Source organism: Hemitrygon akajei, unplaced genomic scaffold (genome assembly GCF_048418815.1).
Source record: "Hemitrygon akajei unplaced genomic scaffold, sHemAka1.3 Scf000217, whole genome shotgun sequence".
NCBI lineage: Eukaryota > Metazoa > Chordata > Chondrichthyes > Myliobatiformes > Dasyatidae > Hemitrygon > Hemitrygon akajei.
This window is the reverse complement of record NW_027332101.1, coordinates 106,632-365,009: the sequence shown is the minus strand read 5'-3', so window position 1 is coordinate 365,009 and position 258,378 is coordinate 106,632. Positions and strand designations below refer to the sequence as shown.

The following is a 258,378-nucleotide window of genomic DNA, read 5'->3' as shown; positions in this document are numbered from 1 at the left end:
AAACCAGGACAGAGGCAAACTCCTGGATCAGGAAAGTTGACAGCCAAGTCCTTCAACTTTGGTGACTCCTCATTACCTGAGGGTTGGAAAAGGGTACTGACAGAGAAGATGTTAAAGCTTGAAGATTCTTTTCTACAGATGAGTTTGATGTGAGTTATTCCAAGAGTACTCAGCACTTGCCGGTAGTGATAGATGATACCCCTTTCAGAGAAAGGTCTCAATAGTTATCACCAGCAGAGGTGGTAAACATTTGACATCACCTGCTGAAGCCGAAGGAAGCTGGGATCATCACTGAGTCATAGAGTCCCTATACATCACCCATAGTGGTGGTGAGGAAGAAGAATGGGAAGGTATGAACGTGCATTGACTATCGGACACTAAACTGACACACAGTCCCCGACCAGAATACTGTTCCACTGATGGAAGACGCACTGGCCGGCCTGAGTGGAGTGAAATGGTTCAGTGTGCTGGACCTGAGGAGTGGATATTATCAGATACCCATGAGTGAGGCCAACAAAGAGAAGACAGATAGAGGTGGTGACCACGTGGCCGAGGCCCAAGAGTGCGAGTGCTCTCTGCTCGTTCCTTGGGTTCTGTGGTACTACCAGAGGTTCATGAAGGACTACTCCAAAGTGAATCACCCTTTGAATCAGCGTCTGTGCTGCCACCCTCTCTTGGAGAAGAAAGGGAGGAGGACTAAAGGAGAGGAGGGGAAAGTGTATCTTAGCCCTTCAGAACCTTCCAGAGCAAGCTGGGATACAAAATGTGAAAAGACCTTCCAGTCACTGAAGGGGCTGCTGATAAAAGCACCTGAATTGCAAACCCCCAGTTGCCATATGTACTGCACACTAACACCAGCTGAGAGGGTTTCGGGGGCATTCTATGTCAGGATCAGGGCACAGGGTTGAGACCTGCTGCGTTTGTCAGCTGGAGTTTGTCACTCTCTGAGCGAAACTACCCCTCGCACAAATTGGAGTTTCTGGCATTGAAATGAGTTGTGGTGGATCAAGTGTAAATGAGATAAGGGAGCGACCCTCGTAAGCAGGCTCTTCCACTGTATACATCAATGGCATGATTTACGGTACTCTTTGACCTCTCGCTTTATTCGGGGCCAGTAGAACTGATCTGGTACCAATGCAGAGGTCTTGTCAAACCCCAGATGACCTAAATCATCCTGAAGTGACTTCACACAGAAGTGTGGACAGACTCCGTGGAGGGCAGGCTAGTTTCTTTCATGAGCTGAGCTGTGTACACAACTCTCTACAGTTTCTTCTAGTCAGGGGCAGAGCAATTGCCATACCAAGCTGTGATAGGATGCTTTCTGTGCTGCATTGATACAATTTGGTGAGAGTCAATGGGAATATGCCACATTTCTTTAGCCTCCTGAGAAAGTAGGGGCACTAGTGAACTTTTTTGGCCATGTGTCTACATGGATGGATCAGGACAGCTATGCCTGCTACGTAGAACAGTCCAGGTTCCAAGCCTACACTGGGAGCCGCCCCTCGCTTTTCCTGTGGTACATCAACGACCGCATTGGTGCTGCTTCCTGCACCCAAGCGGAGTTGGTTATCCACTTTGCCTCCAACCTCTGTCTCTATCTCAGGAGACAGCTTATCTACTGACGACTATTATAAACCCATGGACTCTCACAGCTACTTAGACTACACCTCTTCCCACCCTGTTACTTGCAAAAACACCATCCCCTTCACTCAATGCCTCGGGTGAGGTGCCCCTTCAGCTGTGAGTCTATTGGGGTCATATACAGTGCTTGGTGCTTGCAGTGCAGTCTCCTGTATATTGCTGAGACCTGACGTAGATGTGGAGACTGCTTCATCAAGCACCAAGCCCACCAGAAAAAGTGGGATCTCCCAGTGGCCACCCATTTGAATAGCACTTCCCGCTCTGACGTGTCTATCCACAACTTCCGCTACTGTTGCAATGAGGCCACACTCAGGTTGGAGGAACAAACAGGCAGACAGACATACTTTATTGATCCCGAGGGAAATTGGGTTTCGTTACAGTCGCACCAACCAAGAATAGTGAAGAAATATAGCAATATAAAACCATAAATAATTAAATAATAATAAGTAAATAATGCCAAGTGGAAATAAGTCCAGGACCAGCCTATTGGCTCAGGGTGTCTGACACTCCAAGGGAGGAGTTGTAAAGTTTGATGGCCACAGGCAGGAATGACTTCCTATGACGCTCAGTGTTGCATCTCAGTGGAATGAGTCTCTGGCTGAATGTACTCCTGTGCCTAACCAGTACATTATGGAGTGGATGGGAGACATTGTCCAAGATGGCATGCAACTTGGACAGCATCCTCTTTTCAGACACCACCGTCAAGAGAGTCCAGTTCCACCCCCACAACATCACTGGCCTTACAAATGAGTTTGTTGATTCTGTTGGTGACTGCTACCCTCAGCCTGCTGCCCCAGCACACAACAGCAAACATGATAGCACTGGCCACCACAGACTGACAGAACATCCTCAGCATCGTCCGGCAGATGTTAAAGGACCTCAGTCTCCTCAGGAAATAGAGACGGCTCTGACCCTTCTTGTAGACAGCCTCAGCGTTCTTTGACCAGTCCAGTTTATTGTCAATTCGTATCCCCAGGTATTTGTAATCCTCCACCATGTCCACACTGACCCTTGGATGGAAACAGGGATCACCGGTGCCTTAGCCCTCCTCAGGTCCACCACCAGCTCCTTAGTCTTACACCTATATTCTGTCTGCGTAGCCTCAAACTTGATGGCATGAACATTGATTTCTCAAACTTCCAGTAATGCCCCCCCTCACTATTCCCTATCCCCTTTTCCCTCTGTCATCTTACCTCCTTGCCCCCCCCCATCGCCTCCCTCTGGTGCTCCTCCCCTTTTTCTTTCTTCCATGGCCTTCAGTCTTCTCCTGTTAGATTCCACCTTCTCCACCCGGTATCTCTGTCGCCAATCAACTTCCGAGCTCTTTACTTCAGCTCTTCCCTTCCGTTTTCACCTGTCACCAGGTGTTTCTCTCTCCCCATCCCCCACCTTTTAAACCTGCTCCTCAGCATCCTGATGAAGGGTTTTGGTCCAAAACGTCAACCGTACTCTTTTCCATCACTGCTGCCTGGCCTACTGAGTTCCTCCAGCATTTTGTGAGTTCCTAGATCGGAGATGTTAACTGTTTTTCACTCTGCACAGATGCTGCCCGACGTGTTCAGTGGTTCCAGCAGTTTTGTGTTTTTTCTTTTTTCCCTTCCTGCTTGGCTGTGACAGGAAGTCACTTCACTGATCGTGACTGTGGGCTGATCGTGACTGTGGGCTGTGGGCTGATCGTGACTGTGGGCTGTGGGCTGATCGTGACTGTGGGCTGATCGTGACTGTGGGCTGTGGGCTGATCGTGACTGTGGACTGTGGGCTGATCGTGACTGTGGACTGTGGGCTGATCGTGACTGTGGACTGTGGGCTGATCGTGACTGTGGGCTGTGGGCTGATCGTGACTGTGGACTGATCGTGACTGTGGGCTGATCGTGACTGTGGGCTGTGGGCTGATCGTGACTGTGGGCTGATCGTGACTGTGGACTGTGGGCTGATCGTGACTGTGGACTGTGGGCTGATCGTGACTGTGGGCTGATCATGACTGTGGGCTGATCGTGACTGTGGACTGTGGGCTGATCGTGACTGTGGGCTGTGGGCTGATCGTGACTGTGGGCTGATCATGACTGTGGGCTGATCGTGACTGTGGACTGTGGGCTGATCGTGACTGTGGGCTGTGGGCTGATCGTGACTGTGGGCTGATCGTGACTGTGGACTGTGGGCTGATCGTGACTGTGGACTGTGGGCTGATCGTGACTGTGGGCTGATTGTGACTGTGGACTGTGGGCTGATTGTGACTGTGGGCTGTGGGCTGATCGTGACTGTGGGCTGATCATGACTGTGGGCTGATCGTGACTGTGGACTGTGGGCTGATCGTGACTGTGGACTGTGGGCTGATCGTGACGGTGGACTGTGGGCTGATCGTGACTGTGGGCTGATCATGACTGTGGGCTGATCGTGACTGTGGACTGTGGGCTGATCGTGACTGTGGACTGTGGGCTGATCGTGACTGTGGGCTGATCGTGACTGTGGACTGTGGGTTGATCGTGACTGTGGGCTGTGGGCTGATAGTGACTGTGGACTGTGGGCTGATCGTGACTGTGGGCTGTGGGCTGATCGTGACTGTGGGCTGATCGTGACTGTGGGCTGATCGTGTCTGTGGACTGTGGGCTGATCGTGACTGTGGGCTGATCGTGACTGTGGGTTGATCGTGACTGTGGGCTGTGGGCTGATCGTGACTGTGAACTGTGGGCTGATCGTGACTGTGGGCTGATCGTGACTGTGGGCTGTGGACTGATCGTGACTGTGGGCTGATCGTGACTGTGGGCTGTGGGCTGATCGTGACTGTGGACTGTGGGCTGATCGTGACTGTGGGCTGATCGTGACTGGGCTGATCATGACTGTGGACTGTGGGCTGATCATGACTGTGGGCTGATCGTGACTGTGGGCTGATCGTGACTGTGGACTGTGGGCTGATCGTGACTGTGGGCTGTGGGTTGATCGTGACTGTGGGCTGTGGGCTGATTGTGACTGTGGACTGTGGGCTGATCGTGACTGTGGGCTGATCGTGACTGTGGGCTGTGGGTTGATCGTGACTGTGGGCTGTGGGCTGATTGTGACTGTGGACTGATCGTGACTGTGGGCTGTGGGTTGATCGTGACTGTGGGCTGATCGTGACTGTGGGCTGTGGGTTGATCGTGACTGTGGACTGATCGTGACTGTGAGCTGTGGGCTGATCGTGACTGTGGGCTGTGGGCTGATCGTGACTGTGGGCTGATTGTGACTGTGAGCTGTGGGCTGATCGTGACTGTGGGCTGTGGGCTGATCGTGACTGTGGGCTGATTGTGACTGTGGGCTGTGGGCTGATAGTGACTGTGGACTGTGGGCTGATCGTGACTGTGGGCTGTGGGCTGATCGTGACTGTGGGCTGATCGTGACTGTGGACTGTGGGCTGATCGTGACTGGGCTGATCGTGACTGTGGGCTGTGGGCTGATCGTGACTGTGGGCTGATCGTGACTGTGGGCTGTGGGCTGATCGTGACTGTGGGCTGATCGTGACTGTGGGCTGATCGTGACTGTGGACTGTGGGCTGATCGTGACTGTGGGCTGTGGGTTGATCGTGACTGTGGGCTGATCGTCACTGTGGGCTGTGGGCTGATCGTGACTGTGGGCTGATCGTGACTGTGGGCTGTGGGCTGATCGTAACTGTGAGCTGATCGTGACTGGGCTGTGGGCTGATCGTGTCTGTGGGCTGTGGGCTGATCGTGACTGTGGACTGATCGTGACTGTGGGCTGATCGTGACTGTGGGCTGTGGGCTGATCGTGACTGTGGGCTGTGGGCTGATCGTGACTGTGGACTGATCGTGACTGTGGGCTGATCGTGACTGTGGGCTGTGGGCTGATCGTGACTGTGGGCTGATCGTGACTGTGGGCTGTGGGCTGATCGTGACTGTGGGCTGATCGTGACTGTGGGCTGATCGTGACTGTGGGCTGTGGGCTGATCGTGACTGTGGGCTGATCGTGACTGTGGGCTGTGGGTTGATCGTGACTGTGGGCTGATCGTGACTGTGGGCTGTGGGCTGATCGTGACTGTGGGCTGTGGGCTGATCGTGACTGTGGGCTGATTGTGACTGTGGGCTGTGGGTTGATCGTGACTGTGGACTGTGGGCTGATCGTGACTGTGGGTTGATCGTGACTGTGGGCTGTGGGTTGATCGTGACTGTGGACTGTGGGCTGATCGTGACTGTGGGCTGATCGTGACTGTGGGCTGTGGGCTGATCGTGACTGTGGGCTGATCGTGACTGTGGGCTGTGGGCTGATCATGACTGTGGGCTGTGGGCTGATCGTGACTGTGGACTGTGGGCTGATCGTGACTGTAGGCTGTGGGCTGATCGTGACTGTGGGCTGATCGTGACTGTGGGCAGTGGGCTGATCGTGACTGTGGACTGTGGGCTGATCGTGACTGTGGGCTGTGGGCTGATCGTGACTGTGGGCTGATCGTGACTGTGGGCTGATCGTGACTGTGGGCTGTGGGATGATCGTGACTGTGGGCTGTGGGCTGATCGTGACTGTGGGCTGATCGTGACTGTGGGCTGTGGGCTGATCGTGACTGTGAGCTGTGGGCTGATCATGACTGTGGACTGTGGGCTGATCGTGACTGTGGACTGTGGACTGATCGTGACTGTGGGCTGTGGGCTGATCGTAACTGTGGGCTGATCGTGACTGTGGGCTGATCGTGACTGTGGGCTGTGGGCTGATCGTGACTGTGGGCTGTGGGCTGATCGTGACTGTGGACTGATCGTGACTGTGGGCTGATCGTGACTGTGGGCTGATCGTGACTGTGGACTGTGGGCTGATCGTGACTGTGGGCTGTGGGATGATCGTGACTGTGGGCTGATCGTGACTGTGGACTGTGGGCTGATCGTGACTGTGGGCTGTGGGCTGATCGTGACTGTGGGCTGATCGTGACTGTGGGCTGTGGGCTGATCGTGACTGTGGGCTGATCGTGACTGTGGGCTGATCGTGACTGTGGGCTGTGGGCTGATCGTGAGTGTGAGCTGTGGGTTGATCGTGACTGTGGGCTGTGGGCTGATCGTGACTGTGGGCTGATCGTGACTGTGGACTGTGGGCTGATCGTGACTGTGGGCTGATCGTGACTGTGGACTGTGGGCTGATCGTGACTGTGGGCTGATCGTGACTGTGGGCTGTGGGCTGATCGTGACTGTGGACTGTGGGCTGATCGTGACTGTGGACTGATCGTGACTGTGGGCTGTGGGTTGGTCGTGACTGTGGGCTGATCGTGACTGTGGGCTGTGGGCTGATAGTGACTGTGGGCTGATCGTGACTGTGGGCTGTGGGCTGATCGTGACTGTGGGCTGATCGTGACTGTGGGCTGTGGGCTGATCGTGACTGTGGACTGATCGTGACTGTGGGCTGATCGTGACTGTGGACTGTGGGCTGATCGTGACTGGGCTGATTGTGACTGTGGGCTGTGGGCTGATCGTGACTGTGGACTGTGGGCTGATCGTGACTGTGGGCTGTGGGCTGATCGTGACTGTGGGCTGATCGTGACTGTGGGCTGTGGGCTGATCGTGACTGTGGACTGTGGGCTGATCGTGACTGGGCTGATTGTGACTGTGGGCTGTGGGCTGATCGTGACTGTGGACTGTGGGCTGATCATGACTGTGGACTGTGGGCTGATCGTGACTGTGGGCTGTGGGCTGATCGTGACTGTGGGCTGTGGGCTGATCGTGACTGTGGGCTGATCGTGACTGTGGACTGTGGGCTGATCCTGACTGTGGGCTGTGGGTTGATCGTGACTGTGGGCTGTGGGCTGATCGTGACTGTGGGCTGTGGGCTGATCGTAACTGTGGGCTGATCGTGACTGTGGGCTGTGGGCTGATCGTGTCTGTGGGCTGTGGGCTGATCGTGACTGTGGACTGATCGTGACTGTGGGCTGATCGTGACTGTGGGCTGTGGGCTGATCGTGACTGTGGGCTGTGGGCTGATCGTGACTGTGGGCTGATCGTGACTGTGGACTGTGGGCTGATCGTGACTGTGGGCTGTGGGCTGATCGTGACTGTGGACTGTGGGCTGATTGTGACTGTGGACTGTGGACTGATCGTGACTGTGGGCTGATCGTGACTGTGGACTGTGGACTGATCGTGACTGTGGGCTGATTGTGACTGTGGACTGTGGACTGATTGTGACTGTGGGCTGATCGTGACTGTGGGCTGTGGGCTGATCGTGACTGTGGACTGTGGACTGATCGTGACTGTGGGCTGATCGTGACTGTGGGCTGTGGGCTGATCGTGACTGTGGGCTGATCGTGACTGTGGGCTGTGGGTTGATCATGACTGTGGGCTGATCGTGACTGTGGGCTGTGGGTTGATCATGACTGTGGGCTGATCGTGACTGTGGGCTGTGGGTTGATCATGACTGTGGGCTGATCGTGACTGTGGGCTGTGGGTTGATCATGACTGTGGGCTGATCGTGACTGTGGGCTGTGGGTTGATCATGACTGTGGGCTGATCGTGACTGTGGGCTGTGGGTTGATCATGACTGTGGGCTGATCGTGACTGTGGGCTGTGGGTTGATCATGACTGTGGGCTGATCGTGACTGTGGGCTGTGGACTGATCGTGACTGTGGGCTGATCGTGACTGTGGGCTGTGGGTTGATCATGACTGTGGGCTGATCGTGACTGTGGGCTGTGGGTTGATCATGACTGTGGGCTGATCGTGACTGTGGGCTGTGGGTTGATCATGACTGTGGGCTGATCGTGACTGTGGGCTGTGGGCTGATCGTGACTGTGGACTGTGGACTGATCGTGACTGTGGGCTGATCGTGACTGTGGACTGTGGGCTGATCGTGACTGTGGACTGATCGTGACTGTGGGCTGATCGTGACTGTGGGCTGTGGGCTGATCGTGACTGTGGGCTGTGGGTTGATCATGACTGTGGGCTGATCGTGACTGTGGGCTGTGGGTTGATCGTGACTGTGGGCTGTGGGTTGATCGTGACTGTGGGCTGTGGGCTGATCGTGACTGTGGGCTGTGGGTTGATCGTGACTGTGGGCTGATCGTGACTGTGGGCTGATCGTGACTGTGGGTTGATCATGACTGTGGGCTGTGGGCTGATCGTGACTGTGGGCTGATCGTGACTGTGGGCTGATCGTGACTGTGGGTTGATCATGACTGTGGGCTGTGGGCTGATCGTGACTGTGGGCTGATCGTGACTGTGGGCTGATCGTGACTGTGGGTTGATCATGACTGTGGGCTGTGGGCTGATCGTGACTGTGGGCTGATCGTGACTGTGGGCTGTGGGCTGATCGTGACTGTGGACTGTGGGCTGATCGTGACTGTGGACTGTGGGCTGATTGTGACTGTGGACTGTGGACTGATCGTGACTGTGGGCTGATCGTGACTGTGGACTGTGGACTGATCGTGACTGTGGGCTGATTGTGACTGTGGACTGTGGACTGATTGTGACTGTGGGCTGATCGTGACTGTGGGCTGTGGGCTGATCGTGACTGTGGGCTGATCGTGACTGTGGACTGTGGGCTGATCGTGACTGTGGGCTGTGGGCTGATCGTGACTGTGGACTGATCGTGACTGTGGGCTGTGGGCTGATCGTGACTGTGAGCTGTGGGTTGATCGTGACTGTGGGCTGTGGGCTGATCGTGACTGTGGGCTGTGGGCTGATCGTGACTGTGGGCTGATCGTGACTGTGGGCTGTGGGTTGATCGTGACTGTGGGCTGTGGGCTGATCGTGACTGTGGGCTGTGGGCTGATCGTGACTGTGGGCTGATCGTGACTGTGGGCTGTGGGCTGATCGTGACTGTGGGCTGTGGGCTGATCGTGACTGTGGGCTGTGGGCTGATCGTGACTGTGGGCTGTGGGCTGATCGTGACTGTGGGCTGTGGGCTGATCGTGACTGTGGGCTGTGGGCTGATCGTGACTGTGGGCTGATCGTGACTGTGGGCTGTGGGCTGATCGTGACTGTGGGCTGTGGGCTGATCGTGACTGTGGGCTGATCGTGACTGTGGGCTGTGGGCTGATCGTGACTGTGGGCTGATCGTGACTGTGGGCTGTGGGCTGATCGTGACTGTGGGCTGATCGTGACTGTGGGCTGATCGTGACTGTGGACTGTGGGCTGATCGTGACTGTGGGCTGTGGGCTGATCGTGACTGTGGGCTGATCGTGACTGTGGACTGTGGGCTGATCGTGACTGTGGGCTGATTGTGACTGTGGACTGTGGGCTGATTGTGACTGTGGGCTGTGGGCTGATCGTGACTGTGGGCTGATCATGACTGTGGGCTGATCGTGACTGTGGACTGTGGGCTGATCGTGACGGTGGACTGTGGGCTGATCGTGACTGTGGGCTTATCATGACTGTGGGCTGATCGTGACTGTGGACTGTGGGCTGATCGTGACTGTGGGCTGATCGTGACTGTGGGCTGTGGGCTGATCGTGACTGTGGGCTGTGGGCTGATCGTGACTGTGGACTGATCGTGACTGTGGGCTGATCGTGACTGTGGGCTGATCGTGACTGTGAGCTGTGGGCTGATCGTGACTGTGGGCTGTGGGCTGATCGTGACTGTGGGCTGTGGGTTGATCGTGACTGTGGGCTGATCGTGACTGTGGGCTGATCGTGACTGTGGACTGTGGGCTGATCGTGACTGTGGGCTGATCGTGACTGTAGACTGTGGGCTGATCGTGACTGTGGGCTGATCGTGACTGTGGGCTGTGGGCTGATCGTGACTGTGGGCTGTGGGCTGATCGTGACTGTGGACTGTGGGCTGATCGTGACTGTGGGCTGTGGGCTGATCGTGACTGTGGGCTGTGGGCTGATCGTGACTGTGGACTGTGGGCTGATCGTGACTGTGGACTGATCGTGACTGTGGGCTGTGGGTTGGTCGTGACTGTGGGCTGATCGTGACTGTGGGCTGTGGGCTGATCGTGACTGTGGGCTGATCGTGACTGTGGGCTGTGGGCTGATCGTGACTGTGGACTGATCGTGACTGTGGGCTGATCGTGACTGTGGACTGTGGGCTGATCGTGACTGGGCTGATTGTGACTGTGGGCTGTGGGCTGATCGTGACTGTGGACTGTGGGCTGATCGTGACTGTGGGCTGATCGTGACTGTGGACTGTGGGCTGATCGTGACTGTGGGCTGATCGTGACTGTGGGCTGTGGGCTGATCGTGACTGTGGGCTGATCGTGACTGTGGACTGATCGTGACTGTGGGCTGATCGTAACTGTGGGCTGATCGTGACTGTGGACTGATCGTGACTGTGGGCTGTGGGCTGATCGTGACTGTGGACTGATCGTGACTGTGGACTGTGGGCTGATCGTGACTGTGGGCTGTGGGATGATCGTGACTGTGGGCTGATCGTGACTGTGGGCTGTGGGCTGATCGTGACTGTGGGCTGATCGTGACTGTGGACTGTGGGCTGATCGTGACTGTGGGCTGTGGGCTGATCGTGACTGTGGACTGTGGGCTGATCGTGACAGTGGGCTGTGGGCTGATCGTGACTGTGGGCTGATCGTGACTGTGGGCTGTGGGCTGATCGTGACTGTGGGCTGTGGGTTGATCGTGACTGTGGGCTGATCGTGACTGTGGGCTGTGGGCTGATCGTGACTGTGGGCTGATCGTGACTGTGGGCTGTGGGCTGATCGTGACTGTGGGCTGTGGGCTGATCGTGACTGTGGACTGTGGGCTGATCGTGACTGTGGGCTGTGGGCTGATCGTGACTGTGGGCTGATCGTGACTGTGGGCTGTGGGCTGATCGTGACTGTGGGCTGTGGGTTGATCGTGACTGTGGGCTGATCGTGACTGTGGGCTGTGGGCTGATCGTGACTGTGGGCTGATCGTGACTGTGGGCTGTGGGCTGATCGTGACTGTGGGCTGATCGTGACTGTGGGCTGTGGGTTGATCGTGACTGTGGGCTGTGGGCTGATCGTGACTGTGGACTGTGGGCTGATCGTGACTGTGGGCTGATAGTGACTGTGGACTGTGGACTGATCGTGACTGTGGACTGTGGGCTGATCGTGACTGTGGGCTGTGGGTTGATCGTGACTGTGGGCTGATCGTGACTGTGGGCTGTGGGCTGATAGTGACTGTGGGCTGATCGTGACTGTGGGCTGTGGGCTGATCGTGACTGTGGGCTGATCGTGACTGTGGGCTGTGGGCTGATCGTGACTGTGGACTGATCGTGACTGTGGGCTGATCGTGACTGTGGACTGTGGGCTGATCGTGACTGGGCTGATCGTGACTGTGGGCTGATCGTGACTGTGGGCTGATCGTGACTGTGGGCTGTGGGCTGATCGTGACTGTGGGCTGATCGTGACTGTGGACTGTGGGCTGATCGTGACTGTGGGCTGTGAGTTGATCGTGACTGTGGGCTGTGGGCTGATCGTGACTGTGGGCTGATCGTGACTGTGGGCTGTGGGCTGATCGTGACTGTGGGCTGATCGTGACTGTGGGCTGATCGTGACTGTGGGCTGTGGGCTGATCGTGACTGTGGACTGATCGTGACTGTGGGCTGATCGTGACTGTGGGCTGTGGGCTGATCTTGACTGTGGACTGTGGGCTGATCGTGACTGTGGGCTGTGGGCTGATCGTGACTGTGGGCTGATCGTGACTGTGGGCTGTGGGCTGATCGTGACTGTGGGCTGATCGTGACTGTGGACTGTGGGCTGATCGTGACTGTGGGCTGTGAGTTGATCGTGACTGTGGGCTGATCGTGACTGTGGGCTGTGGGCTGATCGTGACTGTGGGCTGATCGTGACTGTGGGCTGTGGGCTGATCGTAACTGTGAGCTGATCGTGACTGGGCTGTGGGCTGATCGTGTCTGTGGGCTGTGGGCTGATCGTGACTGTGGACTGATCGTGACTGTGGGCTGATTGTGACTGTGGGCTGTGGGCTGATCGTGACTGTGGGCTGATCATGACTGTGGGCTGATCGTGACTGTGGGCTGATCGTGACTGTGGACTGTGGGCTGATCGTGACTGTGGGCTGATCATGACTGTGGGCTGATCGTGACTGTGGGCTGATCGTGACTGTGGACTGTGGGCTGATCGTGACTGTGGGCTGTGGGCTGATCGTGACTGTGGGCTGATCGTGACTGTGGGCTGATCGTGACTGTGGACTGTGGGCTGATCGTGACTGTGGGCTGTGGGCTGATCGTGACTGTGGACTGTGGGCTGATCGTGACTGTGGACTGTGGGCTGATCGTGACTGTGGGCTGTGGGCTGATCGTGACTGTGGGCTGATCGTGACTGTGGGCTGATCGTGACTGTGGACTGTGGGCTGATTGTGACTGTGGACTGTGGACTGATCGTGACTGTGGGCTGATCGTGACTGTGGACTGATCGTGACTGTGGGCTGATCGTGACTGTGGGCTGTGGGCTGATCGTGACTGTGGACTGTGGGCTGATTGTGACTGTGGACTGTGGACTGATCGTGACTGTGGGCTGTGGGCTGATCGTGACTGTGGGCTGTGGGCTGATCGTGACTGTGGACTGATCGTGACTGTGGGCTGATCGTGACTGTGGGCTGTGGGCTGATCGTGACTGTGGGCTGATCGTGACTGTGGGCTGTGGGCTGATCGTGACTGTGGACTGATCGTGACTGTGGACTGTGGACTGATCGTGACTGTGGGCTGATCGTGACTGTGGGCTGTGGGCTGATCGTGACTGTGGGCTGATCGTGACTGTGGGCTGTGGGCTGATCGTGACTGTGGACTGTGGGCTGATCGTGACTGTGGGCTGATCGTGACTGTGGGCTGTGGGCTGATCGTGACTGTGGGCTGATCGTGACTGTGGGCTGTGGGCTGATCGTGACTGTGGGCTGTGGGCTGATCGTGACTGTGGACTGATCGTGACTGTGGGCTGATCTGACTGTGGGCTGTGGGCTGATCGTGACTGTGGGCTGTGGGCTGATCGTGACTGTGGACTGATCGTGACTGTGGGCTGTGGGCTGATCGTGACTGTGGGCTGTGGACTGATCGTGACTGTGGGCTGTGGGCTGATCGTGACTGTGGGCTGATCGTGACTGGGCTGTGGGCTGATCGTGACTGTGGGCTGATCGTGACTGTGGACTGTGGGCTGATCGTGACTGTGGGCTGTGGGCTGATCGTGACTGTGGGCTGATCGTGACTGTGGGCTGTGGGCTGATCGTGACTGTGGACTGTGGGCTGATCGTGACTGTGTGCTGTGGGCTGATCGTGACTGTGGGCTGTGGGCTGATCGTGACTGTGGACTGATCGTGACTGTGGGCTGTGGGCTGATCGTGACTGTGGGCTGTGGGCTGATCGTGACTGTGGGCTGATCGTGACTGTGGACTGTGGGCTGATCGTGACTGTAGACTAATCGTGACTGTGGGCTGTGGGTTGATCGTGACAGTGGGCTGATCGTGACTGTGGGCTGTGGGCTGATAGTGACTGTGGGCTGATCGTGACTGTGGGCTGTGGGCTGATCGTGACTGTGGGCTGATCGTGACTGTGGGCTGATCGTGACTGTGGGCTGTGGGCTGATCGTGACTGTGGGCTGATCGTGACTGTGGACTGTGGGCTGATCGTGACTGTGGGCTGATCGTGACTGTGGGCTGTGGGCTGATCGTGACTGTGGACTGATCGTGACTGTGGGCTGATCGTGACTGTGGACTGTGGGCTGATCGTGACTGGGCTGATCGTGACTGTGGGCTGTGGGCTGATCGTGACTGTGGGCTGTGGGCTGATCGTGACTGTGGGCTGATCGTGACTGTGGGCTGTGGGCTGATCATGACTGTGGGCTGATCGTGACTGTGGACTGATCGTGACTGTGGACTGTGGGCTGATCGTGACTGTGGACTGTGGGCTGATCGTGACTGTGGGCTGATCGTGACTGTGGACTGTGGGCTGATCGTGACTGTGGGCTGTGGGTTGATCGTGACTGTGGGCTGTGGGTTGATCGTGACTGTGGGCTGTGGGTTGATCGTGACTGTGGGCTGATCGTGACTGTGGGCTGTGGGCTGATCGTGACTGTGGGCTGATCGTGACTGTGGGCTGTGGGCTGATCGTGTCTGTGGGCTGTGGGCTGATCGTGACTGTGGGCTGTGGGCTGATCGTGACTGTGGGCTGATCGTGACTGTGGGCTGTGGGTTGATCGTGACTGTGGGCTGATCGTGACTGTGGGCTGTGGGCTGATCGTGACTGTGGGCTGATCGTGACTGTGGGCTGTGGGCTGATCGTGACTGTGGGCTGATCGTGACTGTGGGCTGTGGGTTGATCGTGACTGTGGGCTGATCGTGACTGTGGGCTGTGGGCTGATCGTGACTGTGAGCTGATCGTGACTGGGCTGTGGGCTGATCGTGTCTGTGGGCTGATGGCTGATCGTGACTGTGGACTGATCGTGACTGTGGGCTGATCGTGACTGTGGGCTGATCATGACTGTGGACTGATCGTGACTGTGGGCTGATCGTGACTGTGGGCTGTGGGCTGATCGTGACAGTGGGCTGTGGGCTGATCGTGACTGTGGGCTGTGGGCTGATCGTGACTGTGGGCTGATCGTGACTGTGGACTGTGGGCTGATCGTGACTGTGGGCTGATCGTGACTGTGGGCTGTGGGCTGATCGTGACAGTGGGCTGTGGGCTGATCGTGACTGTGGGCTGATCGTGACTGTGGGCTGATCGTGACTGTGGGCTGTGGGCTGATCGTGACTGTGGGCTGTGGGCTGATCGTGACTGTGGACTGTGGGCTGATTGTGACTGTGGACTGTGGACTGATCGTGACTGTGGGCTGATCGTGACTGTGGGCTGTGGGCTGATCGTGACTGTGGGCTGTGGGCTGATCGTGACTGTGGACTGATCGTGACTGTGGGCTGATCGTGACTGTGGGCTGTGGGCTGATCGTGACTGTGGGCTGATCGTGACTGTGGGCTGATCGTGACTGTGGACTGATTGTGACTGTGGGCTGTGGGCTGATCGTGACTGTGGACTGATCGTGACTGTGGACTGATCGTGACTGTGGGCTGATCGTGACTGTGGGCTGATCGTGACTGTGGACTGTGGGCTGATCGTGACTGTGGGCTGTGGGCTGATCGTGACTGTGGGCTGATCGTGACTGTGGGCTGTGGGCTGATCGTGACTGTGGGCTGTGGGCTGATCGTGACTGTGGACTGATCGTGACTGTGGGCTGATCGTGACTGTGGGCTGTGGGCTGATCGTGACTATGGGCTGTGGGCTGATCGTGACTGTGGGCTGATCGTGACTGTGGACTGTGGGCTGATCGTGACTGTGGACTGTGGGCTGATCGTGACTGTGGGCTGTGGGCTGATCGTGACTGTGGGCTGATCGTGACTGTGGACTGTGGGCTGATCGTGACTGTGGACTGATCGTGACTGTGGGCTGTGGGTTGATCGTGACTGTGGGCTGATCGTGACTGTGGACTGTGGGCTGATCGTGACTGTGGGCTGATCGTGACTGTGGGCTGTGGGCTGATCGTGACTGTGGGCTGATCGTGACTGTGGGCTGTGGGCTGATCGTGACTGTGGGCTGTGGGCTGTGGGCTGATCGTGACTGTGGGCTGTGGGCTGATCGTGACTGTGGGCTGATCGTGACTGTGGGCTGTGGGCTGATCGTGACTGTGGGCTGTGGGATGATCGTGACTGTGGGCTGATCATGACTGTGGGATGTGGGCTGATCGTGACTGTGGGCTGTGGGCTGATCGTGACTGTGGACTGATCGTGACTGTGGGCTGATCTGACTGTGGGCTGTGGGCTGATCGTGACTGTGGGCTGTGGGCTGATCGTGACTGTGGGCTGATCGTGACTGTGGGCTGTGGGCTGATCGTGACTGTGGGCTGATCGTGACTGTGGGCTGTGGGCTGATCGTGACTGTGGGCTGATCGTGTCTGTGGGGTGTGGGCTGATCGTGACTGTGGGCTGTGGGCTGATCGTTACTGTGGACTGTGGGCTGATCGTGATTGTGGACTGATCAGGTTAGGCTTGTTCTGCCTCTCCCTTGTCCTTAACATGTGAGTAGCTTCCATCCCAGGGCACACAATCCAGTACAATCTCAGCCCAGCAAGGGTGCCGGGGCCAGATGGAATCTCTGCTGAGGGAGATACTTCCCCATTCCCCCTCCTCTGGGAAAAGGGCAATGTACCAGTGGCCCATCTTCTTGATACGAGCTACCTTGATCCTAGTAATTACAGATGGGGGAGGGTCATCACCAGGGTCCTCACCTACCACCTCCATGCATGAAAAAAGGACCTTCCGCAGGGTCCCAGTGCACACTTTATGTCAGGAGATCCAATGGGTATGCTCTTCACCACAAGAATCAATTCAAGGAGCTGCCCCAAACAGCTGTGGGAAGTTATGGAGCACCTTTCTCAGCTTTGGCAGCCATCAAATATACTTTCTCAGACGGCATTATCCACAGAATGGATGCAGGGACGGACATGATTCTAGCAAGGACCTAATCGCACTGCATCCTGTGGTGGCGGGGTATAGGCAGCGCTCTCACAGACTACCCTCTGAATCATCACTGAGGTGTGCACGATGAGCTTTATGCTATCCATTCGAAAGACGAGATCCTCCACCAACCTCCCTCACTGAACAACAGTACTACCCTTCCCCAACCACGGGACCATGAGGGTCTGGAGTCTGGAGCCACACACAAAAGCTGAGGGTGGAATGAGGTTAACATCTCGGAAAATGACCCAGGCAGCAGCTTCGGACAGCTGCTTGTACCTCTCCCTGGACCAGGATCCAGACCACTTTCACTGACCTCAGTACCTGTGAGGGGCTCTCTCCAGTCCCCAACGTGATTGTTCTTCAGCTTCGACTGCTTCTGTCTACCTGCTGTCCAGTCCCGGTGAAGAGATTGAGCAGAAACGTCGGCTGTCCACTCCCTCCACCTGATCCACTGAACTGAAGTCATTGGCAGGTCCATGGCCCATGATGACCATCTAAGCTTGTCCCAGCTGTCCACGTTTGACCCATATCCCTCTAAACCTGTCCGATTCATAGGAACCCCCTAACTGTACCTGCTCAACCACTTTCTCCAGGTGAAAAAGTTGCCCCTCAGGTTCCCATTAAATATCTCCCCTCTCACCTTAAACGTATGTCCTCTAGTTCCCCAACCCCGGGGGAAAGACTACACATTCACCCTACTTGTGATCGTCTACATCTCGATAAGATCACGCTCATTCCCCTCTGCTCCGATGAAAAAGGTCCCGACCTGCTCAACTCCTGTCCACTCCCATCTTGTAATCCCCTCTGCACTCTTCCCAGTTTAATGGCACCGTTCCTAGAGCCCGGAGTCTGAAACTGAATATAATATCCCAAATCAACGCGCACAAAATGCAGGAGGAGCTTAGCCGGTCAGGCAAGCATCAATGGAAATGAATAAACTTTGGACGTTTCGAGTTGAGACCTTTGTTCAAATCCTGTCTCACTAACACCTTCTATACTCACTGATGAAGGTCAGTGTGCCACTCCGCCTGTCGCTGCTTTTCTGTGCCAGAATTCGGAGTCTCCCTGTTCTACAGTACTCCCCGTTCACCGTGAAAGTCCCACAAAGCGGCATGTCTCAATCACCATTGCTCGGCCTGCCTGCTGATTCTGCAATCCCTAATTACCATTCCAGCTCTTTCAGAGTCTTGCCAGATTGGATTACTGATGTGTCTTCGAGAGGAGGTCGCGGCAGAAACCCCCAGCCCCGACGCGAGGTAGTGCGCCCAGCCGCCCGCAGCTCGGAAGCGGGTTCTCCGGCACATTTCAGACCAGGAAGCCCCGGGACGTGGCGACCCCTGCAGCCCGGCCGGCGAACTGCGGCGGCGAAGCGGGGCAATAAAAGGGCTGAGCTCGGACGCAGGTAGACAGCAGTTCCAAGCGGGCTCCAGGCGCACACGGCACGGCATGGCCGAGAGACAGCTGCCGCCTTACCTGAACCTGGCCGAGCTCACCGCCTCCCAGTTCCTGGAAGTCTGGAAACATTACGATGCAGACGGTGAGGCTGTTTTTGGATATGTTTTAAATCTTTTAAAGACTAAATGTATTATTTTGCAACATTTAATGTATGAAATCAAGCATTAATGCGCGTGTTTCTCAAGAAGGGATGTCCATTCACGTTTGATAGGGTTCGGAGCGGCCGCGGGGACGCAGCCACCCTGCTGAAGGTCAGCTGCGTCCCGGTTTGGCGCAGCGAACTTGTCCGCCGGAGTCCGGGCGGCCGGCACCGACTTCTCGCCCTGTGCGAAAAGGTCGTTCGCAGACAGGCACTTCTCTTGTCCACTTTTCAGACAAATTGCTAATATTTAATTAAAATAAGATTATGAAAAGTAGGGCGGATTAGGGTGAGGAGGTGCTGCGCCTGGGAGGGGGTCCCCCCGCGCTATAACTTCATGGTTCAGTGGCTGCTCTCTCCGCCGACTGGTTCTCGCCGTACCGTCCTGCTCCTTACTTTCTGCCCCAACGTCCCCCAGCCCCGCCCGGGAGGGAAGGGGTCCCCAGCCCCGCCCGCGCGTCTCCGTGTCTCGGACTGGTTGTAACGGCGGCTTTTCTCCCGTTGTGTGCACAGGCAACGGTTATATCGAAGGCAAGGAGCTGGAGAATTTCATCAGGGAGTTACAGCGAGTGAGGAAAGGGGCGTGCGTGGTGAGTCCGTAACCCGGGGAGTGGTCTGACGAGGGGGGGGGTCCGTAACCCGGGGAGTGGTCTGGCGGGGGGGGGGGGGGGAGGTCTGTAACCCGGGGAGTGGTCTGGTGGGGGGGGGGGGGGGGAGGTCCGTAACCCGGGGAGTGGTCTGGTGGGGGGAGGGGTAGTCCATAACCCGGGGAGTGGTCTGGCGGGGGGGGGGAGGTCCGTAACCCGGGGAGTGGTCTGACGAGGGGGGGGGGGGGGTCCGTAACCCGGGGAGTGGTCTGGCGGGGGGGAGGTCCGTAACCCGGGGAGTGGTCTGGTGGGGGGGAGAGGTCCGTAACCCGGGGAGTGGTCTGACGGGGGGGGGGGGGGGGGGAGGTCCGTAACCCGGGGAGTGGTCTGGCGGGGGGGGGGGGGGGGGAGGTCTGTAACCCGGGGAGTGGTCTGGTGGGGGGAGGGGTAGTCCATAACCCGGGGAGTGGTCTGGCGGGGGGGAGGTCAGTAACCCGGGGCGTGGTCTGACGGGGGGGGGGGGGGGCTCAGTACCTGGGGACTGGGACTGTCCGTACCTCGGCATCTGGCGCGCTAAATATTCCAGAGGCCATCGTGCTCCGTGCCCGGGGTCCGGACCGCGGGTGTGAAGTCCTGAGGCGGATGTTGGCAGGATTTTCTCGGCTGGGAAGCTGCTGGAATATAAAGCGGCTGACTGATGCAGCGGTTCAGGGACGGGAACTGTCCCGGGGTGATGGGACGGACAGGAGAGGGGAGGGGAACTGTCCCGGGGTGATGGGACGGACAGGAGAGGGGAGGGGAACTGTCCCAGGGTGATGGGACGGACCGCTGTGCACCTCTCCACCGGGTGGCACGGGAAGGGAACATGGGTGAGCCCGGGATAGAAAAAAAACAGTGGGAATGGATGGAAAAATCACAGGGGGGGTGGGGAGGCATAAAGAGGATGGAGGCAAATGAAATTATTTCAGGGGGAGGGCTGGGAGAAGAATTGGCGGTAGGGATGATGGCGAGAGGGTGAGAGAGTGAGGCAGAGAGTGGGTGGAGGAAGGTAAAGAGAACTCAAGCTTGGAGATGTGAGACACAGATCAGATGGGAGGGGGAGAGACTGAACAGGGGAGTGGGGATGGAGGGGGAGAGACTGGACAGGGGAGTGGGGATGGAGGGGGAGTGACTGGACAGGGGAGTGGGGATGGAGGGGGAGGGGGAGTGACTGAACAGGGGAGTGGGGATGGAGGGGGAGTGACTGGACAGGGGAGTGGGGATGGAGGGGGAGAGACTGGATAGGGGAGTGGGGATGGAGGGGGAGAAACTGGATAGGGGAGTGGGGATGGAGGGGGAGAGACTGGACAGGGGAGTGGGGATGGAGGGGGAGTGACTGGACAGGGGAGTGGGGATGGAGGGGGAGAAACTGGATAGGGGAGTGGGGATGGAGGGGGAGAGACTGGACAGGGGAGTGGGGATGGAGGGGGAGTGACTGGACAGGGGAGTGGGGATGGAGGGGGAGAGACTGGACAGGGGAGTGGGGATGGAGGGGGAGTGACTGGACAGGGGAGTGGGGATGGAGGGGGAGAGACTGGACAGGGGAGTGGGGATGGAGGGGGAGTGACTGGACAGGGGAGTGTGGATGGAGGGGGAGAAACTGGATACGGGAGTGGGGATGGAGGGGGAGAGACTGGACAGGGGAGTGGGGATGGAGGGGGAGAAACTGGATAGGGGAGTGGGGATGGAGGGGGAGAGACTGGACAGGGGAGTGGGGATGGAGGGGGAGAGATTGGATAGGGGAGTGGGGATGGAGGGGGAGTGACTGGACAGGGGAGTGGGGATGGAGGGGGAGGGGGAGTGACTGGACAGGGGAGTGGGGATGGAGGGGGAGGGGGAGTGACGACAGGGGAGTGGGGATGGAGGGGGAGAGACTGGACAGGGGAGTGGGGATGGAGGGGGAGTGACTGGACAGGGGAGTGGGGATGGAGGGGGAGAGACTGGACAGGGGAGTGGGGATGGAGGGGGAGGGGGAGTGACTGGATAGGGGAGTGGGGATGGAGGGGGAGGGGGAGTGACTGGACAGGGGAGTGGGGATGGAGGGGGAGAGACTGGACAGGGGAGTGGGGATGGAGGGGGAGGGGGAGGGGGAGTGACTGGACAGGGGAGTGGGAGATGGAGGGGGAGGGGGAGAGACAGAGACCAGACTGTCCGCTCTCCTGAGCCAGTGCACTCTCTCTGACTGCCTTGGGAACACTCCCAAGCTGCTAGCTGCCTCATCACAAAGAGCCCCACCATGGGGAGAGGAAGAGAGGTCCCAAGGGAGGGCCCTTCCGAATCGGGAAGTGTGGGGACAGGGCAGGTCTCCAGACGGAGCATTAGTGAGAGTGGAGAGACAGTGATGAAGAAGGGCAGCCCGGGGCAGCTGTGGGCGTCAGGCGACGGGCAGCCCCCTCTCTCTCTGCGTTGGCTCATATGTGTCTTTCAGACCTTCGCCCTCACGTTTCGTCTCTCACATTAAACGCGTGTCCTCTAGTGTTTGTCTTTCCCACCCTGGGGAGAAGGTTCTACCCTGTCTAAGCCTCTGATAATGCTATAGTTTATGAACGTGGGGCACGATAGTAGTGGATGTGAAGTGTTCGTGGGTGGCGGAGCAAGGTACTGGTGACAGTTGAAGAGTCCTCTGTGTTCTCTGCCTCAGGTCAACCAGCATCTAGGAGATGGTTTGGACCAGAAGAATCTGCAGGAATGAAATCTGGTGCCAGACCATGTTTGTGTGTGTCTGCCCGAGGGGGTCTCATGTAGTCTTGTGTGGAATGCTCCAGTGGCCTGCCTGTGTCTGTTCCCCAGGGTGGGGAGAGGAGAGAGGGGAGGGGGAAGCAAGGTCTCTCTTTCCCTCACTACGTACGGATTGCTCTGATCTAGGAGGGGTGTGAGCTGACAGATGCTGGTGGTGGGGGTGAGGCTCCCTTTGCTCCTGGCAGTGTTGTCTCCCTTATCCGTGAGCGTGCCTCAAGGTGAGACAGCCCCCTCCTCACTGAGCTGTGGGACTTGCTGCCAGTATCCGTGCCCTGTGCATTGGTGGGTTTACGGTCGGGGAGCTGATTTATCTGAGGGTAAGTGTTTGCGGGTTGCGTCTGGCTCGGCTACACACGGTTGGCAGAGGTGATGCACTGACCTTGCAGGAAGCAGAGTGCAGATTGTCACTGTGGCTCGCAGCCTTCAATCACAAGCAGAGAATGACTGAAGCCCACTGCACTGCAGTCAGCAGCGAGTGGCGGGCCAGAAATTAATTTGAAAACCTATTTGTCTTTTAGCCTGCCGGGGTGCTAATGTGGGTCATTTTTCCTGCATAATATCTCCACGTCACTTAGCAAGATCAATGGCATTGAGAGGAGATCTATCTTCATCTGGGGGAGGTGAACCTGTCACATCTGATGACTCAGTTACTGAGCACGCTCAGGCCAGGTGTCCACAGATCTGCAGATATTAAAGGAATCGAGGGAAGTGGGGTCAGGGCCAAAATGCACAGTCCCTGTGATTTCTTCTCCCATCCTGACTTAATGTGCTGCCTTGTTGTGACTTTGTTCCTCTGGTCCCAATGGAGACAGTGACGCTCTAGTTCCGATTCTCATCTATCCTTCCTTCCTTCCTTCCTCACCCCCATACCTCAGTAATGTCACTTCCTATAGCCAAATAATACCCAGCTCCACCAGCAAACCCACACCGTTTACGGTAGCCCTCTCAACCTCTCTGGTATGAAGTCAAAAAGTCAAGGTTAAGCCAAAACTCAAGTAAATTGGAAAACCAAAACCAGTACTTCTGGCCTTTGTCAAATTCCTTGATTCACCCACCGTCCGTCCTGAATGTTCAATCTGTCTGAACTCTCTTGTGCAGGTTAGCTTTACCCTGGATCAAAATCAAAGCTGAGTTTACTGTCGTGTGCACAGGTGCAGTGAAAATCTGTCTTGCAGCATCAGCACCGGCACACAGTATCTGATAAACAACTTCCACAAAAATCAAAATATACTCAATGTTTACAATAATGAGAACAGATCTACTGTAGTGCAATGTGATTCTAGTATTGTTATACAGAGGTAGTGATGAGGGCATTCTTGAACCTGCTGATGTGGGACTTTCGGCTTCTGTACAGTACCTGCTAGTTGATGGTAGATGTGAGAAGGGGGCATGCTCTGGATAGTGGGGATCGTTGATGGTAGATGTGAGAAGAGGGCATACTCTGGATAGTGGGGATCGTTGATGGTAGATGTGAGAAGAGGGCATACTCTGGATAGTGGGGATCGTTGATGGTAGATGTGAGAAGAGGGCATGCTCTGGACAGTGGGGATCGTTGATGGTAGATGTGAGAAGAGGGCATACTCTGGATAGTGGGGATCGTTGATGGTAGATGTGAGAAGAGGGCATACTCTGGATAGTGGGGATCGTTGATGGTAGATGTGAGAAGAGGGCATGCTCTGGATAGTGGGGATCGTTGATGGTAGATGTGAGAAGAGGGCATGCTCTGGATAGTGGGGATTGTTGATGGTAGATGTGAGAAGAGGGCATGCTCTGGACAGTGGGGATCGTTGATGGTAGATGTGAGAAGAGGGCATGCTCTGGATAGTGGGGATCGTTGATGGTAGATGTGAGAAGGGGGCATGCTCTGGATAGTGGGGATCGTTGATGGTAGATGTGAGAAGAGGGCATGCTCTGGATAGTGGGGATCGTTGATGGTAGATGTGAGAAGGGGGCATGCTCTGGACAGTGGGGATCGTTGATGGTAGATGTGAGAAGAGGGCATGCTCTGGACAGTGGGGATCATTGATGGTAGATGTGAGAAGAGGGCATGCTCTGGACAGTGGGGATCGTTGATGGTAGATGTGAGAAGAGGGCATGCTCTGGACAGTGGGGATCGTTGATGGTAGATGTGAGAAGAGGGCATGCTCTGGACAGTGGGGATCGTTGATGGTAGATGTGAGAAGAGGGCATGCTCTGGATAGTGGGGATCGTTGATGGTAGATGTGAGAAGAGGGCATGCTCTGGACAGTGGGGATCGTTGATGGTAGATGTGAGAAGAGGGCATGCTCTGGACAGTGGGGATCGTTGATGGTAGATGTGAGAAGAGGGCATGCTCTGGATAGTGGGGATCGTTGATGGTAGATGTGAGAAGAGGGCATGCTCTGGACAGTGGGGATCGTTGATGGTAGATGTGAGAAGGGGGCATGCTCTGGATAGTGGGGATCGTTGATGGTAGATGTGAGAAGGGGGCATGCTCTGGACAGTGGGGATCGTTGATGGTAGATGTGAGAAGGGGGCATGCTCTGGACAGTGGGGGTCGTTGATGGTAGATGTGAGAAGAGGGCATGCTCTGGACAGTGGGGATCGTTGATGGTAGATGTGAGAAGAGGGCATGCTCTGGACAGTGGGGATCGTTGATGGTAGATGTGAGAAGAGGGCATGCTCTGGACAGTGGGGATCGTTGATGGTAGATGTGAGAAGAGGGCATGCTCTGGATAGTGGGGATCGTTGATGGTAGATGTGAGAAGAGGGCATGCTCTGGACAGTGGGGATTGTTGATGGTAGATGTGAGAAGAGGGCATGCTCTGGATAGTGGGGATTGTTGATGGTAGATGTGCCCTTCTTGAGGCAGTGCCTTGTGTAGTTGCTACTGATGGTGAGGAGAGGTTTGAACTGGCTGAGACTATAACCCTCTGCAGCAGCACCTCCACGCCCGGCGATGATGCAGTCAGTCAACACGTCCTTCTCCGTTCATCAACAAGAGTCTTCGGTAACACACCAGATCTCCTCAAACTCCTCATCTGAATCTGGTTTATCATCTCTGAAGTAAGTTGTTTTCTGGCGGCAGTCCTGTGCAAGACAAAAATTTACGGTGAGGTACGATGAAAAGAGTTAGCGAGAATCTGAATCAGAATCTGGGTTATCATTACCGACATCTGTCGTGCAATTGGTTGTTGTGCGGCTGCAGTACAGAGCAGTGCACAAAGTCATGAGTTACAGTAAGAAATACAGGATGAAATAAATGATGCAAAAAGGGAGCAAAATCACAAAATGTGAGGGCGAAGGGAAGCTGTTCCTGAAATGTCTTCAGGCTCTTGCACCTCGTCCCTGATGGTAGTAATGAGAAGGGGGCATTCCCTGAGAGTGAGATTCCTTAAAGATAGATGCCGCCTTCTTGAGGCAGTGTCTCTTGAAGATGTCCTCGATAGTGGGGAGAGACATGGCTGCGATGGAGCAGGCTGAGTCTACAGCAGTCTGCAACCTCTTACAATCCTGTGCATCAGAGCTGCCATACGTCAGAATGCTCTCCACCGGACATCTGTAGAAAGTTGCTTGGTCTCCTCAAGCTCCTGCTGATGTGTGTTGCATCAACGCGTTGAGCGCAGGGTAGATCCGCTGAGACAGTGACTCCCAGGAACTTGAATCTGCTCAGCCTGATACCTTAATGAGGACTTCTAACTCCCTGTGCTGGTCCATAGCCAATTCTGTGTTGACACCACTCAACCAGCTGAACTATCTCTGTCCTGTTCGCCTCCTCATCACCGTCTGAGGTTTTGCCAACAACAGTCATGCGAACAGCAAATTCATGAATGTCATTTGAGCTGTGCCTCGCCATGCAGTTATAGATACAGAGAGAGAGTAGAGCAGTGGGCCAAGCACAGATCCCTGTGGTGTGCCTGTGTTGATTGTCATCGAAGTGATGTTATTTTCAACTCACACAGACCGTGGTCTCCCAATGATGCAGTCAAGAATCCATTTGCAGAGGGAGATGGAGAATCACCATCATGGCTATTAAACTACGAAGCAGTCACTAAAGTCGCTAACTCACCTTCTTCATGAGTATCTTTTCAAATGGGTCCTCCCATCAGTAGGACTGAAAGGCTGAAGGCACGAGTAACGTACCCCACTGATTATTCATCAGCCGTTCACCCTTTCTCTCCACCCTCCTGTACGAACTGCGCACCCACCTCGATGGTGAGACCAGTGACCTTGCCCGGCCAGCAACCCTCCACCAGAGATGTGGGCCAACTGACCCTCCCTGGGAGCAATACCAACAACCTCTGTATCCCATGAATCGTATGTACAGGCAGTCCCCGAGTTACGAGCGTCCGACTTACGGACAACTCGTACTTACGAACCAAGGAAGGAGAACGCTGTCTGCCATTCTAAGTTGGATTGCGACGCCATCCACCATTTTAAGTTGCCGTTGTCACTGTGTTGAGTGTTTAACTTTGTATTTGGCTTAAATTTTTCTTAGTAAGATTCCCAAACGCAGCACAGCCACCACTTGTCCCATTTAACCTGTCTCAGTGCTGGGGTGCAGTTTAGCACCCGGGGAATTCAGTGCTGTGGTCCTTAGGACCCAGCAGACCTCGGGAGCCGGCGGAGGTCAGGACCCGCTGCCCGCAGTGTTTCTCTTCCATTGACGGCAAGCGATCGCAATTGAAAATAAAGTGGAAATAATAAAGCGTTTGGAACGAGGTGAAATGCCATCGGTCATTGGAAAAGCGTTAGGCTACAGTCGGTCAACGATCAGAACAATTTTAAAGGATAACGGATAAAGTGAGAATAGTGGAGCATGTGAAACGCCCTGCCCCGATGAAAACTACAATTATTACTAAGCAACGCAGAGGTTTAATTATTGGAATACATACGTTTTTAAGTGTTTTATATGCATAGAAAGGTAAAATATATACTATATACTAAGACAAATGTTTGACTAACTGTTGCTAGATAATACCAGATGTACTTGTTCCGACTTAAGTACAAATCTGACTTAAAGATGGAGTCAGGAACAGAACTTGTACGTAACCCGGGGACTGCCTGTACTGAGAGCACTCTCTCCCTGAGACCACGGTGCGCTGGGCTCCTTCCACCACCCAGAGACATATGGGTCTGTAGGTTAATTGTCCTTTATGACCTGTCCCTTGTGTGTAGGTGAGGGGTAAAATCGAGGGGAAGTTCGAACATAGAACAGTAAGGCCCATCAGCCCACAATGTTGTATTCACCTTTTAATCTACAGTAAGATCAACATTCCCTCCACATTGCACTCCATATTTCTGTCATCCATGAGCCTATCTAACATGTCCCCAATGTATCTGACACTACAACACCCCAGGCAAGATGTTCTGCACACTAACCACTCACTGTATAAAAAGACTTGCCTCTGTCATCCCCCCTATACTTACTCCAATCAACTTAAAATTATGTCCACTTATTAACTATTTCCACCCTGGGGAAAAGTCTCAGGCTGTCCACTCGATCTATCCCTCTTACCTTGTACATGGTGGAGCATGGACCGAGTGGCAGGGAGGAGTATGTGGGTGATATCCAGCTGGAGAGGGCAGAGGAGATGGGGACTAGATAGATCAGGAGGGGAAAGAGAAGGGATGGAGGGAGCAGTTACCAGGCAGTCTATAGTGTAGCGTTTATTCACCAGGTTGTAAACTACCCAGCCGGAATAGGAAGTGCAGTTTCTCCAGTCTGCATTTAGCCTCAAGTTGGCAGTAGAAAAGACCAATTGTGCCACCCCTTTATACTGACTGTCTCCTGCCTATCCTTCAGGTGAGGGGCCCGACCCGAAACATCAGCTGTCCATTTCACTCCACAGACGCTGCCTGGCCTGCTGAGTTCCTCCAGCATTCTGTGTGAGGCTCCGGGTTCCAGCTCCTGTGCCTCCAAGGCGCAGAGGGTTCTGGCTCAAGATGTTGACAAGCAGAAACCCTGGAAGCATAGAGAAAGCACCAGAAAAAAGCAAAGAGGACTACAGGGAAATAAATTCAGGAGATTCAAAGATGCTAGGGAAATGGAAAAAGAGCATGAGGTTCACGAGAATGATTCTGGGAATGAAAGGCTTATTATACAAGGAGCATTTGATGGCTCTGGGCCTGTACTCGCTGGATTTTAGAAGAATGAGGGGGGTAGATCTCATTGGAGTGTAACAAATATTGAAAGCTCTAGTTAGAGTGGACGTAGAGAGGATGGTTCCTATATTAGGAGAGTCTAGGATCAGAGGGCACCTCAGATTAGAGGGACATCCATTTCGAAGGGAGATGAGGAGGGACTTTAGCGAGAGGGTGGTGAATCTATGGGGTTCGTTGCCATGGGCAGCTGTAAAGGCCAAGCTATCAGGTGTACTTAAGGTGAAGGCTGATAGATTTGTGATAACTCAGGGCATGAAAAGGCAGGAGAAAAAGGTTGAGAGGAGTGGAATGGATAGGCCTGATGGCCTAATTGTATCTTGGGGTCCTGTGGTAATTAATGAAAGAGTGAGGCAATTGAGCTTCAAAAGGAAACGTGGTGGGGGGGGGGGGGGGGTAATAAATAAGCTCACTGGGACTTCCATCTTCACAAAAGAGGATTATGGTGCTGATACTGTGTGAATATTGAATGGTTCAAATGTAGTAAAGGAAGAATTATTGAGGGGCTCATCATATTAAAAAGTGGACAAATGGCAGTCCCTGATGAAGTCTTCCCCAGGCTGTTAGAATCAACAAGGGAGGAGTCTGCACAGACTTGGACTTCGCTAAAACCAGGCGGCTACAGGACAATTTGTTCAGCTTTGGCTGCGGACAGTTTATCTGAATCTTTTCTAAAGGAGAGTGAGCTTTCATTTAGAAGGACACAGAGCAATCAAAAATGGTCAGTCTGGTAAGGGAGGGTCATCTCTAACCATCAAAGATGGTAAAATGTTTTGAGGAGTGATATTGGGAGCAATGCTCCTGAGGCAGTCTATGTAGATGTTAACGGAAATGTCCAAATGACAGACCGGTTGAAAAGTAAGATCCATTGGGTAGAAGTTGAGAACTTAGCTGGGATCATAAAGCTGACCTCCCTGCAGTCAGCATAAGTAAGCTATGGAGAGGGTGATGGAAGTGTAATAGGTTAGTAGTAATAGAATTCAACCCCACCCACAATATTAACTGGGATTGTGTTTGTTTGAAAGGTGCAGAGTGGGTGGAATTTATAAAGTGCCTTCAGGAGATCTTCTCGAGTATTTCTGACATTGAGTTAGTACAAAGGAACTAAAAGAGTGCGGGATATACAGTAGTATTGCCATTGCAAGGGCCACAGTGAGGTAGGCTGGGAGATCTGGAGTTCAGTCAGCAGGGCTTTGTCTCGAGGAGATCGGCCAGGTCAAGTTTCAATACACTCTTCAAAGAGGTAAAAATGTGTATTAATGAGGGCTGTGTCACGGACTCCAGTAAGGCCTTTGACAAGGTTTCACATGGGAGACTGCTCTAAAACGTCCAAGTCTGTGAGATTGAAGCCAAGTTGACCAATTGGATCCTGAGCTCAGTGGCAGAAGATGGAGGCTTGTGTTGGTGTCTGTAGATCTGTGACGACCGCAGGGACTCGTACTGTTTGCGGACTTGGATGTGAACTTGTATAGGTGGACTTGCACAACGGAGCGTATCCCGACTTGACCCAGGAATGGAAAGTGCAGTCTATCGCAGACACAGCACACGGCACACAGTTTACAAGGGCTGCTGTCACAGAGAGCAGCCGCACCATCCACTCCACGTTCTCCTCTCACTGCCGCCATTGGGCAGGCGGTACGGGAGCCTCCCGAACCAGCGTGGGTAACTCCACTCCCCTCCCCTCAAGCTGTGCTCACCTCACAACCTACAGACTCCATCTCAGTGACCTGCAATTCACGGTCTCAGTGTTAATCATTTACTTTTTGTTCAGTATCGGCTCAATTTGTCTTCTTTTGCACATCGGTGTCAGTCTTCATTATTTATAGCTTTTCATAAATTCTGTTCCTTCATTTTCCTGTAAATGCCTGTGAGAAAATGAATCTCGGGGTTGTATATGGTGACATGTATGTAGTTTGAATTTGAATAAAATACTTTGAATGGGGGAGGAAAATGAGCAAGTGGCACGAGGCAATGGTGTTCATCGTGAGGAGGGTGGGCTTGGCTCTAGAATGATGTTGATTGGTGTGTAAGATGGGGCAGAGCAGTGCCAAATGAAATTTAATTCTGGTAAGTGTGACTAACAAGAATAGAATATGCTTGATAAGTTGGACTAGGAGGTACTAAGGAACAGAGGAGGAGTCTTGGTGTACGAGGGTGTTGGTGTCTAGACATCTACATGTCTAGACATCTACATGCAAGACTAACAAGAATAGAGTATGCTTGATAAGTTGGACTAGGAGGTACTGAGGAACAGAGTCTTGTACGAGGGTGTTGCCAGGACTTGCGATACAAGGAAAAATTGAGTAGGTTAGGACTTTATACATAGAAAACCTACAGCACAATACAGGCCCTTCGGCCCACAAAGCTGTGCCGAACATGTACCTTGGAGCACAGAAGAACGACAGGAGATCTTATAGAGGTATACTAAATAATGAGTGGTGTAGAGAGGCTGAGTACATGCTGCCTTTTCTCCCCTGGTGAACAAGAGGTCATGTGTGTTCGGGGTGAAAGGTGAAACACTCGGGAAATCTGAGGGGAAGTTTCTTCACGTGGAGGGTAGTGTGAATATGTAACAGGCTGCCGGTGGAAGTGGGTTCAATGATAACGTTAAAGAGCAGTTTGGGTAGTTCCATGGATGGAAGGGTATAGGGAACTACGGCCCAAGTGCAGGTTAATGAGACGAGGTAGGCCGAGGGCCTTTCCTCTCCACAGCTCTACATGGTGCTCCCGGTACAGCCTCACCAAGGCCTTTCCTCTCCGCAGCTGTACACGGTGCTCCCGGCCTTTCCTCTCCACAGCTGTACATGGTGCTCCCGGTACAACCTCACCAAGGCACTATAAACTCCGATAAAACTGACATACTGTCCATTTTCTAACCAAATAGATGCCACAGCCTAGAAAGTCACCATTGCTTCTGCTTCCTCGGGAAGCTAAAGAAATCTGTAGCGTCTCTGTCGATTCACGCCAGTGTGTATCGATGTACAGAGCATGCATCCTATCTGGATTCACAATGGCGTCTGCTCTGCGCCTGACCACAAGAAACTCAGGGAGTTATGGACGCAGATCACACTTCTTGAAAAGCAGCCTCCCCTCCATGGACTTGTCTACAGCCAGCATAATCAAAACCCCACCCACCCCAGCATGCTCTCTTCTTCCCCTCTCCCATCGGGCAGAAGAAACAAAACCTTGAAAACAGGTCCCACCAGGTTGAAGGCCAGCTTCTGTCTCCCTGTTGTAAAACTATTGAACAGTCGCCTAGTATGGCAAGATGGAATTTTGATCTGACGGTTTGTCTCATTATGGCTGTGCACCTTATTGTCTGTCTGTAGCAGACAATCCTCTGTAATGGTGACACTTTTTCTGCATTCTGTCCTACCTTGTACGACCTCCATCAACTGACGTAATGAGAGGGTCTGTATGGAGGCCATGCACTGTACCTCGGTACAGGTGACGATAGTAAGCCAATTGCCCAGTTGTTCCAGTAATCAAACGTCCCCTAACAATGCCATTAGCCTTCCTCCTCACCAGCTCTCCCTGTCCCGGTGCCGTGGCCTCACATTACCTTGTGCACAATGACACAAACTTTCCAGTTTAGAATGGTACTGGTTAAGCACAGCAAAGGCTTACTGGAAGCAAACCAAATTATAAATTACTGTATTAAAAACTCTTTCTCTAATCGATCACTGCAATCAATAGCCTGTAAATTCCATTTTGGAGCTGAGCTTTTGAACTGAACGTACGACTCGGCATTTTTGTGGTGTGAAGTCTCAAAAGTGCAGGTTGCAGCATGGTGGGTATGGGCCGAGTTGAGGCAGTGGGGCCCGGGCAGGCCCGAGAGCAGGAATGAGCCAATCTTTGGCCGTTGCTGGAGTAGACGTGGAGGTGATTGGATACAACAGAACAGGGGTGAGGCAGCAGGGTCCAAGGGCAAAGAACGACCCGAGGTTTGCCAATCTAGGTACGGGGCCACATTGGAAAGGTCAGGGTGTGGGGGCTGGAGACCAGGGGCAGGCCAGTGGTCAGCGTGCTGCTTCACGTGTTCACTCGCCTCTGCCCTGAACTGAGGCTGTGCCCTACAAGTAACGATACCACACTCATGGCCTGTTTCGTGGCTGTGCTCTTGCTTTCGTGAACTTTAGTTCTGAATGTTATTTGCTTGCTTTTGTTGTTTGCTCAATTTTTTTTCTTCTGCACTTTGTGTATTTGCTGGTCTTTTTTAATGGGTTCTATTGGGTTTCTTTGTTTTAAGACCATAAGACGTAGGAGCAGAATTAGGCCATTCAGCCCATCCAGTCTGCTCTGCCATTCCATCATGGCTGATCCCGGATCCACTCAACCCCAAACACTCGCATTCTTGGCATATCCTTTGATGTCCTGACAGAACAAGTAACTGTCAACTTCTGCCTTAAATATACCCACGGACTGGGCCTCCACCGCAGTCTGTGGCAGAGAATTCCACAGATCCACTACACTCTGGCTAAAAATTTCCGCCTTACCTCTGTTCTAAAAGGTCGCCCTTCAGTTTTGAGGCTGTGCCCTCTAGTTCTAGATAGCCCCACCATAGGAAACACCCTCTCCACATCCACCCTATCTGGTCCTTTCAATCTTCAGTAGGTTTCAGTGAGATCCCCCCGCATTCTTCTAAATTCCAGTGAGTACAGGCCCAAAGCTGCCAAACACGCCTCACACATTAACCCCTTCATTCCTGGAATCATCCTCGTGAACCTTCTCTGGACTCTCTCCAATGACAACACTTTCTTTCTGAGATATAGGGCCCAAAACTGTTGACAACACTCTGTGTGGCCTGTCTATAAAGACTCAGCATTATCTCTTTGCATTTGTATTCTTTTCCCCTTGAAATAAATTCCAACATTGCATTTGCCTTCACAGACTCAACCTGTAAATTAACCTTCTGGGAGTCTTGCACAAAGACTCCCAAGTCCCTCTGCACCTCTGATGTTTGAACCTTCTCCCCATTTAGATAATAGTCCGCACTATTGTTCCTTTTACCAAAATGCATTATCATACATTTCCCAACACTATTCCATCTGCCACTTTTTTGCTTATTCTTCTAATTTGTCCAAGTCCTGCTGCAATCACATTGCTTCCTCAGCACTACCTGCCCCTCCACCTATCTTTGTATCATCCACAAACTTTGTCACAAAGTCATCAATCCCATTATCCCAATCACTGACAAACAATGTGAAAAGTAGTGGTCCCACTACACCACTAGTCTCTGACAGTCAACCAGCAAAGGCCCCCTTTATTCCCACTCGCTGCCTCCTGCCTGTCGGCCATTCCTCTGTCCATGCCAGTATCTTTCCTGTAATGCCGTAGGGTTGTATCTTGTTAAGCACCCTTGTGCGTGGCACTTTATTAAACATTATAATCCAAGTAAATTACATCCACTGCCTATCTTTTGTCCACCCAGCCTGATAATCCCTCGAAGAACTCTAACAGATTTGTCAGGCAAGATTTCCCTTGAGAGAAACCATGCTGACTTTGACTTATTGTATCATTAGTCTCCAACTAACCTGAAACCTCATCCTTAACAATAGATTCCAACGTTTTCCCAACCACTGAGGTCAGGCTAACTGGCCTATAGTTTCCTTTCTTTTGCCATCCTCCCTTCTTAAAGAGTGGAATGACATTTGCAATTTTCCCGTCTTCTGGGACCATGCCAGAATCAAGTGATTCTTGACAGGTCATGATCAATGCATCCGTTATCTCTTCAGCAACCTCCCTCAGGACTCTGGGATGTAGTCTATCTGCTCTAGGTGACTTATCCATCTTAAGACTTTTGAGTTTTTACCACTTTTTCCTTCGTGATAGCAATGCACTCACTACTGCTCCAACACTCTCGGACATCTGAAGCATTGCTCGTGTCTTCCACATATGCAAAGTACCCGTTAACTTCACCTGCCATTTGTTTGACCCCATTACTACCTCGCCAGCATCGATTTCCAGCGGTCCAATATCAACGCTCACCTCCCTTTTATTCTTTATGTAACTGAAAAATCTTTTGGTATCCTGCTTTATATTATTGGCTAGTTTGCCCTCATATTTCATCTTTTCCCTTATTATAGCTTTTTAGATGCCTTTTGCTGGATTTTAAAAGCTTCCCAATTGTCCAACTTCCCACTCACTTTTGCTACTTTATATGCCCTTTCCTTGGCTTTTATGCAGTCCTTAACATCCCTTGTCAGCCATGGTTTCCTACCCCTTCCATTTGAGAATCTCTCCTATCCTATCCTGTGCCTATTGTCCTATTGCCAGAAACTTCAGCCATCTCTCTTCTGCAGTCATTCCTGCCAGTATCCTCCTCCAGTCCACCTGGGTAAGCTCCTCTCTCGTGCCTCTGTAATTCCCTTTATTCCACTGCGATACTGATAATGTGACTTGTGCTTCTCCCTCTCAAACTGCAGTTTGAATTCAATCATATTATGATCACTGCCTCCTAAGGGTTCTTTACATTAAGCTCCCTAATAACATCTGGGTTATTACACAACACCCAATCTAAGATACTTTTCCCTGAGCAGGCTCAGCACAAGCTGCTCTAAAAAGCCATCTCGTAGGCATTCAACAAATTTCCTCTCTGGTGATCCGACACCAACCTGATTTTCCCAATCCCCTTGCATATTGAAGTCCCCCGTTACAATTGCATCATTACCCTTATTACAGGCCTTTTCCAGCTCTCTTTGCAATCTCAACCCTACATCTTGGCTGCTATTTGGAGGCCTATGTATGATTTGTATAATGGTTTTTTACTCTTGCAGTTTCTTAACTCCACTCACAAAGATTCAACACTCTCTGACCCTATGTCACCTCTTTCTAAAGATGTAGTTCCAGCTCTTACTGACAGAGCCACACCACTACCTATCCCTTCCTGCCTGTCCTTTCAATACAAAGTACATCCTTCGATGTTAAGCTCCCAACTTGGCGTTCTTTCCGCCACGACTCAGAGATGCCCACAAGGTCACACCGCCCAATCTCTAAATGCACCACAAGTCCATCGATCTTATTCCGAATACTACACATATTTAAATGCAGCACCTTTATCCTTCGCCCTTTTGAATTTTGCCTCTGTGGTACAATTTAACTGTTTGCTCTGCATTTCTACCCAATCATTGGCTTGTCCTTCCTTCCTTTCATGTTACATCCATAATCTACTTGTAAACCTCTTGGCTCATCCTCAGCTCTATCGTTGGTCCCCCTTGGATTCAAGTGCAACCAGTCCCTTTTGTACAGGTCCCACCTGCCCCAGAAGTGGTCCCAATGATCTAGAAATCTGAATCCCTGCCCTCACTCCAATTCTTTAGCCACACACTTATCTGCCACCTCATTCTATTCTTATCCTCACTGTCGCGTGGCACAGGCAGCAATCCTGAGATTACTACCCTTGAGGTCCTTTTTCTCAGCTTCCTTTCTAACCCCTGTATTCTTTTTTCAATAACTCCTCCCTTTTTCTTCCTATGTCATTGGTACCAATATGTACCATGACCTCTGGCTGCTCACCCTCCCTTTTCAGGATATCATGGTCATATTCAGAAACATCCCGGACCCTGACACCTGGGAGCCAAACTACCATCCATGTTTCCTTTTTGGCTCCACAGAATCACCCATCTGTCCCCTGTCACAGCTGCCAACCTCTTCAGTTCCGTGTCCTTCTGAGCTACAGGGCCAGAGGCACGGCTGCCTGTAAGGAGATAAATCTCAAGTTTGCATACAGTATACATATTTTGATAATAAATGTACTTTGAAGTATTGTGTTCAGTTCTGGTCACCTCATTATAGGAAGGATGTGGAAGCTTTAGAGACAGTGCAGAGGAGATTTGTCAGGATCGAGACACAACTGCGCAAATGCATGGACGTCAGCCTGTTAGAACAGCGAGGAGAGTTTAAAAGGAGACAGCTTTATGGAGCAGGCGCCCGATGAGCAGGTGATGGAGTAAAGGGAGACAGTGTAAGAGGGCTTTGGCTCAATGGGGTTTCGGCGATAAGGGGTCGAGGCAAAGTAGGTTCCCTGTGTAGAATACAGACAGGAGTATGTCTGTGATGCCGATGTTCTGTGATGTGGGATGTCCAGGAGACTCCCAGCCTCCACATCTGTACCAGGTGCACCGAGCTGCAGCTCCTAAGGGATCCGGAGTTGCAGCTCGATGACCTTCGCCTGGTCAGGGAGAGTGAGGAGGTGATAGAGAGGGGTTATAGGCAAGTAGGCACACCGGGTCCTCAGGAGACAGACAAGTGGGTCACAGTCAAGGGAGGGAAGGGGAAGAGTCAGGTACCAGAGAGTACCCCTGTGGCTGTCCCCCTTGACAATAAGTACTCCAGTTTGAGTACTGTTGGGGGGATGGAATGGCCTACCTGGGGGAAGCAACAGTGGCCGTGCCTCTGGCACAGAGTCTGACCCTGTGGCTCAGAAGAGTAGGGAAAGGAAGAGGAAGGCAGTAGTGATAGGGGACTCTATAGTCAGGGGTTCAGACAGGTGATTCTGTGGATGCAGGAAAGAAACATAGATGGTAGATTGCCTCCCAGATGCCAGGGTCCGGGATGTTTCTGATTATGCCCACAATATCCTGCAGTGGGAGGGAGAACAGCCAGAGGTCGTGGTACATATTGTTACCAATGTCATAGGTAGGAAAAGGGAGGAGGTCCTCAAAACAGACTACAGGGAGTTAGGAAGGAAGTTGAGAAGCAGGACCTCAAAGGTAGTAATCTCGTGATTACTGCCTGTGTCACGTGACAGTGAGAATAGGAATAGAATGAGATGGAGGATAAATGCGTGGCTGAGGGACTGGAGCAGGGGGCAGGGATTCAGATTTCTGGATCATTGGGACCTCTTTTGGGGCAGGTGTGACCTGTACAATAAGGACGGGTTGCATTTGAATCCCGGGGGACCAATATCCTGGCTGGGAGGTTTGCTAAGGCTACTGGGGAGAGTTTAAAATCGAATTGCTGGGGGGTGGGAACTGAACTGAAGAGACTGAGGAAGAGGCAGCTGGCTCACAAATAGAGAAAGCTTGGAGACAGTGTGTGAGGGAGGATAAGCAGGTGATAGAGAAGGGATGCGCTCAGACCAACAGTTTGAGATGTGTCTATTTCAATGTATCATGAACAAAGCGGATGAGTTTAGAGCATGGATCAGTACTTGGAGATATGATGTGGTGGCCATTACAGAGACTCGGATGACTCAGGGACAGGAACGGTTACTTCAAGTGCTGGGTTTTAGATGTTTCAGAAAGGCAAAATAAGGGAGGTTGTTCCCTTATTCAAGAAAGGGAGTAGAGATAGCCCAGGAAATTAAAGACCAGGGAGCCTTATTGTGCTGTAGGCTTTCTATGTTTCTAAAGAGATGGGGGTGTGGCACTGTTGATCAGAGATAGTGTCATGGCCGTAGAAAAGGAAGAAGATATGGAGCAATTGTCTACTGAGTCTCTGTGGGTGGAGGTTAAGAACAGGAAGGGGTCAATAACTCTACTGGGTATTTTTTATAGACCACCCAATAGTAACAGGGATATTGAAGAGCAGATAGGGAGACAGATTCTGGAAAGGTGTAATAATAACAGGGTTATCATGGTGGGGGATTTTAATTTCCCAACTATCGATTGGCATCTCCCTAGGGTGAGGGGTTTAGATGGGGTGGAGTTTGTTAGGTGTGTTCAGGAAGGTTTCTTGACACAATATATAGATAAGCCTACAAGAGGAGAAACTGTACTTGATCTGGTATTGGGAAATGCACCTGGTCCGGTGTTAGATCTCTCAGAGGGGAGCATTTTGGAGATAGTGATCACAGCTCTAACTCCTTTACCATAGTGTTTGAGAGGGATAGGAACAGACAAGTTAGAAGAGTGTTTAATTGGAGTAAGGGCAAATATGAGGCTATAATTTGGGAACAGATGTTCTCAGGGAAATGTATGGCAGAAATGTGGCAAATGTTCAGGGGATATTTGCGTGGAGTTCTGCATAGGTACGTTCCAATGAGACAGGGAAGTTATGGTAGGGTACAGGAACTGTGGTGAACAAAGGCTGCTGTAAACCTAGTCAAGAAGAAAAGAAAAGCTTACAAAAGGTTCAAAAAACTAGATAATGATAGAGATCTGGAAGATTATTAGGCTAGCAGGAAGAAGCTTAAAAACGAAATTAGGAGAGCCAGAAGGGTCCATGAGAAGGTCTTGGTGGACAGGATTAAGGACGACCCCAAGGCATTCTACAAGTATGTGAAGAGCAAGAGGATAAGACGTGAAAGAATAGGACCTATCAAGTGTGACAGTGGAAAAGTGCGTATGGAACCAGAGAAGATATCAAAGGTGCTTAATGAAAACTTTGCTTCAGTGTGGTGGCATCCGTTAGTCTCATGAGACCATGGATTTGTGCCTTGGAAGGTTTTTCCAGGACACAGGCCTGGGCAGGGTTGTCTGGGAGACCGGCAGTTGCCCAAGCTGCAGGCCTTCCCCTCTCCACGCCACCGAAGTTGTCCAAGGGAAGGGCACTAGGACCCATGCAGCTTGGCACCGGTGACGTCGCAGAGCAATGTGTTGTTAAGTGCCTTGCTCAAGGACACAAACACACTGCCTCAGCTGAGGCTCGAACCAATGACCTTCAGGTTACTAGTCTGATGCCTTGCCCACTAGGCCACGTGCTTCAGTATTCACTACAGAAAAGGATCATGGAGATTGTAGGGATGTCTTACAGCAGACTGAAAACCTTGAGCATGGTAGATATTAAGAAAGAAGATGTGCTGGAGCTTTTGGAAAGCATCAAGTTGGATAAGTCACCGGGACCGGATGAGATGTACCCCAGGCTACTGTGGGAGGCGAGGGAGGAGATTGCTGAGCCTCTGGCGATGATCTTTGCATTATCAATGGGAATGGGAGAGGTTCCGGAGGATTGGAGGATTGTGGATGTCGTTCCCTTATTCAAGAAAGGGAGTAGGGATAGCCCAGGAAATTATAGACCAGTGAGTCTTACTTCAGTGGTTGGTAAGTTGATGGAGAAGATCCTGAGAGGCAGGATTTATGAACATTTGAAGAGGTATGATTAGGAACAGTCAGCATGGCTTTGTCAAAGGCAGGTTGTGCCTTACGAGACTGATTGAATTTTTTGAGGATGTGACTGAACACATTGATGAAGGATGAGCAGTAGATGTAGTGTATATGGATTTCAGCAAGGCATTTGATAAGGTACCCCATGCAAGGCTTATTGAGAAAGTAAGGAGGCATGGGATCCAAGGGGACATTGCTTTGTGGATCCAGAAATGGCTTGCCCGTAGAAGGCAACAAATGGTTGTAGACATGTCATATCTGCATGGAGGTCGGTGACCAGTGGAATGCCTCAGGGATCTGTTCTGGGACCCTTACTCTTTGTGATTTTTATAAATTGGCCTGGATTAAGAAGTGAAGGGATGGGTTTGTAAATTTGCTGATGACACAAAGGTTGGGGCTGTTGTGGATAGTGTGTAGGGCTGTCAGAGGTTACTACGAGACACCGATAGGATGTAAAACTGGGCTGAGAAGTGGCTGATGGAGTTCAACCCAGATAAGTGTGAAATGGTTTATTTTGGTAGGTCAAATATGATGGCAGAATATAGTATTAATGGTAAGACTCTTGGCAGTGTGGAGGATCAGAGGGATCTTGGGGTCTGAGTCCATAGGACACTCAAAGCTACTGTTTAGGTTGACTCTGTGGTTAAGAAGGCGTATGGTGTATTGGCCTTCATCAATCATGGGATTGAGTTTAGGAGCCAAGAGGTAATGTTGCAGCTGTATAGGACCCTGGTCAGACCCCACTTGGAGTACTGTGCTCAGTTCTGGCGCCTCACTACAGGAAGGATGTGGAAACCATAGAAAGGGTGCAGAGGAGATTTACAAGGCTGTTGCCTGGATTGGGGCGCATGCCTTATGAGAATAGCTTGAATAAACTCAGCCTTTTCTCCTTGGAGCGATGGAGGATGAGAGGTGACCTGATAGAGGTGTATAAGATGATGAGAGGCATTGATCATGTGGATAGTCAGAGGCTTTTTCCCAGGGCTGAAATGGCTAGCACGAGAGGGCACAGGTTTAAGGTGCTGGGGAGTAGGTACAGAGGAGATGTCGGGACAAGTTTTTTTTACACAGAGTGGAGAGTGTGTGGAATGGGCTGCCAGTGATGGTGGTGGAGGCGGACGTGATAGGGTCTTTTAAGAGACTCTTGGATAGGTACATGGAGCTTAGAAAAATAGAGGGCTATGGGTAACCCTTGGTAATTTCTAAGGTAGAGACATGTTCGGCACAGCTTTGGGCCGAAGGGCCTGTATTGTGCTGTAGATTTTCTATGTTTCTATGATGCTGCCAGATTAGAGAGTTTGAGGATAGGTTGAGTGAGCGAGGGCTTTTCTCTTTGGAATGGAGTAGAATGAGAGGTGACCTAGAGAGGCATAGATCAAGTGGATAGCCAGAGTGTTTGTCTCTGGGAGCAAATGCCTAATATGATGGGGCATAAATTTAAGGTAATTGAAGGGAAGTTTCAAGGGTACATCAGAGGTGGGGTTTTTTTACACACAGAATGGAGGGTGCATGGAAGGCCCTGTCAGGGGTGATAGTCGAGGCAGATACACTAGGGGCATTTAACAAATTCTTCGGTAAGCACATAAATGAAAGAAATCTGGAATGTTATGTAGCAGGGAAGGGTTCGATTAACCTCAGACTAAGGTGGAAGGTTGGCACGATTTCACAGGCTGAAAGGCCTGTACAGTGCTGTAAGTTTCTATGTTCTGAGACCCAGATCCTTTTGAACATCAAAACTGCTAGCCTTTTGCTGTTTAACATTCTCTGCCTTTCTGTTGTGACCTCACACTTTTCCACATTACATTCGGGGGGCAATGGAGCAGAAATCAGGGAGGAGGGGCTCTTGGGTAATGTCGAGTGCTTAGGAAAGAAGTTAAGAAATTAGCAGGACAACAAGGGCACAGAATGTCCGTGGCAAACAAGATTAAGGAAAATCCCAAGACATTCTGCAGGCCCTCCCCATGTTGCCACTGCCCAACTATGGACACTGTGCATACGAGCGATTGGGAGACTGTTGGGATGGATGTGTCAGCTGCTGTAGGGCTCCAGTCGTCTTGATTGGGCAAAAGTGTATGGCGTGCTTGCCGTTTTTGGTCAATGAGCCGTGTTCACGATTTAGGAAGTTATACTGTCGCTTAATAAACTCTAGTTCGGCCACATCTGGAGAATTACGTTCACTTCTGGTACCCCACTCCAGGAAAGATGCAGAGGCTTTGGAGAGGGTGCAGAAGAGCTTCAGTGGGGTGCTGTCTGGATTGGAGGGGATGGGCTGTGAAGAGACGTTGGACAAACTTGGAAGTAGCAGAGGCTGAGGGAAGATCTGATGGAGGATTAAAGAGGCACAGATAGAGTAGAGAGCTGGAATCTATTCCCCCCCAGAGTCAAAATGTCTAATAATAGAGGGATGCATTTAAGTTGCGATATGCAGGAGGGGTATTGTACAGAGTGACGGGTGTCTGGGATGCAGGAGGAGTGACGGGTGTCTGGGATGCCGGAGGAGTGACGGGTGTCTGGGATGCAGGAGGAGTGACGGGTGTCTGGGATGCCGGAGGAGTGACGGGTGTCTGGGATGCAGGAGGAGTGACGGGTGTCTGGGGTGCAGGAGGAGTGACGGGTGTCTGGGATGCCGGAGGAGTGACGGGTGTCTGGGATGCAGGAGGAGTGACGGGTGTCTGGGATGCAGGAGGAGTGACGGGTGTCTGGGGTGCAGGCGGAGTGACGGTGTCTGGGATGCAGGAGGAGTGACGGGTGTCTGGGATGCAGGAGGAGTGACGGGTGTCTGGGATGCCGGAGGAGTGACGGGTGTCTGGGATGCAGGAGGAGTGACGGGTGTCTGGGGTGCAGGAGGAGTGACGGGTGTCTGGGGTGCAGGAGGAGTGACGGGTGTCAGGGATGCAGGAGGAGTGACGGGTGTCTGGGATGCAGGAGGAGTGACTGGTGTCAGGGATGCAGGAGGAGTGGCGGGTGTCTGGGATGCCGGAGGAGTGACGGGTGTCTGGGATGCAGGAGGAGTGACGGGTGTCTGGGATGCCGGAGGAGTGACGGGTGTCTGGGATGCCGGAGGAGTGACGGGTGTCTGGGATGCAGGAGGAGTGACGGGTGTCTGGGGTGCAGGAGGAGTGACGGGTGTCTGGGGTGCAGGAGGAGTGACGGGTGTCTGGTATGCAGGAGGAGTGACGGGTGTCTGGTATGCAGGAGGAGTGACGGGTGTCTGGGATGCAGGAGGAGTGACGGGTGTCTGGGATGCAGGAGGAGTGACGGGTGTCTGGGATGCCGGAGGAGTGACGGGTGTCTGGGATGCCGGAGGAGTGACGGGTGTCTGGGATGCTGTGCCGAGGTGGTGGAGGTGAATATACCAGAGGCACGAGTGAGCAGAGAAAGCAGCCTGACATTGTCTGGGGGGAAAGGATCTGGGGGGTGTGGATGGGATTTTTTTAGTGCCTTCTCTCCCCACCCTGAGCAATCGGGGCTGGGTGGAGCCGAGCGGAGCACGTGCTCCCTCAGTGAGTGAGGACGGCTGGCCGCCACTCTTCCCATGCCTGCTTGCTCTCACTGTCACTGATGTTCCAGTGATCGTCTCCCGCACACGGCTGGTTCATTTCCAATGTACGCACAGCTTTCAGGAACAGAATCCGGTCACAACCTGGTGACTGCCTGTAGAAGTGTATCGGGAAGCCAGGGTTGCCGTGGGAACTCGGGCTAATCTCTGCGTGGAGTCAGGGAATGTGGGCAAGGGCCTGGGGGATGGTGAGCTTAGGAGAAAGACATTAATAATCTTCAAGTGTTAAAGTCATGGGACATAGAAGGGTTGGTAAATCAGGAGGGACAGGTTGCTATGGCAAGTCAGGGAGGAGGAGGCTGCTGCTTTCCTGGCAGATGTTATTTCAGCTTGCTTAGTCACAGGTAAGGCGCTGTCAGGTTGTTAATGTAGTTCCTTTATTTAAAAGAGGCAGGGGATAAGCCAGCTGCAGCTACAGCTGATGTGCCTTGTATTAGTGTTGGGTGGATTATTGGAGAGAATGCTAGTGGCAGGAGTTCTGTTTTGAGTTCAGGAGACCTCGTCTCACTCATTTGACTGAATATTTGGAGGAGGTAACTAAAGACTGATGGGGGGGGGGGGGGGGGGTTGGAGACTTTGCTAATCGGACTTCCATAAGGCACCTTACAAGGTCCAGCATGGTTGGCTGCTGCCGAAGTTTAAGGAATATGGGATCCAAGATGAGCTAGTAATTGTCCTGGTGATGGAAGACCGTAAGAGATAGGAGCAGAATGAGGCCGTTCAGTTCATGAAATCTGCTCTTCCATTCTCCTATCGTGGCAGATTTACTGTCCCTCTCAACCCTGTCCTCCTGCCTTTTCCCCAAAGCCTTTGCTGCCCTGACTAATCAAGAACCTATCAACCTCCAGTTTAAATACACCCAATGACTTGGCCTCCAAAGCCATCTGTGGCAATGAACTCCACAGGTTCATCACCCTCCGGCTAAAGAAATACAACACACACAAAATGCTGGAGGAACTCAACAGTATCTGCAGAAAGGAATGAACCGTTGACATCTTGGATCTTGACCCGTCATCAAGATAACAGGCTAAAGCAGAAAGAATCTGATAGGAGAGGAGAGTGGACTGTGGGGGGGGAAGGGAAGGAGGAGGGGACCCAGAGGGAGGTGGACAGGTGAGAAGTAGCGAAGTGGTGAGAGGGAATTGCAAAAGAAAGGAGAAGGAGAGAGAAATTATTGGAAACTAGAGAAATCAATGTTCATGCTGTCAAGTTGGAGGCTACCCAGACCGAATGTTGCTTCTCCGTCCCGAGGGTGGTCTCATTGTGGACCCATAATATGGGAATGGGTGGCCTCTGGCATTCTCACAACCCTTGGTCCCTCAGCCAATTCACAGTCAACAGTTGGTGCCCGAGCACTGATCCCTGGTCACAGGCTTTGCTTTCTGGTGGACAGCCAGTTCCTGGTGTCCCTGTCAGTGTAATGCACCAGATAATGTACAATAAGCAGGTTACTTACTGGTGTGGAGGGCCAGGGGAGTGTGTAGGTTAACAGCAGGGCAGCTCAGTGCAGTGGTTAAAACGGGAAAGGGGATGCTGTGGCTGGGGTATCAGAGTTAGGCTGGAACTCTGTAAAACCACAGTTAGACCCAGCTTGAACACTGATTGGTTCTGGCCTGCATGTTTCAGGAGGGATGTGGGTGTGCTGGGGATGGTGGTGAAGTGGTCAGGGACTCCACAACATGTTCTCAATATTATTTATTAATTGTATTTGCCTTTTGCAGACTGGTTGCTTTTTACATCTTCAGTTCTGTTTGGTTTATCATTCATTCTGTTGTTTCTTTGTCTCTACTGAGAATGCCCACAAGAACCCCAGCTGTTCAGGAGCCCCTGGTTTAGAGAACTAGAGCTCCACAAATCTGCCACACTATTCAGTATGATCTGCCCAGTCTCCCATCTCCTCCGATGTATCAGTGCACCGTACGCCTCGATTCCCTGCTCTTTCGAAGATCTTCAGTAGCCCTAATTATCCAGCGTCCATGGCCTTCTGGGATAGGGAACCGTAGAGACACAGCCTCTGCTGAAAGAGTCTATCCAGCTCAATTTTCACTGCTCACCCCTAGTCCATGATCCTTGTTCGAGACCCTCCCACTACCCTCTGTCCACCCTGGGGGTCCTCTACTTTTCTTTTGTAATTTATTTTTTATTGAAGTTCATCATCAAGCAAACATTTCCATTAGATGTATTTCAGACATTGTACAGATATATCACAAATCTCCACATAGTATTTATCTGAGGTATACACATAGAAAAGAGAGGAAAGAAAGAACAAGCGAAAGGAGAAAACTATGTACGAGTAGGGAGTGAATTTTTTACAACATATTCATTGATTACTGGGGATAAAATCAGGCCTATGAGGTGATATGTAGTTAAACCATTTTTCCCACTATGAATCAAATTGTTCCAGCTTATGATTGACAGATGCTGTTATCTTCTCCATTTTGTAAATGTCCATTGTAATTTCCATCCAAGTGTTTAAAGTTGGGCTCTCCTGTGATAACCATTTCCTAGTAAGAGTCTTTTTACCAGCCACCAGCAGTAGATTCATTAAATATTTATCTCTTTTCAACCATTCTTGAGGTATATGTCCAAAATATATGGTCTTACTCTCAAGAGTGGGTGTCTTCTACTTTTCAACAAGATCACCTCTTCTTCTAAACTCCAAAGAATAAAGATCTTAAAAATTAGAGTAGTTTTATTTGTCACATGTACATCAAACTGTACATTAAAATCGTTTACATCGAATCAAATCCACAAGGATACTGCTGAGCAGCCCACTAGCGCCACCATGCTTCCAGCACCAACATAGCAGCTCAGCCCATGTGTCGTTCGACTGACTGTGAGAGGACCCCAGGAGAAACCCACACAGTCACGGGCAGAGCACATAGACTCCTCACCGACTGCAGCGGGAGGTGAGCTGTGATCGCTGGTACACCGCCAGAAGTTTCAATAGGCATACTTAATGTCAGAGAAATGTATACATTGTACATCCTGAAATTCTTTTTCTTTGCAAGCATCCATGAAAACAGAGGAGTGCCCCAATGACAGTTAAACATTAGAACCCCAAAGTACCCCCCCCAGGTCCCCCTCCCACACACAAACAGCAGCAAAAGGAATGACCCCCCTCCACCAGCAAAAAAGCCCCACCAAGCACTCGAGTGTGCAGCAAAGCATCAGTAGTACCCCGAAGACTACTCGTTCACCCAATGCCACAGGCTGGCGCTCTCCCTAATGAGGGAACAGGTGGGGTCCCTGTTTCACAGCGAGAGGGGAGACATACAAACAACTCACCGGTTACAATGTTAAAAGTCTGTTGCGTCACTTTTTCCAAGCTCAGCGCCCAGAGAATCGGCCCTGGAAAGGCTCGGGTCTCTGGGCCCACAGCTGGCAGCTAACCCGCTGCTCCCGATGTTCCGTGTTCTCCCACAACGCCTCATTCAGGGGCACTGGCCTTGAATCCGCCTGCCCCCTGAGCCATGAAAACACGGCAACCTGAGGGCACGCGAGTCTTCCAGGCCGTGTCCTTGGCATAGCGAAAAGCAGCCGGTCGTGAGGCCCTGACAGCGGGACCCATTCCCGCAAAGAACCAAAGTCAGAGAGTAACTCCAGGTCAGGGTCTTCAAAAGGACCTTGAAAAGGAAAAAAAGAGATACCAAGGACTGAAATAGAGCTGTTTCTGAAGATGCAAGCAAAGGAGTCGTTGTTTAGCGCCATCTCGCCTTTGCTCCGCCGTTATTCCTTTAGCAGCTCCTGATGGGAGTGAAGACCCCCAACTCTGTATTCCTGATGGGAGTGAAGACCCCCAACTCTGTATTCCTGATGGGAGTGAAGACCCCCAACTATGTATTCCTGATGGGAGTGAAGACCCCCAACTATGTATTCCTGATGGGAGTGAAGACCCCCAACTCTGTATTCCTGATGGGAGTGAAGACCCCCAACTCTGTATTCCTGATGGGAGTGAAGACCCCCAACTCTGTATTCCTGATGGCGGGTACAGCTTCTCAACCCTTCCTGTGGTGCTCTGCACACTCGCATCAATCAGCAGAGAGCAGCAATCTTTCCGGTTCTTCAGCTCAGGAGCACTCCATTGGGCGTGGACTGAAGAGTCACATGATCAATGTAACTCTGAACGTTGTCCCTCTAGAAACGTACACCTACCTTACTAGCCTGTTGTTATTATCTGCTGAGAATAGTGTATCGGCAGCAGCCCACATCTGATTACTCTTTGACCTTATTAATCCAACAAAGGAGAAGATAGCCAAACTTTCCCCAGGAAACCTGTTAGCTCGTTCAGGAAAGAGTCATTAGTCAAATACCCAACATATTTAAACCCGAGTGGATGAGCCAGGAGATTCACAGCCTGCTGAGGATGAGCTCACAAACAAGAGAAGATCTGCTGACGCTTGGAAATCCAAACAACACACAGAAAATGCTGGAGGAGCTCAGCAGGCCGGGCAGCATCTACAGGCGATGTTTCCGACAGAAACCCTTTGGTAGGACTGGCGTTCAATGCCTGTGATCCAGCACTGTACAAGAAATCCAAGTACATCTTATGGAAGCTATTTTAGTAGCAAAGAAATGATTGTGATTGAAGTTAGAAACAAGATCAGATGCACGTCAGTTCTGGGAGGGTTTGGGGGCAATTACTTTCTGCGAGGTGAAACCTGACATGGTGAACGAGTGTGACACTTCACTCTGAGATGAGCTCAATGCCTTTTATGCACGCTTTAAAAGGAAGGATAAACCTACACCTGTGTGAATTCCTGCAGCATCTGGGGACCCTGAGATCTCTTTCTTGGAGGTCAGAACATCTTTCAGCAAGGTGTACCTGGAAGGGCTCTGAAAACCCGTGCCAGCTAACTGGCAGAACTGTTCAAGGACATCTTCAATCTCTCACTGCTACAGTTGGAGGTCCCCACCTGTTTCAAAATGACGACGATCGTACCCTGACCAAGGCTGTCTATTGCCCACGGCACTCACATCTCCTGTGATGAAGTGCTGTAGATATAATACTGTTGTGTGTGTACAGCTGCAATATCTATAAAAGTGGAAGATACAGGAGCAGAATGAGGCCATTTGGCCCTTCGAGTCTGCTGCACCATTTCATCACCGCTGATCCAATTCTCCTCTCAGCCCCAGTCTCCTGCCTTCTACCCGTATCCCTTCATGGCCTGCCTAATCAAGAATCTATTGACCTCTGACTTAAACATCCTTGAAGACTTGGCCTCCACAGCTGCCTGTGGCAAAGAGTTCCACTGGTTCGTATATGTAGAGATGTATTCTATATTGAATTGGAGTTTATAGCTAAGTAGGCAGGAGTGTTGTGTATTTAATATTTGAGTAATATTGTAAGTATATTGTTCGATTAAGCATTCTTTGTAGTTTAAATGATTCACTGCAGGTGATAATCTCACAGTACGTGAATTACACCACCATGTCAGGAAGTACAAAATCAAAATGAGAGTACGTATTGATCCCGGTTTCCCTGTGATTCCTGACATTACAAAGCAACACATTACCCCAGTATTGTTGGGAGAATTTCAGGTTGTGACAAGGAGGCGTACTGGTGTGGGACAGATCAGCTGGTTGAGTGGTGTCGCAACAACCAACCTGCACTCAACGTCAGTAAGACCGAGGGACTGACTGTCGACTGCAGGGTGGGGAAATTGAGAAACACACAACAGCCCTCATCGAGGCATCAGCAGTGGGAAGTTTTAAGTTCCTGGGTGTCAACATCTCTGAAGATCTACCCTGGCCCAACATGCTGATGGAATTACAAAGAAGGCACTACTGCTGCTGTATCTCATTAGGAGTTTGAGGAGATTTGGTGTGTCACAGATTTCTACAGATGAAGAGCATTCTGACAGGTTGCATCCCCATCGGGTACAGAGGGGCCACTGCACAGGACTGGGAAAAGCTGCAAACAGTCAGCTCCACTGTGGGCCCAGCGTCGAGACACCTTCAAAAGGCGATGTGTCAAAAAGACAGCATCCACTGTGAAGGTACCCCATCACTGCTCATTGCCGCCATCAAGGATGAGGTAAAGAGTGTGAATACACACACTTGGTGTTTTAGTAGCAGTTTCTTCCTCTCTGCCATGAACCCACCTACACTCCCTCACTAATTTTCCCCCTCTTTCTGCAGGCTATTTAATTATATATAGAGTTCCTACTTATGAAAATCCTATAGATTTTTCATTGTCTATTGCATTTTACTGTTGCTGCAAAACAACAAATTTCACAAATCTGACATATGCCAGCAACATTAAAACTGATTCTGAAATAGAGAAGGACATCAAAGTCTGTGTTTGTATTGCCAGCCATGTAAATGAGTGACACAGCTCCTCCGTAAGTGTCAGGCTGGCTTAGGCCAGATGCCCCAGTCAGCGAGGTCAGAGTTCAGGGTCAGATACCCCAATCAGCGAGGCCAGAGTTCAGGGTCAGATGCCACAGTCAGCGAGGCCAGAGTTCAGGGTCAGATACCCCAGTCAGCGAGGTCAGAGTTCAGGGTCAGATGCCCCAGTCAATGAGGCAAGAGTTCGGGATCAGATACCCCAGTCAGTGAGGCCAGAGTTCAGGGTCAGATGCCCCAGTCAGCAAGGCCAGAGTTCAGGGTCAGATGTCCCAGTCAGCGAGGCCAGAGTTCAGGGTCAGATACCCCAGTCAGCGAGGTCAGAGTTCAGGGTCGGATGCCCCAGTCAACGAGGCAAGAGTTCGGGATCAGATAGCCCAGTCAGCGAGGCCAGAGTTCAGGGTCAGATACCCCAGTCAGTGAGGTCAGAGTTCAGGGTCAGATGCCCCAGTTAATGAGGGAGACGGGTCAAGGTGAGGGAGTATAGAGGGAGACGGGTCAGAGTGGGGGAGTACAGAGGGGAGACGGGTCAAGGTGGGGGAGTACAGAGGGGAGACGGGTCAGGGTGGGGCAGTACAGAGGGAGACGGGTCAAGGTGGGGGAGTACAGAGGGAGACGGGTCAGGGTGGGGGAGTACAGAGGGGAGACGGGTCAGGGTGAGTGAGTACAGTGGGAGACGGGTCAGGGTGAGTGAGTACAGAGGGAGACGGGTCAGGGTGAGTGAGTACAGAGGGAGACGGATTAAGGTGGGGGAGTAAAGAAGGGAGACGGGTCAGGGTGGGGGAGTACAGAGGGGAGACGGGTCAGGGTGAGGGAGTACAGAGGGGAGACGGGTCAGGGTGAGGGAGTACAGAGGGAGACGGGTCAGGGTGAGGGAGTACAGAGGGGAGACGGGTCAGGGTGGGGGAGTACAGAGGGAGACGGGTCTGGGTGGGGGAGTACAGAGGGGAGACGGGTCAGGGTGAGGGAGTACAGAGGGAGACGGGTCTGGGTGAGGGAGTAAAGAGGGGAGACGGGTCAGGGTGAGGGAGTACAGAGGGAGACGGTTCAGGGTGAGGGAGTACAGAGGGAGACGGGTCAAGGTGGGGGTGTACAGAAAGGAGACGGGTCAGGGTGAGGGAGTACAGAGGGAGACGGGTCTGGGTGAGGGAGTAAAGAGGGGAGACGGGGCAGGGTGAGGGAGTACAGAGGGAGACGGGTCAGGGTGAGGGAGTACAGAGGGAGACGGGTCAAGGTGGGGGTGTACAGAGGGAGACGGGTCAGGGTGGGGGAGTACAGAGGGAGACGGGTCAGGGTGGGGGGAGAACAGAGGGAGACGGGTCAAGGTGGGGGAGTACAGAGGGAGACGGGTCAGGGTGGGGGAGTACAGAGGGAGACGGGTCAGGGTGAGGGAGTACAGAGGGAGACGGGTCAGGGTGGGGGAGTACAGAGGGAGACGGGTCAGGGTGAGTGAGTACAGAGGGAGACGGGTCAGGGTGGGGGAGTACAGAATGAGACGGGTCAGGGTGGGGGAGTACAGAGGGAGACGCGTCAGGGTGGGGGAGTACAGAGGGGAGACGGGTCAGGGTGAGGGAGTACATAGGGAGACGGGTCAGGGTGGGGGAGTACTGTGGGAGACGGGTCAGGGTGGGGGAGTACAGAGGGAGACGGGTCAGGGTGGGGGAGTACAGTGGGAGACGGGTCAGGGTGGGGGAGTACAGAGGGAGACGGGTCAGGGTGAGGGAGTACAGAGGGAGACGGGTCAGGGTGGGGGAGAAAAGAGGGTGACGGGTCAGGGTGGGGGAGTACAGAGGGGAGACGTGTCAGGTTGAGTGAGTACAGAGGGGAGACGGGTCAGGGTGGGGGAGTAAAGAAGGGAGACGGGTCAGGGTGAGGGAGTACATAGGGAGACGGGTCAGGGTGAGGGAGTACATAGGGAGACGGGTCAGGGTGGGGGAGTACAGCGGGAGACGGGTCAGGGTGGGGGAGTACAGAGGGAGACGGGTCAGGGTGAGGGAGTACAGAGGGGAGACGGGTCAGGGTCGGGGAGTACAGAGGGAGACGGGTCAAGGTGGGGGAGTACAGAGCGAGACGGGTCAGTGTGGGGGAGTACAGAGGGGAGACGGGTCAGGGTGAGGGAGTACAGTGGGAGACGGGTCAGGGTGGGGGAGTACAGAGGGGAGACGGGTCAGGGTGAGGGAGTACAGTGGGAGACGGGTCAGGGTGGGGGAGTACAGCGGGAGACGGGTCAGGGTGGGGGAGTACAGAGGGAGACGGGTCAGGGTGAGGGAGTACAGCGGGAGACGGGTCAGGGTGAGGGAGTACAGAGGGCGACGGGTCAGGGTGGGGGAGTACAGAGGGGAGACGGGTCAGGGTGGGGGAGTACATAGGGAGACGGGTCAGGGTGGGGGAGTACTGTGGGAGACGGGTCAGGGTGGGGGAGTACAGAGGGAGACGGGTCAGGGTGGGGGAGTACAGTGGGAGACGGGTCAGGGTGGGGGAGTACAGAGGGAGACGGGTCAGGGTGAGGGAGTACAGCGGGAGACGGGTCAGGGTGAGGGAGTACAGAGGGCGACGGGTCAGGGTGGGGGAGTACAGAGGGGAGACGGGTCAGGGTGAGTGAGTACAGAGGGGAGACGGGTCAGGGTGAGGGAGTACAGAGGGAGACGCGTCAGGGTGGGGGAGTACAGAGGGGAAACGGGTCAGGGTGAGGGAGTACATAGGGAGACGGGTCAGGGTGGGGGAGTACATAGGGAGACGGGTCAGGGTGGGGGAGTACAGAGGGGAGACGGGTCAGGGTGAGGGAGTACATAGGGAGACGGGTCAGGGTGGGGGGGTACAGAGGGAGACGGGTCAGGGTGGGGGAGTACAGAGGGGAGACGGGTCAGGGTGAGGGAGTACATAGGGAGACGGGTCAGGGTGGGGGAGTACAGAGGGAGACGGTTCAGGGTGGGGGGAGTACAGAGCGGAGACGGGTCAGGGTGTGGGAGTACATAGGGAGACGTGTCAGGGTGGGGGAGTACAGAGGGAGACGGGTCAGGGTGGGGGAGTACAGAGGGGAGACGGGTCAGGGTGGGGGAGTACAGAAGGGAGACGGGTCAGGGTGAGGGAGTACAGAGGGGAGACGGGTCAGGGTGGGGGAGTATAGAGGGAGACGGGTCAGGGTGAGTGAGTACAGAGGGGAGACAGGTCAGGGTGAGTGAGTACATAGGGAGACTGGTCATGGTGGGGGAGTACAGTGGGGAGACGGGTCAGGGTGGGGGAGAACAGAGGGAGACGGGTCAGGGTGAGGGAGTACAGAGGGAGACGGGTCAGGGTGGGGGAGTACATAGGGAGATGGGTCAGGGTGAGGGAGTACAGAGGGGAGACGGGTCAGGGTGGGGGAGTACAGCGGGAGACGGGTCAGTGTGGGGGAGTACATAGGGAGACGGGTCAGGGTGGGGGAGTACAGCGGGAGACGGGTCAGGGTGGGGGAGTACAGAGGGAGACGGGTCAGGGTGAGGGAGTACAGCGGGAGACGGGTCAGGGTGAGGGAGTACAGAGGGCGACGGGTCAGGGTGGGGGAGTACAGAGGGGAGACGGGTCAGGGTGGGGGAGTACAGAGGGAGACGGGTCAGGGTGAGTGAGTACATAGGGAGACGGGTCAGGGTGGGGGAGTACAGAGGGGAGACGGGTCAGGGTGGGGGAGTACAGAGGGAGACGGGTCAGGGTGAGTGAGTACAGAGGGGAGACGGGTCAGGGTGGGGGAGTACAGCGGGAGACGGGTCAGGGTGGGGGAGTACAGAGGGAGACGGGTCAGGGAGAGGGAGTACAGAGGGGAGACGGGTCAGGGTGGGGGAGTACAGCGGGAGACGGGTCAGGGTGGGGGAGTACAGAGGGAGACGGGTCAGGGTGAGGGAGTACAGGGGGAGACGGGTCAGGGTCGGGGAGTACAGAGGGAGACGGGTCAGGGTGAGGGAGTACAGAGGGAGACGGGTCAGGGTGGGGGAGAAAAGAGGGAGACGGGTCATGGTGGGGGTGTACAGAGGGAGACGGGTCATGGTGGGGGAGTTCAGTGGGGAGACGGGTCAGGGTGGGGGAGTACAGAGGGAGACGGGTCATGGTGGGGGAGTACAGAGGGGAGACGGGTCAGGGTGGGGGAGAACAGAGGGAGACGGGTCATGGTGGGGGAGAACAGTGGGAGATGGGTCATGGTGGGGGAGTTCAGTGGGGAGACGGGTCAGGGTGAGTGAGTACAGAGGGGAGACGGGTCAGGGTGGGGGAGTACAGAGGGAGACGGGTCAGGGTGAGGGAGTACAGCGGGAGACGGGTCAGGGTGTGGGAGTACAGAGGGAGACGGGTCAGGGTGAGTGAGTACACAGGGGAGACGGGTCAGGGTGGGGGAGTACAGAGGGAGACGGGTCAGGGTGAGTGAGTACAGAGGGAGACGGGTCAGGGTTGGGGAGTACAGAGGGGAGACGGGTCATGGTGGGGGAGTACAGAGGGAGACGGGTCAGGGTGGGGGAGTACAGAGGGAGACGGGTCAGGGTGAGGGAGTACAGTGGGAGACGGGTCAGGGTGGGGGAGTACAGAGGGAGACGGGTCAGGGTGGGGGAGAACAGAGGGAGACGGGTCATGGTGGGGGAGTTCAGAGGGAGACGGGTCAGGGTGGGGGAGTACAGAGGGGAGACTGGTCATGGTGGGGGAGTACAGTGGGGAGACGGGTCAGGGTGGGGGAGTACAGAGGGAGACTGGTCATGGTGGGGGAGTACAGTGGGGAGACGGGTCAGGGTGGGGGAGAACAGAGGGAGACGGGTCAGGGTGAGGGAGTACAGAGGGAGACGGGTCAGGGTGGGGGAGTATAGAAGGGCGATGGGTCAGGGTGGGGGAGTACAGAGTGGGACGGGTCAGGGTGGGGGAGTACAGAGTGGGACGGGTCAGGGTGAGGGAGTACATAGGGAGACGGGTCAGGGTGGGGGAGTACAGAGGGAGACAGGTCAGGGTGGGTGAGTACAGAGGGGAGACGGGTCAGGGTGAGGGAGTACATAGGGAGACGGGTCAGGGTGGGGGAGTACATAGGGAGACGGGTCAGGGTGGGGGAGTACTGTGGGAGACGGGTCAGGGTGGGGGAGTACAGAGGGAGACGGGTCAGGGTGGGGGAGTACAGTGGGAGACGGGTCAGGGTGGGGGAGTACAGAGGGAGACGGGTCAGGGTGAGGGAGTACAGCGGGAGACGGGTCAGGGTGAGGGAGTACAGAGGGCGACGGGTCAGGGTGGGGGAGTACAGAGGGGAGACGGGTCAGGGTGAGTGAGTACAGAGGGGAGACGGGTCAGGGTGAGGGAGTACAGAGGGAGACGCGTCAGGGTGGGGGAGTACAGAGGGGAGACGGGTCAGGGTGAGGGAGTACATAGGGAGACGGGTCAGGGTGGGGGAGTACAGAGGGGAGATGGGTCAGGGTGAGGGAGTACATAGGGAGACGGGTCAGGGTGGGGGGGTACAGAGGGAGACGGGTCAGGGTGGGGGAGTACAGAGGGGAGACGGGTCAGGGTGAGGGAGTACATAGGGAGACGGGTCAGGGTGGGGGAGTACAGAGGGAGACGGTTCAGGGTGGGGGAGTACAGAGCGGAGACGGGTCAGGGTGGGGGAGTACAGAGGGAGACGGTTCAGGGTGGGGGAGTACAGAGGGGAGACGTGTCAGGTTGAGTGAGTACAGAGGGGAGACGGGTCAGGGTGGGGGAGTACAGAGGGAGACGGGTCAGGGTGAGGGAGTACAGCGGGAGACGGGTCAGGGTGAGGGAGTACAGAGGGCGACGGGTCAGGGTGGGGGAGTACAGAGGGGAGACGGGTCAGGGTGGGGGAGTACAGAGGGAGACGGGTCAGGGTGAGTGAGTACATAGGGAGACGGGTCAGGGTGGGGGAGTACAGAGGGGAGACGGGTCAGGGTGGGGGAGTACAGAGGGAGACGGGTCAGGGTGAGTGAGTACAGAGGGGAGACGGGTCAGGGTGGGGGAGTACAGAGGGAGACGGGTCAGGGTGGGGGAGTACAGTGGGAGACGGGTCAGGGTGGGGGAGTACAGAGGGAGACGGGTCAGGGTGAGGGAGTACAGCGGGAGACGGGTCAGGGTGAGGGAGTACAGAGGGCGACGGGTCAGGGTGGGGGAGTACAGAGGGGAGACGGGTCAGGGTGAGTGAGTACAGAGGGGAGACGGGTCAGGGTGAGGGAGTACAGAGGGAGACGCGTCAGGGTGGGGGAGTACAGAGGGGAGACGGGTCAGGGTGAGGGAGTACATAGGGAGACGGGTCAGGGTGGGGGAGTACAGAGGGGAGATGGGTCAGGGTGAGGGAGTACATAGGGAGACGGGTCAGGGTGGGGGGGGTACAGAGGGAGACGGGTCAGGGTGGGGGAGTACAGAGGGGAGACGGGTCAGGGTGAGGGAGTACATAGGGAGACGGGTCAGGGTGGGGGAGTACAGAGGGAGACGGTTCAGGGTGGGGGAGTACAGAGCGGAGACGGGTCAGGGTGCGGGAGTACATAGGGAGACGGGTCAGGGTGGGGGAGTACAGAGGGAGACGGGTCAGGGTGGGGGAGTACAGAGGGGAGACGGGTCAGGGTGGGGGAGTACAGAAGGGAGACGGGTCAGGGTGAGGGAGTACAGAGGGGAGACGGGTCAGGGTGGGGGAGTATAGAGGGAGACGGGTCAGGGTGAGTGAGTACAGAGGGGAGACGGGTCAGGGTGAGTGAGTACATAGGGAGACGGGTCAGGGTGGGGGAGTACATAGGGAGATGGGTCAGGGTGAGGGAGTACAGAGGGGAGACGGGTCAGGGTGGGGGAGTACAGCGGGAGACGGGTCAGTGTGGGGGAGTACATAGGGAGACGGGTCAGGGTGGGGGAGTACAGCGGGAGACGGGTCAGGGTGGGGGAGTACAGAGGGAGACGGGTCAGGGTGAGGGAGTACAGCGGGAGACGGGTCAGGGTGAGGGAGTACAGAGGGCGACGGGTCAGGGTGGGGGAGTACAGAGGGGAGACGGGTCAGGGTGGGGGAGTACAGAGGGAGACGGGTCAGGGTGAGTGAGTACATAGGGAGACGGGTCAGGGTGGGGGAGTACAGAGGGAGACGGGTCAGGGTGAGTGAGTACAGAGGGGAGACGGGTCAGGGTGGGGGAGTACAGCGGGAGACGGGTCAGGGTGGGGGAGTACAGAGGGAGACGGGTCAGGGTGAGGGAGTACAGAGGGGAGACGGGTCAGGGTGGGGGAGTACAGCGGGAGACGGGTCAGGGTGGGGGAGTACAGAGGGAGACGGGTCATTGTGAGGGAGTACAGGGGGAGACGGGTCAGGGTCGGGGACTACAGAGGGAGACGGGTCAGGGTGAGGGAGTACAGAGGGAGACGGGTCAGGGTGGGGGAGAACAGAGGGAGACGGGTCATGGTGGGGGTGTACAGAGGGAGACGGGTCATGGTGGGGGAGTTCAGTGGGGAGACGGTTCAGGGTGGGGAGTACAGAGGGAGACGGGTCATGGTGGGGGAGTACAGAGGGGAGACGGGTCAGGGTGGGGGAGTACAGAGGGGAGACTGGTCATGGTGGGGGAGTACAGTGGGGAGACGGGTCAGGGTGGGGGAGTACAGAGGGAGACTGGTCATGGTGGGGGAGTACAGTGGGGAGACGGGTCAGGGTGGGGGAGAACAGAGGGAGACGGGTCAGGGTGAGGGAGTAAAGAGGGAGACGGGTCAGGGTGGGGGAGTATAGAAGGGCGACGGGTCAGGGTGGGGGAGTACAGAGTGGGACGGGTCAGGGTGGGAGAGTACAGAGGGAGACTGGTCAGGGTGGGGGAGTACAGAGGGGAGACGGGTCAGGGTGGGGGAGAACTGAGGGGAGACGGGTCAGGGTGGGGGAGTACAGAGTGAGACGGGTCAGGGTGGGGGAGTACAGAGGGGAGACGGGTCAGGGTGAGTGAGTACAGAGTGGGACAGGTCAGGGTGAGGGAGTACAGAGGGAGACGGGTCAGGGTGGGGGAGTACAGAGTGGGACGGGTCAGGGTGAGGGAGTACATAGGGAGACAGGTCAGGGTGGGGGAGTACAGAGGGAGACGGGTCAGGGTGGGGGAGTACAGAGGGGAGACGGGTCAGGGTGAGGGAGTACATAGGGAGACGGGTCAGGGTGGGGGAGTACAGAGGGAGACGGGTCAGGGTGGGGGAGTACAGAGGGGAGACGGGTCAGGGTGAGGGAGTACAGAGGGAGACGGGTCAGGGTTAGGGAGTACATAGGGAGACGGGTCAGGGTGGGGGAGTACAGAGGGAGACGGGTCAGGGTGGGGGAGTACAGAGGGGAGACGGGTCAGGGTGGGGGAGTACAGAAGGGAGACGGGTCAGGGTGAGGGAGTACAGAGGGGAGACGGGTCAGGGTGGGGGAGTATAGAGGGAGACGGGTCAGGGTGAGTGAGTACAGAGGGGAGACGGGTCAGGGTGGGGGAGTACAGAGGGAGACGGGTCAAGGTGGGGGAGTACAGAGGGGAGACGGGTCAGGGTGAGGGAGTACAGAGGGAGACGGGTCAAGGTGGGGGAGTACAGAGGGGAGACGGGTCAGGGTGAGGGAGTACAGAGGGAGACGGGTCAGGGTGAGTGAGTACAGAGGGGAGACGGGTCAGGGTGGGGGAGTACAGCGGGAGACGGGTCAGGGTGGGGGAGTACAGAGGGAGACGGGTCAGGGTGAGGGAGTACAGAGGGAGACGGGTCAAGGTGGGGGAGTACAGAGGGAGACGGGTCAGTGTGGGGGAGTACAGAGGGGAGACGGGTCAGGGTGTGGGAGTACAGTGGGAGACGGGTCAGGGTGGGGGAGTACAGAGGGGAGACGGGTCAGGGTGAGGGAGTACAGTGGGAGACGGGTCAGGGTGGGGGAGTACAGAGGGAGACGGGTCAGGATGAGTGAGTACAGAGGGAGACGGGTCAGGGTGGGGGAGAACAGAGGGAGACGGGTCAGGGTGGGGGAGAACAGAGGGAGACGGGTCATGGTGGGGGAGAACAGTGGGAGATGGGTCATGGTGGGGGAGTTCAGTGGGGAGACGGGTCAGGGTGAGTGAGTACAGAGGGGAGACGGGTCAGGGTGGGGGAGTACAGAGGGAGACGGGTCAGGGTGAGGGAGTACAGCGGGAGACGGGTCAGGGTGTGGGAGTACAGAGGGAGACGGGTCAGGGTGAGTGAGTACAGAGGGGAGACGGGTCAGGGTGGGGGAGTACAGAGGGAGACGGGTCAGGGTGAGTGAGTACAGAGGGAGACGGGTCAGGGTGGGGGAGTACAGAGGGGAGACGGGTCAGGGTGGGGGAGTACAGAGGGAGATAGGTCATGGTGGGGGAGTACAGAGGGAGACGGGTCAGGGTGGGGGAGTACAGAGGGAGACGGGTCAGGGTGAGGGAGTACAGTGGGAGACGGGTCAGGGTGGGGGAGTACAGAGGGGGACGGGTCAGGGTGAGGGAGTACAGAGGGAGTCGGGTCAGGGTGGGGGAGTACAGAGGGAGACGGGTCAGGGTGGGGGAGAACAGAGGGAGACGGGTCATGGTGGGGGAGAACAGAGGGAGACGGGTCATGGTGGGGGAGTTCAGTGGGGAGACGGGTCAGGGTGGGGGAGTACAGAGGGAGACGGGTCATGGTGGGGGAGTACAGAGGGGAGACGGGTCAGGATGGGGGAGTACAGAGGGGAGACTGGTCATGGTGGGGGAGTACAGTGGGGAGACGGGTCAGGGTGGGGGAGTACAGAGGGAGACTGGTCATGGTTGGGGAGTACAGTGGGGAGACGGGTCAGGGTGGGGGAGAACAGAGGGAGACGGGTCAGGGTGAGGGAGTACAGAGGGAGACGGGTCAGGGTGGGGGAGTACAGAGTGGGACGGGTCAGGGTGAGGGAGTACATAGGGAGACGGGTCAGGGTGGGGGAGTACAGAGGGAGACGGGTCAGGGTGGGGGAGTACAGAGGGGAGACGGGTCAGGGTGAGGGAGTACATAGGGAGACGGGTCAGGGTGGGGGAGTACAGAGGGAGACGGGTCAGGGTGGGGGAGTACAGAGGGGAGACGGGTCAGGGTGAGGGAGTACAGAGGGAGACGGGTCAGGGTGGGGGAGTACATAGGGAGACGGGTCAGGGTGGGGGAGTACAGAGGGAGACGGGTCAGGGTGGGGGAGTACAGAGGGGAGACGGGTCAGGGTGGGGGAGTACAGAAGGGAGACGGGTCAGGGTGAGGGAGTACAGAGGGGAGACGGGTCAGGGTGGGGGAGTATAGAGGGAGACGGGTCAGGGTGAGTGAGTACAGAGGGGAGACGGGTCAGGGTGGGGGAGTACAGAGGGAGACGGGTCAAGGTGGGGGAGTACAGAGGGGAGACGGGTCAGGGTGAGGGAGTACAGAGGGAGACGGGTCAAGGTGGGGGAGTACAGAGGGGAGACGGGTCAGGGTGAGGGAGTACAGAGGGAGACGGGTCACGGTGAGGGAGTACAGAGGGAGACGGGTCAGGGTGGGGGAGTACAGAGGGGAGACGGGTCAGGGTGGGGGAGTACATAGGGAGATGGGTCAGGGTGAGGGAGTACAGAGGGGAGACGGGTCAGGGTGGGGGAGTACATAGGGAGACGGGTCAGGGTGGGGGAGTACAGCGGCAGACGGGTCAGTGTGGGGGTGTACATAGGGAGACGGGTCAGGGTGGGGGAGTACAGCGGGAGACGGGTCAGGGTGGGGGAGTACAGAGGGAGACGGGTCAGGGTGAGGGAGTACAGAGGGCGACGGGTCAGGGTGGGGGAGTACAGAGGGGAGACGGGTCAGGGTGGGGGAGTACAGAGGGAGACGGGTCAGGGTGGGGGAGTACAGCGGGAGACGGGTCAGGGTGGGGGAGTACAGAGGGAGACGGGTCAGGGTGAGGGAGTACAGAGGGCGACGGGTCAGGGTGGGGGAGTACAGAGGGGAGACGGGTCAGGGTGGGGGAGTATAGAGGGAGACGGGTCAGGGTGAGTGAGTACATAGGGAGACGGGTCAGGGTGGGGGAGTACAGAGGGGAGACGGGTCAGGGTGGGGGAGTACAGAGGGAGACGGGTCAGGGTGAGTGAGTACAGAGGGGAGACGGGTCAGGGTGGGGGAGTACAGCGGGAGACGGGTCAGGGTGGGGGAGTACAGAGGGAGACGGGTCAGGGTGAGGGAGTACAGAGGGGAGACGGGTCAGGGTGGGGGAGTACAGCGGGAGACGGGTCAGGGTGGGGGAGTACAGTGGGAGACGGGTCAGGGTGGGGGAGTACAGAGGGAGACGGGTCAGGGTGAGGGAGTACAGGGGGAGACGGGTCAGGGTGGGGGAGTACAGAGGACAGACTGGTCATGGTGGGGGAGTACAGTGGGGAGACGGGTCAGGGTGGGGGAGTACAGAGGGAGACTGGTCATGGTGGGGGAGTACAGAGGGGAGACGGGTCAGGGTGGGGGAGAACAGAGGGAGACGGGTCAGGGTGAGGGAGTACAGAGGGAGACGGGTCAGGGTGGGGGAGTACAGTGGGGAGACGGGTCAGGGTGGGGGAGAACAGAGGGAGACGGGTCAGGGTGAGGGAGTACAGAGGGAGACGGGTCAGGGTGGGGGAGTATAGAAGGGCGACGGGTCAGGGTGGGGGAGTACAGAGTGGGACGGGTCAGGGTGGGGGAGTACAGAGGGAGACTGGTCATCTTGGGGGTGTACAGTGGGGAGACGGGTCAGGGTGGGGGAGAACAGAGGGGAGACGGGTCAGGGTGAGGGAGTACATAGGGAGACGGGTCAGGGTGGGGGAGTACAGAGGGAGACAGGTCAGGGTGGGGGAGTACAGAGGGGAGACGGGTCAGGGTGAGGGAGTACATAGGGAGACGGGTCAGGGTGGGGGAGTACATAGGGAGACGGGTCAGGGTGGGGGAGTACTGTGGGAGACGGGTCAGGGTGGGGGAGTACAGAGGGAGACGGGTCAGGGTGGGGGAGTACAGTGGGGAGACGGGTCAGGGTGGGGGAGTACAGAGTGAGACAGGTCAGGGTGAGGGAGTACAGAGGGAGACGGGTCAGGGTGGGGGAGAAAAGAGGGTGACGGGTCAGGGTGGGGGAGTACAGAGGGGAGACGTGTCAGGTTGAGTGAGTACAGAGGGGAGACGGGTCAGGGTGGGGGAGTAAAGAAGGCAGACGGGTCAGGGTGAGGGAGTACAGAGGGGAGACGGGTCAGGGTCGGGGAGTACAGAGGGAGACGGGTCAAGGTGGGGGAGTACAGAGGGAGACGGGTCAGTGTGGGGGAGTACAGAGGGGAGACGGGTCAGGGTGAGGGAGTACAGTGGGAGACGGGTCAGGGTGGGGGAGTACAGAGGGGAGACGGGTCAGGGTGAGGGAGTACAGTGGGAGACGGGTCAGGGTGGGGGAGTACAGAGGGAGACGGGTCAGGGTGAGTGAGTACAGAGGGAGACGGGTCAGGGTGGGGGAGAACAGAGGGAGACGGGTCAGGGTGGGGGAGAACAGAGGGAGACGGGTCATGGTGGGGGAGAACAGTGGGAGATGGGTCATGGTGGGGGAGTTCAGTGGGGAGACGGGTCAGGGTGAGGGAGTACAGCGGGAGACGGGTCAGGGTGTGGGAGTACAGAGGGAGACGGGTCAGGGTGAGTGAGTACACAGGGGAGACGGGTCAGGGTGGGGGAGTACAGAGGGAGACGGGTCAGGGTGAGTGAGTACAGAGGGAGACGGGTCAGGGTTGGGGAGTACAGAGGGGAGACGGGTCATGGTGGGGGAGTACAGAGGGAGACGGGTCAGGGTGGGGGAGTACAGAGGGAGACGGGTCAGGGTGAGGGAGTACAGTGGGAGACGGGTCAGGGTGGGGGAGTACAGAGGGAGACGGGTCAGGGTGGGGGAGAACAGAGGGAGACGGGTCATGGTGGGGGAGTTCAGTGGGGAGACGGGTCATGGTGGGGGAGTACAGAGGGAGACGGGTCATGGTGGGGGAGTACAGAGGGGAGACGGGTCAGGGTGGGGGAGTACAGAGGGGAGACTGGTCATGGTGGGGGAGTACAGTGGGGAGACGGGTCAGGGTGGGGGAGTACAGAGGGAGACTGGTCATGGTGGGGGAGTACAGTGGGGAGACGGGTCAGGGTGGGGGAGAACAGAGGGAGACGGGTCAGGGTGAGGGAGTACAGAGGGAGACGGGTCAGGGTGGGGGAGTATAGAAGGGCGATGGGTCAGGGTGGGGGAGTACAGAGTGGGACGGGTCAGGGTGGGGGAGTACAGAGTGGGACGGGTCAGGGTGAGGGAGTACATAGGGAGACGGGTCAGGGTGGGGGAGTACAGAGGGAGACAGGTCAGGGTGGGGGAGTACAGAGGGGAGACGGGTCAGGGTGAGGGAGTACATAGGGAGACGGGTCAGGGTGGGGGAGTACATAGGGAGACGGGTCAGGGTGGGGGAGTACTGTGGGAGACGGGTCAGGGTGGGGGAGTACAGAGGGAGACGGGTCAGGGTGGGGGAGTACAGTGGGAGACGGGTCAGGGTGGGGGAGTACAGAGGGAGACGGGTCAGGGTGAGGGAGTACAGCGGGAGACGGGTCAGGGTGAGGGAGTACAGAGGGCGACGGGTCAGGGTGGGGGAGTACAGAGGGGAGACGGGTCAGGGTGAGTGAGTACAGAGGGGAGACGGGTCAGGGTGAGGGAGTACAGAGGGAGACGCGTCAGGGTGGGGGAGTACAGAGGGGAGACGGGTCAGGGTGAGGGAGTACATAGGGAGACGGGTCAGGGTGGGGGAGTACAGAGGGGAGATGGGTCAGGGTGAGGGAGTACATAGGGAGACGGGTCAGGGTGGGGGGGTACAGAGGGAGACGGGTCAGGGTGGGGGAGTACAGAGGGGAGACGGGTCAGGGTGAGGGGAGTACATAGGGAGACGGGTCAGGGTGGGGGAGTACAGAGGGAGACGGTTCAGGGTGAGGGAGTACATAGGGAGACGGGTCAGGGTGGGGGAGTACAGAGGGAGACAGGTCAGGGTGGGTGAGTACAGAGGGGAGACGGGTCAGGGTGAGGGAGTACATAGGGAGACGGGTCAGGGTGCGGGAGTACATAGGGAGACGGGTCAGGGTGGGGGAGTACAGAGGGAGACGGGTCAGGGTGGGGGAGTACAGAGGGGAGACGGGTCAGGGTGGGGGAGTACAGAGGGGAGACGGGTCAGGGTGAGGGAGTACATAGGGAGACGGGTCAGGGTGGGGGAGTACATAGGGAGACGGGTCAGGGTGGGGGAGTACTGTGGGAGACGGGTCAGGGTGGGGGAGTACAGAGGGAGACGGGTCAGGGTGGGGGAGTACAGTGGGGAGACGGGTCAGGGTGGGGGAGTACAGAGTGAGACAGGTCAGGGTGAGGGAGTACAGAGGGAGACGGGTCAGGGTGGGGGAGAAAAGAGGGTGACGGGTCAGGGTGGGGGAGTACAGAGGGGAGACGTGTCAGGTTGAGTGAGTACAGAGGGGAGACGGGTCAGGGTGGGGGAGTAAAGAAGGCAGACGGGTCAGGGTGAGGGAGTACAGAGGGGAGACGGGTCAGGGTCGGGGAGTACAGAGGGAGACGGGTCAAGGTGGGGGAGTACAGAGGGAGACGGGTCAGTGTGGGGGAGTACAGAGGGGAGACGGGTCAGGGTGAGGGAGTACAGTGGGAGACGGGTCAGGGTGGGGGAGTACAGAGGGGAGACGGGTCAGGGTGAGGGAGTACAGTGGGAGACGGGTCAGGGTGGGGGAGTACAGAGGGAGACGGGTCAGGGTGAGTGAGTACAGAGGGAGACGGGTCAGGGTGGGGGAGAACAGAGGGAGACGGGTCAGGGTGGGGGAGAACAGAGGGAGACGGGTCATGGTGGGGGAGAACAGTGGGAGATGGGTCATGGTGGGGGAGTTCAGTGGGGAGACGGGTCAGGGTGAGTGAGTACAGAGGGGAGACGGGTCAGGGTGGGGGAGTACAGAGGGAGACGGGTCAGGGTGAGGGAGTACAGCGGGAGACGGGTCAGGGTGTGGGAGTACAGAGGGAGACGGGTCAGGGTGAGTGAGTACACAGGGGAGACGGGTCAGGGTGGGGGAGTACAGAGGGAGACGGGTCAGGGTGAGTGAGTACAGAGGGAGACGGGTCAGGGTTGGGGAGTACAGAGGGGAGACGGGTCATGGTGGGGGAGTACAGAGGGAGACGGGTCAGGGTGGGGGAGTACAGAGGGAGACGGGTCAGGGTGAGGGAGTACAGTGGGAGACGGGTCAGGGTGGGGGAGTACAGAGGGAGACGGGTCAGGGTGGGGGAGAACAGAGGGAGACGGGTCATGGTGGGGGAGTTCAGTGGGGAGACGGGTCATGGTGGGGGAGTACAGAGGGAGACGGGTCATGGTGGGGGAGTACAGAGGGGAGACGGGTCAGGGTGGGGGAGTACAGAGGGGAGACTGGTCATGGTGGGGGAGTACAGTGGGGAGACGGGTCAGGGTGGGGGAGAACAGAGGGAGACGGGTCAGGGTGAGGGAGTACAGAGGGAGACGGGTCAGGGTGGGGGAGTATAGAAGGGCGATGGGTCAGGGTGGGGGAGTACAGAGTGGGACGGGTCAGGGTGGGGGAGTACAGAGTGGGACGGGTCAGGGTGAGGGAGTACATAGGGAGACGGGTCAGGGTGGGGGAGTACAGAGGGAGACAGGTCAGGGTGGGGGAGTACAGAGGGGAGACGGGTCAGGGTGAGGGAGTACATAGGGAGACGGGTCAGGGTGGGGGAGTACATAGGGAGACGGGTCAGGGTGGGGGAGTACTGTGGGAGACGGGTCAGGGTGGGGGAGTACAGAGGGAGACGGGTCAGGGTGGGGGAGTACAGTGGGAGACGGGTCAGGGTGGGGGAGTACAGAGGGAGACGGGTCAGGGTGAGGGAGTACAGCGGGAGACGGGTCAGGGTGAGGGAGTACAGAGGGCGACGGGTCAGGGTGGGGGAGTACAGAGGGGAGACGGGTCAGGGTGAGTGAGTACAGAGGGGAGACGGGTCAGGGTGAGGGAGTACAGAGGGAGACGCGTCAGGGTGGGGGAGTACAGAGGGGAGACGGGTCAGGGTGAGGGAGTACATAGGGAGACGGGTCAGGGTGGGGGAGTACAGAGGGGAGATGGGTCAGGGTGAGGGAGTACATAGGGAGACGGGTCAGGGTGGGGGGGTACAGAGGGAGACGGGTCAGGGTGGGGGAGTACAGAGGGGAGACGGGTCAGGGTGAGGGAGTACATAGGGAGACGGGTCAGGGTGGGGGAGTACAGAGGGAGACGGTTCAGGGTGAGGGAGTACATAGGGAGACGGGTCAGGGTGGGGGAGTACAGAGGGAGACAGGTCAGGGTGGGTGAGTACAGAGGGGAGACGGGTCAGGGTGAGGGAGTACATAGGGAGACGGGTCAGGGTGCGGGAGTACATAGGGAGACGGGTCAGGGTGGGGGAGTACAGAGGGAGACGGGTCAGGGTGGGGGAGTACAGAGGGGAGACGGGTCAGGGTGGGGGAGTACAGAAGGGAGACGGGTCAGGGTGAGGGAGTACAGAGGGGAGACGGGTCAGGGTGGGGGAGTATAGAGGGAGACGGGTCAGGGTGAGTGAGTACAGAGGGGAGACGGGTCAGGGTGAGTGAGTACATAGGGAGACGGGTCAGGGTGGGGGAGTACATAGGGAGATGGGTCAGGGTGAGGGAGTACAGAGGGGAGACGGGTCAGGGTGGGGGAGTACAGCGGGAGACGGGTCAGTGTGGGGGAGTACATAGGGAGACGGGTCAGGGTGGGGGAGTACAGCGGGAGACGGGTAAGGGTGGGGGAGTACAGAGGGAGACGGGTCAGGGTGAGGGAGTACAGCGGGAGACGGGTCAGGGTGAGGGAGTACAGAGGCCGACGGGTCAGGGTAGGGGAGTACAGAGGGGAGACGGGTCAGGGTGGGGGAGTACAGAGGGAGACGGGTCAGGGTGAGTGAGTACATAGGGAGACGGGTCAGGGTGGGGGAGTACAGAGGGAGACGGGTCAGGGTGAGTGAGTACAGAGGGGAGACGGGTCAGGGTGGGGGAGTACAGCGGGAGACGGGTCAGGGTGGGGGAGTACAGAGGGAGACGGGTCAGGGTGAGGGAGTACAGAGGGGAGACGGGTCAGGGTGGGGGAGTACAGCGGGAGACGGGTCAGGGTGGGGGAGTACAGAGGGAGACGGGTCAGGGTGAGGGAGTACAGGGGGAGACGGGTCAGGGTCGGGGAGTACAGAGGGAGACGGGTCAGGGTGAGGGAGTACAGAGGGAGACGGGTCAGGGTGGGGGAGAACAGAGGGAGACGGGTCATGGTGGGGGTGTACAGAGGGAGACGGGTCATGGTGGGGGAGTTCAGTGGGGAGACGGGTCAGGGTGGGGAGTACAGAGGGAGACGGGTCATGGTGGGGGAGTACAGAGGGGAGACGGGTCAGGGTGGGGGAGTACAGAGGGGAGACTGGTCATGGTGGGGGAGTACAGTGGGGAGACGGGTCAGGGTGGGGGAGTACAGAGGGAGACTGGTCATGGTGGGGGAGTACAGTGGGGAGACGGGTCAGGGTGGGGGAGAACAGAGGGAGACGGGTCAGGGTGAGGGAGTAAAGAGGGAGACGGGTCAGGGTGGGGGAGTATAGAAGGGCGACGGGTCAGGGTGGGGGAGTACAGAGTGGGACGGGTCAGGGTGGGGGAGTACAGAGGGAGACTGGTCATCATGGGGGAGTACAGTGGGGAGACGGGTCAGGGTGGGGGAGTACAGAGGGGAGACGGGTCAGGGTGGGGGAGAACAGAGGGGAGACGGGTCAGGGTGGGGGAGTACAGAGTGAGACGGGTCAGGGTGGGGGAGTACAGAGGGGAGACGGGTCAGGGTGAGTGAGTACAGAGTGGGACAGGTCAGGGTGAGGGAGTACAGAGGGAGACGGGTCAGGGTGGGGGAGTACAGAGGGAGACGGGTCAGGGTGGGGGAGAAAAGAGGGTGACGGGTCAGGGTGGGGGAGTACAGAGGGGAGACGTGTCAGGTTGAGTGAGTACAGAGGGGAGACGGGTCAGGGTGGGGGAGTAAAGAAGGGAGACGGGTCAGGGTGAGGGAGTACAGAGGGGAGACGGGTCAGGGTGGGGGAGTACAGAGGGAGACGGGTCAGGGTGAGTGAGTACAGAGGGGAGACGGGTCAGGGTGAGTGAGTACATAGGGAGACGGGTCAGGGTGGGGGAGTACAGAGGGAGACGGTTCAGGGTGAGGGAGTACATAGGGAGACGGGTCAGGGTGGGGGAGTACAGAGGGAGACGGGTCAGGGTGAGGGAGTACAGAGGGGAGACGGGTCAGGGTGGGGGAGTACAGAGGGAGACGGGTCAAGGTGGGGGTGTACAGAGGGAGACGGGTCAGTGTGGGGGAGTACAGAGGGGAGACGGGTCAGGGTGTGGGAGTACAGTGGGAGACGGGTCAGGGTGGGGGAGTACAGAGGGGAGACGGGTCAGGGTGAGGGAGTACAGTGGGAGACGGGTCAGGGTGGGGGAGTACAGAGGGAGACGGGTCAGGGTGAGTGAGTACAGAGGGAGACGGGTCAGGGTGGGGGAGAACAGAGGGAGACGGGTCAGGGTGGGGGAGAACAGAGGGAGACGGGTCATGGTGGGGGAGAACAGTGGGAGATGGGTCATGGTGGGGGAGTTCAGTGGGGAGACGGGTCAGGGTGGGGGAGTACAGAGGGAGACGGGTCATGGTGGGGGAGTACAGAGGGGAGACGGGTCAGGGTGGGGGAGTACAGAGGGGAGACTTGTCATGGTGGGGGAGTACAGTGGGGAGACGGGTCAGGGTGGGGGAGTACAGAGGGAGACTGGTCATGGTGGGGGAGTACAGTGGGGAGACGGGTCAGGGTGGGGGAGAACAGAGGGAGACGGGTCAGGGTGAGGGAGTACAGAGGGAGACGGGTCAGGGTGGGGGAGTACAGAGGGAGACTGGTCATAGTGGGGGAGTACAGTGGGGAGACGGGTCAGGGTGGGGGAGTACAGAGGGGAGACGGGTCAGGGTGGGGGAGTACAGAGGGGAGACGTGTCAGGGTGAGTGAGTACAGAGTGGGACGGGTCAGGGTGAGGGAGTACAGAGGGAGACGGGTCAGGGTTGGGGAGTACAGAGGGAGACGGGTCATGGTGGGGGAGTACAGAATGAGACGGGTCAGGGTGGGGGAGTACAGAGGGAGACGGGTCAGGGTGTGGGAGTACAGAGGGAGACTGGTCATGGTGGGGGAGTACAGTGGGGAGACGGGTCAGGGTGGGGGAGTACAGAGTGGGACGGGTCAGGGTGGGGGAGTACAGTGGGGAGACGGGTCAGGGTGGGGGAGTACAGAGGGTGACGGGTCAGGGTGGGGGAGTACAGAGGGGAGACGTGTCAGGTTGAGTGAGTACAGAGGGGAGACGGGTCAGGGTGGGGGAGTAAAGAAGGGAGACGGGTCAGGGTGGGGGAGTACAGAGGGGAGACGGGTCAGGGTGAGGGAGTACAGAGGGGAGACGGGTCAGAGTGGGGGAGTACAGAGGGAGACGGGTCAGGGTGGGGGAGTACAGAGGGGAGACGGGTCAGGGTGGGGGAGTAAAGAAGGGAGACGGGTCAGGGTGGGGGAGTACAGAGGGGAGACGGGTCAGGGTGAGGGAGTACAGAGGTGAGACAGGTCAGGGTGGGGGAGTACAGAGGGAGACGTGTCAGGGTGAGGGAGTACAGTGGGAGACGGGTCAGGGTGAGTGAGTACAGAGGGGAGACGTGTCAGGGTGGGGGAGTACAGTGGGAGACGGGTCAGGGTGGGGGAGCACAGAGGGGAGACGGGGCAGGGTGGGGGAGTACAGAGGGGAGACGGGTCAGGGTGAGGGAGTACAGAGGGAGACGGGTCAGGGTGGGGGAGTACAGAGGGAGACGGGTCAGGGTGGGGGAGTATAGAGGGGAGACGGGTCAGGGTGAGGGAGTACAGAGTGAGACGGGTCAGGGTGGGGGAGTACAGAGGGGAGACGGGTCAGGGTGAGGGAGTACAGAGGTGAGACAGGTCAGGGTGGGGGAGTACAGAGGGAGACGTGTCAAGGTGAGGGAGTAAAGAAGGGAGACGGGTCAGAGTGGGGGAGTACAGAGTGAGACGTGTCAGGGTGGGGGAGTACAGAGGGGAGACTGTTCAGGGTAAGGGAGTACAGAAGGGAGACGGGTCATGGTGGGGGAGTACAGAGGGGAGACGGGTCAGGGTGAGTGAGTACAGAGGGGAGACGGGTCAGGGTGGGGGAGTACAGCGGGAGACGGTTCAGGGTGGGGGAGTACAGAGGGGAGACGGGTCAGGGTGAGGGAGTACAGAGGGGAGACGGGTCAGGGTGGAGGAGTACAGCGGGAGACGGGTCAGGGTGAGGGAGTACAGAGGGAGACGGGTCAGGGTGGGGGAGTACAGAGGGGAGACGGGTCAGGGTGAGGGAGTACAGAGGTGAGACAGGTCAGGGTGGGGGAGTACAGAGGGAGACGTGTCAAGGTGAGGGAGTAAAGAAGGGAGACGGGTCAGAGTGGGGGAGTACAGAGTGAGACGTGTCAGGGTGGGGGAGTACAGAGGGGAGACTGTTCAGGGTAAGGGAGTACAGAAGGGAGACGGGTCATGGTGGGGGAGTAGAGAGGGGAGACGGGTCAGGGTGAGTGAGTACAGAGGGGAGACGGGTCAGGGTGGGGGAGTACAGCGGGAGACGGTTCAGGGTGGGGGAGTACAGAGGGGAGACGGGTCAGGGTGAGGGAGTACAGAGGGGAGACGGGTCAGGGTGGAGGAGTACAGCGGGAGACGGGTCAGGGTGAGGGAGTACAGAGGGAGACGGGTCAGGGTGGGGGAGTATAGAAAGGCGACGGGTCAGGGTGAGGGAGTACAGAGGGAGACGGGTCAGGGTGGGGGAGTACAGAGGGAGACGGGTCAAGCTGGGGGAGTACTTAGGGAGACGGGTCAGGGTGAGGGAGTACAGAGGGAGACGGGTCAGGGTGAGGGAGTTCAGAGGGGAGACGGGTCAGGTTGGGGGAGCACAGAGGGGAGACGGGTCAGGGTGAGGGAGTTCAGAGGGGAGACGGGTCAGGTTGGGGGAGCACAGAGGGGAGACGGGTCAGGGTGAGGGGGTACAGAGGGAGACGGGTCAGGGTGGGGGAGTACAGAGGGGAGACGGGTCAGGGTGAGGGAGTACATAGGGAGACGGGTCAGGGTGGGGGAGTACAGAGGGAGACGGTTCAGGGTGAGGGAGTACATAGGGAGACGGGTCAGGGTGGGGGAGTACAGAGGGAGACAGGTCAGGGTGGGTGAGTACAGAGGGGAGACGGGTCAGGGTGAGGGAGTACATAGGGAGACGGGTCAGGGTGCGGGAGTACATAGGGAGACGGGTCAGGGTGGGGGAGTACAGAGGGAGACGGGTCAGGGTGGGGGAGTACAGAGGGGAGACGGGTCAGGGTGGGGGAGTACAGAAGGGAGACGGGTCAGGGTGAGGGAGTACAGAGGGGAGACGGGTCAGGGTGGGGGAGTATAGAGGGAGACGGGTCAGGGTGAGTGAGTACAGAGGGGAGACGGGTCAGGGTGAGTGAGTACATAGGGAGACGGGTCAGGGTGGGGGAGTACATAGGGAGATGGGTCAGGGTGAGGGAGTACAGAGGGGAGACGGGTCAGGGTGGGGGAGTACAGCGGGAGACGGGTCAGTGTGGGGGAGTACATAGGGAGACGGGTCAGGGTGGGGGAGTACAGCGGGAGACGGGTAAGGGTGGGGGAGTACAGAGGGAGACGGGTCAGGGTGAGGGAGTACAGCGGGAGACGGGTCAGGGTGAGGGAGTACAGAGGGCGACGGGTCAGGGTGGGGGAGTACAGAGGGGAGACGGGTCAGGGTGGGGGAGTACAGAGGGAGACGGGTCAGGGTGAGTGAGTACATAGGGAGACGGGTCAGGGTGGGGGAGTACAGAGGGAGACGGGTCAGGGTGAGTGAGTACAGAGGGGAGACGGGTCAGGGTGGGGGAGTACAGCGGGAGACGGGTCAGGGTGGGGGAGTACAGAGGGAGACGGGTCAGGGTGAGGGAGTACAGAGGGGAGACGGGTCAGGGTGGGGGAGTACAGCGGGAGACGGGTCAGGGTGGGGGAGTACAGAGGGAGACGGGTCAGGGTGAGGGAGTACAGGGGGAGACGGGTCAGGGTCGGGGAGTACAGAGGGAGACGGGTCAGGGTGAGGGAGTACAGAGGGAGACGGGTCAGGGTGGGGGAGAACAGAGGGAGACGGGTCATGGTGGGGGTGTACAGAGGGAGACGGGTCATGGTGGGGGAGTTCAGTGGGGAGACGGGTCAGGGTGGGGAGTACAGAGGGAGACGGGTCATGGTGGGGGAGTACAGAGGGGAGACGGGTCAGGGTGGGGGAGTACAGAGGGGAGACTGGTCATGGTGGGGGAGTACAGTGGGGAGACGGGTCAGGGTGGGGGAGTACAGAGGGAGACTGGTCATGGTGGGGGAGTACAGTGGGGAGACGGGTCAGGGTGGGGGAGAACAGAGGGAGACGGGTCAGGGTGAGGGAGTAAAGAGGGAGACGGGTCAGGGTGGGGGAGTATAGAAGGGCGACGGGTCAGGGTGGGGGAGTACAGAGTGGGACGGGTCAGGGTGGGGGAGTACAGAGGGAGACTGTTCATCATGGGGGAGTACAGTGGGGAGACGGGTCAGGGTGGGGGAGTACAGAGGGGAGACGGGTCAGGGTGGGGGAGAACAGAGGGGAGACGGGTCAGGGTGGGGGAGTACAGAGTGAGACGGGTCAGGGTGGGGGAGTACAGAGGGGAGACGGGTCAGGGTGAGTGAGTACAGAGTGGGACAGGTCAGGGTGAGGGAGTACAGAGGGAGACGGGTCAGGGTGGGGGAGTACAGAGGGAGACGGGTCAGGGTGGGGGAGAAAAGAGGGTGACGGGACAGGGTGGGGGAGTACAGAGGGGAGACGTGTCAGGTTGAGTGAGTACAGAGGGGAGACGGGTCAGGGTGGGGGAGTAAAGAAGGGAGACGGGTCAGGGTGAGGGAGTACAGAGGGGAGACGGGTCAGGGTGGGGGAGTACAGAGGGAGACGGGTCAGGGTGAGTGAGTACAGAGGGGAGACGGGTCAGGGTGAGTGAGTACATAGGGAGACGGGTCAGGGTGGGGGAGTACAGAGGGAGACGGTTCAGGGTGAGGGAGTACATAGGGAGACGGGTCAGGGTGGGGGAGTACAGAGGGAGACGGGTCAGGGTGAGGGAGTACAGAGGGGAGACGGGTCAGGGTGGGGGAGTACAGAGGGAGACGGGTCAAGGTGGGGGTGTACAGAGGGAGACGGGTCAGTGTGGGGGAGTACAGAGGGGAGACGGGTCAGGGTGTGGGAGTACAGTGGGAGACGGGTCAGGGTGGGGGAGTACAGAGGGGAGACGGGTCAGGGTGAGGGAGTACAGTGGGAGACGGGTCAGGGTGGGGGAGTACAGAGGGAGACGGGTCAGGGTGAGTGAGTACAGAGGGAGACGGGTCAGGGTGGGGGAGAACAGAGGGAGACGGGTCAGGGTGGGGGAGAACAGAGGGAGACGGGTCATGGTGGGGGAGAACAGTGGGAGATGGGTCATGGTGGGGGAGTTCAGTGGGGAGACGGGTCAGGGTGGGGGAGTACAGAGGGAGACGGGTCATGGTGGGGGAGTACAGAGGGGAGACGGGTCAGGGTGGGGGAGTACAGAGGGGAGACTTGTCATGGTGGGGGAGTACAGTGGGGAGACGGGTCAGGGTGGGGGAGTACAGAGGGAGACTGGTCATGGTGGGGGAGTACAGTGGGGAGACGGGTCAGGGTGGGGGAGAACAGAGGGAGACGGGTCAGGGTGAGGGAGTACAGAGGGAGACGGGTCAGGGTGGGGGAGTACAGAGGGAGACTGGTCATAGTGGGGGAGTACAGTGGGGAGACGGGTCAGGGTGGGGGAGTACAGAGGGGAGACGGGTCAGGGTGGGGGAGTACAGAGGGGAGACGTGTCAGGGTGAGTGAGTACAGAGTGGGACGGGTCAGGGTGAGGGAGTACAGAGGGAGACGGGTCAGGGTTGGGGAGTACAGAGGGAGACGGGTCATGGTGGGGGAGTACAGAATGAGACGGGTCAGGGTGGGGGAGTACAGAGGGAGACGGGTCAGGGTGTGGGAGTACAGAGGGAGACTGGTCATGGTGGGGGAGTACAGTGGGGAGACGGGTCAGGGTGGGGGAGTACAGAGTGGGACGGGTCAGGGTGGGGGAGTACAGTGGGGAGACGGGTCAGGGTGGGGGAGTACAGAGGGTGACGGGTCAGGGTGGGGGAGTACAGAGGGGAGACGTGTCAGGTTGAGTGAGTACAGAGGGGAGACGGGTCAGGGTGGGGGAGTAAAGAAGGGAGACGGGTCAGGGTGGGGGAGTACAGAGGGGAGACGGGTCAGGGTGAGGGAGTACAGAGGGGAGACGGGTCAGAGTGGGGGAGTACAGAGGGAGACGGGTCAGGGTGGGGGAGTACAGAGGGGAGACGGGTCAGGGTGAGGGAGTACAGAGGTGAGACAGGTCAGGGTGGGGGAGTACAGAGGGAGACGTGTCAGGGTGAGGGAGTACAGTGGGAGACGGGTCAGGGTGAGTGAGTACAGAGGGGAGACGTGTCAGGGTGGGGGAGTACAGTGGGAGACGGGTCAGGGTGGGGGAGCACAGAGGGGAGACGGGGCAGGGTGGGGGAGTACAGAGGGGAGACGGGTCAGGGTGAGGGAGTACAGAGGGAGACGGGTCAGGGTGGGGGAGTACAGAGGGAGACGGGTCAGGGTGGGGGAGTATAGAGGGGAGACGGGTCAGGGTGAGGGAGTACAGAGTGAGACGGGTCAGGGTGGGGGAGTACAGAGGGGAGACGGGTCAGGGTGAGGGAGTACAGAGGTGAGACAGGTCAGGGTGGGGGAGTACAGAGGGAGACGTGTCAAGGTGAGGGAGTAAAGAAGGGAGACGGGTCAGAGTGGGGGAGTACAGAGTGAGACGTGTCAGGGTGGGGGAGTACAGAGGGGAGACTGTTCAGGGTAAGGGAGTACAGAAGGGAGACGGGTCATGGTGGGGGAGTACAGAGGGGAGACGGGTCAGGGTGAGTGAGTACAGAGGGGAGACGGGTCAGGGTGGGGGAGTACAGCGGGAGACGGTTCAGGGTGGGGGAGTACAGAGGGGAGACGGGTCAGGGTGAGGGAGTACAGAGGGGAGACGGGTCAGGGTGGAGGAGTACAGCGGGAGACGGGTCAGGGTGAGGGAGTACAGAGGGAGACGGGTCAGGGTGGGGGAGTACAGAGGGGAGACGGGTCAGGGTGAGGGAGTACAGAGGTGAGACAGGTCAGGGTGGGGGAGTACAGAGGGAGACGTGTCAAGGTGAGGGAGTAAAGAAGGGAGACGGGTCAGAGTGGGGGAGTACAGAGTGAGACGTGTCAGGGTGGGGGAGTACAGAGGGGAGACTGTTCAGGGTAAGGGAGTACAGAAGGGAGACGGGTCATGGTGGGGGAGTAGAGAGGGGAGACGGGTCAGGGTGAGTGAGTACAGAGGGGAGACGGGTCAGGGTGGGGGAGTACAGCGGGAGACGGTTCAGGGTGGGGGAGTACAGAGGGGAGACGGGTCAGGGTGAGGGAGTACAGAGGGGAGACGGGTCAGGGTGGAGGAGTACAGCGGGAGACGGGTCAGGGTGAGGGAGTACAGAGGGAGACGGGTCAGGGTGGGGGAGTATAGAAAGGCGACGGGTCAGGGTGAGGGAGTACAGAGGGAGACGGGTCAGGGTGGGGGAGTACAGAGGGAGACGGGTCAAGCTGGGGGAGTACTTAGGGAGACGGGTCAGGGTGAGGGAGTACAGAGGGAGACGGGTCAGGGTGAGGGAGTTCAGAGGGGAGACGGGTCAGGTTGGGGGAGCACAGAGGGGAGACGGGTCAGGGTGAGGGAGTTCAGAGGGGAGACGGGTCAGGTTGGGGGAGCACAGAGGGGAGACGGGTCAGGGTGAGGGAGTACAGAGGGAGACGGGTCAGGGTGGGGGAGTACAGAGGGGAGACGGGTCAAGGTGAGGGAGTACATAGGAAGACGGGTCAGGGTGAGGGAGTACAGAGGGAGACGGGTCAGGGTGAGGGAGTTCAGAGGGGAGACGGGTCAGGTTGGGGGAGCACAGAGGGGAGACGGGTCAGGGTGGGGGAGTACAGAGGGAGACGGGTCAGGGTGAGGGAGTTCAGAGGGGAGACGGGTCAGGTTGGGGGAGCACAGAGGGGAGACGGGTCAGGGTGGGGGAGTACAGAGGGAGACGGGTCAGAGTGAGGGAGTACAGTGGGAGACGGGTCAGGGTGGGGGAGTACAGAGGGAGACGGGTCAGGGTGAGGGAGTACAGGGGGAGACGGGTCAGGGTGGGGGAGTACAGAGGGAGACGGTTCAGGGTGGGGGAGAACAGAGGGAGACGGGTCATGGTGGGGGAGTTCAGTGGGGAGACGGGTCAGGGTGGGGGAGTACAGAGGGAGACGTGTCATGGTGGGGGAGTACAGAGGGGAGGCGGGTCAGGGTGGGGGAGTACAGAGGACAGACTGGTCATGGTGGGGGAGTACAGTGGGGAGACGGGTCAGGGTGGGGGAGTACAGAGGGAGACTGGTCATGGTGGGGGAGTACAGTGGGGAGACGGGTCAGGGTGGGGGAGAACAGAGGGAGACGGGTCAGGGTGAGGGAGTACAGAGGGAGACGGGTCAGGGTGGGGGAGTATAGAAGGGCGACGGGTCAGGGTGGGGGAGTACAGAGTGGGATGGGTCAGGGTGGGGGAGTACAGAGGGAGACTGGTCATCGTGGGGGAGTACAGTGGGGAGACGGGTCAGGGTGGGGGAGAACAGAGGGGAGACGGGTCAGGGTGGGGGAGTACAGAATGAGACGGGTCAGGGTGGGGGAGTACAGAGGGGAGACGGGTCAGGGTGAGTGAGTACAGAGTGGGACAGGTCAGGGTGAGGGAGTACAGAGGGAGACGGGTCAGGGTGGGGGAGTACAGAGGGAGACGGGTCAGGGTGGGGGAGAACAGAGGGAGACGGGTCATGGTGGGGGAGTACAGAGGGAGACGGGTCATGGTGGGGGAGTTCAGTGGGGAGACGGGTCAGGGTGGGGGAGTACAGAGGGAGACGGGTCATGGTGGGGGAGTACAGAGGGGAGACGGGTCAGGGTGGGGGAGTACAGAGGGGAGACTTGTCATGGTGGGGGAGTACAGTGGGGAGACGGGTCAGGGTGGGGGAGTACAGAGGGAGACTGGTCATGGTGGGGGAGTACAGTGGGGAGACGGGTCAGGGTGGGGGAGAACAGAGGGAGACGGGTCAGGGTGAGGGAGTACAGTGGGAGACGGGTCAGGGTGGGGGAGTACAGAGGGAGACTGGTCATCGTGGGGGAGTACAGTGGGGAGACGGGTCAGGGTGGGGGAGTACAGAGGGGAGACGGGTCAGGGTGGGGGAGTACAGAGGGGAGACGTGTCAGGGTGAGTGAGTACAGAGTGGGACGGGTCAGGGTGAGGGAGTACAGAGGGAGACGGGTCAGGGTTGGGGAGTACAGAGGGAGACGGGTCATGGTGGGGGAGTACAGAATGAGACGGGTCAGGGTGGGGGAGTACAGAGGGAGACGGGTCAGGGTGTGGGAGTACAGAGGGAGACTGGTCATGGTGGGGGAGTACAGTGGGGAGACGGGTCAGGGTGGGGGAGTACAGAGTGGGACGGGTCAGGGTGGGGGAGTACAGTGGGGAGACGGGTCAGGGTGGGGGAGTACAGAGGGTGACGGGTCAGGGTGGGGGAGTACAGAGGGGAGACGTGTCAGGTTGAGTGAGTACAGAGGGGAGACGGGTCAGGGTGGGGGAGTAAAGAAGGGAGACGGGTCAGGGTGGGGGAGTACAGAGGGGAGACGGGTCAGGGTGAGGGAGTACAGAGGGGAGACGGGTCAGAGTGGGGGAGTACAGAGGGAGACGGGTCAGGGTGGGGGAGTACAGAGGGGAGACGGGTCAGGGTGGGGGAGTAAAGAAGGGAGACGGGTCAGGGTGGGGGAGTACAGAGGGGAGACGGGTCAGGGTGAGGGAGTACAGAGGTGAGACAGGTCAGGGTGGGGGAGTACAGAGGGAGACGTGTCAGGGTGAGGGAGTACAGTGGGAGACGGGTCAGGGTGAGTGAGTACAGAGGGGAGACGTGTCAGGGTGGGGGAGTACAGTGGGAGACGGGTCAGGGTGGGGGAGCACAGAGGGGAGACGGGTCAGGGTGGGGGAGTACAGAGGGGAGACGGGTCAGGGTGAGGGAGTACAGAGGGAGACGGGTCAGGGTGGGGGAGTACAGAGGGAGACGGGTCAGGGTGGGGGAGTATAGAGGGGAGACGGGTCAGGGTGAGGGAGTACAGAGTGAGACGGGTCAGGGTGGGGGAGTACAGAGGGGAGACGGGTCAGGGTGAGGGAGTACAGAGGTGAGACAGGTCAGGGTGGGGGAGTACAGAGGGAGACGTGTCAAGGTGGGTGAGTACAGAGGGGAGACTGTTCAGGGTAAGGGAGTACAGAAGGGAGACGGGTCATGGTGGGGGAGTACAGAGGGGAGACGGGTCAGGGTGAGTGAGTACAGAGGGGAGACGGGTCAGGGTGGGGGAGTACAGCGGGAGACGGTTCAGGGTGGGGGAGTACAGAGGGGAGACGGGTCAGGGTGAGGGAGTACAGAGGGGAGACGGGTCAGGGTGAGGGAGTACAGAGGGAGACGGGTCAGGGTGGGGGAGTACAGAGGGAGACGGGTCAAGCTGGGGGAGTACTTAGGGAGACGGGTCAAGGTGAGGGAGTACAGAGGGAGACGGGTCAGGGTGAGGGAGTTCAGAGGGGAGACGGGTCAGGTTGGGGGAGCACAGAGGGGAGACGGGTCAGGGTGAGGGAGTTCAGAGGGGAGACGGGTCAGGTTGGGGGAGCACAGAGGGGAGACGGGTCAGGGTGAGGGAGTACAGAGGGAGACGGGTCAGGGTGGGGGAGTACAGAGGGGAGACGGGTCAAGGTGAGGGAGTACATAGGAAGACGGGTCAGGGTGAGGGAGTACAGAGGGAGACGGGTCAGGGTGAGGGAGTTCAGAGGGGAGACGGGTCAGGTTGGGGGAGCACAGAGGGGAGACGGGTCAGGGTGGGGGAGTACAGAGGGAGACGGGTCAGAGTGAGGGAGTAAAGAGGGGAGACGGGTCAAGGTGGGGGAGTACAGAGGGAGACGGGTCAGGGTGGGGGAGTACAGAGGGGAGACGGGTCAAGGTGTGGGTGTACAGAGTTAGACGGGTCAGGGTGAGGGAGTAAAGAGGGGAGACATCGGGCAGATGGGATGCAGCTGAAGTGATCCATTCTGATATCGACGGGGACGTGAGTTATCGGACCTTGTTGGATTTGGTATTGAGTGTGGAAGGAAGTTGAAACCTGTCCAGCGGAGTGGTGAGATGATGTCCCTCAGGCCTGCGTTAGTCCTGACGGTAATGATGCTGGAGGTCACTGGAATCAGGAGTCGAGTGGCTGAGGGTGATGGGGAATTGAACTGGCAGATCAGGTGCACACACTCGCTGAAGGGTTTGGTTCCCGCCGTGCTTTCTCCACACCGATTCATCAGACTCACCTGTTTGTTTTGTTTCCCACCAACAGGAAATACAGATGAAGGAGTTTATGGAAAAATATGACAAGAATGCAGACGGAAGGATTGAGATGGCTGAAGTAAGTGAATTCTTGCAGAATTTGAGACGATCATTCGGGAGCATTCCACACAGCGCGAGGCCCCTTCACTCCCAGGGTTGATAGTGCGGTACTGTGACACGTCGTGGGGAGGGGACAGAATTCCCATCCCATCAATGCAAGCTGGGGTTGACTCCCAGCCCGGGTCGGTCCCTCACAGGAGCAGAGTGAGCCTTCTGTCGGATATTCAGTCAAATAGCCAGTGACACAGCTGGGGAAAGTGCAGAGGCTATCCCTGCAGACTGAATCCAGAACAAGATCACCCTTCAGAACGAAGGTAGTTCCCCACTGAAGACAGAAAGCCCAATGCAGGAACAGCCTTTGAATAATGGTAGTTGAGACAGTCTCAATGGCCGACTGAACAGGGAATGTGGGGGAAACTGGAGCACCTGGTGTAAACACACAGGGTTCTAAGATGCCCATGTGCAGACTCCACACGAACAGCTCCCGAGGTCAGCCTACAAAACAGTCACTGAGATTCAGAGGCAGCAGCAGTCCACTGTGATGTCCCGACTGCCGTCTGCTGTCCCGACTGCCGTCTGCTGTCCACTGTAATGTCCCGACTGCCGTCTGCTGTCCACTGTAATGTCCCGCCTGCCGTCTGCTGTCCACTGTAATGTCCCGACTGCCGTCTGCTCTCCACTGTAATGTCCCGCCTGCCGTCTGCTGTCCACTGTAATGTCCCGACTGCCGTCTGCTGTCCACTGTAATGTCCCGACTGCCGTCCGCTGTCCACTGTGATATCCCAACTGCCGTCTGCTGTCCACTGTAATGTCCCGACTGCCGTCCGCTGTCCACTGTGATATCCCAACTGCCGTCTGCTGTCCACTGTAAAGTCCCGACTGCCGTCCGCTGTCCACTGTGATGTCCCAACTGCCGTCTGCTGTCCACTGTAATGTCCCGACTGCCGTCTGCTGTCCACTGTGATGTCCCGACTGCCGTCTGCTGTCCACTGTGATGTCCCGCCTGACGTCTGCTGTCCACTGTAATGTCCCGACTGCTGTCCGCTGTCCACTGTGATATCCCAACTGCCGTCTGCTGTCCGCTCTGATATCCCGACTGCTGTCCGCTGTCCACTGTTATGTCCCGAATACTGTCTGCTGTCTACTCTAATATCCCGACTGCTCTCTGCTGGCTACTCTGCTGTCCACTGTGATGTCACGACTGCTGTCTGCTGTCCACTGTTATGTCCCGACTACTGTCTGCTGTCTACTCTAATATCCCGACTGCTCTCGGCTGGCTACTCTGCTATTCACTGTGATCTCCTGACTGCTGTCTGCTGTCCACTCTGACATTCCGACTGCTGTCTGCTGTCTACTCTGCTGTCCCGACTGCTGTCTGTTGTCCACTCTGACATTCCGACTGCTGTCTGCTGTCCACTGTGATATCCCGACTGCTGTCTGTTGTCCACGCTGACGTTCCGACTGCTGCCTGCTGTCAACTGTGATGTCCCGACTGATGTCCGCTGTCCACCGGGACATTCTGACTGCTGTCTGCTGACCACTGTGATATCCTGACTGCTGTCTGCTGTCCACTGTGATATCCCGACTGCTGTCTGCTGTCCACCCTGATATTCGGACTGCTGTCTGCTGTCCACTGTGATGTCCTGACTGCTGTCTGCTGTCCACTGTGATATCCCGACTGCTGTCTGCTGTCCACCCTGATATTCGGACTGCTGTCTGCTGTCCACTGTGATGTCCTGACTGCTGTCTGCAGTCCACTCTGGTGCCCCGACTGCTGTCTGCTGTCCAGTGTGATGTCCCAACTGCAGTCTGCTGTCCAGTGTGATGTCCTGACTGCTGTCTGCTGTCCGCTGTGATCTCCCGACTGCTGTCTGCTGTACACTGTGATCTCCTGACTGCTGTCTGCTGTCCACCCTGACATTCCGACTGCTGTCTGCTCTCCACTGTGATGTCCCGACTGCCATCTGCTGTCCACTCTGACATTCCGACTGCTGTCTGCTGTCCACTGTAATATCCCGACTGCTGTCTGTTGTCCACGCTGACTTTCTGACTGCTGTCTGCTGTCCACTGTGATGTCCCAACTGCAGGCTGCTGCCCAGTGTGATGTCCCGACTGCAGTCTGCTGTCCGCTGTGATCTCCCGACTGCTGTCTGCTGTCCACTGTGATCTCCCGACTGCTGTCTGCTGTGCACTCTGATATCCCGACTGCTGTCTGCTGTCTACTGTTATGTCCAGAATACCGTCTGCTGTCTACTCTAATATTCCGACTGCCCTCTGCTGTCCACTGTGATGTCCTGACTGCTGTCTGCTATCCACTCTGACATTCCGACTGCTGTCTGCTGCCTACTCTGGTGTCCCGACTGCTGTCTGCAGTCCACTCTGCAGTCCCGACTGCAGGCTGGTGTCCACTGTCATGTCCCAACTGCCGTCTGCTGTCCACTGTGATCTCCTGATTGCCGTCTGCTGTCCACACTGATATTCCGACTGCTTTTTGCTGTCCACTGTGATATCCCGACTGCTGTCTGCTGTCCACCCTGTCATTCCGACTGTCGTCTGCTCTCCACTGTGATGTCCCGACTGCCATCTACTGTCCACTGTGATGTCCCGACTGCTGACTGCTGTCCACTCTGGTGCCTTGACTGCCGTTTGCTGTCCAGTGTGATGTCCCAACTTCAGTCTGCTGTCCACTGTGATGTCCCCACTGCTGTCTGCTGTCCACCCTGACATTTCGACTGCTGTCTGCTTTCCACCGTGATATCCCGACTGCTGTCTGCTGTCCACCCTGACATTCCGACTGCCGTCTGCTCTCCACTGTGATGTCCCGACTGCTGTCTGCTGTCCACTGTGATATCCCGACTGCCGTCTGCTGTCCACTGTGATGTCCCGACTGCTGTCTGCTGTCCACTGTGATATCCCAACTGCTGTCTGCTGTCCACCCGGACATTCTGACTGCTGTCTGCTGACAACTGTGATATCCCGACTGCCGTCTGCTGTCCACTCTGACATTCTGACTGCTGTCTGCTGCCTACTCTGGTGTCCCGACTGCTGTCTGCTGTCCACTCTGGTGTCCCGACTGCTGTCTGCTGTCCACTCTGCTATCCTGACTGCTGTCCACTCTGGTGTACCGACTGCGGTCTGCTGTACACTCTTGTGTCCTGACTGCAATCTGCTGTCTACTGTGATGTCCAAACTGCTGTCTGCTGTCCACTCTGGTGTCCCAACTGCTGTCTATTTTCCACTCTGGTGTCCCGACTGCAGTCTGCTGTACACTCTGGTGTCCCGACTGCAGTCTGCTGTCCACTGTGTTTTCCCAACTGCCATCTGCTGTCCACTGTGATGTCCCGACTGCTGTCTACTGTCCCCTCTGTTATCCCGACTGCTATCTGCTGTCTACACTGACATACCAACTGCAGTCTGCTGTCCACTCTGCTGTCCCAACTGCTGTCTGCTGTCCACTGTGATGTCCCAACTGCCGTCTGCTGTCCACTCTGGTGTCCCGACTGCTGTCCTCTCTGGTGTCCTGACAGCTGTCTGCTGTGCAATCTGGTCCACCGACTGCTGTCTGCCATCCAGTGTGATCTCCCGACTGCTGTCTGCTGTCCACCCTGACATTTTGACTGCTGTCTGCTGTCAACTGTTATGTCTCGAATACTGTCTGCTATCTACTCTAATATCCCAACTGCCCTCTGCTGGCTACTCTGCTGTCCACTGCGATGTCCCAGCTGCCGTCTGCTTTCCACTCTGGTGTCCTGGCTGCTGTCTGCTGTCCACTCTGGTGTCCCGACTGCTGTCCTCTCTGGTGTCCTGACAGCTGTCTGTTGTGCACTCTGGTCCACCGACTGCTGTCTGCCATCCACTGTGATATCCCAAGTGCTGTCTGCTGTCTACCCTGACATTCCGACTGCTGTCTGCTGTCTACTGTGATATCCCGACTGCTGTCTGCTGTCCACACTGATATCCCGACTGCTGTCTGCTGTCCACTGTGATGTCCCGACTGCTGTCTGCTGTCCACTCTGACATTCCGACTGCTGTCTGCTGTCCACTCTGCTATCCTGACTGCTGTCCACTCTGGTGTACCGACTGCGGTCTGCTGTACACTCTGGTGTCCTGACTGCAACCTGCTGTCTACTGTGATGTCCAAACTGCTGTCTGCTGTCCACTCTGGTGTCCCGACTGCTGTCTGCAGTCCACTCTGCTATCCTGACTGCTGTCCACTCTGGTGTACCAACTGCTGTCTATTTTCCACTCTGGTGTCCTGTACACTCTGGTGTCCCCACTGCAGTCTGCTGTCCACTGTGTTTTCCCAACTGCCATCTGCTGTCCACTGTGATGTCCCGACTGCTGTCTACTGTCCCCTCTGTTATCCCGACTGCTATCTGCTTACACTGACATTCCAACTGCTGTCTGCTGTCCACTCTGCTGTCCCAACTGCTGTCTGCTGTCCACTCTGGTGTCCCGACTGCTGTCCTCTCTGGTGTCCTGACAGCAGTCTGCTGTGCAATCTGGTCCACCGACTGCTGTCTGCCATCCAGTGTGATCTCCCGACTGCTGTCTGCTGTCCACCCTGACATTCCAACTGCTGTCTGCTGTCCACTGTGATATCCCGACTGCTGTCTGCTGTCCACCCTGACATTTTGACAGCTGTCTGCTGTCAACTGTTATGTCTCGAATACTGTCTGCTATCTACTCTAATATCCCGACTGCCCTCTGCTGGCTACTCTGCTGTCCACTGCGATGTCCCAGCTGCCGTCTGCTTTCCACTCTGGTGTCCTGGCTGCTGTCTGCTGTGCACTCTGGTCCACCGACTGCTGTCTGCCGTCCACTGTGATATCCCAAGTGCTGTCTGCCGTCCACTGTGATCTCCCGACTGCTGTCTGCTGTCCACCCTGACGTTCCGACTGCTGTCTGCTGTCCACTGTGATTTCCCGACTGCTGTCTGCTGTCCACCCTGACAGTCCGACTGCTGTCTGCTGTCCACTGTGATCTCCCGACTGCTGTCTGCTTTCCACTCTGGTGCCCCGACTGCTGTCTGCTGTCCAGTGTGATGTCCCAACTTCAGTCTGCTGTCCAGTGTGATGTCCCGACTGCTGTGTGCTGTCCACTGTGATCTCCCGACTGCTGTCTACTTTGCACTCTGATATCCCGACTATTGTCTGCTGTGCACTCTGATATCCCGACTGCTGTCTGCTGTCCACTGTTATGTCTCGAATACTGTCTGCTGTCCACTCTGGTGTACCGACTGCGGTCTGCTGTCCACTCTGACATTCCGACTGCTGTCTGCTGTCCTCTCTGGTGTCCTGACAGCTGTCTGCTGTGCACTCTGGTCCACTGACTGCTGTCTGCCATCCACTGTGATATCCCAAGTGCTGTCTGCCGTCCACTGTGATCTCCCGATTGCTGTCTGCTGTCCACTGTGATGTCCCGACTGCTGTCTGCTGTCCACCCTGACGTTCTGACTGCTGTCCGCTGTCCACTGTGATTTCCCGACTGCTGTCTGCTGTCTACCCTGACATTCCGACTGCTGTCTGCTGTCTACTGTGATATCCCGACTGCTGTCTGCTGTCCACACTGATATCCCGACTGCTGTCTGCTGTCCACTGTGATGTCCCGACTGCTGTCTGCTGTCCACTCTGCTATCCTGACTGCTGTCTATTTTCCACTCTGGTGTCCCGACTGCAGTCTGCTGTACACTCTGGTGTCCCGACTGCAGTCTGCTGTCCACTGTGTTTTCCCAACTGCCATCTGCTGTCCACTGTGATGTCCCGACTGCTGTCTACTGTCCCCTCTGTTATCCCGACTGCTATCTGCTGTCTACACTGACATACCAACTGCAGTCTGCTGTCCACTCTGCTGTCCCAACTGCTGTCTGCTGTCCACTGTGATGTCCCAACTGCCGTCTGCTGTCCACTCTGGTGTCCCGACTGCTGTCCCCTCTGGTGTCCTGACAGCTGTCTGCTGTGCAATCTGGTCCACCGACTGCTGTCTGCCATCCAGTGTGATCTCCCGACTGCTGTCTGCTGTCCACCCTGACATTTTGACTGCTGTCTGCTGTCCACTGTGATATCCCGACTGCTGTCTGCTGTCCACCCTGACATTTTGACTGCTGTCTGCTGTCAACTGTTATGTCTCGAATACTGTCTGCTATCTACTCTAATATCCCGACTGCCCTCTGCTGGCTACTCTGCTGTCCACTGCGATGTCCCAGCTGCCGTCTGCTTTCCACTCTGGTGTCCTGGCTGCTGTCTGCTGTCCACTCTGGTGTCCCGACTGCTGTCCTCTCTGGTGTCCTGACAGCTGTTTGCTGTGCACTCTGGTCCACCGACTGCTGTCTGCCGTCCACTGTGATATCCCAAGTGCTGTCTGCCGTCCACTGTGATCTCCCGACTGCTGTCTGCTGTCCACCCTGACGTTCCGACTGCTGTCTGTTGTCCACTGTGATTTCCCGACTGCCATCTGCTTTCCACTCTGGTGCCCCGACTGCTGTCTGCTGTCCAGTGTGATGTCCCAACTTCAGTCTGCTGTCCAGTGTGATGTCCCGACTGCTGTGTGCTGTCCACTGTGATCTCCCGACTGCTGTCTGCTGTCCTCTCTGGTGTCCTGACAGCTGTCTGCTGTGCACTCTGGTCCACTGACTGCTGTCTGCCATCCACTGTGATATACCGAGTGCTGTCTGCCGTCCACTGTGATCTCCCGATTGCTGTCTGCTGTCCACTGTGATGTCCCGAATGCTGTCTGCTGTCCACCCTGACGTTCTGACTGCTGTCCGCTGTCCACTGTGATTTCCCGACTGCTGTCTGCTGTCCACCCTGACATTCCGACTGCTGTCTGCTGTCCACTGTGATATCCCGACTGCTGTCTGCTGTCCACACTGATATCCCGACTGCTGTCTGCTGTCCACACTGATATCCCGACTGCTGTCTGCTGTCCACCCTGATATCCCGACTGCCATCTGCTTTCCACTCTAGTTTCCGACTGCTTTTTGCTGTCCACTCTGGTGTACCGACTGCTGTCTGCTGTCCACTCTAGTGTACCGACTGCGGTCTGCTGTACACTCTGGTGTCCCAACTGCCGTGTGCTGTCCTCTGTGTTTTCCCAACTGCCACCTGCTGTCTACTGTGATGTCCCGACTGCTGTCTACAGTCCCCTCTGTTATCCCGATTGCTGTCTGCTGTCTACACTGACATTCCAACTGCTGTCTGCTGTCTACTCTGCTGTCCCGACTGCCGTCTGCTGTCCACTCTGCTGTCTCGACTGCCATCTGCTTTCCACTCTGGTGTCCTGGCTGCTGTCTGCTGTCCACTCTGGTGTCCCGACTGCTGTCTGCTGTCTTCTCTGGTGTCCTGACAGCTGTCTGCTGTGCACTCTGGTCCACTGACTGCTGTCTGCCATCCACTGTGATATCCCGAGTGCTGTCTGCGTTCCACTGTGATCTCCCGATTGCTGTCTGCTGTCCACTGTGATTATTCCGACTGCTGTCTGCTGTCCACCCTGACGTTCTGTCTGCTGTCTGCTGACCACTGTGATATCCCGACTGCCGTCTGCTGTCCACTCTGACATTCTGACTGCTGTCTGCTGCCTACTCTGGTGTCCCGACTGCTGTCTGCTGTCCACTCTGGTGTCCCGACTGCTGTCTGCTGTCCACTCTGCTATCCTGACTGCTGTCCACTCTGGTGTACCGACTGCGGTCTGCTGTACACACTTGTGTCCTGACTGCAATCTGCTGTCTACTGTGATGTCCAAACTGCTGTCTGCTGTCCACTCTGGTGTCCCAACTGCTGTCTATTTTCCACTCTGGTGTCCCGACTGCAGTCTGCTGTACACTCTGGTGTCCCGACTGCAGTCTGCTGTCCACTGTGTTTTCCCAACTGCCATCTGCTGTCCACTGTGATGTCCCGACTGCTGTCTACTGTCCCCTCTGTTATCCCGACTGCTATCTGCTGTCTACACTGACATTCCAACTACTGTCTGCTGTCCACTCTGCTGTCCCAACTGCTGTCTGCTGTCCACTGTGATGTCCCAACTGCCGTCTGCTGTCCACTCTGGTGTCCCGACTGCTGTCCTCTCTGGTGTCCTGACAGCTGTCTGCTGTGCAATCTGGTCCACCGACTGCTGTCTGCCATCCAGTGTGATCTCCCGACTGCTGTCTGCTGTCCACCCTGACATTTTGACTGCTGTCTGCTGTCAACTGTTATGTCTCGAATACTGTCTGCTATCTACTCTAATATCCCAACTGCCCTCTGCTGGCTACTCTGCTGTCCACTGCGATGTCCCAGCTGCCGTCTGCTTTCCACTCTGGTGTCCTGGCTGCTGTCTGCTGTCCACTCTGGTGTCCCGACTGCTGTCCTCTCTGGTGTCCTGACAGCTGTCTGCTGTGCACTCTGGTCCACCGACTGCTGTCTGCCGTCCACTGTGATATCCCAAGTGCTGTCTGCTGTCTACCCTGACATTCCGACTGCTGTCTGCTGTCTACTGTGATATCCCGACTGCTGTCTGCTGTCCACACTGATATCCCGACTGCTGTCTGCTGTCCACTGTGATGTCCCGACTGCTGTCTGCTGTGCACTCTGGTCCACCGACTGCTGTCTGCCGTCCACTGTGATATCCCAAGTGCTGTCTGCTGTCTACCCTGACATTCCGACTGCTGTCTGCTGTCTACTGTGATATCCCGACTGCTGTCTGCTGTCCACACTGATATCCCGACTGCTGTCTGCTGTCCACTCTGACATTCCGACTGCTGTCTGCTGTCCACTCTGCTATCCTGACTGCTGTCCACTCTGGTGTACCGACTGCGGTCTGCTGTACACTCTGGTGTCCTGACTGCAACCTGCTGTCTACTGTGATGTCCAAACTGCTGTCTGCTGTCCACTCTGCTATCCTGACTGCTGTCCACTCTGGTGTACCAACTGCTGTCTATTTTCCACTCTGGTGTCCTGTACACTCTGGTGTCCCGACTGCAGTCTGCTGTCCACTGTGTTTTCCCAACTGCCATCTGCTGTCCACTGTGATGTCCCGACTGCTGTCTACTGTCCCCTCTGTTATCCCGACTGCTATCTGCTTACTCTGACATTCCAACTGCTGTCTGCTGTCCACTCTGCTGTCCCAACTGCTGTCTGCTGTCCACTGTGATGTCCCAACTGCCGTCTGCTGTCCACTCTGGTGTCCCGACTGCTGTCCTCTCTGGTGTCCTGACAGCAGTCTGCTGTGCAATCTGGTCCACTGACTGCTGTCTGCCATCCAGTGTGATCTCCCGACTGCTGTCTGCTGTCCACCCTGACATTCCAACTGCTGTCTGCTGTCCACTGTGATATCCCGACTGCTGTCTGCTGTCCACTGCGATGTCCCAGCTGCCGTCTGCTTTCCACTCTGGTGTCCTGGCTGCTGTCTGCTGTCCACTCTGGTGTCCCGACTGCTGTCCTCTCTGGTGTCCTGACAGCTGTCTGCTGTGCACTCTGGTCCACCGACTGCTGTCTGCCGTCCACTGTGATATCCCAAGTGCTGTCTGCCGTCCACTGTGATCTCCCGACTGCTGTCTGCTTTCCACTCTGGTGCCCCGACTGCTGTCTGCTGTCCAGTGTGATGTCCCAACTTCAGTCTGCTGTCCAGTGTGATGTCCCGACTGCTGTGTGCTGTCCACTGTGATCTCCCGACTGCTGTCTACTTTGCACTCTGATATCCCGACTATTGTCTGCTGTGCACTCTGATATCCCGACTGCTGTCTGCTGTCCACTGTTATGTCTCGAATACTGTCTGCTGTCCACTCTGGTGTACCGACTGCGGTCTGCTGTCCACTCTGACATTCCGACTGCTGTCTGCTGTCCTCTCTGGTGTCCTGACAGCTGTCTGCTGTGCACTCTGGTCCACTGACTGCTGTCTGCCATCCACTGTGATATCCCAAGTGCTGTCTGACGTCCACTGTGATCTCCCGATTGCTGTCTGCTGTCCACTGTGATGTCCCGACTGCTGTCTGCTGTCCACCCTGACGTTCTGACAGCTGTCCGCTGTCCACTGTGATTTCCCGACTGCTGTCTGCTGTCTACCCTGACATTCCGACTGCTGTCTGCTGTCTACTGTGATATCCCGACTGCTGTCTGCTGTCCACACTGATATCCCGACTGCTGTCTGCTGTCCACACTGATATCCCGACTGCTGTCTGCTGTCCACTGTGATGTCCCGACTGCTGTCTGCTGTCCACTCTGGTGTCCCGACTGCTGTCCCCTCTGGTGTCCTGACAGCTGTCTGCTGTGCAATCTGGTCCACCGACTGCTGTCTGCCATCCAGTGTGATCTCCTGACTGCTGTCTGCTGTCCACCCTGACATTCCAACTGCTGTCTGCTGTCCACTGTGATATCCCGACTGCTGTCTGCTGTCCACCCTGACATTTTGACTGCTGTCTGCTGTCAACTGTTATGTCTCGAATACTGTCTGCTATCTACTCTAATATCCCGACTGCCCTCTGCTGGCTACTCTGCTGTCCACTGCGATGTCCCAGCTGCCATCTGCTTTCCACTCTGGTGTCCTGGCTGCTGTCTGCTGTCCACTCTGGTGTCCCGACTGCTGTCCTCTCTGGTGTCCTGACAGCTGTTTGCTGTGCACTCTGGTCCACCGACTGCTGTCTGCCGTCCACTGTGATATCCCAAGTGCTGTCTGCCGTCCACTGTGATCTCCCGACTGCTGTCTGCTGTCCACCCTGACGTTCCGACTGCGGTCTGTTGTCCACTGTGATTTCCCGACTGCTGTCTGCTGTCCACCCTGACACTCCGACTGCTGTCTGCTGTCCACTGTGATCTCCCGACTGCCGTCTGCTTTCCACTCTGGTGCCCCGACTGCTGTCTGCTGTCCAGTTTGATGTCCCAACTTCAGTCTGCTGTCCAGTGTGATGTCCCGACTGCTGTGTGCTGTCCACTGTGATCTCCCGACTGCTGTCTACTTTGCACTCTGATATCCCGACTGTTGTCTGCTGTGCACTCTGATATCCCGACTGCTGTCTGCTGTCCACTGTTATGTCTCGAATACTGTCTGCTGTCCACTCTGGTGTGCCGAATGCGGTCTGCTGTCCACTCTGACATTCCGACTACTGTCTGCTGTCCACTCTGGTGTCCCGACTGCTGTCTGCTGTCCTCTCTGGTGTCCTGACAGCTGTCTGCTGTGCACTCTGGTCCACTGACTGCTGTCTGCCATCCACTGTGATATCCCGAGTGCTGTCTGCCGTCCACTGTGATCTCCCGATTGCTGTCTGCTGTCCACTGTGATATCCCGACTGCTGTCTGCTGTCCACCCTGACATTCTGACTGCTGTCCACTGTCCACTGTGATTTTCCGACTGCTGTCTGCTGTCCACTGTGATCTCCCGACTGCTGTCTACTTTGCACTCTGATATCCCGACTGCTGTCTGCTGTCCACACTGATATCCCGACTGCTGTCTGCTGTCCACTGTGATGTCCCGACTGCTGTCTGCTGTCCACTCTGACATTCCGACTGCTGTCTGCTGTCCACTCTGCTATCCTGACTGCTGTCCACTCTGGTGTACCGACTGCGGTCTGCTGTACACTCTGGTGTCCTGACCTCAATCTGCTGTCTACTGTGATGTCCAAACTGCTGTCTGCTGTCCACTCTGGTGTCCCAACTGCTGTCTATTCTCCACTCTGGTGTCCCGACTGCAGTCTGCTGTACACTCTGGTGTCCCAACTGCCGTGTGCAGTCCACTGTGTTTTCCCAACTGCCATCTGCTGTCCACTGTGATGTCCCGACTGCTGTCTACAGTCCCCTCTGTTATCCCGACTGCTGTCTGCTGTCTACACTGACATTCCAACTGCTGTCTGCTGTCTACTCTGCTGTCCCGACTGCCGTCTGCTGTCCACTCTGCTGTCTCGACTGCCATCTGCTTTCCACTCTGGTGTCCTGGCTGCTGTCTGCTGTCCACTCTGGTGTCCGGACTGCTGTCCTCTATGGTGTCCTGACAGCTGTCTGCTGTGCACTCTGGTCCACTGACTGCTGTCTGCCAACCACTGTGATATCCCGAGTGCTGTCTGCCGTCCACTGTGATCTCCCGATTGCTGTCTGCTGTCCACTGTGATGTTCCGACTGCTGTCTGCTGTCCACCCTGACGTTCTGTCTGCTGTCCGCTGTCCACTGTGATTTCCCGACTGCTGTCTGCTGTCCACCCTGACATTCCGACTGTTGTCTGCTGTCCACTGTGATATCCCGACTGCTGTCTGCTGTCCACTGTGATGTTCCGACTGCTGTCTGCTGTCCACCCTGACGTTCTGTCTGCTGTCCGCTGTCCACTGTGATTTCCCGACTGCTGTCTGCTGTCCACCCTGACATTCCGACTGTTGTCTGCTGTCCACTGTTATGTCCCGAATACTGTCTGCTGTCTACTCTAATATCCCGACTGCTCTATGCTGGCTACTCTGCTGTCCTCTGTGATGTCCTGCCTGATGTCTGCTGTCCAGTTTAACATTACGACTGCTGTCTGCTGTCTATTCTGGTGCACCGATTGCTGTCTGCTGTCCACTTTGCTGTCCCGACTGCTGGCTTGTGTTCCCTCTGATATCCGGACGGTTGTCTACTGTCTACACTGACATTCCAACTGCTGTTTGCTGTCCACTCTGATGTCCCGTCTGCTGTCTGCTGTCCACACTGATATCCCGACTGCCATCTGCTTTCCACTCTGGTGTCCTGACTGCTGTCTGTTGTCCACTGTGATGTCCCGACTGCTGTCTGCTGTCCACTCTGATGTCCCGTCTGCTGTCTGTTGTCCACTGTGTTGTCCCGACTGCTGTCTGCTGTCCACTTTTATATCCCGACTGCTGTCTGCTGTCCACCCTGACATTCCGAATGCTGTCTGCTGTCCACTGTGTTATCCAAACTGCTGTCTGCTGTCCACCCTGACATTCCGACTGCTTTCTGCTGTCCACTGTGATCTCCCGACTGCCGTCTGTTGTCCACTGTGATCTCCCGACTGCTGTCTGTTGTCCACTGTGATGTCCCGACTGCTGTCTGCTGTCCACTGTGATGTCCGAACTGCTTGCTGTTGTCCTCTGTGATGACCCGACTGCTGTCTGCTGTCCACTCTGATGTCCCGACTGCTGTCTGTGTCCTCTGTGATGTCCTGCCTGATGTCTGCTGTCCAGTTTAACATTACGACTGCTGTCTGCTGTCTATTCTGGTGCACCGATTGCTGTCTGCTGTCCACTCTGCTGTCCCGACTGCTGGCTTGTGTTCCCTCTGATATCCGGACGGTTGTCTACTGTCTACACTGACATTCCAACTGCTGTTTGCTGTCCACTCTGCTGTCCCGTCTGCTGTCTGCTGTCCACACTGATATCCCGACTGCCATCTGCTTTCCACTCTGGTGTCCTGACTGCTGTCTGTTGTCCACTGTGATGTCCCGACTGCTGTCTGCTGTCCACTCTGATGTCCCGTCTGCTGTCTGTTGTCCACTGTGTTGTCCCGACTGCTGTCTGCTGTCCACTCTGATGTCTCGACTGCTGTCTGCTGTCCACTTTTATATCCCGACTGCTGTCTGCTGTCCACCCTGACATTCCGAATGCTGTCTGCTGTCCACTGTGTTATCCAAACTGCTGTCTGCTGTCCACCCTGACATTCTGACTGCTGTCTGTTGTCATCTGTGATGTCCCGACTGCTGTCTGCTGTCCATCCTGACATTACGACTGTTGTCTGCTGTCCACTGTGATATCCCGACTGCTGTCTGCTGTTCTCCCTGACATTCCGACTGCTGTCTGCTGTCCACCGTGATATCCCGACTGCTGTCTGCTGTCCACTGTGATATTCCGACTGCTGTCTGCTGTCCACCCTGACATTCCGACTGCTGTCTGCTGTCCAAGTTATAACCCGACTGCTGTCTGTTATCCACTCTGATGTCCCAACTGCCGTCTGCTGTCCACTGTGTTTTCCCGACTGCCGTCTACTGTCCACTTTGTTGTCCCGACTGCCGTCTACTGTCCCCTCTGATATCCCGACTGCTGTCTGCTGTCTACACTGACATTCCGACTGCTGTCTGCTGTCCACTCTGCTGTCCCGACTACTGTCTGCTGTCCACTCTGCTGTCCCGACTGCTGTCTGCTGTCTGCTGTGATATCCCGACTGATGTCTGCTGTCCGCTGTGATGTCCCAACTGTTGTCTGCTGTCCACTCTGGTGTCCCGACTTCTGTCTGCTTTCCACTATGGTGTCCCGGCTGCTGTCTTCTGTCCACTCTGGTGTCCCGACTGCTGTCTGCCATCCACTGTGATATCCTGAGTGCTGTCTGCTGTACACTCTGGTGTCCCTACTGCCGTCTGCTGTCCACTGTGATCTCCCGACTGCTGTCTGTTGTCCACTGTGATGTCCCGACTGCTGTCTGCTGTCCACTGTGATGTCCCGATTCCTGTCTGCTGTCTACTGTGATGTCCGGACTGCTGTCTGTTGTCCTCTGTGATGTCCCGACTGCTCTCTGCTGTCCAGCCTGACATTCTGACTGTTGTCTGCTGTCCACTGTGATATCCCGACTGCTGTCTGCTGTCCACACTGATATCCTGACTGCTGTCTGCTGTCCACTGTGATGTCCCGACTGCCATCTGCTTTCCACTCTGGTGTCCTGACTGCTGTCTGTTGTCCACTGTGATGTCCCGACTGCTGTCTGCTGTCCACTGTGATGTCCGGACTGCTTTCTGTTGTCCTCTGTGATGACCCGACTGCTGTCTGCTGTCCACTCTGATGTCCCGACTGCTGTCTGTGTCCTCTGTGATGTTCCGACTGCTGTCTGCTGTCCATCCTGACATTCCGACTGCTGTCTGCTGTCCACTGTGATGTCCCGACTGCTGTCTGCTGTCCACTCTGATGTCCCGTCTGCTGTCTGTTGTCCACTGTGTTGTCCCGACTGCTGTCTGCTGTCCACTGTGATATCTCGACTGCTGTCTGCTGTCCACTTTTATATCCCGACTGCTGTCTGCTGTCCACCCTGACATTCCGAATGCTGTCTGCTGTCCACTGTGTTATCCAAACTGCTGTCTGCTGTCCACCCTGACATTCCGACTGCTTTCTGCTGTCCACTCTGCTGTCCCGACTGCCGTCTGTTGTCCACTGTGATCTCCCGACTGCTGTCTGTTGTCCACTGTGATGTCCCGACTGCTGTCTGCTGTCCACTGTGATGTCCCGACTGCTGTCTGCTGTCCACTGTGATGTCCGGACTGCTGTCTGTTGTCCACTGTGAAGTCCCGCCTGCCGTCTGCTGTCTATTCTGTTGCACCGATTGCTGTCTGCTGTCCACTCTGCTGTCCCGACTGCCGTCCGCTGTCCACTCTGATGTCCCAACTGCTGTCTGCTGTCCACTATGATATTCTGACTGCCGTCTGCTGACCACACTGATATCCCGACTGCTGTCTGCTGTCCAAGTGATATCCCGACTGCTGTCTTCTGTCCACTCTGCTGTCCCGACTGCTGACTTGTGTTCCCTCTGATACCCCGACTGATGTCTGCTGTCCACTGTGATATCCCGACTGCTGCCTGCTGTCCATTGTGATGTCCCAACTGCTGTCTGCTGTCCACTCTGATGTCCCGACTGCTGTCTGCTGTCCACTGTGATCTCCCTACTGCTGTCTGCTGTCCACTCTGATGTCCCGACTGCTGTCTGCTGTCCACTGTGATCTCCCTACTGCTGTCTGCTGTGCACTCTGATGTCCCGACTGCTGTCTGCTGTCCACTGTTATGTCCCGACTGCTGTCTGCTGTCCACTGTTATGTCCCGAATACTGTCTGCTGTCTACTCTAATATCCCGACTGCTCTATGCTGGCTACTCTGCTGTCCTCTGTGATGTCCTGCCTGATGTCTGCTGTCCAGTTTAACATTACGACTGCTGTCTGCTGTCTATTCTGGTGCACCGATTGCTGTCTGCTGTCCACTTTGCTGTCCCGACTGCTGGCTTGTGTTCCCTCTGATATCCGGACGGTTGTCTACTGTCTACACTGACATTCCAACTGCTGTTTGCTGTCCACTCTGATGTCCCGTCTGCTGTCTGCTGTCCACACTGATATCCCGACTGCCATCTGCTTTCCACTCTGGTGTCCTGACTGCTGTCTGTTGTCCACTGTGATGTCCCGACTGCTGTCTGCTGTCCACTCTGATGTCCCGTCTGCTGTCTGTTGTCCACTGTGTTGTCCCGACTGCTGTCTACAGTCCCCTCTGTTATCCCGATTGCTGTCTGCTGTCTACACTGACATTCCAACTGCTGTCTGCTGTCTACTCTGCTGTCCCGACTGCCGTCTGCTGTCCACTCTGCTGTCTCGACTGCCATCTGCTTTCCACTCTGGTGTCCTGGCTGCTGTCTGCTGTCCACTCTGGTGTCCCGACTGCTGTCTGCTGTCTTCTCTGGTGTCCTGACAGCTGTCTGCTGTGCACTCTGGTCCACTGACTGCTGTCTGCCATCCACTGTGATATCCCGAGTGCTGTCTGCGTTCCACTGTGATCTCCCGATTGCTGTCTGCTGTCCACTGTGATTATTCCGACTGCTGTCTGCTGTCCACCCTGACGTTCTGTCTGCTGTCTGCTGACCACTGTGATATCCCGACTGCCGTCTGCTGTCCACTCTGACATTCTGACTGCTGTCTGCTGCCTACTCTGGTGTCCCGACTGCTGTCTGCTGTCCACTCTGGTGTCCCGACTGCTGTCTGCTGTCCACTCTGCTATCCTGACTGCTGTCCACTCTGGTGTACCGACTGCGGTCTGCTGTACACTCTTGTGTCCTGACTGCAATCTGCTGTCTACTGTGATGTCCAAACTGCTGTCTGCTGTCCACTCTGGTGTCCCAACTGCTGTCTATTTTCCACTCTGGTGTCCCGACTGCAGTCTGCTGTACACTCTGGTGTCCCGACTGCAGTCTGCTGTCCACTGTGTTTTCCCAACTGCCATCTGCTGTCCACTGTGATGTCCCGACTGCTGTCTACTGTCCCCTCTGTTATCCCGACTGCTATCTGCTGTCTACACTGACATACCAACTGCAGTCTGCTGTCCACTCTGCTGTCCCAACTGCTGTCTGCTGTCCACTGTGATGTCCCAACTGCCGTCTGCTGTCCACTCTGGTGTCCCGACTGCTGTCCTCTCTGGTGTCCTGACAGCTGTCTGCTGTGCACTCTGGTCCACCGACTGCTGTCTGCCGTCCACTGTGATATCCCAAGTGCTGTCTGCTGTCTACCCTGACATTCCGACTGCTGTCTGCTGTCTACTGTGATATCCCGACTGCTGTCTGCTGTCCACACTGATATCCCGACTGCTGTCTGCTGTCCACTCTGACATTCCGACTGCTGTCTGCTGTCCACTCTGCTATCCTGACTGCTGTCCACTCTGGTGTACCGACTGCGGTCTGCTGTACACTCTGGTGTCCTGACTGCAACCTGCTGTCTACTGTGATGTCCAAACTGCTGTCTGCTGTCCATTCTGGTGTCCCGACTGCTGTCTGCAGTCCACTCTGCTATCCTGACTGCTGTCCACTCTGGTGTACCAACTGCTGTCTATTTTCCACTCTGGTGTCCTGTACACTCTGGTGTCCCGACTGCAGTCTGCTGTCCACTGTGTTTTCCCAACTGCCATCTGCTGTCCACTGTGATGTCCCGACTGCTGTCTACTGTCCCCTCTGTTATCCCGACTGCTATCTGCTTACACTGACATTCCAACTGCTGTCTGCTGTCCACTCTGCTGTCCCAACTGCTGTCTGCTGTCCACTGTGATGTCCCAACTGCCGTCTGCTGTCCACTCTGGTGTCCCGACTGCTGTCCTCTCTGGTGTCCTGACAGCAGTCTGCTGTGCAATCTGGTCCACTGACTGCTGTCTGCCATCCAGTGTGATCTCCCGACTGCTGTCTGCTGTCCACCCTGACATTCCAACTGCTGTCTGCTGTCCACTGTGATATCCCGACTGCTGTCTGCTGTCCACCCTGACATTTTGACAGCTGTCTGCTGTCAACTGTTATGTCTCGAATACTGTCTGCTATCTACTCTAATACCCCGACTGCCCTCTGCTGGCTACTCTGCTGTCCACTGCGATGTCCCAGCTGCCGTCTGCTTTCCACTCTGGTGTCCTGGCTGCTGTCTGCTGTCCACTCTGGTGTCCCGACTGCTGTCCTCTCTGGTGTCCTGACAGCTGTCTGCTGTGCACTCTGGTCCACCGACTGCTGTCTGCCGTCCACTGTGATATCCCAAGTGCTGTCTGCCGTCCACTGTGATCTCCCGACTGCTGTCTGCTTTCCACTCTGGTGCCCCGACTGCTGTCTGCTGTCCAGTGTGATGTCCCGACTGCTGTGTGCTGTCCACTGTGATCTCCCGACTGCTGTCTACTTTGCACTCTGATATCCCGACTATTGTCTGCTGTGCACTCTGATATCCCGACTGCTGTCTGCTGTCCACTGTTATGTCTCGAATACTGTCTGCTGTCCACTCTGGTGTACCGACTGCGGTCTGCTGTCCACTCTGACATTCCGACTGCTGTCTGCTGTCCTCTCTGGTGTCCTGACAGCTGTCTGCTGTGCACTCTGGTCCACTGACTGCTGTCTGCCATCCACTGTGATATCCCAAGTGCTGTCTGACGTCCACTGTGATCTCCCGATTGCTGTCTGCTGTCCACTGTGATGTCCCGACTGCTGTCTGCTGTCCACCCTGACGTTCTGACTGCTGTCCGCTGTCCACTGTGATTTCCCGACTGCTGTCTGCTGTCTACCCTGACATTCCGACTGCTGTCTGCTGTCTACTGTGATATCCCGACTGCTGTCTGCTGTCCACACTGATATCCCGACTGCTGTCTGCTGTCCACACTGATATCCCGACTGCTGTCTGCTGTCCACTGTGATGTCCCGACTGCTGTCTGCTGTCCACTCTGCTATCCTGACTGCTGTCCACTCTGGTGTACCGACTGCGGTCTGCTGTACACTCTTGTGTCCTGACTGCAATCTGCTGTCTACTGTGATGTCCAAACTGCTGTCTGCTGTCCACTCTGGTGTCCCAACTGCTGTCTATTTTCCACTCTGGTGTCCCGACTGCAGTCTGCTGTACACTCTGGTGTCCCGACTGCAGTCTGCTGTCCACTGTGTTTTCCCAACTGCCATCTGCTGTCCACTGTGATGTCCCGACTGCTGTCTACTGTCCCCTCTGTTATTCCGACTGCTATCTGCTGTCTACACTGACATACCAACTGCTGTCTGCTGTCCACTCTGCTGTCCCAACTGCTGTCTGCTGTCCACTGTGATGTCCCAACTGCCGTCTGCTGTCCACTCTGGTGTCCCGACTGCTGTCCCCTCTGGTGTCCTGACAGCTGTCTGCTGTGCAATCTGGTCCACCGACTGCTGTCTGCCATCCAGTGTGATCTCCTGACTGCTGTCTGCTGTCCACCCTGACATTCCAACTGCTGTCTGCTGTCCACTGTGATATCCCGACTGCTGTCTGCTGTCCACCCTGACATTTTGACTGCTGTCTGCTGTCAACTGTTATGTCTCGAATACTGTCTGCTATCTACTCTAATATCCCGACTGCCCTCTGCTGGCTACTCTGCTGTCCACTGCGATGTCCCAGCTGCCGTCTGCTTTCCACTCTGGTGTCCTGGCTGCTGTCTGCTGTCCACTCTGGTGTCCCGACTGCTGTCCTCTCTGGTGTCCTGACAGCTGTTTGCTGTGCACTCTGGTCCACCGACTGCTGTCTGCCGTCCACTGTGATATCCCAAGTGCTGTCTGCCGTCCACTGTGATCTCCCGACTGCTGTCTGCTGTCCACCCTGACGTTCCGACTGCGGTCTGTTGTCCACTGTGATTTCCCGACTGCTGTCTGCTGTCCACCCTGACACTCCGACTGCTGTCTGCTGTCCACTGTGATCTCCCGACTGCCGTCTGCTTTCCACTCTGGTGCCCCGACTGCTGTCTGCTGTCCAGTTTGATGTCCCAACTTCAGTCTGCTGTCCAGTGTGATGTCCCGACTGCTGTGTGCTGTCCACTGTGATCTCCCGACTGCTGTCTACTTTGCACTCTGATATCCCGACTGTTGTCTGCTGTGCACTCTGATATCCCGACTGCTGTCTGCTGTCCACTGTTATGTCTCGAATACTGTCTGCTGTCCACTCTGGTGTGCCGAATGCGGTCTGCTGTCCACTCTGACATTCCGACTACTGTCTGCTGTCCACTCTGGTGTCCCGACTGCTGTCTGCTGTCCTCTCTGGTGTCCTGACAGCTGTCTGCTGTGCACTCTGGTCCACTGACTGCTGTCTGCCATCCACTGTGATATCCCGAGTGCTGTCTGCCGTCCACTGTGATCTCCCGATTGCTGTCTGCTGTCCACTGTGATATCCCGACTGCTGTCTGCTGTCCACCCTGACATTCTGACTGCTGTCCACTGTCCACTGTGATTTTCCGACTGCTGTCTGCTGTCCACTGTGATCTCCCGACTGCTGTCTACTTTGCACTCTGATATCCCGACTGCTGTCTGCTGTCCACACTGATATCCCGACTGCTGTCTGCTGTCCACTGTGATGTCCCGACTGCTGTCTGCTGTCCACTCTGACATTCCGACTGCTGTCTGCTGTCCACTCTGCTATCCTGACTGCTGTCCACTCTGGTGTACCGACTGCGGTCTGCTGTACACTCTGGTGTCCTGACCTCAATCTGCTGTCTACTGTGATGTCCAAACTGCTGTCTGCTGTCCACTCTGGTGTCCCAACTGCTGTCTATTCTCCACTCTGGTGTCCCGACTGCAGTCTGCTGTACACTCTGGTGTCCCAACTGCCGTCTGCTGTCCACTGTAAAGTCCCGACTGCCGTCCGCTGTCCACTGTGATGTCCCAACTGCCGTCTGCTGTCCACTGTAATGTCCCGACTGCCGTCTGCTGTCCACTGTGATGTCCCGACTGCCGTCTGCTGTCCACTGTGATGTCCCGCCTGACGTCTGCTGTCCACTGTAATGTCCCGACTGCTGTCCGCTGTCCACTGTGATATCCCAACTGCCGTCTGCTGTCCGCTCTGATATCCCGACTGCTGTCCGCTGTCCACTGTTATGTCCCGAATACTGTCTGCTGTCTACTCTAATATCCCGACTGCTCTCTGCTGGCTACTCTGCTGTCCACTGTGATGTCACGACTGCTGTCTGCTGTCCACTGTTATGTCCCGACTACTGTCTGCTGTCTACTCTAATATCCCGACTGCTCTCGGCTGGCTACTCTGCTATTCACTGTGATCTCCTGACTGCTGTCTGCTGTCCACTCTGACATTCCGACTGCTGTCTGCTGTCTACTCTGCTGTCCCGACTGCTGTCTGTTGTCCACTCTGACATTCCGACTGCTGTCTGCTGTCCACTGTGATATCCCGACTGCTGTCTGTTGTCCACGCTGACGTTCCGACTGCTGCCTGCTGTCAACTGTGATGTCCCGACTGATGTCCGCTGTCCACCGGGACATTCTGACTGCTGTCTGCTGACCACTGTGATATCCTGACTGCTGTCTGCTGTCCACTGTGATATCCCGACTGCTGTCTGCTGTCCACCCTGATATTCGGACTGCTGTCTGCTGTCCACTGTGATGTCCTGACTGCTGTCTGCTGTCCACTGTGATATCCCGACTGCTGTCTGCTGTCCACCCTGATATTCGGACTGCTGTCTGCTGTCCACTGTGATGTCCTGACTGCTGTCTGCAGTCCACTCTGGTGCCCCGACTGCTGTCTGCTGTCCAGTGTGATGTCCCAACTGCAGTCTGCTGTCCAGTGTGATGTCCTGACTGCTGTCTGCTGTCCGCTGTGATCTCCCGACTGCTGTCTGCTGTACACTGTGATCTCCTGACTGCTGTCTGCTGTCCACCCTGACATTCCGACTGCTGTCTGCTCTCCACTGTGATGTCCCGACTGCCATCTGCTGTCCACTCTGACATTCCGACTGCTGTCTGCTGTCCACTGTAATATCCCGACTGCTGTCTGTTGTCCACGCTGACTTTCTGACTGCTGTCTGCTGTCCACTGTGATGTCCCAACTGCAGGCTGCTGCCCAGTGTGATGTCCCGACTGCAGTCTGCTGTCCGCTGTGATCTCCCGACTGCTGTCTGCTGTCCACTGTGATCTCCCGACTGCTGTCTGCTGTGCACTCTGATATCCCGACTGCTGTCTGCTGTCTACTGTTATGTCCAGAATACCGTCTGCTGTCTACTCTAATATTCCGACTGCCCTCTGCTGTCCACTGTGATGTCCTGACTGCTGTCTGCTATCCACTCTGACATTCCGACTGCTGTCTGCTGCCTACTCTGGTGTCCCGACTGCTGTCTGCAGTCCACTCTGCAGTCCCGACTGCAGGCTGGTGTCCACTGTCATGTCCCAACTGCCGTCTGCTGTCCACTGTGATCTCCTGATTGCCGTCTGCTGTCCACACTGATATTCCGACTGCTTTTTGCTGTCCACTGTGATATCCCGACTGCTGTCTGCTGTCCACCCTGTCATTCCGACTGTCGTCTGCTCTCCACTGTGATGTCCCGACTGCCATCTACTGTCCACTGTGATGTCCCGACTGCTGACTGCTGTCCACTCTGGTGCCTTGACTGCCGTTTGCTGTCCAGTGTGATGTCCCAACTTCAGTCTGCTGTCCACTGTGATGTCCCCACTGCTGTCTGCTGTCCACCCTGACATTTCGACTGCTGTCTGCTTTCCACCGTGATATCCCGACTGCTGTCTGCTGTCCACCCTGACATTCCGACTGCCGTCTGCTCTCCACTGTGATGTCCCGACTGCTGTCTGCTGTCCACTGTGATATCCCGACTGCCGTCTGCTGTCCACTGTGATGTCCCGACTGCTGTCTGCTGTCCACTGTGATATCCCAACTGCTGTCTGCTGTCCACCCGGACATTCTGACTGCTGTCTGCTGACAACTGTGATATCCCGACTGCCGTCTGCTGTCCACTCTGACATTCTGACTGCTGTCTGCTGCCTACTCTGGTGTCCCGACTGCTGTCTGCTGTCCACTCTGGTGTCCCGACTGCTGTCTGCTGTCCACTCTGCTATCCTGACTGCTGTCCACTCTGGTGTACCGACTGCGGTCTGCTGTACACTCTTGTGTCCTGACTGCAATCTGCTGTCTACTGTGATGTCCAAACTGCTGTCTGCTGTCCACTCTGGTGTCCCAACTGCTGTCTATTTTCCACTCTGGTGTCCCGACTGCAGTCTGCTGTACACTCTGGTGTCCCGACTGCAGTCTGCTGTCCACTGTGTTTTCCCAACTGCCATCTGCTGTCCACTGTGATGTCCCGACTGCTGTCTACTGTCCCCTCTGTTATCCCGACTGCTATCTGCTGTCTACACTGACATACCAACTGCAGTCTGCTGTCCACTCTGCTGTCCCAACTGCTGTCTGCTGTCCACTGTGATGTCCCAACTGCCGTCTGCTGTCCACTCTGGTGTCCCGACTGCTGTCCTCTCTGGTGTCCTGACAGCTGTCTGCTGTGCAATCTGGTCCACCGACTGCTGTCTGCCATCCAGTGTGATCTCCCGACTGCTGTCTGCTGTCCACCCTGACATTTTGACTGCTGTCTGCTGTCAACTGTTATGTCTCGAATACTGTCTGCTATCTACTCTAATATCCCAACTGCCCTCTGCTGGCTACTCTGCTGTCCACTGCGATGTCCCAGCTGCCGTCTGCTTTCCACTCTGGTGTCCTGGCTGCTGTCTGCTGTCCACTCTGGTGTCCCGACTGCTGTCCTCTCTGGTGTCCTGACAGCTGTCTGTTGTGCACTCTGGTCCACCGACTGCTGTCTGCCATCCACTGTGATATCCCAAGTGCTGTCTGCTGTCTACCCTGACATTCCGACTGCTGTCTGCTGTCTACTGTGATATCCCGACTGCTGTCTGCTGTCCACACTGATATCCCGACTGCTGTCTGCTGTCCACTGTGATGTCCCGACTGCTGTCTGCTGTCCACTCTGACATTCCGACTGCTGTCTGCTGTCCACTCTGCTATCCTGACTGCTGTCCACTCTGGTGTACCGACTGCGGTCTGCTGTACACTCTGGTGTCCTGACTGCAACCTGCTGTCTACTGTGATGTCCAAACTGCTGTCTGCTGTCCACTCTGGTGTCCCGACTGCTGTCTGCAGTCCACTCTGCTATCCTGACTGCTGTCCACTCTGGTGTACCAACTGCTGTCTATTTTCCACTCTGGTGTCCTGTACACTCTGGTGTCCCCACTGCAGTCTGCTGTCCACTGTGTTTTCCCAACTGCCATCTGCTGTCCACTGTGATGTCCCGACTGCTGTCTACTGTCCCCTCTGTTATCCCGACTGCTATCTGCTTACACTGACATTCCAACTGCTGTCTGCTGTCCACTCTGCTGTCCCAACTGCTGTCTGCTGTCCACTCTGGTGTCCCGACTGCTGTCCTCTCTGGTGTCCTGACAGCAGTCTGCTGTGCAATCTGGTCCACCGACTGCTGTCTGCCATCCAGTGTGATCTCCCGACTGCTGTCTGCTGTCCACCCTGACATTCCAACTGCTGTCTGCTGTCCACTGTGATATCCCGACTGCTGTCTGCTGTCCACCCTGACATTTTGACAGCTGTCTGCTGTCAACTGTTATGTCTCGAATACTGTCTGCTATCTACTCTAATATCCCGACTGCCCTCTGCTGGCTACTCTGCTGTCCACTGCGATGTCCCAGCTGCCGTCTGCTTTCCACTCTGGTGTCCTGGCTGCTGTCTGCTGTGCACTCTGGTCCACCGACTGCTGTCTGCCGTCCACTGTGATATCCCAAGTGCTGTCTGCCGTCCACTGTGATCTCCCGACTGCTGTCTGCTGTCCACCCTGACGTTCCGACTGCTGTCTGCTGTCCACTGTGATTTCCCGACTGCTGTCTGCTGTCCACCCTGACAGTCCGACTGCTGTCTGCTGTCCACTGTGATCTCCCGACTGCTGTCTGCTTTCCACTCTGGTGCCCCGACTGCTGTCTGCTGTCCAGTGTGATGTCCCAACTTCAGTCTGCTGTCCAGTGTGATGTCCCGACTGCTGTGTGCTGTCCACTGTGATCTCCCGACTGCTGTCTACTTTGCACTCTGATATCCCGACTATTGTCTGCTGTGCACTCTGATATCCCGACTGCTGTCTGCTGTCCACTGTTATGTCTCGAATACTGTCTGCTGTCCACTCTGGTGTACCGACTGCGGTCTGCTGTCCACTCTGACATTCCGACTGCTGTCTGCTGTCCTCTCTGGTGTCCTGACAGCTGTCTGCTGTGCACTCTGGTCCACTGACTGCTGTCTGCCATCCACTGTGATATCCCAAGTGCTGTCTGCCGTCCACTGTGATCTCCCGATTGCTGTCTGCTGTCCACTGTGATGTCCCGACTGCTGTCTGCTGTCCACCCTGACGTTCTGACTGCTGTCCGCTGTCCACTGTGATTTCCCGACTGCTGTCTGCTGTCTACCCTGACATTCCGACTGCTGTCTGCTGTCTACTGTGATATCCCGACTGCTGTCTGCTGTCCACACTGATATCCCGACTGCTGTCTGCTGTCCACTGTGATGTCCCGACTGCTGTCTGCTGTCCACTCTGCTATCCTGACTGCTGTCTATTTTCCACTCTGGTGTCCCGACTGCAGTCTGCTGTACACTCTGGTGTCCCGACTGCAGTCTGCTGTCCACTGTGTTTTCCCAACTGCCATCTGCTGTCCACTGTGATGTCCCGACTGCTGTCTACTGTCCCCTCTGTTATCCCGACTGCTATCTGCTGTCTACACTGACATACCAACTGCAGTCTGCTGTCCACTCTGCTGTCCCAACTGCTGTCTGCTGTCCACTGTGATGTCCCAACTGCCGTCTGCTGTCCACTCTGGTGTCCCGACTGCTGTCCCCTCTGGTGTCCTGACAGCTGTCTGCTGTGCAATCTGGTCCACCGACTGCTGTCTGCCATCCAGTGTGATCTCCCGACTGCTGTCTGCTGTCCACCCTGACATTTTGACTGCTGTCTGCTGTCCACTGTGATATCCCGACTGCTGTCTGCTGTCCACCCTGACATTTTGACTGCTGTCTGCTGTCAACTGTTATGTCTCGAATACTGTCTGCTATCTACTCTAATATCCCGACTGCCCTCTGCTGGCTACTCTGCTGTCCACTGCGATGTCCCAGCTGCCGTCTGCTTTCCACTCTGGTGTCCTGGCTGCTGTCTGCTGTCCACTCTGGTGTCCCGACTGCTGTCCTCTCTGGTGTCCTGACAGCTGTTTGCTGTGCACTCTGGTCCACCGACTGCTGTCTGCCGTCCACTGTGATATCCCAAGTGCTGTCTGCCGTCCACTGTGATCTCCCGACTGCTGTCTGCTGTCCACCCTGACGTTCCGACTGCTGTCTGTTGTCCACTGTGATTTCCCGACTGCCATCTGCTTTCCACTCTGGTGCCCCGACTGCTGTCTGCTGTCCAGTGTGATGTCCCAACTTCAGTCTGCTGTCCAGTGTGATGTCCCGACTGCTGTGTGCTGTCCACTGTGATCTCCCGACTGCTGTCTGCTGTCCTCTCTGGTGTCCTGACAGCTGTCTGCTGTGCACTCTGGTCCACTGACTGCTGTCTGCCATCCACTGTGATATACCGAGTGCTGTCTGCCGTCCACTGTGATCTCCCGATTGCTGTCTGCTGTCCACTGTGATGTCCCGAATGCTGTCTGCTGTCCACCCTGACGTTCTGACTGCTGTCCGCTGTCCACTGTGATTTCCCGACTGCTGTCTGCTGTCCACCCTGACATTCCGACTGCTGTCTGCTGTCCACTGTGATATCCCGACTGCTGTCTGCTGTCCACACTGATATCCCGACTGCTGTCTGCTGTCCACACTGATATCCCGACTGCTGTCTGCTGTCCACCCTGATATCCCGACTGCCATCTGCTTTCCACTCTAGTTTCCGACTGCTTTTTGCTGTCCACTCTGGTGTACCGACTGCTGTCTGCTGTCCACTCTAGTGTACCGACTGCGGTCTGCTGTACACTCTGGTGTCCCAACTGCCGTGTGCTGTCCTCTGTGTTTTCCCAACTGCCACCTGCTGTCTACTGTGATGTCCCGACTGCTGTCTACAGTCCCCTCTGTTATCCCGATTGCTGTCTGCTGTCTACACTGACATTCCAACTGCTGTCTGCTGTCTACTCTGCTGTCCCGACTGCCGTCTGCTGTCCACTCTGCTGTCTCGACTGCCATCTGCTTTCCACTCTGGTGTCCTGGCTGCTGTCTGCTGTCCACTCTGGTGTCCCGACTGCTGTCTGCTGTCTTCTCTGGTGTCCTGACAGCTGTCTGCTGTGCACTCTGGTCCACTGACTGCTGTCTGCCATCCACTGTGATATCCCGAGTGCTGTCTGCGTTCCACTGTGATCTCCCGATTGCTGTCTGCTGTCCACTGTGATTATTCCGACTGCTGTCTGCTGTCCACCCTGACGTTCTGTCTGCTGTCTGCTGACCACTGTGATATCCCGACTGCCGTCTGCTGTCCACTCTGACATTCTGACTGCTGTCTGCTGCCTACTCTGGTGTCCCGACTGCTGTCTGCTGTCCACTCTGGTGTCCCGACTGCTGTCTGCTGTCCACTCTGCTATCCTGACTGCTGTCCACTCTGGTGTACCGACTGCGGTCTGCTGTACACACTTGTGTCCTGACTGCAATCTGCTGTCTACTGTGATGTCCAAACTGCTGTCTGCTGTCCACTCTGGTGTCCCAACTGCTGTCTATTTTCCACTCTGGTGTCCCGACTGCAGTCTGCTGTACACTCTGGTGTCCCGACTGCAGTCTGCTGTCCACTGTGTTTTCCCAACTGCCATCTGCTGTCCACTGTGATGTCCCGACTGCTGTCTACTGTCCCCTCTGTTATCCCGACTGCTATCTGCTGTCTACACTGACATTCCAACTACTGTCTGCTGTCCACTCTGCTGTCCCAACTGCTGTCTGCTGTCCACTGTGATGTCCCAACTGCCGTCTGCTGTCCACTCTGGTGTCCCGACTGCTGTCCTCTCTGGTGTCCTGACAGCTGTCTGCTGTGCAATCTGGTCCACCGACTGCTGTCTGCCATCCAGTGTGATCTCCCGACTGCTGTCTGCTGTCCACCCTGACATTTTGACTGCTGTCTGCTGTCAACTGTTATGTCTCGAATACTGTCTGCTATCTACTCTAATATCCCAACTGCCCTCTGCTGGCTACTCTGCTGTCCACTGCGATGTCCCAGCTGCCGTCTGCTTTCCACTCTGGTGTCCTGGCTGCTGTCTGCTGTCCACTCTGGTGTCCCGACTGCTGTCCTCTCTGGTGTCCTGACAGCTGTCTGCTGTGCACTCTGGTCCACCGACTGCTGTCTGCCGTCCACTGTGATATCCCAAGTGCTGTCTGCTGTCTACCCTGACATTCCGACTGCTGTCTGCTGTCTACTGTGATATCCCGACTGCTGTCTGCTGTCCACACTGATATCCCGACTGCTGTCTGCTGTCCACTGTGATGTCCCGACTGCTGTCTGCTGTGCACTCTGGTCCACCGACTGCTGTCTGCCGTCCACTGTGATATCCCAAGTGCTGTCTGCTGTCTACCCTGACATTCCGACTGCTGTCTGCTGTCTACTGTGATATCCCGACTGCTGTCTGCTGTCCACACTGATATCCCGACTGCTGTCTGCTGTCCACTCTGACATTCCGACTGCTGTCTGCTGTCCACTCTGCTATCCTGACTGCTGTCCACTCTGGTGTACCGACTGCGGTCTGCTGTACACTCTGGTGTCCTGACTGCAACCTGCTGTCTACTGTGATGTCCAAACTGCTGTCTGCTGTCCACTCTGCTATCCTGACTGCTGTCCACTCTGGTGTACCAACTGCTGTCTATTTTCCACTCTGGTGTCCTGTACACTCTGGTGTCCCGACTGCAGTCTGCTGTCCACTGTGTTTTCCCAACTGCCATCTGCTGTCCACTGTGATGTCCCGACTGCTGTCTACTGTCCCCTCTGTTATCCCGACTGCTATCTGCTTACTCTGACATTCCAACTGCTGTCTGCTGTCCACTCTGCTGTCCCAACTGCTGTCTGCTGTCCACTGTGATGTCCCAACTGCCGTCTGCTGTCCACTCTGGTGTCCCGACTGCTGTCCTCTCTGGTGTCCTGACAGCAGTCTGCTGTGCAATCTGGTCCACTGACTGCTGTCTGCCATCCAGTGTGATCTCCCGACTGCTGTCTGCTGTCCACCCTGACATTCCAACTGCTGTCTGCTGTCCACTGTGATATCCCGACTGCTGTCTGCTGTCCACTGCGATGTCCCAGCTGCCGTCTGCTTTCCACTCTGGTGTCCTGGCTGCTGTCTGCTGTCCACTCTGGTGTCCCGACTGCTGTCCTCTCTGGTGTCCTGACAGCTGTCTGCTGTGCACTCTGGTCCACCGACTGCTGTCTGCCGTCCACTGTGATATCCCAAGTGCTGTCTGCCGTCCACTGTGATCTCCCGACTGCTGTCTGCTTTCCACTCTGGTGCCCCGACTGCTGTCTGCTGTCCAGTGTGATGTCCCAACTTCAGTCTGCTGTCCAGTGTGATGTCCCGACTGCTGTGTGCTGTCCACTGTGATCTCCCGACTGCTGTCTACTTTGCACTCTGATATCCCGACTATTGTCTGCTGTGCACTCTGATATCCCGACTGCTGTCTGCTGTCCACTGTTATGTCTCGAATACTGTCTGCTGTCCACTCTGGTGTACCGACTGCGGTCTGCTGTCCACTCTGACATTCCGACTGCTGTCTGCTGTCCTCTCTGGTGTCCTGACAGCTGTCTGCTGTGCACTCTGGTCCACTGACTGCTGTCTGCCATCCACTGTGATATCCCAAGTGCTGTCTGACGTCCACTGTGATCTCCCGATTGCTGTCTGCTGTCCACTGTGATGTCCCGACTGCTGTCTGCTGTCCACCCTGACGTTCTGACAGCTGTCCGCTGTCCACTGTGATTTCCCGACTGCTGTCTGCTGTCTACCCTGACATTCCGACTGCTGTCTGCTGTCTACTGTGATATCCCGACTGCTGTCTGCTGTCCACACTGATATCCCGACTGCTGTCTGCTGTCCACACTGATATCCCGACTGCTGTCTGCTGTCCACTGTGATGTCCCGACTGCTGTCTGCTGTCCACTCTGGTGTCCCGACTGCTGTCCCCTCTGGTGTCCTGACAGCTGTCTGCTGTGCAATCTGGTCCACCGACTGCTGTCTGCCATCCAGTGTGATCTCCTGACTGCTGTCTGCTGTCCACCCTGACATTCCAACTGCTGTCTGCTGTCCACTGTGATATCCCGACTGCTGTCTGCTGTCCACCCTGACATTTTGACTGCTGTCTGCTGTCAACTGTTATGTCTCGAATACTGTCTGCTATCTACTCTAATATCCCGACTGCCCTCTGCTGGCTACTCTGCTGTCCACTGCGATGTCCCAGCTGCCATCTGCTTTCCACTCTGGTGTCCTGGCTGCTGTCTGCTGTCCACTCTGGTGTCCCGACTGCTGTCCTCTCTGGTGTCCTGACAGCTGTTTGCTGTGCACTCTGGTCCACCGACTGCTGTCTGCCGTCCACTGTGATATCCCAAGTGCTGTCTGCCGTCCACTGTGATCTCCCGACTGCTGTCTGCTGTCCACCCTGACGTTCCGACTGCGGTCTGTTGTCCACTGTGATTTCCCGACTGCTGTCTGCTGTCCACCCTGACACTCCGACTGCTGTCTGCTGTCCACTGTGATCTCCCGACTGCCGTCTGCTTTCCACTCTGGTGCCCCGACTGCTGTCTGCTGTCCAGTTTGATGTCCCAACTTCAGTCTGCTGTCCAGTGTGATGTCCCGACTGCTGTGTGCTGTCCACTGTGATCTCCCGACTGCTGTCTACTTTGCACTCTGATATCCCGACTGTTGTCTGCTGTGCACTCTGATATCCCGACTGCTGTCTGCTGTCCACTGTTATGTCTCGAATACTGTCTGCTGTCCACTCTGGTGTGCCGAATGCGGTCTGCTGTCCACTCTGACATTCCGACTACTGTCTGCTGTCCACTCTGGTGTCCCGACTGCTGTCTGCTGTCCTCTCTGGTGTCCTGACAGCTGTCTGCTGTGCACTCTGGTCCACTGACTGCTGTCTGCCATCCACTGTGATATCCCGAGTGCTGTCTGCCGTCCACTGTGATCTCCCGATTGCTGTCTGCTGTCCACTGTGATATCCCGACTGCTGTCTGCTGTCCACCCTGACATTCTGACTGCTGTCCACTGTCCACTGTGATTTTCCGACTGCTGTCTGCTGTCCACTGTGATCTCCCGACTGCTGTCTACTTTGCACTCTGATATCCCGACTGCTGTCTGCTGTCCACACTGATATCCCGACTGCTGTCTGCTGTCCACTGTGATGTCCCGACTGCTGTCTGCTGTCCACTCTGACATTCCGACTGCTGTCTGCTGTCCACTCTGCTATCCTGACTGCTGTCCACTCTGGTGTACCGACTGCGGTCTGCTGTACACTCTGGTGTCCTGACCTCAATCTGCTGTCTACTGTGATGTCCAAACTGCTGTCTGCTGTCCACTCTGGTGTCCCAACTGCTGTCTATTCTCCACTCTGGTGTCCCGACTGCAGTCTGCTGTACACTCTGGTGTCCCAACTGCCGTGTGCAGTCCACTGTGTTTTCCCAACTGCCATCTGCTGTCCACTGTGATGTCCCGACTGCTGTCTACAGTCCCCTCTGTTATCCCGACTGCTGTCTGCTGTCTACACTGACATTCCAACTGCTGTCTGCTGTCTACTCTGCTGTCCCGACTGCCGTCTGCTGTCCACTCTGCTGTCTCGACTGCCATCTGCTTTCCACTCTGGTGTCCTGGCTGCTGTCTGCTGTCCACTCTGGTGTCCGGACTGCTGTCCTCTATGGTGTCCTGACAGCTGTCTGCTGTGCACTCTGGTCCACTGACTGCTGTCTGCCAACCACTGTGATATCCCGAGTGCTGTCTGCCGTCCACTGTGATCTCCCGATTGCTGTCTGCTGTCCACTGTGATGTTCCGACTGCTGTCTGCTGTCCACCCTGACGTTCTGTCTGCTGTCCGCTGTCCACTGTGATTTCCCGACTGCTGTCTGCTGTCCACCCTGACATTCCGACTGTTGTCTGCTGTCCACTGTGATATCCCGACTGCTGTCTGCTGTCCACTGTGATGTTCCGACTGCTGTCTGCTGTCCACCCTGACGTTCTGTCTGCTGTCCGCTGTCCACTGTGATTTCCCGACTGCTGTCTGCTGTCCACCCTGACATTCCGACTGTTGTCTGCTGTCCACTGTTATGTCCCGAATACTGTCTGCTGTCTACTCTAATATCCCGACTGCTCTATGCTGGCTACTCTGCTGTCCTCTGTGATGTCCTGCCTGATGTCTGCTGTCCAGTTTAACATTACGACTGCTGTCTGCTGTCTATTCTGGTGCACCGATTGCTGTCTGCTGTCCACTTTGCTGTCCCGACTGCTGGCTTGTGTTCCCTCTGATATCCGGACGGTTGTCTACTGTCTACACTGACATTCCAACTGCTGTTTGCTGTCCACTCTGATGTCCCGTCTGCTGTCTGCTGTCCACACTGATATCCCGACTGCCATCTGCTTTCCACTCTGGTGTCCTGACTGCTGTCTGTTGTCCACTGTGATGTCCCGACTGCTGTCTGCTGTCCACTCTGATGTCCCGTCTGCTGTCTGTTGTCCACTGTGTTGTCCCGACTGCTGTCTGCTGTCCACTTTTATATCCCGACTGCTGTCTGCTGTCCACCCTGACATTCCGAATGCTGTCTGCTGTCCACTGTGTTATCCAAACTGCTGTCTGCTGTCCACCCTGACATTCCGACTGCTTTCTGCTGTCCACTGTGATCTCCCGACTGCCGTCTGTTGTCCACTGTGATCTCCCGACTGCTGTCTGTTGTCCACTGTGATGTCCCGACTGCTGTCTGCTGTCCACTGTGATGTCCGAACTGCTTGCTGTTGTCCTCTGTGATGACCCGACTGCTGTCTGCTGTCCACTCTGATGTCCCGACTGCTGTCTGTGTCCTCTGTGATGTCCTGCCTGATGTCTGCTGTCCAGTTTAACATTACGACTGCTGTCTGCTGTCTATTCTGGTGCACCGATTGCTGTCTGCTGTCCACTCTGCTGTCCCGACTGCTGGCTTGTGTTCCCTCTGATATCCGGACGGTTGTCTACTGTCTACACTGACATTCCAACTGCTGTTTGCTGTCCACTCTGCTGTCCCGTCTGCTGTCTGCTGTCCACACTGATATCCCGACTGCCATCTGCTTTCCACTCTGGTGTCCTGACTGCTGTCTGTTGTCCACTGTGATGTCCCGACTGCTGTCTGCTGTCCACTCTGATGTCCCGTCTGCTGTCTGTTGTCCACTGTGTTGTCCCGACTGCTGTCTGCTGTCCACTCTGATGTCTCGACTGCTGTCTGCTGTCCACTTTTATATCCCGACTGCTGTCTGCTGTCCACCCTGACATTCCGAATGCTGTCTGCTGTCCACTGTGTTATCCAAACTGCTGTCTGCTGTCCACCCTGACATTCTGACTGCTGTCTGTTGTCATCTGTGATGTCCCGACTGCTGTCTGCTGTCCATCCTGACATTACGACTGTTGTCTGCTGTCCACTGTGATATCCCGACTGCTGTCTGCTGTTCTCCCTGACATTCCGACTGCTGTCTGCTGTCCACCGTGATATCCCGACTGCTGTCTGCTGTCCACTGTGATATTCCGACTGCTGTCTGCTGTCCACCCTGACATTCCGACTGCTGTCTGCTGTCCAAGTTATAACCCGACTGCTGTCTGTTATCCACTCTGATGTCCCAACTGCCGTCTGCTGTCCACTGTGTTTTCCCGACTGCCGTCTACTGTCCACTTTGTTGTCCCGACTGCCGTCTACTGTCCCCTCTGATATCCCGACTGCTGTCTGCTGTCTACACTGACATTCCGACTGCTGTCTGCTGTCCACTCTGCTGTCCCGACTACTGTCTGCTGTCCACTCTGCTGTCCCGACTGCTGTCTGCTGTCTGCTGTGATATCCCGACTGATGTCTGCTGTCCGCTGTGATGTCCCAACTGTTGTCTGCTGTCCACTCTGGTGTCCCGACTTCTGTCTGCTTTCCACTATGGTGTCCCGGCTGCTGTCTTCTGTCCACTCTGGTGTCCCGACTGCTGTCTGCCATCCACTGTGATATCCTGAGTGCTGTCTGCTGTACACTCTGGTGTCCCTACTGCCGTCTGCTGTCCACTGTGATCTCCCGACTGCTGTCTGTTGTCCACTGTGATGTCCCGACTGCTGTCTGCTGTCCACTGTGATGTCCCGATTCCTGTCTGCTGTCTACTGTGATGTCCGGACTGCTGTCTGTTGTCCTCTGTGATGTCCCGACTGCTCTCTGCTGTCCAGCCTGACATTCTGACTGTTGTCTGCTGTCCACTGTGATATCCCGACTGCTGTCTGCTGTCCACACTGATATCCTGACTGCTGTCTGCTGTCCACTGTGATGTCCCGACTGCCATCTGCTTTCCACTCTGGTGTCCTGACTGCTGTCTGTTGTCCACTGTGATGTCCCGACTGCTGTCTGCTGTCCACTGTGATGTCCGGACTGCTTTCTGTTGTCCTCTGTGATGACCCGACTGCTGTCTGCTGTCCACTCTGATGTCCCGACTGCTGTCTGTGTCCTCTGTGATGTTCCGACTGCTGTCTGCTGTCCATCCTGACATTCCGACTGCTGTCTGCTGTCCACTGTGATGTCCCGACTGCTGTCTGCTGTCCACTCTGATGTCCCGTCTGCTGTCTGTTGTCCACTGTGTTGTCCCGACTGCTGTCTGCTGTCCACTGTGATATCTCGACTGCTGTCTGCTGTCCACTTTTATATCCCGACTGCTGTCTGCTGTCCACCCTGACATTCCGAATGCTGTCTGCTGTCCACTGTGTTATCCAAACTGCTGTCTGCTGTCCACCCTGACATTCCGACTGCTTTCTGCTGTCCACTCTGCTGTCCCGACTGCCGTCTGTTGTCCACTGTGATCTCCCGACTGCTGTCTGTTGTCCACTGTGATGTCCCGACTGCTGTCTGCTGTCCACTGTGATGTCCCGACTGCTGTCTGCTGTCCACTGTGATGTCCGGACTGCTGTCTGTTGTCCACTGTGAAGTCCCGCCTGCCGTCTGCTGTCTATTCTGTTGCACCGATTGCTGTCTGCTGTCCACTCTGCTGTCCCGACTGCCGTCCGCTGTCCACTCTGATGTCCCAACTGCTGTCTGCTGTCCACTATGATATTCTGACTGCCGTCTGCTGACCACACTGATATCCCGACTGCTGTCTGCTGTCCAAGTGATATCCCGACTGCTGTCTTCTGTCCACTCTGCTGTCCCGACTGCTGACTTGTGTTCCCTCTGATACCCCGACTGATGTCTGCTGTCCACTGTGATATCCCGACTGCTGCCTGCTGTCCATTGTGATGTCCCAACTGCTGTCTGCTGTCCACTCTGATGTCCCGACTGCTGTCTGCTGTCCACTGTGATCTCCCTACTGCTGTCTGCTGTCCACTCTGATGTCCCGACTGCTGTCTGCTGTCCACTGTGATCTCCCTACTGCTGTCTGCTGTGCACTCTGATGTCCCGACTGCTGTCTGCTGTCCACTGTTATGTCCCGACTGCTGTCTGCTGTCCACTGTTATGTCCCGAATACTGTCTGCTGTCTACTCTAATATCCCGACTGCTCTATGCTGGCTACTCTGCTGTCCTCTGTGATGTCCTGCCTGATGTCTGCTGTCCAGTTTAACATTACGACTGCTGTCTGCTGTCTATTCTGGTGCACCGATTGCTGTCTGCTGTCCACTTTGCTGTCCCGACTGCTGGCTTGTGTTCCCTCTGATATCCGGACGGTTGTCTACTGTCTACACTGACATTCCAACTGCTGTTTGCTGTCCACTCTGATGTCCCGTCTGCTGTCTGCTGTCCACACTGATATCCCGACTGCCATCTGCTTTCCACTCTGGTGTCCTGACTGCTGTCTGTTGTCCACTGTGATGTCCCGACTGCTGTCTGCTGTCCACTCTGATGTCCCGTCTGCTGTCTGTTGTCCACTGTGTTGTCCCGACTGCTGTCTACAGTCCCCTCTGTTATCCCGATTGCTGTCTGCTGTCTACACTGACATTCCAACTGCTGTCTGCTGTCTACTCTGCTGTCCCGACTGCCGTCTGCTGTCCACTCTGCTGTCTCGACTGCCATCTGCTTTCCACTCTGGTGTCCTGGCTGCTGTCTGCTGTCCACTCTGGTGTCCCGACTGCTGTCTGCTGTCTTCTCTGGTGTCCTGACAGCTGTCTGCTGTGCACTCTGGTCCACTGACTGCTGTCTGCCATCCACTGTGATATCCCGAGTGCTGTCTGCGTTCCACTGTGATCTCCCGATTGCTGTCTGCTGTCCACTGTGATTATTCCGACTGCTGTCTGCTGTCCACCCTGACGTTCTGTCTGCTGTCTGCTGACCACTGTGATATCCCGACTGCCGTCTGCTGTCCACTCTGACATTCTGACTGCTGTCTGCTGCCTACTCTGGTGTCCCGACTGCTGTCTGCTGTCCACTCTGGTGTCCCGACTGCTGTCTGCTGTCCACTCTGCTATCCTGACTGCTGTCCACTCTGGTGTACCGACTGCGGTCTGCTGTACACTCTTGTGTCCTGACTGCAATCTGCTGTCTACTGTGATGTCCAAACTGCTGTCTGCTGTCCACTCTGGTGTCCCAACTGCTGTCTATTTTCCACTCTGGTGTCCCGACTGCAGTCTGCTGTACACTCTGGTGTCCCGACTGCAGTCTGCTGTCCACTGTGTTTTCCCAACTGCCATCTGCTGTCCACTGTGATGTCCCGACTGCTGTCTACTGTCCCCTCTGTTATCCCGACTGCTATCTGCTGTCTACACTGACATACCAACTGCAGTCTGCTGTCCACTCTGCTGTCCCAACTGCTGTCTGCTGTCCACTGTGATGTCCCAACTGCCGTCTGCTGTCCACTCTGGTGTCCCGACTGCTGTCCTCTCTGGTGTCCTGACAGCTGTCTGCTGTGCACTCTGGTCCACCGACTGCTGTCTGCCGTCCACTGTGATATCCCAAGTGCTGTCTGCTGTCTACCCTGACATTCCGACTGCTGTCTGCTGTCTACTGTGATATCCCGACTGCTGTCTGCTGTCCACACTGATATCCCGACTGCTGTCTGCTGTCCACTCTGACATTCCGACTGCTGTCTGCTGTCCACTCTGCTATCCTGACTGCTGTCCACTCTGGTGTACCGACTGCGGTCTGCTGTACACTCTGGTGTCCTGACTGCAACCTGCTGTCTACTGTGATGTCCAAACTGCTGTCTGCTGTCCATTCTGGTGTCCCGACTGCTGTCTGCAGTCCACTCTGCTATCCTGACTGCTGTCCACTCTGGTGTACCAACTGCTGTCTATTTTCCACTCTGGTGTCCTGTACACTCTGGTGTCCCGACTGCAGTCTGCTGTCCACTGTGTTTTCCCAACTGCCATCTGCTGTCCACTGTGATGTCCCGACTGCTGTCTACTGTCCCCTCTGTTATCCCGACTGCTATCTGCTTACACTGACATTCCAACTGCTGTCTGCTGTCCACTCTGCTGTCCCAACTGCTGTCTGCTGTCCACTGTGATGTCCCAACTGCCGTCTGCTGTCCACTCTGGTGTCCCGACTGCTGTCCTCTCTGGTGTCCTGACAGCAGTCTGCTGTGCAATCTGGTCCACTGACTGCTGTCTGCCATCCAGTGTGATCTCCCGACTGCTGTCTGCTGTCCACCCTGACATTCCAACTGCTGTCTGCTGTCCACTGTGATATCCCGACTGCTGTCTGCTGTCCACCCTGACATTTTGACAGCTGTCTGCTGTCAACTGTTATGTCTCGAATACTGTCTGCTATCTACTCTAATACCCCGACTGCCCTCTGCTGGCTACTCTGCTGTCCACTGCGATGTCCCAGCTGCCGTCTGCTTTCCACTCTGGTGTCCTGGCTGCTGTCTGCTGTCCACTCTGGTGTCCCGACTGCTGTCCTCTCTGGTGTCCTGACAGCTGTCTGCTGTGCACTCTGGTCCACCGACTGCTGTCTGCCGTCCACTGTGATATCCCAAGTGCTGTCTGCCGTCCACTGTGATCTCCCGACTGCTGTCTGCTTTCCACTCTGGTGCCCCGACTGCTGTCTGCTGTCCAGTGTGATGTCCCGACTGCTGTGTGCTGTCCACTGTGATCTCCCGACTGCTGTCTACTTTGCACTCTGATATCCCGACTATTGTCTGCTGTGCACTCTGATATCCCGACTGCTGTCTGCTGTCCACTGTTATGTCTCGAATACTGTCTGCTGTCCACTCTGGTGTACCGACTGCGGTCTGCTGTCCACTCTGACATTCCGACTGCTGTCTGCTGTCCTCTCTGGTGTCCTGACAGCTGTCTGCTGTGCACTCTGGTCCACTGACTGCTGTCTGCCATCCACTGTGATATCCCAAGTGCTGTCTGACGTCCACTGTGATCTCCCGATTGCTGTCTGCTGTCCACTGTGATGTCCCGACTGCTGTCTGCTGTCCACCCTGACGTTCTGACTGCTGTCCGCTGTCCACTGTGATTTCCCGACTGCTGTCTGCTGTCTACCCTGACATTCCGACTGCTGTCTGCTGTCTACTGTGATATCCCGACTGCTGTCTGCTGTCCACACTGATATCCCGACTGCTGTCTGCTGTCCACACTGATATCCCGACTGCTGTCTGCTGTCCACTGTGATGTCCCGACTGCTGTCTGCTGTCCACTCTGCTATCCTGACTGCTGTCCACTCTGGTGTACCGACTGCGGTCTGCTGTACACTCTTGTGTCCTGACTGCAATCTGCTGTCTACTGTGATGTCCAAACTGCTGTCTGCTGTCCACTCTGGTGTCCCAACTGCTGTCTATTTTCCACTCTGGTGTCCCGACTGCAGTCTGCTGTACACTCTGGTGTCCCGACTGCAGTCTGCTGTCCACTGTGTTTTCCCAACTGCCATCTGCTGTCCACTGTGATGTCCCGACTGCTGTCTACTGTCCCCTCTGTTATTCCGACTGCTATCTGCTGTCTACACTGACATACCAACTGCTGTCTGCTGTCCACTCTGCTGTCCCAACTGCTGTCTGCTGTCCACTGTGATGTCCCAACTGCCGTCTGCTGTCCACTCTGGTGTCCCGACTGCTGTCCCCTCTGGTGTCCTGACAGCTGTCTGCTGTGCAATCTGGTCCACCGACTGCTGTCTGCCATCCAGTGTGATCTCCTGACTGCTGTCTGCTGTCCACCCTGACATTCCAACTGCTGTCTGCTGTCCACTGTGATATCCCGACTGCTGTCTGCTGTCCACCCTGACATTTTGACTGCTGTCTGCTGTCAACTGTTATGTCTCGAATACTGTCTGCTATCTACTCTAATATCCCGACTGCCCTCTGCTGGCTACTCTGCTGTCCACTGCGATGTCCCAGCTGCCGTCTGCTTTCCACTCTGGTGTCCTGGCTGCTGTCTGCTGTCCACTCTGGTGTCCCGACTGCTGTCCTCTCTGGTGTCCTGACAGCTGTTTGCTGTGCACTCTGGTCCACCGACTGCTGTCTGCCGTCCACTGTGATATCCCAAGTGCTGTCTGCCGTCCACTGTGATCTCCCGACTGCTGTCTGCTGTCCACCCTGACGTTCCGACTGCGGTCTGTTGTCCACTGTGATTTCCCGACTGCTGTCTGCTGTCCACCCTGACACTCCGACTGCTGTCTGCTGTCCACTGTGATCTCCCGACTGCCGTCTGCTTTCCACTCTGGTGCCCCGACTGCTGTCTGCTGTCCAGTTTGATGTCCCAACTTCAGTCTGCTGTCCAGTGTGATGTCCCGACTGCTGTGTGCTGTCCACTGTGATCTCCCGACTGCTGTCTACTTTGCACTCTGATATCCCGACTGTTGTCTGCTGTGCACTCTGATATCCCGACTGCTGTCTGCTGTCCACTGTTATGTCTCGAATACTGTCTGCTGTCCACTCTGGTGTGCCGAATGCGGTCTGCTGTCCACTCTGACATTCCGACTACTGTCTGCTGTCCACTCTGGTGTCCCGACTGCTGTCTGCTGTCCTCTCTGGTGTCCTGACAGCTGTCTGCTGTGCACTCTGGTCCACTGACTGCTGTCTGCCATCCACTGTGATATCCCGAGTGCTGTCTGCCGTCCACTGTGATCTCCCGATTGCTGTCTGCTGTCCACTGTGATATCCCGACTGCTGTCTGCTGTCCACCCTGACATTCTGACTGCTGTCCACTGTCCACTGTGATTTTCCGACTGCTGTCTGCTGTCCACTGTGATCTCCCGACTGCTGTCTACTTTGCACTCTGATATCCCGACTGCTGTCTGCTGTCCACACTGATATCCCGACTGCTGTCTGCTGTCCACTGTGATGTCCCGACTGCTGTCTGCTGTCCACTCTGACATTCCGACTGCTGTCTGCTGTCCACTCTGCTATCCTGACTGCTGTCCACTCTGGTGTACCGACTGCGGTCTGCTGTACACTCTGGTGTCCTGACCTCAATCTGCTGTCTACTGTGATGTCCAAACTGCTGTCTGCTGTCCACTCTGGTGTCCCAACTGCTGTCTATTCTCCACTCTGGTGTCCCGACTGCAGTCTGCTGTACACTCTGGTGTCCCAACTGCCGTGTGCAGTCCACTGTGTTTTCCCAACTGCCATCTGCTGTCCACTGTGATGTCCCGACTGCTGTCTACAGTCCCCTCTGTTATCCCGACTGCTGTCTGCTGTCTACACTGACATTCCAACTGCTGTCTGCTGTCTACTCTGCTGTCCCGACTGCCGTCTGCTGTCCACTCTGCTGTCTCGACTGCCATCTGCTTTCCACTCTGGTGTCCTGGCTGCTGTCTGCTGTCCACTCTGGTGTCCGGACTGCTGTCCTCTATGGTGTCCTGACAGCTGTCTGCTGTGCACTCTGGTCCACTGACTGCTGTCTGCCAACCACTGTGATATCCCGAGTGCTGTCTGCCGTCCACTGTGATCTCCCGATTGCTGTCTGCTGTCCACTGTGATGTTCCGACTGCTGTCTGCTGTCCACCCTGACGTTCTGTCTGCTGTCCGCTGTCCACTGTGATTTCCCGACTGCTGTCTGCTGTCCACCCTGACATTCCGACTGTTGTCTGCTGTCCACTGTGATATCCCGACTGCTGTCTGCTGTCCACTGTGATGTTCCGACTGCTGTCTGCTGTCCACCCTGACGTTCTGTCTGCTGTCCGCTGTCCACTGTGATTTCCCGACTGCTGTCTGCTGTCCACCCTGACATTCCGACTGTTGTCTGCTGTCCACTGTTATGTCCCGAATACTGTCTGCTGTCTACTCTAATATCCCGACTGCTCTATGCTGGCTACTCTGCTGTCCTCTGTGATGTCCTGCCTGATGTCTGCTGTCCAGTTTAACATTACGACTGCTGTCTGCTGTCTATTCTGGTGCACCGATTGCTGTCTGCTGTCCACTTTGCTGTCCCGACTGCTGGCTTGTGTTCCCTCTGATATCCGGACGGTTGTCTACTGTCTACACTGACATTCCAACTGCTGTTTGCTGTCCACTCTGATGTCCCGTCTGCTGTCTGCTGTCCACACTGATATCCCGACTGCCATCTGCTTTCCACTCTGGTGTCCTGACTGCTGTCTGTTGTCCACTGTGATGTCCCGACTGCTGTCTGCTGTCCACTCTGATGTCCCGTCTGCTGTCTGTTGTCCACTGTGTTGTCCCGACTGCTGTCTGCTGTCCACTTTTATATCCCGACTGCTGTCTGCTGTCCACCCTGACATTCCGAATGCTGTCTGCTGTCCACTGTGTTATCCAAACTGCTGTCTGCTGTCCACCCTGACATTCCGACTGCTTTCTGCTGTCCACTGTGATCTCCCGACTGCCGTCTGTTGTCCACTGTGATCTCCCGACTGCTGTCTGTTGTCCACTGTGATGTCCCGACTGCTGTCTGCTGTCCACTGTGATGTCCGAACTGCTTGCTGTTGTCCTCTGTGATGACCCGACTGCTGTCTGCTGTCCACTCTGATGTCCCGACTGCTGTCTGTGTCCTCTGTGATGTCCTGCCTGATGTCTGCTGTCCAGTTTAACATTACGACTGCTGTCTGCTGTCTATTCTGGTGCACCGATTGCTGTCTGCTGTCCACTCTGCTGTCCCGACTGCTGGCTTGTGTTCCCTCTGATATCCGGACGGTTGTCTACTGTCTACACTGACATTCCAACTGCTGTTTGCTGTCCACTCTGCTGTCCCGTCTGCTGTCTGCTGTCCACACTGATATCCCGACTGCCATCTGCTTTCCACTCTGGTGTCCTGACTGCTGTCTGTTGTCCACTGTGATGTCCCGACTGCTGTCTGCTGTCCACTCTGATGTCCCGTCTGCTGTCTGTTGTCCACTGTGTTGTCCCGACTGCTGTCTGCTGTCCACTCTGATGTCTCGACTGCTGTCTGCTGTCCACTTTTATATCCCGACTGCTGTCTGCTGTCCACCCTGACATTCCGAATGCTGTCTGCTGTCCACTGTGTTATCCAAACTGCTGTCTGCTGTCCACCCTGACATTCTGACTGCTTTCTGCTGTCCACTCTGCTGTCCCGACTGCTGTCTGCTCTCCATCCTGACATTCCGACTGCTGTCTGCTGTCCACTGTGATGTCCCGACTGCTGTCTGCTGTCCATCCTGACATTCCGACTGCTGTCTGTTGTCATCTGTGATGTCCCGACTGCTGTCTGCTGTCCATCCTGACATTACGACTGTTGTCTGCTGTCCACTGTGATATCCCGACTGCTATCTGCTGTTCTCCCTGACATTCCGACTGCTGTCTGCTGTCCACCGTGATATCCCGACTGCTGTCTGCTGTCCACTGTGATATTCCGACTGCTGTCTGCTGTCCACCCTGACATTCCGACTGCTGTCTGCTGTCCACTGTGATGTCCCGATTCCTGTCTGCTGTCTACTGTGATGTCCGGACTGCTGTCTGTTGTCCTCTGTGATGTCCCGACTGCTCTCTGCTGTCCAGCCTGACATTCTGACTGTTGTCTGCTGTCCACTGTGATATCCCGACTGCTGTCTGCTGTCCACACTGATATCCTGACTGCTGTCTGCTGTCCACTGTGATGTCCCGACTGCCATCTGCTTTCCACTCTGGTGTCCTGACTGCTGTCTGTTGTCCACTGTGATGTCCCGACTGCTGTCTGCTGTCCACTGTGATGTCCGGACTGCTTTCTGTTGTCCTCTGTGATGACCCGACTGCTGTCTGCTGTCCACTCTGATGTCCCGACTGCTGTCTGTGTCCTCTGTGATGTTCCGACTGCTGTCTGCTGTCCATCCTGACATTCCGACTGCTGTCTGCTGTCCACTGTGATGTCCCGACTGCTGTCTGCTGTCCACTCTGATGTCCCGTCTGCTGTCTGTTGTCCACTGTGTTGCCCCGACTGCTGTCTGCTGTCCACTGTGATATCTCGACTGCTGTCTGCTGTCCACTTTTATATCCCGACTGCTGTCTGCTGTCCACCCTGACATTCCGAATGCTGTCTGCTGTCCACTGTGTTATCCAAACTGCTGTCTGCTGTCCACCCTGACATTCCGACTGCTTTCTGCTGTCCACTCTGCTGTCCCGACTGCCGTCTGTTGTCCACTGTGATCTCCCGACTGCTGTCTGTTGTCCACTGTGATGTCCCGACTGCTGTCTGCTGTCCACTGTGATGTCCCGACTGCTGTCTGCTGTCCACTGTGATGTCCGGACTGCTGTCTGTTGTCCACTGTGAAGTCCCGCCTGCCGTCTGCTGTCTATTCTGTTGCACCGATTGCTGTCTGCTGTCCACTCTGCTGTCCCGACTGCCGTCCGCTGTCCACTCTGATGTCCCAACTGCTGTCTGCTGTCCACTATGATATTCTGACTGCCGTCTGCTGACCACACTGATATCCCGACTGCTGTCTGCTGTCCAAGTGATATCCCGACTGCTGTCTTCTGTCCACTCTGCTGTCCCGACTGCTGACTTGTGTTCCCTCTGATACCCCGACTGATGTCTGCTGTCCACTGTGATATCCCGACTGCTGCCTGCTGTCCATTGTGATGTCCCAACTGCTGTCTGCTGTCCACTCTGATGTCCCGACTGCTGTCTGCTGTCCACTGTGATCTCCCTACTGCTGTCTGCTGTCCACTCTGAAGTCCCGACTGCTGTCTGCTGTCCACTGTGATCTCCCGACTGCTGTCTGCTGTGCACTCTGATGTCCCGACTGCTGTCTGCTGTCCACTGTTATGTCCCGACTGCTGTCTGCTGTCCACTGTTATGTCCCGAATACTGTCTGCTGTCTACTCTAATATCCCGACTGCTCTATGCTGGCTACTCTGCTGTCCTCTGTGATGTCCTGCCTGATGTCTGCTGTCCAGTTTAACATTACGACTGCTGTCTGCTGTCTATTCTGGTGCACCGATTGCTGTCTGCTGTCCACTTTGCTGTCCCGACTGCTGGCTTGTGTTCCCTCTGATATCCGGACGGTTGTCTACTGTCTACACTGACATTCCAACTGCTGTTTGCTGTCCACTCTGATGTCCCGTCTGCTGTCTGCTGTCCACACTGATATCCCGACTGCCATCTGCTTTCCACTCTGGTGTCCTGACTGCTGTCTGTTGTCCACTGTGATGTCCCGACTGCTGTCTGCTGTCCACTCTGATGTCCCGTCTGCTGTCTGTTGTCCACTGTGTTGTCCCGACTGCTGTCTGCTGTCCACTTTTATATCCCGACTGCTGTCTGCTGTCCACCCTGACATTCCGAATGCTGTCTGCTGTCCACTGTGTTATCCAAACTGCTGTCTGCTGTCCACCCTGACATTCCGACTGCTTTCTGCTGTCCACTCTGCTGTCCCGACTGCCGTCTGTTGTCCACTGTGATCTCCCGACTGCTGTCTGTTGTCCACTGTGATGTCCCGACTGCTGTCTGCTGTCCACTGTGATGTCCGAACTGCTTGCTGTTGTCCTCTGTGATGACCCGACTGCTGTCTGCTGTCCACTCTGATGTCCCGACTGCTGTCTGTGTCCTCTGTGATGTCCTGCCTGATGTCTGCTGTCCAGTTTAACATTACGACTGCTGTCTGCTGTCTATTCTGGTGCACCGATTGCTGTCTGCTGTCCACTCTGCTGTCCCGACTGCTGGCTTGTGTTCCCTCTGATATCCGGACGGTTGTCTACTGTCTACACTGACATTCCAACTGCTGTTTGCTGTCCACTCTGCTGTCCCGTCTGCTGTCTGCTGTCCACACTGATATCCCGACTGCCATCTGCTTTCCACTCTGGTGTCCTGACTGCTGTCTGTTGTCCACTGTGATGTCCCGACTGCTGTCTGCTGTCCACTCTGATGTCCCGTCTGCTGTCTGTTGTCCACTGTGTTGTCCCGACTGCTGTCTGCTGTCCACTCTGATGTCTCGACTGCTGTCTGCTGTCCACTTTTATATCCCGACTGCTGTCTGCTGTCCACCCTGACATTCCGAATGCTGTCTGCTGTCCACTGTGTTATCCAAACTGCTGTCTGCTGTCCACCCTGACATTCTGACTGCTTTCTGCTGTCCACTCTGCTGTCCCGACTGCTGTCTGCTGTCCATCCTGACATTCCGACTGCTGTCTGCTGTCCACTGTGATGTCCCGACTGCTGTCTGCTGTCCATCCTGACATTCCGACTGCTGTCTGTTGTCATCTGTGATGTCCCGACTGCTGTCTGCTGTCCATCCTGACATTACGACTGTTGTCTGCTGTCCACTGTGATATCCCGACTGCTGTCTGCTGTTCTCCCTGACATTCCGACTGCTGTCTGCTGTCCACCGTGATATCCCGACTGCTGTCTGCTGTCCACTGTGATATTCCGACTGCTGTCTGCTGTCCACCCTGACATTCCGACTGCTGTCTGCTGTCCAAGTGATAACCCGACTGCTGTCTGTTATCCACTCTGATGTCCCAACTGCCGTCTGCTGTCCACTGTGTTTTCCCGACTGCCGTCTACTGTCCACTTTGTTGTCCCGACTGCCGTCTACTGTCCCCTCTGATATCCCGACTGCTGTCTGCTGTCTACACTGACATTCCGACTGCTGTCTGCTGTCCACTCTGCTGTCCCGACTACTGTCTGCTGTCCACTCTGCTGTCCCGACTGCTGTCTGCTGTCTGCTGTGATATCCCGACTGATGTCTGCTGTCCGCTGTGATGTCCCAACTGTTGTCTGCTGTCCACTCTGGTGTCCCGACTTCTGTCTGCTTTCCACTATGGTGTCCCGGCTGCTGTCTTCTGTCCACTCTGGTGTCCCGACTGCTGTCTGCCATCCACTGTGATATCCTGAGTGCTGTCTGCTGTACACTCTGGTGTCCCTACTGCCGTCTGCTGTCCACTGTGATCTCCCGACTGCTGTCTGTTGTCCACTGTGATGTCCCGACTGCTGTCTGCTGTCCACTGTGATGTCCCGATTCCTGTCTGCTGTCTACTGTGATGTCCGGACTGCTGTCTGTTGTCCTCTGTGATGTCCCGACTGCTCTCTGCTGTCCAGCCTGACATTCTGACTGTTGTCTGCTGTCCACTGTGATATCCCGACTGCTGTCTGCTGTCCACACTGATATCCTGACTGCTGTCTGCTGTCCACTGTGATGTCCCGACTGCCATCTGCTTTCCACTCTGGTGTCCTGACTGCTGTCTGTTGTCCACTGTGATGTCCCGACTGCTGTCTGCTGTCCACTGTGATGTCCGGACTGCTTTCTGTTGTCCTCTGTGATGACCCGACTGCTGTCTGCTGTCCACTCTGATGTCCCGACTGCTGTCTGTGTCCTCTGTGATGTTCCGACTGCTGTCTGCTGTCCATCCTGACATTCCGACTGCTGTCTGCTGTCCACTGTGATATCCCGACTGCTGTCTGCTGTCCACACTGATATCCTGACTGCTGTCTGCTGTCCACTGTGATGTCCCGACTGCCATCTGCTTTCCACTCTGGTGTCCTGACTGCTGTCTGTTGTCCACTGTGATGTCCCGACTGCTGTCTGCTGTCCACTGTGATGTCCGGACTGCTTTCTGTTGTCCTCTGTGATGACCCGACTGCTGTCTGCTGTCCACTCTGATGTCCCGACTGCTGTCTGTGTCCTCTGTGATGTTCCGACTGCTGTCTGCTGTCCATCCTGACATTCCGACTGCTGTCTGCTGTCCACTGTGATGTCCCGACTGCTGTCTGCTGTCCACTCTGATGTCCCGTCTGCTGTCTGTTGTCCACTGTGTTGTCCCGACTGCTGTCTGCTGTCCACTGTGATATCTCGACTGCTGTCTGCTGTCCACTTTTATATCCCGACTGCTGTCTGCTGTCCACCCTGACATTCCGAATGCTGTCTGCTGTCCACTGTGTTATCCAAACTGCTGTCTGCTGTCCACCCTGACATTCTGACTGCTTTCTGCTGTCCACTCTGCTGTCCCGACTGCTGTCTGCTGTCCATCCTGACATTCCGACTGCTGTCTGCTGTCCACTGTGATGTCCCGACTGCTGTCTGCTGTCCATCCTGACATTCCGACTGCTGTCTGTTGTCATCTGTGATGTCCCGACTGCTGTCTGCTGTCCATCCTGACATTACGACTGTTGTCTGCTGTCCACTGTGATATCCCGACTGCTGTCTGCTGTTCTCCCTGACATTCCGACTGCTGTCTGCTGTCCACTGTGATGTCCCGACTGCCATCTGCTTTCCACTCTGGTGTCCTGACTGCTGTCTGTTGTCCACTGTGATGTCCCGACTGCTGTCTGCTGTCCACTGTGATGTCCGGACTGCTTTCTGTTGTCCTCTGTGATGACCCGACTGCTGTCTGCTGTCCACTCTGATGTCCCGACTGCTGTCTGTGTCCTCTGTGATGTTCCGACTGCTGTCTGCTGTCCATCCTGACATTCCGACTGCTGTCTGCTGTCCACTGTGATATCCCGACTGCTGTCTGCTGTCCACACTGATATCCTGACTGCTGTCTGCTGTCCACTGTGATGTCCCGACTGCCATCTGCTTTCCACTCTGGTGTCCTGACTGCTGTCTGTTGTCCACTGTGATGTCCCGACTGCTGTCTGCTGTCCACTGTGATGTCCGGACTGCTTTCTGTTGTCCTCTGTGATGACCCGACTGCTGTCTGCTGTCCACTCTGATGTCCCGACTGCTGTCTGTGTCCTCTGTGATGTTCCGACTGCTGTCTGCTGTCCATCCTGACATTCCGACTGCTGTCTGCTGTCCACTGTGATGTCCCGACTGCTGTCTGCTGTCCACTCTGATGTCCCGTCTGCTGTCTGTTGTCCACTGTGTTGTCCCGACTGCTGTCTGCTGTCCACTGTGATATCTCGACTGCTGTCTGCTGTCCACTTTTATATCCCGACTGCTGTCTGCTGTCCACCCTGACATTCCGAATGCTGTCTGCTGTCCACTGTGTTATCCAAACTGCTGTCTGCTGTCCACCCTGACATTCCGACTGCTTTCTGCTGTCCACTCTGCTGTCCCGACTGCCGTCTGTTGTCCACTGTGATCTCCCGACTGCTGTCTGTTGTCCACTGTGATGTCCCGACTGCTGTCTGCTGTCCACTGTGATGTCCCGACTGCTGTCTGCTGTCCACTGTGATGTCCGGACTGCTGTCTGTTGTCCACTGTGAAGTCCCGCCTGCCGTCTGCTGTCTATTCTGTTGCACCGATTGCTGTCTGCTGTCCACTCTGCTGTCCCGACTGCCGTCCGCTGTCCACTCTGATGTCCCAACTGCTGTCTGCTGTCCACTATGATATTCTGACTGCCGTCTGCTGACCACACTGATATCCCGACTGCTGTCTGCTGTCCAAGTGATATCCCGACTGCTGTCTTCTGTCCACTCTGCTGTCCCGACTGCTGACTTGTGTTCCCTCTGATACCCCGACTGATGTCTGCTGTCCACTGTGATATCCCGACTGCTGCCTGCTGTCCATTGTGATGTCCCAACTGCTGTCTGCTGTCCACTCTGATGTCCCGACTGCTGTCTGCTGTCCACTGTGATCTCCCTACTGCTGTCTGCTGTCCACTCTGATGTCCCGACTGCTGTCTGCTGTCCACTGTGATCTCCCGACTGCTGTCTGCTGTGCACTCTGATGTCCCGACTGCTGTCTGCTGTCCACTGTTATGTCCCGACTGCTGTCTGCTGTCCACTGTTATGTCCCGAATACTGTCTGCTGTCTACTCTAATATCCCGACTGCTCTATGCTGGCTACTCTGCTGTCCTCTGTGATGTCCTGCCTGATGTCTGCTGTCCAGTTTAACATTACGACTGCTGTCTGCAGTCTATTCTGGTGCACCGATTGCTGTCTGCTGTCCACTTTGCTGTCCCGACTGCTGGCTTGTGTTCCCTCTGATATCCGGACGGTTGTCTACTGTCTACACTGACATTCCAACTGCTGTTTGCTGTCCACTCTGATGTCCCGTCTGCTGTCTGCTGTCCACACTGATATCCCGACTGCCATCTGCTTTCCACTCTGGTGTCCTGACTGCTGTCTGTTGTCCACTGTGATGTCCCGACTGCTGTCTGCTGTCCACTGTGATGTCCGGACTGCTTTCTGTTGTCCTCTGTGATGACCCGACTGCTGTCTGCTGTTCTCCCTGACATTCCGACTGCTGTCTGCTGTCCACTGTGATGTCCCGACTGCCATCTGCTTTCCACTCTGGTGTCCTGACTGCTGTCTGTTGTCCACTGTGATGTCCCGACTGCTGTCTGCTGTCCACTGTGATGTCCGGACTGCTTTCTGTTGTCCTCTGTGATGACCCGACTGCTGTCTGCTGTCCACTCTGATGTCCCGACTGCTGTCTGTGTCCTCTGTGATGTTCCGACTGCTGTCTGCTGTCCATCCTGACATTCCGACTGCTGTCTGCTGTCCACTGTGATATCCCGACTGCTGTCTGCTGTCCACACTGATATCCTGACTGCTGTCTGCTGTCCACTGTGATGTCCCGACTGCCATCTGCTTTCCACTCTGGTGTCCTGACTGCTGTCTGTTGTCCACTGTGATGTCCCGACTGCTGTCTGCTGTCCACTGTGATGTCCGGACTGCTTTCTGTTGTCCTCTGTGATGACCCGACTGCTGTCTGCTGTCCACTCTGATGTCCCGACTGCTGTCTGTGTCCTCTGTGATGTTCCGACTGCTGTCTGCTGTCCATCCTGACATTCCGACTGCTGTCTGCTGTCCACTGTGATTTCCCGACTGCTGTCTGCTGTCCACTCTGATGTCCCGTCTGCTGTCTGTTGTCCACTGTGTTGTCCCGACTGCTGTCTGCTGTCCACTGTGATATCTCGACTGCTGTCTGCTGTCCACTTTTATATCCCGACTGCTGTCTGCTGTCCACCCTGACATTCCGAATGCTGTCTGCTGTCCACTGTGTTATCCAAACTGCTGTCTGCTGTCCACCCTGACATTCCGACTGCTTTCTGCTGTCCACTCTGCTGTCCCGACTGCCGTCTGTTGTCCACTGTGATCTCCCGACTGCTGTCTGTTGTCCACTGTGATGTCCCGACTGCTGTCTGCTGTCCACTGTGATGTCCCGACTGCTGTCTGCTGTCCACTGTGATGTCCGGACTGCTGTCTGTTGTCCACTGTGAAGTCCCGCCTGCCGTCTGCTGTCTATTCTGTTGCACCGATTGCTGTCTGCTGTCCACTCTGCTGTCCCGACTGCCGTCCGCTGTCCACTCTGATGTCCCAACTGCTGTCTGCTGTCCACTATGATATTCTGACTGCCGTCTGCTGACCACACTGATATCCCGACTGCTGTCTGCTGTCCAAGTGATATCCCGACTGCTGTCTTCTGTCCACTCTGCTGTCCCGACTGCTGACTTGTGTTCCCTCTGATACCCCGACTGATGTCTGCTGTCCACTGTGATATCCCGACTGCTGCCTGCTGTCCATTGTGATGTCCCAACTGCTGTCTGCTGTCCACTCTGATGTCCCGACTGCTGTCTGCTGTCCACTGTGATCTCCCTACTGCTGTCTGCTGTCCACTCTGATGTCCCGACTGCTGTCTGCTGTCCACTGTGATCTCCCGACTGCTGTCTGCTGTGCACTCTGATGTCCCGACTGCTGTCTGCTGTCCACTGTTATGTCCCGACTGCTGTCTGCTGTCCACTGTTATGTCCCGAATACTGTCTGCTGTCTACTCTAATATCCCGACTGCTCTATGCTGGCTACTCTGCTGTCCTCTGTGATGTCCTGCCTGATGTCTGCTGTCCAGTTTAACATTACGACTGCTGTCTGCAGTCTATTCTGGTGCACCGATTGCTGTCTGCTGTCCACTTTGCTGTCCCGACTGCTGGCTTGTGTTCCCTCTGATATCCGGACGGTTGTCTACTGTCTACACTGACATTCCAACTGCTGTTTGCTGTCCACTCTGATGTCCCGTCTGCTGTCTGCTGTCCACACTGATATCCCGACTGCCATCTGCTTTCCACTCTGGTGTCCTGACTGCTGTCTGTTGTCCACTGTGATGTCCCGACTGCTGTCTGCTGTCCACTCTGATGTCCCGTCTGCTGTCTGTTGTCCACTGTGTTGTCCCGACTGCTGTCTGCTGTCCACTTTTATATCCCGACTGCTGTCTGCTGTCCACCCTGACATTCCGAATGCTGTCTGCTGTCCACTGTGTTATCCAAACTGCTGTCTGCTGTCCACCCTGACATTCCGACTGCTTTCTGCTGTCCACTCTGCTGTCCCGACTGCCGTCTGTTGTCCACTGTGATCTCCCGACTGCTGTCTGTTGTCCACTGTGATGTCCCGACTGCTGTCTGCTGTCCACTGTGATGTCCGAACTGCTTGCTGTTGTCCTCTGTGATGACCCGACTGCTGTCTGCTGTCCACTCTGATGTCCCGACTGCTGTCTGTGTCCTCTGTGATGTCCTGCCTGATGTCTGCTGTCCAGTTTAACATTACGACTGCTGTCTGCTGTCTATTCTGGTGCACCGATTGCTGTCTGCTGTCCACTCTGCTGTCCCGACTGCTGGCTTGTGTTCCCTCTGATATCCGGACGGTTGTCTACTGTCTACACTGACATTCCAACTGCTGTTTGCTGTCCACTCTGCTGTCCCGTCTGCTGTCTGCTGTCCACACTGATATCCCGACTGCCATCTGCTTTCCACTCTGGTGTCCTGACTGCTGTCTGTTGTCCACTGTGATGTCCCGACTGCTGTCTGCTGTCCACTCTGATGTCCCGTCTGCTGTCTGTTGTCCACTGTGTTGTCCCGACTGCTGTCTGCTGTCCACTCTGATGTCTCGACTGCTGTCTGCTGTCCACTTTTATATCCCGACTGCTGTCTGCTGTCCACCCTGACATTCCGAATGCTGTCTGCTGTCCACTGTGTTATCCAAACTGCTGTCTGCTGTCCACCCTGACATTCTGACTGCTTTCTGCTGTCCACTCTGCTGTCCCGACTGCTGTCTGCTGTCCATCCTGACATTCCGACTGCTGTCTGCTGTCCACTGTGATGTCCCGACTGCTGTCTGCTGTCCATCCTGACATTCCGACTGCTGTCTGTTGTCATCTGTGATGTCCCGACTGCTGTCTGCTGTCCATCCTGACATTACGACTGTTGTCTGCTGTCCACTGTGATATCCCGACTGCTGTCTGCTGTTCTCCCTGACATTCCGACTGCTGTCTGCTGTCCACCGTGATATCCCGACTGCTGTCTGCTGTCCACTGTGATATTCCGACTGCTGTCTGCTGTCCACCCTGACATTCCGACTGCTGTCTGCTGTCCAAGTGATAACCCGACTGCTGTCTGTTATCCACTCTGATGTCCCAACTGCCGTCTGCTGTCCACTGTGTTTTCCCGACTGCCGTCTACTGTCCACTTTGTTGTCCCGACTGCCGTCTACTGTCCCCTCTGATATCCCGACTGCTGTCTGCTGTCTACACTGACATTCCGACTGCTGTCTGCTGTCCACTCTGCTGTCCCGACTACTGTCTGCTGTCCACTCTGCTGTCCCGACTGCTGTCTGCTGTCTGCTGTGATATCCCGACTGATGTCTGCTGTCCGCTGTGATGTCCCAACTGTTGTCTGCTGTCCACTCTGGTGTCCCGACTTCTGTCTGCTTTCCACTATGGTGTCCCGGCTGCTGTCTTCTGTCCACTCTGGTGTCCCGACTGCTGTCTGCCATCCACTGTGATATCCTGAGTGCTGTCTGCTGTACACTCTGGTGTCCCTACTGCCGTCTGCTGTCCACTGTGATCTCCCGACTGCTGTCTGTTGTCCACTGTGATGTCCCGACTGCTGTCTGCTGTCCACTGTGATGTCCCGATTCCTGTCTGCTGTCTACTGTGATGTCCGGACTGCTGTCTGTTGTCCTCTGTGATGTCCCGACTGCTCTCTGCTGTCCAGCCTGACATTCTGACTGTTGTCTGCTGTCCACTGTGATATCCCGACTGCTGTCTGCTGTCCACACTGATATCCTGACTGCTGTCTGCTGTCCACTGTGATGTCCCGACTGCCATCTGCTTTCCACTCTGGTGTCCTGACTGCTGTCTGTTGTCCACTGTGATGTCCCGACTGCTGTCTGCTGTCCACTGTGATGTCCGGACTGCTTTCTGTTGTCCTCTGTGATGACCCGACTGCTGTCTGCTGTCCACTCTGATGTCCCGACTGCTGTCTGTGTCCTCTGTGATGTTCCGACTGCTGTCTGCTGTCCATCCTGACATTCCGACTGCTGTCTGCTGTCCACTGTGATGTCCCGACTGCTGTCTGCTGTCCACTCTGATGTCCCGTCTGCTGTCTGTTGTCCACTGTGTTGTCCCGACTGCTGTCTGCTGTCCACTGTGATATCTCGACTGCTGTCTGCTGTCCACTTTTATATCCCGACTGCTGTCTGCTGTCCACCCTGACATTCCGAATGCTGTCTGCTGTCCACTGTGTTATCCAAACTGCTGTCTGCTGTCCACCCTGACATTCCGACTGCTTTCTGCTGTCCACTCTGCTGTCCCGACTGCCGTCTGTTGTCCACTGTGATCTCCCGACTGCTGTCTGTTGTCCACTGTGATGTCCCGACTGCTGTCTGCTGTCCACTGTGATGTCCCGACTGCTGTCTGCTGTCCACTGTGATGTCCGGACTGCTGTCTGTTGTCCACTGTGAAGTCCCGCCTGCCGTCTGCTGTCTATTCTGTTGCACCGATTGCTGTCTGCTGTCCACTCTGCTGTCCCGACTGCCGTCCGCTGTCCACTCTGATGTCCCAACTGCTGTCTGCTGTCCACTATGATATTCTGACTGCCGTCTGCTGACCACACTGATATCCCGACTGCTGTCTGCTGTCCAAGTGATATCCCGACTGCTGTCTTCTGTCCACTCTGCTGTCCCGACTGCTGACTTGTGTTCCCTCTGATACCCCGACTGATGTCTGCTGTCCACTGTGATATCCCGACTGCTGCCTGCTGTCCATTGTGATGTCCCAACTGCTGTCTGCTGTCCACTCTGATGTCCCGACTGCTGTCTGCTGTCCACTGTGATCTCCCTACTGCTGTCTGCTGTCCACTCTGATGTCCCGACTGCTGTCTGCTGTCCACTGTGATCTCCCTACTGCTGTCTGCTGTCCACTCTGATGTCCCGACTGCTGTCTGCTGTCCACTGTGATCTCCCGACTGCTGTCTGCTGTGCACTCTGATGTCCCGACTGCTGTCTGCTGTCCACTGTTATGTCCCGACTGCTGTCTGCTGTGCACTCTGATATCCCGACTGCTGTCTGCTGTCCACTGTGATATCCCGACTGCTGTCTGCTGTCCACTGTGATATCCCGACTGCTGTCTGCTGTGCACTCTGATATCCCGACTGCTGTCTGCTGTCCACTGTGATATCCCGACTGCTGTCTGCTGTGCACTCTGATATCCCGACTGCTGTCTGCTGTCCACTGTGATATCCCGACTGCTGTCTGCTGTGCACTCTGATATCCCGACTGCTGTCTGCTGTCCACTGTTATGTCCCGAATACTGTCTGCTGTCTACTCTAATATCCCGACTGCTCTATGCTGGCTACTCTGCTGTCCTCTGTGATGTCCTGCCTGATGTCTGCTGTCCAGTTTAACATTACGACTGCTGTCTGCTGTCTATTCTGGTGCACCGATTGCTGTCTGCTGTCCACTTTGCTGTCCCGACTGCTGGCTTGTGTTCCCTCTGATATCCGGACGGTTGTCTACTGTCTACACTGACATTCCAACTGCTGTTTGCTGTCCACTCTGATGTCCCGTCTGCTGTCTGCTGTCCACACTGATATCCCGACTGCCATCTGCTTTCCACTCTGGTGTCCTGACTGCTGTCTGTTGTCCACTGTGATGTCCCGACTGCTGTCTGCTGTCCACTCTGATGTCCCGTCTGCTGTCTGTTGTCCACTGTGTTGTCCCGACTGCTGTCTGCTGTCCACTTTTATATCCCGACTGCTGTCTGCTGTCCACCCTGACATTCCGAATGCTGTCTGCTGTCCACTGTGTTATCCAAACTGCTGTCTGCTGTCCACCCTGACATTCCGACTGCTTTCTGCTGTCCACTCTGCTGTCCCGACTGCCGTCTGTTGTCCACTGTGATCTCCCGACTGCTGTCTGTTGTCCACTGTGATGTCCCGACTGCTGTCTGCTGTCCACTGTGATGTCCGAACTGCTTGCTGTTGTCCTCTGTGATGACCCGACTGCTGTCTGCTGTCCACTCTGATGTCCCGACTGCTGTCTGTGTCCTCTGTGATGTCCTGCCTGATGTCTGCTGTCCAGTTTAACATTACGACTGCTGTCTGCTGTCTATTCTGGTGCACCGATTGCTGTCTGCTGTCCACTCTGCTGTCCCGACTGCTGGCTTGTGTTCCCTCTGATATCCGGACGGTTGTCTACTGTCTACACTGACATTCCAACTGCTGTTTGCTGTCCACTCTGCTGTCCCGTCTGCTGTCTGCTGTCCACACTGATATCCCGACTGCCATCTGCTTTCCACTCTGGTGTCCTGACTGCTGTCTGTTGTCCACTGTGATGTCCCGACTGCTGTCTGCTGTCCACTCTGATGTCCCGTCTGCTGTCTGTTGTCCACTGTGTTGTCCCGACTGCTGTCTGCTGTCCACTCTGATGTCTCGACTGCTGTCTGCTGTCCACTTTTATATCCCGACTGCTGTCTGCTGTCCACCCTGACATTCCGAATGCTGTCTGCTGTCCACTGTGTTATCCAAACTGCTGTCTGCTGTCCACCCTGACATTCTGACTGCTTTCTGCTGTCCACTCTGCTGTCCCGACTGCTGTCTGCTGTCCATCCTGACATTCCGACTGCTGTCTGCTGTCCACTGTGATGTCCCGACTGCTGTCTGCTGTCCATCCTGACATTCCGACTGCTGTCTGTTGTCATCTGTGATGTCCCGACTGCTGTCTGCTGTCCATCCTGACATTACGACTGTTGTCTGCTGTCCACTGTGATATCCCGACTGCTGTCTGCTGTTCTCCCTGACATTCCGACTGCTGTCTGCTGTCCACCGTGATATCCCGACTGCTGTCTGCTGTCCACTGTGATATTCCGACTGCTGTCTGCTGTCCACCCTGACATTCCGACTGCTGTCTGCTGTCCAAGTGATAACCCGACTGCTGTCTGTTATCCACTCTGATGTCCCAACTGCCGTCTGCTGTCCACTGTGTTTTCCCGACTGCCGTCTACTGTCCACTTTGTTGTCCCGACTGCCGTCTACTGTCCCCTCTGATATCCCGACTGCTGTCTGCTGTCTACACTGACATTCCGACTGCTGTCTGCTGTCCACTCTGCTGTCCCGACTACTGTCTGCTGTCCACTCTGCTGTCCCGACTGCTGTCTGCTGTCTGCTGTGATATCCCGACTGATGTCTGCTGTCCGCTGTGATGTCCCAACTGTTGTCTGCTGTCCACTCTGGTGTCCCGACTTCTGTCTGCTTTCCACTATGGTGTCCCGGCTGCTGTCTTCTGTCCACTCTGGTGTCCCGACTGCTGTCTGCCATCCACTGTGATATCCTGAGTGCTGTCTGCTGTACACTCTGGTGTCCCTACTGCCGTCTGCTGTCCACTGTGATCTCCCGACTGCTGTCTGTTGTCCACTGTGATGTCCCGACTGCTGTCTGCTGTCCACTGTGATGTCCCGATTCCTGTCTGCTGTCTACTGTGATGTCCGGACTGCTGTCTGTTGTCCTCTGTGATGTCCCGACTGCTCTCTGCTGTCCAGCCTGACATTCTGACTGTTGTCTGCTGTCCACTGTGATATCCCGACTGCTGTCTGCTGTCCACCCTGACATTCCGACTGCTGTCTGCTGTCCAAGTGATATCCCAACTGCCGTCTGCTGTCCACTCTGCTGTCCCGACTGCTGACTTGTGTTCCCTCTGATACCGTGACTGATGTCTGCTGTCCACTGTGATGTCCCAACTTCAGTCTGCTGTCCACTCTGATGTCCTGCCTGCTGTCTGCTGTCCAGTCTAACATTACGACTGCTGTCTGCTGTCTATTCTGGTGCACCGATTGTTGTCTGCTGTCCACTCTGCTGTCCCGACTGCTGGCTTGTGTTCCCTCTGATATTCCGACGGTTGTCTGCTGTCTACACTGACATTCCGACTGCTGTTTGCTGTCCACTCTGCTGTCCTGTCTGCTGTCTGCTGTCCACTCTGACATTCCGACTGCTGTCTGCTGTCCACTCTGATGTCCCAACTGCTGTCTGCTGTCCACTCTGATATCCCGACTGCTGTCTGCTGTCCACTCTGACATTCTGACTGCTGTCTGCTGTCCACTGTGATATCCCAACTGCTGTCTGCTGTCCACCCTGACGTTTCGACTGCTGTCTGCTGTCCTCTGTGATCTCCCAACTGCTGTCTGCTGTCCACTGTTATGTCCCGACTGCTGTCTGCTGTCCACCCTGACATTCCGACTGCTGTCTGCTGTCCACTGTGATGTCCTGACTCCTGTCTGCTCTCCACTCTGGTGCCCCGACTACTGTCTGCTGTCCTCTGTGATACCCCGACTGCTGACTGCTGTCCACCCTGACATTCCGACTGCTGTCTGCTGTCCAAGTGATATCCCGACTGCCGTCTGCTATCCACTCTGCTGTCCCGTCTGCTGTCCACTGTAATGTTGCAACTGCTGTCTGCTGTCCACTGTGATCTCCCGACTGCCGTCTGCTGTCCACACTGATATCCCGACTGCCATCTGCTTTCCACCCTGGTGTCCCAACTGATGTCTGTTGTCCACTGTGATGTCCCGACTGCTGTCTGCTGTCCACTCTGATGTCCCGTCTGCTGTCTGCTGTCCACTGTGTTATCCCAACTGCTGTCTGCTGTCCACTGTGATGTCCTGACTCCTGTCTGCTGTCCACTCTGGTGCCCCGACTGCTGTCTGCTGTCCTCTGTGATCTCCCAACTGCTGTCTGCTGTCCACTGTTATGTCCCGACTACTGTCTGCTGTCTACTCTAATATCCCGACTGCACTCTGCTGGCTACTCTGCTGTCCACTGTGATGTCTTGACTGCAGTCTGCTGTCCACCCTGACATTCCGACTGCTGTCTGCTGTCCACTGTGATATCCTGACTCCTGTCTGCTCTCCACTCTGGTGCCCCGACCACTGTCTGCTGTCCTCTGTGATCTCCTGACTGCTGTTTGCTGTCCACTGTTATGTCCCGACTACTGTCTGCTGTCTACTCTAATATCCCGACTGCTCTCTGTTGGCTACTCTGCTGTCCACTGTGATGTCTTGACTGCTGTCTGCTGTTCTCCCTGACATTCCGACTGCTGTCTGCTGTCCACTCTGTTGTCCCGACTGCTTTCTGCTGTCCACTCTGCTGCCCCGACTGCCGTCTGTTGTCCACTGTGATCTCCCGACTGCTGTCTGCTGTCTACTCTGGTGTCCCGACTGCTGTCTGCTGCACACTCTGATGTCACTACTGCCATCTGTTGTCAACTGTGATATCCCGACTGATGTCTGCTGTCCACTCTGGTGTCCCAACTGCTGTCTGCTGTCCACCCTGACAATCCGACTGCTGTTTGCTGTCCACCCTGACATTCCGACTGCTGTCTGCTGTCCACTCTGACATTCCGACTGCTGTCTGCTGTACAAGTGATATCCCGACTGCTGTCTGCTGTCCACTGTGATATCCCGACTGCTGACTGCTTTCCACCCTGACATTTCGACTGCTGTCTGCTGTACAAGTGATATCCCGACTGCTGTCTGTATGTCCACTGTGATGTCCCGATTACTGTCTGCTTTCCACTCTGACATTCTGAATGCTGTCTGCTGTCTACTCTGGTGTCCCTACTGCCGTCTGCTGTCCACTGTGATGTCCCGATTATTGTCTGCTTTCCACTCTGACATTCTGACTGCTGCCTGCTGTCTACTCTGGTGTCCCTACTGCCGTCTGCTGCCCACTGTGATCTCGCGACTGCTGTCTGTATGTCCACTGTGATGTCCCGATTACTGTCTGCTTTCCACTCTGACATTCTGAATGCTGTCTGCTGTCTACTCTGGTGTCCCTACTGCCGTCTGCTGTCCACTGTGATCTCCCGACTGCTGTCTGCTGTCCACTCTGAAATTCTGACTGCTGTCTGCTGTCTACTCTGTTGTCCCTACTGCCGTCTGCTGTCCACTGTGATCTCCCGACTGCTGTCTGTTGTCCACTGTGATGTCCCAAATGCTGTCTGCTGTCCACTGTGATGTCCCGACTGCTGTCTGCTGTCCACTCTGACATTCTGACTGCTGTCTGCTGTCTACTCTGGTGTCCCTACTGCAGTCTGCTGTCCACCGTGATCTCCCAACTGCAGCCTGCTGTCCACTCTGATATCACGACTGCCGTCTGCTCTCCACTGTGATATATTGACTGCTGTCTGCTGTGCACTCTGACATTCCGACTGCTTTCTGCTGTCTACTCTGGTGTCCCGACTGCTGTCCACTCTGGTGTCCTGACAGCTGTCTGCTGTCCACTCTGGTCCACCGACTGCTGTCTGCCGTCCACTGTGATCTCCCGACTGCTGTCTACTGTGCACTCTAATATCCCGACTGCTCTCTGCTGGCTACTCTGCTGTCCACTGTGATGTCCCGACTGCTGTCTGCTGTCCACCCTGACATTCCTACTGCTGTCTGCTGTCCACTCTGATATCCCGACTGACATCTGCTGTCCACTGTGATAACCCCACTGCCATTTGCTGTCTACTGTGATGTCCGAACTGCTATCTGCTGTCCACTCTGGTGTCCCGACTGCTGTCTGCTGTCCACTGTTATGTCCCAAATACTGTCTGCTGTCCACCCTGACATTCTGACTGCTGTCTGCTGTCCACTGTGATGTCCGGAGTGCTGTCTCCTGTCCACTGTGATGTCCCGACTGCTGTCTGCTGTCCAACCTGACGTTCCGACTGCTGTCTGCTGTCCACTGTGATGTCCCGACTGCTGTCTGCTGTCCACCCTACCATTCCGACTGCTGTCTGCTGTCCACTGTGATATCCTGACTGCTGTCTGCTGTCCTCTGTGATCTCCCGACTGCTGTCTGCAGTCCACTGTCATGTCCCGACTACTGTCTGCTGTCTACTCTAATATCCCGACTGCTCTCTGCTGGCTACTCTGCTGTCCTCTGTGATGTCCTGCCTGCTGTCTGCTGTCCACCCTGACATTCCGACTGCTGTCTGCTGTCCACTGTGATGTCCCGACTGCTGTCTGCTGTCCACCCTGACGTTCCGACTGCTGTCTGCTGTCCACTGTGATGTCCCGACTGCTGTATGCTGTCCACCCTACCATTCCGACTGCTGTCTGCTGTCTACTCTAATATCCTGACTGCTGTCTGCTGTCCTCTGTGATCTCCCGACTGCTGTCTGCAGTCCACTGTGATGTCCCGACTGCCATCTGCTTTCCACTCTGGTGTCCTGACTGCTGTCTGATGTCCACTGTGATGTCCCGACTGCTGTCTGCTGTCCTCTGTGATGTCCCGACTGCTGTCTGCTGTCCACTGTGATATCCCGACTGCTGTCTGCTGTCCACTGTGATATCCCGATTGCTGTCTGCTGTCCACTGTGATCTCCCCACTGCTGTCAGCTGTCCACCCTGACATTTCGACTGCTGTCTGCTCTCCACTGTGATATCCTGACTATTGTCTGCTGTCCACTGTGATATCCCGATTGCTGTCTGCTGTCCACTGTGATCTCCCCACTGCTGTCTGCTGTGCACTCTGATATCCCGACTGCTGTCTGCTGTCCACTGTTATGTCCCGAATACTGTCTGCTGTCTACTCTAATATCCCGACTGCTGTCTGCTGTCCACTCTGCTGTCCCGACTGCTGTCTGTTGTCCACTCTGATATCCCGACTGCTGTCTGCTGTCCACTGTGATGTCCCGACTGCTGTCTGTTGTCCACTGTTATCTCCCGACTGCTGTCTGCTGTCCACTCTGCTGTCACGACTGCTGTCTGCTGTCCACTCTGCTGTCCCGACTGCTGTCTGTTGTCCACTCTGATATCCCGACTGCTGTCTGCTGTCCACTGTGATGTCCCGACTGCTGTCTGTTGTCCACTGTTATCTCCCGACTGCTGTCTGCTGTCCACTCTGCTGTCACGACTGCTTTCTGCTGTCCACTCTGATGTCCCGACTGCCGTCTGCTGTCCACTCTGATGTCCCGACTGCCGTCTGCTGTCCACTGTGATATCCCGACTGCTGTCTTCTCTCCACTGTGATATCCTGACTGCTGTCTGCTGTCCACTGTGATATCCCGACTACTGTCTGCTCTCCACTGTGATATCCTGACTGCTGTCTGCTGTCCACCCTGACATTCCGACTGCCGTCTGCTGTCCCTACTGCTGGCTTGTGTTCCCTCTGATATCCCGACTGCTGTCTGCTGTCCACTGTGATCTCCCGACTGCTGTCTGCTGTGCACTCTGATATCCCGACTGCTGTCTGCTGTCCACTGTGATCTCCCGACTGCTGTCTGCTGTGCACTCTGATATCCCGACTGCTGTCTGCTGTCCACTGTTATGTCCCGAATACTGTCTGCTGTCTACTCTAATATCCCGACTGCTCTCTGCTGGCTACTCTGCTGTCCACTGTGATGTCCTGACTGCTGTCTGCTGTCCACTCTGCTGTCCCAACTGCTGTTTGTTGTCCACTCTGATATCCCGACTGCTGTCTGCTGTCCACTGTGATGTCCCGACTGCTGTCTGTTGTCCACTTATCCCCCGACTGCTGTCTGCTGTCCACTCTGATGTCCCGACTGCTGTCTGTTGTCCACTGTAATGTCCCGACTGCTGTCTGTTGTCCACTGTGTTGTTTCGACTGCTGTCTGTTGTCCACTGTGATGTCCCAACTGCTGTCTGCTGTCCACAGTGATATCCCAACAGCTGTCTGCTGTCCACTCTGATGTCCCAACTGCTGTCTGTTGTCCACTGTGATCTCCCGACTGCTGTCTGCTGTCCACAGTGATATCCCAACAGCTGTCTGCTGTCCACTCTGATGTCCCAACTGCTGTCTGTTGTCCACTGTTATAGCCCGACTGCTGTCTGCTCTCCACTCTGATGTCCCGACTGCCGTCTGCTGTCCCGACTGCTGGCTTGTGTTCCCTCTGATATCCCGACTGCTGTCTGCTGTCCACTGTGATCTCCCGACTGCTGTCTGCTGTGCACTCTGATATCCCGACTGCTGTCCGCTGTCCACTGTTATGTCCCGAATACTGTCTGCTGTCTACTCTAATATCCCGACTGCTCTCTGCTGGCTACTCTGCTGTCCACTGTGATGTCCTGACTGCTGTCTGCTGTCCACTCTGCTGTCCCGACTGCTGTTTGTTGTCCACTCTGATATCCCGACTGCTGTCTGCTGTCCACTGTGATGTCCCGACTGCTGTCTGTTGTCCACTGTGATCTCCCGACTGCTGTCTGCTGTCCACTGATGTCCCGACTGCTGTCTGTTGTCCACTGTTATCTCCCGACTGCTGTCTGCTGTCCACTCTGATGTCCCGACTGCTGTCTGCTGTCCACTGTGATCTCCCGACTGCTGTCTGCTGTCCACTGTGATATCCCGACTGCTGTGTGCTGTCCACTCTGATGTCCTGACTGCTGTCTGTTGTCCACTGTGATGTCCCGACTGCTGTCTGCTTTCCACTCTGACGTTCCAACTGCTGTCTGTTGTCCACTCTGATGTCCTGACTGCTGTCTGTTGTCCATTGTGATGTCCCGACTGCTGTCTGCTTTCCACTCTGACGTTCCAACTGCTGTCTGCTGTCCACTCTGATGTCCTGACTGCTGTCTGCTGTCCATAGTGATGACCCTTTGTTACCCTGACTTCTGTCCCACTATGATTTTCCAATTACCCCCTCTCTCTGATGCCCCAACAGCTGCTCCACTGTGATATCCTAACTGGTAGTTTGAAGTTTAAGAAGCTTCTTTGGAGAACTTAGCTGAATGTGTTGTTAATGTTACCCAGTTGTGGAGTAGGGTAATCGGCTGCTCAGCCCATGGTCACTAATTGCTTTGCTCACATTAAGGCTGAATCCTCTCGGCCTTGCCTTTTTCACTGTTTAAATCTGATTCCACCTCCTGCTCTGACAGAGAGTTCCTATATCAATCGCTCCCTGTGTGGAATTCCCTTTTAAAACTCTGCCTCTCACCTTATAGATATGCCTGCCTGTGTTTTTCAACCCCCTATTCGGGTAATGATTCCGACTATCCACCCGATTTCAACTTCTCAATTTCGATATTTCGGTCAGGTCATCCCTCAGCCTCGGCCTCCCTTGCTCCGGGGGAGAGAGGACCAGCCGGTTTAGTCCCTCACTGTGATTTAGCCCCTTCAATGTAGTCAACATTCTGGTGAATCCCCTCGTGTGTCAACATCATCTTCCTTCTGTGAATGAGCACATGAACTCACGTGGCCGCGGTAAGCAGCCTGTCAGCGGTGTTGAATGCCTCAGCCAAGCCACGCTGAATCAGGGGCATTAAATCCTGGGCTCTCAGTGCTGACGGACGTGGCTATGATCCTGAGCAGGCGGGAATACTGACTCCAGCTTCGTTCCTTTGCAGCTAGCACAGATACTTCCAACTGAAGAGAACTTCTTACTGTGCTTCCGGCAGTGCGTGCGGTCCAGCGGAGAATTCATGGAGGTATTGCTTTCTTTACTGTTGTCGTACACAAATAGAAACGTGATGGCCTTCTGCAGCGTCAGCATGATACATAAATAATCAAATTCACAATCACTGGCATACTGACACTGGTTCTGTGACAGCACTGCAGTTAAATACATAAAATAAACAATAAATGTTTATGGCTCGATGGTAACACCGCAAACTTATCCTGTATTCAATACAGACTGTGAGTAGTTCAGTCACTGCTTGATGGTAACGCAGAAACTTTATCGTGTCTTCAATATCGACTGTGAGATAGCGACTGTGACACAGAAACTTGTATCTTATCGTTGATGTAGACTGTGAGTGGTAGAGTGACTGCTCGATTGTAACCAGAAACTTTATCCTGTCTTCGATATCAACTATGAGATAGCGACAGTGACACAGAAACTTGTATCTTATCGTTGATGTAGACTGTGAGTGGTAGAGTGACGGCTCGACGGTAACACAGAAACTTTATCCTGCGTTTCGTGTAGACTGTGAGTGGTAGAGTGACGGCTCGATGGTAACACAGAAACTTTATCCTGCGTTCAGTGTTGACTGTGAGTGGTACAGTGACGACTCGATGGTAACACAGAATCTTTATCCTGCGTTCAGTGTAGACTGTGAGTGGTAGAGTGACGGCTCGATGGTAACACAGAATCTTTATCCTGCGTTCAGTGTAGACTGTGAGTGGTAGAGTGACGGCTCGATGGTAACACAGAATCTTTATCCTGCGTTCAGTGTAGACTGTGAGTGGTAGAGTGACGGCTCGATGGTAACACAGAATCTTTATCCTGCTTTCAGTGCAGACTGTGAATGGTAGAGTGACGGCTCGATGGTAACACAGAATCTTTATCCTGCTTTCAGTGTAGACTGTGAGTGGTAGAGTTACGGCTCGATGGTAACACAGAACATTTATCCTGCGTTCAGTGTAGACTGTGAGTGGTAGAGTTACGGCTCGACGGTAACACAGAATCTTTATCCTGCGTTCAGTGTAGACTGTGAATGGTAGAGTGACGGCTCGATGGTAACACAGAATCTTTATCCTGCGTTCAGTGTAGACTGTGAGTGGTAGAGTGACGGCTCGATGTTAACACAGAATCTTTATCCTGCGTTCAGTGTAGACTCTGAGTGGTAGAGTGACGTCTCGATGGTAACTCAGAATCTTAATCCTGCGTTCAGTGTAGACTGTTTGTGGTAGAGTGACGGCTCGATGGTAACACAGAATCTTTATCCTGCGTTCAGTGTAGACTGTGAGTGGTAGAGTGACGGCTCGATGTTAACACAGAATCTTTATCCTGCGTTCAGTGTAGACTGTGAGTGGTAGAGTGACGTCTCGATGGTAACTCAGAATCTTAATCCTGCGTTCAGTGTAGACTGTTTCTGGTAGAGTGACGGCTCGATGGTAACACAGAATCTTTATCCTGTCTACGATATCGACTGGGAGATCGCGACTGTGACACAGAAACTTGTATCTTATCTTTGATGTAGACTGTGAGTGGTAGAGTGACGGCTCGATTGGAACCAGAAACTTTATCCTGTTTTGATATCAACTGTGAGATAGCGACTGTGACACAGAAACTTGTATCTTATCGTTGATGTAGACTGTGAGTGGTAGAGTGACGGCTCGATTGTAACCAGAAACTTTATGCTGCTTTCAGTGTAGACTGTGAGTGGTAGAGTGACGGCTCGATGTTAACACAGAATCTTTATCCTGCGTTCAGTGTAGACTGTGAGTGGTAGAGTGACGGCTCGATGGTAACACAGAATCTTTATCCTACGTTCAGTGTAGACTGTGACTGGTAGAGTTACGGCTCGATGGTAACACAGAAACTTTATCCTGCGTTCAGTGTAGACTGTGAGTGGTAGAGTAACGGCTCGATGGTAACACAGTAACTTTGTCCTGTGACGGATATAGACTGTGAGTGTCAGAATGTGATCTCGATGGTAACACAGAAACTTTCTCCTGTGTTCAATATTGACTGTGAGTGGTAGAGTTACGGCTCGATGGTAGCACAGAATCTTTATCCTGCGTTCAATGTAGACTGTGAGTGGTAGAGTGACGGCTCGATGGTAACACAGAATCTTTATCCTGCGTTCAGTGTAGACTGTGAGTGTCAGAATGTGATCTCGATGGTAACACAGAAACTTTCTCCTGTGTTCAATATTGACTGTGAGTGGTAGAGTTACGGCTCGATGGTAGCACAGAATCTTTATCCTGCGTTCAATGTAGACTGTGAGTGGTAGAGTGACGGCTCGATGGTAACACAGAATCTTTATCCTGCGTTCAGTGTCGACTGTGAGTGGTAGAGTGACGGCTCGATGGTAACACAGAATCTTTATCCTGCGTTCAGTGTAGACTGTGAGTGGTAGAGTGACGGCTCGATGGTCACACATAATCTTTATCCTGCGTTCAGTGTAGACTGTGAGTGGTAGAGTTACGGCTCGATGGTAACACAGAATCTTTATCCTGCGTTCAGTGTAGACTGTGAGTGGTAGAGTGACGGCTCGATGGTAACACAGAATCTTTATCCTACGTTCAGTGTAGACTGTGACTGGTAGAGTGACGGCTCGATGGTAACACAGAATCTTTATCCTGCTTTCAGTGTAGACTGTGAGTGGTAGAGTGACTGCTCGATGGTAAAACAGAAACTTTATCCTGCGTTCAGTGTAGACTGTGAGTGGTAGAGTCACGTCTCGATGGTAACACAGAATCTTTATCCTGCGTTCAGTGTAGACTGTGACTGGTAGAGTTACGGCTCGATGGTAACACAGAATCTTTATCCTGCGTTCACTGTAGACTGTGAGTGGTAGAGTGACGGCTCGATGGTAACACAGAATCTTTATCCTGCGTTCAGTGTAGACTGTGAGTGTTAGAGTGACGGCTCGATGGTAGCACAGAATCTTTATCCTGCGTTTCGTGTAGACTGTGAGTGGTAGAGTGACGGCTCGATGGTAACACAGAATCTTTATCCTGCGTTCAGTGTAGACTGTGAGTGGTAGAGTGACGGCTCGATGTTAACACAGAATCTTTATCCTGCGTTCAGTGTAGACTGTGAGTGGTAGAGTGACGTCTCGATGGTAACTCAGAATCTTAATCCTGCGTTCAGTGTAGACTGTTTGTGGTAGAGTGACGGCTCGATGGTAACACAGAATCTTTATCCTGTCTACGATATCGACTGGGAGATCGCGACTGTGACACAGAAACTTGTATCTTATCTTTGATGTAGACTGTGAGTGGTAGAGTGACGGCTCGATTGGAACCAGAAACTTTATCCTGTTTTGATATCAACTGTGAGATAGCGACTGTGACACAGAAACTTGTATCTTATCGTTGATGTAGACTGTGAGTGGTAGAGTGACGGCTCGATTGTAACCAGAAACTTTATGCTGCTTTCAGTGTAGACTGTGAGTGGTAGAGTGACGGCTCGATGTTAACACAGAATCTTTATCCTGCGTTCAGTGTAGACTGTGAGTGGTAGAGTGACGGCTCGATGGTAACACAGAATCTTTATCCTACGTTCAGTGTAGACTGTGACTGGTAGAGTTACGGCTCGATGGTAACACAGAAACTTTATCCTGCGTTCAGTGTAGACTGTGAGTGGTAGAGTAACGGCTCGATGGTAACACAGTAACTTTGTCCTGTGACGGATATAGACTGTGAGTGTCAGAATGTGATCTCGATGGTAACACAGAAACTTTCTCCTGTGTTCAATATTGACTGTGAGTGGTAGAGTTACGGCTCGATGGTAGCACAGAATCTTTATCCTGCGTTCAGTGTTGACTGTGAGTGGTAGAGTGACGGCTCGATGGTAACACAGAATCTTTATCCTGCGTTCAGTGTCGACTGTGAGTGGTAGAGTGACGGCTCGATGGTAACACAGAATCTTTATCCTGCGTTCAGTGTAGACTGTGAGTGGTAGAGTGACGGCTCGATGGTAACACAGAATCTTTATACCTGCGTTCAGTGTAGACTGTGAGTGGTAGAGTGACGGCTCGATGGTAACACAGAATCTTTATCCTGCGTTCAGTGTAGACTGTGAGTGGTAGAGTTACGGCTCGATGGTAACACAGAATCTTTATCCTGCGTTCAGTGTAGACTGTGAGTGGTAGAGTGACGGCTCGATGGTAACACAGAATCTTTATCCTGCGTTCAGTGTAGACTGTGAGTGGTAGAGTGACGGCTCGATGGTCACACATAATCTTTATCCTGCGTTCAGTGTAGACTGTGAGTGGTAGAGTTACGGCTCGATGGTAACACAGAATCTTTATCCTGCGTTCAGTGTAGACTGTGAGTGGTAGAGTGACGGCTCGATGGTAACACAGAATCTTTATCCTACGTTCAGTGTAGACTGTGACTGGTAGAGTGACGGCTCGATGGTAACACAGAATCTTTATCCTGCTTTCAGTGTAGACTGTGAGTGATATAGTGACGGCTCGATGGTAGCACTGAATCTTTATCCTGCGTTCAGTGTAGACTGTGAGTGGTAGAGTTACGGCTCGATGGTCACACAGAATCGTTATCCTGTGTTCACTGTAGACTGTGAGTGGTAGAGTTACGGCTCGATGGTAACACAGAATCTTTATCCTGCGTTCAGTGTAGACTGTGAGTGGTAGAGTGACGGCTCGATGGTAACACAGAATCGTTATCCTGCGTTCAGTGTAGACTGTGAGTGGTAGAGTTACGGCTCGATGGTAACACAGAATCTTTATCCTGCGTTCCGTGTAGACTGTGAGTGGTAGAGTCACGTCTCGATGATAACACAGAATCTTTATCCTGCGTTCAGTGTAGACTGTGAGTGGTAGAGTGACGGCTCGATAGTAACACAGAATCTTTATCCTGCGTTCAGTGTAGACTGTGAGTGGTAGAGTTACGGCTCGATGGTCACACATAATCTTTATCCTGCGTTCAGTGTAGACTGTGAGTGGTAGAGTTACGGCTCGATGGTCACACATAATCTTTATCCTGCGTTCAGTTTAGACTGTGAGTGGTAGAGTGACGGCTCGATGGTAACACAGAATCTTTATCCTACGTTCAGTGTAGACTGTGACTGGTAGAGTTACGGCTCGATGGTAACACAGAAACTTTATCCTGCGTTCAGTGTAGACTGTGAGTGGTAGAGTAACGGCTCGATGGTAACACAGTAACTTTGTCCTGTGACGGATATAGACTGTGAGTGTCAGAATGTGATCTCGATGGTAACACAGAAACTTTCTCCTGTGTTCAATATTGACTGTGAGTGGTAGAGTTACGGCTCGATGGTAGCACAGAATCTTTATCCTGCGTTCAATGTAGACTGTGAGTGGTAGAGTGACGGCTCGATGGTAACACAGAATCTTTATCCTGCGTTCAGTGTCGACTGTGAGTGGTAGAGTGACGGCTCGATGGTAACACAGAATCTTTATCCTGCGTTCAGTGTAGACTGTGAGTGGTAGAGTGACGGCTCGATGGTCACACATAATCTTTATCCTGCGTTCAGTGTAGACTGTGAGTGGTAGAGTTACGGCTCGATGGTAACACAGAATCTTTATCCTGCGTTCAGTGTAGACTGTGAGTGGTAGAGTGACGGCTCGATGGTAACACAGAATCTTTATCCTACGTTCAGTGTAGACTGTGACTGGTAGAGTGACGGCTCGATGGTAACACAGAATCTTTATCCTGCTTTCAGTGTAGACTGTGAGTGGTAGAGTGACTGCTCGATGGTAAAACAGAAACTTTATCCTGCGTTCAGTGTAGACTGTGAGTGGTAGAGTCACGTCTCGATGGTAACACAGAATCTTTATCCTGCGTTCAGTGTAGACTGTGACTGGTAGAGTTACGGCTCGATGGTAACACAGAATCTTTATCCTGCGTTCACTGTAGACTGTGAGTGGTAGAGTGACGGCTCGATGGTAACACAGAATCTTTATCCTGCGTTCAGTGTAGACTGTGAGTGTTAGAGTGACGGCTCGATGGTAGCACAGAATCTTTATCCTGCGTTTCGTGTAGACTGTGAGTGGTAGAGTGACGGCTCGATGGTAACACAGAATCTTTATCCTGCGTTCAGTGTAGACTGTGAGTGGTAGAGTGACGGCTCGATGTTAACACAGAATCTTTATCCTGCGTTCAGTGTAGACTGTGAGTGGTAGAGTGACGTCTCGATGGTAACTCAGAATCTTAATCCTGCGTTCAGTGTAGACTGTTTGTGGTAGAGTGACGGCTCGATGGTAACACAGAATCTTTATCCTGTCTACGATATCGACTGGGAGATCGCGACTGTGACACAGAAACTTGTATCTTATCTTTGATGTAGACTGTGAGTGGTAGAGTGACGGCTCGATTGGAACCAGAAACTTTATCCTGTTTTGATATCAACTGTGAGATAGCGACTGTGACACAGAAACTTGTATCTTATCGTTGATGTAGACTGTGAGTGGTAGAGTGACGGCTCGATTGTAACCAGAAACTTTATGCTGCTTTCAGTGTAGACTGTGAGTGGTAGAGTGACGGCTCGATGTTAACACAGAATCTTTATCCTGCGTTCAGTGTAGACTGTGAGTGGTAGAGTGACGGCTCGATGGTAACACAGAATCTTTATCCTACGTTCAGTGTAGACTGTGACTGGTAGAGTTACGGCTCGATGGTAACACAGAAACTTTATCCTGCGTTCAGTGTAGACTGTGAGTGGTAGAGTAACGGCTCGATGGTAACACAGTAACTTTGTCCTGTGACGGATATAGACTGTGAGTGTCAGAATGTGATCTCGATGGTAACACAGAAACTTTCTCCTGTGTTCAATATTGACTGTGAGTGGTAGAGTTACGGCTCGATGGTAGCACAGAATCTTTATCCTGCGTTCAATGTAGACTGTGAGTGGTAGAGTGACGGCTCGATGGTAACACAGAATCTTTATCCTGCGTTCAGTGTCGACTGTGAGTGGTAGAGTGACGGCTCGATGGTAACACAGAATCTTTATCCTGCGTTCAGTGTAGACTGTGAGTGGTAGAGTGACGGCTCGATGGTCACACATAATCTTTATCCTGCGTTCAGTGTAGACTGTGAGTGGTAGAGTTACGGCTCGATGGTAACACAGAATCTTTATCCTGCGTTCAGTGTAGACTGTGAGTGGTAGAGTGACGGCTCGATGGTAACACAGAATCTTTATCCTACGTTCAGTGTAGACTGTGACTGGTAGAGTGACGGCTCGATGGTAACACAGAATCTTTATCCTGCTTTCAGTGTAGACTGTGAGTGATATAGTGACGGCTCGATGGTAGCACTGAATCTTTATCCTGCGTTCAGTGTAGACTGTGAGTGGTAGAGTTACGGCTCGATGGTCACACAGAATCGTTATCCTGTGTTCACTGTAGACTGTGAGTGGTAGAGTTACGGCTCGATGGTAACACAGAATCTTTATCCTGCGTTCAGTGTAGACTGTGAGTGGTAGAGTGACGGCTCGATGGTAACACAGAATCGTTATCCTGCGTTCAGTGTAGACTGTGAGTGGTAGAGTTACGGCTCGATGGTAACACAGAATCTTTATCCTGCGTTCCGTGTAGACTGTGAGTGGTAGAGTCACGTCTCGATGATAACACAGAATCTTTATCCTGCGTTCAGTGTAGACTGTGAGTGGTAGAGTGACGGCTCGATAGTAACACAGAATCTTTATCCTGCGTTCAGTGTAGACTGTGAGTGGTAGAGTTACGGCTCGATGGTCACACATAATCTTTATCCTGCGTTCAGTGTAGACTGTGAGTGGTAGAGTTACGGCTCGATGGTCACACATAATCTTTATCCTGCGTTCAGTTTAGACTGTGAGTGGTAGAGTGACGGCTCGATGGTAACACAGAATCTTTATCCTGCGTTCAGTGTAGACTGTGAGTCGTAGAGTGACGGCTCGATGGTAACACAGAATCTTTATCCTGCGTTCAGTGTAGACTGTGAGTGGTAGAGTTACGGCTCGATGGTAACACAGAATCTTTATCCTGCGTTCAGTGTAGACTGTGAGTGGTAGAGTTACGGCTCGATGGTAACACAGAATCTTTATCCTGCGTTCAGTGTAGACTGTGAGTGGTAGAGTTACGGCTCGATGGTAACACAGAATCTTTATCCTGCGTTCAGTGTAGACTGTGAGTGGTAGAGTTACGGCTCGATGGTAACACAGAATCTTTATCCTGCGTTCAGTGTAGACTGTGAGTGGTAGAGTGACGGCTCGATGGTAACACAGAATCTTTATCCTGCGTTCAGTGTAGTCTGTGAGTGGTAGAGTGACGGCTCGATGGTAACACAGAAACTTTATCCTGCGTTCAGTGTAGACTGTGAGTGCTAGAGTGACGGCTCGATGGTAACACAGAATCTTTATCCTGCGTTCAGTGTAGACTGTGAGTGGTAGAGTTACGGCTCGATGGTAACACAGAATCTTTATCCTGCGTTCAGTGTAGACTGTGAGTGGTAGAGTGACGGCTCGATGTTAACACAGAATCTTTATCCTGCGTTCAGTGTAGACTGTGAGTGGTAGAGTGACGTCTCGATGGTAACTCAGAATCTTAATCCTACGTTCAGTGTAGACTATTTGTGGTAGAGTGACGGCTCGATGGTAACACAGAATCTTTATCCTGTCTACGATATCGACTGTGAGATCGCGACTGTGACACAGAAACTTGTATCTTATCTTTGATGTAGACTGTGAGTGGTAGAGTGACGGCTCGATTGGAACCAGTAACTTTATCCTGTTTTGATATCAACTGTGAGATAGCGACTGTGACACAGAAACTTGTATCTTATCGTTGATGTAGACTGTGAGTGGTAGAGTGACGGCTCGATTGTAACCAGAAACTTTATCCTGCTTTCAGTGTAGACTGTGAGTGGTAGAGTGACGGCTCGATGTTAACACAGAATCTTTATCCTGCGTTCAGTGTAGACTGTGAGTGGTAGAGTGACGGCTCGATGGTAACACAGAATCTTTATCCTACGTTCAGTGTAGACTGTGACTGGTAGAGTTACGGCTCGATGGTAACACAGAAACTTTATCCTGCGTTCAGTGTAGACTGTGAGTGGTAGAGTAACGGCTTGATGGTAACACAGTAACTTTGTCCTGTGACGGATATAGACTGTGAGTGTCAGAATGTGATCTCGATGGTAACACAGAAACTTTCTCCTGTGTTCAATATTGACTGTGAGTGGTAGAGTTACGGCTCGATGGTAGCACAGAATCTTTATCCTGCGTTCAATGTAGACTGTGAGTGGTAGAGTGACGGCTCGATGGTAACACAGAATCTTTATCCTGCGTTCAGTGTCGACTGTGAGTGGTAGAGTGACGGCTCGATGGTCACACAGAATCTTTATCCTGCGTTCAGTGTAGACTGTGAGTGGTAGAGTTACGGCTCGATGGTAACACAGAATCTTTATCCTGCGTTCAGTGTAGACTGTGAGTGGTAGAGTTACGGCTCGATGGTAACACAGAATCTTTATCCTGCGTTCAGTGTAGTCTGTGAGTGGTAGAGTTACGGCTCGATGGTAGCACAGAATCTTTATCCTGCGTTCAATGTAGACTGTGAGTGGTAGAGTGACGGCTCGATGGTAACACAGAATCTTTATCCTGCGTTCAGTGTAGACTGTGAGTCGTAGAGTGACCGCTCGATGGTAACACAGAATCTTTATCCTGCGTTCAGTGTAGACTGTGAGTGGTAGAGTTACGGCTCGATGGTAACACAGAATCGTTATCCTGCGTTCAGTGTAGACTGTGAGTGGTAGAGTTACGGCTCGATGGTCACACAGAATCTTTATCCTGCGTTCAGTGTAGACTGTGAGTGGTAGAGTTACGGCTCGAAGGTAACACAGAATCTTTAACCTGCGTTCAGTGTACACTGTGAGTGGTAGAGTTACGGCTCGACGGTAACACAGAATCTTTATCCTGCGTTCAGTGTAGACTGTGAGTGGTAGAGTTACGGCTCGATGGTAACACAGAATCTTTATCCTGCGTTCAGTGTAGACTGTGAGTGGTAGAGTTACGGCTCGATGGTAACACAGAATCTTTATCCTGCCTTCAGTGTAGACTGTGAGTGGTAGAGTTACGGCTCGATGGTAACACAGAACATTTATCCTGCGTTCAGTGTAGACTGTGAGTGGTAGAGTTACGGCTCGATGGTAACACAGAATCTTTATCCTGCGTTCAGTGTAGACTGTGAGTGGTAGAGTTACGGCTCGATGGTAACACAGAATCTTTATCCTGCGTTCAGTGTAGACTGTGAGTGGTAGAGTTACGGCTCGATGGTAACACAGAATCTTTATCCTGCGTTCAGTGTAGACTGTGAGTGGTAGAGTGACGGCTCGATGGTCACACAGTATCTTTATCCTGCGTTCAGTGTAGACTGTGAGTGGTAGAGTTACGGCTCGATGGTAACACAGAATCTTTATCCTGCGTTCAGTGTAGACTGTGAGTGGTAGAGTTACGGCTCGATGGTAACACAGAATCTTTATCCTGCGTTCAGTGTAGACTGTGAGTGGTAGAGTTACGGCTCGATGGTAACACAGAATCTTTATCCTGCGTTCAGTGTAGACTGTGAGTGGTAGAGTTACGGCTCGATGGTCACACAGAATCTTTATCCTGCGTTCAGTGTAGACTGTGAGTGGTAGAGTGACGGCTCGATGGTCACACAGAATCTTTATCCTGCGTTCAGTGTAGACAGTTTGTGGTAGAGTTACGGCTCGATGGTAACACAGAATCTTTATCCTGTCTACGATATCGACTGTGAGATAGCGACTGTGACACAGAAACTTGTATCTTATCTTTGATGTAGACTGTGAGTGGTAGAGTGAGGGCTCGATTGGAACCAGAAACTTTATCCTGCTTTCAGTGTAGACTGTGAGTGGTAGAGTGACGGCTCGATGTTAACACAGAATCTTTATCCTGCGTTCAGTGTAGACTGTGAGTGGTAGAGTGACGGCTCGATGGTAACACAGAATCTTTATCCTACGTTCAGTGTAGACTGTGACTGGTAGAGTTACGGCTCGATGGTAACACAGAAACTTTATCCTGCGTTCAGTGTAGACTGTGAGTGGTAGAGTAACGGCTCGATGGTAACACAGTAACTTTGTCCTGTGACGGATATAGACTGTGAGTGTCAGAATGTGATCTCGATGGTAACACAGAAACTTTCTCCTGTGTTCAATATTGACTGTGAGTGGTAGAGTTACGGCTCGATGGTAGCACAGAATCTTTATCCTGCGTTCAGTGTCGACTGTGAGTGGTAGAGTGACGGCTCGATGGTAACACAGAATCTTTATCCTGCGTTCAGTGTAGACTGTGAGTGGTAGAGTTACGGCTCGATGGTAACACAGAATCTTTATCCTGCGTTCAGTGTAGACTGTGAGTGGTAGAGTGACGGCTCGATGGTAACACAGAATCTTTATCCTGCGTTCAGTGTAGACTGTGAGTGGTAGAGTGACGGCTCGATGGTAACACAGAATCTTTATCCTGCGTTCAGTGTAGACTGTGACTGGTAGAGTTACGGCTCGATGGTAACACAGAATCTTTATCCTGCGTTCACTGTAGACTGTGAGTGGTAGAGTGACGGCTCGATGGTAACACAGAATCTTTATCCTGCGTTCAGTGTAGACTGTGAGTGTTAGAGTGACGGCTCGATGGTAGCACAGAATCTTTATCCTGCGTTTCGTGTAGACTGTGAGTGGTAGAGTGACGGCTCGATGGTAACACAGAATCTTTATCCTGCGTTCAGTGTAGACTGTGAGTGGTAGAGTGACGGCTCGATGTTAACACAGAATCTTTATCCTGCGTTCAGTGTAGACTGTGAGTGGTAGAGTGACGTCTCGATGGTAACTCAGAATCTTAATCCTGCGTTCAGTGTAGACTGTTTGTGGTAGAGTGACGGCTCGATGGTAACACAGAATCTTTATCCTGTCTACGATATCGACTGTGAGATCGCGACTGTGACACAGAAACTTGTATCTTATCTTTGATGTAGACTGTGAGTGGTAGAGTGACGGCTCGATTGGAACCAGAAACTTTATCCTGTTTTGATATCAACTGTGAGATTGCGACTGTGACACAGAAACTTGTATCTTATCGTTGATGTAGACTGTGAGTGGTAGAGTGACGGCTCGATTGTAACCAGAAACTTTATCCTGCTTTCAGTGTAGACTGTGAGTGGTAGAGTGACGGCTCGATGTTAACACAGAATCTTTATCCTGCGTTCAGTGTAGACTGTGAGTGGTAGAGTTACGGCTCGATGGTAACACAGAATCTTTATCCTACGTTCAGTGTAGACTGTGACTGGTAGAGTTACGGCTCGATGGTAACACAGAAACTTTATCCTGCGTTCAGTGTAGACTGTGAGTGGTAGAGTAACGGCTCGATGGTAACACAGTAACTTTGTCCTGTGACGGATATAGACTGTGAGTGTCAGAATGTGATCTCGATGGTAACACAGAAACTTTCTCCTGTGTTCAATATTGACTGTGAGTGGTAGAGTTATGGCTCGATGGTCACACAGAATCTTTATCCTGCGTTCAGTGTAGACTCTGAGTGTTAGAGTGACGGCTCGATGGTAACACAGAATCATTATCCTGCGTTCAGTGTAGACTGTGAGTGGTAGAGTTACGGCTCGATGGTAACACAGAATCTTTATCCTGCGTTCAGTGTAGACTGTGAGTGGTAGAGTTACGGCTCGATGGTAACACAGAATCTTTATCCTGCGTTCAGTGTAGACTGTGAGTGGTAGAGTTACGGCTCGATGGTCACACATAATCTTTATCCTGCGTTCTGTGTAGACTGTGAGTGGTAGAGTTACGGCTCGATGGTCACACAGAATCTTTATCCTGCGTTCAGTGTAGACTGTGAGTGGTAGAGTGACGGCTCGATGGTAACACAGAATCTTTATCCTGCGTTCAGTGTAGACTGTGAGTGGTAGAGTGACGGCTCGATGGTAACACAGAATCTTTATCCTGCGTTCAGTGTAGACTGTGAGTGGTAGAGTTACGGCTCGATGGTAACACAGAATCTTTATCCTGCGTTCAGTGTAGACTGTGAGTGGTAGAGTTACGGCTCGATGGTAACACAGAATCTTTATCCTGCCTTCAGTGTAGACTGTGAGTGGTAGAGTTACGGCTCGATGGTAACACAGAACATTTATCCTGCGTTCAGTGTAGACTGTGAGTGGTAGAGTTACGGCTCGATGGTAACACAGAATCTTTATCCTGCGTTCAGTGTAGACTGTGAGTGGTAGAGTTACGGCTCGATGGTAACACAGAATCTTTATCCTGCGTTCAGTGTAGACTGTGAGTGGTAGAGTTACGGCTCGATGGTAACACAGAATCTTTATCCTGCGTTCAGTGTAGACTGTGAGTGGTAGAGTGACGGCTCGATGGTCACACAGTATCTTTATCCTGCGTTCAGTGTAGACTGTGAGTGGTAGAGTTACGGCTCGATGGTAACACAGAATCTTTATCCTGCGTTCAGTGTAGACTGTGAGTGGTAGAGTTACGGCTCGATGGTAACACAGAATCTTTATCCTGCGTTCAGTGTAGACTGTGAGTGGTAGAGTTACGGCTCGATGGTAACACAGAATCTTTATCCTGCGTTCAGTGTAGACTGTGAGTGGTAGAGTTACGGCTCGATGGTCACACAGAATCTTTATCCTGCGTTCAGTGTAGACTGTGAGTGGTAGAGTGACGGCTCGATGGTCACACAGAATCTTTATCCTGCGTTCAGTGTAGACAGTTTGTGGTAGAGTTACGGCTCGATGGTAACACAGAATCTTTATCCTGTCTACGATATCGACTGTGAGATAGCGACTGTGACACAGAAACTTGTATCTTATCTTTGATGTAGACTGTGAGTGGTAGAGTGACGGCTCGATGGTAACACAGAATCTTTATCCTGCGTTCAGTGTAGACTGTGAGTGGTAGAGTAACGGCTCGATGGTAACACAGTAACTTTGTCCTGTGACGGATATAGACTGTGAGTGTCAGAATGTGATCTCGATGGTAACACAGAAACTTTCTCCTGTGTTCAATATTGACTGTGAGTGGTAGAGTTACGGCTCGATGGTAGCACAGAATCTTTATCCTGCGTTCAATGTAGACTGTGAGTGGTAGAGTGACGGCTCGATGGTAACACAGAATCTTTATCCTGCGTTCAGTGTCGACTGTGAGTGGTAGAGTGACGGCTCGATGGTAGCACAGAATCTTTATCCTGCTTTCAGTGTAGACTGTGAGTGGTAGAGTCACGTCTCGATGGTAACACAGAATCTTTATCCTGCGTTCAGTGTAGACTGTGACTGGTAGAGTTACGGCTCGATGGTAACACAGAATCTTTATCCTGCGTTCACTGTAGACTGTGAGTGGTAGAGTGACGGCTCGATGGTAACACAGAATCTTTATCCTGCGTTCAGTGTAGACTGTGAGTGTTAGAGTGACGGCTCGATGGTAGCACAGAATCTTTATCCTGCGTTTCGTGTAGACTGTGAGTGGTAGAGTGACGGCTCGATGGTAACACAGAATCTTTATCCTGCGTTCAGTGTAGACTGTGAGTGGTAGAGTGACGGCTCGATGTTAACACAGAATCTTTATCCTGCGTTCAGTGTAGACTGTGAGTGGTAGAGTGACGTCTCGATGGTAACTCAGAATCTTAATCCTGCGTTCAGTGTAGACTGTTTGTGGTAGAGTGACGGCTCGATGGTAACACAGAATCTTTATCCTGTCTACGATATCGACTGTGAGATCGCGACTGTGACACAGAAACTTGTATCTTATCTTTGATGTAGACTGTGAGTGGTAGAGTGACGGCTCGATTGGAACCAGAAACTTTATCCTGTTTTGATATCAACTGTGAGATAGCGACTGTGACACAGAAACTTGTATCTTATCGTTGATGTAGACTGTGAGTGGTAGAGTGACGGCTCGATTGTAACCAGAAACTTTATCCTGCTTTCAGTGTAGACTGTGAGTGGTAGAGTGACGGCTCGATGTTAACACAGAATCTTTATCCTGCGTTCAGTGTAGACTGTGAGTGGTAGAGTTACGGCTCGATGGTAACACAGAATCTTTATCCTACGTTCAGTGTAGACTGTGAGTGGTAGAGTTACGGCTCGATGGTAACACAGAATCTTTATCCTGCGTTCAGTGTAGACTGTGAGTGGTAGAGTTACGGCTCGATGGTAACACAGAATCTTTATCCTGCGTTCAGTGTAGACTGTGAGTGGTAGAGTGACGGCTCGATGGTAACACAGAATCTTTATCCTACGTTCAGTGTAGACTGTGACTGGTAGAGTTACGGCTCGATGGTAACACAGAAACTTTATCCTGCGTTCAGTGTAGACTGTGAGTGGTAGAGTAACGGCTCGATGGTAACACAGTAACTTTGTCCTGTGACGGATATAGACTGTGAGTGTCAGAATGTGATCTCGATGGTAACACAGAAACTTTCTCCTGTGTTCAATATTGACTGTGAGTGGTAGAGTTATGGCTCGATGGTCACACAGAATCTTTATCCTGCGTTCAGTGTAGACTCTGAGTGTTAGAGTGACGGCTCGATGGTAACACAGAATCATTATCCTGCGTTCAGTGTAGACTGTGAGTGGTAGAGTTACGGCTCGATGGTAACACAGAATCTTTATCCTGCGTTCAGTGTAGACTGTGAGTGGTAGAGTTACGGCTCGATGGTAACACAGAATCTTTATCCTGCGTTCAGTGTAGACTGTGAGTGGTAGAGTTACGGCTCGATGGTCACACATAATCTTTATCCTGCGTTCTGTGTAGACTGTGAGTGGTAGAGTTACGGCTCGATGGTCACACAGAATCTTTATCCTGCGTTCAGTGTAGACTGTGAGTGGTAGAGTGACGGCTCGATGGTAACACAGAATCTTTATCCTGCGTTCAGTGTAGACTGTGAGTGGTAGAGTGACGGCTCGATGGTAACACAGAATCTTTATCCTGCGTTCAGTGTAGACTGTGAGTGGTAGAGTTACGGCTCGATGGTAACACAGAATCTTTATCCTGCGTTCAGTGTAGACTGTGAGTGGTAGAGTTACGGCTCGATGGTAACACAGAACCTTTATCCTGCGTTCAGTGTAGACTGTGAGTGGTAGAGTTACGGCTCGATGGACACACATAATCTTTATCCTGCGATCAGTGTAGACTGTGAGTGGTAGAGTTACGGCTCGATGGTCACACAGAATCTTTATCCTGCGTTCAGTGTAGACTGTGAGTGGTAGAGTTACGGCTCGATGGTAACACAGAATCTTTAACCTGCGTTCAGTGTACACTGTGAGTGGTAGAGTTACGGCTCGACGGTAACACAGAATCTTTATCCTGCGTTCAGTGTAGACTGTGAGTGGTAGAGTTACGGCTCGATGGTAACACAGAATCTTTATCCTGCGTTCAGTGTAGACTGTGAGTGGTAGAGTTACGGCTCGATGGTAACACAGAACCTTTATCCTGCGTTCAGTGTAGACTGTGAGTGGTAGAGTTACGGCTCGATGGACACACATAATCTTTATCCTGCGATCAGTGTAGACTGTGAGTGGTAGAGTTACGGCTCGATGGTCACACAGAATCTTTATCCTGCGTTCAGTGTAGACTGTGAGTGGTAGAGTTACGGCTCGATGGTAACACAGAATCTTTAACCTGCGTTCAGTGTACACTGTGAGTGGTAGAGTTACGGCTCGACGGTAACACAGAATCTTTATCCTGCGTTCAGTGTAGACTGTGAGTGGTAGAGTTACGGCTCGACGGTAACACAGAATCTTTATCCTGCGTTCAGTGTAGACTGTGAGTGGTAGAGTTACGGCTCGATGGTAACACAGAATCTTTATCCTGCGTTCAGTGTAGACTGTGAGTGGTAGAGTTACGGCTCGATGGTAACACAGAACATTTATCCTGCGTTCAGTGTAGACTGTGAGTGGTAGAGTTACGGCTCGATGGTAACACAGAATCTTTATCCTGCGTTCAGTGTAGACTGTGAGTGGTAGAGTTACGGCTCGATGGTCACACATAATCTTTATCCTGCGTTCAGTGTAGACTGTGAGTGGTAGAGTTACGGCTCGATGGTAACACAGAACATTTATCCTGCGTTCAGTGTAGACTGTGAGTGGTAGAGTTACGGCTCGATGGTAACACAGAATCTTTATCCTGCGTTCAGTGTAGACTGTGAGTGGTAGAGTTACGGCTCGATGGTAACACAGAATCTTTATCCTGCGTTCAGTGTAGACTGTGAGTGGTAGAGTGACGGCTCGATGGTCACACAGTATCTTTATCCTGCGTTCAGTGTAGACTGTGAGTGGTAGAGTTTCGGCTCGATGGTAACACAGAATCTTTATCCTGCGTTCAGTGTAGACTGTGAGTGGTAGAGTTACGGCTCGATGGTAACACAGAATCTTTATCCTGCGTTCAGTGTAGACTGTGAGTGGTAGAGTTACGGCTCGATGGTAACACAGAATCTTTATCCTGCGTTCAGTGTAGACTGTGAGTGGTAGAGTTACGGCTCGATGGTCACACAGAATCTTTATCCTGCGTTCAGTGTAGACTGTGAGTGGTAGAGTGACGGCTCGATGGTCACACAGAATCTTTATCCTGCGTTCAGTGTAGACAGTTTGTGGTAGAGTTACGGCTCGATGGTCACACAGAATCTTTATCCTGCGTTCAGTGTAGACTGTGAGTGGTAGAGTTACGGCTCGATGGTCACACATAATCTTTATCCTGCGTTCAGTGTAGACTGTGAGTGGTAGAGTTACGGCTCGATGGTCACACAGAATCTTTATCCTGCGTTCAGTGTAGACTGTGAGTGGTAGAGTGACGGCTCGATGGTAACACAGAATCTTTATCCTGCGTTCAGTGTAGACTGTGAGTGGTAGAGTTACGGCTCGATGGTAACACAGAATCTTTATCCTGCGTTCAGTGTAGACTGTGAGTGGTAGAGTTACGGCTCGATGGTAACACAGAACCTTTATCCTGCGTTCAGTGTAGACTGTGAGTGGTAGAGTTACGGCTCGATGGACACACATAATCTTTATCCTGCGATCTGTGTAGACTGTGAGTGGTAGAGTTACGGCTCGATGGTCACACAGAATCTTTATCCTGCGTTCAGTGTAGACTGTGAGTGGTAGAGTTACGGCTCGATGGTAACACAGAATCTTTAACCTGCGTTCAGTGTACACTGTGAGTGGTAGAGTTACGGCTCGACGGTAACACAGAATCTTTATCCTGCGTTCAGTGTAGACTGTGAGTGGTAGAGTTACGGCTCGACGGTAACACAGAATCTTTATCCTGCGTTCAGTGTAGACTGTGAGTGGTAGAGTTACGGCTCGATGGTAACACAGAATCTTTATCCTGCGTTCAGTGTAGACTGTGAGTGGTAGAGTTACGGCTCGATGGTAACACAGAACATTTATCCTGCGTTCAGTGTAGACTGTGAGTGGTAGAGTTACGGCTCGATGGTAACACAGAATCTTTATCCTGCGTTCAGTGTAGACTGTGAGTGGTAGAGTTACGGCTCGATGGTAACACAGAATCTTTATCCTGCGTTCAGTGTAGACTGTGAGTGGTAGAGTGACGGCTCGATGGTCACACAGTATCTTTATCCTGCGTTCAGTGTAGACTGTGAGTGGTAGAGTTTCGGCTCGATGGTAACACAGAATCTTTATCCTGCGTTCAGTGTAGACTGTGAGTGGTAGAGTTACGGCTCGATGGTAACACAGAATCTTTATCCTGCATTCAGTGTAGACTGTGAGTGGTAGAGTTACGGCTCGATGGTAACACAGAATCTTTATCCTGCGTTCAGTGTAGACTGTGAGTGGTAGAGTTACGGCTCGATGGTCACACAGAATCTTTATCCTGCGTTCAGTGTAGACTGTGAGTGGTAGAGTGACGGCTCGATGGTCACACAGAATCTTTATCCTGCGTTCAGTGTAGACAGTTTGTGGTAGAGTTACGGCTCGATGGTCACACAGAATCTTTATCCTGCGTTCAGTGTAGACTGTGAGTGGTAGAGTGACGGCTCGATGGTCACACAGAATCTTTATCCTGCGTTCAGTGTAGACAGTTTGTGGTAGAGTTACGGCTCGATGGTAACACAGAATCTTTATCCTGTCTACGATATCGACTGTGAGATAGCGACTGTGACACAGAAACTTGTATCTTATCTTTGATGTAGACTGTGAGTGGTAGAGTGACGGCTCGATTGGAACCAGAAACTTTATCCTGTTTTGATATCAACTGTGAGATAGCGACTGTGACACAGAAACTTGTATCTTATCGTTGATGTAGACTGTGAGTGGTAGAGTGACGGCTCGATTGTAACCAGAAACTTTATCCTGCTTTCAGTGTAGACTGTGAGTGGTAGAGTGACGGCTCGATGTTAATACAGAATCTTTATCCTGCGTTCAGTGTAGACTGTGAGTGGTAGAGTTACGGCTCGATTGGAACCAGAAACTTTATCCTGTTTTGATATCAACTGTGAGATAGCGACTGTGACACAGAAACTTGTATCTTATCGTTGATGTAGACTGTGAGTGGTAGAGTGACGGCTCGATTGTAACCAGAAACTTTATCCTGCTTTCAGTGTAGACTGTGAGTGGTAGAGTGACGGCTCGATGGTAACACAGAATCTTTATCCTACGTTCAGTGTAGACTGTGACTGGTAGAGTTACGGCTCGATGGTAACACAGAAACTTTATCCTGCGTTCAGTGTAGACTGTGAGTGGTAGAGTAACGGCTCGATGGTAACACAGTAACTTTGTCCTGTGACGGATATAGACTATGAGTGTCAGAATGTGATCTCGATGGTAACACAGAAACTTTCTCCTGTGTTCAATATTGACTGTGAGTGGTAGAGTTAAGGCTCGATGGTAGCACAGAATCTTTATCCTGCGTTCAATGTAGACTGTGAGTGGTAGAGTGACGGCTCGATGGTAACACAGAATCTTTATCCTGCGTTCAGTGTCGACTGTGAGTGGTAGAGTGACGGCTCGATGGTAACACAGAATCTTTATCCTGCTTTCAGTGTAGACTGTGAGTGGTAGAGTGACGGCTCGATGGTAACACAGAATCTTTATCCTGCTTTCAGTGTAGACTGTGAGTGGTAGAGTGACTGCTCGATGGTAAAACAGAAACTTTATCCTGCGTTCAGTGTAGACTGTGAGTGGTAGAGTCACGTCTCGATGGTAACACAGAATCTTTATCCTGCGTTCAGTGTAGACTGTGACTGGTAGAGTTACGGCTCGATGGTAACACAGAATCTTTATCCTGCGTTCACTGTAGACTGTGAGTGGTAGAGTGACGGCTCGATGGTAACACAGAATCTTTATCCTGCGTTCAGTGTAGACTGTGAGTGTTAGAGTGACGGCTCGATGGTAGCACAGAATCTTTATCCTGCGTTTCGTGTAGTCTGTGAGTGGTAGAGTGACGGCTCGATGGTAACACAGAATCTTTATCCTGCGTTCAGTGTAGACTGTGAGTGGTAGAGTGACGGCTCGATGTTAACACAGAATCTTTATCCTGCGTTCAGTGTAGACTGTGAGTGGTAGAGTGACGTCTCGATGGTAACTCAGAATCTTAATCCTGCGTTCAGTGTAGACTGTTTGTGGTAGAGTGACGGCTCGATGGTAAAACAGAATCTTTATCCTGTCTACGATATCGACTGTGAGATCGCGACTGTGACACAGAAACTTGTATCTTATCTTTGATGTAGACTGTGAGTGGTAGAGTGACGGCTCGATTGGAACCAGAAACTTTATCCTGTTTTGATATCAACTGTGGGATAGCGACTGTGACACAGAAACTTGTATCTTATCGTTGATGTAGACTGTGAGTGGTAGAGTGACGGCTCGATTGTAACCAGAAACTTTATCCTGCTTTCAGTGTAGACTGTGAGTGGTAGAGTGACGGCTCGATGTTAACACAGAATCTTTATCCTGCGTTCAGTGTAGACTGTGAGTGGTAGAGTGACGGCTCGATGGTAACACAGAATCTTTATCCTACGTTCAGTGTAGACTGTGACTGGTAGAGTTACGGCTCGATGGTAACACAGAAACTTTATCCTGCGTTCAGTGTAGACTGTGAGTGGTAGAGTAACGGCTCGATGGTAACACAGTAACTTTGTCCTGTGACGGATATAGACTGTGAGTGTCAGAATGTGATCTCGATGGTAACACAGAAACTTTATCCTGCGTTCAGTGTAGACTGTGAGTGGTAGAGTGACGGCTCGATGGTAACACAGAATCTTTATCCTGCGTTCAGTGTAGACTGTGAGTGGTAGAGTTACGGCTCGATGGTAACACAGAATCTTTATCCTGCGTTCAGTGTAGACTGTGAGTGGTAGAGTTACGGCTCGATGGTAACACAGAACCTTTATCCTGCGTTCAGTGTAGACTGTGAGTGGTAGAGTTACGGCTCGATGGTCACACATAATCTTTATCCTGCGATCAGTGTAGACTGTGAGTGGTAGAGTTACGGCTCGATGGTCACACAGAATCTTTATCCTGCGTTCAGTGTAGACTGTGAGTGGTAGAGTTACGGCTCTATGGTAACACAGAATCTTTATCCTGCGTTCAGTGTAGACTGTGAGTGGTAGAGTTACGGCTTGATGGTAACACAGAATCTTTATCCTGCGTTCAGTGTAGACTGTGAGTGGTAGAGTTACGGCTCGATGGTAACACAGAACATTTATCCTGCGTTCAGTGTAGACTGTGAGTGGTAGAGTTACGGCTCGATGGTAACACAGAATCTTTATCCTGCGTTCAGTGTAGACTGTGAGTGGTAGAGTTACGGCTCGATGGTAACACAGAATCTTTATCCTGCGTTCAGTGTAGACTGTGAGTGGTAGAGTTACGGCTCGATGGTAACACAGAATCTTTATCCTGCGTTCAGTGTAGACTGTGAGTGGTAGAGTGACGGCTCGATGGTCACACAGTATCTTTATCCTGCGTTCAGTGTAGACTGTGAGTGGTAGAGTTACGGCTCGATGGTAACACAGAATCTTTATCCTGCGTTCAGTGTAGACTGTGAGTGGTAGAGTTACGGCTCGATGGTAACACAGAATCTTTATCCTGCGTTCAGTGTAGACTGTGAGTGGTAGAGTTACGGCTCGATGGTAACACAGAATCTTTATCCTGCGTTCAGTGTAGACTGTGAGTGGTAGAGTTACAGCTCGATGGTCACACAGAATCTTTATCCTGCGTTCAGTGTAGACTGTGAGTGGTAGAGTGACGGCTCGATGGTCACACAGAATCTTTATCCTGCGTTCAGTGTAGACAGTTTGTGGTAGAGTTACGGCTCGATGGTAACACAGAATCTTTATCCTGTCTACGATATCGACTGTGAGATAGCGACTGTGACACAGAAACTTGTATCTTATCTTTGATGTAGACTGTGAGTGGTAGAGTAACGGCTCGATTGGAACCAGAAACTTTATCCTGTTTTGATATCAACTGTGAGATAGCGACTGTGACACAGAAACTTGTATCTTATCGTTGATGTAGACTGTGAGTGGTAGAGTGACGGCTCGATTGTAACCAGAAACTTTATCCTGCTTTCAGTGTAGACTGTGAGTGGTAGAGTGACGGCTCGATGTTAACACAGAATCTTTATCCTGCGTTCAGTGTAGACTGTGAGTGGTAGAGTGACGGCTCGATGGTAACACAGAATCTTTATCCTACGTTCAGTGTAGACTGTGACTGGTAGAGTTACGGCTCGATGGTAACACAGAAACTTTATCCTGCGTTCAGTGTAGACTGTGAGTGGTAGAGGAACGGCTCGATGGTAACACAGTAACTTTGTCCTGTGACGGATATAGACTGTGAGTGTCAGAATGTGATCTCGATGGTAACACAGAAACTTTCTCCTGTGTTCAATATTGACTGTGAGTGGTAGAGTTACGGCTCGATGGTAGCACAGAATCTTTATCCTGCGTTCAATGTAGACTGTGAGTGGTAGAGTGACGGCTCGATGGTAACACAGAATCTTTATCCTGCGTTCTGTGTCGACTGTGAGTGGTAGAGTGACGGCTCGATGGTAACACAGAATCTTTATCCTGCTTTCAGTGTAGACTGTGAGTGGTAGAGTGACGGCTCGATGGTAACACAGAATCTTTATCCTGCTTTCAGTGTAGACTGTGAGTGGTAGAGTGACTGCTCGATGGTAAAACAGAAACTTTATCCTGCGTTCAGTGTAGACTGTGAGTGGTAGAGTCACGTCTCGATGGTAACACAGAATCTTTATCCTGCGTTCAGTGTAGACTGTGACTGGTAGAGTTACGGCTCGATGGTAACACAGAATCTTTATCCTGCGTTCACTGTAGACTGTGAGTGGTAGAGTGACGGCTCGATGGTAACACAGAATCTTTATCCTGTCTACGATATCGACTGTGAGATCGCGACTGTGACACAGAAACTTGTATCTTATCTTTGATGTAGACTGTGAGTGGTAGAGTGACGGCTCGATTGGAACCAGAAACTTTATCCTGTTTTGATATCAACTGTGAGATAGCGACTGTGACACAGAAACTTGTATCTTATCGTTGATGTATACTGTGAGTGGTAGAGTGACGGCTCGATTGTAACCAGAAACTTTATCCTGCTTTCAGTGTAGACTGTGAGTGGTAGAGTGACGGCTCGATGTTAACACAGAATCTTTATCCTGCGTTCAGTGTAGACTGTGAGTGTTAGAGTTACGGCTCGATGGTAGCACAGAATCTTTATCCTGCGTTCAGTGTAGACTGTGAGTGGTAGAGTGACGGCTCGATGGTAACACAGAATCTTTATCCTACGTTCAGTGTAGACTGTGACTGGTAGAGTTACGGCTCGATGGTAACACAGAAACTTTATCCTGCGTTCAGTGTAGACTGTGAGTGGTAGAGTAACGGCTCGATGGTAACACAGTAACTTTGTCCTGTGACGGATATAGACTGTGAGTGTCAGAATGTGATCTCGATGGTAACACAGAAACTTTCTCCTGTGTTCAATATTGACTGTGAGTGGTAGAGTTACGGCTCGATGGTCACACAGAATCTTTATCCTGCGTTCAGTGTAGACTCTGAGTGTTAGAGTGACGGCTCGATGGTAACACAGAATCATTATCCTGCGTTCAGTGTAGACTGTGAGTGGTAGAGTTACGGCTCGATGGTAACACAGAATCTTTATCCTGCGTTCAGTGTAGACTGTGAGTGGTAGAGTTACGGCTCGATGGTAACACAGAATCTTTATCCTGCGTTCAGTGTAGACTGTGAGTGGTAGAGTTACGGCTCGATGGTCACACAGAATCTTTATCCTGCGTTCAGTGTAGACTGTGAGTGGTAGAGTGACGGCTCGATGGTAACACAGAATCTTTATCCTGCGTTCAGTGTAGACTGTGAGTGGTAGAGTGACGGCTCGATGGTAACACAGAATCTTTATCCTGCGTTCAGTGTAAACTGTGAGTGGTAGAGTTACGGCTCGATGGTAACACAGAATCTTTATCCTGCGTTCAGTGTAGACTGTGAGTGGTAGAGTTACGGCTCGATGGTAACACAGAACCTTTATCCTGCGTTCAGTGTAGACTGTGAGTGGTAGAGTTACGGCTCGATGGTCACACAGAATCTTTATCCTGCGTTCAGTGTAGACTGTGACTGGTAGAGTTACGGCTCGATGGTAACACAGAATCTTTATCCTGCGTTCACTGTAGACTGTGAGTGGTAGAGTGACGGCTCGATGGTAACACAGAATCTTTATCCTGTCTACGATATCGACTGTGAGATCGCGACTGTGACACAGAAACTTGTATCTTATCTTTGATGTAGACTGTGAGTGGTAGAGTGACGGCTCGATTGGAACCAGAAACTTTATCCTGTTTTGATATCAACTGTGAGATAGCGACTGTGACACAGAAACTTGTATCTTATCGTTGATGTATACTGTGAGTGGTAGAGTGACGGCTCGATTGTAACCAGAAACTTTATCCTGCTTTCAGTGTAGACTGTGAGTGGTAGAGTGACGGCTCGATGTTAACACAGAATCTTTATCCTGCGTTCAGTGTAGACTGTGAGTGTTAGAGTTACGGCTCGATGGTAGCACAGAATCTTTATCCTGCGTTCAGTGTAGACTGTGAGTGGTAGAGTGACGGCTCGATGGTAACACAGAATCTTTATCCTACGTTCAGTGTAGACTGTGACTGGTAGAGTTACGGCTCGATGGTAACACAGAAACTTTATCCTGCGTTCAGTGTAGACTGTGAGTGGTAGAGTAACGGCTCGATGGTAACACAGTAACTTTGTCCTGTGACGGATATAGACTGTGAGTGTCAGAATGTGATCTCGATGGTAACACAGAAACTTTCTCCTGTGTTCAATATTGACTGTGAGTGGTAGAGTTACGGCTCGATGGTCACACAGAATCTTTATCCTGCGTTCAGTGTAGACTCTGAGTGTTAGAGTGACGGCTCGATGGTAACACAGAATCATTATCCTGCGTTCAGTGTAGACTGTGAGTGGTAGAGTTACGGCTCGATGGTAACACAGAATCTTTATCCTGCGTTCAGTGTAGACTGTGAGTGGTAGAGTTACGGCTCGATGGTAACACAGAATCTTTATCCTGCGTTCAGTGTAGACTGTGAGTGGTAGAGTTACGGCTCGATGGTCACACAGAATCTTTATCCTGCGTTCAGTGTAGACTGTGAGTGGTAGAGTGACGGCTCGATGGTAACACAGAATCTTTATCCTGCGTTCAGTGTAGACTGTGAGTGGTAGAGTGACGGCTCGATGGTAACACAGAATCTTTATCCTGCGTTCAGTGTAAACTGTGAGTGGTAGAGTTACGGCTCGATGGTAACACAGAATCTTTATCCTGCGTTCAGTGTAGACTGTGAGTGGTAGAGTTACGGCTCGATGGTAACACAGAACCTTTATCCTGCGTTCAGTGTAGACTGTGAGTGGTAGAGTTACGGCTCGATGGTCACACAGAATCTTTATCCTGCGTTCAGTGTAGACTGTGAGTGGTAGAGTGACGGCTCGATGGTAACACAGAATCTTTATCCTACGTTCAGTGTAGACTGTGACTGGTAGAGTTACGGCTCGATGGTAACACAGAAACTTTATCCTGCGTTCAGTGTAGACTGTGAGTGGTAGAGTAACGGCTCGATGGTAACACAGTAACTTTGTCCTGTGACGGATATAGACTGTGAGTGTCAGAATGTGATCTCGATGGTAACACAGAAACTTTCTCCTGTGTTCAATATTGACTGTGAGTGGTAGAGTTACGGCTCGATGGTCACACAGAATCTTTATCCTGCGTTCAGTGTAGACTCTGAGTGTTAGAGTGACGGCTCGATGGTAACACAGAATCATTATCCTGCGTTCAGTGTAGACTGTGAGTGGTAGAGTTACGGCTCGATGGTAACACAGAATCTTTATCCTGCGTTCAGTGTAGACTGTGAGTGGTAGAGTTACGGCTCGATGGTAACACAGAATCTTTATCCTGCGTTCAGTGTAGACTGTGAGTGGTAGAGTTACGGCTCGATGGTCACACAGAATCTTTATCCTGCGTTCAGTGTAGACTGTGAGTGGTAGAGTGACGGCTCGATGGTAACACAGAATCTTTATCCTGCGTTCAGTGTAGACTGTGAGTGGTAGAGTGACGGCTCGATGGTAACACAGAATCTTTATCCTGCGTTCAGTGTAAACTGTGAGTGGTAGAGTTACGGCTCGATGGTAACACAGAATCTTTATCCTGCGTTCAGTGTAGACTGTGAGTGGTAGAGTTACGGCTCGATGGTAACACAGAACCTTTATCCTGCATTCAGTGTAGACTGTGAGTGGTAGAGTTACGGCTCGATGGTCACACATAATCTTTATCCTGCGTTCAGTGTAGACTGTGAGTGGTAGAGTTACGGCTCGATGGTAACACAGAACCTTTATCCTGCGTTCAGTGTAGACTGTGAGTGGTAGAGTTACGGCTCGATGGTAACACAGAATCTTTATCCTGCGTTCAGTATAGACTGTGAGTGCTAGAGTTACGGCTCAATGGTAACACAGAATCTTTATCCTGCGTTCAGTGTAGACTGTGAGTGCTAGAGTGACTGCTCGATGGTAACACAGAATCTTTATCCTGCGTTCAGTGTAGACTGTGAGTGGTAGAGTGACGGCTCGATGTTAACACAGAATCTTTATCCTGCGTTCAGTGTAGACTGTGAGTGGTAGAGTGATGTCTCGATGGTAACTCAGAATCTTAATCCTGCGTTCAGTGTAGACTGTTTGTGGTAGAGTGACGGCTCGATGGTAACACAGAATCTTTATCCTGTCTACGATATCGACTGTGAGATCGCGACTGTGACACAGAAACTTGTATCTTATCTTTGATGTAGACTGTGAGTGGTAGAGTGACGGCTCGATGGTAACACAGTAACTTTGTCCTGTGACGGATATAGACTGTGACTGTCAGAATGTGATCTCGATGGTAGCACAGAATCTTTATCCTGCGTTCAGTGTAGACTGTGAGTGGTAGAGTAACGGCTCGATGGTAACACAGTAACTTTGTCCTGTGACGGATATAGACTGTGACTGTCAGAATGTGATCTCGATGGTAGCACAGAATCTTTATCCTGCGTTCAGTGTAGACTGTGAGTGGTAGAGTGACGGCTCGATGGTAACACAGAATCTTTATCCTGCTTTCAGTGTCGACTGTGAGTGGTAGAGTTACGGCTCGATGGTAACACTGAATTTTTATCCTGCGTTCAATGTAGACTGTGAGTGGTAGAGTGACGGCTCGATGGTAACACAGAATCTTTATCCTGCGTTCAGTGTAGACTGTGAGTGGTAGAGTGACGGCTCGATGGTAACACAGAATCTTTATCCTGCGTTCAGTGTAGACTGTGAGTGGTAGAGTGACGGCTCGATGTTAACACAGAATCTTTATCCTGCGTTCAGTGTAGACTGTGAGTGGTAGAGTGACGTCTCGATGGTAACTCAGAATCTTAATCCTGCGTTCAGTGTAGACTGTTTGTGGTAGAGTGACGGCTCGATGGTAACACAGTATCTTTATCCTGTCTACGATATCAACTGTGAGATAGCGACTGTGACACAGAAACTTGTATCTTATCGTTGATGTAGACTGTGAGTGGTAGTGACTGCTCGATTGTAACCAGAAACTTTATCCTGCGTTCAGTGTAGACTGTGAGTGGTAGAGTTACGGCTCGATGGTAACACAGAATCTTTATCCTGCGTTCAGTGTAGACTGTGAGTGGTAGAGTTACGGCTCGATGGTAACACAGAATCTTTATCCTGTGTTCAGTGTAGACTGTCAGTGGTAGAGTTACCGCTCGATGGTAACACAGAATCTTTATCCTGCGTTCAGTGTAGACTGTGAGTGGTAGAGTTACGGCTCGATGGTAACACAGAATCTTTATCCTGCGTTCAGTGTAGACTGTGAGTGGTAGAGTTACGGCTCGATGGTCACACAGAATCTTTATCCTGCGTTCAGTGTAGACTGTGAGTGGTAGAGTTATGGCTCGATGGTAACACAGAATATTTATCCTGCGTTCAGTGTTGAATGTGAGTGGTAGAGTTACGGCTCGATGGTAACACAGAATATTTATCCTGCGTTCAGTGTAGACTGTGAGTGGTAGAGTTACGGCTCGATGGTAACACAGAATATTTATCCTGCGTTCAGTGTAGACTGTGAGTGGTAGAGTTACGGCTCGATGGTAACACAGAATCTTTATCCTGCGTTCAGTGTAGACTGTGAGTGGTAGAGTTACGGCTCGATGGTCACACAGAATCTTTATCCTGCGTTCAGTGTAGACTGTGAGTGGTAGAGTGACGGCTCGATGGTAACACAGAATCTTTATCCTGCGTTCAGTGTAGACTGTGAGTGGTAGAGTTACGGCTCGATGGTAACACAGAATCTTTATCCTGCGTTCAGTGTAGACTGTGAGTGGTAGAGTTACGGCTCGATGGTAACACAGAATCTTTATCCTGCGTTCAGTGTAGACTGTGAGTGGTAGAGTTACGGCTCGATGGTAACACAGAATCTTTATCCTGCGTTCAGTGCAGACTGTGAGTGGTAGAGTGACGGCTCGATGGTAACACAGAATCTTTATCCTGCGTTCAGTGTAGACTGTGAGTGGTAGAGTTACGGCTCGATGGTAACACAGAATCTTTATCCTGCGTTCAGTGTAGACTGTGAGTGGTAGAGTGACGGCTCGATGGTAACACAGAATCTTTATCCTGCGTTCAGTGTAGACTGTGAGTGGTAGATTTACGGCTCGATGGTAACACAGAATCTTTATCCTGCATTCAGTGTAGATTGTGAGTGGTAGAGTTACGGCTCGATGATCACACAGAATCTTTATCCTGCGTTCAGGGTAGACTGTGAGTGGTAGAGTTACGGCTCGATGGTAACACAGAATCTTTATCCTGTCTACGATATCGACTGTGAGATAGCGACTGTGACACAGAAACTTGTATCTTATCTTTGATGTAGACTGTGAGTGGTAGAGTGACGGCTCGATTGTAACCAGAAACTTTATCCTGTTTTGATATCAACTGTGAGATAGCGACTGTGACACAGAAACATGTATCTTATCGTTGATGTAGACTGTGAGTGGTAGAGTGACGGCTCGATTGTAACCAGAAACTTTATCCTGCGTTCAGTGTAGACTGTGAGTGGTAGAGTGACTGCTCGATGGTAACACAGAATCTTTATCCTGCGTTCAGTGTAGACTGTGAGTGGTAGAGTGACTGCTCGATGGTAACACAGAATCTTTATCCTGCGTTCAGTGTAGACTGTGAGTGGTAGAGTGACGGCTCGATGTTAACACAGAATCTTTATCCTGCGTTCAGTGTAGTCTGTGAGTGGTAGAGTGACGGCTCGATGGTAACACAGAATCTTTATCCTACGTTCAGTGTAGACTGTGACTGGTAGAGTTACGGCTCGATGGTAACACAGAAACTTTATCCTGCGTTCAGTGTAGACTGTGAGTGGTAGAGTAACGGCTCGATGGTAACACAGTAACTTTGTCCTGTGACGGATATAGACTGTGAGTGTCAGAATGTGATCTCGATGGTAACACAGAAACTTTCTCCTGTGTTCAATATTGACTGTGAGTGGTAGAGTTACGGCTCGATGGTAGCACAGAATCTTTATCCTGCGTTCAATGTAGACTGTGAGTGGTAGAGTGACGGCTCGATGGTAACACAGAATCTTTATCCTGCGTTCAGTGTAGACTGTGAGTGGTAGAGTGACGGCTCGATGGTAACACAGAATCTTTATCCTGCGTTCAGTGTAGACTGTGAGTGGTAGAGTGACGGCTCGATGGTAACACAGCATCATTATCCTGCGTTCAGTGTAGACTGTGAGTGGTAGAGTGACGGCTCGATGGTAACACAGAATCTTTATCCTGCGTTCAGTGTAGACTGTGACTGGTAGAGTTATGCCTCGATGGTAACACAGAATCTTTATCCTGCGTTCAGTGTACACTGTGAGTAGTAGAGTTACGGCTCGACGGTAACACAGAATCTTTATCCTGCGTTCAGTGTAGACTGTGAGTGGTAGAGTTACGGCTCGATGGTAACACAGAATCTTTATCCTGCGTTCAGTGTAGAATGTGAGTGGTACAGTGACGGCTCGATGGTAACACAGAATCTTTATCCTGCGTTCAGTGTAGACTGTGAGTGGTAGAGTGACGGCTCGATGGTAACACAGAATCTTTATCCTGCGTTCAGTGTAGACTGTGAGTGGTAGAGTGACGGCTCGATGGTAACACAGAATCTTTATCTTGCGTTCAGTGTCGACTGTGAGTGGTAGAGTGACGGCTCGATGGTCACACATAATCTTTATCCTGCGTTCAGTGTAGACTGTGAGTGGTAGAGTGACGGCTCGATGGTAACACTGAATCTTTATCCTGCGTTCAGTGTAGACTGTGAGTGGTAGAGTTACGGCTCGATGGTAACACAGAATCTTTATCCTGCGTTCAGTGTAGACTGTGTGTTGTAGAGTGACGGCTCGATGGTAACACATAATCTTTATCCTGCGTTCAGTGTAGACTGTGAGTGGTAGAGTTACGGCTCGATGGTCACACAGAATCTTTATCCTGCGTTCAGTGTAGACTGTGAGTGGTAGAGTTACGGCTCGATGGTCACACATAATCTTTATCCTGCGTTCAGTGTAGACTGTGAGTGGTAGAGTGACGGCTCGATGTTAACACAGAATCTTTATCCTGCGTTCAGTGTAGACTGTGAGTGGTAGAGTGACGTCTCGATGGTAACTCAGAATCTTAATCCTGCGTTCAGTGTAGACTGTTTGTGGTAGAGTGACGGCTCGATGGTAACACAGTATCTTTATCCTGTCTACGATATCAACTGTGAGATAGCGACTGTGACACAGAAACTTGTATCTTATCGTTGATGTAGACTGTGAGTGGTAGTGACGGCTCGATTGTAACCAGAAACTTTATCCTGCGTTCAGTGTAGACTGTGAGTGGTAGAGTTACGGCTCGATGGTAACACAGAATCTTTATCCTGCGTTCAGTGTAGACTGTGAGTGGTAGAGTTACGGCTCGATGGTAACACAGAATCTTTATCCTGTGTTCAGTGTAGACTGTCAGTGGTAGAGTTACCGCTCGATGGTAACACAGAATCTTTATCCTGCGTTCAGTGTAGACTGTGAGTGGTAGAGTTACGGCTCGATGGTAACACAGAATCTTTATCCTGCGTTCAGTGTAGACTGTGAGTGGTAGAGTTACGGCTCGATGGTCACACAGAATCTTTATCCTGAGTTCAGTGTAGACTGTGAGTGGTAGAGTTACGGCTCGATGGTAACACAGAATATTTATCCTGCGTTCAGTGTTGACTGTGAGTGGTAGAGTTACGGCTCGATGGTAACACAGAATATTTATCCTGCGTTCAGTGTAGACTGTGAGTGGTAGAGTTACGGCTCGATGGTAACACAGAATATTTATCCTGCGTTCAGTGTAGACTGTGAGTGGTAGAGTTACGGCTCGATGGTAACACAGAATCTTTATCCTGCGTTCAGTGTAGACTGTGAGTGGTAGAGTTACGGCTCGATGGTCACACAGAATCTTTATCCTGCGTTCAGTGTAGACTGTGAGTGGTAGAGTGACGGCTCGATGGTAACACAGAATCTTTATCCTGCGTTCAGTGTAGACTGTGAGTGGTAGAGTTACGGCTCGATTGTAACACAGAATCTTTATCCTGCGTTCAGTGTAGACTGTGAGTGGTAGAGTGACGGCTCGATGGTAACACAGAATCTTTATCCTGCGTTCAGTGTAGACTGTGAGTGGTAGATTTACGGCTCGATGGTAACACAGAATCTTTATCCTGCATTCAGTGTAGATTGTGAGTGGTAGAGTTACGGCTCGATGATCACACAGAATCTTTATCCTGCGTTCAGGGTAGACTGTGAGTGGTAGAGTTACGGCTCGATGGTAACACAGAATCTTTATCCTGTCTACGATATCGACTGTGAGATAGCGACTGTGACACAGAAACTTGTATCTTATCTTTGATGTAGACTGTGAGTGGTAGAGTGACGGCTCGATTGTAACCAGAAACTTTATCCTGTTTTGATATCAACTGTGAGATAGCGACTGTGACACAGAAACATGTATCTTATCGTTGATGTAGACTGTGAGTGGTAGAGTGACGGCTCGATTGTAACCAGAAACTTTATCCTGCTTTCAGTGTAGACTGTGAGTGGTAGAGTGACGGCTCGATGTTAACACAGAATCTTTATCCTGCGTTCAGTGTAGACTGTGAGTGGTAGAGTGACGGCTCGATGGTAACACAGAATCTTTATCCTACGTTCAGTGTAGACTGTGACTGGTAGAGTTACGGCTCGATGGTAACACAGAAACTTTATCCTGCGTTCAGTGTAGACTGTGAGTGGTAGAGTAACGGCTCGATGGTAACACAGTAACTTTGTCCTGTGACGGATATAGACTGTGAGTGTCAGAATGTGATCTCGATGGTAACACAGAAACTTTCTCCTGTGTTCAATATTGACTGTGAGTGGTAGAGTTACGGCTCGATGGTAGCACAGAATCTTTATCCTGCGTTCAATGTAGACTGTGAGTGGTAGAGTGACGGCTCGATGGTAACACAGAATCTTTATCCTGCGTTCAGTGTAGACTGTGAGTGGTAGAGTGACGGCTCGATGGTAACACAGAATCTTTATCCTGCGTTCAGTGTAGACTGTGAGTGGTAGAGTGACGGCTCGATGGTAACACAGAACCTTTATCCTGCGTTCAGTGTAGACTGTGAGTGGTAGAGTGACGGCTCGATGGTAACACAGAATCTTTATCCTGCGTTCAGTGTAGACTGTGAGTGGTAGAGTTACGGCTCGATGGTCACACAGAATCATTATCCTGCTTTCAGTGTAGACTGTGAGTGGTAGAGTGACGGCTCGATGGTAACACAGCATCATTATCCTGCGTTCAGTGTAGACTGTGAGTGGTAGAGTGACGGCTCGATGGTAACACAGAATCTTTATCCTGCGTTCAGTGTAGACTGTGACTGGTAGAGTTATGCCTCGATGGTAACACAGAATCTTTATCCTGCGTTCAGTGTACACTGTGAGTAGTAGAGTTACGGCTCAACGGTAACACGGAATCTTTATACTGCGTTCCGTGTAGACTCTGAGTTGTAGAGTGACGGCTCGATGGTCACACATAATCTTTATCCTGCGTTCAGTGTAGACTGTGAGTGGTAGAGTGACGGCTCGATGGTAACACAGAATCTTTATCCTGCGTTCAGTGTAGACTGTGAGTGGTAGAGTTACGGCTCGATGGTAACACAGAATCTTTATCCTGCGTTCAGTGTAGACTGTGTGTGGTAGAGTGACGGCTCGATGGTAACACATAATCTTTATCCTGCGTTCAGTGTAGACTGTGAGTGGTAGAGTTACGGCTCGATGGTCACACAGAATCTTTATCCTGCGTTCAGTGTAGACTGTGAGTGGTAGAGTTACGGCTCGATGGTCACACATAATCTTTATCCTGCGTTCAGTGTAGACTGTGAGTGGTAGAGTTACGGCTCGATGGTAACACAGAATCTTTATCCTGCGTTCAGTGTAGACTGTGAGTGGTAGAGTTACGGCTCGATGGTAACACAGAATCTTTATCCTGCGTTCAGTGTAGACTGTGAGTGGTAGAGTTACGTCTCGATGGTAACACAGAATCTTTATCCTGCGTTCAGTGTAGACTGTGAGTGGTAGAGTGACGGCTCGATGGTAACACAGAATCTTTATCCTGCGTTCAGTGTAGACTGTGAGTGGTAGAGTGACGGCTCGATGGTAACACAGAATCTTTATCCTGCGTTCAGTGTAGACTGTGAGTGGTAGAGTGACGGCTCGATGGTAACACAGAATCTTTATCCTGCGTTCAGTGTAGACTGTGAGTGGTAGAGTTACGGCTCGATGGTAACACAGAATCTTTATCCTGCGGTGAGTGTCGACTGTGACTGGTAGAGTGACGGCTCGATGGTCACACAGAATCTTTATCCTGCGTTCAGTGTAGACTGTGAGTGGTAGAGTGACGGCTCGATGGTCACACAGAATCTTTATCCTACGTTCAGTGTAGACTGTGAGTGGTAGAGTGACGGCTCGATGGTAACACAGAATCTTTATCCTGCGTTCAGTGTAGACTGTGAGTGGTAGAGTTACGGCTCGATGGTAACACAGAATCTTTATCCTGCGGTGAGTGTCGACTGTGACTGGTAGAGTGACGGCTCGATGGTCACACAGAATCTTTATCCTGCGTTCAGTGTAGACTGTGAGTGGTAGAGTTACGGCTCGATGGTAACACAGAATCTTTATCTTGCGTTCTGTGTAGACTGTGAGTGGTAGAGTGACGGCTCGATGGTCACACAGAATCTTTATCCTACGTTCAGTGTAGACTGTGAGTGGTAGAGTTACGGCTCGATGGTCACACAGAATCTTTATCCTACGTTCAGTGTAGACTGTGACTGGTAGAGTTACGGCTCGATGGTAACACAGAAACTTTATCCTGCGTTCAGTGTAGACTGTGAGTGGTAGAGTAACGGCTCGATGGTAACACAGTAACTTTGTCCTGTGACGGATATAGACTGTGAGTGTCAGAATGTGATCTCGATGGTAACACAGAAACTTTCTCCTGTGTTCAATATTGACTGTGAGTGGTAGAGTTACGGCTCGATGGTCACACAGAATCTTTATCCTGCGTTCAGTGTAGACTCTGAGTGTTAGAGTGACGGCTCGATGGTAACACAGAATCATTATCCTGCGTTCAGTGTAGACTGTGAGTGGTAGAGTTACGGCTCGATGGTAACACAGAATCTTTATCCTGCGTTCAGTGTAGACTGTGAGTGGTAGAGTTACTGCTCGATGGTAACACAGAATCTTTATCCTGCGTTCAGTGTAGACTGTGAGTGGTAGAGTGACGGCTCGATGGTAACACAGAATCTTTATCCTGCGTTCAGTGTAGACTGTGAGTGGTAGAGTTACGGCTCGATGGTAACACATAATCTTTATCCTGCGTTCAGTGTAGACTGTGAGTGGTAGAGTGACGGCTCGATGGTAACACAGAATCTTTATCCTGCGTTCAGTGTAGACTGTGAGTGGTAGAGTGACGGCTCGATGGTAACACAGAATCTTTATCCTGCGTTCAGTGTAGCCTGTGAGTGGTAGAGTTACGGCTCGATGGTAACACAGAATCTTTATCCTGCGTTCAGTGTAGACTGTGAGTGGTAGAGTTACGGCTCGATGGTAACACAGAACCTTTATCCTGCGTTCAGTGTAGACTGTGAGTGGTAGAGTTACGGCTCGATGGTCACACATAATCTTTATCCTGCGTTCAGTGTAGACTGTGAGTGGTAGAGTTACGGTTCGATGGTAACACAGAACCTTTATCCTGCGTTCAGTGTAGACTGTGAGTGGTAGAGTGACGGCTCGATGGTAACACAGAATCTTTATCCTGCGTTCAGTGTAGACTGTCAGTGCTAGAGTGACGGCTCGATGGTAACACAGAATCTTTATCCTGCGTTCAGTGTAGACTGTGAGTGGTAGAGTGACGGCTCTATGTTAACACAGAATCTTTATCTTCTCTACGATATCGACTGTGAGATCGCGACTGTGACACAGAAACTTGTATCTTATCTTTGATGTAGACTGTGAGTGGTAGAGTGACGGCTCGATTGGAACCAGTAACTTTATCCTGTTTTGAAATCAACTGTGAGATAGCGACTGTGACACAGAAACTTGTATCTTATCGTTGATGTAGACTGTGAGTGGTAGAGTGACGGCTCGATTGTAACCAGAAACTTTATCCTGCTTTCAGTGTAGACTGTGAGTGGTAGAGTGACGGCTCGATGTTAACACAGAATCTTTATCCTGCGTTCAGTGTAGACTGTGAGTGGTAGAGTGACGGCTCGATGGTAACACAGAACCTTTATCCTGCGTTCAGTGTAGACTGTGAGTGGTAGAGTTACGGCTCGATGGTAACACAGAATCTTTATCCTGCGTTCAGTATAGACTGTGAGTGCTAGAGTTACGGCTCAATGGTAACACAGAATCTTTATCCTGCGTTCAGTGTAGACTGTGAGTGCTAGAGTGACTGCTCGATGGTAACACAGAATCTTTATCCTGCGTTCAGTGTAGACTGTGAGTGGTAGAGTGACGGCTCGATGTTAACACAGAATCTTTATCCTGCGTTCAGTGTAGACTGTGAGTGGTAGAGTGACGTCTCGATGGTAACTCAGAATCTTAATCCTGCGTTCAGTGTAGACTGTTTGTGGTAGAGTGACGGCTCGATGGTAACACAGAATCTTTATCCTGTCTACGATATCGACTGTGAGATCGCGACTGTGACACAGAAACTTGTATCTTATCTTTGATGTAGACTGTGAGTGGTAGAGTGACGGCTCGATTGGAACCAGTAACTTTATCCTGTTTTGAAATCAACTGTGAGATAGCGACTGTGACACAGAAACTTGTATCTTATCGTTGATGTAGACTGTGAGTGGTTGAGTGACGGCTCGATTGTAACCAGAAACTTTATCCTGCTTTCAGTGTAGACTGTGAGTGGTAGAGTGACGGCTCGATGTTAACACAGAATCTTTATCCTGCGTTCAGTGTAGACTGTGAGTGGTAGAGTGACGGCTCGATGGTAACACAGTAACTTTGTCCTGTGACGGATATAGACTGTGACTGTCAGAATGTGATCTCGATGGTAGCACAGAATCTTTATCCTGCGTTCAATGTAGACTGTGAGTGGTAGAGTGACGGCTCGATGGTAACACAGAATCTTTATCCTGCTTTCAGTGTCGACTGTGAGTGGTAGAGTTACGGCTCGATGGTAACACTGAATTTTTATCCTGCGTTCAATGTAGACTGTGAGTGGTAGAGTGACGGCTCGATGGTAACACAGAATCTTTATCCTGCGTTCAGTGTAGACTGTGAGTGGTAGAGTGACGGCTCGATGGTAACACAGAATCTTTATCCTGCGTTCAGTGTAGACTGTGAGTGGTAGAGTGACGGCTCGATGTTAACACAGAATCTTTATCCTGCGTTCAGTGTAGACTGTGAGTGGTAGAGTGACGTCTCGATGGTAACTCAGAATCTTAATCCTGCGTTCAGTGTAGACTGTTTGTGGTAGAGTGACGGCTCGATGGTAACACAGTATCTTTATCCTGTCTACGATATCAACTGTGAGATAGCGACTGTGACACAGAAACTTGTATCTTATCGTTGATGTAGACTGTGAGTGGTAGTGACGGCTCGATTGTAACCAGAAACTTTATCCTGCGTTCAGTGTAGACTGTGAGTGGTAGAGTTACGGCTCGATGGTAACACAGAATCTTTATCCTGCGTTCAGTGTAGACTGTGAGTGGTAGAGTTACGGCTCGATGGTAACACAGAATCTTTATCCTGTGTTCAGTGTAGACTGTCAGTGGTAGAGTTACCGCTCGATGGTAACACAGAATCTTTATCCTGCGTTCAGTGTAGACTGTGAGTGGTAGAGTTACGGCTCGATGGTAACACAGAATCTTTATCCTGCGTTCAGTGTAGACTGTGAGTGGTAGAGTTACGGCTCGATGGTCACACAGAATCTTTATCCTGCGTTCAGTGTAGACTGTGAGTGGTAGAGTTATGGCTCGATGGTAACACAGAATATTTATCCTGCGTTCAGTGTTGACTGTGAGTGGTAGAGTTACGGCTCGATGGTAACACAGAATATTTATCCTGCGTTCAGTGTAGACTGTGAGTGGTAGAGTTACGGCTCGATGGTAACACAGAATATTTATCCTGCGTTCAGTGTAGACTGTGAGTGGTAGAGTTACGGCTCGATGGTAACACAGAATCTTTATCCTGCGTTCAGTGTAGACTGTGAGTGGTAGAGTTACGGCTCGATGGTCACACAGAATCTTTATCCTGCGTTCAGTGTAGACTGTGAGTGGTAGAGTGACGGCTCGATGGTAACACAGAATCTTTATCCTGCGTTCAGTGTAGACTGTGAGTGGTAGAGTTACGGCTCGATTGTAACACAGAATCTTTATCCTGCGTTCAGTGTAGACTGTGAGTGGTAGAGTGACGGCTCGATGGTAACACAGAATCTTTATCCTGCGTTCAGTGTAGACTGTGAGTGGTAGATTTACGGCTCGATGGTAACACAGAATCTTTATCCTGCATTCAGTGTAGATTGTGAGTGGTAGAGTTACGGCTCGATGATCACACAGAATCTTTATCCTGCGTTCAGGGTAGACTGTGAGTGGTAGAGTTACGGCTCGATGGTAACACAGAATCTTTATCCTGTCTACGATATCGACTGTGAGATAGCGACTGTGACACAGAAACTTGTATCTTATCTTTGATGTAGACTGTGAGTGGTAGAGTGACGGCTCGATTGTAACCAGAAACTTTATCCTGTTTTGATATCAACTGTGAGATAGCGACTGTGACACAGAAACATGTATCTTATCGTTGATGTAGACTGTGAGTGGTAGAGTGACGGCTCGATTGTAACCAGAAACTTTATCCTGCTTTCAGTGTAGACTGTGAGTGGTAGAGTGACGGCTCGATGTTAACACAGAATCTTTATCCTGCGTTCAGTGTAGACTGTGAGTGGTAGAGTGACGGCTCGATGGTAACACAGAATCTTTATCCTACGTTCAGTGTAGACTGTGACTGGTAGAGTTACGGCTCGATGGTAACACAGAAACGTTATCCTGCGTTCAGTGTAGACTGTGAGTGGTAGAGTAACGGCTCGATGGTAACACAGTAACTTTGTCCTGTGACGGATATAGACTGTGAGTGTCAGAATGTGATCTCGATGGTAACACAGAAACTTTCTCCTGTGTTCAATATTGACTGTGAGTGGTAGAGTTACGGCTCGATGGTAGCACAGAATCTTTATCCTGCGTTCAATGTAGACTGTGAGTGGTAGAGTGACGGCTCGATGGTAACACAGAATCTTTATCCTGCGTTCAGTGTAGACTGTGAGTGGTAGAGTGACGGCTCGATGGTAACACAGAATCTTTATCCTGCGTTCAGTGTAGTCTGTGAGTGGTAGAGTGACGGCTCGATGGTAACACAGAATCTTTATCCTGCGTTCAGTGTAGATTGTGAGTGGTAGAGTGACGGCTCGATGGTAACACAGAATCTTTATCCTGCGTTCAGTGTAGACTGTGACTGGTAGAGTTATGCCTCGATGGTAACACAGAATCTTTATCCTGCGTTCAGTGTACACTGTGAGTAGTAGAGTTACGGCTCGACGGTAACACGGAATCTTTATACTGCGTTCAGTGTAGACTGTGAGTGGTAGAGTGACGGCTCTATGGTAACACAGAATCTTTATCTTGCGTTCAGTGTCGACTGTGAGTGGTAGAGTGACGGCTCGATGGTCACTCATAATCTTTATCCTGCGTTCAGTGTAGACTGTGAGTGGTAGAGTGACGGCTCGATGGTAACACAGAATCTTTATCCTGCGTTCAGTGTAGACTGTGAGTGGTAGAGTTACGGCTCGATGGTAACACAGAATCTTTATCCTGCGTTCAGTGTAGACTGTGTGTGGTAGAGTGACGGCTCGATGGTAACACATAATCTTTATCCTGCGTTCAGTGTAGACTGTGAGTGGTAGAGTTACGGCTCGATGGTCACACAGAATCTTTATCCTGTCTACGATATCAACTGTGAGATAGCGACTGTGACACAGAAACTTGTATCTTATCGTTGATGTAGACTGTGAGTGGTAGTGACGGCTCGATTGTAACCAGAAACTTTATCCTGCGTTCAGTGTAGACTGTGAGTGGTAGAGTTACGGCTCGATGGTAACACAGAATCTTTATCCTGCGTTCAGTGTAGACTGTGAGTGGTAGAGTTACGGCTCGATGGTAACACAGAATCTTTATCCTGTGTTCAGTGTAGACTGTCAGTGGTAGAGTTACCGCTCGATGGTAACACAGAATCTTTATCCTGCGTTCAGTGTAGACTGTGAGTGGTAGAGTTACGGCTCGATGGTAACACAGAATCTTTATCCTGCGTTCAGTGTAGACTGTGAGTGGTAGAGTTACGGCTCGATGGTCACACAGAATCTTTATCCTGCGTTCAGTGTAGACTGTGAGTGGTAGAGTTATGGCTCGATGGTAACACAGAATATTTATCCTGCGTTCAGTGTTGACTGTGAGTGGTAGAGTTACGGCTCGATGGTAACACAGAATATTTATCCTGCGTTCACTGTAGACTGTGAGTGGTAGAGTTACGGCTCGATGGTAACACAGAATATTTATCCTGCGTTCAGTGTAGACTGTGAGTGGTAGAGTTACGGCTCGATGGTAACACAGAATCTTTATCCTGCGTTCAGTGTAGACTGTGAGTGGTAGAGTTACGGCTCGATGGTCACACAGAATCTTTATCCTGCGTTCAGTGTAGACTGTGAGTGGTAGAGTGACGGCTCGATGGTAACACAGAATCTTTATCCTGCGTTCAGTGTAGACTGTGAGTGGTAGAGTTACGGCTCGATTGTAACACAGAATCTTTATCCTGCGTTCAGTGTAGACTGTGAGTGGTAGAGTGACGGCTCGATGGTAACACAGAATCTTTATCCTGCGTTCAGTGTAGACTGTGAGTGGTAGATTTACGGCTCGATGGTAACACAGAATCTTTATCCTGCATTCAGTGTAGATTGTGAGTGGTAGAGTTACGGCTCGATGGTAACACAGAATCTTTATCCTGCGTTCAGGGTAGACTGTGAGTGGTAGAGTTACGGCTCGATGGTAACACAGAATCTTTATCCTGTCTACGATATCGACTGTGAGATAGCGACTGTGACACAGAAACTTGTATCTTATCTTTGATGTAGACTGTGAGTGGTAGAGTGACGGCTCGATTGTAACCAGAAACTTTATCCTGTTTTGATATCAACTGTGAGATAGCGACTGTGACACAGAAACATGTATCTTATCGTTGATGTAGACTGTGAGTGGTAGAGTGACGGCTCGATTGTAACCAGAAACTTTATCCTGCTTTCAGTGTAGACTGTGAGTGGTAGAGTGACGGCTCGATGTTAACACAGAATCTTTATCCTGCGTTCAGTGTAGACTGTGAGTGGTAGAGTGACGGCTCGATGGTAACACAGAATCTTTATCCTACGTTCAGTGTAGACTGTGACTGGTAGAGTTACGGCTCGATGGTAACACAGAAACTTTATCCTGCGTTCAGTGTAGACTGTGAGTGGTAGAGTAACGGCTCGATGGTAACACAGTAACTTTGTCCTGTGACGGATATAGACTGTGAGTGTCAGAATGTGATCTCGATGGTAACACAGAAACTTTCTCCTGTGTTCAATATTGACTGTGAGTGGTAGAGTTACGGCTCGATGGTAGCACAGAATCTTTATCCTGCGTTCAATGTAGACTGTGAGTGGTAGAGTGACGGCTCGATGGTAACACAGAATCTTTATCCTGCGTTCAGTGTAGACTGTGAGTGGTAGAGTGACGGCTCGATGGTAACACAGAATCTTTATCCTGCGTTCAGTGTAGACTGTGAGTGGTAGAGTGACGGCTCGATGGTAACACAGCATCATTATCCTGCTTTCAGTGTAGACTGTGAGTGGTAGAGTGACGGCTCGATGGTAACACAGAATCTTTATCCTGCGTTCAGTGTAGACTGTGAGTGGTAGAGTTACGGCTCGATGGTAACACAGAATCTTTATCCTGCGTTCAGTGTAGACTGTGAGTGGTAGAGTTACGGCTCGATGGTCACACATAATCTTTATCCTGCGTTCAGTGTAGACTGTGAGTGGTAGAGTGACGGCTCGATGGTAACACAGAATCTTTATCCTGCGTTCAGTGTAGACTGTGAGTGGTAGAGTTACGGCTCGATGGTAACACAGAATCTTTATCCTGCGTTCAGTGTAGACTGTGTGTGGTAGAGTGACGGCTCGATGGTAACACATAATCTTTATCCTGCGTTCAGTGTAGACTGTGAGTGGTAGAGTTACGGCTCGATGGTCACACAGAATCTTTATCCTGCGTTCAGTGTAGACTGTGAGTGGTAGAGTTACGGCTCGATGGTCACACATAATCTTTATCCTGCGTTCAGTGTAGACTGTGAGTGGTAGAGTTACGGCTCGATGGTAACACAGAATCTTTATCCTGCGTTCAGTGTAGACTGTGAGTGGTAGAGTTACGGCTCGATGGTAACACAGAATCTTTATCCTGCGTTCAGTGTAGACTGTGAGTGGTAGAGTTACGTCTCGATGGTAACACAGAATCTTTATCCTGCGTTCAGTGTAGACTGTGAGTGGTAGAGTGACGGCTCGATGGTAACACAGAATCTTTATCCTGCGTTCAGTGTAGACTGTGAGTGGTAGAGTGACGGCTCGATGGTAACACAGAATCTTTATCCTGCGTTCAGTGTAGACTGTGAGTGGTAGAGTGACGGCTCGATGGTAACACAGAATCTTTATCCTGCGTTCAGTGTAGACTGTGAGTGGTAGAGTGACGGCTCGATGGTAACACAGAATCTTTATCCTGCGTTCAGTGTAGACTGTGAGTGGTAGAGTGACGGCTCGATGGTAACACAGAATCTTTATCCTGCGTTCAGTGTAGACTGTGACTGGTAGAGTTACGGCTCGATGGTAACACAGAATCTTTATCCTGCGTTCAGTGTAGACTGTGAGTGGTAGAGTGACGGCTCGATGGTAACACAGAATCTTTATCCTGCGTTCAGTGTAGACTGTGAGTGGTAGAGTTACGGCTCGATGGTAACACATAATCTTTATCCTGCGTTCAGTGTAGACTGTGAGTGGTAGAGTGACGGCTCGATGGTAACACAGAATCTTTATCCTGCGTTCAGTGTAGACTGTGAGTGGTAGAGTTACGGCTCGATGGTAACACAGAATCTTTATCCTGCGGTGAGTGTCGACTGTGACTGGTAGAGTGACGGCTCGATGGTCACACAGAATCTTTATCCTGCGTTCAGTGTAGACTGTGAGTGGTAGAGTGACGGCTCGATGGTCACACAGAATCTTTATCCTACGTTCAGTGTAGACTGTGAGTGGTAGAGTTACGGCTCGATGGTCACACAGAATCTTTATCCTACGTTCAGTGTAGACTGTGACTGGTAGAGTTACGGCTCGATGGTAACACAGAAACTTTATCCTGCGTTCAGTGTAGACTGTGAGTGGTAGAGTAACGGCTCGATGGTAACACAGTAACTTTGTCCTGTGACGGATATAGACTGTGAGTGTCAGAATGTGATCTCGATGGTAACACAGAAACTTTCTCCTGTGTTCAATATTGACTGTGAGTGGTAGAGTTACGGCTCGATGGTCACACAGAATCTTTATCCTGCGTTCAGTGTAGACTCTGAGTGTTAGAGTGACGGCTCGATGGTAACACAGAATCATTATCCTGCGTTCAGTGTAGACTGTGAGTGGTAGAGTTACGGCTCGATGGTAGCACAGAATCTTTATCCTGCGTTCAATGTAGACTGTGAGTGGTAGAGTGACGGCTCGATGGTAACACAGAATCTTTATCCTGCGTTCAGTGTAGACTGTGAGTGGTAGAGTGACGGCTCGATGGTCACACAAAATCTTTATCCTGCGTTCAGTGTAGACTGTGAGTGGTAGAGTTACGGCTCGATGGTAGCACAGAATCTTTATCCTGCGTTCAATGTAGACTGTGAGTGGTAGAGTGACGGCTCGATGGTAACACAGAATCTTTATCCTGCGTTCAGTGTAGACTGTGAGTGGTAGAGTGACGGCTCGATGGTCACACAGAATCTTTATCCTGCGTTCAGTGTAGACTGTGAGTGGTAGAGTGACGGCTCGATGGTAACACAGAATCTTTATCCTGCGTTCAGTGTAGACTGTGAGTGGTAGTGTGACGGCTCGATGGTAACACAGAATCTTTATCCTGCGTTCAGTGTAGACTGTGAGTGGTAGAGTGACGGCTCGATGGTAACACAGAATCTTTATCCTGCGTTCAGTGTAGACTGTGAGTGGTAGAGTGACGGCTCGATGGTAACACAGAATCTTTATCCTGCGTTCAGTGTAGACTGTGAGTGGTAGAGTGACGGCTCGATGGTAACACAGCATCATTATCCTGCTTTCAGTGTAGACTGTGAGTGGTAGAGTGACGGCTCGATGGTAACACAGAATCTTTATCCTGCGTTCAGTGTAGACTGTGAGTGGTAGAGTTACGGCTCGATGGTAACACAGCATCATTATCCTGCGTTCAGTGTAGACTGTGAGTGGTAGAGTGACGGCTCGATGGTAACACAGAATCTTTATCCTGTGACGGATATAGATTGTGAGTGTCAGAATGTGATCTCGATGGTACCACAGAATCTTTATCCTGCGTTCAGTGTAGACTGTGAGTGGTAGAGTGAAAGCTCGATGGTAACACAGAATCTTTATCATGCGTTCAATGTAGACTGTGAGTGGTAGAGTGACGGCTCGATGGTAACACAGAATCTTTATCCTGCTTTCAGTGTCGACTGTGAGTGGTAGAGTTACGGCTCGATGGTAACACAGAATCTTTATCCTGCGTTCAATGTAGACTGTGAGTGGTAGAGTGACGGCTCGATGGTAACACAGAATCTTTATCCTGCGTTCAGTGTAGACTGTGAGTGGTAGAGTTACGGCTCGATGGTAACACAGAATCTTTATCCTGCGTTCAATGTAGACTGTGACTGGTAGAGTTACGGCTCGATGGTAACACAGAAACTTTATCCTGCGTTCAGTGTAGACTGTGAGTGGTAGAGTAACGGCTCGATGGTAACACAGTAACTTTGTCCTGTGACGGATATAGACTGTGAGTGTCAGAATGTGATCTCGATGGTAACACAGAAACTTTCTCCTGTGTTCAATATTGACTGTGAGTGGTAGAGTTACGGCTCGATGGTCACACAGAATCTTTATCCTGCGTTCAGTGTAGACTCTGAGTGTTAGAGTGACGGCTCGATGGTAACACAGAATCATTATCCTGCGTTCAGTGTAGACTGTGAGTGGTAGAGTTACGGCTCGATGGTAACACAGTAACTTTGTCCTGTGACGGATATAGACTGTGAGTGTCAGAATGTGATCTCGATGGTAACACAGAAACTTTCTCCTGTGTTCAATATTGACTGTGAGTGGTAGAGTTACGGCTCGATGGTCACACAGAATCTTTATCCTGCGTTCAGTGTAGACTCTGAGTGTTAGAGTGACGGCTCGATGGTAACACAGAATCATTATCCTGCGTTCAGTGTAGGATGTGAGTGGTAGAGTTACGGCTCGATGGTAACACAGAATCTTTATCCTGCGTTCAGTGTAGACTGTGAGTGGTAGAGTTACTGCTCGATGGTAACACAGAATCTTTATCCTGCGTTCAGTGTAGACTGTGAGTGGTAGAGTTACGGCTCGATGGTCACACATAATCTTTATCCTGCGTTCAGTGTAGACTGTGAGTGGTAGAGTTACGGCTCGATGGTCACACAGAATCTTTATCCTGCGTTCAGTGTAGACTGTGAGTGGTAGAGTGACGGCTCGATGGTAACACAGAATCTTTATCCTGCGTTCAGTGTAGACTGTGAGTGGTAGAGTGACGGCTCGATGGTAACACAGAATCTTTATCCTGCGTTCAGTGTAGACTGTGAGTGGTAGAGTTACGGCTCGATGGTAACACAGAATCTTTATCCTGCGTTCAGTGTAGACTGTGAGTGGTAGAGTTACGGCTCGATGGTAACACAGAACCTTTATCCTGCGTTCAGTGTAGACTGTGAGTGGTAGAGTTACGGCTCGATGGTCACACATAATCTTTATCCTGCGTTCAGTGTAGACTGTGAGTGGTAGAGTTACGGCTCGATGGTAACACAGAACCTTTATCCTGCGTTCAGTGTAGACTGTGAGTGGTAGAGTGACGGCTCGATGGTAACACAGAATCTTTATCCTGCGTTCAGTGTAGACTGTCAGTGCTAGAGTGACGGCTCGATGGTAACACAGAATCTTTATCCTGCGTTCAGTGTAGACTGTGAGTGGTAGAGTGACGGCTCTATGTTAACACAGTATCTTTATCTTCTCTACGATATCGACTGTGAGATCGCGACTGTGACACAGAAACTTGTATCTTATCTTTGATGTAGACTGTGAGTGGTAGAGTGAAGGCTCGATTGGAACCAGTAACTTTATCCTGTTTTGATATCAACTGTGAGATAGCGACTGTGACACAGAAACTTGTATCTTATCGTTGATGTAGACTGTGAGTGGTAGAGTGACGGCTCGATTGTAACCAGAAACTTTATCCTGCTTTCAGTGTAGACTGTGAGTGGTAGAGTGACGGCTCGATGTTAACACAGAATCTTTATCCTGCGTTCAGTGTAGACTGTGAGTGGTAGAGTGACGGCTCGATGTTAACACAGAATCTTTATCCTGCGTTCAGTGTAGACTGTGAGTGGTAGAGTTACGGCTCGATGGTCACACAGAATCTTTATCCTGCGTTCAGTGTAGACTGTGAGTGGTAGAGTTACGGCTCGATGGTCACACAGAATCTTTATCCTGCGTTCAGTGTAGACTGTGAGTGGTAGAGTGACGGCTCGATGGTAACACAGAATCTTTATCCTGCGTTCAGTGTAGACTGTGAGTGGTAGAGTGACGGCTCGATTGGAACCAGTAACTTTATCCTGTTTTGAAATCAACTGTGAGATAGCGACTGTGACACAGAAACTTGTATCTTATCGTTGATGTAGACTGTGAGTGGTAGAGTGACGGCTCGATTGTAACCAGAAACTTTATCCTGCTTTCAGTGTAGACTGTGAGTGGTAGAGTGACGGCTCGATGTTAACACAGAATCTTTATCCTGCGTTCAGTGTAGACTGTGAGTGGTAGAGTTACGGCTCGATGGTAACACAGAATCTTTATCCTACGTTCAGTGCAGACTGTGAGTGGTAGAGTTACGGCTCGATTGTAACACAGAATCTTTATCCTGCGTTCAGTGTAGACTGTGAGTGGTAGAGTTACGGCTCGATTGTAACACAGAATCTTTATCCTACGTTCAGTGCAGACTGTGAGTGGTAGAGTTACGGCTCGATTGTAACACAGAATCTTTATCCTGCGTTCAGTGTAGACTGTGAGTGGTAGAGTTACGGCTCGATTGTAACACAGAATCTTTATCCTGCGTTCAGTGTAGACTGTGAGTGGTAGAGTTACGGCTCGATTGTAACACAGAATCTTTATCCTGCGTTCAGTGTAGACTGTGAGTGGTAGAGTTACGGCTCGATTGTAACACAGAATCTTTATCCTGCGTTCAGTGCAGACTGTGAGTGGTAGAGTTACGGCTCGATTGTAACACAGAATCTTTATCCTGCGTTCAGTGTAGACTGTGAGTGGTAGAGTTACGGCTCGATTGTAACACAGAATCTTTATCCTACGTTCAGTGCAGACTGTGAGTGGTAGAGTTACGGCTCGATTGTAACACAGAATCTTTATCCTGCGTTCAGTGTAGACTGTGAGTGGTAGAGTTACGGCTCGATTGTAACACAGAATCTTTATCCTGCGTTCAGTGCAGACTGTGAGTGGTAGAGTTACGGCTCGATGGTAACACAGAATCTTTATCCTACGTTCAGTGTAGACTGTGAGTGGTAGAGTTACGGCTCGATTGTAACACAGAATCTTTATCCTGCGTTCAGTGTAGACTGTGAGTGGTAGAGTTACGGCTCGATGGTAACACAGTATCTTTATCCTACGTTCAGTGTAGACTGTGAGTGGTAGAGTGACAGCTCGATGGTAACACAGAATCTTTATCCTGCGTTCACGGTAGACTGTGAGTGGTAGAGTGACGGCTCGATGGTAACACAGAATCTTTATCCTGCGTTCAGTGTAGACTGTGAGTGGTAGAGTGACGGCTCGATGGTAACACAGAATCTTTATCCTGCGTTCAGTGTAGACTGTGAGTGGTAGAGTGACGGCTCGATGGTAACACAGAATCTTTATCCTGCGTTCAGTGTAGACTGTGAGTGGTAGAGTGACGGCTCGATGGTAACACAGAATCTTTATCCTGCGTTCAGTGTAGACTGTGAGTGGTAGAGTGACGGCTCGATGGTAACACAGTATCTTTATCCTACGTTCAGTGTAGACTGTGAGTGGTAGAGTGACGGCTCGATGGTAACACAGAATCTTTATCCTGCGTTCAGTGTAGACTGTGAGTGGTAGAGTGACGGCTCGATGGTAACACAGAATCTTTATCCTGCGTTCAGTGTAGACTGTGAGTGGTAGAGTTACGGCTCGATGGTAACACAGAATCTTTATCCTGCGTTCAGTGTAGACTGTGAGTGGTAGAGTTACGGCTCGATGGTAACACAGAATCTTTATCCTGCGTTCAGTGTAGACTGTGAGTGGTAGAGTGACGGCTCGATGGTAACACAGTATCTTTATCCTACGTTCAGTGTAGACTGTGAGTGGTAGAGTGACGGCTCGATGGTAACACAGAATCTTTATCCTGCATTCCGTGTAGACTGTGAGTGGTAGAGTTACGGCTCGATGGTAACACAGTAACTTTGTCCTGTGACGGATATAGATTGTGAGTGTCAGAATGTGATCTCGATGGTAGCACAGAATCTTTATCCTGCGTTCAGTGTAGACTGTGAGTGGTAGAGTGACGGCTCGATGGTAACACAGAATCTTTATCCTGCGTTCAGTGTAGACTGTGAGTGGTAGAGTGACGGCTCGATGGTAACACAGAATCTTTATCCTGCTTTCAGTGTCGACTGTGAGTGGTAGAGTTACGGCTCGATGGTAACACAGAATCTTTATCCTGCGTTCAATGTAGACTGTGAGTGGTAGAGTGATGGCTCGATGGTAACACAGAATCTTTATCCTGCGTTCAGTGTAGACTGTGAGTGGTAGAGTTAAGGCTCGATGATAACACAGAATCTTTATCCTGCGTTCAGTGTAGACTGTGAGTGGTAGAGTTACGGCTCGATGTTAACACAGAATCTTTATCCTGCGTTCAGTGTAGACTGTGAGTGGTAGAGTGACGGCTCGATGGTAACACAGAATCTTTATCCTGCTTTCAGTGTAGACTGTGAGTGGTAGAGTGACGGCTCGATGGTAACACAGAATCTTTATCCTGCGTTCAGTGTAGACTGTGAGTGGTAGAGTTACGGCTCGATGGTAACACAGAATCTTTATCCTGCGTTCAGTGTAGACTGTGAGTGGTAGAGTGATGGCTCGATGGTAACACAGAATCTTTATCCTGCGTTCAGTGTAGACTGTGAGTGGTAGAGTGACGGCTCGATGGTAACACAGAATCTTTATCCTGCTTTCAGTGTAGACTGTGAGTGGTAGAGTGACGGCTCGATGGTAACACAGAATCTTTATCCTGCTTTCAGTGTAGACTGTGAGTGGTAGAGTGACGGCTCGATGTTCACACAGAATCTTTATCCTGCGTTCAGTGTAGACTGTGAGTGGTAGAGTGACGGCTCGATTGTAACCAGAAACTTTATCCTGCGTTCAGTGTAGACTGTGAGTGGTAGAGTTACGGCTCGATGGTAACACAGAATCTTTATCCTGCGTTCAGTGTAGACTGTGAGTGGTAGAGTTACGGCTCGATGGTAACACAGAATCTTTATCCTGTTTTCAGTGTAGACGGTGAGTGGTAGAGTGACGGCTCGATGTTAACACAGAATCTTTATCCTGCGTTCAGTGTAGACTGTGAGTGGTAGAGTGACGGCTCGATGGTAACACAGAATCTTTATCCTGCGTTCAGTGTAGACTGTGAGTGGTAGAGTGACGGCTCGATGGTAACACAGAATCTTTATCCTACGTTCAGTGTAGACTGTGACTGGTAGAGTTACGGCTCGATGGTAACACAGAAACTTTATCCTGCGTTCAGTGTAGACTGTGAGTGGTAGAGTAACGGCTCGATGGTAACACAGTAACTTTGTCCTGTGACGGATATAGACTGTGAGTGTCAGAATGTGATCTCGATGGTAACACAGAAACTTTCTCCTGTGTTCAATATTGACTGTGAGTGGTAGAGTTACGGCTCGATGGTCACACAGAATCTTTATCCTGCGTTCAGTGTAGACTCTGAGTGTTAGAGTGACGGCTCGATGGTAACACAGAATCATTATCCTGCGTTCAGTGTAGACTGTGAGTGGTAGAGTTACGGCTCGATGGTCACACATAAGCTTTATCCTGCGTTCAGTGTAGACTGTGAGTGGTAGAGTTACGGCTCGATGGTCACACAGAATCTTTATCCTGCGTTCAGTGTAGACTGTGAGTGGTAGAGTGACGGCTCGATGGTAACACAGAATCTTTATCCTGCGTTCAGTGTAGACTGTGAGTGGTAGAGTGACGGCTCGATGGTAACACAGAATCTTTATCCTGCGTTCAGTGTAGACTGTGAGTGGTAGAGTTACGGCTCGATGGTAACACAGAATCTTTATCCTGCGTTCAGTGTAGACTGTGAGTGGTAGAGTTACGGCTCGATGGTAACACAGAACCTTTATCCTGCGTTCAGTGTAGACTGTGAGTGGTAGAGTTACGGCTCGATGGTCACACATAATCTTTATCCTGCGTTCAGTGTAGACTGTGAGTGGTAGAGTTACGGCTCGATGGTAACACAGAATCTTTATCCTGCGTTCAGTATAGACTGTGAGTGCTAGAGTTACGGCTCGATGGTAACACAGAATCTTTATCCTGCGTTCAGTGTAGACTGTGAGTGCTAGAGTGACGGCTCGATGGTAACACAGAATCTTTATCCTGCGTTCAGTGTAGACTGTGAGTGGTAGAGTGACGGCTCGATGTTAACACAGAATCTTTATCCTGCGTTCAGTGTAGACTGTGAGTGGTAGAGTGACGTCTCGATGGTAACTCAGAATCTTAATCCTGCGTTCAGTGTAGACTGTTTGTGGTAGAGTGACGGCTCGATGGTAACACAGAATCTTTATCCTGTCTACGATATCGACTGTGAGATCGCGACTGTGACACAGAAACTTGTATCTTATCTTTGATGTAGACTGTGAGTGGTAGAGTGACGGCTCGATTGGAACGAGTAACTTTATCCTGTTTTGAAATCAACTGTGAGATAGCGACTGTGACACAGAAACTTGTATCTTATCGTTGATGTAGACTGTGAGTGGTTGAGTGACGGCTCGATTGTAACCAGAAACTTTATCCTGCTTTCAGTGTAGACTGTGAGTGGTAGAGTGACGGCTCGATGTTAACACAGAATCTTTATCCTGCGTTCAGTGTAGACTGTGAGTGGTAGAGTGACGGCTCGATGGTAACACAGAATCTTTATCCTACGTTCAGTGTAGACTGTGACTGGTAGAGTTACGGCTCGATGGTAACACAGAAACTTTATCCTGCGTTCAGTGTAGACAGTGAGTGGTAGAGTAACGGCTCGATGGTAACACAGTAACTTTGTCCTGTGACGGATATAGACTGTGAGTGTCAGAATGTGATCTCGATGGTAGCACAGAATCTTTATCCTGCGTTCAGTGTAGACTGTGAGTGGTAGAGTGACGGCTCGATGGTAACACAGAATCTTTATCCTGCGTTCAGTGTAGACTGTGAGTGGTAGTGTGAAAGCTCGATGGTAACACAGAATCTTTATCATGCGTTCAATGTAGACTGTGAGTGGTAGAGTGACGGCTCGATGGTAACACAGAATCTTTATCCTGCGTTCAGTGTAGACTGTGAGTGGTAGAGTTACGGCTCGATGGTCACACATAATCTTTATCCTGCGTTCAGTGTAGACTGTGAGTGGTAGAGTTACGGCTCGATGGTAACACAGAATCTTTATCCTGCGTTCAATGTAGACTGTGAGTGGTAGAGTTACGGCTCGATGGTAACACAGAATCTTTATCCTGCGTTCAGTGTAGACTGTGAGTGGTAGAGTTACGGCTCAATGGTAACACAGAATCTTTATCCTGCGTTCAGGGTAGACTGTGAGTGGTAGAGTTACGGCTCGATGGTAACACAGAATCTTTATCCTGCGTTCAGTGTAGACTGTGAGTGGTAGAGTGACGGCTCGATGGTAACACAGAATCTTTATCCTGCGTTCAGTGTAGACTGTGAGTGGTAGAGTGACGGCTCGATGGTAACACAGAATCTTTATCCTGCGTTCAGTGTAAACTGTGAGTGGTAGAGTTACGGCTCGATGGTAACACAGAATCTTTATCCTGCGTTCAGTGTAGACTGTGAGTGGTAGAGTTACGGCTCGATGGTAACACAGAACCTTTATCCTGCGTTCAGTGTAGACTGTGAGTGGTAGAGTTACGGCTCGATGGTCACACATAATCTTTATCCTGCGTTCAGTGTAGACTGTGAGTGGTAGAGTTACGGCTCGATGGTAACACAGAACCTTTATCCTGCGTTCAGTGTAGACTGTGAGTGGTAGAGTGACGGCTCGATGGTAACACAGAATCTTTATCCTGCGTTCAGTATAGACTGTGAGTGCTAGAGTTACGGCTCAATGGTAACACAGAATCTTTATCCTGCGTTCAGTGTAGACTGTGAGTGCTAGAGTGACTGCTCGATGGTAACACAGAATCTTTATCCTGCGTTCAGTGTAGACTGTGAGTGGTAGAGTGACGGCTCGATGTTAACACAGAATCTTTATCCTGCGTTCAGTGTAGACTGTGAGTGGTAGAGTGACGTCTCGATGGTAACTCAGAATCTTAATCCTGCGTTCAGTGTAGACTGTTTGTGGTAGAGTGACGGCTCGATGGTAACACAGAATCTTTATCCTGTCTACGATATCGACTGTGAGATCGCGACTGTGACACAGAAACTTGTATCTTATCTTTGATGTAGACTGTGAGTGGTAGAGTGACGGCTCGATTGGAACCAGTAACTTTATCCTGTTTTGAAATCAACTGTGAGATAGCGACTGTGACACAGAAACTTGTATCTTATCGTTGATGTAGACTGTGAGTGGTTGAGTGACGGCTCGATTGTAACCAGAAACTTTATCCTGCTTTCAGTGTAGACTGTGAGTGGTAGAGTGACGGCTCGATGTTAACACAGAATCTTTATCCTGCGTTCAGTGTAGACTGTGAGTGGTAGAGTGACGGCTCGATGGTAACACAGAATCTTTATCCTGCGTTCAGTGTAGACTGTGAGTGGTAGAGTAACGGCTCGATGGTAACACAGTAACTATGTCCTGTGACGGATATAGACTGTGACTGTCAGAATGTGATCTCGATGGTAGCACAGAATCTTTATCCTGCGTTCAGTGTAGACTGTGAGTGGTAGAGTGAAAGCTCGATGGTAACACAGAATCTTTATCATGCGTTCAATGTAGACTGTGAGTGGTAGAGTGACGGCTCGATGGTAACACAGAATCTTTATCCTGCTTTCAGTGTCGACTGTGAGTGGTAGAGTTACGGCTCGATGGTAACACTGAATTTTTATCCTGCGTTCAATGTAGACTGTGAGTGGTAGAGTGACGGCTCGATGGTAACACAGAATCTTTATCCTGCGTTCAGTGTAGACTGTGAGTGGTAGAGTGACGGCTCGATGGTAACACAGAATCTTTATCCTGCGTTCAGTGTAGACTGTGAGTGGTAGAGTGACGGCTCGATGTTAACACAGAATCTTTATCCTGCGTTCAGTGTAGACTGTGAGTGGTAGAGTGACGTCTCGATGGTAACTCAGAATCTTAATCCTGCGTTCAGTGTAGACTGTTTGTGGTAGAGTGACGGCTCGATGGTAACACAGTATCTTTATCCTGTCTACGATATCAACTGTGAGATAGCGACTGTGACACAGAAACTTGTATCTTATCGTTGATGTAGACTGTGAGTGGTAGTGACGGCTCGATTGTAACCAGAAACTTTATCCTGCGTTCAGTGTAGACTGTGAGTGGTAGAGTTACGGCTCGATGGTAACACAGAATCTTTATCCTGCGTTCAGTGTAGACTGTGAGTGGTAGAGTTACGGCTCGATGGTAACACAGAATCTTTATCCTCTGTTCAGTGTAGACTGTGAGTGGTAGAGTGACGGCTCGATGGTAACACAGAATCTTTATCCTGCGTTCAGTGTAGACTGTGAGTGGTAGAGTGACGGCTCGATGTTAACACAGAATCTTTATCCTGCGTTCAGTGTAGACTGTGAGTGGTAGAGTGACGTCTCGATGGTAACTCAGAATCTTAATCCTGCGTTCAGTGTAGACTGTTTGTGGTAGAGTGACGGCTCGATGGTAACACAGTATCTTTATCCTGTCTACGATATCAACTGTGAGATAGCGACTGTGACACAGAAACTTGAATCTTATCGTTGATGTAGACTGTGAGTGGTAGTGACGGCTCGATTGTAACCAGAAACTTTATCCTGCGTTCAGTGTAGACTGTGAGTGGTAGAGTTACGGCTCGATGGTAACACAGAATCTTTATCCTGCGTTCAGTGTAGACTGTGAGTGGTAGAGTTACGGCTCGATGGTAACACAGAATCTTTATCCTGTGTTCAGTGTAGACTGTCAGTGGTAGAGTTACCGCTCGATGGTAACACAGAATCTTTATCCTGCGTTCAGTGTAGACTGTGAGTGGTAGAGTTACGGCTCGATGGTAACACAGAATCTTTATCCTGCGTTCAGTGTAGACTGTGAGTGGTAGAGTTACGGCTCGATGGTCACACAGAATCTTTATCCTGCGTTCAGTGTAGACTGTGAGTGGTAGAGTTATGGCTCGATGGTAACACAGAATATTTATCCTGCGTTCAGTGTTGACTGTGAGTGGTAGAGTTACGGCTCGATGGTAACACAGAATATTTATCCTGCGTTCAGTGTAGACTGTGAGTGGTAGAGTTACTGCTCGATGGTAACACAGAATATTTATCCTGCGTTCAGTGTAGACTGTGAGTGGTAGAGTTACGGCTCGATGGTAACACAGAATCTTTATCCTGCGTTCAGTGTAGACTGTGAGTGGTAGAGTTACGGCTCGATGGTCACACAGAATCTTTATCCTGCGTTCAGTGTAGACTGTGAGTGGTAGAGTGACGGCTCGATGGTAACACAGAATCTTTATCCTGCGTTCAGTGTAGACTGTGAGTGGTAGAGTTACGGCTCGATTGTAACACAGAATCTTTATCCTGCGTTCAGTGTAGACTGTGAGTGGTAGAGTGACGGCTCGATGGTAACACAGAATCTTTATCCTGCGTTCAGTGTAGACTGTGAGTGGTAGATTTACGGCTCGATGGTAACACAGAATCTTTATCCTGCATTCAGTGTAGATTGTGAGTGGTAGAGTTACGGCTCGATGATCACACAGAATCTTTATCCTGCGTTCAGGGTAGACTGTGAGTGGTAGAGTTACGGCTCGATGGTAACACAGAATCTTTATCCTGTCTACGATATCGACTGTGAGATAGCGACTGTGACACAGAAACTTGTATCTTATCTTTGATGTAGACTGTGAGTGGTAGAGTGACGGCTCGATTGTAACCAGAAACTTTATCCTGTTTTGATATCAACTGTGAGATAGCGACTGTGACACAGAAACATGTATCTTATCGTTGATGTAGACTGTGAGTGGTAGAGTGACGGCTCGATTGTAACCAGAAACTTTATCCTGCTTTCAGTGTAGACTGTGAGTGGTAGAGTGACGGCTCGATGTTAACACAGAATCTTTATCCTGCGTTCAGTGTAGACTGTGAGTGGTAGAGTGACGGCTCGATGGTAACACAGAATCTTTATCCTACGTTCAGTGTAGACTGTGACTGGTAGAGTTACGGCTCGATGGTAACACAGAAACTTTATCCTGCGTTCAGTGTAGACTGTGAGTGGTAGAGTAACGGCTCGATGGTAACACAGTAACTTTGTCCTGTGACGGATATAGACTGTGAGTGTCAGAATGTGATCTCGATGGTAGCACAGAATCTTTATCCTGCGTTCAGTGTAGACTGTGAGTGGTAGTGTGAAAGCTCGATGGTAACACAGAATCTTTATCCTGCGTTCAATGTAGACTGTGAGTGGTAGAGTGACGGCTCGATGGTAACACAGAATCTTTATCCTGCGTTCAGTGTAGACTGTGAGTGGTAGAGTTACGGCTCGATGGTCACACATAATCTTTATCCTGCGTTCAGTGTAGACTGTGAGTGGTAGAGTTACGGCTCGATGGTAACACAGAATCTTTATCCTGCGTTCAGTGTAGACTGTGAGTGGTAGAGTGATGGCTCGATGGTAACACAGTATCTTTATCCTGCGTTCAGTGTAGACTGTGAGTGGTAGAGTTACGGCTCGATGGTAACACAGAATCTTTATCCTGCGTTCAGTGTAGACTGTGAGTGGTAGAGTGACGGCTCGATGGTAACACAGAATCTTTATCCTGCGTTCAGTGTAGACTGTGAGTGGTAGAGTGACGGCTCGATGGTAACACAGAATCTTTCTCCTGCGTTCAGTGTAAACTGTGAGTGGTAGAGTTACGGCTCGATGGTAACACAGAATCTTTATCCTGCGTTCAGTGTAGACTGTGAGTGGTAGAGTTACGGCTCGATGGTAACACAGAACCTTTATCCTGCGTTCAGTGTAGACTGTGAGTGGTAGAGTTACGGCTCGATGGTCACACATAATCTTTATCCTGCGTTCAGTGTAGACTGTGAGTGGTAGAGTTACGGCTCGATGGTAACACAGAACCTTTATCCTGCGTTCAGTGTAGACTGTGAGTGGTAGAGTGACGGCTCGATGGTAACACAGAATCTTTATCCTGCGTTCAGTATAGACTGTGAGTGCTAGAGTTACGGCTCAATGGTAACACAGAATCTTTATCCTGCGTTCAGTGTAGACTGTGAGTGCTAGAGTGACTGCTCGATAGTAACACAGAATCTTTATCCTGCGTTCAGTGTAGACTGTGAGTGGTAGAGTGACGGCTCGATGTTAACACAGAATCTTTATCCTGCGTTCAGTGTAGACTGTGAGTGGTAGAGTGACGTCTCGATGGTAACTCAGAATCTTAATCCTGCGTTCAGTGTAGACTGTTTGTGGTAGAGTGACGGCTCGATGGTAACACAGAATCTTTATCCTGTCTACGATATCGACTGTGAGATCGCGACTGTGACACAGAAACTTGTATCTTATCTTTGATGTAGACTGTGAGTGGTAGAGTGACGGCTCGATTGGAACCAGTAACTTTATCCTGTTTTGAAATCAACTGTGAGATAGCGACTGTGACACAGAAACTTGTATCTTATCGTTGATGTAGACTGTGAGTGGTTGAGTGACGGCTCGATTGTAACCAGAAACTTTATCCTGCTTTCAGTGTAGACTGTGAGTGGTAGAGTGACGGCTCGATGTTAACACAGAATCTTTATCCTGCGTTCAGTGTAGACTGTGAGTGGTAGAGTGACGGCTCGATGGTAACACAGAATCTTTATCCTGCGTTCAGTGTAGACTGTGAGTGGTAGAGTAACGGCTCGATGGTAACACAGTAACTTTGTCCTGTGACGGATATAGACTGTGACTGTCAGAATGTGATCTCGATGGTAGCACAGAATCTTTATCCTGCGTTCAGTGTAGACTGTGAGTGGTAGAGTGACGGCTCGATGGTAACACAGAATCTTTATCCTGCGTTCAGTGTAGACTGTGAGTGGTAGAGTGACGGCTCGATGGTAACACAGAATCTTTATCATGCGTTCAATGTAGACTGTGAGTGGTAGAGTGACGGCTCGATGGTAACACAGAATCTTTATCCTGCGTTCAGTGTAGACTGTGAGTGGTAGAGTGACGGCTCGATGGTAACACAGAATCTTTATCCTGCTTTCAGTGTCGACTGTGAGTGGTAGAGTTACGGCTCGATGGTAACACTGAATTTTTATCCTGCGTTCAGTGTAGACTGTGAGTGGTAGAGTTACGGCTCGATGGTAACACAGAATCTTTATCCTGCGTTCAGTGTAGACTGTGAGTGGTAGAGTGACGGCTCGATGGTAACACAGAATCTTTATCCTGCGTTCAGTGTAGACTGTGAGTGGTAGAGTGACGGCTCGATGTTAACACAGAATCTTTATCCTGCGTTCAGTGTAGACTGTGAGTGGTAGAGTGACGTCTCGATGGTAACTCAGAATCTTAATCCTGCGTTCAGTGTAGACTGTTTGTGGTAGAGTGACGGCTCGATGGTAACACAGTATCTTTATCCTGTCTACGATATCAACTGTGAGATAGCGACTGTGACACAGAAACTTGAATCTTATCGTTGATGTAGACTGTGAGTGGTAGTGACGGCTCGATTGTAACCAGAAACTTTATCCTGCGTTCAGTGTAGACTGTGAGTGGTAGAGTTACGGCTCGATGGTAACACAGAATCTTTATCCTGCGTTCAGTGTAGACTGTGAGTGGTAGAGTTACGGCTCGATGGTAACACAGAATCTTTATCCTGTGTTCAGTGTAGACTGTCAGTGGTAGAGTTACCGCTCGATGGTAACACAGAATCTTTATCCTGCGTTCAGTGTAGACTGTGAGTGGTAGAGTTACGGCTCGATGGTAACACAGAATCTTTATCCTGCGTTCAGTGTAGACTGTGAGTGGTAGAGTTACGGCTCGATGGTCACACAGAATCTTTATCCTGCGTTCAGTGTAGACTGTGAGTGGTAGAGTTATGGCTCGATGGTAACACAGAATATTTATCCTGCGTTCAGTGTTGACTGTGAGTGGTAGAGTTACGGCTCGATGGTAACACAGAATATTTATCCTGCGTTCAGTGTAGACTGTGAGTGGTAGAGTTACTGCTCGATGGTAACACAGAATATTTATCCTGCGTTCAGTGTAGACTGTGAGTGGTAGAGTTACGGCTCGATGGTAACACAGAATCTTTATCCTGCGTTCAGTGTAGACTGTGAGTGGTAGAGTTACGGCTCGATGGTCACACAGAATCTTTATCCTGCGTTCAGTGTAGACTGTGAGTGGTAGAGTGACGGCTCGATGGTAACACAGAATCTTTATCCTGCGTTCAGTGTAGACTGTGAGTGGTAGAGTTACGGCTCGATTGTAACACAGAATCTTTATCCTGCGTTCAGTGTAGACTGTGAGTGGTAGAGTGACGGCTCGATGGTAACACAGAATCTTTATCCTGCGTTCAGTGTAGACTGTGAGTGGTAGATTTACGGCTCGATGGTAACACAGAATCTTTATCCTGCATTCAGTGTAGATTGTGAGTGGTAGAGTTACGGCTCGATGATCACACAGAATCTTTATCCTGCGTTCAGGGTAGACTGTGAGTGGTAGAGTTACGGCTCGATGGTAACACAGAATCTTTATCCTGTCTACGATATCGACTGTGAGATAGCGACTGTGACACAGAAACTTGTATCTTATCTTTGATGTAGACTGTGAGTGGTAGAGTGACGGCTCGATTGTAACCAGAAACTTTATCCTGTTTTGATATCAACTGTGAGATAGCGACTGTGACACAGAAACATGTATCTTATCGTTGATGTAGACTGTGAGTGGTAGAGTGACGGCTCGATTGTAACCAGAAACTTTATCCTGCTTTCAGTGTAGACTGTGAGTGGTAGAGTGACGGCTCGATGTTAACACAGAATCTTTATCCTGCGTTCAGTGTAGACTGTGAGTGGTAGAGTGACGGCTCGATGGTAACACAGAATCTTTATCCTACGTTCAGTGTAGACTGTGACTGGTAGAGTTACGGCTCGATGGTAACACAGAAACTTTATCCTGCGTTCAGTGTAGACTGTGAGTGGTAGAGTAACGGCTCGATGGTAACACAGTAACTTTGTCCTGTGACGGATATAGACTGTGAGTGTCAGAATGTGATCTCGATGGTAACACAGAAACTTTCTCCTGTGTTCAATATTGACTGTGAGTGATAGAGTTACGGCTCGATGGTAGCACAGAATCTTTATCCTGCGTTCAATGTAGACTGTGAGTGGTAGAGTGACGGCTCGATGGTAACACAGAATCTTTATCCTGCGTTCAGTGTAGACTGTGAGTGGTAGAGTGACGGCTCGATGGTAACACAGAATCTTTATCCTGCGTTCAGTGTAGACTGTGAGTGGTAGAGTTACGGCTCGATGGTAACACAGCATCATTATCCTGCGTTCAGTGTAGACTGTGAGTGGTAGAGTGACGGCTCGATGGTAACACAGAATCTTTATCCTGCGTTCAGTGTAGACTGTGACTGGTAGAGTTATGCCTCGATGGTAACACAGAATCTTTATCCTGCGTTCAGTGTACACTGTGAGTAGTAGAGTTACGGCTCGATGGTACCACAGAATCTTTATCCTGCGTTCCGTGTAGACTGTGAGTGGTAGAGTGACGGCTCGATGGTAACACAGAATCTTTATCCTGCGTTCAGTGTAGACTGTGAGTGGTAGAGTGACGGCTCGATGGTAACACAGAATCTTTATCCTGCGTTCAGTGTAGACTGTGAGTGGTAGAGTGACGGCTCGATGGTCACACAGAATCTTTATCCTGCGTTCAGTGTAGACTGTGAGTGGTAGAGTGACGGCTCTATGGTAACACAGAATCTTTATCCTGCGTTCAGTGTAGACTGTGAGTGGTAGAGTTACGGCTCGATGGTAACACAGAATCTTTATCCTGCGTTCAGTGTAGACTGTGACTGGTAGAGTTATGCCTCGATGGTAACACAGAATCTTTATCCTGCGTTCAGTGTACACTGTGAGTAGTAGAGTTACGGCTCGATGGTAACACAGAATCTTTATCCTGCGTTCAGTGTAGACTGTGAGTGGTAGAGTGACGGCTCGATGGTAACACAGCATCATTATCCTGCGTTCAGTGTAGACTGTGAGTGGTAGAGTGACGGCTCGATGGTAACACAGCATCATTATCCTGCTTTCAGTGTAGACTGTGAGTGGTAGAGTTACGGCTCGATGGTAACACAGCATCATTATCCTGCGTTCAGTGTAGACTGTGAGTGGTAGAGTGACGGCTCGATGGTAACACAGAATCTTTATCCTGCGTTCAGTGTAGACTGTGACTGGTAGAGTTATGCCTCGATGGTAACACAGAATCTTTATCCTGCGTTCAGTGTACACTGTGAGTAGTAGAGTTACGGCTCGATGGTACCACAGAATCTTTATCCTGCGTTCCGTGTAGACTGTGAGTGGTAGAGTGACGGCTCTATGGTAACACAGAATCTTTATCCTGCGTTCAGTGTAGACTGTGACTGGTAGAGTTATGCCTCGATGGTAACACAGAATCTTTATCCTGCGTTCAGTATAGACTGTGAGTGCTAGAGTTACGGCTCGACGGTAACACAGAATCTTTATCCTGCTTTCAGTGTAGACTGTGAGTGGTAGAGTGACGGCTCGATGGTAACACAGAATCTTTATCCTGCGTTCAGTGTAGACTGTGACTGGTAGAGTTATGCCTCGATGGTAACACAGAATCTTTATCCTGCGTTCAGTGTACACTGTGAGTAGTAGAGTTACGGCTCGATGGTACCACAGAATCTTTATCCTGCGTTCCGTGTAGACTGTGAGTGGTAGAGTGACGGCTCGATGGTCACACAGAATCTTTATCCTGCGTTCAGTATAGACTGTGAGTGTTAGAGTGATGGCTCGATGGTAACACAGCATCATTATCCTGCTTTCAGTGTAGACTGTGAGTGGTAGAGTGACGGCTCGATGGTAACACAGCATCATTATCCTGCGTTCAGTGTAGACTGTGAGTGGTAGAGTGACGGCTCGATGGTAACACAGAATCTTTATCCTGCGTTCAGTGTAGACTGTGACTGGTAGAGTTATGCCTCGATGGTAACACAGAATCTTTATCCTGCGTTCAGTGTACACTGTGAGTAGTAGAGTTACGGCTCGATGGTACCACAGAATCTTTATCCTGCGTTCCGTGTAGACTGTGAGTGGTAGAGTGACGGCTCTATGGTAACACAGAATCTTTATCTTGCGTTCAGTGTCGACTGTGAGTGGTAGAGTGACGGCTCGATGGTCACACATAATCTTTATCCTGCGTTCAGTGTAGACTGTGAGTGGTAGAGTGACGGCTCGATGGTAACACAGAATCTTTATCCTGCGTTCAGTGTAGACTGTGAGTGGTAGAGTTACGGCTCGATGGTAACACAGAATCTTTATCCTGCGTTCAGTGTAGACTGTGTGTGGTAGAGTGACGGCTCGATGGTAACACATAATCTTTATCCTGCGTTCAGTGTAGACTGTGAGTGGTAGAGTTACGGCTCGATGGTCACACAGAATCTTTATCCTGCGTTCAGTGTAGACTGTGAGTGGTAGAGTTACGGCTCGATGGTCACACATAATCTTTATCCTGCGTTCAGTGTAGACTGTGAGTGGTAGAGTTACGGCTCGATGGTAACACAGAATCTTTATCCTGCGTTCAGTGTAGACTGTGAGTGGTAGAGTTACGGCTCGATGGTAACACAGAATCTTTATCCTGCGTTCAGTGTAGACTGTGAGTGGTAGAGTTACGTCTCGATGGTAACACAGAATCTTTATCCTGCGTTCAGTGTAGACTGTGAGTGGTAGAGTGACGGCTCGATGGTAACACAGAATCTTTATCCTGCGTTCAGTGTAGACTGTGAGTGGTAGAGTGACGGCTCGATGGTAACACAGAATCTTTATCCTGCGTTCAGTGTAGACTGTGAGTGGTAGAGTGACGGCTCGATGGTAACACAGAATCTTTATCCTGCGTTCAGTGTAGACTGTGAGTGGTAGAGTGACGGCTCGATGGTAACACAGAATCTTTATCCTGCGTTCAGTGTAGACTGTGAGTGGTAGAGTTACGGCTCGATGGTAACACAGAATCTTTATCCTGCGGTGAGTGTCGACTGTGACTGGTAGAGTGACGGCTCGATGGTCACACAGAATCTTTATCCTGCGTTCAGTGTAGACTGTGAGTGGTAGAGTGACGGCTCGATGGTCACACAGAATCTTTATCCTACGTTCAGTGTAGACTGTGAGTGGTAGAGTTACGGCTCGATGGTCACACAGAATCTTTATCCTACGTTCAGTGTAGACTGTGACTGGTAGAGTTACGGCTCGATGGTAACACGGAAACTTTATCCTGCGTTCAGTGTAGACTGTGAGTGGTAGAGTAACGGCTCGATGGTAACACAGTAACTTTGTCCTGTGACGGATATAGACTGTGAGTGTCAGAATGTGATCTCGATGGTAACACAGAAACGTTCTCCTGTGTTCAATATTGACTGTGAGTGGTAGAGTTACGGCTCGATGGTCACACAGAATCTTTATCCTGCGTTCAGTGTAGACTCTGAGTGTTAGAGTGACGGCTCGATGGTAACACAGAATCATTATCCTGCGTTCAGTGTAGACTGTGAGTGGTAGAGTTACGGCTCGATGGTAACACAGAATCTTTATCCTGCGTTCAGTGTAGACTGTGAGTGGTAGAGTTACTGCTCGATGGTAACACAGAATCTTTATCCTGCGTTCAGTGTAGACTGTGAGTGGTAGAGTTACGGCTCGATGGTCACACATAATCTTTATCCTGCGTTCAGTGTAGACTGTGAGTGGTAGAGTTACGGCTCGATGGTCACACAGAATCTTTATCCTGCGTTCAGTGTAGACTGTGAGTGGTAGAGTGACGGCTCGATGGTAACACAGAATCTTTATCCTGCGTTCAGTGTAGACTGTGAGTGGTAGAGTGACGGCTCGATGGTAACACAGAATCTTTATCCTGCGTTCAGTGTAGACTGTGAGTGGTAGAGTTACGGCTCGATGGTAACACAGAATCTTTATCCTGCGTTCAGTGTAGACTGTGAGTGGTAGAGTTACGGCTCGATGGTAACACAGAACCTTTATCCTGCGTTCAGTGTAGACTGTGAGTGGTAGAGTTACGGCTCGATGGTCACACATAATCTTTATCCTGCGTTCAGTGTAGACTGTGAGTGGTAGAGTTACGGCTCGATGGTAACACAGAACCTTTATCCTGCGTTCAGTGTAGACTGTGAGTGGTAGAGTGACGGCTCGATGGTAACACAGAATCTTTATCCTGCGTTCAGTGTAGACTGTCAGTGCTAGAGTGACGGCTCGATGGTAACACAGAATCTTTATCCTGCGTTCAGTGTAGACTGTGAGTGGTAGAGTGACGGCTCTATGTTAACACAGAATCTTTATCTTCTCTACGATATCGACTGTGAGATCGCGACTGTGACACAGAAACTTGTATCTTATCTTTGATGTAGACTGTGAGTGGTAGAGTGACGGCTCGATTGGAACCAGTAACTTTATCCTGTTTTGAAATCAACTGTGAGATAGCGACTGTGACACAGAAACTTGTATCTTATCGTTGATGTAGACTGTGAGTGGTAGAGTGACGGCTCGATTGTAACCAGAAACTTTATCCTGCTTTCAGTGTAGACTGTGAGTGGTAGAGTGACGGCTCGATGTTAACACAGAATCTTTATCCTGCGTTCAGTGTAGACTGTGAGTGGTAGAGTGACGGCTCGATGGTAACACAGAATCTTTATCCTACGTTCAGTGTAGACTGTGACTGGTAGAGTTACGGCTCGATGGTAACACAGAAACTTTATCCTGCGTTCAGTGTAGACTGTGAGTGGTAGAGTAACGGCTCGATGGTAACACAGTAACTTTGTCCTGTGACGGATATAGATTGTGAGTGTCAGAATGTGATCTCGATGGTAGCACAGAATCTTTATCCTGCGTTCAGTGTAGACTGTGAGTGGTAGAGTGAAAGCTCGATGGTAACTCAGAATCTTTATCCTGCGTTCAGTGTAGACTGTGAGTGGTAGAGTGACGGCTCGATGGTAACACAGAATCTTTATCCTGCGTTCAGTGTAGACTGTGAGTGGTAGAGTAACGGCTCGATGGTAACACAGTAACTTTGTCCTGTGACGGATATAGACTGTGAGTGTCAGAATGTGATCTCGATGGTAACACAGAAACTTTCTCCTGTGTTCAATATTGACTGTGAGTGGTAGAGTTACGGCTCGATGGTCACACAGAATCTTTATCCTGCGTTCAGTGTAGACTCTGAGTGTTAGAGTGACGGCTCGATGGTCACACATAAGCTTTATCCTGCGTTCAGTGTAGACTGTGAGTGGTAGAGTGACGGCTCGATGGTAACACAGAATCTTTATCCTGCGTTCAGTGTAGACTGTGAGTAGTAGAGTGACGGCTCGATGGTAACACAGAATCTTTATCCTGCGTTCAGTGTAGACTGTGAGTAGTAGAGTGACGGCTCGATGGTAACACAGAATCTTTATCCTGCGTTCAGTGTAGACTGTGAGTAGTAGAGTGACGGCTCGATGTTAACACAGAATCTTTATCCTGCGTTCAGTGTAGACTGTGTGTGATAGAGTGACGGCTCGATGGTAACACAGAATCTTTATCCTGCGTTCAGTGTAGACTGTGAGTGGTAGAGTTACGGCTCGATGGTAACACAGAATCTTTATCCTGTGTTCAGTGTAGACGGTGAGTGGTAGAGTGACGGCTCGATGTTAACACAGAATCTTTATCCTGCGTTCAGTGTAGACTGTGAGTGGTAGAGTGACGGCTCGATGGTAACACAGAATCTTTATCCTACGTTCAGTGTAGACTGTGACTGGTAGAGTTACGGCTCGATGGTAACACAGAAACTTTATCCTGCGTTCAGTGTAGACTGTGAGTGGTAGAGTAACGGCTCGATGGTAACACAGTAACTTTGTCCTGTGACGGATATAGACTGTGAGTGTCAGAATGTGATCTCGATGGTAACACAGAAACTTTCTCCTGTGTTCAATATTGACTGTGAGTGGTAGAGTTACGGCTCGATGGTCACACAGAATCTTTATCCTGCGTTCAGTGTAGACTCTGAGTGTTAGAGTGACGGCTCGATGGTAACACAGAATCATTATCCTGCGTTCAGTGTAGACTGTGAGTGGTAGAGTTACGGCTCGATGGTCACACATAAGCTTTATCCTGCGTTCAGTGTAGACTGTGAGTGGTAGAGTTACGGCTCGATGGTCACACAGAATCTTTATCCTGCGTTCAGTGTAGACTGTGAGTGGTAGAGTGACGGCTCGATGGTAACACAGAATCTTTATCCTGCGTTCAGTGTAGACTGTGAGTGGTAGAGTGACGGCTCGATGGTAACACAGAATCTTTATCCTGCGTTCAGTGTAGACTGTGAGTGGTAGAGTTACGGCTCGATGGTAACACAGAATCTTTATCCTGCGTTCAGTGTAGACTGTGAGTGGTAGAGTTACGGCTCGATGGTAACACAGAACCTTTATCCTGCGTTCAGTGTAGACTGTGAGTGGTAGAGTTACGGCTCGATGGTCACACATAATCTTTATCCTGCGTTCAGTGTAGACTGTGAGTGGTAGAGTTACGGCTCGATGGTAACACAGAATCTTTATCCTGCGTTCAGTATAGACTGTGAGTGCTAGAGTTACGGCTCGATGGTAACACAGAATCTTTATCCTGCGTTCAGTGTAGACTGTGAGTGCTAGAGTGACGGCTCGATGGTAACACAGAATCTTTATCCTGCGTTCAGTGTAGACTGTGAGTGGTAGAGTGACGGCTCGATGTTAACACAGAATCTTTATCCTGCGTTCAGTGTAGACTGTGAGTGGTAGAGTGACGTCTCGATGGTAACTCAGAATCTTAATCCTGCGTTCAGTGTAGACTGTTTGTGGTAGAGTGACGGCTCGATGGTAACACAGAATCTTTATCCTCTCTACGATATCGACTGTGAGATCGCGACTGTGACACAGAAACTTGTATCTTATCTTTGATGTAGACTGTGAGTGGTAGAGTGACGGCTCGATTGGAACGAGTAACTTTATCCTGTTTTGAAATCAACTGTGAGATAGCGACTGTGACACAGAAACTTGTATCTTATCGTTGATGTAGACTGTGAGTGGTTGAGTGACGGCTCGATTGTAACCAGAAACTTTATCCTGCTTTCAGTGTAGACTGTGAGTGGTAGAGTGACGGCTCGATGTTAACACAGAATCTTTATCCTGCGTTCAGTGTAGACTGTGAGTGGTAGAGTGACGGCTCGATGGTAACACAGAATCTTTATCCTACGTTCAGTGTAGACTGTGACTGGTAGAGTTACGGCTCGATGGTAACACAGAAACTTTATCCTGCGTTCAGTGTAGACTGTGAGTGGTAGAGTAACGGCTCGATGGTAACACAGTAACTTTGTCCTGTGACGGATATAGACTGTGAGTGTCAGAATGTGATCTCGATGGTAGCACAGAATCTTTATCCTGCGTTCAGTGTAGACTGTGAGTGGTAGAGTGAAAGCTCGATGGTAACACAGAATCTTTATCATGCGTTCAATGTAGACTGTGAGTGGTAGAGTGACGGCTCGATGGTAACACAGAATCTTTATCCTGCTTTCAGTGTCGACTGTGAGTGGTAGAGTTACGGCTCGATGGTAACACAGAATCTTTATCCTGCGTTCAATGTATACTGTGAGTGGTAGAGTGACGGCTCGATGGTAACACAGAATCTTTATCCTGCGTTCAGTGTAGACTGTGAGTGGTAGAGTGACGGCTCGATGGTAACACAGAATCTTTATCCTGCGTTCAGTGTAGACTGTTAGTGGTAGAGTGACGGCTCGATGTTAACACAGAATCTTTATCCTGCGTTCAGTGTAGACTGTGAGTGGTAGAGTGACGTCTCGATGGTAACTCAGAATCTTAATCCTGCGTTCAGTGTAGACTGTTTGTGGTAGAGTGACGGCTCGATGGTAACACAGTATCTTTATCCTGCGTTCAGTGTAGACTGTGAGTGGTAGAGTTACGGCTCGATGGTAACACAGAATCTTTATCCTGTCTACGATATCAACTGTGAGATAGCGACTGTGACACAGAAACTTGTATCTTATCGTTGATGTAGACTGTGAGTGGTAGTGACGGCTCGATTGTAACCAGAAACTTTATCCTGCGTTCAGTGTAGACTGTGAGTGGTAGAGTTACGGCTCGATGGTAACACAGAATCTTTATCCTGCGTTCAGTGTAGACTGTGAGTGGTAGAGTTACGGCTCGATGGTAACACAGAATCTTTATCCTGTGTTCAGTGTAGACTGTCAGTGGTAGAGTTACCGCTCGATGGTAACACAGAATCTTTATCCTGCGTTCAGTGTAGACTGTGAGTGGTAGAGTTACGGCTCGATGGTAACACAGAATCTTTATCCTGCGTTCAGTGTAGACTGTGAGTGGTAGAGTTACGGCTTGATGGTCACACAGAATCTTTATCCTGCGTTCAGTGTAGACTGTGAGTGGTAGAGTTATGGCTCGATGGTAACACAGAATATTTATCCTGCGTTCAGTGTAGACTGTGAGTGGTAGAGTTACGGCTCGATGGTAACACAGAATATTTATCCTGCGTTCAGTGTAGACTGTGAGTGGTAGAGTTACGGCTCGATGGTAACACAGAATATTTATCCTGCGTTCAGTGTAGACTGTGAGTGGTAGAGTTACGGCTCGATGGTAACACAGAATCTTTATCCTGCGTTCAGTGTAGACTGTGAGTGGTAGAGTTACGGCTCGATGGTCACACAGAATCTTTATCCTGCGTTCAGTGTAGACTGTGAGTGGTAGAGTGACGGCTCGATGGTAACACAGAATCTTTATCCTGCGTTCAGTGTAGACTGTGAGTGGTAGAGTTACGGCTCGATGGTAACACAGAATCTTTATCCTGCGTTCAGTGTAGACTGTGAGTGGTAGAGTGACGGCTCGATGGTAACACAGAATCTTTATCCTGCGTTCAGTGTAGACTGTGAGTGGTAGAGTTACGGCTCGATGGTAACACAGAATCTTTATCCTGCGTTCAGTGTAGACTGTGAGTGGTAGAGTGACGTCTCGATGGTAACTCAGAATCTTAATCCTGCGTTCAGTGTAGACTGTTTGTGGTAGAGTGACGGCTCGATGGTAACACAGAATCTTTATCCTGTCTACGATATCAACTGTGAGATAGCGACTGTGACACAGAAACTTGTATCTTATCGTTGATGTAGACTGTGAGTGGTAGAGTGACGGCTCGATTGTAACCAGAAACTTTATCCTGCGTTCAGTGTAGACTGTGAGTGGTAGAGTTACGGCTCGATGGTAACACAGAATCTTTATCCTGCGTTCAGTGTAGACTGTGAGTGGTAGAGTTACGGCTCGATGGTAACACAGAATCTTTATCCTGTGTTCAGTGTAGACTGTGAGTGGTAGAGTGACGGCTCGATGTTAACACAGAATCTTTATCCTGCGTTCAGTGTAGACTGTGAGTGGTAGAGTGACGGCTCGATGGTAACACAGAATCTTTATCCTACGTTCAGTGTAGACTGTGACTGGTAGAGTTACGTCTCGATGGTAACACAGAAACTTTATCCTGCGTTCAGTGTAGACTGTGAGTGGTAGAGTAACGGCTCGATGGTAACACAGTAACTTTGTCCTGTGACGGATATAGACTGTGAGTGTCAGAATGTGATCTCGATGGTAACACAGAAACTTTCTCCTGTGTTCAATATTGACTGTGAGTGGTAGAGTTACGGCTCGATGGTCACACAGAATCTTTATCCTGCGTTCAGTGTAGACTCTGAGTGTTAGAGTGACGGCTCGATGGTAACACAGAATCATTATCCTGCGTTCAGTGTAAACTGTGAGTGGTACAGTTACGGCTCGATGGTCACACATAATCTTTATCCTGCGTTCAGTGTAGACTGTGAGTGGTAGAGTTACGGCTCGATGGTCACACAGAATCTTTATCCTGCGTTCAGTGTAGACTGTGAGTGGTAGAGTGACGGCTCGATGGTAACACAGAATCTTTATCCTGCGTTCAGTGTAGACTGTGAGTGGTAGAGTGACGGCTCGATGGTAACACAGAATCTTTATCCTGCGTTCAGTGTAGACTGTGAGTGGTGGAGTTACGGCTCGATGGTAACACAGAATCTTTATCCTGCGTTCAGTGTAGACTGTGAGTGGTAGAGTTACGGCTCGATGGTAACACAGAACCTTTATCCTGCGTTCAGTGTAGACTGTGAGTGGTAGAGTTACGGCTCGATGGTCACACATAATCTTTATCCTGCGTTCAGTGTAGACTGTGAGTGGTAGAGTTACGGCTCGATGGTAACACAGAATCTTTATCCTGCGTTCAGTATAGACTGTGAGTGGTAGAGTTACGGCTCGATGGTCACACAGAATCTTTATCCTGCGTTCAGTGTAGACTGTGAGTGGTAGAGTTACGGCTCGATGGTAACACAGAATCTTTATCCTGCGTTCAGTGTAGACTGTGAGTGGTCGAGTGACGGCTCGATGGTAACACAGAATCTTTATCCTGCGTTCCGTGTAGACTGTGAGTGCTAGAGTTACGGCTCGATGGTAACACAGAATCTTTATCCTGCGTTCAGTGTAGACTGTGAGTGCTAGAGTGACGGCTCGATGGTAACACAGAATCTTTATCCTGCGTTCAGTGTAGACTGTGAGTGGTAGAGTGACGGCTCGATGTTAACACAGAATCTTTATCCTGCGTTCAGTGTAGACTGTGAGTGGTAGAGTGACGTCTCGATGGTAACTCAGAATCTTAATCCTGCGTTCAGTGTAGACTGTTTGTGGTAGAGTGACGGCTCGATGGTAACACAGAATCTTTATCCTGTCTACGATATCGACTGTGAGATCGCTACTGTGACACAGAAACTTGTATCTTATCTTTGATGTAGACTGTGAGTGGTAGAGTGACGGCTCGATTGGAACCAGTAACTTTATCCTGTTTTGAAATCACCTGTGAGATAGCGACTGTGACACAGAAACTTGTATCTTATCGTTGATGTAGACTGTGAGTGGTTGAGTGACGGCTCGATTGTAACCAGAAACTTTATCCTGCTTTCAGTGTAGACTGTGACTGGTAGAGTGACGGCTCGATGGTAACACAGAATCTTTATCCTACGTTCAGTGTAGACTGTGACTGGTAGAGTTACGGCTCGATGGTAACACAGAAACTTTATCCTGCGTTCAGTGTAGACTGTGAGTGGTAGAGTAACGGCTCGATGGTAACACAGTAACTTTGTCCTGTGACGGATATAGACTGTGAGTGTCAGAATGTGATCTCGATGGTAGCACAGAATCTTTATCCTGCGTTCAGTGTAGACTGTGAGTGGTAGAGTTACGGCTCGATGGTAACACAGAATCTTTATCCTGCGTTCAATGTAGACTGTGAGTGGTAGAGTGACGGCTCGATGGTAACACAGAATCTTTATCCTGCTTTCAGTGTCGACTGTGAGTGGTAGAGTTACGGCTCGATGGTAACACAGAATCTTTATCCTGCGTTCAATGTATACTGTGAGTGGTAGAGTGACGGCTCGATGGTAACACTGAATCTTTATCCTGCGTTCAGTGTAGACTGTGAGTGGTAGAGTGACGGCTCGATGGTAACACAGAATCTTTATCCTGCGTTCAGTGTAGACTGTGAGTGGTAGAGTGACGGCTCGATGTTAACACAGAATCTTTATCCTGCGTTCAGTGTAGACTGTGAGTGGTAGAGTGACGTCTCGATGGTAACTCAGAATCTTAATCCTGCGTTCAGTGTAGACTGTTTGTGGTAGAGTGACGGCTCGATGGTAACACAGAATCTTTATCCTGTCTACGATATCAACTGTGAGATAGCGACTGTGACACAGAAACTTGTATCTTATCGTTGATGTAGACTGTGAGTGGTAGTGACGGCTCGATTGTAACCAGAAACTTTATCCTGCGTTCAGTGTAGACTGTGAGTGGTAGAGTTACGGCTCGATGGTAACACAGAATCTTTATCCTGCGTTCAGTGTAGACTGTGAGTGGTAGAGTTACGGCTCGATGGTAACACAGAATCTTTATCCTGTGTTCAGTGTAGACTGTCAGTGGTAGAGTTACCGCTCGATGGTAACACAGAATCTTTATCCTGCGTTCAGTGTAGACTGTGAGTGGTAGAGTTACGGCTCGATGGTAACACAGAATCTTTATCCTGCGTTCAGTGTAGACTGTGAGTGGTAGAGTTACGGCTCGATGGTCACACAGAATCTTTATCCTGCGTTCAGTGTAGACTGTGAGTGGTAGAGTTACGGCTCGATGGTAACACAGAATATTTATCCTGCGTTCAGTGTAGACTGTGAGTGGTAGAGTTACGGCTCGATGGTAACACAGAATATTTATCCTGCGTTCAGTGTAGACTGTGAGTGGTAGAGTTACGGCTCGATGGTAACACAGAATATTTATCCTGCGTTCAGTGTAGACTGTGAGTGGTAGAGTTAAGGCTCGATGGTAACACAGAATATTTATCCTGCGTTCAGTGTAGACTGTGAGTGGTAGAGTTACGGCTCGATGGTAACACAGAATCTTTATCCTGCGTTCAGTGTAGACTGTGAGTGGTAGAGTTACGGCTCGATGGTCACACAGAATCTTTATCCTGCGTTCAGTGTAGACTGTGAGTGGTAGAGTGACGGCTCGATGGTAACACAGAATCTTTATCCTGCGTTCAGTGTAGACTGTGAGTGGTAGAGTGACGGCTCGATGGTAACACAGAATCTTTATCCTGCGTTCAGTGTAGACTGTGAGTGGTAGAGTTACGGCTCGATGGTAACACAGAATCTTTATCCTGCGTTCAGTGTAGATTGTGAGTGGTAGAGTTACGGCTCGATGGTCACACAGAATCTTTATCCTGCGTTCAGGGTAGACTGTGAGTGGTAGAGTTACGGCTCGATGGTAACACAGAATCTTTATCCTGCGTTCAGTGTAGACTGTGAGTGGTAGAGTGACGGCTCGATGGTAACACAGAATCTTTATCCTGCGTTCAGTGTAGACTGTGAGTGGTAGAGTTACGGCTCGATGGTAACACAGAATCTTTATCCTGCGTTCAGTGTAGACTGTGAGTGGTAGAGTGACGTCTCGATGGTAACTCAGAATCTTAATCCTGCGTTCAGTGTAGACTGTTTGTGGTAGAGTGACGGCTCGATGGTAACACAGAATCTTTATCCTGTCTACGATATCAACTGTGAGATAGCGACTGTGACACAGAAACTTGTATCTTATCGTTGATGTAGACTGTGAGTGGTAGAGTGACGGCTCGATTGTAACCAGAAACTTAATCCTGCGTTCAGTGTAGACTGTGAGTGGTAGAGTTACGGCTCGATGGTAACACAGAATCTTTATCCTGTGTTCAGTGTAGACTGTGAGTGGTAGAGTGACGGCTCGATGTTAACACAGAATCTTTATCCTGCGTTCAGTGTAGACTGTGAGTGGTAGAGTGACGGCTCGATGGTAACACAGAATCTTTATCCTACGTTCAGTGTAGACTGTGACTGGTAGAGTTACGGCTCGATGGTAACACAGAAACTTTATCCTGCGTTCAGTGTAGACTGTGAGTGGTAGAGTAACGGCTCGATGGTAACACAGTAACTTTGTCCTGTGACGGATATAGACTGTGAGTGTCAGAATGTGATCTCGATGGTAACACAGAAACTTTCTCCTGTGTTCAATATTGACTGTGAGTGGTAGAGTTACGGCTCGATGGTCACACAGAATCTTTATCCTGCGTTCAGTGTAGACTCTGAGTGTTAGAGTGACGGCTCGATGGTCACACATAATCTTTATCCTGCGTTCAGTGTAGACTGTGAGTGGTAGAGTTACGGCTCGATGGTCACACAGAATCTTTATCCTGCGTTCAGTGTAGACTGTGAGTGGTAGAGTGACGGCTCGATGGTAACACAGAATCTTTATCCTGCGTTCAGTGTAGACTGTGAGTGGTAGAGTGACGGCTCGATGGTAACACAGAATCTTTATCCTGCGTTCAGTGTAGACTGTGAGTGGTGGAGTTACGGCTCGATGGTAACACAGAATCTTTATCCTGCGTTCAGTGTAGACTGTGAGTGGTAGAGTTACGGCTCGATGGTAACACAGAACCTTTATCCTGCGTTCAGTGTAGACTGTGAGTGGTAGAGTTACGGCTCGATGGTCACACATAATCTTTATCCTGCGTTCAGTGTAGACTGTGAGTGGTAGAGTTACGGCTCGATGGTAACACAGAATCTTTATCCTGCGTTCAGTATAGACTGTGAGTGCTAGAGTTACGGCTCGATGGTAACACAGAATCTTTATCCTGCGTTCAGTGTAGACTGTGAGTGCTAGAGTGACGGCTCGATGGTAACACAGAATCTTTATCCTGCGTTCAGTGTAGACTGTGAGTGGTAGAGTGACGGCTCGATGTTAACACAGAATCTTTATCCTGCGTTCAGTGTAGACTGTGAGTGGTAGAGTGACGTCTCGATGGTAACTCAGAATCTTAATCCTGCGTTCAGTGTAGACTGTTTGTGGTAGAGTGACGGCTCGATGGTAACACAGAATCTTTATCCTGTCTACGATATCGACTGTGAGATCGCGACTGTGACACAGAAACTTGTATCTTATCTTTGATGTAGACTGTGAGTGGTAGAGTGACGGCTCGATTGGAACCAGTAACTTTATCCTGTTTTGAAATCACCTGTGAGATAGCGACTGTGACACAGAAACTTGTATCTTATCGTTGATGTAGACTGTGAGTGGTTGAGTGACGGCTCGATTGTAACCAGAAACTTTATCCTGCGTTCAGTGTAGACTGTGAGTGGTAGAGTTACGGCTCGATGGTAACACAGAATCTTTATCCTGCGTTCAGTGTAGACTGTGAGTGGTAGAGTTACGGCTCGATGGTAACACAGAATCTTTATCCTGTGTTCAGTGTAGACTGTCAGTGGTAGAGTTACCGCTCGATGGTAACACAGAATCTTTATCCTGCGTTCAGTGTAGACTGTGAGTGGTAGAGTTACGGCTCGATGGTAACACAGAATCTTTATCCTGCGTTCAGTGTAGACTGTGAGTGGTAGAGTTACGGCTCGATGGTCACACAGAATCTTTATCCTGCGTTCAGTGTAGACTGTGAGTGGTAGAGTTATGGCTCGATGGTAACACAGAATATTTATCCTGCGTTCAGTGTAGACTGTGAGTGGTAGAGTTACGGCTCGATGGTAACACAGAATATTTATTCTGCGTTCAGTGTAGACTGTGAGTGGTAGAGTTACGGCTCGATGGTAACACAGAATATTTATCCTGCGTTCAGTGTAGACTGTGAGTGGTAGAGTTAAGGCTCGATGGTAACACAGAATATTTATCCTGCGTTCAGTGTAGACTGTGAGTGGTAGAGTTACGGCTCGATGGTAACACAGAATCTTTATCCTGCGTTCAGTGTAGACTGTGAGTGGTAGAGTTACGGCTCGATGGTCACACAGAATCTTTATCCTGCGTTCAGTGTAGACTGTGAGTGGTAGAGTGACGGCTCGATGGTAACACAGAATCTTTATCCTGCGTTCAGTGTAGACTGTGAGTGGTAGAGTTACGGCTCGATGGTAACACAGAATCTTTATCCTGCGTTCAGTGTAGACTGTGAGTGGTAGAGTGACGGCTCGATGGTAACACAGAATCTTTATCCTGCGTTCAGTGTAGACTGTGAGTGGTAGAGTTACGGCTCGATGGTAACACAGAATCTTTATCCTGCGTTCAGTGTAGATTGTGAGTGGTAGAGTTACGGCTCGATGGTCACACAGAATCTTTATCCTGCGTTCAGGGTAGACTGTGAGTGGTAGAGTTACGGCTCGATGGTAACACAGAATCTTTATCCTGTCTACGATATCGACTGTGAGATAGCGACTGTGACACAGAAACTTGTATCTTATCTTTGATGTAGACTGTGAGTGGTAGAGTGACGGCTCGATTGGAACCAGAAACTTTATCCTGTTTTGATATCAACTCTGAGATAGCGACTGTGACACAGAAACATGTATCTTATCGTTGATGTAGACTGTGAGTGGTAGAGTGACGGCTCGATTGTAACCAGAAACTTTATCCTGTTTTGATATCAACTCTGAGATAGCGACTGTGACACAGAAACATGTATCTTATCGTTGATGTAGACTGTGAGTGGTAGAGTGACGGCTCGATTGTAACCAGAAACTTTATCCTGCTTTCAGTGTAGACTGTGAGTGGTAGAGTGACGGCTCGATGTTAACACAGAATCTTTATCCTGCGTTCAGTGTAGACTGTGAGTGGTAGAGTGACGGCTCGATGGTAACACAGAATCTTTATCCTACGTTCAGTGTAGACTGTGACTGGTAGAGTTACGGCTCGATGGTAACACAGAATCTTTATCCTGCGTTCAATGTAGACTGTGAGTGGTAGAGTGACGGCTCGATGGTAACACAGAATCTTTATCCTGCGTTCAGTGTAGACTGTGAGTGGTAGAGTTACGGCTCGATGGTAACACAGAATATTTATCCTGCGTTCAGTGTAGACTGTGAGTGGTAGAGTTACGGCTCGATGGTAACACAGAATCTTTATCCTGCGTTCAGTGTAGTCTGTGAGTGGTAGTGTTACGGCTCGATGGTCACACAGAATCTTTATCCTGCGTTCAGTGTAGACTGTGAGTGGTAGAGTGACTGCTCGATGTTAACACAGAATCTTTATCCTGCGTTCCGTGTAGACTGTGACTGGTAGAGTTACGGCTCGATGGTAACACAGAATCTTTATCCTGCGTTCAGTGTAGACTGTGAGTGGTAGAGTGACGGCTCGATGGTAACACAGAATCTTTATCCTGCGTTCAGTGTAGACTGTGAGTGTTAGAGTGACGGCTCGATGTTAACACAGAATCTTTATCCTGCGTTCAGTGTAGACTGTGAGTGGTAGAGTGACGTCTCGATGGTAACTCAGAATCTTAATCCTGCGTTCAGTGTAGACTGTTTGTGGTAGAGTGACGGCTCGATGGTAACACAGAATCTTTATCCTGTCTACGATATCAACTGTGAGATAGCGACTGTGACACAGAAACTTGTATCTTATCGTTGATGTAGACTGTGAGTGGTAGAGTGACGGCTCGATTGTAACCAGAAACTTTATCCTGCGTTCAGTGTAGACTGTGAGTGGTAGAGTTACGGCTCGATGGTAACACAGAATCTTTATCCTGCGTTCAGTGTAGACTGTGAGTGGTAGAGTTACGGCTCGATGGTAACACAGAATCTTTATCATGTGTTCAGTGTAGACTGTGAGTGGTAGAGTGACGGCTCGATGTTAACACAGAATCTTTATCCTGCGTTCAGTGTAGACTGTGAGTGGTAGAGTGACGGCTCGATGGTAACACAGAATCTTTATCCTACGTTCAGTGTAGACTGTGACTGGTAGAGTTACGGCTCGATGGTAACACAGAAACTTTATCCTGCGTTCAGTGTAGACTGTGAGTGGTAGAGTTACGGCTCGATGGTAACACAGAATCTTTATCCTGCGTTCAGTGTAGAATGTGAGTGGTAGAGTTACGGCTCGATGGTAACACAGAATCTTTATCCTGCGTTCAGTGTAGACTGTGAGTGGTAGAGTAACGGCTCGATGGTAACACAGTAACTTTGTCCTGTGACGGATATAGACTGTGAGTGTCAGAATGTGATCTCGATGGTAACACAGAAACTTTCTCCTGTGTTCAATATTGACTGTGAGTGGTAGAGTTACGGCTCGATGGTCACACAGAATCTTTATCCTGCGTTCAGTGTAGACTCTGAGTGTTAGAGTGACGGCTCGATGGTAACACAGAATCATTATCCTGCGTTCAGTGTAGACTGTGAGTGGTAGAGTTACGGCTCGATGGTCACACATAATCTTTATCCTGCGTTCAGTGTAGACTGTGAGTGGTAGAGTTACGGCTCGATGGTCACACAGAATCTTTATCCTGCGTTCAGTGTAGACTGTGAGTGGTAGAGTGACGGCTCGATGGTAACACAGAATCTTTATCCTGCGTTCAGTATAGACTGTGAGTGCTAGAGTTACGGCTCGATGGTAACACAGAATCTTTATCCTGCGTTCAGTGTAGACTGTGAGTGCTAGAGTGAGGGCTCGATGGTAACACAGAATCTTTATCCTGCGTTCAGTGTAGACTGTGAGTGGTAGAGTGACGGCTCGATGTTAACACAGAATCTTTATCCTGCGTTCAGTGTAGACTGTGAGTGGTAGAGTGACGGCTCGATGGTAACACAGAATCTTTATCCTGTCTACGATATCGACTGTGAGATCGCGACTGTGACACAGAAACTTGTATCTTATCTTTGTTGTAGACTGTGAGTGGTAGAGTGACGGCTCGATTGGAACCAGTAACTTTATCCTGTTTTGAAATCAACTGTGAGATAGCGACTGTGACACAGAAACTTGTATCTTATCGTTGATGTAGACTGTGAGTGGTTGAGTGACGGCTCGATGTTAACACAGAATCTTTATCCTGCGTTCAGTGTAGACTGTGAGTGGTAGAGTGACGGCTCGATGGTAACACAGAATCTTTATCCTACGTTCAGTGTAGACTGTGACTGGTAGAGTTACGGCTCGATGGTAACACAGAAACTTTATCCTGCGTTCAGTGTAGACTGTGAGTGGTAGAGTAACGGCTCGATGGTAACACAGTAACTTTGTCCTGTGACGGATATAGACTGTGAGTGTCAGAATGTGATCTCGATGGTAGCACAGAATCTTTATCCTGCGTTCAGTGTAGACTGTGAGTGGTAGAGTTACGGCTCGATGGTAACACAGAATCTTTATCCTGCGTTCAATGTAGACTGTGAGTGGTAGAGTGACGGCTCGATGGTAACACAGAATCTTTATCCTGCGTTCAGTGTAGACTGTGAGTGGTAGAGTGACGGCTCGATGGTAACACAGCATCATTATCCTGCGTTCATTGTAGACTGTGAGTGGTAGAGTGACTGCTCGATGGTAACACAGAATCTTTATCCTGCGTTCAGTGTAGACTGTGAGTGGTAGAGTGACGGCTCGATGGTAACACAGCATCATTATCCTGCGTTCAGTGTAGACTGTGAGTGGTAGAGTGACGGCTCGATGGTAACACAGAATCTTTATCCTGCGTTCAGTGTAGACTGTGACTGGTAGAGTTATGCCTCGATGGTAACTCCGAATCTTAATCCTGCGTTCAGTGTAGACTGTTTGTGGTAGAGTGACGGCTCGATGGTAACACAGAATCTTTATCCTGTCTACGATATCAACTGTGAGATAGCGACTGTGACACAGAAACTTGTATCTTATCGTTGATGTAGACTGTGAGTGGTAGAGTGACGGCTCGATTGTAACCAGAAACTTTATCCTGCGTTCAGTGTAGACTGTGAGTGGTAGAGTTACGGCTCGATGGTAACACAGAATCTTTATCCTGCGTTCAGTGTAGACTGTGAGTGGTAGAGTTACGGCTCGATGGTAACACAGAATCTTTATCATGTGTTCAGTGTAGACTGTGAGTGGTAGAGTGACGGCTCGATGTTAACACAGAATCTTTATCCTGCGTTCAGTGTAGACTGTGAGTGGTAGAGTGACGGCTCGATGGTAACACAGAATCTTTATCCTACGTTCAGTGTAGACTGTGACTGGTAGAGTTACGGCTCGATGGTAACACAGAAACTTTATCCTGCGTTCAGTGTAGACTGTGAGTGGTAGAGTAACGGCTCGATGGTAACACAGTAACTTTGTCCTGTGACGGATATAGACTGTGAGTGTCAGAATGTGATCTCGATGGTAACACAGAAACTTTCTCCTGTGTTCAATATTGACTGTGAGTGGTAGAGTTACGGCTCGATGGTCACACAGAATCTTTATCCTGCGTTCAGTGTAGACTCTGAGTGTTAGAGTGACGGCTCGATGGTAACACAGAATCATTATCCTGCGTTCAGTGTAGACTGTGAGTGGTAGAGTTACGGCTCGATGGTAACACAGAATCTTTATCCTGCGTTCAGTGTAGACTGTGAGTGGTAGAGTTACGGCTCGATGGTAACACAGAATCTTTATCCTGCGTTCAGTGTAGACTGTGAGTGGTAGAGTTACGGCTCGATGGTCACACATAATCTTTATCCTGCGTTCAGTGTAGACTGTGAGTGGTAGAGTTACGGCTCGATGGTCACACAGAATCTTTATCCTGCGTTCAGTGTAGACTGTGAGTGGTAGAGTGACGGCTCGATGGTAACACAGAATCTTTATCCTGCGTTCAGTATAGACTGTGAGTGCTAGAGTTACGGCTCGATGGTAACACAGAATCTTTATCCTGCGTTCAGTGTAGACTGTGAGTGCTAGAGTGACGGCTCGATGGTAACACAGAATCTTTATCCTGCGTTCAGTGTAGACTGTGAGTGGTAGAGTGACGGCTCGATGTTAACACAGAATCTTTATCCTGCGTTCAGTGTAGACTGTGAGTGGTAGAGTGACGTCTCGATGGTAACTCAGAATCTTAATCCTGCGTTCAGTGTAGACTGTTTGTGGTAGAGTGACGGCTCGATGGTAACACAGAATCTTTATCCTGTCTACGATATCGACTGTGAGATCGCGACTGTGACACAGAAACTTGTATCTTATCTTTGATGTAGACTGTGAGTGGTAGAGTGACGGCTCGATTGGAACCAGTAACTTTATCCTGTTTTGAAATCAACTGTGAGATAGCGACTGTGACACAGAAACTTGTATCTTATTGTTGATGTAGACTGTGAGTGGTTGAGTGACGGCTCGATTGTAACCAGAAACTTTATCCTGCTTTCAGTGTAGACTGTGAGTGGTAGAGTGACGGCTCGATGTTAACACAGAATCTTTATCCTGCGTTCAGTGTAGACTGTGAGTGGTAGAGTGACGGCTCGATGGTAACACAGAATCTTTATCCTACGTTCAGTGTAGACTGTGACTGGTAGAGTTACGGCTCGATGGTAACACAGAAACTTTATCCTGCGTTCAGTGTAGACTGTGAGTGGTAGAGTAACGGCTCGATGGTAACACAGTAACTTTGTCCTGTGACGGATATAGACTGTGAGTGTCAGAATGTGATCTCGATGGTAGCACAGAATCTTTATCCTGCGTTCAGTGTAGACTGTGAGTGGTAGAGTTACGGCTCGATGGTAACACAGAATCTTTATCCTGCGTTCAGTGTAGATTGTGAGTGGTAGAGTTACGGCTCGATGGTCACACAGAATCTTTATCCTGCGTTCAGGGTAGACTGTGAGTGGTAGAGTTATGGCTCGATGGTAACACAGAATCTTTATCCTGTCTACGATATCGACTGTGAGATAGCGACTGTGACACAGAAACTTGTATCTTATCTTTGATGTAGACTGTGAGTGGTAGAGTGACGGCTCGATTGGAACCAGAAACTTTATCCTGTTTTGATATCAACTGTGAGATAGCGACTGTGACACAGAAACATGTATCTTATCGTTGATGTAGACTGTGAGTGGTAGAGTGACGGCTCGATTGTAACCAGAAACTTTATCCTGCTTTCAGTGTAGACTGTGAGTGGTAGAGTGACGGCTCGATGTTAACACAGAATCTTTATCCTGCGTTCAGTGTAGACTGTGAGTGGTAGAGTGACGGCTCGATGGTAACACAGAATCTTTATCCTACGTTCAGTGTAGACTGTGACTGGTTGAGTTACGGCTCGATGGTAACACAGAAACTTTATCCTGCGTTCAGTGTAGACTGTGAGTGGTAGAGTAACGGCTCGATGGTAACACAGTAACTTTGTCCTGTGACGGATATAGACTGTGAGTGTCAGAATGTGATCTCGATGGTAACACAGAAACTTTCTCCTGTGTTCAATATTGACTGTGAGTGGTAGAGTTACGGCTCGATGGTAGCACAGAATCTTTATCCTGCGTTCAATGTAGACTGTGAGTGGTAGAGTGACGGCTCGATGGTAACACAGAATCTTTATCCTGCGTTCAGTGTCGACTGTGAGTGGTAGAGTGACGGCTCGATGGTAACACAGAATCTTTATCCTGCGTTCAGTGTAGACTGTGAGTGGTAGAGTGACGGCTCGATGGTAACACAGCATCATTATCCTGCGTTCAGTGTAGACTGTGAGTGGTAGAGTGACGGCTCGATGGTAACACAGAATCTTTATCCTGCGTTCAGTGTAGACTGTGACTGGTAGAGTTATGCCTCGATGGTAACACAGAATCTTTATCCTGCGTTCAGTGTACACTGTGAGTAGTAGAGTTACGGCTCGACGGTAACACAGAATCTTTATACTGCGTTCCGTGTAGACTGTGAGTGGTAGAGTGACGGCTCTATGGTAACACAGAATCTTTATCCTGCGTTCAGTGTAGACTGTGAGTGGTAGAGTGACGGCTCGATGGTAACACAGAATCTTTATCCTGCTTTCAGTGTAGACTGTGTGATAGAGTGACGGCTCGATGGTAACACATAATCTTTATCCTGCGTTCAGTGTAGACTGTGAGTGGTAGAGTTACGGCTCGATGGTCACACAGAATCTTTATCCTGCGTTCAGTGTAGACTGTGAGTGGTAGAGTTACGGCTCGATGGTCACACATAATCTTTATCCTGCGTTCAGTGTAGACTGTGAGTGGTAGAGTTACGGCTCGATGGTAACACAGAATCTTTATCCTGCGTTCAGTGTAGACTGTGAGTGGTAGAGTTACGGCTCGATGGTAACACAGAATCTTTATCCTGCGTTCAGTGTAGACTGTGAGTGGTAGAGTTACGGCTCGATGGTAACACAGAATCTTTATCCTGCGTTCAGTGTAGACTGTGAGTGGTAGAGTGACGGCTCGATGGTAACACAGAATCTTTATCCTGCGTTCAGTGTAGACTGTGAGTGGTAGAGTGACGGCTCGATGGTAACACAGAATCTTTATCCTGCGTTCAGTGTAGACTGTGAGTGGTAGAGTGACGGCTCGATGGTAACACAGAATCTTTATCCTGCGTTCAGTGTAGACTGTGAGTGGTAGAGTGACGGCTCGATGGTAACACAGAATCTTTATCCTGCGTTCAGTGTAGACTGTGAGTGGTAGAGTGACGGCTCGATGGTAACACAGAATCTTTATCCTGCGTTCAGTGTAGACTGTGAGTCGTATAGTGACGGCTCGATGGTAACACAGAATCTTTATCCTGCGTTCAGTGTAGACTGTGAGTGGTAGAGTTACGGCTCGATGGTAACACAGAATCTTTATCCTGCGGTCAGTGTCGACTGTGACTGGTAGAGTGACGGCTCGATGGTCACACAGAATCTTTATCCTGCGTTCAGTGTAGACTGTGAGTGGTAGAGTGATGGCTCGATGGTCACACAGAATCTTTAGCCTACGTTCAGTGTAGACTGTGAGTGGTAGAGTTACGGCTCGATGGTCACACAGAATCTTTATCCTGCGTTCAGTGTCGACTGTGAGTGGTAGAGTGACGGCTCGATGGTCACACAGAATAGTTATCCTGCGTTCAGTGTAGACTGTGAGTGGTAGAGTTACGGCTCGATGGTAACACAGAATCTTTATCCTGCGTTCAGTGTAGACTGTGAGTGGTAGAGTTACGGCTCGATGGTAACTCAGAACCTTTATCCTGCGTTCAGTGTAGACTGTGAGTGGTAGAGTTACGGCTCGATGGTCACACAGAATCGTTATCCTGCGTTCAGTGTAGACTGTGAGTGGTAGAGTTACGGCTCGATGGTAACACAGAATCGTTATCCTGCGTTCAGTGTAGACTGTGAGTGGTAGAGTTACGGCTCGATGGTAACACAGAATCTTTATCCTGCGTTCAGTGTAGACTGTGAGTGGTAGAGTGACGGCTCGATGGTAACACAGAATCTTTATCCTGCGTTCAGTGTAGACTGTGAGTGGTAGAGTTACGGCTCGATGGTAACACAGAATCTTTATCCTGCGTTCAGTGTAGACTGTGAGTGGTAGAGTTACGGCTCGATGGTCACACATAATCTTTATCCTGCGTTCAGTGTAGACTGTGAGTGGTAGAGTTACGGCTCGATGGTCACACAGAATCTTTATCCTGCGTTCAGTGTAGACTGTGAGTGGTAGAGTGACGGCTCGATGGTAACACAGAATCTTTATCCTGCGTTCAGTATAGACTGTGAGAGCTAGAGTTACGGCTCGATGGTAACACAGAATCTTTATCCTGCGTTCAGTGTAGACTGTGAGTGCTAGAGTGACGGCTCGATGGTAACACAGAATCTTTATCCTGCGTTCAGTGTAGACTGTGAGTGGTAGAGTGACGGCTCAATGGTAACACAGCATCATTATCCTGCGTTCATTGTAGACTGTGAGTGGTAGAGTGACGGCTCGATGGTAACACAGAATCTTTATCCTGCGTTCAGTGTAGACTGTGAGTGGTAGAGTGACGGCTCGATGGTAACACAGCATCATTATCCTGCGTTCAGTGTAGACTGTGAGTGGTAGAGTGACGGCTCGATGGTAACACAGAATCTTTATCCTGCGTTCAGTGTAGACTGTGACTGGTAGAGTTATGCCTCGATGGTAACACAGAATCTTTATCCTGCGTTCAGTGTACACTGTGAGTAGTAGAGTTACGGCTCGACGGTAACACAGAATCTTTATACTGCGTTCCGTGTAGACTGTGAGTGGTAGAGTGACGGCTCTATGGTAACACAGAATCTTTATCCTGCGTTCAGTGTAGACTGTGAGTGGTAGAGTGACGGCTCGATGGTAACACAGAATCTTTATCCTGCTTTCAGTGTAGACTGTGTGATAGAGTGACGGCTCGATGGTAACACATAATCTTTATCCTGCGTTCAGTGTAGACTGTGAGTGGTAGAGTTACGGCTCGATGGTCACACAGAATCTTTATCCTGCGTTCAGTGTAGACTGTGAGTGGTAGAGTTACGGCTCGATGGTCACACATAATCTTTATCCTGCGTTCAGTGTAGACTGTGAGTGGTAGAGTTACGGCTCGATGGTAACACAGAATCTTTATCCTGCGTTCAGTGTAGACTGTGAGTGGTAGAGTTACGGCTCGATGGTAACACAGAATCTTTATCCTGCGTTCAGTGTAGACTGTGAGTGGTAGAGTTACGGCTCGATGGTAACACAGAATCTTTATCCTGCGTTCAGTGTAGACTGTGAGTGGTAGAGTGACGGCTCGATGGTAACACAGAATCTTTATCCTGCGTTCAGTGTAGACTGTGAGTGGTAGAGTGACGGCTCGATGGTAACACAGAATCTTTATCCTGCGTTCAGTGTAGACTGTGAGTGGTAGAGTGACGGCTCGATGGTAACACAGAATCTTTATCCTGCGTTCAGTGTAGACTGTGAGTGGTAGAGTGACGGCTCGATGGTAACACAGAATCTTTATCCTGCGTTCAGTGTAGACTGTGAGTGGTAGAGTGACGGCTCGATGGTAACACAGAATCTTTATCCTGCGTTCAGTGTAGACTGTGAGTCGTATAGTGACGGCTCGATGGTAACACAGAATCTTTATCCTGCGTTCAGTGTAGACTGTGAGTGGTAGAGTTACGGCTCGATGGTAACACAGAATCTTTATCCTGCGGTCAGTGTCGACTGTGACTGGTAGAGTGACGGCTCGATGGTCACACAGAATCTTTATCCTGCGTTCAGTGTAGACTGTGAGTGGTAGAGTGACGGCTCGATGGTCACACAGAATCTTTAGCCTACGTTCAGTGTAGACTGTGAGTGGTAGAGTTACGGCTCGATGGTCACACAGAATGTTTATCCTGCGTTCAGTGTCGACTGTGAGTGGTAGAGTGACGGCTCGATGGTCACACAGAATAGTTATCCTGCGTTCAGTGTAGACTGTGAGTGGTAGAGTTACGGCTCGATGGTAACACAGAATCTTTATCCTGCGTTCAGTGTAGACTGTGAGTGGTAGAGTTACGGCTCGATGGTAACACAGAACCTTTATCCTGCGTTCAGTGTAGACTGTGAGTGGTAGAGTTACGGCTCGATGGTCACACAGAATCGTTATCCTGCGTTCAGTGTAGACTGTGAGTGGTAGAGTTACGGCTCGATGGTAACACAGAATCGTTATCCTGCGTTCAGTGTAGACTGTGAGTGGTAGAGTTACGGCTCGATGGTAACACAGAATCTTTATCCTGCGTTCAGTGTAGACTGTGAGTGGTAGAGTTACGGCTCGATGGTAACACATAATCTTTATCCTGCGTTCAGTGTAGACTGTGAGTGGTAGAGTTACGGCTCGATGGTAACACAGAATCTTTATCCTGCGTTCAGGGTAGACTGTGAGTGGTAGAGTTACGGCTCGATGGTAACACAGAATCTTTATCCTGCGTTCAGTGTAGACTGTGAGTGGTAGAGTTACGGCTCGATGGTCACACATAATCTTTATCCTGCGTTCAGTGTAGACTGTGAGTGGTAGAGTTACGGCTCGATGGTAACACAGAATCTTTATCCTGCGTTCAGTGTAGACTGTGAGTGGTAGAGTGACGGCTCGATGGTAACACAGAATCTTTATCCTGCGTTCAGTGTAGACTGTGAGTGGTAGAGTGACGGCTCGATGGTAACACAGAATCTTTATCCTGCGTTCAGTGTAGACTGTGAGTGCTAGAGTTACGGCTCGATGGTAACACTGAATCTTTATCCTGCGTTCAGTGTAGACTGTGAGTGCTAGAGTGACGGCTCGATGGTAACACAGAATCTTTATCCTGCGTTCAGTGTAGACTGTGAGTGGTAGAGTGACGGCTCGATGTTAACACAGAATCTTTATCCTGCGTTCAGTGTAGACTGTGTGTGGTAGAGTGACGTCTCGATGGTAACTCAGAATCTTAATCCTTCGTTCAGTGTAGACTGTTTGTGGTAGAGTGACGGCTCGATGGTAACACAGAATCTTTATCCTGTCTACGATATCGACTGTGAGATCGCGACTGTGACACAGAAACTTGTATCTTATCTTTGATGTAGACTGTGAGTGGTGGAGTGAAGGCTCGATTGGAACCAGAAACTTTATCCTGTTTTAATATCAACTGTGAGATAGCGACTGTGACACAGAAACTTGTATCTTATCGTTTATGTAGACTGTGAGTGGTAGAGTGACGGCTCGATTGTAACCAGAAACTTTATCCTGCTTTCAGTGTAGACTGTGAGTGGTAGAGTGACGGCTCGATGTTAACACAGAATCTTTATCCTGCGTTCAGTGTAGACTGTGAGTGGTAGAGTGACGGCTCGATGGTAACACAGAATCTTTATCCTGCGTTCAGTGTAGACTGTGAGTGGTAGAGTTACGGCTCGATGGTCACACAGAATCTTTATCCTGCGTTCAGTGTAGACTGTGAGTGGTAGAGTTACGGCTCGATGGTCACACATAATCTTTATCCTGCGTTCAGTGTAGACTGTGAGTGGTAGAGTTACGGCTCGATGGTAACACAGAATCTTTATCCTGCGTTCAGTGTAGACTGTGAGTGGTAGAGTTACGGCTCGATGGTAACACAGAATCTTTATCCTGCGTTCAGTGTAGACTGTGAGTGGTAGAGTTACGGCTCGATGGTAACACAGAATCTTTATCCTGCGTTCAGTGTAGACTGTGAGTGGTAGAGTGACGGCTCGATGGTAACACAGAATCTTTATCCTGCGTTCAGTGTAGACTGTGAGTGGTAGAGTGACGGCTCGATGGTAACACAGAATCTTTATCCTGCGTTCAGTGTAGACTGTGAGTGGTAGAGTGACGGCTCGATGGTAACACAGAATCTTTATCCTGCGTTCAGTGTAGACTGTGAGTGGTAGAGTGACGGCTCGATGGTAACACAGAATCTTTATCCTGCGTTCAGTGTAGACTGTGAGTGGTAGAGTGACGGCTCGATGGTAACACAGAATCTTTATCCTGCGTTCAGTGTAGACTGTGAGTCGTATAGTGACGGCTCGATGGTAACACAGAATCTTTATCCTGCGTTCAGTGTAGACTGTGAGTGGTAGAGTTACGGCTCGATGGTAACACAGAATCTTTATCCTGCGGTCAGTGTCGACTGTGACTGGTAGAGTGACGGCTCGATGGTCACACAGAATCTTTATCCTGCGTTCAGTGTAGACTGTGAGTGGTAGAGTGACGGCTCGATGGTCACACAGAATCTTTAGCCTACGTTCAGTGTAGACTGTGAGTGGTAGAGTTACGGCTCGATGGTCACACAGAATCTTTATCCTGCGTTCAGTGTCGACTGTGAGTGGTAGAGTGACGGCTCGATGGTCACACAGAATAGTTATCCTGCGTTCAGTGTAGACTGTGAGTGGTAGAGTTACGGCTCGATGGTAACACAGAATCTTTATCCTGCGTTCAGTGTAGACTGTGAGTGGTAGAGTTACGGCTCGATGGTAACACAGAACCTTTATCCTGCGTTCAGTGTAGACTGTGAGTGGTAGAGTTACGGCTCGATGGTCACACAGAATCGTTATCCTGCGTTCAGTGTAGACTGTGAGTGGTAGAGTTACGGCTCGATGGTAACACAGAATCGTTATCCTGCGTTCAGTGTAGACTGTGAGTGGTAGAGTTACGGCTCGATGGTAACACAGAATCTTTATCCTGCGTTCAGTGTAGACTGTGAGTGGTAGAGTTACGGCTCGATGGTAACACATAATCTTTATCCTGCGTTCAGTGTAGACTGTGAGTGGTAGAGTTACGGCTCGATGGTAACACAGAATCTTTATCCTGCGTTCAGGGTAGACTGTGAGTGGTAGAGTTACGGCTCGATGGTAACACAGAATCTTTATCCTGCGTTCAGTGTAGACTGTGAGTGGTAGAGTTACGGCTCGATGGTCACACATAATCTTTATCCTGCGTTCAGTGTAGACTGTGAGTGGTAGAATTACGGCTCGATGGTAACACAGAACCTTTATCCTGCGTTCAGAGTAGACTGTGAGTGGTAGAGTTACGGCTCGATGGTAACACAGAATCTTTATCCTGCGTTCAGTGTAGACTGTGAGTGGTAGAGTGACGGCTCGATGGTAACACAGAATCTTTATCCTGCGTTCAGTGTAGACTGTGAGTGGTAGAGTGACGGCTCGATGGTAACACAGAATCTTTATCCTGCGTTCAGTGTAGACTGTGAGTGGTAGAGTGACGGCTCGATGTTAACACAGAATCTTTATCCTGCGTTCAGTGTAGACTGTGAGTGGTAGAGTTACGGCTCGATGGTAACTCAGAATCTTAATCCTTCGTTCAGTGTAGACTGTTTGTGGTAGAGTGACGGCTCGATGGTAACTCAGAATCTTAATCCTTCGTTCAGTGTAGACTGTTTGTGGTAGAGTGACGGCTCGATGGTAACACAGAATCTTTATCCTGTCTACGATATCGACTGTGAGATCGCGACTGTGACACAGAAACTTGTATCTTATCTTTGATGTAGACTGTGAGTGGTGGAGTGAAGGCTCGATTGGAACCAGAAACTTTATCCTGTTTTAATATCAACTGTGAGATAGCGACTGTGACACAGAAACTTGTATCTTATCGTTTATGTAGACTGTGAGTGGTAGAGTGACGGCTCGATGGTAACACAGAATCTTTATCCTGCTTTCAGTGTAGACTGTGAGTGGTAGAGTGACGGCTCGATGTTAACACAGAATCTTTATCCTGCGTTCAGTGTAGACTGTGAGTGGTAGAGTGACGGCTCGATGGTCACACAGAATCTTTATCCTACGTTCAGTGCAGACTGTGACTGGTAGAGTTACGGCTCGATGGTAACACAGAAACTTTATCCTGCGTTCAGTGTAGACTGTGAGTGGTAGAGTAACGGCTCGATGGTAACACAGTAACTTTGTCCTGTGACGGATATAGACTGTGAGTGTCAGAATGTGATCTCGATGGTAACACAGAAACTTTCTCCTGTGTTCAATATTGACTGTGAGTGGTAGAGTTACGGCTCGATGGTAGCACAGAATCTTTATCCTGCGTTCAATGTAGACTGTGAATGGTAGAGTGACGGCTCGATGGTAACACAGAATCTTTATCCTGCGTTCAGTGTCGACTCTGAGTGGTAGAGTGACGGCTCGATGGTAACACAGAATCTTTATCCTGCGTTCAGTGTAGACTGTGAGTGGTAGAGTTACGGCTCGATTGTAACCAGAAACTTTATCCTGCGTTCAGTGTAGACTGTGAGTGGTAGAGTTACGGCTCGATGGTAACACAGAATCTTTATCCTGCGTTCAGTGTAGACTGTGAGTGGTAGAGTTACGGCTCGATGGTAACACAGAATCTTTATCCTGCTTTCAGTGTAGACTGTGAGTGGTAGAGTTACGGCTCGACGGTAACACAGAATCTTTATCCTGCGTTCCGTGTAGACTGTGAGTGGTAGAGTGACGGCTCGATGGTAACACAGAATCTTTATCCTGCGTGCAGTGTAGACTGTGAGTGGTAGAGTTACGGCTCAATGGTAACACAGAATCTTTATCCTGCTTTCAGTGTAGACTGTGAGTGGTAGAGTGACGGCTCGATGGTAACACAGAATCTTTATCCTGCGTTCAGTGTAGACTGTGAGTGGTAGAGTTACGGCTCGATTGTAACCAGATACTTTATCCTGCGTTCAGTGTAGACTGTGAGTGGTAGAGTGACGGCTCGATGGTCACACAGAATCTTTATCCTGCGTTCAGTGTAGACTGTGAGTGGTAGAGTGACGGCTCGATGGTAACACAGAATCTTTATCCTGCGTTCAGTGTAGTCTGTGAGTGGTAGAGTTACGGCTCGATGGTCACACAGAATCTTTATCCTGCGTTCAGTGTAGACTGTGAGTGGTAGAGTTACGGCTCGATGGTAACACAGAATCTTTATCCTGCGTTCCGTGTAGACTGTGACTGGTAGAGTTACGGCTCGATGGTAACACAGAATCTTTATCCTGCGTTCAGTGTAGACTGTGACTGGTAGAGTTACGGCTCGATGGTAACACAGAATCTTTATCCTACGTTCAGTGTAGACTGTGAGTGGTAGAGTGACGGCTCGATGGTAACACAGAATCTTTATCCTGCGTTCAGTGTAGACTGTGAGTGGTAGAGTTACGGCTCGATGATCACACATAATCTTTATCCTGCGTTCAGTGTAGACTGTGAGTGGTAGAGTTACGGCTCGATGGTAACACAGAATCTTTATCCTGCGTTCAGTGTAGACTGTGAGTGGTAGAGTTACGGCTCGATGGTAACACAGAATCTTTATCCTGCGTTCAGTGTAGACTGTGAGTGGTAGAGTGATGGCTCGATGGTAACACAGAATCTTTATCCTGCGTTCAGTGTAGACTGTGAGTGGTAGAGTTACGGCTCGATGGTAACACAGAATCTTTATCCTGCGTTCAGTGTAGACTGTGAGTGGTAGAGTTACGGCTCGATGGTAACACAGAATCTTTATCCTGCGTTCACGGTAGACTGTGAGTGGTAGAGTGACGGCTCGATGGTAACACAGAATCTTTATCCTGCGTTCAGTGTAGACTGTGAGTGGTAGAGTTACGGCTCGATGGTAACACAGAATCTTTATCCTGCGTTCAGTGTAGACTGTGAGTGGTAGAGTGACGGCTCGATGGTAACACAGAATCTTTATCCTGCGTTCAGTGTAGACTGTGAGTGGTAGAGTGACGGCTCGATGGTAACACAGAATCTTTATCCTGCGTTCAGTGTAGACTGTGAGTGCTAGAGTTACGGCTCGATGGTAACACAGAATCTTTATCCTACGTTCAGTGTAGACTGTGAGTGCTAGAGTTACGGCTCGATGGTAACACAGAATCTTTATCCTGCGTTCAGTGTAGACTGTGAGTGGTAGAGGTACGGCTCGATGGTCACACAGAATCTTTATCCTGCGTTCAGTGTAGACTGTGAGTGGTAGAGTTACGGCTCGATGGTCACACATAATTTTTATCCTGCGTTCAGTGTAGACTGTGAGTGGTAGAGTTACGGCTCGATGGTCACACATAATCTTTATCCTGCGTTCAGTGTAGACTGTGAGTGGTAGAGTTACGGCTCGATGGTCACACATAATCTTTATCCTACGTTCAGTGTAGACTGTGAGTGGTAGAGTTACGGCTCGATGGTAACATCGAATCTTTATCCTGCGTTCAGTGTAGACTGTGAGTGGTAGAGTGATGGCTCGATGGTAACACAGAATCTTTATCCTGCGTTCAGTGTAGACTGTGAGTGGTAGAGTTACGGCTCGATGGTAACACAGAATCTTTATCCTGCGTTCAGTGTAGACTGTGAGTGGTAGAGTGATGGCTCGATGGTAACAGAGAATCTTTATCCTGCGTTCAGTGTAGACTGTGAGTGGTAGAGTTACGGCTCGATGGTAACACAGAATCTTTATCCTGCGTTCAGTGTAGACTGTGAGTGGTAGAGTTACGGCTCGATGGTAACACAGAATCTTTATCCTGCGTTCAGTGTAGACTGTGAGTGGTAGAGTTACGGCTCGATGGTAACACAGAATCTTTATCCTGCGTTCACGGTAGACTGTGAGTGGTAGAGTGATGGCTCGATGGTAACACAGAATCTTTATCCTGCGTTCAGTGTAGACTGTGAGTGGTAGAGTTACGGCTCGATGGTAACACAGAATCTTTATCCTGCGTTCAGTGTAGACTGTGAGTGCTAGAGTGACGGCTCGATGGTAACACAGAATCTTTATCCTGCGTTCAGTGTAGACTGTGTGTGGTAGAGTGACGGCTCGATGGTAACACAGAATCTTTATCCTGCGTTCAGTGTAGACTGTGAGTGGTAGAGTGACGGCTCGATGGTAACACAGAATCTTTATCCTGCGTTCAGTGTAGACTGTGAGTGGTAGAGTGACGGCTCGATGGTAACACAGAATCTTTATCCTGCGTTCAGTGTAGACTGTGAGTGGTAGAGTGACGGCTCGATGGTAACACAGAATCTTTATCCTGCGTTCAGTGTAGACTGTGAGTGCTAGAGTGACGGCTCGATGTTAACACAGAATCTTTATCCTGCGTTCAGTGTAGACTGTGAGTGGTAGAGTGACGTCTCGATGGTAACACAGAATCTTAATCCTGCGTTCAGTGTAGACTGTTTGTGGTAGAGTGACGGCTCGATGGTAACACAGAATCTTTATCCTGTGTACGATATCGACTGTGAGATCGCGACTATGACACAGAAACTTGTATCTTATCTTTGATGTAGACTGTGAGTGGTGGAGTGACGGCTCGATTGGAACCAGAAACTTTATCCTGTTTTGATATCAACTGTGAGATAGCGACTGTGACACAGAAACTTGTATCTTATCGTTGATGTAGACTGTGAGTGGTAGAGTGACGGCTCGATTGTAACCAGAAACTTTATCCTGCTTTCAATGTAGACTGTAAGTGGTAGTGTGACGGCTCGATGTTAACACAGAATCTTTATCCTGCGTTCAGTGTAGACTGTGAGTGTTAGAGTGACGGCTCGATGGTAACACAGAATCTTTATCCTACGTTCAGTGCAGACTGTGACTGGTAGAGTTACGGCTCGATGGTAACACAGAAACTTTACCCTGCGTTCAGTGTAGACTTTGAGTGGTAGAGTAACGGCTCGATGGTAACACAGTAACTTTGTCCTGTGACGGATATAGACTGTGAGTGTCAGAATGTGATCTCGATGGTAACACAGAAACTTTCTCCTGTGTTCAATATTGACTGTGAGTGGTAGAGTTACGGCTCGATGGTAGCACAGAATCTTTATCCTGCGTTCAATGTAGACTGTGAGTGGTAGAGTGACGGCTCGATGGTAACACAGAATCTTTATCCTGCGTTCAGTGTCGACGGTGAGTGGTAGAGTGACGGCTCGATGGTAACACAGAATCTTTATCCTGCGTTCAGTGTCGACTGTGAGTGGTAGAGTGACGGCTCGATGGTAACACAGAATCTTTATCCTGCGTTCAGTGTAGACTGTGACTGGTAGAGTTATGCCTCGATGGTAACACAGAATCTTTATCCTGCGTTCAGTGTACACTGTGAGTAGTAGAGTTACGGCTCGACGGTAACACAGAATCTTTATACTGCGTTCCGTGTAGACTGTGAGTGGTAGAGTGACGGCTCGATGGTAACACAGAATCTTTATCCTGCTTTCAGTGTAGACTGTGAGTGGTAGAGTTACGGCTCGATGGTAACACAGAATCTTTATCCTGCGTTCAGTGTAGACTGTGAGTGGTAGAGTTACGGCTCGATGGTAACACAGAATCTTTATCCTGCGTTCAGTGTAGACTGTGAGTGGTAGAGTTACGGCTCGATGGTAACACAGAATCTTTATCCTGCGTTCCGTGTAGACTGTGAGTGGTAGAGTTACGGCTCGATGGTCACACAGAATCTTTATCCTGCGTTCAGTGTAGACTGTGAGTGGTAGAGTTACGGCTCGATGGTAACACAGAATCTTTATCCTGCGTTCAGTGTAGACTGTGAGTGGTAGAGTGACGGCTCGATGGTAACACAGAATCTTTATCCTGCGTTCAGTGTAGACTGTGAGTGGTAGAGTTACGGCTCGATGGTCACACAGAATCTTTATCCTGCGTTCCGTGTAGACTGTGAGTGGTAGAGTGACGGCTCGATGGTAACACAGAATCTTTATCCTGCGTTCAGTGTAGACTGTGAGTGGTAGAGTTACGGCTCGATGGTCACACAGAATCTTTATCCTGCGTTCATGGTAGACTGTGAGTGGTAGAGTTACGGTTCGATGGTAACACAGAACCTTTATCATGCGTTCAGTGTAGACTGTGAGTGGTAGAGTTACGGCTCGATGGTCACAAATAATCTTTATCCTGCGTTCAGTGTAGACTGTGAGTGGTAGAGTTACGGTTCGATGGTAACACAGAATCTTTATCCTGCGTTCAGTGTAGACTGTGAGTGGTAGAGTGACGGCTCGATGGTAACACAGAACCTTTATCCTGCGTTCAGTGTAGACTGTGAGTGGTAGAGTTACGGCTCGATGGTCACACATAATCTTTATCCTGCGTTCAGTGTAGACTGTGAGTGGTAGAGTTACGGCTCGATGGTAACACAGAATCTTTATCCTGCGTTCAGTGTAGACTGTGAGTGGTAGAGTTACGGCTCGATGGTAACACAGAATCTTTATCCTGCGTTCAGTGTAGACTGTGAGTGGTAGAGTTACGGCTCGATGGTAACACAGAATCTTTATCCTGCGTTCAGTGTAGACTGTGAGTGGTAGAGTGACGGCTCGATGGTAACACAGAATCTTTATCCTGCGTTCAGTGTAGACTGTGAGTGGTAGAGTGACGGCTCGATGGTAACACAGAATCTTTATCCTGCGTTCAGTGTAGACTGTGAGTGGTAGAGTGACGGCTCGATGGTAACACAGAATCTTTATCCTGCGTTCAGTGTAGACTGTGAGTGGTAGAGTGACGGCTCGATGGTAACACAGAATCTTTATCCTGCGTTCAGTGTAGACTGTGAGTGGTAGAGTGACGGCTCGATGGTAACACAGAATCTTTATCCTGCGTTCAGTGTAGACTGTGAGTCGTATAGTGACGGCTCGATGGTAACACAGAATCTTTATCCTGCGTTCAGTGTAGACTGTGAGTGGTAGAGTTACGGCTCGATGGTAACACAGAATCTTTATCCTGCGGTCAGTGTCGACTGTGACTGGTAGAGTGACGGCTCGATGGTCACACAGAATCTTTATCCTGCGTTCAGTGTCGACTGTGAGTGGTAGAGTGACGGCTCGATGGTCACACAGAATAGTTATCCTGCGTTCAGTGTAGACTGTGAGTGGTAGAGTTACGGCTCGATGGTAACACAGAATCTTTATCCTGCGTTCAGTGTAGACTGTGAGTGGTAGAGTTACGGCTCGATGGTAACTCAGAACCTTTATCCTGCGTTCAGTGTAGACTGTGAGTGGTAGAGTTACGGCTCGATGGTCACACAGAATCGTTATCCTGCGTTCAGTGTAGACTGTGAGTGGTAGAGTTACGGCTCGATGGTAACACAGAATCGTTATCCTGCGTTCAGTGTAGACTGTGAGTGGTAGAGTTACGGCTCGATGGTAACACAGAATCTTTATCCTGCGTTCAGTGTAGACTGTGAGTGGTAGAGTGACGGCTCGATGGTAACACAGAATCTTTATCCTGCGTTCAGTGTAGACTGTGAGTGGTAGAGTTACGGCTCGATGGTAACACAGAATCTTTATCCTGCGTTCAGTGTAGACTGTGAGTGGTAGAGTTACGGCTCGATGGTCACACATAATCTTTATCCTGCGTTCAGTGTAGACTGTGAGTGGTAGAGTTACGGCTCGATGGTCACACAGAATCTTTATCCTGCGTTCAGTGTAGACTGTGAGTGGTAGAGTGACGGCTCGATGGTAACACAGAATCTTTATCCTGCGTTCAGTATAGACTGTGAGAGCTAGAGTTACGGCTCGATGGTAACACAGAATCTTTATCCTGCGTTCAGTGTAGACTGTGAGTGCTAGAGTGACGGCTCGATGGTAACACAGAATCTTTATCCTGCGTTCAGTGTAGACTGTGAGTGGTAGAGTGACGGCTCAATGGTAACACAGCATCATTATCCTGCGTTCATTGTAGACTGTGAGTGGTAGAGTGACGGCTCGATGGTAACACAGAATCTTTATCCTGCGTTCAGTGTAGACTGTGAGTGGTAGAGTGACGGCTCGATGGTAACACAGCATCATTATCCTGCGTTCAGTGTAGACTGTGAGTGGTAGAGTGACGGCTCGATGGTAACACAGAATCTTTATCCTGCGTTCAGTGTAGACTGTGACTGGTAGAGTTATGCCTCGATGGTAACACAGAATCTTTATCCTGCGTTCAGTGTACACTGTGAGTAGTAGAGTTACGGCTCGACGGTAACACAGAATCTTTATACTGCGTTCCGTGTAGACTGTGAGTGGTAGAGTGACGGCTCGATGGTAACTCAGAATCTTTATCCTGCGTTCAGTGTAGACTGTGAGTGGTAGAGTGACGGCTCGATGGTAACACAGAATCTTTATCCTGCGTTCAGTGTAGACTGTGACGGGTAGAGTGACAGCTCGATGGTAACACAGAATCTTTATCCTGCGTTCAGTGTAGACTGTGAGTGGTAGAGTGACGGCTCGATGGTAACACAGAATCTTTATCCTGCTTTCAGTGTAGACTGTGTGATAGAGTGACGGCTCGATGGTAACACATAATCTTTATCCTGCGTTCAGTGTAGACTGTGAGTGGTAGAGTTACGGCTCGATGGTCACACAGAATCTTTATCCTGCGTTCAGTGTAGACTGTGAGTGGTAGAGTTACGGCTCGATGGTCACACATAATCTTTATCCTGCGTTCAGTGTAGACTGTGAGTGGTAGAGTTACGGCTCGATGGTAACACAAAATCTTTATCCTGCGTTCAGTGTAGACTGTGAGTGGTAGAGTTACGGCTCGATGGTAACACAGAATCTTTATCCTGCGTTCAGTGTAGACTGTGAGTGGTAGAGTTACGGCTCGATGGTAACACAGAATCTTTATCCTGCGTTCAGTGTAGACTGTGAGTGGTAGAGTGACGGCTCGATGGTAACACAGAATCTTTATCCTGCGTTCAGTGTAGACTGTGAGTGGTAGAGTGACGGCTCGATGGTAACACAGAATCTTTATCCTGCGTTCAGTGTAGACTGTGAGTGGTAGAGTGACGGCTCGATGGTAACACAGAATCTTTATCCTGCGTTCAGTGTAGACTGTGAGTGGTAGAGTGACGGCTCGATGGTAACACAGAATCTTTATCCTGCGTTCAGTGTAGACTGTGAGTGGTAGAGTGACGGCTCGATGGTAACACAGAATCTTTATCCTGCGTTCAGTGTAGACTGTGAGTCGTATAGTGACGGCTCGATGGTAACACAGAATCTTTATCCTGCGTTCAGTGTAGACTGTGAGTGGTAGAGTTACGGCTCGATGGTAACACAGAATCTTTATCCTGCGGTCAGTGTCGACTGTGACTGGTAGAGTGACGGCTCGATGGTCACACAGAATCTTTATCCTGCGTTCAGTGTAGACTGTGAGTGGTAGAGTGACGGCTCGATGGTCACACAGAATCTTTAGCCTACGTTCAGTGTAGACTGTGAGTGGTAGAGTTACGGCTCGATGGTCACACAGAATGTTTATCCTGCGTTCAGTGTCGACTGTGAGTGGTAGAGTGACGGCTCGATGGTCACACAGAATAGTTATCCTGCGTTCAGTGTAGACTGTGAGTGGTAGAGTTACGGCTCGATGGTAACACAGAATCTTTATCCTGCGTTCAGTGTAGACTGTGAGTGGTAGAGTTACGGCTCGATGGTAACACAGAACCTTTATCCTGCGTTCAGTGTAGACTGTGAGTGGTAGAGTTACGGCTCGATGGTCACACAGAATCGTTATCCTGCGTTCAGTGTAGACTGTGAGTGGTAGAGTTACGGCTCGATGGTAACACAGAATCGTTATCCTGCGTTCAGTGTAGACTGTGAGTGGTAGAGTTACGGCTCGATGGTAACACAGAATCTTTATCCTGCGTTCAGTGTAGACTGTGAGTGGTAGAGTTACGGCTCGATGGTAACACATAATCTTTATCCTGCGTTCAGTGTAGACTGTGAGTGGTAGAGTTACGGCTCGATGGTAACACAGAATCTTTATCCTGCGTTCAGGGTAGACTGTGAGTGGTAGAGTTACGGCTCGATGGTAACACAGAATCTTTATCCTGCGTTCAGTGTAGACTGTGAGTGGTAGAGTTACGGCTCGATGGTCACACATAATCTTTATCCTGCGTTCAGTGTAGACTGTGAGTGGTAGAGTTACGGCTCGATGGTAACACAGAATCTTTATCCTGCGTTCAGTGTAGACTGTGAGTGGTAGAGTGACGGCTCGATGGTAACACAGAATCTTTATCCTGCGTTCAGTGTAGACTGTGAGTGGTAGAGTGACGGCTCGATGGTAACACAGAATCTTTATCCTGCGTTCAGTGTAGACTGTGAGTGCTAGAGTTACGGCTCGATGGTAACACTGAATCTTTATCCTGCGTTCAGTGTAGACTGTGAGTGCTAGAGTGACGGCTCGATGGTAACACAGAATCTTTATCCTGCGTTCAGTGTAGACTGTGAGTGGTAGAGTGACGGCTCGATGTTAACACAGAATCTTTATCCTGCGTTCAGTGTAGACTGTGTGTGGTAGAGTGACGTCTCGATGGTAACTCAGAATCTTAATCCTTCGTTCAGTGTAGACTGTTTGTGGTAGAGTGACGGCTCGATGGTAACACAGAATCTTTATCCTGTCTACGATATCGACTGTGAGATCGCGACTGTGACACAGAAACTTGTATCTTATCTTTGATGTAGACTGTGAGTGGTGGAGTGAAGGCTCGATTGGAACCAGAAACTTTATCCTGTTTTAATATCAACTGTGAGATAGCGACTGTGACACAGAAACTTGTATCTTATCGTTTATGTAGACTGTGAGTGGTAGAGTGACGGCTCGATTGTAACCAGAAACTTTATCCTGCTTTCAGTGTAGACTGTGAGTGGTAGAGTGACGGCTCGATGTTAACACAGAATCTTTATCCTGCGTTCAGTGTAGACTGTGAGTGGTAGAGTGACGGCTCGATGGTAACACAGAATCTTTATCCTGCGTTCAGTGTAGACTGTGAGTGGTAGAGTTACGGCTCGATGGTCACACAGAATCTTTATCCTGCGTTCAGTGTAGACTGTGAGTGGTAGAGTTACGGCTCGATGGTCACACATAATCTTTATCCTGCGTTCAGTGTAGACTGTGAGTGGTAGAGTTACGGCTCGATGGTAACACAGAATCTTTATCCTGCGTTCAGTGTAGACTGTGAGTGGTAGAGTTACGGCTCGATGGTAACACAGAATCTTTATCCTGCGTTCAGTGTAGACTGTGAGTGGTAGAGTTACGGCTCGATGGTAACACAGAATCTTTATCCTGCGTTCAGTGTAGACTGTGAGTGGTAGAGTGACGGCTCGATGGTAACACAGAATCTTTATCCTGCGTTCAGTGTAGACTGTGAGTGGTAGAGTGACGGCTCGATGGTAACACAGAATCTTTATCCTGCGTTCAGTGTAGACTGTGAGTGGTAGAGTGACGGCTCGATGGTAACACAGAATCTTTATCCTGCGTTCAGTGTAGACTGTGAGTGGTAGAGTGACGGCTCGATGGTAACACAGAATCTTTATCCTGCGTTCAGTGTAGACTGTGAGTGGTAGAGTGACGGCTCGATGGTAACACAGAATCTTTATCCTGCGTTCAGTGTAGACTGTGAGTCGTATAGTGACGGCTCGATGGTAACACAGAATCTTTATCCTGCGTTCAGTGTAGACTGTGAGTGGTAGAGTTACGGCTCGATGGTAACACAGAATCTTTATCCTGCGGTCAGTGTCGACTGTGACTGGTAGAGTGACGGCTCGATGGTCACACAGAATCTTTATCCTGCGTTCAGTGTAGACTGTGAGTGGTAGAGTGACGGCTCGATGGTCACACAGAATCTTTAGCCTACGTTCAGTGTAGACTGTGAGTGGTAGAGTTACGGCTCGATGGTCACACAGAATCTTTATCCTGCGTTCAGTGTCGACTGTGAGTGGTAGAGTGACGGCTCGATGGTCACACAGAATAGTTATCCTGCGTTCAGTGTAGACTGTGAGTGGTAGAGTTACGGCTCGATGGTAACACAGAATCTTTATCCTGCGTTCAGTGTAGACTGTGAGTGGTAGAGTTACGGCTCGATGGTAACACAGAACCTTTATCCTGCGTTCAGTGTAGACTGTGAGTGGTAGAGTTACGGCTCGATGGTCACACAGAATCGTTATCCTGCGTTCAGTGTAGACTGTGAGTGGTAGAGTTACGGCTCGATGGTAACACAGAATCGTTATCCTGCGTTCAGTGTAGACTGTGAGTGGTAGAGTTACGGCTCGATGGTAACACAGAATCTTTATCCTGCGTTCAGTGTAGACTGTGAGTGGTAGAGTTACGGCTCGATGGTAACACATAATCTTTATCCTGCGTTCAGTGTAGACTGTGAGTGGTAGAGTTACGGCTCGATGGTAACACAGAATCTTTATCCTGCGTTCAGGGTAGACTGTGAGTGGTAGAGTTACGGCTCGATGGTAACACAGAATCTTTATCCTGCGTTCAGTGTAGACTGTGAGTGGTAGAGTTACGGCTCGATGGTCACACATAATCTTTATCCTGCGTTCAGTGTAGACTGTGAGTGGTAGAATTACGGCTCGATGGTAACACAGAACCTTTATCCTGCGTTCAGAGTAGACTGTGAGTGGTAGAGTGACGGCTCGATGGTAACACAGAATCTTTATCCTGCGTTCAGTGTAGACTGTGAGTGGTAGAGTGACGGCTCGATGGTAACACAGAATCTTTATCCTGCGTTCAGTGTAGACTGTGAGTGGTAGAGTGACGGCTCGATGGTAACACAGAATCTTTATCCTGCGTTCAGTGTAGACTGTGAGTGGTAGAGTGACGGCTCGATGTTAACACAGAATCTTTATCCTGCGTTCAGTGTAGACTGTGTGTGGTAGAGTGACGTCTCGATGGTAACTCAGAATCTTAATCCTTCGTTCAGTGTAGACTGTTTGTGGTAGAGTGACGGCTCGATGGTAACACAGAATCTTTATCCTGTCTACGATATCGACTGTGAGATCGCGACTGTGACACAGAAACTTGTATCTTATCTTTGATGTAGACTGTGAGTGGTGGAGTGAAGGCTCGATTGGAACCAGAAACTTTATCCTGTTTTAATATCAACTGTGAGATAGCGACTGTGACACAGAAACTTGTATCTTATCGTTTATGTAGACTGTGAGTGGTAGAGTGACGGCTCGATGGTAACACAGAATCTTTATCCTGCTTTCAGTGTAGACTGTGAGTGGTAGAGTGACGGCTCGATGTTAACACAGAATCTTTATCCTGCGTTCAGTGTAGACTGTGAGTGGTAGAGTGACGGCTCGATGGTCACACAGAATCTTTATCCTACGTTCAGTGCAGACTGTGACTGGTAGAGTTACGGCTCGATGGTAACACAGAAACTTTATCCTGCGTTCAGTGTAGACTGTGAGTGGTAGAGTAACGGCTCGATGGTAACACAGTAACTTTGTCCTGTGACGGATATAGACTGTGAGTGTCAGAATGTGATCTCGATGGTAACACAGAAACTTTCTCCTGTGTTCAATATTGACTGTGAGTGGTAGAGTTACGGCTCGATGGTAGCACAGAATCTTTATCCTGCGTTCAATGTAGACTGTGAATGGTAGAGTGACGGCTCGATGGTAACACAGAATCTTTATCCTGCGTTCAGTGTCGACTCTGAGTGGTAGAGTGACGGCTCGATGGTAACACAGAATCTTTATCCTGCGTTCAGTGTAGACTGTGAGTGGTAGAGTTACGGCTCGATTGTAACCAGAAACTTTATCCTGCGTTCAGTGTAGACTGTGAGTGGTAGAGTTACGGCTCGATGGTAACACAGAATCTTTATCCTGCGTTCAGTGTAGACTGTGAGTGGTAGAGTTACGGCTCGATGGTAACACAGAATCTTTATCCTGCTTTCAGTGTAGACTGTGAGTGGTAGAGTTACGGCTCGACGGTAACACAGAATCTTTATCCTGCGTTCCGTGTAGACTGTGAGTGGTAGAGTGACGGCTCGATGGTAACACAGAATCTTTATCCTGCGTGCAGTGTAGACTGTGAGTGGTAGAGTTACGGCTCAATGGTAACACAGAATCTTTATCCTGCTTTCAGTGTAGACTGTGAGTGGTAGAGTGACGGCTCGATGGTAACACAGAATCTTTATCCTGCGTTCAGTGTAGACTGTGAGTGGTAGAGTTACGGCTCGATTGTAACCAGATACTTTATCCTGCGTTCAGTGTAGACTGTGAGTGGTAGAGTGACGGCTCGATGGTCACACAGAATCTTTATCCTGCGTTCAGTGTAGACTGTGAGTGATAGAGTGACGGCTCGATGGTAACACAGAATCTTTATCCTGCGTTCAGTGTAGTCTGTGAGTGGTAGAGTTACGGCTCGATGGTCACACAGAATCTTTATCCTGCGTTCAGTGTAGACTGTGAGTGGTAGAGTTACGGCTCGATGGTAACACAGAATCTTTATCCTGCGTTCCGTGTAGACTGTGACTGGTAGAGTTACGGCTCGATGGTAACACAGAATCTTTATCCTGCGTTCAGTGTAGACTGTGACTGGTAGAGTTACGGCTCGATGGTAACACAGAATCTTTATCCTACGTTCAGTGTAGACTGTGAGTGGTAGAGTGACGGCTCGATGGTAACACAGAATCTTTATCCTGCGTTCAGTGTAGACTGTGAGTGGTAGAGTTACGGCTCGATGATCACACATAATCTTTATCCTGCGTTCAGTGTAGACTGTGAGTGGTAGAGTTACGGCTCGATGGTAACACAGAATCTTTATCCTGCGTTCAGTGTAGACTGTGAGTGGTAGAGTTACGGCTCGATGGTAACACAGAATCTTTATCCTGCGTTCAGTGTAGACTGTGAGTGGTAGAGTGATGGCTCGATGGTAACACAGAATCTTTATCCTGCGTTCAGTGTAGACTGTGAGTGGTAGAGTTACGGCTCGATGGTAACACAGAATCTTTATCCTGCGTTCAGTGTAGACTGTGAGTGGTAGAGTTACGGCTCGATGGTAACACAGAACCTTTATCCTGCGTTCACGGTAGACTGTGAGTGGTAGAGTGACGGCTCGATGGTAACACAGAATCTTTATCCTGCGTTCAGTGTAGACTGTGAGTGGTAGAGTGACGGCTCGATGGTAACACAGAATCTTTATCCTGCGTTCAGTGTAGACTGTGAGTGGTAGAGTGACGGCTCGATGGTAACACAGAATCTTTATCCTGCGTTCAGTGTAGACTGTGAGTGGTAGAGTGACGGCTCGATGTTAACACAGAATCTTTATCCTGCGTTCAGTGTAGACTGTGTGTGGTAGAGTGACGTCTCGATGGTAACTCAGAATCTTAATCCTTCGTTCAGTGTAGACTGTTTGTGGTAGAGTGACGGCTCGATGGTAACACAGAATCTTTATCCTGTCTACGATATCGACTGTGAGATCGCGACTGTGACACAGAAACTTGTATCTTATCTTTGATGTAGACTGTGAGTGGTGGAGTGAAGGCTCGATTGGAACCAGAAACTTTATCCTGTTTTAATATCAACTGTGAGATAGCGACTGTGACACAGAAACTTGTATCTTATCGTTTATGTAGACTGTGAGTGGTAGAGTGACGGCTCGATGGTAACACAGAATCTTTATCCTGCTTTCAGTGTAGACTGTGAGTGGTAGAGTGACGGCTCGATGTTAACACAGAATCTTTATCCTGCGTTCAGTGTAGACTGTGAGTGGTAGAGTGACGGCTCGATGGTCACACAGAATCTTTATCCTACGTTCAGTGCAGACTGTGACTGGTAGAGTTACGGCTCGATGGTAACACAGAAACTTTATCCTGCGTTCAGTGTAGACTGTGAGTGGTAGAGTAACGGCTCGATGGTAACACAGTAACTTTGTCCTGTGACGGATATAGACTGTGAGTGTCAGAATGTGATCTCGATGGTAACACAGAAACTTTCTCCTGTGTTCAATATTGACTGTGAGTGGTAGAGTTACGGCTCGATGGTAGCACAGAATCTTTATCCTGCGTTCAATGTAGACTGTGAATGGTAGAGTGACGGCTCGATGGTAACACAGAATCTTTATCCTGCGTTCAGTGTCGACTCTGAGTGGTAGAGTGACGGCTCGATGGTAACACAGAATCTTTATCCTGCGTTCAGTGTAGACTGTGAGTGGTAGAGTTACGGCTCGATTGTAACCAGAAACTTTATCCTGCGTTCAGTGTAGACTGTGAGTGGTAGAGTTACGGCTCGATGGTAACACAGAATCTTTATCCTGCGTTCAGTGTAGACTGTGAGTGGTAGAGTTACGGCTCGATGGTAACACAGAATCTTTATCCTGCTTTCAGTGTAGACTGTGAGTGGTAGAGTTACGGCTCGACGGTAACACAGAATCTTTATCCTGCGTTCCGTGTAGACTGTGAGTGGTAGAGTGACGGCTCGATGGTAACACAGAATCTTTATCCTGCGTGCAGTGTAGACTGTGAGTGGTAGAGTTACGGCTCAATGGTAACACAGAATCTTTATCCTGCTTTCAGTGTAGACTGTGAGTGGTAGAGTGACGGCTCGATGGTAACACAGAATCTTTATCCTGCGTTCAGTGTAGACTGTGAGTGGTAGAGTTACGGCTCGATTGTAACCAGATACTTTATCCTGCGTTCAGTGTAGACTGTGAGTGGTAGAGTGACGGCTCGATGGTCACACAGAATCTTTATCCTGCGTTCAGTGTAGACTGTGAGTGATAGAGTGACGGCTCGATGGTAACACAGAATCTTTATCCTGCGTTCAGTGTAGTCTGTGAGTGGTAGAGTTACGGCTCGATGGTCACACAGAATCTTTATCCTGCGTTCAGTGTAGACTGTGAGTGGTAGAGTTACGGCTCGATGGTAACACAGAATCTTTATCCTGCGTTCCGTGTAGACTGTGACTGGTAGAGTTACGGCTCGATGGTAACACAGAATCTTTATCCTGCGTTCAGTGTAGACTGTGACTGGTAGAGTTACGGCTCGATGGTAACACAGAATCTTTATCCTACGTTCAGTGTAGACTGTGAGTGGTAGAGTGACGGCTCGATGGTAACACAGAATCTTTATCCTGCGTTCAGTGTAGACTGTGAGTGGTAGAGTTACGGCTCGATGATCACACATAATCTTTATCCTGCGTTCAGTGTAGACTGTGAGTGGTAGAGTTACGGCTCGATGGTAACACAGAATCTTTATCCTGCGTTCAGTGTAGACTGTGAGTGGTAGAGTTACGGCTCGATGGTAACACAGAATCTTTATCCTGCGTTCAGTGTAGACTGTGAGTGGTAGAGTGATGGCTCGATGGTAACACAGAATCTTTATCCTGCGTTCAGTGTAGACTGTGAGTGGTAGAGTTACGGCTCGATGGTAACACAGAATCTTTATCCTGCGTTCAGTGTAGACTGTGAGTGGTAGAGTTACGGCTCGATGGTAACACAGAATCTTTATCCTGCGTTCACGGTAGACTGTGAGTGGTAGAGTGATGGCTCGATGGTAACACAGAATCTTTATCCTGCGTTCAGTGTAGACTGTGAGTGGTAGAGTTACGGCTCGATGGTAACACAGAATCTTTATCCTGCGTTCAGTGTAGACTGTGAGTGGTAGAGTGACGGCTCGATGGTAACACAGAATCTTTATCCTGCGTTCAGTGTAGACTGTGAGTGGTAGAGTGACGGCTCGATGGTAACACAGAATCTTTATCCTGCGTTCAGTGTAGACTGTGAGTGCTAGAGTTACGGCTCGATGGTAACACAGAATCTTTATCCTACGTTCAGTGTAGACTGTGAGTGCTAGAGTTACGGCTCGATGGTAACACAGAATCTTTATCCTGCGTTCAGTGTAGACTGTGAGTGGTAGAGGTACGGCTCGATGGTCACACAGAATCTTTATCCTGCGTTCAGTGTAGACTGTGAGTGGTAGAGTTACGGCTCGATGGTCACACATAATCTTTATCCTGCGTTCAGTGTAGACTGTGAGTGGTAGAGTTACGGCTCGATGGTCACACATAATCTTTATCCTGCGTTCAGTGTAGACTGTGAGTGGTAGAGTTACGGCTCGATGGTCACACATAATCTTTATCCTACGTTCAGTGTAGACTGTAAGTGGTAGAGTTACGGCTCGATGGTAACACAGAATCTTTATCCTGCGTTCAGTGTAGACTGTGAGTGGTAGAGTGATGGCTCGATGGTAACACAGAATCTTTATCCTGCGTTCAGTGTAGACTGTGAGTGGTAGAGTTACGGCTCGATGGTAACACAGAATCTTTATCCTGCGTTCAGTGTAGACTGTGAGTGGTAGAGTGATGGCTCGATGGTAACAGAGAATCTTTATCCTGCGTTCAGTGTAGACTGTGAGTGGTAGAGTTACGGCTCGATGGTAACACAGAATCTTTATCCTGCGTTCAGTGTAGACTGTGAGTGGTAGAGTTACGGCTCGATGGTAACACAGAATCTTTATCCTGCGTTCAGTGTAGACTGTGAGTGGTAGAGTTACGGCTCGATGGTAACACAGAATCTTTATCCTGCGTTCACGGTAGACTGTGAGTGGTAGAGTGATGGCTCGATGGTAACACAGAATCTTTATCCTGCGTTCAGTGTAGACTGTGAGTGGTAGAGTTACGGCTCGATGGTAACACAGAATCTTTATCCTGCGTTCAGTGTAGACTGTGAGTGCTAGAGTGACGGCTCGATGGTAACACAGAATCTTTATCCTGCGTTCAGTGTAGACTGTGTGTGGTAGAGTGACGGCTCGATGGTAACACAGAATCTTTATCCTGCGTTCAGTGTAGACTGTGAGTGGTAGAGTGACGGCTCGATGGTAACACAGAATCTTTATCCTGCGTTCAGTGTAGACTGTGAGTGGTAGAGTGACGGCTCGATGGTAACACAGAATCTTTATCCTGCGTTCAGTGTAGACTGTGAGTGGTAGAGTGACGGCTCGATGGTAACACAGAATCTTTATCCTGCGTTCAGTGTAGACTGTGAGTGCTAGAGTGACGGCTCGATGTTAACACAGAATCTTTATCCTGCGTTCAGTGTAGACTGTGAGTGGTAGAGTGACGTCTCGATGGTAACACAGAATCTTAATCCTGCGTTCAGTGTAGACTGTTTGTGGTAGAGTGACGGCTCGATGGTAACACAGAATCTTTATCCTGTGTACGATATCGACTGTGAGATCGCGACTATGACACAGAAACTTGTATCTTATCTTTGATGTAGACTGTGAGTGGTGGAGTGACGGCTCGATTGGAACCAGAAACTTTATCCTGTTTTGATATCAACTGTGAGATAGCGACTGTGACACAGAAACTTGTATCTTATCGTTGATGTAGACTGTGAGTGGTAGAGTGACGGCTCGATTGTAACCAGAAACTTTATCCTGCTTTCAATGTAGACTGTAAGTGGTAGTGTGACGGCTCGATGTTAACACAGAATCTTTATCCTGCGTTCAGTGTAGACTGTGAGTGTTAGAGTGACGGCTCGATGGTAACACAGAATCTTTATCCTACGTTCAGTGCAGACTGTGACTGGTAGAGTTACGGCTCGATGGTAACACAGAAACTTTACCCTGCGTTCAGTGTAGACTTTGAGTGGTAGAGTAACGGCTCGATGGTAACACAGTAACTTTGTCCTGTGACGGATATAGACTGTGAGTGTCAGAATGTGATCTCGATGGTAACACAGAAACTTTCTCCTGTGTTCAATATTGACTGTGAGTGGTAGAGTTACGGCTCGATGGTAGCACAGAATCTTTATCCTGCGTTCAATGTAGACTGTGAGTGGTAGAGTGACGGCTCGATGGTAACACAGAATCTTTATCCTGCGTTCAGTGTCGACGGTGAGTGGTAGAGTGACGGCTCGATGGTAACACAGAATCTTTATCCTGCGTTCAGTGTCGACTGTGAGTGGTAGAGTGACGGCTCGATGGTAACACAGAATCTTTATCCTGCGTTCAGTGTAGACTGTGACTGGTAGAGTTATGCCTCGATGGTAACACAGAATCTTTATCCTGCGTTCAGTGTACACTGTGAGTAGTAGAGTTACGGCTCGACGGTAACACAGAATCTTTATACTGCGTTCCGTGTAGACTGTGAGTGGTAGAGTGACGGCTCGATGGTAACACAGAATCTTTATCCTGCTTTCAGTGTAGACTGTGAGTGGTAGAGTTACGGCTCGATGGTAACACAGAATCTTTATCCTGCGTTCAGTGTAGACTGTGAGTGGTAGAGTTACGGCTCGATGGTAACACAGAATCTTTATCCTGCGTTCAGTGTAGACTGTGAGTGGTAGAGTTACGGCTCGATGGTAACACAGAATCTTTATCCTGCGTTCCGTGTAGACTGTGAGTGGTAGAGTTACGGCTCGATGGTCACACAGAATCTTTATCCTGCGTTCAGTGTAGACTGTGAGTGGTAGAGTTACGGCTCGATGGTAACACAGAATCTTTATCCTGCGTTCAGTGTAGACTGTGAGTGGTAGAGTGACGGCTCGATGGTAACACAGAATCTTTATCCTGCGTTCAGTGTAGACTGTGAGTGGTAGAGTTACGGCTCGATGGTCACACAGAATCTTTATCCTGCGTTCCGTGTAGACTGTGAGTGGTAGAGTGACGGCTCGATGGTAACACAGAATCTTTATCCTGCGTTCAGTGTAGACTGTGAGTGGTAGAGTTACGGCTCGATGGTCACACAGAATCTTTATCCTGCGTTCATGGTAGACTGTGAGTGGTAGAGTTACGGTTCGATGGTAACACAGAACCTTTATCATGCGTTCAGTGTAGACTGTGAGTGGTAGAGTTACGGCTCGATGGTCACAAATAATCTTTATCCTGCGTTCAGTGTAGACTGTGAGTGGTAGAGTTACGGTTCGATGGTAACACAGAATCTTTATCCTGCGTTCAGTGTAGACTGTGAGTGGTAGAGTGACGGCTCGATGGTAACACAGAACCTTTATCCTGCGTTCAGTGTAGACTGTGAGTGGTAGAGTTACGGCTCGATGGTAACACAGAATCTTTATCCTGCGTTCAGTGTAGACTGTGAGTGGTAGAGTTACGGCTCGATGGTAACACAGATTCTTTATCCTGCGTTCAGTGTAGACTGTGAGTGGTAGAGTTACGGCTCGATGGTAACACAGAATCTTTATCCTGCGTTCAGTGTAGACTGTGAGTGGTAGAGTTACGGCTCGATGGTAACACAGAATCTTTATCCTGCGTTCAGTGTAGACTGTGAGTGGTACAGTGACGACTCGATGGTAACACAGAATCTTTATCCTGCGTTCAGTGTAGACTGTGAGTGGTAGAGTTACGGCTCGATGGTAACACAGAATCTTTATCCTGCGTTCAGTGTAGACTGTGAGTGGTAGAGTTACGGCTCGATGGTAACACAGAATCCTTATCCTGCGTTCAGTGTAGACTGTGAGTGGTAGAGTTACGGCTCGATGGTAACACAGAATCTTTATCCTGCGTTCAGTGTAGACTGTGAGTGGTAGAGTTACGGCTCGATGGTAACACAGAATCTTTATCCTGCGTTCAGTGTAGACTGTGAGTGGTAGAGTTACGGCTCGATGGTAACACAGAATCTTTATCCTGCGTTCAGTGTAGACTGTGAGTGGTAGAGTTACGGCTCGATGGTAACACAGAATCTTTATCCTGCGTTCAGTGTAGACTGTGAGTGGTAGAGTTACGGCTCGATGGTAACACAGAATCTTTATCCTGCGTTCACTGTAGACTGTGAGTGGTAGAGTTACGGCTCGATGGTCACACAGAATCTTTATCCTGCGTTCCGTGTAGACTGTGAGTGGTAGAGTTACGGCTCGATGGTCACACAGAATCTTTATCCTGCGTTCAGTGTAGACTGTGAGTGGTAGAGTTACGGCTCGATGGTAACACAGAATCTTTATCCTGCGTTCAGTGTAGACTGTGAGTGGTAGAGTGACGGCTCGATGGTAACACAGAATCTTTATCCTGCGTTCAGTGTAGACTGTGAGTGGTAGAGTTACGGCTCGATGGTCACACAGAATCTTTATCTTGCGTTCTGTGTAGACTGTGAGTGGTAGAGTTACGGCTCGATGGTAACACAGAATCTTTATCCTGCGTTCAGTGTAGACTGTGAGTGGTAGAGTTACGGCTCGATGGTAACACAGAATCTTTATCCTGCGTTCCGTGTAGACTGTGAGTGGTAGAGTTACGGCTCGATGGTCACACAGAATCTTTATCCTGCGTTCAGTGTAGACTGTGAGTGGTAGAGTGACGGCTCGATGGTAACACAGAATCTTTATCCTGCGTTCAGTGTAGACTGTGAGTGGTAGAGTGACGGCTCGATGGTAACACAGAATCTTTATCCTGCGTTCAGTGTAGACTGTGAGTGCTAGAGTTACGGCTCGATGGTAACACAGAATCTTTATCCTACGTTCAGTGTAGACTGTGAGTGCTAGAGTTACGGCTCGATGGTAACACAGAATCTTTATCCTGCGTTCAGTGTAGACTGTGAGTGGTAGAGGTACGGCTCGATGGTCACACAGAATCTTTATCCTGCGTTCAGTGTAGACTGTGAGTGGTAGAGTTACGGCTCGATGGTCACACATAATCTTTATCCTGCGTTCAGTGTAGACTGTGAGTGGTAGAGTTACGGCTCGATGGTCACACATAATCTTTATCCTGCGTTCAGTGTAGACTGTGAGTGGTAGAGTTACGGCTCGATGGTCACACATAATCTTTATCCTACGTTCAGTGTAGACTGTGAGTGGTAGAGTTACGGCTCGATGGTAACACAGAATCTTTATCCTGCGTTCAGTGTAGACTGTGAGTGGTAGAGTGATGGCTCGATGGTAACACAGAATCTTTATCCTGCGTTCAGTGTAGACTGTGAGTGGTAGAGTTACGGCTCGATGGTAACACAGAATCTTTATCCTGCGTTCAGTGTAGACTGTGAGTGGTAGAGTGATGGCTCGATGGTAACAGAGAATCTTTATCCTGCGTTCAGTGTAGACTGTGAGTGGTAGAGTTACGGCTCGATGGTAACACAGAATCTTTATCCTGCGTTCAGTGTAGACTGTGAGTGGTAGAGTTACGGCTCGATGGTAACACAGAATCTTTATCCTGCGTTCAGTGTAGACTGTGAGTGGTAGAGTTACGGCTCGATGGTAACACAGAATCTTTATCCTGCGTTCACGGTAGACTGTGAGTGGTAGAGTGATGGCTCGATGGTAACACAGAATCTTTATCCTGCGTTCAGTGTAGACTGTGAGTGGTAGAGTTACGGCTCGATGGTAACACAGAATCTTTATCCTGCGTTCAGTGTAGACTGTGAGTGCTAGAGTGACGGCTCGATGGTAACACAGAATCTTTATCCTGCGTTCAGTGTAGACTGTGTGTGGTAGAGTGACGGCTCGATGGTAACACAGAATCTTTATCCTGCGTTCAGTGTAGACTGTGAGTGGTAGAGTGACGGCTCGATGGTAACACAGAATCTTTATCCTGCGTTCAGTGTAGACTGTGAGTGGTAGAGTGACGGCTCGATGGTAACACAGAATCTTTATCCTGCGTTCAGTGTAGACTGTGAGTGGTAGAGTGACGGCTCGATGGTAACACAGAATCTTTATCCTGCGTTCAGTGTAGACTGTGAGTGCTAGAGTGACGGCTCGATGTTAACACAGAATCTTTATCCTGCGTTCAGTGTAGACTGTGAGTGGTAGAGTGACGTCTCGATGGTAACACAGAATCTTAATCCTGCGTTCAGTGTAGACTGTTTGTGGTAGAGTGACGGCTCGATGGTAACACAGAATCTTTATCCTGTGTACGATATCGACTGTGAGATCGCGACTATGACACAGAAACTTGTATCTTATCTTTGATGTAGACTGTGAGTGGTGGAGTGACGGCTCGATTGGAACCAGAAACTTTATCCTGTTTTGATATCAACTGTGAGATAGCGACTGTGACACAGAAACTTGTATCTTATCGTTGATGTAGACTGTGAGTGGTAGAGTGACGGCTCGATTGTAACCAGAAACTTTATCCTGCTTTCAATGTAGACTGTAAGTGGTAGTGTGACGGCTCGATGTTAACACAGAATCTTTATCCTGCGTTCAGTGTAGACTGTGAGTGTTAGAGTGACGGCTCGATGGTAACACAGAATCTTTATCCTACGTTCAGTGCAGACTGTGACTGGTAGAGTTACGGCTCGATGGTAACACAGAAACTTTACCCTGCGTTCAGTGTAGACTTTGAGTGGTAGAGTAACGGCTCGATGGTAACACAGTAACTTTGTCCTGTGACGGATATAGACTGTGAGTGTCAGAATGTGATCTCGATGGTAACACAGAAACTTTCTCCTGTGTTCAATATTGACTGTGAGTGGTAGAGTTACGGCTCGATGGTAGCACAGAATCTTTATCCTGCGTTCAATGTAGACTGTGAGTGGTAGAGTGACGGCTCGATGGTAACACAGAATCTTTATCCTGCGTTCAGTGTCGACGGTGAGTGGTAGAGTGACGGCTCGATGGTAACACAGAATCTTTATCCTGCGTTCAGTGTCGACTGTGAGTGGTAGAGTGACGGCTCGATGGTAACACAGAATCTTTATCCTGCGTTCAGTGTAGACTGTGACTGGTAGAGTTATGCCTCGATGGTAACACAGAATCTTTATCCTGCGTTCAGTGTACACTGTGAGTAGTAGAGTTACGGCTCGACGGTAACACAGAATCTTTATACTGCGTTCCGTGTAGACTGTGAGTGGTAGAGTGACGGCTCGATGGTAACACAGAATCTTTATCCTGCTTTCAGTGTAGACTGTGAGTGGTAGAGTTACGGCTCGATGGTAACACAGAATCTTTATCCTGCGTTCAGTGTAGACTGTGAGTGGTAGAGTTACGGCTCGATGGTAACACAGAATCTTTATCCTGCGTTCAGTGTAGACTGTGAGTGGTAGAGTTACGGCTCGATGGTAACACAGAATCTTTATCCTGCGTTCCGTGTAGACTGTGAGTGGTAGAGTTACGGCTCGATGGTCACACAGAATCTTTATCCTGCGTTCAGTGTAGACTGTGAGTGGTAGAGTTACGGCTCGATGGTAACACAGAATCTTTATCCTGCGTTCAGTGTAGACTGTGAGTGGTAGAGTGACGGCTCGATGGTAACACAGAATCTTTATCCTGCGTTCAGTGTAGACTGTGAGTGGTAGAGTTACGGCTCGATGGTCACACAGAATCTTTATCCTGCGTTCCGTGTAGACTGTGAGTGGTAGAGTGACGGCTCGATGGTAACACAGAATCTTTATCCTGCGTTCAGTGTAGACTGTGAGTGGTAGAGTTACGGCTCGATGGTCACACAGAATCTTTATCCTGCGTTCATGGTAGACTGTGAGTGGTAGAGTTACGGTTCGATGGTAACACAGAACCTTTATCATGCGTTCAGTGTAGACTGTGAGTGGTAGAGTTACGGCTCGATGGTCACAAATAATCTTTATCCTGCGTTCAGTGTAGACTGTGAGTGGTAGAGTTACGGTTCGATGGTAACACAGAATCTTTATCCTGCGTTCAGTGTAGACTGTGAGTGGTAGAGTGACGGCTCGATGGTAACACAGAACCTTTATCCTGCGTTCAGTGTAGACTGTGAGTGGTAGAGTTACGGCTCGATGGTAACACAGAATCTTTATCCTGCGTTCAGTGTAGACTGTGAGTGGTAGAGTTACGGCTCGATGGTAACACAGATTCTTTATCCTGCGTTCAGTGTAGACTGTGAGTGGTAGAGTTACGGCTCGATGGTAACACAGAATCTTTATCCTGCGTTCAGTGTAGACTGTGAGTGGTAGAGTTACGGCTCGATGGTAACACAGAATCTTTATCCTGCGTTCAGTGTAGACTGTGAGTGGTACAGTGACGACTCGATGGTAACACAGAATCTTTATCCTGCGTTCAGTGTAGACTGTGAGTGGTAGAGTTACGGCTCGATGGTAACACAGAATCTTTATCCTGCGTTCAGTGTAGACTGTGAGTGGTAGAGTTACGGCTCGATGGTAACACAGAATCCTTATCCTGCGTTCAGTGTAGACTGTGAGTGGTAGAGTTACGGCTCGATGGTAACACAGAATCTTTATCCTGCGTTCAGTGTAGACTGTGAGTGGTAGAGTTACGGCTCGATGGTAACACAGAATCTTTATCCTGCGTTCAGTGTAGACTGTGAGTGGTAGAGTTACGGCTCGATGGTAACACAGAATCTTTATCCTGCGTTCAGTGTAGACTGTGAGTGGTAGAGTTACGGCTCGATGGTAACACAGAATCTTTATCCTGCGTTCAGTGTAGACTGTGAGTGGTAGAGTTACGGCTCGATGGTAACACAGAATCTTTATCCTGCGTTCACTGTAGACTGTGAGTGGTAGAGTTACGGCTCGATGGTCACACAGAATCTTTATCCTGCGTTCCGTGTAGACTGTGAGTGGTAGAGTTACGGCTCGATGGTCACACAGAATCTTTATCCTGCGTTCAGTGTAGACTGTGAGTGGTAGAGTTACGGCTCGATGGTAACACAGAATCTTTATCCTGCGTTCAGTGTAGACTGTGAGTGGTAGAGTGACGGCTCGATGGTAACACAGAATCTTTATCCTGCGTTCAGTGTAGACTGTGAGTGGTAGAGTTACGGCTCGATGGTCACACAGAATCTTTATCTTGCGTTCTGTGTAGACTGTGAGTGGTAGAGTGACGGCTCGATGGTAACACAGAATCTTTATACTGCGTTCCGTGTAGACTGTGAGTGGTAGAGTGACGGCTCGATGGTAACACAGAATCTTTATCCTGCTTTCAGTGTAGACTGTGAGTGGTAGAGTTACGGCTCGATGGTAACACAGAATCTTTATCCTGCGTTCAGTGTA

General features: G+C 51.4%; 1 protein-coding gene across 1 annotated transcript; it reads left to right on the top strand.

Moving 5' to 3' along the window:
* Positions 1 to 18,419: 18,419 nt before the first annotated feature.
* On the top strand, positions 18,420 to 142,831 carry LOC140724441 (calretinin-like). Its single transcript, XM_073038889.1, has 4 exons — positions 18,420 to 18,571; positions 19,142 to 19,218; positions 78,628 to 78,696; positions 142,673 to 142,831. Exons 1-4 carry the CDS (start codon positions 18,481 to 18,483, stop codon positions 142,829 to 142,831), a joined length of 396 nt encoding a protein of 131 aa, XP_072894990.1. The 5' UTR covers positions 18,420 to 18,480.
* Positions 142,832 to 258,378: the final 115,547 nt, after the last annotated feature.

What these genes read in the sequence shown, in the direction of transcription:
- LOC140724441 (XM_073038889.1), top strand. Translation starts at nt 18,481, where the DNA reads ATGGCCGAGAGACAGCTGCCGCCTTACCTGAACCTGGCCGAGCTCACC. An exon ending in TGAGGAAAGGGGCGTGCGTG is followed by an intron (nt 19,219 to 78,627) that starts GTGAGTCCGTAA and finishes TCCCACCAACAG; the next exon opens with GAAATACAGATGAAGGAGTT. An exon ending in GAAGGATTGAGATGGCTGAA is followed by an intron (nt 78,697 to 142,672) that starts GTAAGTGAATTC and finishes GTTCCTTTGCAG; the next exon opens with CTAGCACAGATACTTCCAAC.